Source organism: Pongo abelii, chromosome 1 (assembly GCF_028885655.2).
Source record: "Pongo abelii isolate AG06213 chromosome 1, NHGRI_mPonAbe1-v2.0_pri, whole genome shotgun sequence".
Classification (NCBI taxonomy): domain Eukaryota; kingdom Metazoa; phylum Chordata; class Mammalia; order Primates; family Hominidae; genus Pongo; species Pongo abelii.
The window spans coordinates 2,098,060-2,386,417 of record NC_071985.2 but is presented as its reverse complement, the minus strand read 5'-3'; the positions used below and the strand labels follow the sequence as shown (position 1 = coordinate 2,386,417).

Genomic DNA, 288,358 nt, shown 5'->3' with positions numbered 1-288,358 from the left:
GGAGAGAAAGAAGTAACACTATTCACACATGACACGTTCCTATATACAGAAAGACCCAAAAATTCACAAGAAAGCTACTCTAGCTGGTAAATGAATTCAGCAAAGTTGCAGGGTACAAGATAAATACACAAAAAAACAGTTGTTTCTATATACCAGCAATTAACAATCCAAAAAGGATGTTAAGAAATCAATTCCAATTACCATCACATCTAAAAGAATAAAATACCTAGGAATAGATGGAGCCAAGGAGGTGAAAGACTTGTACATTAAAAACTACAAGTCCGGGTATGCTGGCTTATGCGTGTAATCCCAGCACGTTGGGAGGCCGAGGTGGGCGGATCACCTGCGGTCGGGGGTTCAAGACCAGCCTGGCCAACACGGAGAAAGCCCATGTCTACTAAAAAAAAAAAAAAAAAAATTAACTGGGCATGGTGGCACATGTCTGTAATCCCAGCTACTCAGGAGGCTGAGGCAGGAGAATCTCTTGAACCTGGGAGGCAGAGGTTGCGGTGAGCCGAGATTGTGCCATTGCACTCCAGCCTGGACAACAAGAGCGAAACTCCGTCTCAAAAAAAAACAAAAACAAAACTACAAAATTTTGTCAACAACTGATGTGGTACCTTGGTTCTTGTCTTCTTGGTTTAAAAGAATTTAAACAAGAGACACACAACAAAAGAAGTGCAGTGTAATGTATTGCAAAAAAAAAAAAAAGAATATTTTGAAAGTTGGGTGCAGAATAGACAGTACACCCTGAGGGAGAGAAAATTCAGGGCGGGCTGCTTCTAAGGGCAAGACAGCAAAGACAGGCACTAGGGAGGCTCCTTGATGAGAGTCTTCCTTGATTATTCATAAGGAGATGGGAAGAGGTGTTGCTAGGAAGCGTGTTCTGGGTGGTCTTCTGGGTGCACAGCAGCTGCACATGCTTGTTCGTACGTCGCATGTCTCATTAGCATCTCAATCTCCACTCAGGAGTGTGTGTTTTACTATTATAATGGGCAAAGGGTCAGTTTGAGGACAGATAAAATCAAAATGCACTTGCCCTCTAGAAGGGAAAGTCCCTACTGAAGATAGCTTTGCTTGAATGAGCTCAGTTGCAGTGTGAATGCTGAGGCTTACTGTATTGATTGTGCGGTCACCAGGGCTGCTGAGCCCCAAGAACATGGCCGCTTCCTTGACTGCTTACCTCTCCGGCCTCACTTTGATGAAAGGAGACTTGAAGCAGGGGAAAGCTAAGCCATGTTTATGCACAGAAAGACAGCATTGTTAAGATGTCAGTACCATCCAATCTACAGGTTCAATGTGATCCCTATCAAAATTCCAACAGCCTTTTAGCGCAAGAATGGAAAAGTCAGTTTTCAAATTTATATGGCATTACAAGAGGACCTAAATAGGCAAAACCACCTTGAAAAAGTTGGAGGACTCACACTTCCCAATTTCAAAACTTTCTGTAGAGATACATTAGCCAAATCAGTGTGGTACTGCTGTAAGGATAGACAGACAGACCAGTGGAATAGAATTGACACTCCAGAAATAAACCCACACTTCTTTGGCCAGTTTATTTTTTGTGGGTATGTCAAGTCTGATCAACGACCTAAATACAGGCTAAATCCATAAAACTCTGAAGAAAACATAAAAATAAATCTCCATAAATGTGGATTTGGCAATGGATTCTTAGCTATGACACCAAAAGCATAAATAATAATACATAGGTAAATTACATGTCATCAAGGTTTTTTTAACGGTGCATTAAAGAACATTATCAAGAAAATGAAAAGACGACCCAAAGAATGGGAAGGAGTATTTGCAAATTACATAATAATAAGGATTATGAAGAAGTTACCCAACAAACAGGTAAACATATATAGTCATGAAGAGTATATGAAGAGCTTACGCAACAAAAAGACAAACAAATAATAGGCAAAGGACTTAAATACACATTTATTCCAAGAAGATACACAAATGGCCAATAACACATGAAAAGATGCTCAACATCATTGGTCATTAGGAAAATACAAATCCAAACCACAATGAGAATAATGAAATGATACATACTACAGCACGAGTGAATCTTGAAAAGATGTTACGCTATCTGAAATAAGCCAGATACAAATATCGTATGATTTAACTTACAGGAAATATCTATCATAGGCAAAATCAAAGAAACAAAATGTAAATTAGAGGTTACCAGAGGCTGGACGAACAAGGAAACGGGGAGTTACCACTTGTTAGAGTGTTTCTGTTTGGGATGATAAAAAATTTTAGAAAACAGATGGTGGTGATGGAGGGTTGCATGACGTTGAATGTACTTAATGCCACTGAGTTGTACATTTAAAAATGGTTAAAATGGCAAATTTTATGTTACATATATTTTAACACACGCACAGACTGACACTACCAAGTGTTGGTGAGAATATGGAACAAATTATCATAGACAACTAGTGGGAATACAAAATGATACACCCACTTTGGAAAACAGTTTGGCAGTTTCTTTTTGGGGGGCTGGAGGGTGGGGGTGGTGGAGTCTCACTCTGTCACCCAGGCTGGAGTGAGTGGTACGATCTCAGCTCACTGCAACCTCTGCCTCCTGGGTTCAAGCGATTCTCGTGCCTCAGCCTCCCAAGTAGCTGGGATTACAGTCACCTGCCACCATGCCCAGCTAATTTTTGTATTTTTAGTAGAGATGGGTTTTCGCCATGTTGGCCAGGCTGGTCTCAAACTCCTGACCTTGGGTGATTTGCCTGCCTGAGCCTCCCAGAGTGCTGGGATTACAGGCATGAGCCACCATGCCCAGCTGACAGTTTCTTTTTTTTTTTTGAGACAGAATCTTGCTCTGTCGCCCAGGCTGGAGTGCAGTGGCGCGATCTCGGCTTACTGCAAGCTCCTCCTCCCAGGTTCACGCCATTCTCCTGCCTCAGCCTCCTGAGTAGCTGGGACTACAGGTGCCTGCCACCACGCCCGGTTAATTTTTTTGTATTTTTAGTACAGACGGGATTTCACCGTGTTAGCCAGGATGGTCTCAATCTTCTGACCTCGTGATCTGCCCGCCTCCGCCTCCCAAAGTGCTGTGATTACAGGCGTGAGCCACCGCACCCTGCCAGTTTCTTTCTTTTTCTGTTTTTTTCTTTTCTTTTTTTTTTTTTTTTGAGACAGAGTCTTGCTCTGTCGCCCAGGCTGGAGTTCAGTGGTGCAATCTTGGTTCACTGCAACCTCCATCTCCCGGGTTCAAGCGATTCTCCTGCCTCAGCGTCCTGAGTAGCTGAGACTACAGGTGTGTACCACCACGCCTGGCTAATTTTTGTATTTTTAGTAGACACAAGGTTTCACCATGTTGGTCAGGCTGGTCTCGAACTCCTGACCTTGTGTCCTGCCCGCCTTGGCCTCCCAAAGTGCTGGGATTAGAGGCTGGAGCCACCACGCCCGGCTGACAGTTTCTTATAAAGCTAAATATGCATCTATTGCATGACCCAGCAATTCCACAGCTAGATTTTTACCTAAGAGAGATGACAATGTGTCCACACAAATGTTCATAGCAGCCTTATCCATAACAGCCAAAAAATGGAAACACTCCAACATCCATCACCAATACAAGAGACTACTTACTATTCAGCAACAAAAAAGAACGATCTATGGATACATAAGTGACATAGATGGATCTCAAGGTAATTTTTCTGGGTGAAAGAAGCCAGAAGCAACAGAGTACACATCACATGTTTCCATTTATCTAAAGTTTTAGGAAATGCAAACCAATCCATAGCAACAGAAACAGATCGGTGTTTCTCTGAGGGGCGAAGGATGGAGGGAGGATGAATATACATCTTTCAAAACTCATTGAGTTACATACTGTATTTTTTTTATTTTTCTTTTTTTTTTCAGAGTCACTTGGATTTGGAGAGTTGCACACTTTAAATGAATGCAGTTATGTGCATAAGTCATACCTCAATAAAGTTGTTAAAAATATTTTCAGGCCAGGTGCAGTGGCTCATGCCTGTAATCTCAGCACTTTGGGAGGCCGAGCCAGGTGGATCATCTGAGGTCAGGAGTTCCAGACTAGCCTGACAAACATAATGAAGCCCCATCTCTACTAAAAATACAAAAACAAATTAGCCAGGCATGGTGGTGCATGCCTGTAATCCCAGCTACTTGGGAGGCTGAGGCAGGAGAATCACTTGAACCCAGGAGGTGGAGGTTGCAGTGAATCGAGATTGCACCATTGCACTCCAGCCTGGGCAACAAGAGCAAAATTCTGTCTCAAAAAAAAAAAAGTATATATATACATGTATATGTGTATATATATATACACATATACATGTATATGTGTATATATATATACATGTATATGTATATATGAATCCATGTATATATGTATATATCCATGTATATATACATATATGTATATATACATATACATGTATGTATATATGCATGTATATGTATATATACATATACATGTATGTATATATGCATGTATATGTATATATACATATACATGTATGTATATATGCATGTATATGTATATATACATATACATGTATGTATATATGCATGTATATGTATATATACATATACATGTATGTATATATGCATGTATATGTATATATACATATACATGTATGTATATATGCATGTATATGTATATATACATATACATGTATGTATATATGCATGTATATGTATATATACATATACATGTATGTATATATGCATGTATATGTATATATACATATACATGTATGTATATATGCATGTATATGTATATACATGTATGTATATGTACATATATGTATACATATCCATATACATATATACATATATACATGTATATGTATATATACACATGCATATGTATATATAATGTACATGTATATATATACATATATACATGTACATTATATATATACATGTGTATATATATACATGTATATATGTATATATATACTTATATATGTGTGTATATATATATACTTGGAATATATATATTTGGAATATATATATATATTTGGAATTTTATATATGTGGAATATATATATGTTCAGTTTGTAGCCTTATGGGATCTCAAAGTAATATGATGGCCAATGGAACCCCTACTATATGACAGAATATCTTATTTCCTTTCACTGTTTTTGCTTAGTTGGGTTAGAAAAAAAATTTTGGCGACCTCCAAGTACCAGCCCTCATTTGTGTAAGACCTAACTGCTCAACTAGCTACTTACATAGTGTTGCAATCATCTTATTTTTCTTTATTTCAGTCTTAAGTCTCTCCACTGCTTTTAGATCCCTCTAGTTTCTTCTGAAATGTTGAGATGGCAATTTAAAACCATGCTTTTTTCCTACTTGATGTGGCAGTCCAAATTCCAAATCCAATCTAATTATAGATATTCTGTAAGGACAACCTGATCTCCCTCTGGCCGGAATGCATTGATCAAAAGTGAGGTTTCATGATTTTATTGCTTTTCTTAATTGCCTCGGATCAAGGTTCAGGAAGGAGATAGGCACTTAGGGAGTGGAGGCAGCTGACATCATCCATCAGAATGACGACAGCCCGTAAATGGCTGGTTCTTATTTTCCAAGTACAAGGTTGGGGGTTGGCAAAATCTCTACTAAACAAAGAAGAAAATCTTTGCCTAAGCTTCCAATCTGCATAGAAACTTCGTCCTAAAGGGACTGTAAATGTAAATAATCTTTTCCACCCACCTCTCCTCCCCACCCCACCCCCAACCATTTCTTTTTCTTTTTTTTTTTTTCTTAAGTGGGAAAACCTAAATTATTGGGATAGGAATAGTAGTTGAGTGAACTCTGGAGAGGAGACTTTTGTCATATAGGATGGTTTTCTGGTACCTAAGAGCCGGAGCGGGGAAACAGTCCTAGGGTTGGAATCTTGATGATTCCACATTAACTAGGTGTGTAGCCTCCACTTTGGACTTCAGTTTCCTCGTCTGTACAGTTTCTTTTTTTTTTTTTGAGACAGAGTCTCGCTCTGTTGCCCAGGCTGGAATACAGTGGTGCGATCTTGGCTCACTGCAACCTCCGCCTCCCGGGTTCAAACGATTCTCCTGCCTCAGCCTCCTGAATAGCTGGGATTACAGGCATGCGCCACCACGCCCAGCTGATTTTTGTATTTTTAGTAGAGACGAGGTTTCACCATCTTGGTCAGGCTGGTCTTGAACTCCTGACCTTGTGATCCAGCCACCTCGGCCTCCCAAAGTACTGGGAATACAGGCATGAGCCACTGCGCCCAGCCCCTCGTCTGTACAATTTCTAAGATAACTCCAAACTTTAAAATCTTCTTATTCTTTGAATATCCGGAAGTGTTCGACTTTCCACCATTGAGAAAAGAGAGCTTGGATGTCTGTACTTGGTGGGTGAGTGTAATCACTGGGTTGGGTAGGATGGGAGTTCTTTGAAGTTGTACATGGAGGTCAGAGGTGGAATAAATGAAATCATCTGTAGAATTTGAAGCACTCACTGTGCCCATAGCCCCCTTGCAAAGAAGAGCCTGCCACAGATAGCTCCTTCTCAATAAGGTTTGATGCTTTTCCTTACATTATCCTGCAAACCTAGCCACAGGTGATTAGACTGGGGCACGGGGGCCTTAGCCTGATGCACGCCTTGAAGCTTGAACCTGAAGAAGGATAGTGACTTGGATGAGAATGGGTTCTTTGGCGGCAGTTTTTGTCTCCGGAACAGCATAGAATCAGGAACTTTTGTGGAGAGTATCTGCCCAGGCAGGTCATATCTCAGATGATTTCGGTTTGGAGCACAGAGTCTGTATCCGGCCATGGCAGTCAGAAGGAGCAGACGCTGGGGCCGTTGTCAGGGAAACAGCATAAGGCTGAAGAGTCCTAAAGCAGCAGAACCGCTAGACAGCCAGAAAGGCTTGCTCCTGAGAGCCACCAAGAGCTAGAATCCAAACAACGTTCCAGTTCTGGAGGACCTGGCCCTGGGAGCATACTACCCCTTGTTATGTGTGCTCCTTACACAGGCAACCTGGGAAGGAGTCTAGTCCCTGCCCCTCGAGACCAGCTGCAGCACAGATGTTGTGTGTAAGCCTTGTCTGGCTCTTTAAAGTTGTGTTATTTGGGGATTATTAGGCAGTGTTAATTTGCTCTGTTGTATCAGAGATGAGGCTGGGCTCCGAGGAGTTTCAGTGACTTACGTGAGACCAAGAGCAACACAGCTGACGGAGGATCTTCCACTTCTAATTTGAGAAGTTGAAAATACCTGTAGGGCATCTCTCCTGGGATTACTACTGCATCCTTCTCCTCCTGCTTTTTTGTGACCTAGAACTTTGTGCCTTTGATCACTGTTACTCTGGGTCTTACACATGGAAAAAGACAGCAGAGGCAGTTACTGTGTATCTATCACTGTTACTCTGGGTCTTACACATGGAAAAAGACAGCAGAGGCAGTTACTGGGTATCTATCACTGTTACTCTGGGTCTTACACATGGAAAAAGACAGCAGAGGCAGTTACTGTGTATCTATCACTGTTACTCTGGGTCTTACACATGGAAAAAGACAGCAGAGGCAGTTACTGTGTATCTATCACTGTTACTCTGGGTCTTACACATGGAAAAAGACAGCAGAGGCAGTTACTGGGTATCTATCACTGTTACTCTGGGTCTTACACATGGAAAAAGACAGCAGAGGCAGTTACTGTGTATCTATCACTGTTACTCTGGCTCTTACACATGGAAAAAGACAACAGAGGCAGTTACTGTGTATCTGCAGGCCACGGGCAGTGAGGCAGTTAGCATGGAGTTGTCCTGTGTTTGTGTGAGTTTCTCTGGGGGGGTCCTAGTAAGAAGGCGGAGGGTTTCCCTGGCAGACCTGTGTCTGTTCTGTGCCTAGGGCTGCCAGATGAAATACAGGATGCTCAGGGATTGCACCAGACATTCTTGGACTAAAAATAATTTGTTCATCTTAAATTCAAACTTAATTGGGCATCCTATATTTTTTGTCTGCTAAATCTGGCAATTCTGTCAGTGCCACAATGTGATATAGATGCTGAAGAGCAGAGGAGACAGGGCCATCAGGGCCAGAGAAGCAGAGGGGATCAGTCTTCAGAAGCAGCCTTCAGCCCCCATTGTATTTCCTAAGCATCCCAGGGTCTTGAGTCTGCAAACAGAAGACACGGTATCAGCACAGCCATGACAGCAGTATGTCTGCAAAGGGCAGGATGTGATCACAATGTGTTAGCATTTGTGGAACAAAACTCTGAGTCTGCAGAATTTAAACTGTTTTTAATCTTTCACAAAAGTGGAAATGTAATCATAGCTTAGAATGTGATGAAAAAAACCCCCAAAAACTGAGTACTCTACCTGAAGTGAAAAACCTTCTGAACGTGGCTATGTGTGCTGTTTGTCCTATGGTGGCAGTCACAGTGGCCCAAATTCACAGAATTGTGTGTGTCACTCCTGGTTTGCAGATAGCACCAGCTAAAAACACAGTTATGAGATACGGCCTATAATGGCCATTTTGTTTTGGCTCTTAGATCATCTTATTTTTATTCTGGTCTTGTTCCAGAGATGAGATTGCTAGCTTCACCTAGCCGACACTCAATGATTCACTGTGAAAAATGATGGCGTTTTCGCTTGCCCTGTTCCTATGCTTAGCTTCCATTGCCTCTGCTTTTCACCAATAGCTGTTGGCCCCTCTGCCCTTTCGGGACCAGCTCCTCTGGATGAGCGCTTTCGTCTCTGTCCGACCCTCTTTCAGGACAGCAACTCCCACTTGGTGTCAAACATCGTTACTCATAAATAGAAGTGCATTTGGATTAGCTGTGGCCAAGGTCCATCTGATCTCTTTCCTTCTGCATAGAGTGATGAATTGGCTAAAGGACAAGAAGGGAAGGGTAGAGCAGCTGGCAAGGCGGTCACCGCAGAACCAAGCCTTGTCTGTGTGCGATACAGGTTTCCTTGTGCAGAATGAGTTGAGTGACCCGGGAGGCACCCTCCCCTACAGCCCCTTGGCCATTGTGGGAAGGAAAAGCAGATTCTAATACAGGACACGGCAAACATCATGTTTGTCTTCATGTCTGCAAAGCATGCTGGATTTGTCCAAGGAAAAAGCAAGTAAGAATAGAGAAAAAGGAAATGAGCACTCATTTTAGAAATAAAGCTTTTTTTTTTTTTTTTGAGACGGGGTCTCTCTCTGTTGCCGATGTCTGAGTGCAGTAGCGTGACCACGGCTCACTGCTGTCTCCATCTCCCACTGCACCCAGCAAGACAATGGCTTTTTTTTTTTTTTTTTTTTTTGAGACAGTCTCACTCTGTTGCCCAGGCTGGAGTGCAGTGGTGTGATCTTGGCTCACTGCAACCTCTGCCTCCTGGGTTCAAGCGATTCTCCTGCCTCAGCCTCCCGAGTAGCTGGGATTACAGGCATGTGCCACCATGCCCAGCTAATATTTGTATTTTTAGTAAAGACAGGGTTTCACCATGTTGGCCAGGCTGCTGTCTCAAACTCCTGACCTCAAGTGATCTGCCCGCCTGGACTTCCCAAAGTGCTGGGATTACAGGTGTGAGCCACCGTGCCCAGCCGAGATGATGTATATTGATGAGTATGTACACGTGTGTATATTTTTTCTTTTAGCTAGTGACGAGTCTGGCAGGCCATAAACACTTAAGGGATCAATAATTTAATAATAAACACAAATGGAAATGTTGCAAGCATAAAAGAACAAAAATCCGCAAATGGAGGCCTGGGAGAGGGCAGGGTCTGGGGGAGATGGGAGCCAGCTGTCAGTAAAAGCCTTCACCAACAGGCCTTTGCTCTGTGGCTGCAGTTCCCTTTCCCAGCAGCCCCGAGGTGGGTCTCCAGGGAGCCCTCCACAGCAGCCCTTCTGTGACCTCATGTGCTGATGGTTGTCTCAGCTACAGGAGTGGAAGGCGCAGCCAGCAGCCGCTGGTATTTCTGCGTTGCATATGGGCTGGGGTCCCTCCTGTCCTCTCCTACATGATCCCAGGTCTGATTTCTAATGGTGTTGTATTTCCTCCCTAAATCATTTTTCAATAGTATTTTTTGTTCTTCTGTGGGATACAGAAGAATTTTTTTTTCTTATTCCAATAAGGACAAGTAAACAAGTCAGAAGCCTCGGAAGAGCTCAAGAGAGAAACCTCAGCCTTCAATTCCTGGTCTCTTTCTGAGACCTCAGCTCTTGATTCACTTAATTTCAAGGAGGACTGATTTATGACTACACCAAGCTGACCCAAAGAACCCTGGGAAGCACGTGGCCCGCCAGAGAGAAGGGCTGGGCCCTGGGGCTGGAAAGGGCACAGAGCCTGTTTTCAACAATTACGTCTACATTTTCCAAGAGATTAAACGGATTAGAAGCCAGGCATTGGAGAAGAGATCTTTTGTCTTCCTTGGCAACATTTCTGAAATCTACAGATAGGGATGAGGAAGTGAGGCACATTTTTCATCTGTTCCAACAAATTGCCAATGGAATGGCTGACATGCCATTTTAGAGTGTGTCATCTCTCCTGTGTTCCCTGAGTTGCCTGGGGCAGGCTGCCCCTCATCACTGAGGGTCAGCTGGGCCCTGCCCTTGAATACAGCACAGGGCTGGTGTCATGGAGCCGGCCTTCCTTACACCAATGAACCGCAGGAGCCTCCCCTTGTCCCTTGCCTGGGGGGAACTAATGGCATTGCAGGCAAAGGCTCAGCAGGGACCCTGTAGATAGAGGATAGATCGGCACCCAGGCGTCTTACAGGGTGGACCCCATGCTGGCAGGGTGGAGGCCAGAGAAAAGAGGCTTGGAAGAAGCAAAGGAAACTCTCAAGGGGGTGCGGAGATGAACGTGGCTTGCACCTGGAGAACTCCCAGCCAATCTGAGCTTGACACCCCTCTCTTCTCCACCAATCAAATGGCACTACCACCTCCTCCTAATTCCCCTACCAATGAGAACTAGGTTCCCTTACCCTATCCACCAATCAGGGTGTGGACAAAGAATAATCTTATCAAACCCCACGTGGATTCACACGCATCTGGTAGCTTGATGGTTGGTAAGTCTCTGCATGGCAAGCTGGGTCTCCAAGTCTTTATTGTTACGCTTCTATTGTTTGGAGGCCGAAGGGGCGATGGGAGAACTAAAAGCCCAGGCCCCTTTCGTCCCTGAAAACCCTGAAAAAAGTTTCTGCATATGTGAAAAAGAAGGGGATTAGTGGACAGTCATCATAAGCCAACAGTGACATGTGCGTCAACATGCTAATGACATGGCTTAGGCTGCACTGATACACATTTATTAAACCAATACGTTGCCAACGGAATGGCTGACATGCCATTTTAACGTATGCCATCTCTGTATTCGGTGAGCACAGTGATGTCCTTCAAGGAAGGACTTGTTGCCTCGGCTGCGGCGCTGCCATGAGCGCGGCTCTGACTATGGTGAGATTAGTTGGTGACCTAGCACCCGTCGTACCAGTTGGGCTGTAATGACTCCTAGAGATAGTCGCTCAAGATAGCTCTGTGTGTTTGTTTCGTAAATAAGCTCCATGGCAAATTCGCATTGTTTTTCCCCAAATAAGCAATTCCGAAGGCTAGGCCTTCACTGAGAGCATGCATCTCTGCATAAACTGCCTCTAGGCTTTGGGACCTGCTTTAGCTTCCAGGAGCTGCTCTTCAAGACCACATTCCTCCCCAGAGCAGCCCTGTCAACATCCAGGGACAGATGAAAGCCGGATTATGAAGACCTGGCCATCTCCCCCGAAATCAGGAAACTCTGAAGAGCATTCTAACTCCAAAGATGCCTGTGGGTTGGCTGGGGCTGTCCTTGGGCCTGTAGTACAGCCCAGATCCTCCCACTGCCCACACCCACTCTTGCCTCCTCTCTTACACGGGTGTTGGTCTGAGGGCACTTGTATAGGCTAAACTCCATCTGAATCCGCTTCCCAGGAAAACCAGCCTGCAGGGAAACCATGCCAGTTCTCTGTGCTACTTGCATCTCCCTTGCAGAGCTGCCTTCAGAATCTGGACAAAGATTTTGGTCAATTTATAAAGTTTATTTTATTCATTTATTTTTTTTTTTGAAATGGAATCTCACTCTGTCGCCCAGGCTGGAGTACAGTGACGCGATCTTGGCTCCCTGAAGCTTGTGCCTCCCGAGTTCAGGTGATTTTCATGCCTCAGCTTCCCCAGTAGCTGGGACTACAGGCACGTGCCACCACACCCAGCTAATTTTTTTTCTTTTTGTATTTTTAGTAGAGATGGGGTTTCACCATGTTGGCTAGGCTGATCTCTAACACCTGACCTCAAGTGACCCGCCCGCTTTGGCCTCCCAAAGTTCTGGGATTACAGGCGTGAGCCACCACGCCCAGCCTAGTTTATAAACTTTCTGTTTGTCAAAGCTGGCTGAAATGTGATAGACATCTTCTGAAGGTGAGGTCATCTTCTAAGGAAGATGTTCAAAGGAAAACTGACTATTGGAAAGATAAAGGATGGGTGAAGGGGTGAAATCAGGAATCCTACGGGCAGATGGACCGGATGCCCTCTGTCAGGCCTATGAGCCCAAGCTAAGCCATCGTATCTCCTATGACCCTCATGTATACATCCAGATGGCCTGAAGCAACTGAAGATCCACAAAATAAGTGAAAATAGCCAGTTCCTGCCTTAACTGATGACATTCCACCATTGTGACTTGTTCCTGCCCCGCCCTAACTGATCAACTGACTTTGTGACATTCCTTCTCCTGGACAATGAATCTCAAGAGCTCCCCACCAAGCACCTTGTGACCCCTGCCCCTGCCTGCAAGAGAAAACCCCCTTTCACTGTAATTTTCCACTACCCACCCGAACCCTATAAAACTGCCTCACCCCAATCTCCCTTTGCTGACTCCTTTTACGGACTCAGTCCGCCTGCATCCAGGTGATTGAAAAGCTTTATTGCTCACACAAAGCCTGTTTGGTGGTCTCTTCTCAAGGACGCGCATGACACCCTCCAGGGTCCAATCCTACATCAAGATCTTAATATCCCAAGATTAACTGTCCTCCAGATATCTAGTACCCTTCAGCATATATCCAGCCCAATGTTCTAAAATATCACATTTATAATTTAACAACATAAGACAGGGTTGGCCAAGGTTTTTTTGTTTTTTGGGTTTTGTTTTCTTTTTCTTTTCTTTTTTTTGAGACAGGGCCTCACTCTGTCACCCAGGCTGGAGTGTGATGGTGCCATCATGGCTCACTACAGCCTCAACCTCCTGGGCTCCAGCAATCCTCCCGCCTCAGCCTCCTGAGTAGCTGTTATTACAGGCATGCCTCACCATGCCTGGTTAATTTTTATATTTTTTGTAGAGACAGGGTTTCACCATGTTGCCCAGGCTAGTCTCAAACTCCTGGGCTCGAGTGATCCGCCCACCTCAGCCTCCCAAAATAAATAAAAAAAAAAAAAAAAGAAGAAAAAGAAAAGGAACAATCATACAGTTATAGAATTGTAACTGCTAAAGAAGCAAGCTAGTAGCCTGTTAAAATAACACTGCCTTCCTAAAGCTAGCAGCTATGAATATATCCATTCTATTATATCCACTCTAGATTAAGTAATCTAGGTAACCTTAACATTGGCCAGAAGTAAACAGAGCACACACATGTGTATATTCACACATAATCTATGTTCACATACCCAAGAGACAAGGAGCGTTACTAGAATTAATAGGATAACTGTATTTTCTGGGAATAGTATTTAATTTAAGTAGCCCCAGAAAATACAGTTTTTTTTAAAAGACTGCTATGATGGCTTTGCCTCTTTTATTTACTTGATATTCATTTATTCATCCATTCAAACAATATTCTTTTTGTTTGTTTGTTTGTTTTTTTGAGATGGAGTCTCGCCCTGTTGCCCAGGCTGGAGTGCAGTGGCACAATCTGGGCTCACTGCAAGCTCCACATCCCGGATTCATGCCATTCTTCTGCCTCAGCCTCCCAAGTAGCTGGGACTACAGGTGCCTGCCACCACGCCCAGCTAATTTTTTGTATTTTTAGTGGAAATGGGGTTTCACCATGTTAGCCAGGATGGTCTCGATCTCCTGACCTTGTGATCCGCCCATCTCGGCCTCCCAAAGTGCTGGGATTACAGGGGTGAGCCACCGCGCCCGGCCCAAACAATATTCATTGGTTTCCAATTACATGAGAAGTGTTAAGTGTTGCAGTCATTGATTTGGGAAGAATGTGTCCCTGTCCAAGTCACTACCCCACCTCCTAAAGAGGAAGCATTTTGGTAAGACATGTAAGCTGTGCTGCAGTAGTGCTGATGCCACAAAGCGCGGGTGCCGTCATCCCAAGGAGTAAGCTCATGCCCAGCTCCATCTTGGGCCAGCTGTGTGGCCTTGCACAAGTCACTCAACCTCTCTAAGCTCCATTTCCTCATGTGTTGTCAGGCCTCTGAGCCCAAGCTAAGCCATCGTATCCCCTGTGACCTGCACGTATACATCCAGATGGCCTGAAGCAACTGAAGATCCACAAAAGCAGTGAAAATAGCCAGTTCCTGCCTTAACTGACGACATTCCACCATTGTGATTTGTTCCCACCCCACCCTAACTAATACGATATAGTCTCCCCCACCCTTGACAACGTACTTCGTACGCCCATCCCAAACCTATAAGAACTAATGATAATCCCACCATCCTTTGCTGACTCTCTTTTCGGACTCAGCCCACCTGCACCCCGGTGAAATAAACAGCCTTGCTGCTCGCACAAAGCCTGTTTGGCGGTATGAAATGCAGACGATAGTCACAACATTTACCTTATTTGGTTGGCATCACCATGTGGTCGCTTGTGGAAGCTTTTGCCCCTATCTTCATAACTGTTACGGGCATTCTCCAGAGCCACCCTGAATAAGTATGCAATCTAAGTACAAGCACCATGTTTACTTTGCATCACCCCCGTCCAACTAGACTGCAGCCCTTAAGCCCCTTGTGTATAGAACTCTGACTGCCGAGTTATCAGAGCAGCGGCTGAGGCTCTGCACATGTGTGAGCTCCAGGCGCCTCACCGCCCCCGAAGGACAGTCCCCTGAAGGAAATGAACCCTCAGCGGTCAGAAGCACCATTGCCCCTCTGAGTCCCTGACTCCGGCTCAGGGGACATTTCCCGCCAGTGGGATCGCGGCTGGGTGTTTGCAGCCTGACCTCTCGACTCATGGGAGTAGAAAACCCCTTAGAAGCAGAGCGAGCGGCCGGGCACGGTGGCCCACGCCTGTAATTCCAGCACTTTGGGAGGCCGAGGCAGGCGGATCCCGAGGTCAGGAGTTCAAGACCAGCCTGGCCAATATGGTGAAACCCCGTCTTTACTAAAAATAGAAAAATTAGCCGACCGTGGTGATGGGCACCTGTAATCCCAGCTACTCGGGAAGCTGAGCCAGAAGAATCGCTTGAACTCGGGAGGCGGAGGCTACAGTGAGCCGAGATCATGCCACCGCACTCCAGCCTGGGAGACAGAGCAGGACTCCGTCTTAAAAAAAAAAAACAAAAAAAAGTAGAGTGAGCCCGTTGAGGGCTGTGTGGTGAGGGAACAACTTTGGCCTACTACGAAAAAGTAGGACAGAGACCGCAGAATCAAACTTTTAACTTAAAACTTCAGATTTAAACAACTTTGGAGGAATACATAAGCAAAACATCTCCCTCCTTTACCACAGAAATGTTTTACACATCCCTGTGGCCTCATTTAGTGTTTTTTCTTTTTGTACATTTGAGATGCAATTCATATACCATAAAACTCAAAAACTTAGTGTACAATTCCGTGGTTTTTAGTATATTCGTGTAACCTGTGTATAAACTTTATTCCCCATAGCTATAATCATAGTATGTAAACTTTTTTTTTTTTTTGCTATTTTCTTCACTTTGCCTAATTTCACCTCATATTCCTTTTTTCTTTTTTTAAGAGAGGGTCTCACTCTGTTGCCCAGGCTGAAGAGTAGCGGCAAGATCACAGCTCACTGCCGCCTCAATCTCCTGGGCTAAGGCAATCCCCCCACCTCAGCCTCTTGAGTAGCTGGGACTATAGGCGCATGCCACTATACCTGGCTCATTTTTGTAGTTTTTGTAAAGACAGGTTTCTCCATGTTTCCCAGGCTGGTCTCAAACTCCTGGGCTCAAGCCATTCGCCCGCCTCGGCCTCCCAAAGTGCTGGGATGACAGATATGAGCCACTGAGCCTGGCTGTAACCTTGCTTTATTCATTAGACATTTGGGTTTTCTACCTTTCTCTCTATAATAAATGAATACTACTGTAAATATTATTGTACAGATAGACCTTTATTTTGAACTATTATTATTATTATGATTTTAGACACAGAGTCTTGTTCTGTTGCCCAGGTTAGAGGGCAGTGGTGTGATCATAGCTCACTGCAGCCTCAAACTCTTGGACTCAAGTGATTCTCCCACCTCAGCCTACCAAGTAGCTGGGACCATAGCTGCACGCCCCCACGTCTGGCTAATTTTTAAAAATTGTTGTAGAGACAGGGTCTCCCTATGTTGCTCAGGCTGATCTCAAACTCCTGGGCTCAAGTGATCCTTCCACCTCCACCTCCACCTCCCAAATTGCTGGGATTACAGGCGTGAGCCACTGCACCTGGCCTTAAACTTTTTACTTAGAAATACATTCAGAGGTTTTGGATTACTGAATAAGGGGTAAGATTGTTTTAAGGCTCTTGTTTTATTATTTTCCTTCAAAAAGACTGAACCCCTGTAATAAACTGGTGACACCAGTGATGTTTACACATGTCTGTACCCAATACTTGGCCAGCACTGGATTCCTTATCATCTTCATTTATGCCAGTAGGCGTAAAGTGGTACACTGATATAATTTTAAATTTAATTTCTTTAATAACTGGAGAGGAAGCAAGTGATTTTAAGTATCTAAAAGGAGCCTTCATGTGGTAGACTTGCTCCCATCATATCACACTGCTAAACAGTGATCTTCAGTGCCTAATTTCTGTTAGATTCAAATCTAAACATAACACATAGTTGGTGCTAAATATCTATTTCATTGCTTTATAGCTTCTAAAATCTGAATATTTCCCCAACAGAGAGTAATTATCTTAGGTATTATGCATCATATATATAACATATTTTATATATATATAACATATTTTATATATATAACATATTTTATATATATAACATATTTTATATATATATAACATATTTTATATATATAACATATTTTTTATATATAACATATTTTTTATATATAACATATTTTATATATATAACATATTTTATATATATAACATTTTTTATATATAACATATTTTATATATATAACATTTTTTATATATAACATATTTTATATATATAACATATTATATATATAACATATTTCATATATATAAGATATTTTGTATATATAACATGTTATATATATATAACATATTTTATATATATATATATATAATTTTTTTGCAACAAGGTCTTGCTCTGTTGCCCAGGAGCTGGCGTGCAGTGGTGCTACCATAGCTCACTGCAGCCTCCAACTCCTGGGCTGAAGCTATCCTCTTGCCTCAGCCTCTCAAGTAGCTGGGACTACAGGCATGTACCACCAGGACTGGCAATTTTCTTAATTTTTATTTTTCATAGAGACATCTCACCATGTTGCCCAGGCTGGTCTCTAACTCCTGGGTGCAAGTGATTCTCCTGCCTTGGCCTCCCAAAGTGCTGGTATTACGGGCATGAGCTGCCACGCCCAGACCAGTTTTTCCATCTTGGACTCTCAGCTCCAGATTCCCCCTTTTGGACTACTCTGTGAAAATGGATCTGGACCTTTAAATATTTTTTCCTGGGCTAGCTAGCACTGAAATCTTGCCAGTAGAGGGTGATAGAGAGACACTGGAGAAGGAAAAGAGGTTGACTTGCCTCTGGGTTCCAGGGTGCTCACTGGGTGGTTCTCCCAGTGCCCAGCTCCTACAGTGACAGCAGCCAGCAGCACACAGGAGACGGAACCTCCCCGCCCAGCCCGGCGCCCGCCAGCCCTGGTGCCGTTTTATAGCAGCATGCCTCTAGCAATCAAGACACCTGGCACTTCGGAGGGCAGACTTCCAGAAGGATTTGCCACAGGGTACCACAACAACTTCTCTGCCATTCAGAGTTACAGCTGCACAGGTCTGGATCTCTGCCTGGGGCCGGGGTGGGGGCTCTCTCACTCCTGGGGCTGGTTCACTAGAGTTTTCTTTCTTTGTTACTAGCCAACCCCTCATGGCTGTAATCCCTTGCTGTAGTAAATAATTCTTTATATTGAATTTTCTCTGTTCAAATTACTATGTGATTTCTCTCTCCAGATTGGACTCAGACTGATACAAGTATGGACCCCCTAGAAGGAACAACAAATGGAGCTGCCATCTATATACACACGTGAGACAGAATTCATGTTTTAGATCCTTTCCAACACCTGGCTATCTCAGAGGGCAGAGGACTCGAGTGTGCAGGGCGCGGCCCTTCCCCAGTGCCCTGGCGCGACTGCTGTGGGCCGCTGTCTCCCACCTCAGGACTCGGGTCCCACCTCACACGTGGCAGCCGGCCCTGGCGCAGGCACCTGTTCCCAGCTGAGGCAATTAGAACCCACTTGGGATTTTTTTCCATCCTCGAAGCCAACTTCTCTCCCTTAAACTAAAGCAGAAAGAGTGTGAGGATGTGACTTCAGAACTGCCTGCTCCATCCCTTGCCCAGGGGGAGGCTTAGAGTCTGATGGGCCTGGGCACCGTGGCTCATGCCTATAATCCTAGCACTTTGGGAGGCTGAGGTGGGCAGATTGCTTGAGCCCAGGTATTTGAGACCACCCTGGGCAACATGGTGAAGTCCTATCTCTATAAAATATATGAAAAATTAGCCAAGCATGGTAGTGCGTGCCTGTAGTCCCAGCTTCTCAGGAGGTTGAGGTAGACGGATGGCTTGAGCCCGAGAAGCAGAGGTTGCAGTGAGCATACCACTGCACTCCAGCCTGGGGACAGAGCAAGAGTGTGATGGACTCAAAGATGAGATATGGCAAAACAGAGAGACTCCTAATGTCATCTCCCACCCTTTTAATGAGACAGGATCTGCCTCTGTCACCCAGGCTGGAGTGCAGTGGCACAATCACAGCTCACTGCAGCCTCGTCCTCCTGGGTCAAGTGATCCTCCTGCCTCAGCCTCCCAAGTAGCTGGGACTACTGGCATGTGCCACCATGCCTAGCTAATTTTTAAAATTATTTTAGAGATGGGGTCTCACTCTGTCACTCAGACTGGAGTGCAGTGGTGTGATCATAGTTTACTGCAACCTCAACTTCCTGGACTCAAGTGATCCTCCCACCTCAGCCTCCTGAGTAGCTGGGACTATAGGTGTGTACCACCTCACCTGGCTTATTTTCTAATTTTTGGTGGAGGAGGAGTCTCCCTTTGTTACCCAGGCTGGTCTCCAACTCCTGGGCTCAAGTGATCCTCCTGCCTCAGCCTCCCAAGGTGCTGGAATTACAGGCATGAGCCACCACGCCCAGCCCAAGGCCGTCTTTGTGTTTCCAAATATTTTCAGACCAGTTTCGGTCTTTCCACCTATATTGTGGGGAAAAAAAAAAGTAAAATGAAAAAATAAATATAAAATTAGAATTAAATGAAAAAATTAAAAAGTAAAAAAGGATATTCAATATCACATTGATAATTTACTCAATAATGAATCTTTTTATTTTTTCTTACCTAACCTAGGTCGATTTAGGTCTCTGTCTCTGGCAACTGAAAAGAGACCCAACAAAACATCTTATAGAGCATGAGGGCCAACTCTTGATGCATCGTTAGATTCTGTGTAGCCAGAAAACAGAAACAGAAACATATCCAAGCCAGGCGGAGGAAAAACTTTGAGGCCTGTTTATCCAGGTTCAAGACAGTTTCTATTTAAAAGAAAAAAAGAAAGAAAAAAAAAGCTCATAACAGAATAAGTTCAGATTCTCCTGAGTGTCAGAGCTAAGATCTACCGCCTCTGCTGGTTTCCATGACAACCACCAGCAGCTACGATCATGCCGAACCGAGAACCAGAGGATTCGGTGACTACCTTGATTCTGTAGCCAGATTATTGCCAATTTTAAAGGGAAATGCACAGTGAGCCCCTGTCTCTGTTGTGTCTTCAGTTGTCCCTTGAAATGTGGATATCTTGACAAGAGGCCAGGGCCTATCCTATCTCATCTCCCCGAGCTAGTATCCTTCCCAGATGAATTTCTTCTGGCGCTGGTGAGATTACTTGGTGACCTAGTTCCAGCTACACAAGTTATGCTGTCGTGATTGCTGGGGGTAATTGCTCAAAATAGCTCTCTGATTTGTTTCATAAACAGGCTCTGTGGCAGGCTCATGTCGTTTTTTCCCCAAAGAAGAGATTCCAGAGACGAGGCCTTCACTGAGAGCTTGCTCCTCTACCTCTGGGTCAAAGGCTGTGGGTTTCAGGGCTGGGACGGGGGACACAGAGAATCTGTCTCTCGGGAATGCCAAGTTGAGGTCCTAGACTGGCTAGGGAGTCCTGCATTCCCCTTGCCTCGCTGTAGCCTCCCCTGGGAAGAGATCTTCCAGGAGGGCTGCACCGAGTGACGACACTGTTGCATGAGGCTCTGCAGTGCTTGGACACAGAACTGCACTGTGGCCTTCCAGATGCTCAGCTGGAAAACCCCTGAGAACCTGAGGCTTTTCTACAGCACATTAGAGCTTATGACTGGAGAGTGTCTACCGCCTGAGGGCAGGGATGAGGTTTTACCTACCCTATTCACCTGTTTAGGTGCCCACTTCATCCTAGACTCCCTTCTTTTTCCTCCTTCCCTTTCTCCCTCCCTCCCTTCCTCCGTTCCTCCCTCCCTCCCTCTTTCCCTCCCTCCCTTCCTTCCTCCCTCCCTCTCTTCCTTCCTTCTTCCCTTCCTCCCTCCCTCTCCTCCTTCTTCCCTTCCTCCCTCCCTCTCTTCCTTCTTCCCTCCCTCCCTCCCTTCCTCCCTCCCTCCCTCCCTCCCTCCCTTCTTCCCTCCCTTCCTTCCTCCCTCCCTCCCTCCTTTCCTTCTTTCCTCCCTCCCTCCCTTCCTTCCTTCTCTTTCTTGCTCGCTTGTTTGCTTGCCTGCTTGCTTCAGGGTCTCACTCTGTCACTCAGGCTGAAGTACAATGGTGCAAACACAGCTCACTGCAACCTCAGCCTCCTGGGCTCAGGTGATCCTCCTACCTCAGCCTCCCAAGTAGCTGGGACTACAGGTGTGTGCCACCAACACTTGGCTAATTTTTTCTATATTTTGTAGAGATGAGGTCTCACTGTGTTGCCCAGCTGGTTTCAGACTCCCGGGCTCAAACCATCCTTCCTCCTTGGCCTTCCAAAGTGTTAGGTTACAGGTGTGAGCCACCATGCCCAGCCTTTGATACACTTCTTGATTGAAGGAAGAGAGTCAACTTTTACTGAGTACCTATTATGTGCCTGGTGCTTGCATGCATGTCATTACTTTGGAGGCAGTATTGCAGAGTGCTCACAGGCAAGGACTCCAGTATCAGAAAGACCTGGACTTAAATCTCAGTTCTCCCACTTACAGTACTAGTTGTGGAAAGTTCACTTGTTACTTAACTTTTCTGAGCCTCAGTTTTCTCATCTGTAAAGTGGGAATAATAATAAATCACCTCATCAGGTTGTTATGAAGATTAAATGAGATCATGTATATAAAGCACACAGTAAACATTCAATTAAGTTAGCTATTATTATTCCAGTTATTAGCAGCCACAAGATATAGGACACTGTTATACAGGAAGTTTAAATCTTGAAAAGCAAAAGTTCTAGAATGCATAAGCCTGAATATAGCACCTCCTCAAATAGTGTTTGGATCAGTGAAAATGCTATTGCCCATGGTGGCTGACACCTGTAACCCCAGCACTTTGGGAGGCCAACGTGAAAGGATCACTTGAGACCAGGAACTGGAGACAAGTCTGGACAATATAGCGAGACCCTGTCCCTACCAAAAATTTAAAAATTAGCCAGGTGAAATGGTGCACACCCATAGTCCTAGCTACTTGGGAGGTTGAGGTGGAAGTATCACTTGAGCCTGGGAGGTCAAGGCTTCAGTGAGCTGTGATCGTACCACTGCACTCCAGCCTGAGTGACAGAGCAAGACCCTGTCTCTAAAAGAAAACTAGAAAGTGCCACAGTCTGAGGTGTTGTGGGAAGTCAGGGACTCTGAATGGAGGGACTGGCTGGAGCTGCAGCAGAGGAACATGAATTGTGAAGATTTCATGGACATTTATCAGTTCCCAAATAATACTTTCATAATTTCTTATGCCTGCCTTTACTTTAATCTCTTAATCCTGTTATCTTTGTAAGCTGAGGATATACATCACCGCAGGACCACTGTGATAATTGTGTTAACTGTACAAATTGATTGTAAAACATGTGTTTGAACAAATATGAAATCAGTGCACCTTGAAAAAGAACAGAATAACAGCGATTTTTAGGGAACAAGGGAAGACAATCATAAGGTCTGACTGCCTGCGGGGTCAGGCAAAAAAGAGCCATATTTTTCTTCTTGCAAGTAGGAGAGATATCGCTAAATTCTTTTCCTAGCAAGGAATATTAATATTAATACCCTGGGAAAGGAATGCATTCCTGGGGGGAGGTCTATAAACAGCCGCTCTGGGAATGTCTGTCTTATGCGGTTGAGAAAAGGACTGAGATATGCCCTGGTCTCCTGCAGTACCCTCAGGCTTATTAGGGTGCGGAAAAACTCCGCCCTGGTAAATTTGTGGTCAGACTGGTTCTCTGCTCTTGAACCCTGTTTTCTGTCGTTTAAGATGTTTATCAAGACAATATGTACACTGCTGAATATAGACCCTTATCAGTAGTTCTGCTTTTGCCCTTTGCCTTGGGATCTTTGTTGGACCCTTATCAGTAGTTCTGCTTTGCCTTTTGTCCTGTTCCCTCAGAAGCATGTGATCCTTGTTCTTCTTTTTGCCCTTTGAGGCATGTGACCTTTGTACCTACTCTCTGTTCTTACACCCCTTCCCCTTTTGAAACCCTTAATAAAAAACTTGCTGGTTTGAGGTTCAGGTGGGCATCACGGTCCTACTGATATGTGATATCACCCCCAGCGGCCCAGCTGTAAAATTCCTCTCTCTGTACCCTTTCTCTTTATTTCTCAGCCAGCCGACACTTATAGAAAACAGAAAGAACCTACCTTGAGATATTGGGGGTGGGTTCCCCCAATATCAGTGAACTGCCCTTGGTGCTCGGCATGGAGACTGTATATTCCGTGCTTACCGTGTGCTGGGCATGGTGCTCGGCTGGAGACTGTATATTCAGTGCTTACCATGTGCTGGGCATGGTGCTCGGCTGGAGACTGTATATTCCGTGCTTACCGTGTGCTGGGCATGATGCTCGGCTGGAGACTGTATATTCCATGCTTACCGTGTGCTGGGCATGGTGCTCGGCATGGAGACTGTATATTCCATGCTTACTGTGTGCTGGGCATGATGCTCAGCTGGAGACTGTATATTCCGTGCTTACCGTGTGCTGGGCATGGTGCTCGGCTGGAGACTGTATATTCCATGCTTACCGTGTGCTGGGCATGGTGCTCGGCTGGAGACTGTATATTCCACGCTTACTGTGTGCTGGTCATGCTGCTCGGCAACATGGTCCGTGACCTTATGAAGTTTAAAATCTTGTTGTGGAGACAAAGCCAACAAACATAACATTAATCAGCAAATCAAGGCAGGACGCATTGCTGAACTCTACTTCTGGTAGCAAGTGCTACATGAGTTAAGAGGGAAAAGTAATAACTCAGCACCCGTTATGCTCTAGCTCCTGGATTGAAAACACCACCTTATTTAAGTTTTCATTAATTCTATAAGGTAGACTGGGTGTAGTCATGTAAGGCATGAAGAAACTCTGACTCAGTGAGGTTCAGTGACTTCCCAAGGACACACAGTTACTAAGTGGCTGAGTCAGAACTTGAGCACAGCCTCCTGGCTCTGAAACCCTGCCAGAATACATTCTCCCAAATCAAAGCAAGTATCATCAATTTTGTTTTATTTTCTTTCTTTTTGTTGTTGTTGTTGTTTTGTTTTTTGTTTTTTTGAGACAGGGTCTCTCTCTGTTGCCCAGACTAGAGTGCAGTGGTGCAATCATAGCTCACTGCAGCCATGAACTCCTGGGCTTAAGCGATCCTCCCACTTCAGCCTCCCAAGTACATGGGACCACAGGTGTGCACCACCACACCCGGCTAATTTTTCAAAATTTTTTTGTAGAGACGGGGTCTCACTGTGTTGCCCAAGCTGGTCTCAGACTCCTGGCCTCGAGGGATTCTCCTGCCTCAGTGTCTCAAAGTGCTGGGATGATGGGCATAAGCCACCATGCCCAGCCCATCAATCTCATTTTCTACAAGAGGAAGCTGGAGGTCAGCGAGGTAAGGGACTTGTCGGAGGCATGGAAATAGTAGCGGGCTGAGCTGGGGTTTGGGTGCAGACCTGTCCATCTCATGATCTCATGATCGAGGATGCCTCTTACAGCCTGTCATGGGTACCCTTCCTTCTATCAGGAGAGGGACCTGGCAGTTCTGCATTGGGTCTCTGGAGCTCATTTCACAGATAAAGAAACTGAGGCCTCCAGAGAGGCTTTTTCTAGTCCAGCCTCTTCACTGTCAGTCACACCCATTTGCCTTGGCTTGGCTGCCCCACACCTGCCAGGCTCCCTCTGCACCCGCGCCCCCTATATTCAAGCTCACCTACAAGACCCACCTGTTCCTCAAGACCTGGGCTGTGGCAGCCTCTCCAGCTCCACTTGGGGACCTGGGGGCTACTGAGAGCATGTTTTCTTGGTTTTGTTTTTGTCTTATTTTGTTTTGCTTTGAGATAGAGTCTCGCTCTGTCGCCCAGGCTGGAGTGCAGTGGCGCGATCTCGGCTCACTGCAGCCTCCACCTCCCGGGTTCAAGCGATTCTCCTGCCTCAGCCTCCTCAGTAGCTCTCAGTAGCTGGATTACAGGCGTGCGTCACCCGCCCGGGAGCGTGTTTTTAAGTGCTCAGGTACCATAGCAATGACCATTGATCATTTTCCATTTCTTGGCTCCTGGTAGCACTCAGTCAGTGTTTGCTGAAGTGATGGGAAAATCAATGAATAAGCCACAGCACCGGCAGCCAGAACGGGATCCTGCTGAGGACTCAGATCAGGGGCGTCACCTCTTGCTCGCCCCGCAGGGGAACGAGCCTCGCCTTTGGCCTTGGCTCAGCAGCGCCACCTCGTGGTTTCCAAAAGGAACAGCATCATGCTGGGCGCAGGGGCCCTGCCCCGGGGTGGCTGAAAGGCGTGTGTGTGGTGAGGCGGGCCCTGCACCTTGCGTGTCAGCTTTATGGAGGTGCCCCAGCTCGCTGGAGGAAAAGAATGCTGACCAGTGGCCCGAAAGGATTTTCCCGCATCCACTGGGAATGGGGAGGATCCTGTCAAAAATCCGAAGGGAAATGATACAACCAGGAAGCCTGGGTGCCCTTGCAGGAACAGACGAGCCCCTTTCCCACGCTGTCATCTGGCATGAGGACACTCTGACAACCACGGTCACACACCCGGGAGCCCTGCCTGGCCTCACCTGCCCGACATCCCTCGGGAGTCAGAGCAGAGGCGCAGGGGAGGGCTCCGGCCTCCAGAGCGTGGCCCTGCAGCCGCAGGGGAAGGGGCAGAAATAAGCCACCTTCTCTCCAGAACGCTGAGCAGCTCAGGAAGACGCTCAGGAAAGCACCTCTCTGATCCAGCCCCGAAGGCAGTGCCTTCTTTCTGTCCCTGCTGGGTCAAGGTTTTCTCATCCACACCCTAATCCAATCGGTATTCACAATCCAACTATCACATGTTTATTAGGGGGTTTTTGTTGTTGGTTTTAAGGTTTTTTTTTTTTTTTTTTTTTTTTTAAGAGATGAGGTCGGCCGGGCGCAGTGGCTCACGCCTGTAATCCCAACACTTTGGGAGGCTGAAGTGGGCGGATGACAAGGTCAGGAGCTGGACACCAGCCTGGCCAGTACGGTGAAACCCCGTTTCTACTAAAAATACAAAAATTAGCCGGGCGCGGTGGCGGGCCCCTGTAGTCCCAACTACTTGGGAGGCTAAGGCAGGAGAATCGCTTGAACCCAGGAGGCGGAGGTTGCAGGAGGCTGATATCAGCAGTCTAATTTGGAAGGCTTAGGTCTCAAGAGAGCTAGTAAATGCGTTTGACAGTGCTTACCTAGATATTCCCACTAAGGTCAGTTTCCCTGCCTTAATTCTAGCGTGCATCCCTGGGGAGACAGAGGACGTTGCAGTAAACGGGTAGAATTGTGTGAGCCAAGGAGGATGGCAGTCCCCCTCATCACTGTGCCTACCTATATGATGCTCCTGCTTGGTGTTCAGAACTCATTCTTACCCAAAGGGCTAGATGATGGTGCAAATATCTTTCTTTTCCTTTCTTTCTTTCTTTCTTTCTTTTTTCTCTTTCTTTCCTTATTTCTTTCTTTCTCTTTCTCTCTCTCTCTCTCCCTCCCTCCTTCCCTCCCTCTCTCTCTCTCTCCCCCCCCCCCCCCAGGGACTCTTACTCTGTCACCCAGGCATGATCTCGGCTCACTGCATCCTCTGCCTCCCGGGTTCAGGCAACTCTCCTGCCTCAGCTTCCCAAGTAGCTGGAATTACAAGCGTGTGCCACCATGCCCAGCTAAGTTTTGCATTTTTAGTAGAGACGGGGTTTCACCACGTTGGCCAGGCTGGTCTCAAACTCCTTGTCTCAAGTGATCCCCCCGCCTCGGCCTCCCAGTGTGCTGGGATTACAGGCGTAAGCCACAGCCCCGGCCGCAAATATTTCTTTACTGATTCCTTAGGTAACCCTTCACCTGTGCTTGGACCACCAAGGGTGGGCACCAGGAAGCCCCATCTTCCTTTCCCACTCATTCAGTCTCCACTCTCCCAGCTTCCCTCCCACAGCCTTCTGCGTTCCATTTGCCTTGGACCCACAGACACCTCAGGGAAGAGCATCACAAAGGCAAACCAACCTCTTTCATATCAACATCCATTGCCACCTGTTAGTAAGTGTCAAATGGTGTTCTGCATGCTAGAAGATCCCCTTCCCATGGGGTGCCTGTGAGCCTCCTGCTATAGGACACAGAATTCGGTATGGCTCATCCAGGGAGGAGCAACTGAAGGAAAAACAGCAGCTGTGGCTCTCCGTGCCTATACTGGATTATGTCCCATAGATGCCCCTTACGTCTTCTAATGAGGGAATGGCTAGTGGGGCTCCTATTTGCGAAATGTTCTGCTGGGCTAAAAAACCGCTTAGGTGGCCGGGCGGGGTGGCTCATACCTGTAATCCCTGCACTTTGGGAGCCGAAGTGGGAGGATTACTTGAGTCTAGGAGTTTGAGACCAGCCTGGGCAACATAGTGAGACCCTCATCTCTATAAAATAAATAAGTAGAGTTTAAATTAAAAAAAGAAAAAGAAACATGCTTAGTCTACTTCTGAGAATGAACTCAGGAAGAGAGTGAAACAGATGGGCTCGGTCTCCTGAGGGAGACAAACAAGGCTTCAAGCAGGGCTTAGGCTGGGGACGCTGTGTGGAGCAGAGTCACTGGCTATTTATAGCCCAAACAGTAGGAAGAGTTATTATGAAAATGCCCAGAGGTGCTTTGATCTGGGAAGTACACAAGCCAATCAGAATATGCCGCCTTCGGGCAAGAGGAGCCGAAGAGCCCCATCTAGTGACCCCACCAGTTCCCTTCCCGAAGGAAGTGTTCAGTCAGGAGAAACCAAGACCCACCTCACAGTGAGGACCAGAGACACCTTGGTAAGAGGCCCTGGAAACGAAACACCAAGCGAGGAAGGACAGTGCACGGGCCTCAGACGCGAAAAACAAAGGTCGGAGTGCCCATCCTACAGGTTGTTTGATAATTAAATGAGATATTTCCTTTTTATATGAAATGTTTTATGTTCATAAACAAAGATGACAACTAAATAATCTTCATTAATTTAGGAATCCACCACTTATTATGTGACACAGTGTGTGCCAATATATTTATCATTTTGTTTTATAAGTTGCATCTTTTTTTTTTTTTTTTTTTTGAGACAGGGTCTCACTTTGTCACCCAGGCTGGGTGCAGTGACGCAATCTCGGCTCACTGCAATCTCTACTTCCCAGGCTCAAGTGATTCTCCTGCCTCAGCCTCCTGAGTAGCTGGGACTACAGGCGCATGCCACCATGCCCAGTTGATTTTTTGTATTTGTTTTGTTTTAGTAGATATGTGGTTTCGCCATGTTGGCCAGGCTTGTCTCGAACTCCTGAGCTCAGGTGATCTGCCTGCCTCGGCCTGGCAAAGTGCTGGGATTACAGGCCTGAGGCACCACATCTGGCCAACTTGTATCATTTTTGTTATTATAGAATATTTATTTGAAATGTTCTAGTTTGCAGTAATTTGTGGGAGTTTTGTTCTTACTAGGATTTAGGAAAGATATTGTATAAACCACTATTGGGTTCACAGAAAATATAGGAAAAAAAGAATAAGAACTATTTTAGGGTTTTTTTGGTTGGGGGTGGTTTGAGACAGGGTCTCACCGTCGCCCAGGCTGGGGTGGCGTGGCACCATCACGGCACTGAAACTCCTGGGCTCACTGCAACCTCAAACTCCTGGGCTCAATCAATCTTCCCACCTCAGCCTCCCGAGTAGCTGGGACCTCAGGTGCCTGCCACCACGTCTGGCTAATTTATTTATTTTTGTAGAGATGGGGTTTCACCATGTTGCCCAGGCTGGTCTCAAACTCCTGGGCTCAAGTAATCCCCGCACCTTGGCCTCTCAAAGTGCTGGGGTTACAGGCATGAGCCACTGCACCTGGCTCAATAAGAACTATTTTGGAAATGACATTTACATTTGTGTATGTGCCAGATGTATATGAAACAGGATGAAGAAAGGCCCAAACCCAGCATAACGCACCATTTCCTGGAATATTAATACATGCCAGGCAGCCTAAAGGTATGTCTTGTGGCAAGCCTGGGTCTGGATGAAACGAAACCTGGATTCCTCACAGCTCTGCATAGATTCTTGGAAGGCAGAGATGAGAGTCACTATTAGGCAACCAAAATATAGTTTTCTCTTATGACTTCGAGTCACCTCACATATGTAATTTGGAAACTTACATATGCAGGCGACAGTTGGCAACAGCAGGGTGTGTCTCACAGCTAGATATGGGTGTGTAATTAGCTGGAGGCAATACATGATTAAATCACTATGTTTCATTAGATGTCACATGTTAATCCTCCTTACTCATCTTGAGAATATTTCAATTTTCATAATGAAATTATTCCGATTATTGTTAAGTTGGTACAAAAATAATTGCAGTTTTCACCATTGAAAATAATTGTGAAAGCCATAATTACTTTTGCACCAATATATAGAAATAACTGTTATATTTGTAATACAAAGAAATTTTAATTTTTTGAAGTTATTTTGAAGTAATCTTAGACATTATATCATTTCATCTTTTAAAAAATTCACTACATATCTCTAAAAGAAAATAATTTTAAAAATTTAACCTAATACAATTACCACACCCCCCAAAAAATTAATATTTTATTATCATCAATATTCAGTGTTCAAATTTTTCCAGTTGGCCCATCAATTTTTTTCAGATGTCACATTTTTATAAATTAAAAAAGATCTATTTGTTTCAATAAATGTCATTAGAATAATTGAATATTTGTATGGGGAAAATGAATCTTGACACCCTACCTCACACCATAAAAAAATTTCAAGATGAATCATAGACCTAAATTTGGAAGGTAAATCAATAAAGTTTTTAGAAGAACGCGATTTGTGTTCTTCCGAACTCAGCTACTTGGGAGTTTGTTGTGGAAGAATTGAGTAAGCCCAGGAGTTGAGGCTGCAGTGAACTATGATGGTGCCATGGCACTCACTCCAGCCTGGGTGACAGTGAGACCCTGTCTCAAACGACCGACCCCCCAAAAAAAACCCAAAATAGTTTTTATTATTTTTTCCTGTATTTTATCTGAACCCAACAGTAGTTTAACAGATTTGGGTAGGCAAATATTAAGCAGAAAACAAAAGGCACAAACCTTAAAAATAAAATACGTTGAGCTTCATTAAAATTAAGAAAGTTGTTTCAATAAAAGGTACCATTAAGATATTAATAGTTAAAATCGGGCCAGGCATGGTGACTCAAGCCTGTATTCCCAGAACTTTGGGAGACTGAAGCAGGTGGATCCCTTGAGCCCAGGAGTCTGAGACCAGCTTGGGCAAAGTGGTAAGACCCCCATCTCTACTAAAAATATACAAATTAGCCAGTTGTAGTCATTCACACCTGTGGTCCCAGCTACTCAGGAGGCTGAGATGGGAGGATCACCTCAGCCTGGGAGGTTGAGGCTGCAGTGAGCTGAGATTGTGCCATGGTACTCCAGCCTGAGTGACAGCAGGACCTTGTCTCAAAAAAAAAAGAAAAAAAATAGTGAAAATGGAAGTCACAGACCAGGAGAAGACTTTTGGTGTCCATATCTCTGACAAATGACTCAATGACTCATATCAAGAATATATGAATAACTACAGCAAGTCACTAAGAAAAAGACACACAACTTAATTAAAAATTGGTAAAAATGGGGTCAGGTGTAGTGGCTCATGTCTGCAATCCCAGCACTTTGGAAGGACAAGGCAGGAAGATGGCTTGAGCCCAGGAGTTTAAGAGCAGCCTGGGCAACACAGGGAGACCCTGTCTCTACAAAAAAAAAAGAAAAAGGAAAAAAAATTAGCTAGGCATGGTGGCATGTGCCTGTATCCCAGCTACTCAAGAAGGCTGATTGGTTTGGCTGTGCCCCAACACAAATCTCATCTTGAATTCCCACATGTTGTGAGAGGAACCTGGTGGGAGGTAATTGAATCATGGGGCAGGTCTTTCCCTGCTGTTCTCGTGATAGTGAATGAGTCTCATGATTTCTGATGGCTTTAAAAAGGGGAGTTTCCCTGCACAAGCTCTCTTCTCTTGTCTGCCACCACGTGAGACATGCCTTTCACCTTCCGCCATGATTGTGAGGCCTCCCCAGCCATGTGGACTGTGAGTCCATTAAACTTCTTTCTTTTGTAAATTTCCCAGTCTTGGGCATGTCTTTCTCAGCAGCATGAAAATGGACTAATGCAGTAAATTGGTACCAGTAGAGTGGGGCACTACTGAAAAGATACCCAAAAATGTGGAAGCAACTTTGAAACTGGGTAACAGGCAGACGTTGGAACAGTTTGGAGGGCTCAGAAGAAGATAGGAAAATGTGGGAAAGTTTGGAACTCCCTAGAGACTTGTTGAACGGCTTTGACCAAAATGCTGATAGTGTTATGGACAATGAAATCCAGGCTGAGGTGGTCTCAGATAAAGATGAGGAACTTGCTGGGAACTGGAGCAAAGGTGACTCTTGTTATGTTTTAGCAAAGAGAATGGTGGCATTTTGCCCCTGCCCTAGAGATTTGTGGAACTTTGAACTTGAGAGAGATGATTTAGGGTATCTGGTGGAAGAAATTTCTGAGCAGCAAAGCATTCAAGAGGTGACTTGGGCACTGTTAAAGGCATTCAGTTTTAAAAGGGAAGCAGAGCATAAAAGTTGGGAAAACCTGCAACCTGACAATGCGATGGAAAAGAAAATCCCATTTTCTGAGGCGAAATTCAAGCCAGCTGCAGAAATTTGCATAAGTAAAGAGAAGCCAGTGTTAATCCCCAAGACAATGGGGAAAATGTCTCCAGGGCATGTCAGAGACCTCTGTGGCAGCCCCTCCCATCACAGGCCTGGAGGTTTAGAAGGAAAAGATGGTTTCGTGGGCCAGGCCTAGGGTTCCTCTGCTGTGTGCAGTCTAGGGACTTGGTGCCCCGCATCCCAGCTGCTCCAACCATGACTAAAAGGGGCCAAAGTACAGCTTGGGCTGTTGCTTCAGAGGGTGGAAACCCCAAGCCTTGGCAGTTTCCACATGGTGTTGAGCCTGTGGGTATGCAGAAGTCAAGAATTGGGGTTTGGGAACCTCTGCCTAGATTTCTGAGGATGTGTGGAAATGCCTGGATGCACAGACAGAAGTTTGCTGCGGGGGTGGGACCCTCATGGAGAACCTCTGCTAGGGCAATGCAGAAAAGAAATGTGAGGTTGGAACCCCCAAATAGAGTCCCTACTGAGGCACCACCTAATGGAGCTGTGAAAAAAGGGCCGTCGTCCTCCAGACCCCAAAATGGTAGATCCACTGACAGCTTGCACTATGTGCCTGGAAAAGCTGCAGACACTCAATGCCAGCCCATGAAAGCAGCTGGGAGGGAGCCTGTACCCTGCAAAGCCACAGGGGCAGAGCTGCCCAAGACCATGGAAGCCCACCTCTTACATCAGCATGACCTGAATGTGAGACATAGAGTCAAAGGAGATTATTTTGGAGCTTTAAAATTTGACTGCCCTGCTGGATTTTGGACTTGCATGGGGCCTATAGCTTCTTTGTTTTGGCCAATTTCTCCCATTTAGAATGGCTGTATTTACCCAATGCCTGTATTTACCCAATGCCTGTACAATTACCCATTGTAATCTTGGAAGTAACTAACTTGCTTTTCATTTTACAGGCTCATAGGCAGAAAGGACTTGTCTTAGATGAGACTTTGAACTGTGGACTTTTGAGTTGATGCTGAAATGAGTTAAAACTTTGGGGGACTGTTGGGAGCATGATTGGTTTTGAAATGTAAGGACATGAGATTTGGGAGGGGCCAGGGGATAAATGATATGATTTGGCTGTGTCCCCATCCAAATCTCACCTTGAATCCCCACATGTTGTGGGAGAGACCAGGTGGGAGGTAGCTGAATCATGAGGACAGGTCTTTCCCTGCCATTCTCGTGATAGTGAATGAGTCTCACGAGATATGATGGTTTTAAAAAGGAGAGTTTCCCTGCACAAGCTCTCTTCTCTTGTCTGCCACCATGTGAGATGTGCCTTTCACCTTCCACCATGATTGTGAGGCCTCCCCAGCTGTGTGGACTGTAAGTCCATTAAACCTCTTTTTTTTTGGTAAATTGCCCAGTCTCAGGTATGTCTTTATTGGCAGTGTGAAAACGGACTAATACAGAGGCTGAGGTAGGAAGATCACTTGAGTGCAGGAAGTTGAGGCTGCAGTGGGCTATGATTGCACCACTGCACTCCAGCCTGGGTAACAGACCGAGACCTCATCTCAAAAAAAAAAAAAAAAAAAAAAAAAAGGCAAAAACACTAAAATCACTTGGAGGCCTTTAAAAGATACGGATGCCCATTGTACAGCCACTGTTATAATTTGTCTAGGCAAAGATCATCAATGGATGCTAAAACCATTGAACCACATATTCAAACAGCCTCCAAGTATCTCCCCACAGATCACTTACCCATTACAAACGAAAAAAGAACCTTTGAAGTGGATAAATATGGAAGACATCACCCTAATCAAATGATTACACTTAACATCACCATTAAGACCAAAAAAGCTAAGGGGAAAGAGAAGACTTGAACAGGTACCTCACAAAAGAGGATATCCAGGCCAGGCACAGTGGCTCATGCCTGTAATCCCAGCGCTTTGGGAGGCTGAGGCGGGGCAGATCATGAGGTCAGGAGATCCAGACCATCCTGGTAAAAATGGTAAAACCCCATCTCTACTAAAAATACAAAAAATAAGCTGGGCATGGTGGCTGGCACCTGTAGTCCCAGCTACTCAGGAGGCTGAGGCAGGAGAATGGTGTGAATCCGGGAGGCATAGCTTGCAGTGAGCTGAGATTGTGCCACTGCACTCCAGACTGGGTGACAGAGTAAGACTCTGTCTCAAAAAAAAAAGAAAAAAAAAAGAGGATATCCAAATGACCAAAAGACATAAGACAATGTGATCTATATCATTAGTTACCAGATAAACACAAATTAAAAGTGCAATGAAATACCATTACATAACAACCTAGAACAACTCAAAAACTAAAAGGATGGGGAATACCAAGTGTTGATGATGTTAGGGAGCAACTGGAACTTTCTCTCATCAGTTACTAGTTGAAGTGTTAACTTTTGAAAACTGCTTAGTAGGATCTACCAGAGCTAAACATACACCCACCCTTTACTCTGGCAATTTCACTCCTAGGTATAAATCCAAGAGAAATGAGTACACTTGAGTAGTAGATTTGAGGAGGTTAAAGAGACATGACAACCAAATGTATAATCCTCGATTGAAACCTGGATTTAAAAAAATATTATGAGACATTTTCAAGACAATTTGAAAGGTGAATATATTCCAGCTATTAGCTCATATTATTGTAACAATGTTAAATTTCTTCAGCGTGATAATGGTGCTATGATTATGTAGGAGAATGTCTTTGATCTCAAGAAATAAGTGAATGCTAGAAAATTTTAGGGGTGAAGGTCAGTATATTTGTAACTTTTAAATGGTTCAGAAAAAATATATATATATGGAGATAGAGAAAAATGGGGGCAAAATGTTAACAATTGGTGAATTAAGAAGAGTATATGGGTATTAATTGTATTATTATCATTTTTTAATCTTTCTGTGGACTTGAAGATTTTTTTTTTTTTTTTTTTTTTTTGAGATGGGATCTTGCTCTGTCACCCAGGCTGGAGTACAGTGACATGATCATAGCTTACTGCAACCTTGAACTTCTGGGCTCAAGTGATCCTCCCCTCTCAGTCTTCTGAGTAGCTGGGACTACAGGTGTGCACCACCACTCCTGGCTGATTTTCCTATTTTTCTGTAGAGTCAGGGTCTCATTATGTTGCCCAGGCTGGTCTCAAACTCCTGGGCTCAGGTGATCCTTCTGCCTCAGCCTCCCAAGGTGTTGAGATTACAGGCGTGAGTGTGCCTGACCTGACTCGAAGATTTTTTAAAAAATAAATCTCAGAGAGAAAAAGAATGTGGTGCAAAACCGTCTTAATGGTAAACTTATTTTGCCTTTCTCTGTTTTTTTCTATAGTGAGGCAGTACTGAAAGAATGTGATGTAAAACCACCTTAGTGGTAAACTTATTTTCCATCTCTCTGGTTCTTTCTGTAGTGAGGCAGTACTGAAAGAATGTAGCAAGTGAGTTGAGCAATTTCAGACATTCAGACAACACCCAAATATCTTGTGGGAAATCTTTTCTGCCCATAAACATAAGTCAGAATCTATTTTCTGGAAGGCTAAATAACCAATTACTTATTGCTATGATTCATAAGTAAAGAAAGACACAACTTTCCCACCCCCATTATCAAAACATGATCTAGTAAGAAAGTTTGGGAACTCTATTTGTTCACCAAGATTTTGCTTTGGCAGACCTTTATGTTTGCAATGGCCATAAAAGTAGTTCAGGTTCACGTACTGATATATATAGACAGGCCCAAGCCATACCTCAATAAAGGTACCATAGATGTGAAATACAGGATAGAGAGCAAGAGCTTTTGGCACGGTAATCTTAGATGTGGAAATTTACTCTAATACGATTATTAAGAAGGAAAAGTTATATAAGAATATATATAGTGAGCCAGGCGCTGTGGCTCACACCTCTAATCCCAGCACTTTGGGAGCCTGAGGCGGGCAGATCACAAGGTCAGGAGATCGAGACCATCCTGGCCAACATGGTGAAACCCCGTCTCTACTAAAATTCAAAAAATTAGCCAGGCGTGGTGGCATGCACCTGTAATCCTAGCTACTTGGGAGGCTGAGGCAGGAGAATCACTTGAACCTGGGAGGCAGAGATTACAGGAGGTTGCAGTGACCTGAGATCACACCACTGCACTCCAGCCTGGCGACAGAGCAAGTGTCCATCTCCAAAAAAAAAAAAAAAAAGTGACAAATTGGAAAAGGTCTAAATGTACATCTGCAGGGAAGTGCTTAAATTATGTCTACCAGTACTATGTGGATTTTTTTTTCATAAATTTGAATATAATGTGAAATCAGAAAAAAATGGTCATCAAATAATGTTAAGGATATTTATTAAGTGCACCAAAACATTATGTTGTATACCTTAAACATATACAATTTAAAAATGTGAAGGACCTAGCCAGAGCAATTGTCAAGAGAAAGAAATAAAGGGTATCCAAAGTGGAAATGAGGAATCAAATGGCCTATTTGCAGACAATATGATCTTAGCAGTTGACCCTTAAACAACACAGGTTTGAACTTCACAGATCTACTTATACGTAAATTTTCTTTCATCTCCATCTCTGCTGCCCTTGAGACAGCAAGACCAACCCCTCCTGTTCCTCCTCAGCCTACTCAGCGTAAAGACAAGTATGAAGGCCTTTATGATGATCCACTTCCACTTAATGAATAGTAAATATATTTTCTCTGCCTTATTTTTTTAATAACATTTCCTTTTCTCTATTTTAAGAATAGAGTATACGATACATATAATGTAAAAAATATGTGTTAATTGATGGTTTATGTTATTGGTAATGGTTCTGGTCAACAGTAGGTTATTAGTAGTTATGTTTTAGGGGAGTCAAAATTTATACATGGGCTGGGGACAGTAGCTCATGCCTGTAATCCCAGCACTTTGGGAGGCTAAGGTGGGCAGATGGATTGAGCTCAGGAGTTCAAGACCAGCCTGGGCAACATGACAAAACTCTGTCTCTACCATACAAAAAATTAATCAGGTGTGGTGGTGTGCCTGTGGTCCCAGGTACTTGGGAGGCTGAGGTGGGAGGATCACTTGAGCTTGGGGAGGTGGAGGTTAAAGTGAGCTGGGTTTGCACCATCATTTACAATAGCTACAAAAATAAAAATACCTAGAAATAAATTTAACCAAGGAGGTGAAAGATATCTACCAGGAAAACTTCAACACAGAGATGAAACAAATTGAAGGAGACACACACACGCACACACACACACACACACAAACAAACACACAGGAAAAAAAAGGGAAAGAAATAGAAATAGAAAAAAAATCCTAAAATACATTTGGAATCACAAAAGACTCCAAATAGCCAAAGTGATCCTGAGCAAAAAGAACAAAGCTGGAACACTACTTGACTTCAAAATATACTACAAAGCTATTGTAACCAAAACAGCATGGTACTGACATAAAAGTAGAAACTTAGACCAATGGAACAGAATTGAAAACCCAGAAATAAATCCACGTTTGCAGCCAACTGATTTTTGAGAAAGGCACAAGAGGAAAGAAAAGTCTCTCCAGCAAACGGTGCTGGGAAAACTGGATATCCATAAGCAGAAGAATGAAACTAGTCATCAGGGAAAGGCAAATCAAAATCACAATGAAATTTCATCTCACTCCAGTTAGAATGGCTATTATCAAAAAACACAAAAAATAATAAACACCAGCAAGGGTACAGAGAAAATGGAACTCTTATGCACTGTTGGTGGAAATGTAAATTAGTACAGCCATTATAGAGAATAGTATGGAGGTCTCTCAAAAAACTACAAATAGAACTGCCATGTGATCCAGCAATCTTGCTACTAGGTGTATATTCAAAGGAAAGGAAATCAGTATATTGAAGTGATAGCTGTACCCCCATGTTTATTGCAGCAGTATTCACAATAGCCAAGATATGGAATCAACCTAAGTGTCCATCAACTGATGAATGAATAGATAAAGAAAATGTGGTACATATACATAACAGAATACTATTCAGTCATTAAAAAAGAATGAAATTCAGTCATTCCCAGCAACATGAATGAGTCTGGAGGACACTATGTTAAGTGAAATAAGCCAGGCACAGGATGATAAATACTACATGTTCTCATTCAGATGAGAAAGTTAAATAAGTTGATCTCATAGAAGCAGAATAGTGGTCACTAGAGCTTGAGAAGGGTAGTGGGGAGGAAGAGATTGGGAGAGGTTAATTAAAAAATACAACCAGCTTGATAGGAATAAGTTGAGGTGTTCTATAGCACTCTACGGTGACTATAGTTAATGATACTTTATTATATATTTTCAAGTAGCTGGAAAAGAGAATTTTGAATGTTCCCAACACAAAGAAATGATAAATGTTTGAGGTGACAGATATGCTAATTATCCTGATTTGATACTGCACATTGAATGTATCAAAATATCACTATGTAGCCCATACATATGTACAATTTTTATGTGTCGATTTTTAAAACTTAATAAAAGCTTTCCTAGTCCAATGCCAGCACTTCCTAAGTGAGCCTTTCCTGTTTAGCTGCAGTCCGAAGGTAGCAGGGTCACCTAGCAGAGGCTTGCAAAAGTGCAGATTGCCCTCAGGGATTTGGTAGATACTAGTCCTCTTGCCCCTGGCTGCAGTGCAGAATGTACAGGAATGGGGCAGGTCAGGGAGGATTTCATTCCAGGGCTTTAACCCTCCACTTCTCTAGCCTTTCTCCCTCCAACCAAAAAAAGATTGAAAAAGCTAAGAATAAAAGGTAGAACACCAAATTGTATTCACATTATACTTTTAAACATGTATAAACGAAGAGCACGTGTGAATAAAGATCAGAAAGACCCAAAAATAATTGTAAATCTTTGGTAGGATTGTGGGCAAAAATCTTTTGATAATTAGAAGTTTTACTATTACTATTTCCTCCACCACACTAAAAATCCATGAGATCAGGAACTATCTTGTTCATCTTTGCAATACCAGGGCCTACTTCAGGCTTGAGACGTTTATTTAAGAAAAGAGTAGAGAAATGAATGAAAGTATAAATAAAATGTTTTAAAAATAAATAACATTTTTTAAAGGGCGATTTTCTTTTCTTTTCTTTCTTTTTTTTTTTTTTTTGAGATGGAGTCTCACTCTGTCACCCAGGCTGGAGTGCAGTGGTGTGATCTTGGCTCACTGCAACCTCCACCTCCCGGGTTCAAGTGATTCTCCTGCCTCAGACTCCTAAGTAGCTGGGATTACTGTGAGTCCAATGGAAATGCAGAATGAATATTGTGTCTGACTGCCCATCCTACCAGGAAACTGGTAGCGTAATGTGGTTTAGAGTTTTCTAATAGGCAAGTGTTTCAAAATGTGGTCTTTGTAACACAGGCCCAAAGGTTGATTGAAGAGCTTGTTTTCACTATAGCTTAATAAAATGAATCCTCTACCTCTGGCCAAAATAACAGTGTCTAAAATGAATTTGCTTCCTAACATAGTAGGCACTGAGTTTCACACAAGGTTAATTTTTGTGTGTGTGTTTCAAAACTATCATGCTCGTTGAAAATTAAAGATAGCAGCATGGAAACATCAATACAATACCCTGTGGATGTGTGCTGGCCTCCCTTGGGCCTCGGCAGGAAGGTTCACATTGTTTGGTGAAGACAGTCTTTTGAGAAATTTCTGGTAAATTTTTGTTCATATTGGAAGATTAAATTAAATCTTGCTTCATAGGATTATGTCCTTACATTTTTTTAAAATTTAGAAAGAGGTAAATTGGGAAATATGATTCATGATTCTTCAGGTCATTATTTGAATATGGTATTGCTTGACCAAATTATACCACTTATATCATGATGCACATTAATTTCACAAGTGAATATTATTACTGCTTAAATATATGTATGCTTTGCTAGCTTTTTATAAAACAGACTCTTGTCATCAGGCCCTATTATCTTTTTACCCACAAGGAAACCAAGAAACCAGAAGTTGAGTAACTTGGCTGTACCAAAATGAATCATTGATAAGGGGGATTCAGGAAGATAGATTCCCTACTCTATTAAATCAATTTTTAATTTTTTCAGAGATTTTTGGGAGGGAGTGGTGACTCACACCTGAAATCCCAGCACTTTGGGAGGCCGGGGTGGGTGGATCACTTGAGGTCAGGCATTCGAGACCAGCCTGGCCAACGTGGTGAAACCCCGTCTCTACTAAAAATACAAAACTTAGCCATGCGTCGTGGTGTGCACCTGTAATCCCAGCTACTTGGGAGACCAAGACACGAGAATTGCTTGAACCTGGGAGGCAGAGGTTGCAGTGAGCCAAGACTGCACTACTGTACTCCAGCCTGGGCACCAGAGTGAGACTCCATCCCAAAAAATAAAAATAAAAAATAAAAGATATTTTTGCAAGCTTCTGGTTTCCACAAAGTTCTTGATTTCTCTCTTTCCTCCTCCCTCCCTCCTTCCCTCCTTCCCGCCTTCCCTCCTTCCATCCTTCTCTCCTTCCTTCCTTCCTGTAGTTTGCTGATAACTATTTAACAATCCACTCTCTGGGGGGAAAAAGCATGATTTGTAGAGTGTGCCAGAGCCCCTGGTGTAAATCCAGCCATGGCTGTAAACCGTGTCTGATTTCCAACGGTGCTGAAAATTTAACAGTTGGCTTTCATAAAGGTGGTATAAGTGATCTTTACTTCACCATTTGATGCCTCCTTTATTAAAAATAAAAACATTAAAAATAATAAAGCCCTAGACTTCTGAGGATTTGCACAAAGAACGTTTAATGACAAATAGATTTTTAGTTTAATAGCAGAAAAAAGGAAAAAATGATACCTAGAAGGGAAAAAAATAGAAGTAGCTACCTTAATTGACAATAAAAGAACTTAGTTTCTGTTGCATACCTAAAAGGTCATCCTGGACTAACTCCTTTTCACTGTGCCATTCCAGCATGATGCGCAGAGCTTGGTAGAAGGACCAGGTATTGGGAGGTAGGCCTGTGTTGTACTATTGTGCAACTTTTGGTATGCTGAGACAACAACATGTTCTAAAATGGGGCAGCTGGCCGAGCATGGTGGCTCACGCCTGTAATCCCAGCAGTTTGGGAGGCTGAGGTAGGCATATCATTTGAGGCCAAGAGGTCGAGACCAACCTGGGCAATATAGTGAGGCCTCGTCTCTACAAATAATTTGAAATTTAGCCGGGCATGATGGTGTGCACCTGAGGTTCTAGCTACTCAGGAGGCAGAGGTGGAGGATCACTTGAGCCCTGATGTTGAGGCTGCAGTGAGCTGTGACAGTGCCACTTCACTCCAGCTTGGGTGACAGAATGAGACTCTGTCTCAAAAAATAATGGTAATAATAAAATAAAATGTGGCAGTACATGATGGAATTTCTGAATTGGATTAGCTATTTTCCTTGCTTTTTGTTTCTTTCTCTTATCCACTAGAGATCAGCAAATAATTCAGGTAATCAAAAGTTGCAAAAAAAAAAACAAAACATGATTTTTCTTAGATGACTCCCCATGACTTCTTCCCTTCACATTTAGCCAGAGCTGCCATACTGCTTCCTAAGCATGGCAAGTTCAGCTTCCTTCTCACTTTCAGCTTCAAATGGACTTTTGGACTACCTGGGTGTTCCTTTATTTGTCTCTTTCTGATTTCCTATGTCGAAGATAAACAAGGTGGAAGGACAGATTTTAATCAGTAATACACTATTGCAATGTGAAAAAGAGTCTAGCATGAACTGAACTCAACTTCTGAACCCAATCAGAGGCAACAAGGCATTTTAAAGGGAGAATGAGGGAAGAGGGAAGGGTAAGTGAGGGCTCAGGAGAGTCAGGAAAACGAAAAATTACAAAAAGTAGAAGAAGGGGTGGTAAATTAGTCCATTCTGTGTTGCTATAAAGGAATACCTGAGACCAGGTAATTTATCAAGAAAAGAGGTTTATTTGACTCATGGTTCTGCAGGCTGTACGAGAAGCATGGTGCCACATCTGATGAGGACCTCGGGAAGTTTACCCTCATGGCAGAAGGTGAAGAGGGGGCAGGCATGTCACATGGCAAGAAGCTTACCATCATGGCAGAAGGTGAAGAGGGGGCAGGCATGTCACATGGCAAGAAGCTTACCATCATGGCAGAAGGCGAAGAGGGGTCAGGCACATCACATGGTGAGAGTGGGGGCGAGAGAGAGAAGGCAATACCTGGCTGTCTTGAACAAGTAGCTCCTGCATGAACTAATAGAGTGAGAACTCACTTATTGCTATGAGGATGTCACCAGGCCATTCATGAAGGATCCACTTCCATGACCCAACTGAGAGGTGAAGCCAGCTGGGCTTCTGGGTCGGGTGGGGACCTGGAGAACTTTTCTGTCTAGCTAAAGGATTGTAAACGCACCAATCAGTGCTCTGTGTCTAGCTAAAGTTTGTAAACACACCAATCAGCACTCTGTAAGAACTCACCAATCAGCACTCTGTGTCTAGCTAAAGGTTTGTAAACGCACCAATCAGCACTCCGTAAAAACGGACCAATCAGCACTCTGTAAAATGGACCAATTGGCACTCTGCAAAATGGACCAATCAGCAGGATGTGGGCAAAGCCAAATAAGGGAATAAAAGCTGGCCACCCAAGCCAGCAGTGGCAACCCACTGAGGTCCCCTTCCACGCTGTGGAAGCTTTGTTCTTCTGCTTTTCACAATAAATCTTGCTGCTGCTCACTCTTTGGGTCTGCACTACCTTTATGAGCTGTAACACTCACCGTGAAGGTCTGCAGCTTCACTGCTGAAGTCAGCGAGACCACGAACCCACCGGAAGGAACAAACAGTTCTGGACACGCCAACTTTAAGAGCTGTAACACTCACTGAAAAGGTCTGTGACTTCACTCTTGAAGTCAGCAAGACCACGAACCCACCAGAAGGAAGAAATTCTGGACACATCTGAGCATCTGAAGGAACAAACTCTGGACACACTATCTTTAAGAACTGTAACACTCACTGCAAGGGTCTGTGGCTTCATTATTGAAGTCAGCGAGACCAAGAACCCACTGGAAGGAACCAATTCTGGACACACAACCACCTCCCACTAGGCCCCACCTCCAACACTGGGGATCACATTTCAACATGAGATTTGGAGGGGACAGGCATTCAAACTATACTGGAGGACTTGATCAACATGAAACTTCTCTGGGTTTGCTAACTAACTGGTGCTTTTGTAAGCTAGGCACCTAGCCCCCCATGGAGGCTGGGCGACAGGGGCCCTGTCTTCAGGTGTTGGCTAGAACAAGCAGCAAATTCTTGGGGCAGCCTTGAGCTTTCTCTCAGGCAGCTATGTGAAGAGTGGGGGTAGGGTCATGCTGGGGAAGGGGCGTTGAGCTGTTAGAAACTGTGTTACTCTTTGTTCAAGTCTTTACAGGCCAAGGATGAGACTTGTGCATAACTGGGCTCAGAGGAGCCTGGCTAGAGTTTGGTCATGGACAGGATCTTTGTCACCTGGCTAGAATTTGGTCACAGAGAGGATCTTTGTCACCTGGCTAGAGTTTGGTCGAGGAGAGGATCTTTGTCACCTGGCTAGAGCTTGGTTGAGGAGAGTAAGAGGTGAAGCTGGCTGGGCTTCTGGGTTGGGTGGGGACTTGGAGAACTTTTCTGTCTAGCTAAAGGATTGTAAATGCACCAATCAGCGCTCTGTGTCTAGCTAAAGGTTTGTAAACACACCAATCAGCACTCTGTAAAAATGCACCAATCAGCACTCTGTGTCTAGCTAAAGGTTTGTAAATGCACCAATCAGCACTCTGTAAAAAAACGGACCAATCAGCACTCTGTAAAATGGACCAGTCAGCAGGATGAGGGCAGGACCAAATAAGGGAATAAAAGCTGGTCACCCGAGCCATCAGCGGCAATGCACTCGGATCCCCTTCCATGCTGTGGAAGCATTGCTCTTTTGCTCTTCTCAATAAATCTTGCTTCTGCTCACTCTTTGAGTCTGCACTACCTTTATAAGCTGTAACACTCACCACAAAGGTCTGCAGCTTCACTCCTGAAGCCAGCAGACCATGAACCCACTGGGAGGAAGAAACAACTCTGGACGCGCTGCCTTTATGAGCTGTAACACTCACTGCAAAGGTCTGCAGTTTCACTCCTGAAGCCAGCAAGACTATGAACACACTGGGAGGAATGAACAACTCTGGATGCACCACCTTTAAGAGCTGTAACACTCACTACGAATGTCTGCAGCTTCACTCCTGAAGTCAGTGAGAACACAAACCCACCAGAAGAAGAAACTCTGGACACATCTGAACATCTGAAGGAACAAGGTCTGGACACGCCATCTTTAAGAACTTTAACACTCACCGCAAGGGTCTGCAGCTTCATTCTTGAAGTCAGCGAGACCAAGAACCCACCAGAAGGAACCAATTCAGGGCACATTTTGGGGACCCAGATGGGACCATCGACTATCATCAAGCGGTGAGTACCATCGGACCTCTTTCGCTTGCTATTCTGTTCTATTTTTCCTTAGAATTTGGGGGCTAAATACTGGATACCTGTTGGCCAGTTAAAAGTGACTAGCATGGCCACCGGACTAAAGACACAGGTGTCAGGCTTTCTGGGAAAGGGCTCTCTAACAAACCCCGTCTCTTCGGAGTGGGGAGTGATGGTTTGCCTGGAACCAGCTTCTGCTTTTCCTGTACTTCTGGGCTGAGCCAAGGGTTGACAGAGAGGAAAACCATTCAGCTCCGGGATCCCGACAACAAGTTGGTTGACACTGTGGCCATGAGTGGAACTTTCAAAGTCATGTCTCCCAAGCAAGACTCACCCATCTATCCTATCTATCCTGACCCTTGCCTCCTGGGTCCTAATGCCTGTCAGAGAAACTTCCTCCTGCCTCTCTTCTCCGAGGCTATCCCACTTCTAAAAACCACTCCCCATCTCTGGTTTCTCCTGTAAGAATGATTTCTAGTATAAACTTCAGGACTCTGTTACTTTCTTTAGGCACCCAGGCTCACCAATGAGAAAGATATAATTTTTGCCCAAAGCCCCAAAGCCCCATAGTAGGGGGGACTATCTGGAATTTTAGGATCCCTCCTCAGACAAGCAGGCCTAACAAAGGCTATTCCTGAAGCTAGGATATGGGGAGCCTCAGAAATTGTATCCTTCCTATTCATATAAATGAGGACAAAAGGCATCACTCTTCCAACACTGGAGATCCATTCCCTCCCTCAGGGTATGGTTCCTCCACTTCATTTTTGGGGCATAACATCTTTATATAGGACAGTGGTAAATTCTCAATACCAACAGGAGAATGCTTAGGACTCTAACAGGTTTTCGAGGATGCGTCGGTAAGGGCCACTAAATCCAATTTTTCTCAGTCTTCTTTGTGGTCTAGGAGGACAGACAAGGGTGCAGGTTTTTGAGAATGTGTCAGTAAGTGCCACTAAATCTGACCTTCCTCGGTCCTCCTTGTGGTCTAGGAGGAAAACTAGTGTTTCTGCTGCCACTTCAGTAAGCGCAACTATTTCAATCGGCAGGGTCCAGGGACAATTGCGGGTTCTTGGGCAGGAGGTGTTTCTGCTGCAGCATCAGTGAGCACAACTATTTCGATCAACAGGGTCCAGGGACCATTGTGGGTTCTTGGGCAGTGGGGAAACAAACAAACCAAAACCATGGACGGTTTTGTCTTTCAGATGGGAAACACTCAGGCATCAACAGACTCACCCTTGAAATGCATCCTAAACCAATGGGACCAATTTGACCCACGAACCCTGCAAAAAGAGGCAGCTTATTTTTTTCTACACTATGGCCTGGCCCCAATATTCTCTCTCTGATGGGGAAAAATGGCCACCTGAGGGACGTACAGATTACAATACTGTCCTGCAGCTTGACCTTTTCTGTAAGAGGGAAGGCAAATGGAGGGAAATACCTTATGTCCAAGCTTTCTTTACATTGAAAGAGAATACACAACTGTGCAAAGCTTGCAATTTACATCCCACAGGAGGACCTTTCAGCTTACCTCCATATCCTAGCCTCCTTATAGCTCCCCTTCCTATTAATGATAAGCCTCCTCTAATCTTCCCTGCCCAGAAGGAAACAAGCAAAGAAATCCCCAAAGGACCACAAACCCCCCGGGCTATCAGTTATGTCCCCTTCAAGCTGCAGGGAGAGGGGAATTTGGCCCAACCTGGGTACGTGTCCCTTTCTCCCTCTCTGATTTAAAACAGATCAAGGCAGAACTGGGGAAGTTTTCAGATCCTGATAGGTAAATAGATGTCCTACAGGGTCTAGGGCAAACCTTCTCTCTCACTTGGAGAGATGTCATGCTATTGAAAAGAATGCAGCTTTAGCTGCAGCCTGAGAGTTTGGAGATACCTGGTATCTTAGTCAGGTAAATGATAGAATGACAACTGAAGAAAGGGCAAATTCCCTACTGGTCAGCAAGCCATCCCCAGCATGGATCCCCACTGGGACCTCGACTCAGATCACAGGGACTGGAGTCATGTTGCAGGAAGTCAGGGACCCCAGACAGAAGGACTGGCTGAAGCCATGGCAGAAGAACATAAATTGTGAAGATTTCATGGACATTTATTAGTTACCCAAATTAATACTTTTATAATTTCTTACTCCTGTCTTTACTGCAATCTCTGAACATAAATTGTGAAGATTTCATGGACACTTATCACTTCCACAATCAAACTCTTGTGATTTCCTATGCCTGTCTTTAATCTCTTAATCCCACCATCTTCATAAACTGAGGATGTATGTCGCCTCAGGACCCTGTGATGATTGTGTTAACTGCACAAATTGTTTAAACAATATGAAATCTGGGCACCTTGAAAAAAGAACAGGATAACAGCGATGTTCAGGGAACAAGGGAGATAACCTTAAAGTCTGGCTGCCTGTGGGCCAGGCAGAACAGAGCCATATTTCTCTTCTTTCAAAAGCAAATAGGAGAATTATCACTGAATTCTTTTTCTCAGCAAGGAACTTCCCTGAGAAAGAGAATGCGTCCCTAAGGGGAGGCCTCTGAAATGGCCACTTTGGGGATGTCTGTCTTTTATGGTTGTAGATAAGGGATGAAATAAGCCCCAGTCTCCCGTAGCACTCCCAGGCTTATTAGGATGAGGAAATTCCCACCTAATAAATTTTGGTCAGACCAGTTGTCTGCTCTCAAACCCTGTCTCCTGATAAAATGTTATCAATGACAATGCGTGCCTGAAACCTCATTAGCAATTTTACTTTCACCCCGGTCCTGTGATCTCACCCTGCCTCCATTTGCCTCATGATATTTTATTACCTTGTGAAGCACATGACCTCTGTGACCCACACCCTATTCATACACTCCCTCCCCTTCTGAAAATCACTAAGAAAAACTTGCTGGTTTTGCGGCTTGGGGGGCATCACGGAACCTGCCGACGTATGATGTCTCCCCTGGACACCCAGCTTTAAAATTTCTCTCTTTTGTATTCTTTCCCTTTATTTCTCAGACCGGCTGACACTTAGGGAAAATAACAAAGGACCCATGTCAAATATTGGGGGCTGAATTTCCCCCGATGGAGCCATAAACATCTGTTGACCTGTGTTCTAGAAGGACTAAGGAGAATTAGGAAAAAGCCCATGAATTATTCAATGATGTCCACCATAACTCAGGGAAAGGAAAAAAAATCCTTCTACCTTCCTCAGGTGGCTACAGGAGGCCTTAAGAAAATATACTCCCCCGTCACCCAAATCACTCAAGGTTCAATTGATTCTAAACCCAATCAGCTGCAGATATCAGGAGAAAGCTCCAAAAGCAAGCCCTGGGCCCTGAAAAAAATCTGGAGGCATTATTAAACCTAGCAACCTCAGTGTTCTATAATAGGGACCAAGAGGAACAGGCCCAAAAGGAAAAGCGAGATCAGAGAAAGGCCACAGCTTTAGTCATGGCCCTCAGACAAACAAACCTTGGTGGTTCAGGGAGGACAGAAAATGGAGCAGGTCAATCACCCAGTAGGGCTTGTTATCAGTGTGATTTACAAGGACATTTAAAAAAATATTGTCCAACGAGAAACAAGCCACCCCCTTGTCCATGTCTGCAATGCCAAGGCAATCACTGGGAGGCACACTTCCCCAGAGTGCAATGGTTCTCTGGGCCAGAAGCCCCCAACCAGATGATCCAACAACAGGACTGAGGGTGCCCAGGGCAAGTGCCAGCTTATGTCATCACCCTCACTGAGTCCCAGGTATGTTTAACCATTGAGGGCCAGGAAATTAACTTCCTCCTGGACACTGGTATGGTCTTCTCAGTGTTAATCTCCTGCCCTGGATGACTCCTCAAGGTCCGTTACCATCCAAGGAATCCTGGGACAGCCAGTAACCAGGTATTTCTCTCACCTCCTCAGTTGTAATAGGGAGACTTTGCTCTTTTCACATGCCTTTCTTGTTAGGCCTGAAAGTCCCATACCCTTATTAGGGAGGGATATATTAGCCAAAGCTGGAGCTATTATCTACATGAATATGGGGAACAGGTCACCCACTTGTTGTCCCCTACTTGAGGAGGGAATCAACCCTGAAGTCTGGGCATTGGAAGGACAATTTGGAAGGGCAAAAAATTCCCGCCCAATCCAAATCCAGCTAAAAGACCCCACCACTTTTCCTTATCAAAGGCAATATCCCTTAAGGCCTGAAGCTCATAAAGGATTACAGGATATTGTTAAACATTTAAAAGCTCAAGTTTAGTAAGGAAATGCAGCAGTCCCTGCAACACCCTAATTCTAGGAGTACAAAAACCAAAAGGTCAGTGGAGACTAGTGCAAGATCTTAGACTCATCAATGAGGCAGTAATTCCTCTACATCCAGTTGTACCCAACCCCTACACCCTGCTCTCTCAAATACCAGAGGAAGCAGAACGGTTCACTGTTCTGGACCTCAAGGATGCCTTCTTCTGTATTCCTCTGCACTCTGACTCCCAGTTTCTCTTTGCCTTTGAGGATCCCACAGACCACACATCCCAACGTGCATGGATGGTCTTGCCCCAAGGGTTTAGGGATAGCCCTCATCTATTTGGTCAGGCACTGGCCCAAGATCTAGGCCACTTCTCAAGTCCAGGCACTCTGGTCCTTCAGTATGTGGATGATTTACTTTTGGCTACCAGGTCAGAAGCCTCATGCCAGCAGGCTACTCTAGATCTCTTGAACTTTCTAGCTAATCAAGGGTACAAGTTGTCTAGGTGGAAGGCCCAGCTTTGCTTAAAGCAGGTCAAATCTTAGCCAGAGGAACCAGGGCCCTCAGCAAGGAATGAATATAGCCTTTACTGGCTTATCCTCACCCTAAGACATTACAACAATTGTGGGGGTTTCTTGGAATCACTGGCTTTTGCTGACTATGGATCCCCAGATACAGCGAGATAGCCAGGCCCCTCTATACTCTAATCAAGGAGACCCAGAGGGCAAATACTCATCTAGTTGAATGGGAACCAGGGCAGAAATCGCCTTCAAAACCTTAAAGCAGGCCCTGGTACAAGCTCCAGCTTTAAGCCTTCCCACAGGACAAAACTTCTCTTTATACGTCACAGAGAGAGCAGGGATAGCTCTTGGAGTCATTACTCAGACTCGTGGGACAACTCCACAACCAGTGGCATATCTAAGTAAGGAAATTGATGTAGTAGCAAAAGGCTGGTCTCACTGTTTAAGGGTAGTTACGGCGGTGGCTGTCTTAGTATCAGAGGATATCAAAATAATACAAGGAAAGGGTCTCACTGTCTGGACTACTCATGATGTAAGGGGCATACTAGGTGTCAAAGGAAGTTTATGGCTATCAGACAACCACCTGCTTAGATACCAGGCACAACTCTTTGCTTCAGATACATATGTGCATGGCCCTCAACCCTGCCACTTTTCTCCCAAAGGATGGGGAACCAATTGAGCATGACTGCCAACAAATTATAGTCCAGACTTATGCCACCTGAGATGATCTCTTAGAAGTCCCCTTAGCTAATCCTGACCTTAACCTATATATGAATGGAAGTTCATTTGTGGAGAATGGGATACAAAGGGCAGGTTATGCCATAGTTAGTGATGTAACCGTACTTGAAAGTAAGCCTATTCCCCCAGGGACCAGTGCCCAGTTAGCAGAACTAGGGGTGCTTACCCAAGCCTTAGAAATGGGAAAGGGAAAAAGAATAAATGTGTATACAGATAGCAAGTATGCTTAGCTAGTCCCACATGCCCATGCTGCAATATGGAAAGAAAGGGAGTTCCTAACCTCTGGGGGAACCCCCATTAAATACCACAAGGAAATCATGGAGTTGTTGCACTCAGTGCAAAAACTCAAGGAGGTGGCTGTCTTACACTGCTGAAGCCACCAAAAAGGGGAAGGAGAGGGGAGAACAGCAGCATAAGTGTCTGGCAGAGGCAGGGAAATACCAGCAGAAAGGAACAGAGAAAGAAAGAGACAAAGTCAAAGAGACAGAGAGAGGAAGAGACAGAGACAAAGAGGTAGTCAGAAAGAAAGATAGAAGTAGTAAAGAAAAAACAGTGTACCCTATTCCTTTAAAAGCCAGGGTAACTTTAAAACCTATAATTGATCATTGAAGAGCTTCTCTGTAACCCTATAACACTCTAATACCACCTTGTTGTCAGTGTAAACAAGGGCATAGCCCAAAAGCACGGAAGCCAGTGACAACCCATAGCCTTCCTATCAAAAATCCTTAACCCAGCAGGTTTCCTAACAGGGGATCTAAATCAGAAGGTCCGACCAGACATAGGAGGAACTCCCTTCAGGACAGGATGATAGATGATTCCTCCTGGGCGATTAAGGAAAAAGACACAAGGGGTATTCAGTAAGTGATAAGGAAACTCTTATAGAAACAGAGTTAGGAAAATTGCCTAATAATTGATCTGCTCAAACGTGCAAGCTGTTTGCACTCAGCCAAACCTTAAAGTACTTACAGAATCAGGAAGGAGCCATCTATACCAATTTTAAGTTAATACGTACTGAACAAGGTCTTATTAATAGCAAAGAATAATTGAAATCCCAAACTTACAAGGTTTTCAACAAAAGTAAAGTTTGCTAAAAGTTAACAGTGTAACAGATATTATCCTAACTTCTAATCTTATGGAAATCAGACCCTATCAGTGCCCCTCAAAGCTCAAGTCTGTCAGTGCAGGGCCATACAACTAATACCCCTACTTATAGGGTTAGAAATGGCCACTGCTACAGGAACCGGAATAGCCAGTTTACCTACTTCATTATCCTACTACCACAAACTCTCAAAGGATTTCTCAGATAGTTTGCAAGAAAATGAAATCTATTCTTACTCTACAATCCAAAATAGATTCTTTGGCAGCAGTGACTCTCCAAAACCACCAAGGCCTAGACCTCCACACTGCTGAGAAAGGAGGACTCCACACCTTCTTAGGGGAAGAGTGTTGTTTTTACACTAACCAGTCAGGGATAGTATGAGACACTGCCCAGCATTTACAGGAAAAGGCTTCTGAAATCAGACCACACCTTTCAAACTCTTATACCAACCTCTGGAGTTCGGCCACATGGCTTCTCCCCTTTCTAGGTCCTGTGGCAGCCATCTTTCTATTACTCGCCTTTGGGCCCTGTATTTTTAACCTCCTTGTCAAATTTGTTTCCTCTAGAATCGAGGCCATCAAACTACAGATGGTCTTACAAATGGAACCCCAAATGAGCTCAACTAATAACTTCTACCAAGGATCCCCGGACTGACCCACTGGCCCTTTCACTGGCCTAAAGAGCTCCCCTCTGGAGGACACTACAACTGTAGGGTCCCTTCTTTGCCGCTATCCAGCAGGAAGTAGCTAGAGTGGTCATCGGCCAATTCCCAACAGCAGTTGGGAAGTCCTGTTTAGAGGGGGGATTGAGAGGTGAAGCTGGCTGGGCTTCTGGGTCAGGTGGGGACTTGGAGAACTTTTCTGTCTAGCTAAAGGTTTGTAAATGCACCAATCAGCACTCTGTGTCTAGCTAATTGGGTGGGGACTTGGAGAACTTTTCTGTCTAGCTAAAGGATTGTAAATGCACCAATCAGTGCTCTGTGTCTAGATAAAGGTTTGTAAACACACCAATCAGCACTCTGTAAAAACACACCAATCAGCACTCTGTGTCTAGCGAAATATTTGCAAACGCACCAATCAGCACTCTGTAAAAACGGACCAAACAGCACTCTGTAAAATGGACCAATAGGTGCTCTGTAAAATGGACCAATCAGCAGGATGTGGGTGGGGCAAAAGAAAGAAATAAAAGCTGGCCACCCTAGCCAGCAGGGGCAACCCCCTCGGGTCCCCTGCCATTCTTTGGCTCTTTGCAATAAATCTTGCTGCTGCTCACTCTTTGGGTTTGCACTACCTTTATGAGCTGTAACACTCACCGTGAAGGTCTGCAGCTTTGCTCCTGAAGCCAGCTGAGACCACAAACCCACCAGGAGGAACGAACAACTCCAGATGCACCACCTTTAAGAGCTGTAACACTCACTGTGAAGGTCTGTGACTTCACTCCTGAAGTCAGTGAGACCACGAACACACCAGAAGGAAGAAACTGCGGACACATCTGAACATGTGAAGGAACAAACTGCACAGACCATCTTTAAGAACTTTACCACTCACTGCCAGTGACCGTGGCTTCATTCTTGAAGTCAGCAAGACCAAGAACCCACCAGAAGGAACCAATTCTGGACAAAGAGGATCTTTGTCACCTGGCTAGAGCTTGGTCAAGGAGAGAATCCTTGTCACCTGGCTAGAGCTTGGTCGAGGAGAGGATTTTTGTCACCTGGCTAGAGTTTGGTCGAGGAGAGGATCTTTGTCACCTGGCTAGAGTTTGGTCAACGAGAGGTTCTTTGTCACCTGGCTAGAGCTTGGTCCAGGAGAGGATCTTTGTCACCTGGCTAGAGCTTGGTCCAGGAGAGGATGTTTGTCACCTGGCTAGAGCTGGGTCCAGGAGAGGATCTTTGTCACCTGGCTAGAGCTTGGTCGAGGAGAGGATCTTTGTCACCTGGCTAGAGCTTGGTCGAGGAGAGGATCTTTGCCACCTGGCTAGAGTTTGGCCGAGGAGAGGGTCTTGTCACCTGGCTAGAATTTGGTCAACGAGAGGATCTTTGTCACCTGGCTAGAGCTTGGTCGAGGAGAGGATCTTTGTCATCTGGCTAGAGCTTGGTCGAGGAGAGGATCTTTGTCACCTAGGAAACAGTCACAACTGACGTTGCAGGCATTCTTCTATCTTCTCGTGCCCCTAGTCCTACCCTTCACCCTCGAGCTTCAGAAGACCCAGTTTCTGACTTTGTGAAGGTGGTGGCTAACAGCCTGCCCATAAGCCAACCTTGTCTTCTTTTGGAGGAGAAAGGGGTCTTCCCTTTTTCTTGGCACTAACTTTGGTGCAGAAATCAAGCTGTCTGCTGGCCCCTGGAGAGAATGAATTCCTTGGAAATCCTTTAGATGAAGAATTGCTTCAAGAAGGGCTAGACCTGGGACTGCTCTACACAAAAGCAAATTTTTCCAAGATTCCTGTCACAGTAAGTCAGTTTTGCCTGCTTTTGAGCTTTAGATGAAAAGAATGACACAGATGTTCTCTGTTTGGCTTTCTGCTCAGATTAGTGTTTGTGGGATTCATTCATATTGTTGTATGTTATGATGGACAAAAAAATTAAGTTCCCTGGAAGCAACAGGAACATGGCCTCAGTGTCAGAACTGCAGATGGCGGGGTGTGATTCCCACAGCTGCCCCTTGGGCCCTTCTGAAAATCAGCCCCTGCTCCTTTAAAAAACTTACTATTATAAATTATAAAATAATTATTATATAAATTATTGGTAAAAAGTTTGAACAATATAGAAAGGTAAAAAGTATGAACCCCTTTCTCTTGCATAATTTATACAAACCCACTTCCCAGTAATAATCACTGTTACTATTAACAATAGCTAACATTTATTGAGTAGTTACCATGTGTAAGGCATGTTTCTAAGCATTTTACAGTTATTAAGATTTACCAGTGGAGCCAAGATGGCTGAATAGGAACAGCTCCAGTCTAGAGCTCCCAGTGTGAGTGACACAGAAGACGGGTGATTTCTGCATTTCCAACTGAGGTACTGGGCTCATCTCACTGGGGAGTGTCAGAAAGTGGGTGCAGAACAGTGGGTGCAGTGCACCCAGCGTGAGCCGAAGCAGGGTGAGGCATCACCTCACCCGGGAAGTGCAAGGGGTCAGGGAATTCCCTTTCCTAGTCAAAGAAAGGGGTGACAGACGGCACCTGGAAAATCTGGTCACTCCCACCCTAATACTGCACTTTTCCAATGGTCTTAGCAAACGGCACACCAGTAGATTATATCCCACGCCTGGCTCAGAGGGTCCTATGCCCACGGAGCCTCACTCATTGCTAGCACAGCAGTCTGAGGTCAAACTGAAAGGCAGCAGCGAGCCTGGGGGAGGGGCGCCTGCCATTGCTGAGGCTTGAGTAGGTAAACAAAGCGGCTGGGAAGCTCGAACTGGGTGAAGCCCACCGCAGCTGAAGGAGGCCTGCCTGCCTCTGTAGACCCCACCTCTGGGGGCAGGGAATAGCCAAACAAAAGGCAGCAGAATCCTCTGCAGACTTAAATGTCCCTGTCTGACAGCTTTGAAGAGAGTAGTGGTTCTCCCAGCACACAGCTGGAGATCTGAGAATGGACACAATGCCTCCTCAAGTGGGTCCCTGACCCCTGAGTTGCCTAACTGGGAGGCACCCCCCAGTAGGGGCAGACTGACACTTCACACAGCCGGGTACTCCTCTGAGACAAAACTTCCAGAGGAACAATCAGGCAGCAACATTTGCTGCTCACCAATATCCACTGTTCTGCAGCTTGTGCTGCTGATACCCAGGCAAACAGGGTCTGGAGTGGACCTCCAGCAAACTCCAACAGACCTGCAGCTGAGGGTCCTGACTGTTAGAAGGAAAACTAACAAACAGAAAGGACATCCACACCAAAACCCCATCTGTACGTCACCATCATCAAAGACCAAAGGTAGATAAAACCACAAAGACGGGGAGAAAACAGAGCAGAAAAACTGGAAACTCTAAAAATCAGAGCACCTTTCCTCCTCCAAAGGAATGCAGCTCCTCACCAGCAATGGAACAAAGCTGGGTGGAGAATGACTTTGACGAGTTGAGAGAAGAAGGCTTCAGACAATCAAACTACTCCAAGCTAAAGGAGGAAGTTCAAACCCATGGCAAAGACTTTTTCAAGTTAAAAAAGTTTTTAACTTTTCAAGTTAAAAAAGTTTTTAACTTTTCAAGTTAAAAACCTTGAAAAAAAATTAGATGAATGGCTAACTAGAATAACCAATGCAGAGAAGTCCTTAAAGAACCTGATGGAGCTGAAAACCAAGGCACAAGAACTACGTGATGAATGCACAAGCCTCAGTAGCCAATTCAATCGACTGGAAGAAAGAGTATCAGTGATGGAAGGTCAAATGAAATGAATGAAATGAAGAAAGAAGAGAAGTTTAGAGAAAAAAGAATTAAAAGAAATGAACAAAGCCTCCAAGAAATATGGGACTATGTGAAAAGACCAAATCTACGTCTGATTGGTGTACCTGAAAGTGACAGGGAGGATGGAGCCAAGTTGGAAAACACTCTGCAAGATATTATCCAGGAGAACTTCCCCAATCTAGCAAGGCAGGCCAACATTCAAATTCAGGAACGTCACAAAGATAATCCTCGAGAAGAGCAACTCCAAGACACATAATTGTCAGATTCACCAAAGTTGAAATGAAGGAATAAATGTTAAGGGCAGCCAGAGAGAAAGGTCGGGTTACCCACAAAGGGAAGCCCATCAGACTAACAGCGGATCTCTCGGCAGAAACTGTACAAGCCAGAAGAGAGTGGGGGCCAATATTCAACATTCTTAAAGAAAAGAATTTTCAACCCAGAATTTCATATCCAGCCAAACTAAGCTTCATAAGTGAAGGAGAAATAAAATCCTTTATAGAGAAGCAAATGCTGAGAGATTTTGTCACCACTAGGCCTGCCCTACAAGAGCTCCTGAGGGAAGCACTAAACATGGAAAGGAACAACCAGTACCAGCTACTGCAAAATCATGCCAAATTGTAAAGACTATAGAGGCTAGGAAGAAACTGCATCAACTAAGAGCAAAATAACCAGCTAACATCATAATGACAGGATCAAATTCACACGTAACAATATTAACCTTAAATGTAAATGGGCTAAATGCTCCAATTAAAAGACGCAGACTGGCAGATTGGATAAAGAGTCAAGACCCATCAGTATGCTGTATTCAGGAAACCCATCTCACATGCAGAGACACACATAGGCTCAAAATAAATGGATGGAGGAAGATCTAACAAGCAAATGGAAAACAAAAAAAGGCAGGGGTTGCAATCCTAGTCTCTGATAAAACAGACTTTAAACCAACAAAGATAAAAAGAGACAAAGAAGGCCATTACATAATGGTAAAGGGATCAAATCAACAACAAGAGCTAACTATTCTAAATATATATGCACCAATACAGGAGCACCCAGATTCATAAAGCAAGTCCTTAGAGACCTACAAGGAGACATAGACTCCCACACAATAATAATGGGAGACTTTATCATCCCACTGTCAACATTAGACAGATCAACGAGACAGAAAGTTAACAAGGATATCCAGGAATTGAACTCAGCTCTGCACCAAGCGGACCTAACAGACATCTACAGAACTCTCCACCCCAAATCAACAGAATATACATCCTTCTCAGCACCACACCACACTTATTCCAAAATTGACCACATAGTTGGAAGTAAAGCACTCCTCAGCAAATGTAAAAGAACAGAAATTATAACAAACTGTCTCTTAGACCACAGTGCAATCAAACTAGAACTCAGGATTAAGAAACTCACTAAAAACCACTCAACTACATGGAAACTGAACAACCTGCTCCTGAATGACTGCTGGGTACATAATGAAATGAAGGCAGAAATAAAGATGTTCTTTGAAACCAATGAGAATAAAGACACAACATACCAGAATCTCTGGAACACATTCAAAGCAGTGTGTAGAGGGAAATTTGTAGCACTAAATGCCCACAAGAGAAAGCAGGAAAGATCCAAAATTGACACCCTAACATCACAATTAAAAGAACTAGAAAAGCAAGAGCAAACACATTCAAAAGCTAGCAGAAGGCAAGAAATAACGAAGATCAGAGCAGAACTGGAGGAAATAGACACACAAAAAACCCTTCAAAAAAATCAATGAATCCAGGAGCTCGTTTTTCCAAAAGATCAACAAAATTGATAGACCGCTAGCAAGACTAATAAAGAAGAAAAGAGAGAAGAATCAAATAGATGCAATAAAAAATGATAAAGGGGATATCACCACCGATCCCACAGAAATACAAACTACCATCAGAGAATACTATAAACACCTCTACACAAATAAACTAGAAAATCTAGAAGAAATGGATAAATTCCTCGACACATACACCCTCCCATGACTAAACCAGGAAGAAATTGCATCTCTGAATAGACCAATAACAGGCTCTGAAATTGAGGCAATAATTAATAGCTTACCAACCAAAAAAAGTCCAGGACCAGATGGATTCACAGCCGAATTCTACCAGAGGTACAAGGAGGAGCTGGTACCATTCCTTCTGAAACTATTCCAATCAATAGAAAAAGAGGGAATCCTCCCTAACTCATTTTATGAGGCCAGCATCATCCTGATACCAAAGCCTGGCAGAGACACAACAAAAAAGGAGAATTTTAGACCAATATCCCTGATGAACATCAATGCAAAAATCCTCAATAAAATACTGGCAAACCGAATCCAGCAGCACATCTAAAAGCTTATCCACCATGATCAAATGGGCTTCATCCCTGGGATGCAAGGCTGGTTCAACATACGCAAATCAATAAATGTAATCCAGCATATAAACAGAACCAACGACAAAAACCATATGATTATCTCAATAGATGGAGAAAAGGCCTTTGACAAAATTCAACAATGCTTCATGCTAAAAACTCTCAATAAATTAGGTATTGATGGGATGTACCTCAAAATAATAAGAGCTATCTATGACAAACCCACAGCCAATATCATACTGAATGGGCAAAAACTGGAAGCATTCCTTTAAAAACTGACAAAAGACAGGGATGCCCTCTCTCACCACTCCTACTCAACATAGTGTTGGAAGTTCTGACCAGGGCATTCAGGCAGGAGAAGGAAATAAAGGGTATTCAATCAGGAAAAGAGGAAGCCAAATTGTCCCTGTTTGCAGATAACATGATTGTATATCTAGAAAACCCCATCATCTCAGCCCAAAATCTCCTTAAGCTGATAGGCAACTTCAACAAAATCTCAGGATACAAAATCAATGTGCAAAAATCACAGGCATTCTTATACACCAATAACAGACAAACAGAGAGCCAAATCATGAGCGAACTCCCATTCACAATTGCTTCAAAGAGAATAAAATACCTAGGAATCCAACTTACAAGGGATATGAAGGACCTCTTCAAGGAGAACTACAAACCACTGCTCAATGAAATAAAAGAGGATACAAACAAATGGAAGAACATTCCATGCTCGTGGATAGGAAGAATCAATATCATGAAAAAGGCCATACTGTCCAAGGTAATTTATAGATTCAATGCCATCTCCATCAAGCTACCAATGACTTTCTTCACAGAATTGGAAAAAACTACTTTAAAGTTCATATGGAACCAAAAAAGAGCCCACATCGCCAAGTCAATCCTAAGCCAAAAGAACAAAGCTGGAGGCATCACGCTACCTGACTTCAAACTATATACTACAAGGCTACAGTAACCAAAACAGCATGGTACTGGTACCAAAACAGAGATATAGATCAATGGAACAGAACAGAGCCCTCAGAAATAATGCCGCATATCTAAACTATATGATCTTTGACAAACCTGAGAAAAACAAGCAATGGGGAAAGGATTCCCTATTTAATAAATGGTGCTGGGAAAACTGGCTAGCCATATGTAGAAAGCTGAAACTGGATCCCTTCCTTACACCTTATACAAAAATTAATTCAAGATGGATTGGAGACTTAAATGTTAGACCTAAAACCATAAAAACCCTAGAAGAACACCTAGGCAATACCATTCAGGACATAGGCATGGGCAAGGACTTCATGTCTAAAACACCAAAAGCAATGGCAACAAAAGCCAAAATTGACAAATGGGATCTAATTAAACTAAAGAGCTTCTGCACAGCAAAAGAAACTACCATCAGAGTGAACAGGCAACCTACAGAATGGGAGAAAATTTTTGCAATCTGCTCATCTGACAAAGGGCTAATATCCAGAATCTACAATGAACTCAAACAAATTTACAAGAAAAAAACAAACAACTCCATCAAAAAGTGGGTGAAGGATATGAACAGACACTTCTCAAAAGAAGACATTTATGCAGCCAAAAGACGCATGAAAAAATGCTCATCCTCACTGGCCATCAGAGAAATGCAAATCAAAACCACAATGAGATACCATCTCACACCAGTTAGAATGGCAGTCATTAAAAAGTCAGGAAACAACAGGTGCTGGAGAGGATGTGGAGAAATAGGAACACTTTTACACTGTTGGTGGGACTGTAAACTAGTTCAACCATTGTGGAAGACAGTGTGGCGATTCCTCAGGGACCTGGAACTAGAAATACCATTTGACCCAGCCATCCCATTACTGGGTATATACCCAAAGGATTAGAAATCATGCTGCTATAAAGACACATGCACACGTATGTTTATTGCGGCATTATTCTGCTGCGGGAAGTCAGGGACCCCAAACGGAGAGACCAGCTGAAGCCATGGCAGAAGAATGTGGATTGTAAAGATTTCATGGTCATTTATTAGTTCCCCAAATTAATACATTTATAATTTCTTATGCCTGTCTTTACTGTAATCTCTAAACATTAATTGTAAATATTTCATGGACACTTATCATTTCCCCAATCAATATCCTTGTGATTTCCTATGCCTGTCTTTACTTTAATCTCTTAATCCTGTCAGCTGAGGAGCATGTATGTCACCTCAGGACCCTGTAATAATTGCATTAACTGCACAAATTGTACAGCATGTGTGTTTGAGCAATATGAAATCTGGGCACCTTGAAAAAAGAACAGGATAACAGCAATTGTTCAGGGAATACGAGAGACAACCTTAAACTCTGACCGCTGGTGAGCCGGGCGGAACAAAGCCATATTTCTCTTCTTTCAAAAGCAAATGGGAGAAATATCGCTGAATTCTTTTTCTCAGCAAGGAACATCCCTGGGAAACAGAATACATGCCTGGAGGTATAGGCCTATAAACGCCCCCCCGCCAGGTGTGCCTGTCTTTTATGGTCGAGACTGCAGGGGTGAAATAGACCTCAGTCTCCCATAGAGCTCCCAGGCTTATGAAGAAGAGGAAATTCCCACCTAATAAATTTTGGTCAAACCGGTTGATCTCAAAACCCTGTCTCCTGATAAGATGTTATCAATGACAATGGTGCCCGAAACTTCATTAGCAATGTAATTTCACCTCGGTCCTGTGGTCCTGTGATCTTGCCCTGCCTCCGCTTGCCTTGTGATATTCTATTACCTTGTAACGTACTTGATGTCTGTGACCCACACCTATTTGCACACTCCCTCCCCTTTTGAAAATCCCTAATAAAAACTTGTTGGTTTTTGCGGCTTGTGGGGCATCACGGAACCTACCGACATGTGATGTCTCCCCCCGGATGCCTGGCTTTAAAATTTCTCTCTTTTGTACTCTGTCCCTTTATTTCTCAAGCTGGCTGACGCTTAGGGAAAATAGAAAAGAACCTACGTGAATATCGGGGCAGGTTCCCCAATACTATTCACAATAGCAAAGACTTGGAACCAAGCCAAATATCCAACAATGATAGACTGGATTAAGAAAATGTGGCACATAAATATCATGGAATACTGTGCAGCCATAAAAAATGATGAGTTCATGTCCTTTGTAGGGACATGGATGAAACTGGAAACCATCATTCTCAGCAAACTATCACAAGGACAAAAAACCAAACACAGCATGTTCTCACTCATAGGTGGGAATTGAACAATGAGAACACATGGACACAGGAAGGGGAACATCATACACCTGGGCCTGTTGTGGGGTGGGGAGAGGGGGGAGGGATAGCATTAGGAGATATACCTAATGTTAAATGACGAGTTAATGGCTGCAGTACACCAACATGGCACATGTATACATATGTAACTAACCTGCACGTTGTGCACATGTACCCTAAAACTTAAAGTATAATAAAAAAAAGATTTATCATGTATTCTTAACATTTTGTGTGCATATACATACATTTTTTGTCTTAAATATACTCTTGTAATGTTAGGAAATTTGGACAATTTTCCACGTCACTATACACAGTTTTGTTTTGTTTTTTTTTTTTTTGGAAACATAGTCTTGCTCTGTTGCCCAGGCTGCAGTGCAGTAGTGTGGTCATGATTTACTGTAACCTCTAACTCCTGGGCTCAAGCAATCTTCCCACCTCAGTCTCTCAGGTAGCTAGGACTACAGATGCACATTACCACACCCGGCTAATTAAAAAAAAAAAAAAAATTTTTTTTTTTTTTTAAGAGATGGGGTCTCGGTACATTGCCTAGACTGGCCTCAAACTTCTGGACTCAAGTGATCCTCCTGCCCTGGCTTCCCAAAGTGCTGGGATTACAGGCGTGAGCCACTGTGCCCAGCCTACTTCATTCTTTTGTTTTTGTTGTTGTTGCGTGTTTTTTACCTAGAGCCACCTGAATAGTCATACTTCATTCTTTATAGCTGTACAATTCCTATTGAATGAATAGCACACCATAATTTGTTTAATAATTCCTCTGATAAATGACATTTCAGTTGTTTCTACTTTTTGTTATTACAAAGCAATGCTGCAATGACCATTATGTTAGTCCATTTTTGCGTTGCCATAAAGGAATGCCTGAGGCTGGTTAATTTATAAAGAAAAAAGTTTATATTTTGGCTCATGGTTCTGCAGGAAGTACATAAAGCATAGTGCCAGCATCTGCTTCTGGTGAGGCCTCAGGAAGCTTCCAATTGTGGCAGAAGGTGAAGTGGAGCCAATGTATCACATGGTGAGAGAGAGATTAAGAGAGAGAAGGATGAGTGCTCTTTCAACTATCAGCTCTTGTAGGAACTCATACAGAGAGAACATACTCATTATCCTGGGGATGGCACCAAGCCATTCATGAGGGATCCACCCCCATGACCCAAACATCTCCCACCAGGCCCCACCTCCAATGCTGGGGATTACATTTCAACATGTGATTTGGGGGGGCCAAGCATCCAAACCATAGCAAGCGTTCTTCCCAAAAAAAAAAAAAAAAAATATATATATATATATATATATACACACACACACATATTGTTTTATTTTAGTTTTTTGTTTGTTTTTTTGTTTTGCTTTGTTTTAGAGAGTGTCTCACTTTGTCACCCAGGCTGGAGTGTAGCTCACTATAACCTCCAACTCTTAGGTTCAAGCAATCCTCCTGCCTCAGCCTCCTAAGTAGCTGGGACTAAAAGTGCATGCCACTGTACCTGGCTGTGTGAGATTATTTTTTAGTGACTGCTTACTCCACTAGAATGTAAACTTCTTGAGGGCAGGGGCTTTATTTGTTGCCATATCCCCAGTACTTTATTCCTAGTGCCTAGTATATAGTTAAGTGTTTAATAAATACTTGAACGCTTACTACTTTAAACCCACCAGATGGACAAGCGTGAAGTCAGAGAATACCAAGTGCTGACAAGCACGTAAAGCAAGAGGATTCTTGTATCCTGCTGAGAGCGAAAATTAGTGCATGTGCTTTAAAAAGCAATGAGATAACTCAAATATGAATATTCTAGCACCAACCATTTTCATTCCTGACATATATTCAATATACTTTCGCACAGGTGCTTTAGGAGAAATGTACAAGAATTTTATTGTAGCATTCTTTGTATTATATTGCACAAAAGCACTATACAAAATTGTACAAAAGCATTGTAAAATTTGGTATATTTCTCTCTCTCTCCCTCTCTCCACACACGTATCACAGACATTATTTTTTTATTCTGAATTATTTGGGAATAAGTTCACGACATCATGACCAAATAAGAAAGTTGCAGGATTAACATTTACAAAATATTCAAAATATGCAAAACAGTACTATAATATTTATAAATACATACATATATAAAAGCAGAAAGATAGGAATAGGAATAATAAACACTGAATTCAGGCAAGTGGCCGCCTTGGGGAGGAAAAGGAAATGTGTTCAGGAATGAAGCCTCGCTATCTGGAATATTTTTCTTAAGCTGTGTTGAGGGTACATATTTGTTATTGGCTGTACCTTTTTTGCAAGACATATACTTCAAAATTTTTAAAAGCATCCATTTATTCCTATTTGAATGAGAGTTTTTAAAAATCAGGAATGGGCTGGGTGCAGTGGCTCATGCGTGTAATCCCGACCGTTTGGGAGGCCGAGGTGGGTGGATCACCTGAGGTCAGGAGTTTGAGACCAGCCTGGCCAACAAGGTGAAACCCCATCTCTACTAAAAACACAAAAATTAGCAGGGCATGGGGGCGCTCTCCTGTAATCCCGGCTACTCGGGAGGCTGAGGCAGAAGAATGGCTTGAACCAGGAGGCGGAGGTTGCAGTAAGCCGAGATCGCGCCACTGCACTGCAGCCTGGGCGACAGAGTGAGACTCCATCTCAAATATAGAAAAGAGAAAAGAAAGGGAAAAAAAGGAAGCAAGACAGGAAGCAAGCAAGCAAGCTCAAGGGTTCTCGGCGTGGGCCATCCTCAAGGCCATCCGCAGATTTTCTCGCACTCTTTGCTCCACCCCAACGTGCAACAAGGACAACCGGCTGCCGCCTCCAGCTTCCAGCAGGGCTAGAAGATGCGCTGCCCCGGGCGGCCAGAGCCGTGCAGAACAAACCGCAGGACGGAATTACGGGCCGCCGGCCGCGCCTGCCAGGCTTGGAAGCGGACTCGCCCCCAGGGCCACCGCCCTAGGAAGCCTCCGGTCGGAAGCCTCCCAAGCAAGCCGCTGCCCTGCGGCTCCGGCGCGAGGCGGCGTGGGCGTGGGCGTGGCCCTGGCGCGGCGGCGCGCGCGGGGTGAAGGGAGCCCGGCGCGCTGGCTGCTGCGACGGCGGCGGCTGTGGCGACGGCGGCGGTTGCTGCGCCGGGTACTGGAGTCGCTGCCTGAGGCGCAGGCGCCGTGGACTCAGCCCGCCCCGGGCCTGGGCTCGCTGTGGACTCGTCATGGCGACCGAGCAGAGGCTTTTCCACCTGGTGGTGTTCGGCGCGTCTGGCTTCACCGGCCAGTTCGTGACCGAGGAGGTGGCCCGGGAGCAGGTGGACCCGGAGCGGAGCTCCCGCCTGCCCTGGGCCGTGGCGGGCCGCTCCCGGGAGAAGCTGCAGCGGGTGCTGGAGAAGGCGGCCCTGAAGCTGGGTACGGGGGCGGGGCGGGACGGAGCTGCGCGGGCGGCTGGGCCGGGGACCCCGCGTCGCCCCAAACGAGCGTTTCTCCCGCAGGGATGCGCCCCACGTGTCCCCGAGCCCCGCGTGAGGACAGGAAGAGGAGAGGGAGGGATGTTTCAAATAGTGCCATAGCTTTGTCCCACCTCCTTAACTGTATGTGTGTGTGTGTGTGTGTGTATATATATATACACACACACACACACACACACATTTTTTTTCTTTCTTTCTCCTCTTTCCCGCTTTTTGCATTTCTGCCTCAGTCTGGGGAGCTCCCCTGGCGAAATGGTCAAGAACTTGAGTTGTCCCTCTCTCTGCTTCATCCTGCCCCGCAGCAGGGGCACCTGTTGAGTCTGCAGGTTTCTTGATATTTGGTCGGAAAGGAGAGGAGGGCTTTGGTCTCTTGGAGATCGGAGTCTCCCTTTGCCTCGTGTTTTGAGGACGGGAGAGCAAGCTTACGAGTTGTACTGACAGTGTCTTTGTGGCTATTCTGTTTTTGTTTCTTGTTTTGTGTGTAAGAATACTCTAGCAGTCTTCCTCTTCAGAGAATAAAAAGTGTGTATTTCTGGTTTAGACGCTTACGTATTCTCTAAGCATTCAGGTAGCATGTATTTATTGATAATCTAAGCATTCAGGTAGCATATATTTATTGATTCTCTAAGCATTAAGGTAGCATATATTGAGTGACCTTGTCCATGCTAAGACCTGTCCCGAGTCTGGGGTGCAGGATGGGACAGAGAGGAGACAGACACACGGATCCCGCTGCCTTCATGGCTGGGGAGACATCTGACTTACGACTCCGTAGCCTTTAAATTTGGCTATTAACTCCCCACCGTAGATTTCCCTTATACAGACACCCATTAGAGTTCTGGAAATATTACATTCTGTTTAATCTGCTTTCATACAATGCCCTGCTCGGAGTGCTTTTGTTCGTGGTTATGTACAGAAGACACCACGTAGGCTGGACTGTCCTACAGCTTTTGGTGCTGACACTACCAACACATAATTCTGACCAAAGAGCTTTTTGGTCGTTATTTTTCCAAGAGAAGTAATTTCACTATGAAAATATATGCTTCCATTTCTTTTTCCGGCTCAGCAAGATCGTACCGGTACAGCCTAGTCCCTTACCATATATAATGCCCAAATCAAGTTTTATTGTGGGGGATATAACTTCACCTATTGAAACCTGCATCACTTAGTTGAGCCAGTTAATTCCAATTATTTTCTTATGAGCCTGTGTGTGTTTATATAGCGTGTGCTTTTCACTTCACAGTTCTAATTTTTTTTGTTTGTTTGTTTGCCATTCTCCTGCCTCAGCCTCCTGAGTAGCTGGGACTACAGGCGCCTGCCACCACGCCTGGCTAATTTTTTGGATTTTTAGTAGAGACGGGGTTTCACCGTGTTAGCCAGAATGGTCTCAATCTCCTGACCTCGTGATCCACCCTTCTTGGCCTTCCAAAGTGCTGGGATTACAGGCGTGGGCCACTGCACCCGGCCCTGATGGTTTTGATGTTAACAGTCAGTCCGAGACTCTCCATCACCTACAACTGGATCATAGTAATTGTTTAGTAGTTGATGAGAAACTTTTTAAATTTATTTTATTTTTTTTATTTTTTTGAGACGGAGTCTCTCTCTGTCGCCCAGGCTGGAGTGCAGTGGTGTGATCTTGGCTCACTGCAAGCTCCGCCTCCGGGGTTCACGCCATTCTCCTGCCTCAGCCTCCCGAGAAGCTGGGACTGCAGGCGCCCGCCACCATGCCCGGCTAATCTTTTGTATTTTTAGTAAAGACGGGGTTTCACCGTGTTGGCCAGGATTGTCTTGATCTCCTGACCTTGTGATCCGCCCACCTCGGCCTTCCGAAGTGCTGGGATTACAGGCGTGAGCCACCGCACCTGGCCGAAACTTTATTTTTTTAAAGACTAGGTCTCATTCTGCCACCCAGGCTGGAGTGCAGTGGCATGATCACAGCTCACTGCAGCCTTGACCTCTGTGTCTAAGTGATTCTACCACCTCAGCCTCCTGAGTAGCTGGGACTACAGGCTATGCCACCATGTCAGATAATTTTTTTTTTTTTTTTTTTTTTAGTAGAGACAAGGTCTTGCTATGTTGCCCAAGCTGGTCTGGAACTCCTGAGCTCAAGAGATCTTTGCACCTTGACTTTCCAAAGTGCTGAGCCACTGCCCCTGGCCAAGAAACTATTTTTATGACATAAATTTCTTGTTGGAAAGGAAGTCTGGATAGTTATCTGCTCAGCATTTAAACTTGATTGTGAAATTGTCATGTTGCACAGGGTTGTTATTTACACAACGCTTTTCGATTTTTTTAAAAGGTCAGTTTTTTAGTAACCCTTAGTGTTAACTCAGTTTTCCTCATAATCTTTTCCTTTTGTATTACCTGATTAAAAACAGTTTTATCTTTTGTCTAAGCGGGAGAGCTAGCTTTCAGTATATCAGTGTATTTGGTAATTTGCTGTCACTGATTACTGTAAAAAGAAGGTAAGGAAGATGTAATCCCCTACCGGGATTTACTTTACTTCATTTGTTTCTTATTTTAGGAAGACCAACACTGTCGTCTGAAGTTGGAATCATCATCTGTGATATCGCTAATCCGGCCTCGCTTGATGAAATGGCTAAACAGGCAACAGTTGTCCTCAATTGCGTAGGACCAGTAAGTAATCAACCCTTCTTTGTATCAGAACAAACAATCCATTCATTTCTAGCAAAATATTCCAGAGGAATGTAAGGACAGAGGACAGAATTGTTGGTTGAAGGCCTTAACCCCATATGGGGAGTTTTTTCTTCTTGCAAGGAGCAGCTGGAGATGACCAAAGTCTCCTGAGAGAGAGAGTGACAGGCTCTCCATGACGCTATCCTTAGGGCATGTGTGCTGGCTTGTTGATTGGTTACATCTGTGATTGTCAGAATTTTCTTTCCTTTTTACTATATGCCCCTTCGGTAAACAATGTTTGAGTGTGTATCCCTAGTATATTTTTTATTTATAAATTATATTCTTGTATTACTGGGTAAATATACTTTTTAAATGCACAAAAAGAAGACTAAAAAACGACTCATTTATTGAATAAATATTTATTGATACTTACCACATGTGAAATGCACTATTGTAGGCACGTGGGACACAATGGTGAACCAAACAGAAAATCCCTCGTGGAGATTACGTTCTTGGGGAAGACAGAAAAATAGGATTGTAATAGGAGGTAATGAAAAGTGCCCTGAAGAAAAGTGAAGCTGAGACAGGAGAAAAGGTGTTGGCATATCGGTGTTTTCAGATGGATGGTCAGGGAAGGTTTCTATGAGGAAGTGACATTTGAGCCGAGATATGAATGAAATGAGAGCAAATTGCATGAAACTCTTGAGGGGAGACTGTTCCAGGGACAGCAGGCACAAAGGTCCTGAGGTGCAAGTGTGCTTGGCAGGACTGAAGAGTGTTACAGAGGCCAGTGTGGCTGGGCAGGGTAGAGAAACCCGGGAGCTGGGTCATGTGGGGTCGTACGGGCCACGGCCAGGATGTGGATTTCTTTTCCAGCTGTGACCAAGAGGCGTTGAATGGTTGAAGGGAAGGGCTTCATCTGATTTAAATTTGAAGTTCTTTGGCTTCTGAGTGGAAAAGTAGATAACAAAGGATGAGCAATGGAATGGTCCAAGCACAAGCCCTGGGGTCGTAGTGGTAGAGGTGCTGAGAAGTAGTTAGGTCCAGAGTATATTTTCAAAGGAGAATGGCTTTTGCTGTTGTACTGAGTATGAAAAAGTCATCAAGTCACAGGCCATCAGACTTTTGGCCTGTGTAACAAGGTGAATGTTGGTGACATTTAGTGATCTGAAGAAGTCATCACAGTTGGCAAGATGTTTAAAAATTAAATATCTAAAATATTAATAATTTTTAATTGAGAGAAAAAGGGTTTTTGAATTGCTATTAAATAAAAGTGTTGTTGATTTAGATTCATCTCATTCTTAACTAGCTTAGATTCCATCCATGAGGTCCACTGCTCCACTCTGTAATGGACGCCCTCATCTATCTCCCTTGCCTTTTTCTCCTCAGTACTCTGGAAAAATCCCAGCCCTGGTTATTCTCTTTGCCTGCTCTTCACCTGAACATGAGTAACACAGTGTGGCTGGAGAAAAATGTATCCCCCTGCTAACTGGTCACATTTCAAATATGTGTTTACAAACCTCATGTGGTGCTTAGCACCTCCGGCAGCTCTGCTCTATTTCCCTCAGGAATTCTGTCTCCTGCTCTCTGAAGCAGCTCACAACCTTGTTTTCCTTGAACTTTTAGTTTCCCATCTCTCTTTCCTTGTTCTTATCTGATTTTTTTATTTTTCTTTTTTTTTTTAACTATGAAAATAGAAGCTGGTTAATAACAGAATTTCTTTCTTCATCTTCCTACCACCAGATCTATCTACCTACCTACCTGTCTGCCAATCTGCATCATACCCTGTAGTCTGCCATATCTCTTGTTACAAGGAAAAACTGGTCCTCTTCCTATTGGGCACAGTTTTCAAAGACTTTATTATCGGGGGAACCAGCCCCCAATATTTCAACATAGGTTCTTTTCTGTTTTCCCTAAGTGTCGGCTGGTCTGAGAAATAAGAGAAAGAGTACAAAGAGAGAAATTTTACAGCTGGGCCTCTGGGGGTGACATCACATGTTGGCAGGTTCCATGGTGCCCCTTGAGCCGCAAAACCAGCAAGTTTTTATTAGGGATTTCAAAAGGGGAGGGAGTGTACAAATAGGGAGTGGATCACAGAGGTCACGTGCTTCACAAGGCAACACAATATCACAAGGCAAATGGCAGAGCAAGATCACAAGGCCAGGGCAAAATTAGAATTACTGATGAGGTTCCATGTCCCGCTGGGCACGCATTGCCATTGATAAACATCTTAACAGGAAACAGGGTATGAGAGCAGACAACCAATTTGACTAGAATTTGCCAGGCTGGAATTTCCTGATTCTAGCAAGCCTGAGGGCGCTGCAGGAGACCAGGGCGTATTTCATCCCTTATCTTCAACTGCATAAGACAGACACTCCCAGAGTGGCCATTTTAGAGACCTCTCCCTGGGAATGCATTCCCTTCCCAGGGTTATTCCTTGCTGGGAAAAGAATTCAGTGATATTTCTCCTATTCACTTTCTGCAAGAAGAGAAATATGACTCTGTTCTGCCCAGCCCCACAGGCAGTCAGACCTTATGGTTATCTCCCTTATTCCCTGAAAATCGCTGTTATCCTTTTGGTTTTTTAGGATGCCCAGATTTCATATTGTTCAAAGACACATGTTTTACAAACAATTTGTACGGATAACGCAATCATCACAGGGTCCTAAGGCAACATACATCCTCAGCTTACGAAGATGACGGGATTAAGAGATTAAAGACAGGCACAGGAAATCACAAGAGTATTGATTGGGGAAGTGATAAATGTCCATGAAGTCTTCACAATTTATGTTCAGAGATTGCAGTAAAGACAGGTGTAAGAAATTATAAAAGTATTAATTTGGGGAACTAATAAATGTCCATGAAATCTTCACAGTTTATGTTCTTCTGCCGTGGCTTCAGCTGGTCCCTCCGTTCGGGGTCCCTGACTTCCTGTAACACTTTACGTTTACAGTTACACATTATCTTGTTACGAAATTTCTCCTCTTTACTGGATTATTTCGATCAGCATTTAAATATGTGATATCTCCCATCTTCTGAAAAAAGCTGTTTGATTCCACATACCCTTCCAACTACTCTACTTTTTGTGCCCCCTTTTTAGCAGCCTCCTTGAAAGAATTCTTATGACTCACTATCTCCACTTCTTCACCTCCTACTCTACCTTAAACGCCTCCTATTGGGCTTTTGTTTTCCTCCCTCCTCCAATGAAACCACTCTGCTAAAGTCCCACCCTGTGAAATCCAGTCTTCATCTGAAAGCTTGCAGCATTCGATCCAGCTGACCACTTTCTCCTTTCTTTGCTCGGCTTCTACGTTGTCATCTTCTCGTAGTTTTCCTCCTGTCCACCAGCTTCACCCTGAAAGTCCTCGTCTCCTCCACTGCGTCTTTATCCTCCCCACTCTAAATGCTTGAGGCCTCAGCATTTAAGCTTTAGAACCTCAATAACCTCATTCAGGCATTAGGTTGCAGTAAAGTGAAAATGACTAAATGAATGAAGAGTGGTGCTGAGGCCCCCTCTTTGTGATGGAAATTCTCCCACAACCCCCTCAGGATACCTGCTGTGTCCTGTCTTCAACACATGACCACTTAACATGGCCCAGGGAATGTCTTGTAGTCAGTCCATATAGTAACTGTTAATAGAACGTCATGTTTTTCTTTGTGTTTTTTGTAAACATTAACATGAATAAAAGTTCTGATATTTACTTCCACCCTCAGTGGATCATTCTATGCTTCCCTTGGGGGAAGACTACTTGGGAGACCACTGGGTTAGAAGATGCAGCTTTGAGGGCCAGGCACGGTAGGTCATGCCTGGAATCCCAAAATTTTGGGAGGTCGAGGTGGGCGGATCACTTGAGGTCAGGAGTTTGAGACCAGCCTGGCCAACATGGTGAAACCCTGTCTCTACTAAAAATATAAAAAATTAGCTGGGCATGGTGGTGGGCGCCTATAATTCCAGCTACTCGGGAGGCTGAGGCAAGAGAATCACTTGAACCCGGGAGGCGGAGGTTACAGTGAGCTGAGATTGCGCCATTGTACTCTAGCCTGGGCAACAAGAATGAAACTCCAGCTCAAAAAGAAAAAAGAAGAAGATGGAGCATGGAGAGCAGGATTGTGGTTCTGACCTCTGAGCTAATTGGCCTCACAGGGGAGAAGTGTCTCCCCGAGATGAAGGATTGGTACTCTGACTGTTCACCTGTCTCAGACAAGCACAGGGTACTAAGTGGAGAAAAATCTAGCAAGTTCATAAAATAGGAATAAGTTAGTGAGAAGTCTCAACTCCAGATTACTCAAAGAAGTGGGCCAGATGTGACAAAATGCAGTAAAAGTAAGGAATGGACAGACTGGCAAATAGGAAAATGCGTTTTCTTTCCAGGAGGAACTACGATTATTTTAATAAGCTCATTAATGCTTCACTGCAGCCTGCCAGTACTCGTAGATACACTGCCTAGCTGATGGGCTCACTAGCCGGACATGAGAAGTGAGCCTGTGGCTGTAAGGCAGAGCCTGGAGGAGCTGGGAGTTGGCAGAATGGAGGGAGGATGCTCCAGGTAGTGGAAGCAAGCACACTGGGTGTGAAGAAGCAGCATGCTTGGGGAATTACATGGAATTTAGAACTGCTGGAACATGAGAATTAAGGGGCTGTGGTATGATATGATGCTAAGGACTTTCTGTGACATGCTAAGAAGTTTGGACTTTGTACTCTATACTGTAGGGGTTTTTTTGTTTTTGTCATTTTTATTATACTTTAAATTCTAGGGTACATGTGCACAACATGCAGGCTGGGATTACAGGCATGAGCCACCACACCCAGCCTGCTTCCAGGTTTTAACCTGAGAATTATGTGGGGAGTAATGCCATTAATAATAACAAAAAAGAAGCCATCTGAGTGCCATGTGCCTGGCCCTGTGCTAAGCTCTTTGTATTCTCTTATTTCATCCTCATAACTACCCAGGGAAGTGGGTGTTGTTATTCATCACCATTCTTTGATTGAAGAGGTTGATGCTTAGAGAGGTGAAGTGACTTGCCCAAGATCACACAGCTAGTGGCTGCAGAGCCTGGATGTAAGTCTGGCCTGACTTTAAAGCCCACACTCTAGACCACTCTGCTGTTCAGCCATTTGCTCAGTTTTATCTCAGAGTCTTCCCTCTTTTGAGCACATCAGAAAGATGTTAGAAGTGGGACCCAGGCAGGCTGAACTAGAGGCTATACTTTGTTTTTTATTTTTATTTTTTTGAGATGGGGGTCTCACTTTGTTGCCCAGGCTGGAGTAGAGTGGCACGAACACAGCTCACTGCTGCCTCAACCTCCTGGGCTCAAGTGATCTTCCCACCTCAGCCCTGCAAGTAGCTGGGACTATAGGCTCGCGCTATCACATCTGGCTAATTTTTGTGTTTTTTGTAGAGACAGGGTTTTGCCCCATTGCCCAGGCTGGTCTCTAGCCCCTGAGCTCAAGTGATTGACTCGCCTTGGCCTCCCAATGTGTTGGGATTACAGACGTGAGCCACTGTGCCTGGCCGTGTGTTTATATATATATGCCATATGTATATAGTCCTTATATGTGTAATATATATATATATATATATAGAATACGTAGATGGCCTATATATATAGTCCTTAGCATCGTATTTTACACACACACACACATTTGTTTTCTTAGAGAGACAGGGTCTCAAAGTAATCCTTCTGCCTCAGCCTCCCAAAGTGCTGAGATTACAGGTTTGAGCCACCACACCTGGCCTAGAGGCTACACATTGAAGCATATGCTAGGAAGTGGAGGAGGAGAAATAGGTTTAGAGAGAGAGATGATGAATTCAGTTTTAGACGTGTTGAAATTGAGGTGCATCAAGACATAAAATACAAATAATATACTGTTTGTATATGATGTTTTAACAGTAAATGAGAAAATCAGGAGGAAGAGAAAATAAAAGGAAAATGTAGGCAAAGTGAAATTAGTTTTATGTGTGACTCATGCTTCATGTCCTGTGCTCTCACTGGTCCTGACCTTTCTAACAGAAAACACAGAGAGGGAAATCCTATCAGTTGCTTAACTCTAGACCTAGAGGTTGGAGGTCACAGCACAGATTTTATTGAAGTTGGGAGAGTAGGTGAGATTTCCTGGAAGAATGTCCGGGGCAGTGATTCTCCATCTTTGAAGTACACAAGAATCACCTGTGAGGCTTATTTACAATGCAAGTTACTGGAGTCTGCCTCAGAAAGCCTGATTCTGGGGGTCTGGAGTGGGACTGAGTGACCAGCATGCGACCCAGGTGATTCTAAAGCAAGTGGACTCATGGCCAACTTGAGAAATTTTGGGGTGAAATAACCAAGAGACAGGCCGAGAAAGCTCCAAATGAGTTTTTAAATGGATGTGTGCAAACCCTAAGGATCAACCAGGATAATCCACTGGGTGCAGAAAGAATATGGAGCGTCAACTTCTGTTTTAATCTCAACTTTAGTTCTATTTAAATATGTTTAAAATATGTGTTTTATTCATTTGCTAGGCAATTTAAGTGATTTATAAGTAAATTCATATCGTTAGTAGGTGATGGATTCCAGGTGTGAACTTGGATCTTACTGCCTTGAAATCCTTTGTTCCATGATACCATACTGCCTCAGAAGTAAAGTTCTTCATTAATTTCATGTGGTTTGTTAATGGGAGGGTAGGAACTCGAATTTCACACACTTCTCCCAGCCCTGTAATTCCAGTGTTATCCGCCATTCTTAGTAAGAGGCGTGAGGTCTTGGAGTTAGGTAAGAGGACAGCCCATCTGACCTATTTGTAAAGGTCGATTGTGTCTTTAAAGTGTCCCTTGTTCCTCGAAGGCTGGAAGAAAGAAATGATTTCCTTCCTCCATTTTTTGCTGCCAGGAATGAATAAAGCAGAGGAGTTTGTGCTTCTAATCTACTTCTTCACAAAGAGAAAGATTTGTCATGCTTCTTTGGAAATGGGTCTGAATTCTGATGTATTAGCTTTTACATATGAAAATTTTTATTTTAATTCCTTGAGTTTGAATAACAGATAATATGGAAATCTAATATCATACAGGCTCAGAATGTCTGCTCTGTTCAGTATCAAACTTACTTTGCAAACTCTCTTCTTCCTGTTTGTTTGTTTTTAATTTTGGCCAATAGTACCACTGGTTCTTGGCTCCCATGTCCAGCCCAGCTAGTCAGGAAATCCAGTCTTTTCCACCTTTTTAGTATTGTATGTCTCATCTTTAGTATATCATCTGTGCTATAAGTCTTATACTACTATCCTGTTTAAAATTCTCCAGGAAAGCCAAGTAAACTAGAAAGGATAAAGTTGAAACTTGTTAGCATGGTACATGTGTTCCTTCCTGATGGGGCCGTGGCCTGCCTTTTCAGACCCATCTCTTTCCACTTCCTACTCAAGTGAATTTCATTCCTGCTTCAAGTAACAGGAACAGCTCCTCTTTCTTAACCTCTGCATTTACTTTTTCCTGTATCTGGATTTTTCTTTTTCCTGGAAAATTTTTATTTGTTCTTTAGGGTTCAACTCAAGGGAATCACTTGTATGAAACTTTTCCTTTTGTCTTCAGGTAGAGGTAAGCAAACATTGCTCTGTAATTCCGTCATGCCTTTATTTATTCACACTGTGAGAGATGTTATTGTGCAGTTATCTTATTTTCTCAATTTATCTTTTTGTTTTTGAGACAGAGTCTCACTCTGTCGCCCAGGCTGGAGTGCAGTGGCGCGATCTTGGCTCACTGTAACCTCCACCTCCCAGGTTCAAACCATTCTCCTGCTTCAGCCTCCCGAGTAGCTGGGATTACAGGTGTGTGCCACCATGCCCGGCTAATTTTTGTATTTTTAGTCGAGATGGGGTTTCACCATGTTGGCCAGGCTGGTCTTGAACTCCTGACCTCAAGTGATCCACCTGCCTCGGCCTCCCAAAGTTCTGGGATTACAGGTGTGAGCCACCGTGCCTGGCCACTTTCTCAATTTATCTTTAGGCTATTTTATTAACAGTTGATTTCTTGATAACTAGGACTGTCTACTTCCAGGATTAGATGGCATTTTATTCATTTAAACTTGTCAAGCAAGAGTAACCTCTTTGTTCTTTTTATTTCCGTAGTATCGATTTTATGGAGAACCTGTAATAAAAGCGTGTATTGAAAATGGAGCCAGTTGTATCGACATCAGTGGAGAACCTCAGGTATAAAAAATGAAAAGGAAAAAACGTAGAATTAACACATAAATTTCTGTTTAATGAAGTGGAAATATTTAGTGCAATTTTGCAGGCATATTTAGAAGCCAATAGCTCCTTTCTAGCGTTCAGAGATGGTATTCGTATGGTATTCCATTGATAGCTCAAAGGAGAGCACTGATGGTAAGGTCTTAGCTTCAGTTTTCTTGAATTTTTTTCCTCCCTACAACATCATTTCTTTTAGGTCCGTGCTTATTATAGCTACTTCATGCTTTAAACTGAATCAATTAAAATAGCAGACTGTGCATAATTCTTAGAATCTCATTTCTGTAACGTTTTCATTTTGAATTCCCTTTTAAAAATGAGGTACCTTTTAAAAATCAGGCTGGGCACGGTGGCTCACACCTGCAATCCCAGCACTTTGGGAGGCCTAGGTGGGCAGATGATGAGGTCAGGAGATCGAGACCATCCTGGCCAACATGGTGAAACCCCATGTTTACTAAAAATACAAAAAATTAGCTGGGCGTGGTGGCGGGCACCTGTCGTCCCAGCTTCTTGGGAGGCTGAGGTGGGAGAATGGCATGAACCCAGGAGGTGGAGCTTGCAGTGAGCCGAGATCGCACCAGTGCACTCCAGCCTGGGCCACAGAGCGAGAGCGAGACTGTGTCTCAAAAAAAAAAAAAAAAAATCAGTTACCTTTATAACATTACAGAAAAATAAAAGTAAAATTCACTGGTGTGAAATCAACCTAAACATTTTAAATGTTCAGATTTATTGAATGCTTACCATATGCCCAACATTGTGCTAAGTGTTTTATGTAACTTTTTAAAAATATACCTATAGGGTAGTTATCTTCCTCCATTTTTTATAGTTGAGGAAATTAAAGCTTAGGAAGCTTAAGTAACCCGTTCAGTAATGCACCTAGTAAGTAGAAGAACTAGATCTTCAATTGAGGTTTGCCTGACCACAGGAAGTTATGTGTTAACAGGCATTAAGCTCCACTACAGCCTTTAAAATGGTAACCTCATGTGTCTCTGTAGTAACTACTGATTATCATCATCAGCGTGCCAATATGATATTAATATGCATTTGCAGTTTATCAATTGGTAAAATACTGGAAAATACTGAGAAAGTGTAAATTACCAAAATTGATTCAAAAAGGAGGAAACAAATTAAAAAAAAAAAAAGGCCAGGCGAGGTGGCTCACGCCTGTTATCCCAGCACTTTGGGAGGCTAGGTGGGAGGATGACTTGAGCTGGTGAGTTAAAAAATTAGCCAGGAGTTGGTAGCCACACCTGTGGTCCCACCTGCTCAGGAGACTGAGACAGGAAGATCACTTGAGCCTGGGAGGTCAAGGCTGCAATGAGCTATGCTCACGCCACTGCACTCCAGCCTGGGCAACGTAGTGAGACCCTGTCTCCAAAAAACAAAAACAAAAAACAATTCCCATGTTATTTAAAATAACCCAGAGCATAGAAAATGGTGAAAAGCTTTAAGTCATCTATAAACTATCATAAAAGTAGTATCGAACCCCCCCCTTTTTTTTTTGATACAGGGTCTCTGTCACCCAGGCTGGAGTGCAGTGGTACAATCTTGGCTCACTGTAACCTCTGCTACCTGGGTTCCAGCGATTCTCCTGCCTCAACCTCCTGAGTAGCTGGGGGTACAGGTGCACACCACCACACCTGACTAATTTTTGTAGTTTTAGTAGTGACAGGGTTTCACCATGTTGGCCAGGCTGGTCTTGAACTCCTGGCCTCAAGTGATCCACCTGCATCAGCCTCCCAGAATGCTGGGATTACAGGCATGAGCCACCGCGCCCAGCCATAATATCAAAACCTAATAAGGGGTTGGGCACGTTGGCTCGTGCCTGTAATCTCAGCACTCTGGGAAGCCAAAGTGGACGGATCACTTGAGGCCAGGAGTTTGAGGCCAGCCTGGCCAACATGGCGAAACCCCATCTCTACTAAAAATACAAAAATCAGCCAGGCATGGTGGTGCACGTCTGCAATCCCATCTACTCAGAAGGCTGAGGCATGAGAATCACTTGAACCCGGGAGTTGGAGGTTGCAGTGAGCCAAGATTGCGCCACTGCACTCCAGCCTGGGCAACAGGGTGAGATCCTGTCTCAAAACAACAACAACAAACCTAATAAAGAACCAGAGGGCCGGGCGCGGTGGCTCACACCTGTAATCCCAGTGCTTTGGGAGGCCGAGGCGGGCGGATCACGAGGTCAAGAGATCGAGACCATCTTGGCCAACATGGTGAAACCCCGTCTCTACTAAAAATACAAAAGTTAGCTGGGCGTGGTGGCGCACGCCTGTAGTCCCAGCTACTCGGGAGGCTGAGGCAAGAGAATCACTTGAACCTGGGAGGCGGAGGTTGCAATGAGCCAAGATCATGCCACTGCACTGCCCTCCAGCCTGGCGACAGAGCGGGACTCGTCTCAAAAAAAAAAAAAAAAAAACCCAGAATATATAAAGACCTTTTACAAGTCAATAATAGAAATAAAGACAATGTATTTATTGTCTTTATCCCAGCACTTTGGGAGGCAAATGTAATCCCATCACTTTGGGAGGCCAAGGCAGGTGGATCACCTGAGGTCAGGAGTTTGAGACCAGCCTGACCAACATGGAGAAACCCTGTCTCCACTAAAAATACAAAATTAGCTGGGCGTGATGGCAGGTGCCATAATCCCAGCTACTCGGGAGGCTGAGGCAGCAGAATCGCTTGAACCCAGGAGGTGGAGGTAGCAGTGAGCCGAGTTTGCACCATTGCACTCCAGCCCGGGCAACAGTGCGAGACTCCGTCTCAAAACAAAACAAAACAAAAAAGGCAGGGGATGAGAAGAGACAAATCTTCTTTGTGGAAGAATTCCAAATAATTTATGTAGCTTCTCCACATTTATGTGCAAGCAGCTGTGTGTGTGACTGTGTTAATGTGTTTGTGTGTATGTGTGAGTGTGACTGTGAGTGTGACTGTGTTAGTGTGACTGTTAATGTGTGTGTGTGCATGAGCAAGTGTGTGTATGTGTGTGATTGTGTTCGTGTGTGTGTGTATGTGCATGAATGAGTGTGTGGTGTGTGTTTGTGTCTGTGCATGTGCTTGAACAGGTGTGATTGTGTATGTGTGTCACCGTCAGAGGGAGCATAAATTGACAGTGGAGAAACCTGGTGAACACTGCCTCAGCCAGGTGTTCAAGTCAACATTAACCCTGGTAAATCATGTTGACAGTGCGTAGCCCCGATGTGATATGATATGATAAGAATAGCACTTTACCCCTGTGGTCTCTTTCCAAAACCCATAACCCCAGTTTAATAATGAGAAAAGCATGAGATAAATTCCAGTAGAGGGGCACTCTACAAAATGCCTGACCAGTACTCCTCAAGACCATCAAGGTTATCAGAGACAAGAAAAGTGTGAGAAACTGTCGCAGCCAAAAGAAGCCGAAGGAGACCTAACAACCGAATGTAATCCTGGATGGGATCCTGGAGCAGAAAAAGGGGTTCAGTAAAAACTAAGGGAATCAGAATGAACTGTGAACTTTAGTGAATTAAATCATATGTCAGTATTGGTTCATTAATTGTAACCACTGTTCATGTAAAAGATGTTAAAAATAGAGAAAACTAGGTTTCAGGGTACTTGGGAACTCTCTACTATTCAATTTTTCTGTAAATCTTAAACTGTTTTTAAAAAGGAATTTCTAAAACAGGCAGAAGAGCAGAGCAGACATTATTCCCCTGTGCCCTCTGCCATCATCTCCTTTCCTGCTTTCTGTCTGCACATGTGCAGAGCTTTATGTCTGTGACGATGTTCATCTGGGTAATGCTGTTTGGGGTAATTTTTTTTTTTGCTTTCTATTTTTTCTATTTTAATTTTTTATAATAGGCACTACTTTTATATTTAAAAGTCATTCTAAAAAAATTAAGTGTCATAAAGTCAGATGAGCATATCTTCCGTACCACCTGGTGCACAGTAGGCACTGTATTTGCCGAATAAGTGAAAAAATATTTTGACAGTTAATATTTTGCTGCAGAGTCACACTGGTTAGCATTTTCAAAGTTTGATTGCTTTGTTTTTAAAGATAAATTATTTAATACTGGTCTATATCTTTCTGCATAACTCTAATTAAAATTCTTATCCTGGATTTTTTAGTTTCTGGAACTAATGCAATTGAAGTATCATGAGAAAGCTGCAGACAAAGGGGTTTATATCATTGGAAGCAGCGGCTTTGACTCCATTCCGGCAGATCTGGGAGTAATATATACCAGAAATAAAATGAATGGTAATTATTGATCAATAAGCAATAATGGAATTTAACAGTACAGTGCAAAGCCTTCATGTTTGTAACTGTGGTGAACTAAAATCTAGTTGAAAAAAAGAAACATAGCCATAAATGGGTAATATTAAAACACACGTTTTGTTTTTAATATAGCTGCACTTTTAATAAAATGCTATTGAGACTATTGTTGAGACATGGATAATACTGTATTTTACAGTGATATATTATTGTCTCAGTATAGTTTGGTTTGGGCTGTAAAATTTCTGGAAAACAACTTTGGCAACCATTATAAATTCAAACTTGCTTTGTTTAGGAATCAGCACATTTTAAAGCATGATTTGTATATTATAGTTAAAAGGTTTTAAATTTTTAACCGTCAAAGCTAGAAAGTATTGAACACAGAATTGGAGACACTTATTTAAGAATGGAGAAAATAATCAGTGTTACGATAAAACATTTGAAGTTACTAATGTTTTGCATATTTAAGAGTGTCTGGTTTAGAAAATTACCTGAGCAGGGTGTGGTGGCTTGCACCCATAATCTTAGCTACTTGGGAGGTTGAGGCAGCAGGATCTCTCGAGGCCAAGAGTTCAGGACCAGCCTGGGCAACATAGCAAGACTCGTCTCTAAAAAATAAAAAAAAAATTAGCCAGGTGTGGCGGTGCGCACCTGTAGTCAGTCCCAGCTCCTCAGGAGGCTGAGGTAGGAGGATCACTTGAGCCCAGGAGTTTGAGGCTATAGTAAGCTATGATTGCACCACTGCACTCTAGCCTGGGTTACAGAGTGAGACCTTGTCTCTTAGAAAAAAGCAAAAAACAAACAAAAAAACAAAAAAACTGAAACAGGTAACTTCAGTGCCATATAAAGTGTTCTAGACTTAAAAAATTGGAAAATGTTCCAGCATATATTAAAAAGTTAGCATAACTATGAAACCAAAGTCCAACAAAGATAGCACACACACACACAAACTACAAATCTTGCTTGTGAAATTAGAAGTAAAAAGAAAATACTATATAAAAAATACTATATAAAAAGTAAAAAGAAAATAGTATATAAAATTTTAATAAATCCAGTGCCATTTTAAAAAGTTTTTTAAGAGACAGGATCTTGCTCTGCCATAGCTCACTGTAACCAATGCCTGGGCTCAGGCAGTGCTCCCTCCACAACCTCCTAAGCAGCCAGGACTGCAGGCTTATGCCACCATACCCAATTAATTTTATAAAATTTTTGTAGAGATGGGTTCTCACTATGTTGCCCAAGCTGGTCTTGAACTCCTGGCCTCAGGTGATCCTCCCACCTTGGCCTCGCAGAGTGCTGGGATTACAGATGCGAGCCACCATGCCCAGTTCATCCAGTGGCATTTTAGAAGAACAATATATTGAGACCAAGGTTTAGCATTAGGAAGTTATATAATCATATCAAAGGTGAACAGCTATATGCCCATCTCAAAGAATGATTTGAAAATTGAGAATTCACACCATTTACTGATTTTACATTTTTAGGAATAGAATAGTTTCTCACATAATAAATGTCAGGGCCGGGCACAGTGGCTCACGACTGTAATCCCAGCACTTTGGGAGGCCAAGGCAGGTGGATCACCTGAGGTCAGGAGTTCGAGACTAGCCTGGCCAACGTGGTGAAACCATGTCTCTACTAAAAATACAAAAAAATTAGCTGGGCGTGGTGGCGGGCACCTGTAATCCCAGCTACTCGGGAGGCTGAGGCAGGAGAATTGCTTGAACCCAGGAGGCGGAGGTTTCAGTGAGCTGAGATCGCGCTGTTGCACTCCAGCCTGGGCGATGGAGACTCCATCTCGAATGAATGAATGAATGAATGAATGTCAGAAGGCAGTAGCTGTATCATACTTAATGAATGGTGAAACACTAGAACCATTCCAATTAAAAAGTGAAATGTGAGTTGAACATCTTCAAAATATTCAGTGTTCCAATCCTTAGACCTAATATGCCTCCATTTATTAAAATAATGCTTTAAAGTCTGTGAAGTTCAGAAGTTTTCTTCATGATAATCCTGTTTCTTGAGGTTGTTCTCTGCTTTTATTTTGAATAAGACTTTTTTTCCTTCATAAGGGAGAAATACTAGTTTAAGGTTTGTTTAAAAATTTTTTTCAGATACTGACACCTAGAAGTCAGCATTTTAGCAAGTACCCCAGCTGATTGTTGATGCAGGTGGTCTACTTTTATTGGATTACTGCTTTAGGTGTTCTGTGTTCTTTCTGCGGATTGGGTTAGATCACAGAGCTGCACACCCAGGCCACATTCTTTTAGTAACCATCAGAATCGCTCTAGTGAGTTATACTTTAATGATCTGTTTTTTATTTTTGTCTGTGGTCAGACTAATGACATTTATCTGGCTGTAGTTCTCTTCTGCTGAACAGCTTTGTTGATGACGTGGTTATTTATTATTTTGCTTGGTGTCAACTTTGTAAGGCCCCATGTTTTAATTTTCTCTTAGAATTAAAACCAGGAACATTGTCTCTTAAGGAATGAATTATTTCATTTATCAGATTTTGAGAATTAGCCAGCCCATTATATTTTTATTTTGCCTCATTGTTCTTGAGAAGCTCAATAATTAAATACTTAACCACTATGCCTGTATATTAGTCTTCATGGTTAAATACTTGATGTCCCCTTTTTCCTGGCTTGGTTTCCAATTTTTATTTTATACTTATTTTTATTTCATTTTAGTAGTCTTGTTTTGAGTGTTTTATAAGCTGTCACAAAGGGTGTTTTGATAGTTTTTGTGTACATTCATTGTAAGCCACTGTTAATAAGCCTTTTGAAAGCTGTCATATTTTCAAGCAGAATAATTCCCATGGATCTAACTTCTTCCTTCTTTTGACAAGGTGGTGTTCTGTCGCCGAGGCTGGAGTGCAGTGGCGTGATCATGGCTCACTGCAGCCTTGAGTTCCTGGGCTCAAGCAGTCCTCTTACCCCAGCCTCCCTAGTAGGGTGGGTAGTAGTCCCTAGGACTACAGATACATGCCACTGCAGCTGGCTCATTGTTTTAAAAAAATTGGGGGCCGGGCATGGTGGCTCACGCCTGAAATCCCAGCACTTTCAGAGGCCGAGGTGGGCGTATCACAAGGTCAGGAAATCGAGACCATCCTGGCCAATATGGTGAAACCCTGTCTCTACTAAAACTACAAAAATTAGCCGGGCGTGGTGGTACGCGCCTGTAATCCCAGCTACTTGGGAGGCTGAGGCACGAGAATCGCTTGATCCCAGGAGGCAGAGGTTGCAGTGAGCCAAGATCGCGCCATTGCACTGCGCTTCAGCCTGGGAGACAGACTCTGTCTCAAAAAAAAAAAAAAAAGAAAGTGACCCTCCTGCCTTGACCTCCCAAAATGCTGGGATTATAGGTATGAGCCACCATGCCCAGCCTCATAGATCTGTTTGGTAATTGTGTCCTAAAGAGCCTTCCAGAATTCAAGTGAGCTCAATTGTTGCCTTATTGGGGAAGATTCTTACTGTCATCAGTTTTTAAATACTAGAAAAGATTTTGTCACAGTGAAATGTGAAGTGAACATCTTCAAAATATTCAGTGTTCCAATCCTTAGACCTAATAGAGATAGAGTTTATGCTAGACTACTCTTTCTGATGGTTTACCTGGCCATAGCTACTTCTTAGGTCTGTATACAAAAACATAATAAAACTGTTATCTGTACAGATTTTCTGTGTCAGCTGTAGGCTTAGAAAAGCTAGTCCCTAAGTGAATATGCATTGTTTATTATTACTTACCCCAGATAATTTAGATGTTATTTTATTTTGCTTTTTACCATTCTCCTACTCTTTTAGGTACTTTGACTGCTGTGGAAAGTTTCCTGACTATACATTCAGGACCTGAGGTTGGTTTTTCAGTTTGTCTTGTGTTGTTTCAAGTTAATATTAAAAATATTTTGGAAATGATACATGTGTCTTTTATGTATGTATAATTTTTAATGTGTGAAAGTCACCATGTTCAATTTTTTAAAAGATACATTGCCAAGATTACTTTGACTTGAAATATACTTTATTTTCTTTTTATTTTATTGTATTTTATTTTATTTATTTATTTATTTTTGAGATGGAGTTACGCTCTTGTCGCCCAGGCTGGAGTGCAATGGCGTGATCTCGGCTCACTGTGACCTCTGCCTCCCGGGTTCAAGTGATTCTCCTGCCTCAGCCTCCCAAGTAGCTGGGATTACAGGCATGTACCACCATGCCCGGCTAATTTTTTTGTATTTTTAGTAGAGACGGGGTTTCTCCATGTTGGTCAGGCTGGTCTCGAACTCCTGACCTCAGGTGATCCGCCCACCTCAGCCTCCCAAAGTGCTGGGATTACAGGTGTGAGCCACCATGCCTGGCTATTTTATTTTATTTTTTTGAGACAGAGTCTCACTCTGTTGCCCAGACTGGAGTGCAGTGGTGTGATCTTGGCTCACTCAATCTCTGCCTCCCGGATTTAAGTGGTTCTCCTGCCTCAGCCACCTGAGTACCTGGGATTACAGGCATGTGCCGCCACACCTGGCTAATTTTTGTTTTTTTTTCTTTTTCAGTAGAGTTGGTATTTTGCCATGTTGGCCAGGCTGGTCTCGAATTCCTGGCCTCAAGTGATCTGCCCGCCTTGGCCTCCCAAAGTGCTGGGATTACAGGCATGAGCCAGTGCGCCCGGCCCCTAAAATGTAATTTCTTTTAAAAACAGCTGCACAGTTCATTGTATTAGAATGAATTATCATGACCTCAACACTAAAGCGTTTATCACTGGTGCACAGTAGATGTGGTTGCCCAGGAAAATTTTCACCTTAGTGCAAGTCAGCATAGTTTTATCATGCGCCTAACTTAGGTACTGTTGTGACCAAAAAGGTACATGAGGTGAATCTAGTCTTACTGAATCTACAGTCTATTTGGCAACATAAGACATTAACGTTGGGAACGTAAGACAGTTGCATTTCTGGGAAAGGACCATGTTTTATGACAATACTTTTATTGCTGATAGTGCCTAACCCAGTTCTAGGTCTGCACTGTGGCTTCAGAAGTGTTTGTTCTAAATTATATTCATTCAACAAATACTGTATAGTGGCGCAAATGCATATAGTAACTGTGCAAGAGAAAATGACATGTAAATGAATAGAAACCCAGCTTAAACCAACAAAACAAAAAAGAATCTATTGATTCATGTAACCAAATGCCTGCAAGTAAATCATATGGCTGGATCTAGATGTTCAAATGATACTGTCTGAACTCTTTTTTTCCCCTCTTGTTTCTCCCTTTTTGTCTCTTTCTTTTCTTCTACTTTTCTTTGTGTAGGCTCTGAACAGAGCAGGGAAGGTACTGGCATCCCCAAGTATACTTTGTCATAAAGGTTCATGATTTCTTGGGAAGAGCTACCCAGTTTATATGTCAAAACAGTAGAGAAGATCAGTCATTTTGCTCATTCTTAAGCCAGTCGATGTGACCTGGGGTAATAGAGTGTGAACCCAGAAAATCTGGGACAGGTTTCAGTTAATTAAGAAAGTTAGGCTGGGCACGGTGGCTCACACCTGTAATCCTAGCACTTTGAGAGGTCGAGGCAGGTGGGTCACCTGAGGTCAGGAGTTCGAGACCAGCCTGGCTGTTAGAAATAAATTTTCGTTGCCACAAAAGAAATAGCGCTCGAACATAAATTTTCTCAGCAAGGCAACTTTACTTCTGTAGAAGGGTGCATCTCGCGGATGGAGCAATGGTGAGAGCACACCTGAGCAAGGAGGGGAAGGTGTTCTTATCCCTGACACAGGTAGCCCCTACTGCTGTGTCATTCCCCTGTTGGCTAGGGGAATGACAGTCTAAGCTAATTCCGATTGGCTGTTTTAAAGAGAGGAGGGATACGAGGAAGGACGGTTACAGAACAGGTGGCTCAGGATGACTAAGAACAGAGCAGGTGACCAAGGGTGACTAAGATCAGAGCAGGTGATAGAGGCTAGGACGGGGTTGTTTACTGAAACTAGGGGCAAGGAGACATAAAGAACGAGGATGTTAAACTTAAAGAACAAAGAACAGGGGAGCGGAACATAACTGACACATTGGTTCTTGGAGAGGATCTCAGGACTCATTGTACATGACAATTTACAGGCTGAAACCTTTGAAGAGGAATTTATTCTATCCCACAATTTACCCCCTTTCAATTTTCTTGTTATTTCCTCTTCAAACTTTTTTTAACATGTCTTGGCTTTGCTGCTTGACTTTATCCTCTAAAAGAAAAAGCTGATCTGAATAGGGTGGAGGAGAGCTAAGGGAGGTTTTAGTGCTGCATCTGTAAGTCTTTGACTAGCCCACAGATGCACGGTATGATACAACACCCACCAAGAATGAGTACACCTATTACAGCTGCAAGAGAAGTAAGAATTGAGGCTGAGTTCTTTCCATTTACCAAACCACCTTTCTAGCCACCCCGAGAAAGGGTTATCGGCTCCAGAATGTTAGCTAGTTCATTGGACAAAGTGGTAAGTCTTTGTAAGGCCCTTGTTATGCTCCCAGTGGGGGCAGTGTTGTTTGGGATTAAGGTACAACACTGAGTTTCAATCATAACACAAACACCACCTTTTTTGGCTAATATCATATCTAGGACCATTCTGTTTTCCCAAGCCATCTGGCTAGTGGGCCCCAATTGTTCTGCTGTCCCTTTGACAGTATCCCTGGTGTAATTACTAAACCACTGCTGATTATAATAGATGTAATTTATCCAGTCTTCATTTTTATTAATTGTCACCCATAAAAATATTGACTTAAATCCTGCAGCTATTTGATCTCAGGATTTAAATTCATCTGGTTCTCCTTGTGGAACTCCAGTAGTGTTTAATTCTTCTTTTATGATTTTCTTTTTTATCATGTGGGCACTTCTTTTATGATTTTCTTTTTTATCATGTTGACGGAATGCTAGGGTGAAAGGGATGGCCAACTGGACTAGAGCACAAGTGCTGCTCTAATTACTTGCAGAGTACCCAGCAATAGTCCCCCGCAATACCACCACGCACCTGCTCGAGGATCAACACGGGCAGACTGGTGGGTAAGCTCTGGAAAAGGCTTGGTTTCACTGCACCCTGTTAAGTCTCCAAGGAATGCTAACTTTTCCCTCTGCCGTGAAAGGCACGAGGTGAAGTTAGTATCAGGGGCTGACCCACAGGGCTCTTGACCTCAGGGAACAGCAGTGAAAGAGTCTTGCATGACTCATTGCCCCAGCCTGTGGGGTTCTGGAAGAGAGCTACCACACAGCTCATGCCCGGTTGTGAGAGGACCACCCAAGTGGAAAGGGGACAATTTGGTTAATCTGGCCTGTCTGTTGCACAAGCATAACAGTCGCTTTTGTTTAGCGTGCAAACGGTATTTAATCCATTCCGGCCAAGCATTTGCATCCAGATACCCTGTTTCAATTACTATAGTTTGTTTTAAATCTTTAACCTCTACAACAGCTACTTAGGTTTTATCATTGAGTGTATAACGAGAGAAGGTTTGGTTAGTGGAGAACTTAGAAGAGGGAGAAGGGGGTGTAGGATGTGAGGAGGCAATGAAGCACATTTCAAAGGATCCTGTGGGGTCCTTCCCTGAGACTTCTGCTCCTACACCGTAGAAACAGCCTAATGAAGGGGAAGAACTCTGGGGAGCAGCAGTGGCCATCTGTGCTGGATTACATCAGTTCAGCTGACCATGGGGAGGGGAATCTCCTTTAGTAAAATGAATATATGGTTTTAAGAAGCTGCAAGTACTAGTTGGGGCCATCCATCCTTGCTCTTTGGTGTTTTATAGAGAATTGGACCAATTTTGGCAGAGAAGGTCTGCTCTAGGAGGACAAGATTCCCAGTTCATACTGGACTCTTCGTCAAAGTCCTCCCAAACTAACTTATCTCAGTTAACAGATTTCCAGTCTGAGGAGAGCTAGGAAGGATAAAGATACTTTTCTGAAGTGGAGAGTTGCCTCTGGTTTGACAAAGCTTCACAGGGCATCAGAAGGCAAGCGTCAAAAGTAATGGTTTGGGGTGAACTTGACCTAGTTACACTAATAACGAGAGGACTAGCAATAGAAGGGGAAAAGAAAGAGATGCAACATAAGAGGTTCAAACCTGTTTTCGCTTTAGCTTGGTTGGAGTTGGCCCTGGAATAGCTGTCCATGATTCTGGAGGGGGTGGTGCTCTTTTGACCCAGGTGTGATGAGTCCATCCTCTTTCTGCTGTTCGAACCACGGTCTTGGTGCTTAGAATCACTAGGTAGGGTCCTTCCCAAGCCGGTTCGAGTTTTCCTTCTCTTCAGCTTTTGACAAGGACATGGTCCTCATGCTGATGTTGGTGTACTGGAAACTCTAGGGGTGGTACCTGTGCTAAAAGACCTGTAGTTCTGAGGGACGAGAAAGTGGAAGATAAACCAAACATGTAATTTCTGAGGAACTGATATTTTGTTTTGACCGTGGGAATGTCAGCAGTGGAGTGCAAACAGGGCAACCTATTTACAACTTACAAAGTCCCCTTGCACTTTGTAAGGGGATAAGCCAACATCTTTCCGAGGGGGCAGTTTGGATTCTCAGCAGGGCAATGGGATGGCAGCTAGTCCATGGCACCCGAGTCTCTAAGACTTATTTGGTTATGTGGCTTTTTTAGAGTTTGGTTCATTCTTTCCACTCTTCCTGATGAAGGCGGGTGCCAGGGAGTATGATATTCCCACGTTATATCTAGTACCTGGGCTAATTTCTTAATGACATGTACAGTGAAATGAGTCCTGTTATCTGAATCAATGCTTTCTATTAATCTAAACCTGGGTATAATATTTTCAACTAATGCCTTGACTACATTACTAGCGGTTGTACTTGAAAAGGGAATAGTTTCTACCCAACGAGTAAGGTGATCTATTATTACTAATAAATACTTTAAACGACCAATTGGAGGCATCTCTGTGTAATGAATCTGGATACTTTGGAATGGCCTTAAGCCTGGACTCCTTCCCCCAAGGGGTAATCTTTTTATAGTTTGTTTATTGGTTTTCTTACATACTGAGCAACTGTCTGTAACCCGTTTGGCCAGGGTATAAATTCCTGTGCACCCATAAACTCTGAGGACTGCATCACACATGGCTTGGGGCCCCCAATGGGTCCCTTGACGCAGCTGGAACAACATTTCTCTCATAAGCGGTTTGGATAACATTTCTCTCTGGTCTGGCAATATCCATTTTCCTTCAGAATTCTCTTTAGCACCTATTTTTATTAATTTTTTAGACCAAAGAAACCCAAATGCCATTTTATATTTGACAATTACCAGATCAGCTAAATGTCACCTATTAGTGTGCTATTAATGTTAAACTCAATTTTAATAAAACCTTTTAGACATATTTATCCAATTTTAATGTCTGACCATAAGTTAAGATTTTTATAGACTCTTTTTAACCCTTTATAATTTTTGTTAAAGAACAGGTTAGTACTTTAAGAAAAACCTGTTGTGCTTTTATTTTAATGTCCAGTTTACAGAAACTTTAGCCAATATGTTTACACACAGAATTTCCTTTACAATTAACTTTTCAAACCTTGCTTAAACCTTCAAAACAATTTTTAACCTTTTAATGTAGGTAAAAATCCACATTCTTATGCCTCCTTAAAATCCTTTTACCAAAAGTATATTTTACTTTCCTTACACACCTTGCACATAAACTGTTTCTTCAACAGTTTTACATTCAGGAGGCCTAATTACTTTTAAATTATACAACATTTCTGCATAAATTCCCTTTTATAACATTTTTCACGACTTTCACAGACAATCTTTGACATGCCTTAACTTTCTGACTTGTTGTAAATATCCCTTTCTTTAAACAACCAATTAATTTACTTTAGGACAAGAATTTACCATGTAAGATTCTTTTTACATAAATTCTCCTTTTTTTTTTTTTTTTTTTTTAAGATGGAGTCTTGCTCTATCACCCACGCTGGAGTGCAGTGGCACGATCTCGGCTCACTGCAAGCTCCGCCTCCCGGGTTCACGCCATTCTCCTGCCTCAGCCTCCCAAGTAGCTGGGACTACAGGTGCCCGCTACCATGCCCGGCTAATATTTTTTTTTTTTTTTTTTTTTTTTTTAGTAGAGACAGGATTTCACCGTGTTAGCCAGGATGGTCTCGATCTCCTGACCTCATGATCCACCCGCCTCGGCCTTCCAAGGTGCTGGGACTACAGGCCTGAGACCCCGCGCCCAGCTAATTCTCCTTTTTTTTTTAATGTCAAAGATGATAACCATTCTTTTCCAAAGCAGACTTCCTTCGTGTCTGTGGACTAGACTGCCTAAGGCCACAAGATTAGAAGTTAGGATAATACATGTTAGACTGTTAACTTTTAGCAAACTACTTTTGTTGAAAACCTTGTAAGTTTGGGATTTTAATTATGTGCGAGGTGTAGAGCCTAGGACCTAGACAGAAGTGCAGATAAGGTCTGGCTTCTTCTAGCATTTAACTCCATGTGTCCTAGGTTTTCCCTAGCTGCAAAGCAGGCCAGTTGTACAGCTAAGAAACGGTCGCCTGTTTGGCTATCTGATTAATAGCTCTAAGTTCTTGCACTAACCAGCGTGACCCATCTGGCTTCTTTACAGGCAGAATTGGAGTGTTACAGGGAGACATACAGGGTTTAAGCAGCCCATCACGGAGAAGACCTTCCATTATCAACTATGGGTTTTAAATTTACCCTCGCTTTTAAAGGAATAGGGTATTGCTTTCTCTTTTCTACTTCCCCAGGGGTTTTTAATTTTTTTAATTTAACACGAATCGGAGGAATCTGTAACTTTCCTCGATTCCCGTCTTTTGACCATACCTTGGGATGAATGTGTTCTTTGTCTGCAGTGGGGAGCAAGTTTAGGGAGGGGAGGAATTTTCCCTAATCAATATAGAGGCCTAAGCCAAATTTTAGCACTAAATCTCTCTCTGATAAGTTTGTTCCTGCCTCTGGAATTAACAGAAATTTAATATGAGCTGATTTGCTTTTATATATGACTTTTGTTCTTTTTCCCATTTGGGACATTCTCTTTTGAAGTGACCTATTTTTAATTTGAAACATTTGTTTTGTCCTCTTTCTCTCCCTTTGCCTCTCCCTCTTTGTCTCTGTCTCTGTCTTTCTCTGCCTCTCTGTCTCTTTCTCTCTCTGACTCTCTATCTCTTTCTCTCTCTGTTTGACTCCCTCTTTGCGTCTCTGTCTCTTTCTCTCTCTCTCTGCCTCTGTGTCTCTCTCTCTTTGACTCTCTGTCTCTCTCCTTGATTCCTTCTGTTCCCTCTGTCAGTCTTTCTCCTCTAGGATTTTTTTTCTCTACCTTTGAGTCTCCTGGCTTTACTCTTTCATCCTCTTTATATTGCCTAGAGAGTGGGGGTCTAGGTTCTTTACAGGTTCTGGCCCCCTGGGTACTTTGTTGTATGGTAGACAGCAGAATTTTTGCTTTCTGCTTTTTTCTTCATCTCTTCTTACATATACTTTTTGGGCTTCTCTTAGAAGCTCTTCTGTAGGTTTATCTTTCCAGTTCTCTATCTTTTGTAATTTCTTGTTAATATCTGGCCAACTGTTAGTGACAAAATGCAGTTTTAACATCCCCTGCCCAAGAGGATCCTCGAGACCTAGACCAGCATATTTTCTCATTTGTTCCTTTAATCTACAAAATTGTATAGGTGCTTTATCTTTCCCTTGCTGTACATAAAATGTTTGGGTAAGATTCTGCAATACTGATTCTTTAATCCCCTTTATTATCAATTCCCTAAGGTCCTCATATTTTCTTGAGGGGCTGCGTTGTTATTGTCCCACCTGAGGTTTTAGGCGGGAATTTTTTTTTTTTTTTAATACTTTAAGTTTTAGGGTACCTGTGCACAATGTGCAGGTTAGTTACATATGTATACATGTGCCATGCTGGTGTGCTGCACCCACCAACTCATCATCTAGCATTAGGTATAACTCCCAATGCTATCCCTCCCCCCTCCCCCCACCCCACAACAGTCCCCAGAGTGTGATGTTCCCCTTCCTGTGTCCATGTGTTCTCATTGTTCAGTTCCCACCTATGAGTGAGAATATGCGGTGTTTGGTTTTTTGTTCTTGTGATAGTTTACTGAGAATGATGATTTCCAATTTCATCCATGTCCCTACAAAGGACATGAACTCATCATTTTTTATGGCTGCATAGTATTCCATGGTGTATATGTGCCACATTTTCTTAATCCAGTCTATCATTGTTGGACATTTGGGTTGGTTCCAAGTCTTTGCTATTGTGAATAGTGCCGCAATAAACATACGTGTGCTTGTGTCTTTACAGCAGCATGATTTATAGTTGGGCAGGAAATTTTTGATCCGCTGTAGGAACGTTTTGGCCAGAAGGGTGTTCACGTTCCAAGGCTCCCATAGCAGTTCTACAGATCATGGCTCTTTCTTCCCCCGAGAAGAGGGGAAAGGAAAGTTCTGAATATCGTTTTTACGTTGCTCTGTCTCACGTTGAAGTCCTTTTAGGGAAGAGTACTTAGGCTTATAGTGAGTGGGCTCCTGGGAAAATTCCCAGGAGGCAGGGTTATAAGGAGGGGGACAATGGGGATAGGAGAAGGGTCTGGGACAGCAGCTGCTTTTTCTTGGTTTTGGTCCTTTCATTATCCTTCTAGTATTTTAACATGAGACCTAGGGGGCTCTCAAGGGGAATATCCTTGTTATCTTTGTCCTTCTTGGTCCCTGTCTTGCTTGGGGTATTTCCCATATTGGGTCCTGGTTAGGCCCAGTCTCTCATCTTAGAGATGTCTCGCCTATCCTTTAGCCCCACCTGCTGGAGGCTCCTTTCGTTCACACACACTTTCAACCCCCGCAGAACATCCCAACCACCAAGGAAATACTTGGCTCCTCCTGTGACGTTTCTTACCTTGGTCTGTGCACAGAGTTACCTGGTCGCTGCAGTATGTGATGATCCCTTTCCCCAGGTCGCCACCCAGTTTCTTTCCGCGTTGCTGAGAGTCTGGGTTTATTTGCACACCTGGTGGATCTTGATTCCTTACCCCTGAGGCCACTGCAACAAGGCAGCGGGGCATGCCTCCTCACGGGAGAGGACCGGACCCTTCCCCAAAGGAGAATGGGAATCCTGGGCTGGCCCCCAAATTTGTTAGAAATAAATTTTCAGTGCCGCAAAAGAAATAGCACTCAAACATAAATTTCTTCAGCAAGGCTGTAGCAGGACAAGCCGCAGACAAAACCCCTCAGACACCAAGTTAAAGAAGGAAGGGCTTTATTCGGCTGGGAGCTTCGGCAAGACTCACGTCTCCAGCAGCTGAGCTCCCCGAGTGAGCAATTCTTGTCCCTTTTAAGGGCTCACAACTCTAAGGGGGTCCGAGTGAGAGGGTCGTGATCCATTGAGCAAGCAGGGGGTACGTGACTGGGGGCTGCATACTCCAGTAATTAGAACAGAACAGAACAGGACAGGGATCTTCACAGTACTTTTTTTATGCAAATAACCGATTAGGTCAGGGTCAATCTTTAACCACCAGGCTCAGGGCGTGGCACCGGGCTGTCTGCTTGTGGATTTCATTTCTGCCTTTTAGTTTTTCTTCTTTCTTTGGAGGCAGAAATTGGGCATAAGACAATATGAGAGGTGGTCTCTTCCCTCAAGGCAACTTTACTTCTGTGGAAGAGTGTGTCTCGTGGATGGAGCAATGGCGACAATACACCTGAACAAGGGAGGGTAAGGGGTTCTTATCCCTGACACAGGGAGCCCCTACTGCTGTGTCGTTCCCCTGTTGGCTAGGGTTGGACTGCACAGTCTAAGCTAATTCCAATTGGCTATTTTAAAGAGAGCAGGGGTACCAGCCAGAGTGATGGGGTGAGTAGCTTGGCAGGGAGGATGGTTACAGAACAGGTGACTCAGGATGACTAAAAACGGAGCAGATGACCAAGGATGACTAAAGTCCGAGCAGGTGACCAAGGGTGACTAAGGTCAGAGCAGGTGACCAGGAGTGACTAAGGTCAGAGCAAGTGGTAGAGGCTAGGAGGGGGTTGTTTACTGAAACTAGGGGCAAGGAGACCTAAAGAACAAGGAAGTTAAACTTTTAAAATAAAGAACAAAGAACAGGGGAGCACAACGTACTGATACATTGGTTCTTGGAGAGGATCTCAGAACTCATTGTACTTAACAGTTTACAGGCTGAAACCTTTGAAGAGGAATTTATTCTATCCTACATGGCCAACATGGTAGAACCCCATCTCTACTAAAAATACAAAAAATTAGCTGGGCGTGGTGGCAGGTGCCTGTAATCCCAGCTAGTCTGGAGGCTGAGGCAGGAGAATCATTTGAACCCGGGAGGCGGAGGCTGCAGTGAGCTGAGATCACACCACTGCACACACTGCAGTGAGCTGAGATGGTGCTACTGCACTCCAGCCTGGGTGGCAGAGCGAGACTCCATCTCAAAAACAAGTTTATTTTGCCAAGGTTGAGGACACACCCGTCCCATGACACAGCCTCAGGAAGTTGTGACGACATGTGCCCGAGGTGGTGGGGACACAGCTGGTTTTATACATTTTAGGGAGACATGAGACATTAATCAATACGTGTAAGAAGTGGGAGGGAGCTTCCAGGTCACAGACGGTGAGACACAGCGGTTACATTCTTTCCAGTTTCTGATTAGCCTTTCCAAAGGAGGCAATCAGATATGCATCTATCTCAGTGAGCGGAGGGGTGAAGTTGAATAGAATGGGCAGCAGGTTTGTCCTAAGCAGTTTTCAGCTGGAGTTTTCCTTAGTGATTTTGGGGGCCCAAGATACTTTCCTTTCACAAGAGTAATCAGAATCAGTCTATGATTCAATTTTTTTTTTTTTTTTGAGATGGGGTGTCACTCTGTCACTCAGGCTGGAGTGCAGTAGCACGATTTCAGCTCACTGCAACCTCTGCCTCCCCAGTTCAGGTGATTCTCCTGCCTCAGCCTTGTGAGTAGCTGAGATTACAGGTGTGCGCCACCACTCCCAGCTACAACTTTTAATATATAAATAAAAAGCTTAAGAGAAAAAGGATAAGGAATAGCTGCAGAACAACAGTGTAGTGCCAGGCCTGGGCAACCTGTCAGGAAATTTGTTAACCCTACCTTAAGATATGTCAGAATCCGACCATTTTTTTTTTTTTTACCACTTCCCTTGCTACCACCTGTTCTACAGTCTACGCTCAACATAACAGCCACTGTGATCCTTTTCAGACATAACCTAGACCATGTCACTCCTCAGCTCAGAATTGCTGCATTCAGAAAGCAAGCCTAGTCCTTATAGTAGTGTGAATGGTTGTAAATGATCTGGCCCCAGTTACCTCTCTAGCCTTCTCTCCCACACTTTGCCCCTGTTTGTTCTCCATTGACACTGACTTCTGCTCCGCTCCTTGAACACACGTGCACACTCCTGCCTTAGAGCTTTTTTACTGGCTGTTTCCTTTGCCTGCAAACAGTTCTCCCAGATATTTGCATGACTAACTCCCTCACCTCCGTCAAGTCTTTTCTGAAATGTCACTTTCCTAACTGAAGCCTGTCCTGACCATCCTATTTAAAATTGCAAACCAACTCCCTTGCCTGGCATTACCCATTCATTTTATCTGCTGTCCTTTTTTGCTGTGGTACTTCCCACCTTCGAAATTCTATGTATTGTATTTTCTATTGCTTTATCACTCTCTCTAAATGTGAGCACCGCTAAAGGAGGAATCTTTCTCTATTTAATTCACTGAACATCTAGAACAGTGCTGGTCACATAATAGCATCTCAATAGTTGTTTGTCGAGTGAATTCAGTGGACAAGGCTAGCGTAACTTTGATTTGAAAACCCTGCAAGAACAATTCCATAATGGAAAAGTTCAGTCTAGCCTCATAGGAACATAGATGTAAAAATCCTAAACAAAATTTAGTAAATTAAAAGTAGTGATATATACACAGAATAATATATTTTGGCCAGATTGGTTTTAGAGCAGGAATGCAAGGTTTAACACTGTATAATCTGTATAATTTACCTCATTATCAGGCTAAAGTTAGAAAATCATATGATCATGTCAGTAGAGAAGAGTAGGTAGATAAAATGTAGTATCCATGATTAAAATTTACAGCAAACTAACAATGGAAGGGAAGATTATTTTTTTAAAAAAGCTATAACAACCTGGATGTGGTGGTGTGCACCAGTAGTCTCAGCTACTTGGAGGGTGAGGCAGGGATAGTTTGAGCCCAGGAGTTCAAGGCTGCAGTAAGCTATGATCACACCACTATATTCCAGCCTGAATGTCAGAGCAAGAGACCCCATCTCTTTAAAACAAACAAACAAAAATTGTAAGAAGTGTGATACCCAGTGTTTAACATTAAAAACTTTTGCTCTGACATCAGGAATAAGACACAGATGCCCACTATCATTACTTCAGCCAGATCCTAGCCAGGAGAGTAAGGCAGGAAAACAGAAATGAGCTGCAAATAGATTAGAAAGGAAGAAACAAAACTGTTTCCTATGGACGATATAACTGTGAATGTAGAAAATTAAAAAGAACCTACAGATAACATTAGCATTAATAGAAGAGTTCTGTGAACTGCTGGAAAAACTCTTTTCCAAATAAGGTCACATTCTGAGGTGCTGGGGGTTAGGTCTTCAACATATCAAGTTCTGATTCTGGGTGGGGATGCAATTCAACCCATAACAGTGTCCTTCTAGGAATGTGTCCGTTTCTCCTAGGTTATCTAATTTGTTGGCATACACTTGTTCATAGTATTCATTTATACTCCTTTTTATTTCTATAAGGTTGGTAATAATGTTCCCTCTTTTATTCCTGATTTTAGTAGTTTGGGTTTTCTTTCTCTTTTTTTGGTCTGTCTAGCTAAAATGTGTCAGTTTTGTTGACCTGTTCAAAGAACCAAGTTTTAGTTTTGTTGATTTTTCTATTCTGTTTCATTTATTTCCACAATAGTTTTTATTGTTCCTGGATATGAAATTAATATAAAAATCAGCTGTATTTCTGTATGCCAGCTACAGTTAGAAGGTGATTATTTTTGTAAAAAACACCATTTATGATAGCATTAAATAAATCAAGTACCTAAGAGTAAGTAATAGAAAGTGTACAAGATTTCTGTGAAGAAAACTGTAAACCTTTATTGAGGGACCATAAAGAAGACATCAATTGAAGGATGCAGCATATTCATGGATTAAAATATGAATCCATTTTGTAGTTAATTTTCTTTGAATTTGTTTATAATCTCATACAATTCCCATCAAAATCACAAACAGGTTTTTTTGTTTGTTTTGCTTTGATGTGCATCTTGACAAGCTGTTTCTAAAATGTATGTGGAAACTCAAAGGGCTGAGAACAGGCAAGATATTCTTGAAAGAGAATAAGGCAGAAAGACACTCTTGGGTATCAAGACCTGTTATTAAGTCAGCGTAAACCCTTGACATATGGTAAAGGGGCTTTTCCTATCATTTTTCTTTTCTTTTTACAAATCCGTTTTTATTGGTATTTATTTACTTTTCATTAGTTCAAATCCTTGAGGAGTACAGCATCAGAGAGCCGCTGTGACTAGTGGCCTAGGCAGGAAGGGTGCTTTGGAATTCAGCACACATCGTGCCACTGTTTCCGTGGGCGCACGTTACCTTTCTCCACGTTACTCTGGTTTTGTTTGGTTTGCTGCCAGGCGTCAGTATTATTATTTGTACACATAAGTGCATCTCCTGCCCAAATCAAATCTCATTTTATCTCAGCCATAAATACCTTCAGTTTTAAGAAGAGCTGTGTCCTCCCTTTGGTTCTGGAGATCCCGCTGACGGCAAAAATGGTCTTGGCCCACAGCTTTCCAGGCATACTTGTCGTTTAGAATTCCTCCTCCCAGCAGGCCTCCGGGCTTCAAGATGGCAGGAACAGCAAGGGGGCTTTTCGGTAGATGATGTTGGGACAATTGAGTATCTACTTGGAGAAAAAATGGAATTGGATTCATACTTTTGCACCCTGTACAAAAATCAAGTTTAGATGGATTATGGATGCCCTCACGGTTGGGAATGGCTTTTACAAAAAGACAAAGAGGCATTAAATGTGATGAAAAAGTGATACACTTGTGTACTTTTAAAATTGAGAATGTTTCCCAAAACACACGGTTAAGAAAGTCAGAAGGCTAGCTGCAGTGTAGGAGTTATTTACAACACGTGATAAATCCTGACATCACAATTTTGAGCATAAGAAGCCAAATGCTCAGTAATAAATCTTGCTTGATTGCATTTCTGTAAAGCTTAGAAACAGGCAAAACGAATTGTACTGTTTAGGGATGAATTCTTAGGTGATTAAACTCTAAAGAAAAGAATTTTTCTTGATTACTGTAAAGGCAGGACAGAAGGAGGGCCTTCTTAGTTGCTGGTTACCTGTAGTTCTTGACCTGGATGTTTACATGTATGTTGGCTTCATAACATACATGAATATACAATTTAATAAAATTGTATTAGGTACGTCTCTATATTTTTCTGTGAAAGGCAAATAGTTTTTTAAATTGAATGTAATTTTTTCCTTTTTGATGGCTTAGTTGTATAAGAAAATATGTTTACATTTTTAAAAAGCTGTTTTCTCCTGGTGTTTGGAATCTTCAGGTTTGTAGAGATTCACATAGGCTCTTTTGGCTAGGCTCAGATTGAGTAGATAACAAATCAAACCTTTAAGACTTTAGTTCTGTTGTAGTTTTAATAAAACAGAAGAAATAAATCTGTACCAGAATGAAAGTTAGATTTGATATCTCTGCTTTTCAGTATCATCAAAGCTGAGATAGGAAAACCTGAATCTTTGGATGGTTTTATTGTTTCTCTTATTTTGTTTATTAACAATGAAAGATACCTTCATATCTGCCTCACAGATATCCCTCTTTGAAAATCTTGTGACAGAATTAGTTTTTAATCTTTCTGAATTACTCTGTTCACCTAAACAATGTAAACAATATAGAAGGAAGGACATAGTACAGTTATGTACAATCAGTATAATAAATGAAGTTTATTCATGTAATAGAGAATTAAAAGGCCCACCTAGAGGTTGGGAAAGAAAGGTCAGTGCTAGGCCGGGCACAGTGGCTCACGCCTGCAATCCCAGCACTTTGGGAGGCCGAGGCAGGCGGCTTGCCTGAGGTCAGCAGTTCGAGACCAGCCTCGCCAACATGGTGAAACCCCATCTTTACTAAAAATACAAAAATTAGCCTGGCATGGTGGCAAGTGCCTGTACTCCTAGCTACTTGGGAGACCGAGACAGGAGAATTGCTTGAACCTAGGAGGCAGCGGTTGCAGTGAGCTGAGATCGCGCCATTGCACTCCTGCCTGGGCGATAAGAGCAAGACTGTCTCAAAAAAAAAAAAGGCCAGCGCTGTGATAGTAAATTCAGAGGTTGTGTCCTCTCCTGGGGTCTCATCTTAGCCACTCCTTTCTCGGTGGTGCTGGAGGTAAAGGTTGGGGAAGCTGTGAAGAGTACTGGTAGAGGCCGGGCGCGATGGCTCACGCCTGTAATCCCAGCATTTTGGGAGGCCGAGGCGGGTGGATCCCCTGAGGTAGGGAGTTCGAGACCAGCCTGACCAACATGGAGAAACCCTGTCTCTACTAAAAATTCAAAATTAGCCGGATGTGGTGGCGCATGCCTGTAATCCCAGCTACTTGGGAGGCTGAGGCAGGAGAATCATTTGAACCCAAGAGGCAGTGGTTGCAGTGAGCCAACATCGTGCCATTGCACTCCAGTCTGGGCAACAAGAGCGAAACTCTGTCTCAAAAAAAAAAAAAAGATTATTGGTAGAATGGAAGGCACTGACAGCCCAAAGTCTCATGAAAGGATGAAAAATCAGTGAATAAATGAGAGTCTGAGTAAGATCAAGCAAATACTAAGGACTCTGTACTGGCTGTGATACCAAAAAGAAATCAAGGGATTGAGGAAAGCAATTAAAATACAAATCATTATTAGTGAACTTTAAATTTTTTAAACAATTATTTTACCAAGACTTCTGTAGGAAGACAGATCTATAACTTGGGGCTAGAGTAAGAGGCGTTGGAGGTAGACGGGGAACCAGGTGTAACAGGATGGAGAGATGGACAGTACACAGTGTATGTATGCATAAATGTGCACATGGACATATCCGGAAATGTTGAGGAATTTGTGTAGGATTGAGAGAGGATTAGGGTGGCTATTCCTGCAGGTCATATGGGGCAGAAAAAAAAGGATTAGAGTGGCTCATCTTGAAGGAATATGGTCAATTAGTTGAGTAAAATTGATGAAGTAAAACTAAATAACTTATTACAGAATATAAAGAATGATAGGAGGGGAGAAGAAAGGGCTTCTCTTTGTGTAAATATTGGGTATGATCAAGCTAATGAATGTGACTGCTCCCTAGCTGGTCATGAACATTCACCTCAAGATTATTAAATAAGGGATTATGTCTTGTCCAAATATAAATGAAATATTGTTTGTAATAATGATAAGTTACTTGGCTTTACATTTTAGTAACTACCCCTTAAGACATGTTTCTTTAACTCTTGAAATATTTTATTAGGGGTTGAGCATTCATGATGGTACCTGGAAGTCAGCAATTTATGGTTTTGGAGATCAGAGTAATTTGAGAAAACTACGAAATGCATCCAATCTGAAACCTGTCCCGCTTGTTGGTCCAAAATTGAAGAGAAGGTATATTAACTTAAAATCCATTTTTTATATATCTAGTCTAAATATATTGTTGTTGGGTTGGCTATTAATAAAGTATGTTACTAAGAAAAGCTTGGAGACTATTTTGTAGTAAGTTCAGAATTGTTTTCACAGATAAATAAGATATAATTAATACATTACCATAAGCTTAAGTACTTCATATATAATAAAACATTTGAATCCTAGGAAATAAGTGAATTTTATGATGACTTTTCACTATCAGTATAGATATTAACTGTCAACTAAATTTTATGTGAGAACTTTTTTCTTTTTTAAAAATTTATTTTAGTTTAGTTTTATACTGCAGGACATGTGTGAGAAGTTTAGAGATAAGAATTTAGGGTTGGGCTGTTGAAAGGAGCATTCTGTTTTTTTTTTTTTTTTTTTCTTTTGAGACAGAGTCTCTTTTTGTTGCCCAGGCTGGTCTCAAACCCCTGGCCTTAAGTGATCCTCCTGCCTCGGCCTCCCAAAGTGCCGAGATTACAGGCGTGAGCCACCATGCCCTACCACTGATTTGCGTATTCAGACATTTACCAGCCAAAGTTGTAATTGCAGGAAATGCAAAATATTCATAGGTCTGTCTTGCAGGTGGCCAATTTCTTATTGTCGGGAACTCAAAGGTTATTCCATTCCTTTTATGGGATCTGATGTGTCTGTTGTAAGGAGGACTCAACGTTACTTGTATGAAAATTTAGAGGAATCACCAGTAAGTATATGTGGTTTATTTATCAATAAAGAATATTCTGTGTGTGTTACAGTTCTCCTATCTATTCAGTGTGGGATATTTTTGTTTATAAGGCAGAAAAAGGAAGAGCTAAATAATACATGTTTCAGCCTCTGGAAATATACAGAATCATTAGGGTAGAACATTTTGTATTTTACAGCCTTGTCTTTTGATTCAGATCTGGCTGCTGAATATCTTTTTAATGTAACACAATAGCAGCAAATTCAATATGGGAAATCCTGCTATCATAAGCACCCCAGAATCCCTGTTTAGCGTTTCAGTTGCTAGAAACTCTTTTGCTTGTGGAAATGTCTGGAACCCTTTCTGTCGATTCTCTCCTTGCCACACCTGGAGTGCCGTCCTGATGCTTTTGGTGAGGAAAGTAATTGCTTTCATTGCGGAGACTTCAGGAGGAAACTATATTTCAAGTTAAAAGGTGGAGGGCATTTTCTCATAGGAGTCTGCATTCTGTAATGTATGATTGCTAAGCTCAGATATATTAGGGATTATGTAGATTTTTGTGCCCAAGTAGGGGAAGCTAATTACTATTTATAAACAATTTTCTTTAAAAAGTAGACTATCATACTTCCTGTTCACCAGGTCTGACAAAACAAACAAAAAATAGGCTCCCAATGTCTGGTTTCTGAACAAGATTTCAGAACATAATGCATTTGTAAAGTGGAAACTGCTTTTGTTCCACATTTGTGATGGAAGGGAAAGGTACAAGTAGCTAACATTCTTACTTGGTCCAAAATGTAGGGAGTAATGTTCTAACTTTGTATTCTCCATCATCTAGGTTCAGTATGCTGCGTATGCAACTGTGGGAGGCATCACCTCTGTTATTAAGCTGATGTTTGCAGGACTCTTCTTTTTGTTCTTTGTGAGGTTTGGAATTGGAAGGCAACTTCTCATAAAAGTAAGTAAGATTTTATGAAATTAGATTGTTTTTATTAGAAGTATTTTCCATGAGTTTTAAAAAAATATCATTGATGTTTTTTTTTTCCCTTTAGTTCCCATGGTTCTTCTCCTTTGGCTATTTTTCAAAACAAGGCCCAACACAAAAACAGGTAATCCTTTCTTTTGTATTCAGACACTAAGATAATATTTTTCTTTGTTTTTACTTTTCCTCAGTGCAATGATGGTATCATCTAACACTTGACAGGGCACTCACTATGTTTCAGATACTCTTTTAAGTTCTTTATGTAAATTAGATTATTCAGTCTTTTCAAACACCCCTTGAATGTAGGTATTATTATTATCTCCATTTTACACATCAGAGAACTGAAGCACACAGAGGCTAAGAAACTTGCCCAAGTTTCTCCAGCTAGTACATGGCCCAGCTGGGATGAGAACCCAGCCATTTAGCTCCAGAAACTGTTCTCTTCACTTCCAGGAATCTCAAATATTCTTCCTCCTCCATTTTTCTCCTCTGTTGTCTTTTCCTTTGTGCCTCCTCTGCCCCCAGTTTCACTTCCTCTTCCACATACCCTGGATTCCGATGGGGGATCAAGTGAGTTTCTGTGTGTCCAGTATCCCCAGCAATGGGACTGCCTCATTTTCTACCATTTGGCTTACAGATCCCAACCCTGGCTCAGGCCTTGGGTCATTAGCTTTCATCTTCTTGACACCAGGCACTCCTGGGGGAAATCCCACTGCTGAACAGATGGTAGCAGCAAGTTCCCGTTTCCCCTTCTGTGGAATGTTAGCATCACTTGCCGATTCTTTTCCTTTTCATTAGTCTTGCCTCTTATCTCCTCTCAGTGGCTTTTTTCAAAATCTACCCAACTGCAGCTGTCTTCCCTATCTGCAAATTATCCCAACTCCTACCTCACTAAAATAATTGAGAGCACTGTTTTGTATCCCCTCAAATTCCTACCCTCAGACCTATCATCATTGTCCCCATCCTGACCTTCTTTCCCCCTCTCTGGATGACATATTCCCTGACAAGGCTAATCCCCCGCCTGAGCACTTAGTGTAGGCGCTGTGCAGGGATGCGCCACCACGCCCGGCTCATTGTTTTGTATTTTTAGTAGAGACACGGTTTCACTATGTTGGCCAGGCTGGTCTTGAACTCCTGACCTCGTCATCCACCCGCCTCAGCCTCCCAAAGTGCTGGGATTACAGGTGTGAGCCACCGCGTCCGGCCTCTTTTTTCTTTTTATTGTGGTAAAATACACAAAACACAAAATTTACCATCTTAACCATTTAAAAATGTTGAGTGGTATTAAGTACATTCATATTGAATAGGAGTGGTGAGAGAGGGCATCCCTGTCTTGTGCCAGTTTTGAAAGGGAATGCTTCCAGTTTTTGCCCATTCAGTATGATATTGGCTGTGGGTTTGTCATAGATAGCTCTTATTATTTTGAGATACGTCCCATCAATACCTAATTTATTGAGAGTTTTTAGCATGAAGGTTGTTGAATTTTGTCAAAGGCCTTTTCTGCATCTGTTGAGATAATCATGTGGTTTTTGTCTTTCGTTCTGTTTATATGCTGGATTCCATTTATTGATTTGCGTATATTGAAGCAGCCTTGCATCCCAGGGATGAAGCCCACTTGATCATGGTGGATAAGCTTTTTGATGTGCTGCTGGATTCGGTTTGCCAGTATTTTATTGAGGATTTTTGCATCAATGTTCATCAAGGATATTGGTCTAAAATTCTCTTTTTTGGTTGTGTCTCTGCCAGGCTTTGGTATCAGGATGATGCTGGCCTCATAAAATGAGTTAGGGAGGATTCCCTCTTTTTCTATTGATTGGAATAGTTTCAGAAGGAATGATACCAGTTCCTCCTTGTACCTCTGGTAGAATTCGGCTGTGAATCCATCTGGTCCTGGACTCTTTTTGGTTGGTAAGCTATTGATTGTTGCCACAATTTCAGCTCCTGTTATTGGTCTATTCAGAGATTCAACTTCTTCCTGGTTTAGTCTTGGGAGGGTGTATGTGTCGAGGAATTTATCCATTTCTTCTAGATTTTCTAGTTTATTTGCTTAGAGGTGTTTGTAGTATTCTCTGATGGTAGTTTGTATTTCTGTGGGATCGGTGGTGATATCCGCTTTATCATTTTTTATTGCATCTATTTGATTCTTCTCTCTTTTCTTCTTTATTAGTCTTGCTAGCAGCCTATCAATTTTGTTGATCCTTTCAAAAAACCAGCTCCTGGATTCATTAATTTTTTGAAGGGTTTTTTGTGTCTCTATTTCCTTCAGTTCTGCTCTGATTTTAGTTATTTCTTGCCTTCTGCTAGCTTTTGAATGTGTTTGCTCTTGCTTTTCTAGTTCTTTTAATTCTGATGTTAGGGTGTCAATTTTGGATCTTTCCTGCTTTCTCTTGTGGGCATTTAGTGCTATAAATTTCCCTCTACACACTGCTTTGAATGTGTCGCAGAGATTCCGGTATGTTGTGTCTTTGTTCTCGTTGGTTTCAAAGAACATCTTTATTTCTGCCTTCATTTCGTTATGTACGCAGTAGTCATTCAGGAGCAGGTTGTTCAGTTTCCATGTAGTTGAGCGGTTTTGAGTGAGTTTCTTAGTCCTGAGTTCTAGTGTGATTGCACTGTGGTCTAAGAGACAGTTTGTTATAATTTCTGTTCTTTTACATTTGCTGAGGAGAGCTTTACTTCCAAGTATGTGGTCAATTTTGGAATAGGTGTGGTGTGGTGCTGAAAAAAATGTATATTCTGTTGATTTGGGGTGGAGAGTTCTGTAGATGTCTATTAGGTCCACTTGGTGCAGAACTGAGTTCAATTCCTGGGTATCCTTGTTAACTTTCTCTCTCGTTGATCTGTCTAATGTTGACAGTGGGGTGATAAAGTCTCCCATTATTATTGTGTGGGAGTGTAAGTCTCTTTGTAGGTCACTCAGGACTTGCTTTATGAATCTGGGTGCTCCTGTATTGGGTGCATATATATTTAGGACAGTTAGCTCTTCTTGTTGAATTGATCCCTTTACCATTATGTAATGGCCTTCTTTGTCTCTTTTGATCTTTATTAGTTTAAAGTCTGTTTTACCAGAGACTAGGATTGCAACCCCTGCCTTTTTTTGTTTTCCATTTGCTTGGTAGATCTTCCTCCATCCTTTTATTTTGAGCCTATGTGTGTCTCTGCATGTGAGATGGGTTTCAACATAGTGTTGGAAGTTCTGGCCAGGGCAATTAGGCAGGAGAAGGAAATAAAGGGTATTCAATTAGGAAAAGAGGAAGTCAAATTGTCTCTGTTTGCAGATGACATGATTGTATATCTAGAAAACCCCACTGTCTCAGCCCAAAATCTCCTTAAGCTGATAAGCAACTTCAGCAAAGTCTCAGGATACAAAATCAATGTACAAAAATCACAAGCATTCTTATACACCAGTAACAGACAAACAGAGAGCCAAATCATGAGCGAACTCCCATTCACAACTGCTTCAAAGAGAATAAAATACCTAGGAATCCAACTTACAAGGGATGTGAAGGACCTCTTCAAGGAGAACTACAAACCACTGCTCAGTGAAATAAAAGAGGATACAAACAAATGAAAGAACATTCCATGCTCATGGGTAGGAAGAATCACTATCGTGAAAATGGCCATACTGCCCAAGGTAATTTATGGATTCAATGCCATCCCCATCAAGCTACCAATGACTTTCTTCACAGAATTGGAAAAAACTACTTTAAAGTTCATATGGAACCAAAAAAGAGCCCGCATCGCCAAGTCAATCCTAAGCCAAAAGAACAAAGCTGGAGGCATCATGCTACCTGACTTCAAACTATACTACAAGGCTACAGTAACCAAAACAGCATGGTACTGGTACCAAAACAGAGATGTAGATCAATGGAACAGAACAGAGCCCTCAGAAATAACGCCGCATATCTACAACTATCTGATCTTTGACAAACCTGAGAAAAACAAGCAATGGGGAAAGGATTCCCTATTTAATAAATGGTGCTGGGAAAACTGGCTAGCCATATGTAGAAAGCTGAAACTGGATCCCTTCCTTACACCTCATACAAAAATTAATTCAAGATGGATTAAAGACTTAAACGTTAGACCTAAAACCATAAAAACCCTAGAAGAAAACCTAGGCAATACCATTCAGGACATAGGCATGGGCAAGGACTTCATGTCTAAAACACCAAAAGCAATGGCAACAAAAGCCAAAATTGACAAATGGGATCTAATTAAACTAAAGAGCTTCTGCACAGCAAAAGAAACTACCATCAGAGTGAACAGGCAACCTACAAAATGGGAGAAAATTTTCGCAACCTACTCATCTGACAAAGGGCTAATATCCAGAATCTACAATGAACTCCAACAAATTTACAAGAAAAAAAACAACCCCATCAAAAAGTGGGCGAAGGACATGAACAGACACTTCTCAAAAGAAGACATTTATGCAGCCAAAAAACACATGAAAAAATGCTCACCATCACTGGCCATCAGAGAAATGCAAATCAAAACCACAATGAGATACCATCTCACACCAGTTAGAATGGCAGTCATTAAAAAGTCAGGAAACAACAGGTGCTGGAGAGGATGTGGAGAAATAGGAACACTTTTACACTGTTGGTGGGACTGTAAACTAGTTCAACCATTGTGGAAGTCAGTGTGGCAATTCCTCAGGGATCTAGAACTAGAAATACCATTTGACCCAGCCATCCCATTACTGGGTATATACCCAAAGGACTATAAATCATGCTGCTATAAAGACACATGCACACGTATGTTTATTGCAGCACTATTCACAATAGCAAAGACTTGGAACCAACCCAAATGTCCAACAATGATAGACTGGATTAAGAAAATGTGGCACATATACACCATGGAATACTATGCAGCCATAAAAAATGATGAGTTCATGTCCTTTGTAGGGACATGGATGAAATTGGAAATCATCATTCTCAGTGAACTATCGCAAGAACAAAAAACCAAACACCGCATATTGTCACTCATAGGTGGGAATTGAACAATGAGAACACATGGACACAGGAAGGGGAACATCACACTCTGGGGACTGTTGGGGGGTCGGGGGACGGGGGAGGGATAGCTTTAGGAGATATACCTAATGCTAGATGACGAGTTAATGGGTGCAGCGCACCAGCATGGCACATGTATACATATGTAACTAACCTGCACGTTGTGCACATGTACCCTAAAACTTAAAGTATAATTAAAAAAAAGTACATTCATATTTTTGTGCAGCCATTACCACCATCCATGTCCAGAACACTTTTCATCTTGCAAAACTGAAACTCTACACCCGTTAAACAATAACTCCTCATTTCTGCCTTCCCCCAGCCCCTGGCAACTGCATTCCACTTTCTGTCTCTATGAATTTGATGACTCCAAGTGCCTCATGTAAATGGAATCAATCTTTGTCTTTTTGTGACTGGCTTATTTCACTTAGCGTAAGGTCTTCAAGGTTCATCCATATTGTAGCATATGTTCGAATTTCTTTCCTTTTTAAGGGTGAATGATTGTCTGTTGCCTGTCTGGATCACATTTTGTATATCCATTCATTCATCAATGAACAAGTGGGTTGCCTCCAGCTTTTGGCTATTGCCAGTTATGCTGCTGCGAACATCGGTGTACAGATACCTCTTCAAGACTCTGTTTTAAATTCTTTTGGGCATATACTCAGAAATGGAATGCTATACTGTATGTAAATTATATATTTAACTTCTTGAGGAACCACTAAACTGTTCTGCAGAGCTGCTGCACCGTTTTACCTTCCCACCAGCAGTAGACAAGAGTTCCAGTTTCTCCTCATCCTCACTGACATCTGTTATTTTCTGTAATGGCCGTGAGGTGGTGTCTCATTGTATTTTTGATTTGCATTTACCTGATGATTATTAGTGTTGAACATCTTTTCATTTGCAATTATTGGCCATTTATATGTCTTCTTTGGAGAAAATATTTTCAAATCATATATTTGACAGAAGATTCATATCCAGAAAATATAGAGAACTCCTAGAACTCAATGACAACAAACAACCCAATTCAAAAATGAACAAAAGGACTTGAAAATATTTTCTGTTATTCTTTGGGTTGCCGTTTTACTTTGTGGATAGTGCGGTCTTCCATCTCATGGTTGGTAGTGCAGGCTTCCGTCTCTTGCTTGAACTTTTCATAGCCTTCCTATGGTTTCTTTCTAATCTGTCTTCCCGCTGCTGTCCAAGAGATCTTTCTAAGACAGAAAATCTGACCTTGTCATTGCCTTCTTTATAAAATGTTCCTGACCCACTGCTTTGGCAGTGATTCTTAACTGAGATTTCATATATCAGAATCATGGCCGGGCGCAGTGGCTCACACCTGTAATCCCAGCACTTTGGGAGGCTGAGGTGGGCCGGATCACTTGAGGTCAGGAGTTCGGGACCAGCCTGGCCAACATGGTGAAACCTCATCTCTACTAAAAATACAGAAATTAGCTGCACGTGGTGGTGCACGCCTGTAGTCCCAACTACTCAGGAGGCTGAAGCAGGAGAATTGCTTGAACTCAGGAGGTGGAGCTTGCAGTGAGCCGAGATCAGGCCACTGCACTCCAGCCTGGGCGACAGAGCGAGATTCCTTCTCCAAAAAAAAAAAAAAGAATCACCTAGGAAGCTTTTTTCACCTACACATGCCCTCATCCTGCTTCTGGACATTCTGATTCAGTAGGTCTGGAGTGGGGCCTGAAAGCATAAAGCAGTGGTTCCCAACTTTGGAAGAGAACTCCAAACAGATGACCAGAGGCTCTAGTTCAGTTGGTCTGGAATGCAGCCTGGGCACTGGGGCTTTCTAAATCTGCCCAGTGATGCTAATGTGCTGCCAGGGTTGAGAATCACTACTGTGGAGGAAGGAAGAAGGTTCCAGATTTGAGTGGTTTTGGAACCTACCCCTGGAGCACAACTGGCCGGAAGTCCATCTTCAGAGACGTGAGGCATCCTAGACCCTTCATGATGTAGTTCTGGATAGCACATAGGTTTCATTTTTCATTAAATTGGTAGTAGCCACCCAGAGACTATGCTGGGTTGGATAGTGTGTGTAGCCTGAGAGAAGATTAGAACCCATTAGTGTGGGCGCCATAGCAGGAGAGGGGACAAGTGTGGCATGTGTGTCTGACCTTGTCTGTACCCTCTTGAACTGTATGTTCTGGAAAGGCTATGCTACTGCATCCCTTCTTCCCTTTAAATAATGGGTTCTCCTTTCTGGAATCCATCTACTTTTGGGGTTTTAAAAAAACCATTAAAGTGTGTGTGTGTGTGTGTGTCTGTCTGTGTGTGTGTATACACTTTCAGAACCATTGCCCTCTGCCCCAGTAGATTAATAACACCCTCCTCTGAGCTATTCCTGTATGTTTTAGTTCGTGTCTCATTGTTATTTAATCTGTTTCTCTCTCTCTCCCCCTTCCCTCCTACTAAACTGTAAGCTCCAGCAAAGGCAGTGATCATATATTTATGTCTCAGGGCCTAACATGGTATCTGACCCTTAGCTGATACTTAATAAAAATGTGTTGATCATGATTGAATTCTTTATCACCTCATTCCTAAAGTTAGTGATTGTGAAAGATGCTAGGATAAGTCCTCTAGAATTTAATTTTTTGAGTCGAATTTTTACATCTTTAAGTGTAACAATTATATACCTGTACTCCAGGCCCATATTTCCATTACTCGCTGGCTGTTTTTGTCTTGTCGCCTCAAACAGGCATCTAAAACCAGATTTCTACATTCTGCCCCCCAATAAAAACTCTCTCTACTTCATCTTTATTTCCTCCCTATTTCTTACCACTCCCCTTCCCCGCAACATCACACCAGTCTTCAAAACTTACAGCTTCGAAGAATTAATTTTCACTCCCTGCTTAAATGATGACAGGATATTCTGGCAGATAAAATAATGTTTTCATCTATTGAAAATGTCTCACTTGAAATAGAATAGTTGGTTTTACTATGTTCCAGGAGGAAATGACGTATTTATGAAATGCGCCCTTTGCTTTCTCTTTCACAGATTGATGCTGCCTCATTCACGTTGACATTCTTTGGTCAAGGATACAGCCAAGGCATTGGTACTGATAAGAACAAACCAAATATCAAAATTTGTACTCAGGTGAAAGGACCAGGTATTTCACATATCACTTAAGAATGCTTGGGAATTTTATACTCTTAAGCTATAAAGTAGAATGCCATTACAATATATTCTTTTTAAAGCTTAATTGTTTTAGAAATACAGTTGTACAAATTAAGTAACTTTAAATTATTCTGTCAAAGGAAGATTGAAATTATTGATATAATCCAATTTTATTAGTGCATCCTTCCCTCTGGCTGTTTTTGGAGTATGATTCAGTAATTCAGAATGGCAAATTTTAATTAGTATTAATAGGAAAAGGGATTGGTTGATATTTACCTGTTTGAATTTCATATGCAAGTAGTATAATTAAAACATCAGTCAAATCTGTGCTCTAGGATTTCTTTACCCTGACATTGTTTGTAAAATGCGTATGCACACTTGCACTTTTCAAGGGAAGGGAATGGCTTCTGATAGGTTGTTAAAAGAATGTTGCCCAAAAACGTTCAAGAACTTTTGCTATACATTTTAGAGAACTATGCAGAGACAGACAGGTCCACTTGTGAACTGTGGTATAATTACTGTCAGAGACAGACAGGTCCACTTGTGAACTGTGATGTAATTACTGTCAGAGACAGACAGGTCCACTTGTGAACTGTGGTATAATTACTGTCAGCTCTGACAGGTCACAGGCTATACTTTTTTATTGAGACGGGGTCTCACTATGTTGCCTAGGCTGGGCTCTAGCAATCCTCCTGCCTCAGCCTTCTAAAGGGTTGGGATTACAGGCATGAACTGCCATGCCTGGCCCACGGGGGATTTTAATCAAGCCAGATGATAGTATGTTTCCATCTTGCCCTTTTCTCAAATTCCCACCTGACTTTTTAAGGTAAATTGACTGTATTTTCATTATTTAACAGGATTATAAATGCTAATGTTCCATTTGTTTATAAAGATTTTTTTAACTTATGTTTAGTCGTTTTTCTTTAAGAAAAAATTGAGAGGTTTTTTTTTGTTGTTTTTAAGTGAAGTGTGTGAATACAGATAGGGATCGGCTCAGTGTACAATAGAGAAACGAAAAACCTAGGATCATTGGCTTCAGTGATTGTCAAGAAGCAGTGCAGTGCAGTGGGTAGAAGTGTGGACTTTGGAACCAGCTGCCTGGGTGTGATTCTGGCTCAGTCACTACCTGTTAGTTTGGGCAAGTCACTTAACCTCTCTCTCTATGGGATAAAAGTAATATTGACCTTAAATAATTGTTATGAAAATTAAATGAGTTTAATAGATCTAAAGCACTTAGTACAGTTCCTAACACTTAATAAATACTTTCGATATGTTATTTTTGTTAAGTGACCAGAGTATCTATTGAAAAAAAATCTGCACACCTAGAGTAAGATATAAAATCTACCATTTGATTTTTGACGTGTTGAATGGATACTTCATGAATGCTTTCTTTTTCCTTGATCAACTGTTTTCTGCAGAGGCTGGTTATGTGGCTACCCCCATAGCTATGGTTCAGGCAGCCATGACTCTTCTAAATGATGCTTCCCATCTGCCTAAGGCGTAAGTTTGGTTTTCTTCCCATTAGAAGAGCTTTTTTATCTGTGTTATGTTTTAGCTTATTTTGATTTGATTTTCAGGCTTTGGGTTTGCATGTAAGCATTTATAGTTCAGTTCCTTTGCTTCAAAAATATAGGTAAATTAAAACTGTGAGAAGGACAGCTTCTTACCAGCCCAGAGTTGGTCCCAGAGGAACAACTGCGGAGGTAAATGAGAGGAGACAGAAAAGTTGGAGAGCCATAAGTTAACTTCAGCTCTTTATAAAGATAGTTCAAGTCCAGAGTCAGCCACTCAAAAAAGGTCCCTGTTGTTAAGTAGTATTACTAGGAGCCTCCAATCAGTGCTGAACTATACCCAGCTGGCAGTGGTAACCCTGACTGACACCAGCATAAATGGAACCATGGGATCCTGGCTAGATGATTATCAGACGTACTATCTTACTGGAGCATTTAGCTGTCACCCTAAAACTAGGCCAGCTTTTCAAATGAGCATAGGCTGCTGCTGAGAAGTGAATCAGGCATGACCTAAAACAGGATTAATAAAAGTAAAATTTGTATGTAGTAAAACCTAATTAAATTTTTTCAAATACTTAGGTTCCCATTGAAAATATTTAGTATTTATGAATGTTAGCTATTATATTTTTAAAAACTTCTTTTTCGTCCAATTTAAGTTCTGTTTACACTTTAATAATAATTAATTACCTAAATTTATTCCATTCGGGTCTTTCTTTAATCCCCGTAAGTCTGAGGACTGTCCTTGTAAACAGCAGCGGTTCTTCGGGGTGATGGCGCACAGTGCACCCATTGAACACATGCATGGAATGGAAACAGTATCACCAGGAACGGAGCCAGTCTAGATAGGGCTGGCCGTGGTGCAAGTTTCTCCTGACTAATAGCTACTCGCTCATTTGGCTGATTTTAGGAAGGAATCAAAGGTAGCCATGATTACCATGAAGACTTGGGTTTTCAGGGGTTCTGTAGCAATTTGATAGTAAGGCCTGTGAAATAGGAGACTGGAGAGGAGCTGAGTGCACTGTTTTCTCTTGTTGTTGTTTTATAGGGGCGGGGTCTTCACACCTGGAGCAGCTTTTTCCAAAACAAAGTTGATTGACAGACTCAACAAACACGGTATTGAGTTTAGTGTTATTAGCAGCTCTGAAGTCTAAACACTGGAAGAATTAACTGAAGTCATAACGTGCGCAAATTAACAGCTTCTCTATTTGATATCTGAAATTCTTCTGTAAGCCCATCTGAGTGTATGTGGAAACGATTGTCAAATCTAAAATATCTATATATTAAAAAGCAGGAAATTGTCCTAGCTTACCCTAAATTTCAAATCTCAGTTGATTTTGTGATTTTATTGCTTATAAGAGAGAACTCATATTTGACATATGTTTTTCATTGATGTGTTCCTGGTGAATTTTCACGAATGAGCTGGCAGGTCTAATGCGGGAGGCGGTGTCCCAGTCTGTGTTGCAGCAGCACTGCTCATCGAGGTGCACACCAGCGTTAGTGTCGGGCAGTAACTGCCGCTAGCCTTGCCGCAGCAGAAAGGAAATCTCACCTTCCAGTGAGTTTCTCCACATACTGTCTTGAGCCTTTGCTAAAGTAAACTGCACTTTTTGCTATTTTTGCCTAGTTTTTCACCGATCTATACTGATTTCGGACTGTTACCTAAGTTGAAAAATAAAAGGCTGTCAATTGAATGGTGGTTTAGTGTTTGGACCTGCCTATGTATTTGTATAGTGGTAGAAACATGCTGCTTAAGTGGCCTAACCTGTTTCTTGCCAATAAGTGGGCTTATCATTTTATCTTTAGTAATTCTATATCTGTGACTAGGTTTAAGGATACAGCTTATAAGCTGCTATCAATTTTCACTACCTAAGCAGAATTTTTCTCTAATTTACTTTTTGTATTTTATCTAGGTTTTACATGGAAGCCCTAAAATAAGGCAAAAGACTTTTTCTTTTGTAATAAGCATATAATAAACACATATATACATAGCAATCATGTTGTTCATTACCTAAACAAGACAGCCACTCCTTTATGGAATTTCTACTAAAAAGTGAGGAACATAAAATATTTAGGAATATTATTCGTGTTGGGAAACCCTTCTGTTCTGCCTGTAAGAAGAAGGGGGTGGGTATCTAAGTCGAAGAGGCCTGTAAGAAGAAGGGTGGGTATCTAAGTCGAAGAGGGAGTTCTTGGTGGTAGTATTGCCCACCCTAACTCTGCTTCCTCTGTCCTGGCCTGGTCATCACAAGATACAGATCCTCAGCTGTGCCCTAACTTGTGGGACCTTAGAAAAGGTTTTATCGGCTGTGAAATTAGAAAGCAGTACGGGTGCAATAGAGCCCACAACTAGCTGCACATCTGAATCACAAAACAGTAACAGGTTCCTCAGTGCCTCCAGCAACTTGTGTTCGGGAGGTCAGGAGGTCCAAGCCTCTGTGTTTTTGATATGCATTTGGGAACCGCTGGGTGAAGCTGCATATCCTGTCCCTGTTTCTAGCTTTGCAATGTATGCTCGAGCATTGACTCTGATTCTGAAGGTAGCAGTGTGACCCCGTCCTCTGGCTTGAGGTACATGTGTGTCTCATCCTGATTTTCCTTTTAATCCCCCAAGGTTCTGCCTGCTCCCATTTGCTGAAAGTATATGACTCACCTCAGTTGAGTAAACTGCTAATTGTCCAAAATGTTGAGGCTCAGTTCAAGACACAGAAGCCATTCCCGCTCCCAGTGGCCAGGCCCAGAGGACTGGAGTCTGCCTAGCCTCTACTGTTACTGGGTCTCACTGACAGAGTCTTCCCAGGATTCTGTGATACCTTTGCTGGCCCTGTCCTGCTGTCACCACGAGGTGCTCCGCACTTGGGCTCCAGGATTACAGCAGTTTTTTTAGTTCACTTGTGTATGTGGTCAGGGCCTGAGCTGCAAGCAAAACCCATGCCTCCCTTATGAATCCTTGGACCCTGCTCTTAAGCTGAAATCACTAGCCCAGATTACCTTGTCTTTCTAGAGGTTCCTTTTTGGAGCCCTTGACAGCCTCTCCTGCCAGTGCAGCTTTGGCGTCATCCTACTTGACCTTCCTTAACTTCATATTTTAGGGAGCAAGGATTGAGGTTGTCACCCCTTATTTTCTCCTTCCTGATTTTTTCTGCATGTCAGCCAGGACTCCCAGGGACAGTCCTGCACCGTCAGGCAGCAGGCCATCACGGTTAGGAATGCAGGCTCTGGCATCAGCCTCCGTGCTTACGGTGGCCTGGGCACGTTACTCAACCTCATCGAATATTGTGAGAATTAAATGAGCTAACATGTTTAGCACTTGGATTAGTGCCTGGCACATGGTGTAAGCACTTACTAAGTTTCAACATTATCACTACTGTTGTTATTAGAAGTCTATCTTTGGGCTGGGCACGGTGGCTCATGCCTGTAATCCTAGGACTTTGGGAGGCCGAGGCAGGTGGATCACTTGAGGTCAGGAGTTCGAGACCAGCCTGGCCAACATGGTGAAACCTTGTCTCTACTAAAAATACAAAAATTAGCTGGGCCTGGTGGCAGGTGCCTTGTAATCCCAGCTACTCAAGGAGGCTGAGGCAGGAGAATTGCTTGAACTCAGAAGGTAGAGGTTGCAGTATGCTGAGATCATGCCACTGCACTCCAGCCTGGGCGACAGAGCAAGACTCCGTCTCAAAAAGAAGAAGAAGAAGAAGAAGAAGGCGGAGGAGGGGGAGGGAGAGGGGGAGGGGGAAGAAGAAGAAGAAGAAAGAAGAAAGAAGAAGTAGTCTCTTTGGCCACAAAGATTTCTTTTTTTTTTTTTTTTAACTTTTTAAGTTCCGGGGTACATATGCAGGTTTGTTATATAGATAAAGTGACATGGGGGTTTGTCGTACAGATTATTTTGTCACCTAGGTATTAAGCCTAGTACCCATTGGTTAGTTTTCCTGACCCTCTCCTTCCACCCACTCTCCACCCTCTGAGAGGCCCCAGTGTGTGGTGTTCTCTTCTATGTGTCCATGTGTTCCCATCACTTAGCTTCCACTTATAGATGAGAACATGTGGTATTTGGTTTTCTGTTCTTGCATTAGTTTGCTGAGGATAATGACCTCCAGCACCGTCCATGTTCCTGCAAAGGATATGATCTCATTCTTTTTATGGCTACGTGGCATTCCATGGTGTGTATCTACCACATCTTCTCTATTCAGTCTACTATTGATGGACATTTAGGTTGATTCCATGTCTCTGCTATTGTGAACAGTGCTGCAACGAACATACACATGTGTGTCTTTATAACAGAACAAGTTATATTCCTTTGGGTATCTACCCAGTAATGGGGCTGCTGGGTCAGAAGGTATTTGTTTTTCGGTCTTTGAGGAAGAACCACACTGTTTTCCACAACGGTTGAACTAATTTCCACTTTCACCAACAGTGTGTAAGCATTCCTTTTTCTCTGCAACCTTGCCAGCATCTGTTTTTTGTTTGTTTTTTGAGATGGAGTTTTGCTTTTGTTGCCTGGGCTGGAGTGCAATGGCATGATCTTGGCTTACCACAACCTCTGCCTCCCGGGTTCAAGCGATTCTCCTGCCTCAGCCTCCCGAATAGCTGGGATTACAGGCATGCACCACCATGCCCGGCTAATTTTGTAGTTTTAGTAGAGTTGGAGTTTCTCCATATTGGTCAGGCTGGTCTCGAACTCCTGACCTCAGGTGTTCCACCTGCCTCAGCCTCCCAAAGTGCTGGGATTACAGGCGTGAGCCACCATGTCCAGCCTAGCATCTTTTATTTTTTGACTTTTTAATAATAGCCATTCTGACTGGTGTGAGATGGTGTCTCATTGTGGTTTGGGTTTGCATTTCTCTAATGATCAGTGGTGTTGAGCTTTTTATCATATCCTTGATTAAGACCCATCAGTCAATTTGTGGAATCAAGATTGGCTTCAAGATAGACTAACTCCTCGTAGATTTTTTCACTAACAGTTATAATGCCTGAACCGCAGACCCGACACTGAAAAGGTCCCATCATATGGGCACTCCTGCTGCTGAAAAAATGGAACATAACAGTATTTCAGATAAACCTGTGAGAAGAGGAAACTAAGTGGAGGTAGAATTCAAACTTGTTCAGAGAAAGATACAAAATGAGAGACGTGAAATAACCATCGTCTGTAGGTCTGACAGCAAGAAATAGAGATAGAAGAGCTTCATTGGAAGTTTTGAACTGTTCACCGTAAAAATATTAATGGTGAATGCTTATCCATCACGTCTGTGTGTCAGGCACCGTTCTAAGTGCTTTATGTTCTTAACCATTTGCAGTAAATACTGTTATCCTTCCCATAAAACAAGTGAGGAAAGAGAGGCTTAGAGAGGGGAAGTCAGTGGCCCCAAATCCTGCAGTTGATAAGTGATGGACTTAACCAGGATTTAACCCTAGGCAGTCTGATCCCAGAGCTCCGAGTGCTAATCGTTCACCCTCTCCTTCCTCCCACCCTCCAGCCTCAAATAGACCCCAGTGTGTGTGGTTCCCCTGTATGCGTCAGGAACGTAGGGCCATTCAAGCAGCCTTTAGGTTATAGAGATGATTTACAATCACATGGAAGGAGAGTTTTGCTTAAAACTGGTAGAAGAAATAGGTAAAGTAAGTGGGAAATGATGTAAGCTTGTTAGCTACACAAATCATCTTCACAACTCGAAGCCTGAATATCTTCAGTGTTCAGTTGGTGTATCTTCACTATTTGATATGCAATAAATATTCTCTCATCTTTTTCACTATAAGAGCAACGTCATTTTTCAGTTTCCACAAGCTGGATTCAAGTAGATCCCCCAAATCCTTAAACATCTGTGACCGTTGGTATATGAACAGTGGAAGCATTTGATCATCTTCCTAAAAAAAAAAAGTGAAAAAAATTATAATGATAGACCTTATGTCATCAGAATAAAAAATATTGTGTGTATATGAGTGGGGTGCCCATTAAGTTCCCCTTTGGGATAGAAAACTGCTTTTGAAAGCTGCTAGCAGAGGCAGTAAGTCACCTAGGAGCAGCTTTGTTTCGGATGACGCTAAGTTACTGCCAGTAGGGAAAACTGGTGAGATAATTCAAATATCTTCAATTGGAATGTTACTTACATAGTGTTTTAATACTGTCGAAGGAGTATTAAAGGAGTCTTGAGGAGCCAGTGGGTGTAGGGGCTCTCTCATTGGTAGGGTTTTGCCGATGCTTCCCCTAACCTGTGGAGGCAGTACCCCTGAGAACTAGGGATGCCCTGGGGCAGAGTCCTGGAGACAAATGGTGGAGGAGATGGTACCTTACTGGCTGAAAATGGGAACAGCAGAGAGCAGGTAGTGTGACATGGTGGAGTAGATGGTACCGCACTCACTGAAAATGGGAACAGCAGAGAGCAGGTAGTGTGACATGGTGGAGGAGATGGTACCGCACTGGCTGAAAATGAGAACGGCAGAGAGTGGCACTGGGATTCAGTTTCTATTTCCCTGAGTATTAGTGAAATGCCTGTTCAAATCCTTTGCCGATTTTTTTCGAATGTGCTTTCCAACATATTATCTTTTTTTAATCTTAAAAGTAATTGTTTACTCTGAATACTAATGCTTGCTAAATAATACTAATATATTTTCCAGGCTGTGGTTTATTTGAAACTTTGTTTATGGTGTCTTTCATTTAACCAGTTATTCTTTTTTATTGTGAGATACGTAGACCAAAAAAGTACCCTAAATGTATTGACAGGCCAAAGTGAACACACCTGCTCTAGAGAGCCCACTGCCTGGAACTCCTCCTGTCACCTTCTTCCTGTCCCAGAAGCAACTGCCAGCCTGAGTTGTGTGGTCACTGTTTTCTTGCCTTTCTCAATAGTTTTGCCGCCTAGAGTATATCCCTAAACAGTATATTTTGCCCTCTTTGAATGTTTATAGAATCATATTGGATGTCATCTTTCTTAACTTGGTTTCCATCACTATTGGAACACTATTCTTGTTGCCTGTGGCTGTTGTTCACTTGCATGGCAATGAAGTGTTACACAGCATAGAGGGGGCCAAAATTTACCCGTCTTCGGTGAACATATATTAGGGATGTTTCCCGTTTGGGGCTACTATGGAAGAGGGTTTTATGAACAGCAGTGCACATCAACTAAGATTTCTGTAGTGTTTTTCAACTGGCCCCTCGTCTGAACCACAGAACGGAAATGATTTGAATAACTATTTTCTCAGTTCTTTCAAGAATGTTGTGTAACTAGTGCCATCCTAGACACGTATGACAGAGTTAGCTTATTTCATATGTCAGATGCCTTACTGCAGTAGGTTCTCAAACTTGAAGGCAGAATCATGGAGAGGGTTTGTGGAAACACATGTTACTAGGCCTCACACCCAGAGATTCTGATTCAGTAGGTCTGGGGTGGGGCCCTGGAATTTGCATTTCTGACAAGCTCCTAGATGCTGCTGAAGCTGCTAGGCCATAGGGCACACTTCAAGAATCTCTGCCTGAGGCATTAGGGCTTAATTCTCTGCAGAACCAGTTCACCCGTGAAGGAAGGAAGAGTTGAATTGCAGGCTTCTAGGTTCTAGTATCTTCAACTTTTAATAAGTAAATGCCAAATAATTTTTAAATGGTTGTACCAATTTATACTCCTCTCAGCCATACATGACAGTTTCTGTTACTTCATATCTTCACCAAAACTTGATATTGTCAGGCTTTTTAATTTTTGCCAGTATGGAAGGTTAATAATGGTATCTCATTGTGGTATCAGTTAGTATTTCCCAAACTATTAATGCGATTAAGCACTTCTCCATATATTTATTGGCATTTTTAATTTCCTCTTTTGTGAAGTTCCTGTTCAAATCTTTTGACATTTTTTTTTCTATTGGGTTGTCTGTTTTTCTTTTTGGTTAGTAGTAGTTCTTTATTTTGGATATTAGTTCATTATATGTTAAATCTGTTGCAAAGAACTTTTCCCATTCCTTCTGGCTTTTTCATTTTGGTGTCTTTTGATGGACCAAAGTTCACTATTTTAATTTAGCTGAATTTATCAGTCTCCCTCTTTAAAGCTAGGGGTGTGTGTGTGTGTGTGTGTGTGTGTGTGTGTGTGTGTGTGTGTGTAATGCATAAGAAATCCTTTTCCACTGTGAGGTCATAAAGACAGTCTCCTAAAATATCTTCTGAAAGCATTAGAGGCAGGGCATGGTGGCTTATGCCTGTAATTCCAGCACTCTGGGAGGCTGAGGCGGGAGGATTGCTTGAAGCTAGGAGTTTGAGACCAGCCTGGGCAACATAACAAGACCCCATCTCTATTTTTAAAGTATTTAAATAAATAAATAAATAAATAAATAAAAGCATTAGGGTTGTGCCTTCCACATTTAGCTCTTTAATTCTCACCTGAAATTGATTTCTGGGGTAGTTTTAGATAGGAATCCAGTTTCATTTTTCCCCATACATATTCCTAATTCCCCAGCACTGTTTATTGAAAAGTCCATCCTTGACACATTGATGAGCAGTTCCACTTGGTTGTATATCAAGTCTGTAGTCCTGAATAAATCTGTTTCTGAGCCTTCTGTTCTTTTTCTTTGGTTATTTATCTATCTTTGGGCCAACACCTTACCTCACTGCCTCTGTTACAGAGGCATTAAAATGAAGTGTTGATATCAGGTAGGGCAAGTCTTTCTGTCTTGTTCTTGGGTCTGGTCTCATCTTGGCTAGTTTTTGCTTTTGCAGTTCCATACAAATTGTAGAATTATCTTGTTAGGTTCTATTACATTTGATTGGAATTACAATTACACTGACTCTTGGGGAAGAGTTGACAGATCTACAATAACAAATCTCCCAAACCACAGAGAGATGGCAATTTCTCTATCTATATCCTTTTAAACATCTCTCAAATAAGTTTTAAAATTTTCTCCATACAACTCTTACATATCTTATGTCAGCTATAGGCCTAAGTATTCCATATATTTGATGCAATTATCAATGGTGTCTTTTATTTTAAAAATAATTTTCTGCTTGCTGCTGTTATATTCAAATACAGTTAATTTTTAAATCTTGATTTTTGTATCCAGCAACTTTGTAATTCATTTATAAATTCTTGGGGATTTTCTGTCTATACAAGCAGGTCATCTGGGATAATACTAAAGGCAGCACAGTGTGGTGGGAGAGTATAGACTGGGGAACAGCACCGGCAGGCTCTGGACCTCAGCCCTGCCACAGATGAGTGATGTGTCTTTAGACACGTTCCATGAACTGTAAAATAAGGAGAGTAATAGTACCTGCCTCATAGGGTTGCTGTGAGAATTGAGTCAGTAAATGTAGAGCACTTGGTAAGTGTTACATAAGTGTATGCTATTATTGTAATTACTTTTCTTTCCCTTCCAATCATGCTTTGTATTTCTTGCCTTACTGCACTGGCTAGAACCTAAGGGACAGAGATCAAGAAAGCTGGCATCCCTGACCTCCTGATCTGAAAGGAAAAGCTTTCAGTCATTCATCACTAAGCATTTTGTCCACTGTGTGTTTGTCTTAAGATTGCCTTTATCAGATTAAGGAATGTCCATCTTATTCTTAGTTTGCCAAGAATTTTTATTGTCATAGGATGTTTAATTTGGTCACATCTTTTTCTGCATCTGTTGAAGTATCAAATTATTTTATCTTATAGTCTCTTAATATGATGAATTACATTTGGTTTTATAATGATAAACCAAACAGGGTAGTCTGTATATTGTATTGTAAAGTGAATGGATATCAATTGTGCAGTGACCATGGTTACGTGGAGCCAGCCGGATGTGCACTAAAATAAAAAGGTCAGAGCAGAGACAGATGGCGGCCTGAGAGGGCAGTAGATTCGCGCTCACAGAGCAGGTCAAGCAAGGCCTCCTCGCCTTGCTCTTCCGCTTCAGCATATACGTCTCCAAGCTCAGGAAATACAGTTACATCAAATGTCTAAATTGGATGGAAAGAAATTCTGTATGCTCCCAGGATTCCAGTTACTTACAGGAGGTTTATACCATCTGAGTCTGAAAAGCTGCCCTCTTGCCATGTTCATGCTTTGGTAGAACACCTTCAGAGCCTTGGCAAGCTCTCGGTCAGAGCCGGCTTGCTCTGTGCACATTTGGCTCATCTCCCTGGCGGATGGCAGTTGCGCAGTCATCCCACTGATCTTCAGAGTGTTGGAAGGCTTCTGGGCTGAAGTGGAAAAAGGTAACATTGATTTATGTATCTCTTTCTCTGGGCATTTCTATATTTATTTATTTTGGTGGCATTCTACTACATCAGCATTTATCAGGCACCAGTTTGGATCCATCCAAAGGAAAGGGGAAATCTCACAGGGCAGAAGAAATGTCCAGCATTTTTTGTTTATGAAACAAGATATGAATTAACTCACTTAAAAGTTTGTTTCTTAAAAGACAAATACACATCCCAAATGTAAGAGTCTAGGGATAAGCTAAACAGCCAAGACTGGAGCAGTCTCTCACCTTGACCAGAAGCAATTTTCGCGAGTGATGCTTTGAAAAGCACGTTCTCTTCTCTCAGGGCTGTGTTAATGTTCCTGAGCAGTTCTGTCTTCTGCTCTAGCTTGAGCAGCTTCAGATAAAGTTCTGGTATCTGGTTTGATGCTGCCTATGAGAAAACATGTCAATTTCGTCTTTTGTTGTATCATCTGCATATCCTTTGAGACTGGCAATGTTTGCTACCATGGGAAAATCAAATGGGATGGGAGTGTGTGTATGGTGAGCAGAGTTTAAGCCCCTGAGGGTACACAGGAGTAGGGACACATTTGTAGAGAAAAGGGACAGATGAGCCAAATATTTACAGCCCATGTGTCAGATAAAAGATGACCTATGATTGATTCTTATGTTTATCACCTCCAACATCTTATTCAACATGGATATCATCACTATATAGATAATAATTTTTTTAAAAAGCCCAGGCTGGGCGCAATGGCTCATGCCTGTAATCTCAGTATTTTGGGAGGCTGAGGCAGGCAGATTGCTTGAGCCCAGGAATTCGACACCAGCCTGGGCAACATGGCAAAACACCATCTCTGTAAAAAATACAAAAATTAGGTGGGTGTGATGGTGCACGCCTGTAGTTCCAGCTACTCAGGAGTCTGAGCCCAGGAGGCGGGGGTTGCAGTAAGCTGAGATGGCTCCATTCCACTGCACTCCAGCCTGGGCGACAGAGCGAGACTCTTTCTCAAAAACAAAAAACAAAACGGATTTCAATAAATCCCTTCTACTTAGATAATCAAAAATGGTTAATTTTCCATGGGAGGCGGTAATTTGGTTTTCGTTCTTCAAAGTCTCCCTTTATTGCCTTGTCTTTATTTATTTATTTATTTATTTTGAGACAGAGTCTCGCTCTGTCGCCCAGGCTGGAGTGATCTCAGCTCACTCCCTTTGCAACCTCTCCTTTGGGGTTCAAGCAATTCTCCTGCCTTAGCCTCCCGAGTAGCTGGGATTACAGGCGTATGCCACTACGCCTGGCTAATTTTTCTACTTTTAGTAGAGCTGGGGTTTCACCATGTTGGCAGGCTGGTCTCAAACTCCTGACCTCAAGTGATCTGCCAGCCTCGGCCTCCCAAAGTGCTGGGATTACAGGCGTGAGCCACCGCACCTGGCCTGCCTTATCTTTCAATATCCTTTTGGCCTAATTTGTTTAAGCATATCTGGTGCTTCTGCCATATCATAATACAGTCCTTTTGTTTCCAACTAAAACCTAAAAACTGTTTTGCTTAGATAACACGGTTTTACTGGATATTCTTTCTGATAATTAGAATTTCTGCTTCAGTTCTGTAAAGAGTTCAGTACACACTGACCACAGGCCAGAGACCGGGAGGGACATGTGGCCCCTCTATTAAATAGTTGGGAAATAGTCGTCTCAAAGTTAGAGAAACTATGAGGGAAAATAGTCATCTTAAAGTTAAACAGAGAAACTTAAGAAAACTTTGTGATAAGCTGATTTTTAAAACTTGAAGAAAGACTGGCCTGCCCCCCGCAGGGTCCACACGGCAGGTGGCGCGTGTGGCTCTGTTCCGCGGTGCAGGCTGGTACCCTATCTGAATGCCCCGCTTTGCATCTTCCTTCATCCAGTTGACGCCAAGGCACCGGACAATGTGAATCTGAAAATCATCCTCTTGCCCACCAGCTCCAAAGGGTCGATAACCACATCCTCCTCACCATGCGTTCTACAAACAGAAGAGGTGAACGTTGACCTCGGTTAGGCTGGGTCCAAGGAAGTTAAGATTGTGATGTTAAGGGGGTTAAATAGAATCCTTAAGAGAGAGCTAATTTCACTGAAGACAGGATCAGTAGAGTTCATTTGTGCATTCGAGAGACACTGAACAAGAACCCGTTACCCTGGCACATCAAAGTAAGATCAGGCCTTCTCAAGGATCTCCCTGCCTGGAGGAAAAAGGAAGATAAACAGCCTCATGCGATAGATGCACACGGATGTAGATGCTAAACTTGCATTGAAGATTTAGGTAGGTCCCCAGTGGGACAGAGTGGGAAAGCCAGCGGCTGCCGAGATGCAGCCTCTCAGGTTGTCATTTTCCTTTTCCTTTGTTGCTTTATAGTCTAGAGAGAACCCCAGGCCTACAAGCTCAGAAACTGACTCAGACAGCTTTCCAACAAGGGACTGCTGTCCTCTCAACCAGGCTCACAAAGTCTGAAACCTTTCAAATTAAATTCATTAATTTGCAACAGGAAATACAACTTGCTGCGCAGCCCAGAAGCTCGAGGTTGCCAAGTGATCAGAGTAAAGGCAGTGAGTTGTTGGGCAGCTTGGTTTCTTGGTCATGGAACCTTGAGGTTCTCTCTTCTTGAGCTGATTTCTTCTTCAGAAAGATGGAAAGGTTGCACTGAGTGCCTGTGAGGGCCTGGCACCCAGACCAGCCCCCCGCCAGCCTCTTGGCTTAGGATTGCTAAAAGACTTTTGCTTTTGTAAAAACTGCCTGTGACAGATGAGTATCCAGAGAGGACAGTTGAGGGTAACGAGGCAATGTTTAGGACAGAGCTGATAGCTCAAAACAAAGCCTGTGCCCACAGAAAGGTCAAGTGACAGCACAGAATGAGGTCAGGCTTCACAGTCCCTACCTTGAGAAAAGGGCTGAGCTGGAAAATCAGCTTCTACTTCTGGCTCTCGAAGCAGGTTGGGCCTTCAGCATGGGAAAGCGTCCCACGCAGCAGATGCCAGGCCCACAAGGCCAGGAGGGGAGTGTGGGTGAGGTGGCCCTGCAAGCCACTTGGCTTCTCTCCTGAGGGTCCATTGTTTGGAACCCACCCAGCTCTTTCGGTTTTGTCCAAGGCTCCTTCCACTATATGCCTCTGCTAGATGTCCTCCTCATTCCTCAGGTCCCCCAGGGGATAGCAAAAATCAAATTTGTTGAGGCCAAATGGTGAATGAATGAGCTCTTTTGTCTTATGAATGACCTGTTCCGGGTACCAAGTTGACCACCCCATCAGGAGAACTCAGGCCTGCTCTGGATTTTCTGTGTGTGACTGACCCAGAAGTAGGCAGGGGGGAGAAGGAGACACTCACTGTCCTGTGGGGGAGCAGGGTGCTATGCAGATATGCAGCACCGCCTCCTCCAGCCCGTCACAGTTCAGAAACTCCACTTGCTCCTCCAGTTTCATGCAGTAGGCCAGCGACTGGAGCCAGATGTGAGCTGAGCCCAAGCAGACGACCTCGACAGGATCCCAGAAAGGGTCATCTTCTTGAGCCACAAAGCCGTTATCTCCATCTAGAAAGCACTGCTAAAGTTCCTGCATTAGGAATTTCCTATTGATGAACTTGGCTTTTGACCATATCCACACCTGGAAACACAGAGGTAGGTCACCAGTATTTGATTCATCTGCTGCTCTCACAATTCATCACTCTGATTTTTCCCAGTACGTTCCCTCCATTGACTGGGTTTGTGGTACTCATGACCACATCCCACTCTCTCCAAACCTAGCTTTGCTGACATCAAGAATACCGTATTCATTCCTGGACCTGTTACTTCACCATTGCTTGAGCCTAGGAAATGACTTAGAGGAGATGATGAAGGGGTTAGAAAATAGACCCTCTCAGGAGAAATGAAGGTTTGGGGCTTATGGTGTGCACAATGGTCCTCAAAGATGCCTATGTCCTAATCCCCAGAACTTGTGAATATATTACTTTGCATGGCAAACGGAAATTAAGGTTTGTCATCAGCTGACCTTAAAATACAGACATTAGCCTGGAGTATCCAGGTGGCCCCAATGAAAGCACAAGGGTCTTCAATGTGGCCGAGAGAGGGGTCAGAGAGAGGCTACGTGGCGGCTTTGAAGATGGAGGGAGGTGGCCCCTAAAAGCTGGAAAGGGCCGGGAAACAGATTCTCTTCCTCAGGCCCAGAAAGCAGTACCGCCCTGTCGACACCGTGCTTTTAGCCCAGTAAGACCCAATTTGGACTTCTCATGTGTAGAACAATAAGGTAGTAAGTTTGTGTCATTTAATGAGCCTGGTCATTCATTAACAGCACCCATGGAAGATGATGCAGGGGTAGTTAGTCTGGAGAAGAGCTGAGAAGTGGCTCCCCCGCCATGATTGGAGTGCACACGGGCACACATCCACACGCACAGGAGACACTCCCCACAGCCTTCCCAGCCCAGCATGACAGGCATTCTGAGCTCCATTCTGCAGAGACCCAAGCAGGCGTCCGTCCTTGTTCAGGGGTTCACCAGTGCGCAGCAGATACAGGAAAACAGCCTGCCGCTGTCTTCCTCCTCACTGGGTGAGAACAGGGCCTCTGTCAACACTGGCCCTGGAGAGGGGACACACCTGAAGCCACAGGATGAGGGATTCCAGGTAGGTCGTTTTTAGACCATAAATATCAGGTAAAACTAACAACTCCTTTTCTGGGCAACTTGAAAAGCAAAAGCAAAAATCAACAGATAAGTCATTCTATGTATGATGTCTCTTCATAAAAAGGACATTCTCAGGACTCTGAAAACAGATGGCATCTTTTTCTGTTGGCCTCAAAGTGAAGAACCAGAGTGCTCTCCTAGGGGTGGCACCACCATTAAATAAGAATATGGGGGGCTGGGCGTGGTGGCTCACGCCTGTAATCCCAGCACTTTGGGAGGCCAAGGCGGGCGGATCACGAGGTCAGGAGATCGAGACCATCCTGGCTAACACAGTGAAACCCCGTCTCTACCAAAAATACAAAAAATTAGCCGGGTGTGGTGGCAGGCACCTGTAGTCCCAGCTACTTGGGAGGCTGAGGCAGGAGAACGCTTTAACCCAGGAGATGGAGCTTGCAGGGGACAAAGATCGTGCCACTGCACTCCAGCCTGGGTGACAGAGCAAGACTCCATCTCAAAAATAAATAATAAATATATATATATGGGGCAGTAGGGAACAACAGGAGTTCTAGTCATTGTGGTTTTTCTGTTTGTGTTTTTCTTTTCTTTTTAAGACATGTGATCTTGCTCTGTCACCCAGGCTGGAGTACAGTGGCCCAATCTTAGCTCACTGCAGCCTTGAACTCCTGGGCTCAGGTGGGCCTCCTGCTTCAGCCTCTGAGTAGCTGGACTGCAGGCATGTGCCACTGCACCGGCTTATTCTGGTTTTTCTTAAAGACTTTAGGGAACTAAGATCATGGGAATCTAAATAATAAATGAATTCACTGCCTCATTACCTCTGGATATCAGACCACAGGCCTGGTGTCAGTTAAAATTGCATGTCATCCTTGGCCTGAGGAGGAAACAGGTCGGCGAAGCTCCGGGATAGGCTGCGAGCCCATGCTGACTCCCGCCTGCTCCCAGGTGGGCTCTGCAGGCCTGGCTCAGAGTTCCCTGGCAGGATGTGCTGCTCACCAGAGCCAACAGCTGTTGGGTGAATACTGCTGAAAAGTAACCACAAGCTGGCAGCATTTCCAGGTCAAAAAACCATCCCCAACCCTCACACAGCCCTGGTTTGCTCGTGAGCTTGTCTATGATGCGTGACTCCCAACAGCTGCACAACACTGCGTCCTCCCTGAGAGCTGCAGCAGTAGTCACCGTCCACATGGTCAGCAGGGAGGATAGGTAAACATGTACAAGATCAGCTGCAAAGTACCATTTGTGTTTCTAGCTGGGACCCACAGCTGTCTCTGCTGGTCTTCTAGTCTTCAGAAGTGCCTGTCTCACATGCACTGCTCACATCTACACACCATGTCACAAGAGACCCCCCAGACCACAGCCTTCCAGAAGCCTTCTTCTACACACCATGTCACAAGAGACCCCCAGACCACAGCCTTCCAGAAGCCTCCATCTACACACCGTGTCACAAGAGACCCCCAGACCACAGCCTTCCAGAAGCCTCCATCTACACACCGTGTCACGAGACCCCCAGACCACAGCCTTCCAGAAGCCTCCATCTACACACCGTATCACAGGAGACCCCCAGACCACAGCCTTCCAGAAGCCTCCATCTACACACCGTGTCACAAGAGACCCCCAGACTACAGCCTTCCAGAAGCCTCCATCTATACATGTCACCAGAGACCCTCAGACTGCAGCCTTCCAGAAGCCTCCTGAGGAAAGCAGGGCTTCATCTGAAGACAGGTCACTGGCACTAAGCTTACTTGTTTTTTTGAGACAGGGTCTTGTTCTGTCGTCCAGGCTGGAGTATAGTGGCGTGATCACAGCGCACTGTAGCCTCGACCTCCTCAGGCTCAGGTGATTCTCCTACCTCAGCCTCCCCAGTAGTGGGGACTACAGGTGCTCACCACCATACTCAGCTAATTTTGTATTTTTTGTGGAGACGGGGTTTCACCATGTTGCCCAAGCTGGTCTCGAACTCCTGAGCTCAAGCCATCCACCCACTTCGGCCTCCCCAAATCCTGGGATTACAGATGCGAACTGCCGTGCTGGGCCTAATCTTACTTGTTTTAATGTAAAAATGGACAGTCTTGAGGATGACAGATTGGTAAGATTCATATCTTCATGAGAAAAAAAAATAGAAAAAAAAAAAAAACTGTACGGCCCCCTTAAAAGAGAACCTGGTGTGTTTACGCAGAAGCAGTCCTATCAGACAGCTACCTGTCCCAATGACAGGATGCTGGGCTGAAGGAAAATTACATTTCAGCATGAATCCAGGCCCTCAGCCCTCCCATACAATTCTCCCAATGATAAGTGTGAGAACACCGTCTCCTGTTCTGTTTCTGGTAATGACAGGCAGGCGCTCATGAGTGCCTTCGTGTGCACTCAGTAACCCTTCTGCTAGCAACAGTTTAAAAGGCTATTTTTCGAACTACCTTAGACTATAATACAAAATAGAATAGCACGGAAAATGGTTTTTTAGAATTACAAATTTTCTTAAAACAAGGTCTGACAAGACAGGAAACTGCCAAGCCAAATTCTAAGGGAAAGCCTGGCCCGAAAGAGGCACGTGGAATATTGGGGCACCAGAGCCACTTTGCCCCAGTGGCCTTTGCTGGAAAAAAAATGCAAAGTACAAACACACTGAGGGGTCCCCTCCAAGACCTCATGGAACATGGCGGAGAAGTCCAGGCTGACTTCCCAGGGTGAGGGTTTCATGGGAGACCCTCTCTGCATCACACAGAACTGCAGGAAAGGGGTCGGTCTCTGAGGAGCTGGGCTCCAGGAGGATCCTTGCTCGGTTTCCTCCCTGGGGCAGGATCTTGGCAGCCCCAGCACCTGGAGGGCGAAACCCCGTGGACGAGGTGGTGGGTGCACAGGTGCTGACCACATGGCACGCACACACATGCTTATAGTCTTATTTCACAATTTTTAAAAGCTTTACAAAAATCGGTCTTGGCCCAGAACATTTTGGCAATTTTCGGGCGATGAGCAGATGAGCAGAAAAGTGAAACTCAGAGAAGCTTCAGTTGCTGAGCAGGGAGGGAGCAGCCCGGGGTGGGGGCCGGAGGCGCAGCCTCGCAAGGCAACGGATGAGTGTGCCGGAGCCGGAAGCCTGAGGGCTGCTCCAGGGGCCTGATGTGCACAAGGGGTGCTGCAAGATGGGCCTGCGTTTCTGTTTCCTCCTTTGGAGGCAGAGGGAGAGGAAACAGGGTCTTAAGTTTCTAAAATGGAGCTTCCTGATAGTAAGGTCCAGCCAGTGGAGTTGGTGAAACAGCCTTTTCTGGAGTCCCTAGGAGGATGGCTTTTCTCATTGCTGCAGAAAGGCAGTCAGTGCTCTCACAGGCACATGTACACACACACACTTGCACACACACACGCACATACGTACATGGGCAGACACCACCACCAATTGTATAAACTCCCAGGCTCCCTTCTGGTACAAAAGCCTTTGAGTCGTACTCAGCATGAACAGATGCTCAGTGCAGGCTAGGTTAGGAACGCTCCCAGTAGCTGGTGCTCTGAGGGAGGGTCCAGGACAGGGAATGGCTGGTGCTGGGAGGGAGGACCCAGGACAGGGAACTGGAGAGTGGATCCCCCTGTTACCCAGAGCTCCAGCTCATACTTGGAATACGTTTAGCCCTTGACTGGGTCTCCGGAGGCTGCAGCTGGTAAAGGTAACCTGTGTCCCTGTGGATCCTCACCTCCTGAGTCCCATCCCCGTGGATCCTCACCTCCTGGGTCCCGTCCCCGTGGATCCTCACCTCCTGGGTCCCGTCCCCGTGGATCCTCACCTCCTGGGTCCGGTCCCCGTGGATCCTCACCTCCTGGGTCCCGTCCCCGTGGATCCTCACCTCCTGGGTCCCGTCCCCGTGGATCCTCACCTCCTGGGTCCCGTCCCCGTGGATCCTCACCTCCTGGGTCCCGTCCCCGTGGATCCTCACCTCCTGGGTCCCGTCCCCGTGGATCCTCACCTCCTGGGTCCCGTCCCCGTGGATCCTCACCTCCTGGGTCCCGTCCCCGTGGATCCTCACCTCCTGGGTCCCGTCCCCGTGGATCCTCACCTCCTGGGTCCCGTCCCCGTGGATCCTCACCGCCTGGGTCCCGTCCCCGTGGATCCTCACCGCCTGAGTCCCGTCCCTGTGCGGCTTCACCTCCTGAGTCCCATCACCGTGGAGTCTCACCTCCTGGGTCCTATCCCCGAGATCCTCACCTCCTGAGTCCCGTCCCCGTGGATCCTCACCTCCTGGGTCCCGTCCCCGTGGACTCTCACCTCCTGGGTCCCGTCCCCGTGGGGCCTCACTTCCTGGGTCCCGTCCCCGTGGAGTCTCACTTCCTGGGTCCCGTCCCCGTGGATCCTCACCTCCTGGGTCCCGTCCCTGTGCGGCTGCACCTCCTGGGTCCCGTCCCCGTGGATCCTCACCTCCTGAGTCCCGTCCCCGTGGATCCTCACCTCCTGGGTCCCGTCCCCGTGGAGTCTCACCTCCTGGGTCCCGTCCCCGTGGATCCTCACCTCCTGGGTCCCGTCCCCGTGGAGTCTCACCTCCTGGGTCCCGTCCCCGTGGATCCTCACCTCCTGAGTCCCGTCCCCGAGATCCTCACCTCCTGAGTCCCATCCCTGTGGATCCTCACCTCCTGAGTCCTGTCCCTGTGGGGCCTCACCTCGTGAGACCCGTGGTGGGTCACCTTCACCAAGACCTCCTTCTGTAGGTCATAGCCCCTGGAATCTGACGATGCCAAATTTTTCACCTTCAATTCCATGTTAAGTCCCTGGTAAAAGAAACACTTCTCACTGAGTAATCGTACATTTGGCCGGGCACAGTCCCTCATGCCTGTAATCCCAGCACTTTGGGAGGCTGAGGTGAGTGGATCGCTTGAGCCCAGGAGTTCAAGACCAGCCTGGGCAACATAGCAAAACCCCATCTCTACTAAAAATACAAAAATTAGCCGGGCATGGAAGTGCACGCCTGTAGTCCCAGCTACTTGGGGAGCAGAGGTGGGAGGATCACTTGAACCCAGGAAGTGGAGGTTGCAGTAAACCATGATTGCACCACTGCACTCCAGCCTGGGCGGCAGATTGAGACCCTGTCAAAAAAAGAAAGAAAGAAAATCCTACATTCACAGCTCATACCACCTTTGCAATTTCTTTTTCGTTCTCCCACCTTCCGGCTTCCTAAATGATGAATGAATAAGACTTTCTCTAAGATGTCCCACTCTTGCCCCTTGGATTTCCCACTAAGAGGAAAGACAGAGCACCAGATTTTCTCCATTCTATCCTGGAACTAACACTTGGAGTCCCTACCAAATTGATTAAATCTCTTACAAGGTTCTGGCTGATGGGAGCTCATGTCTCCAGGGAGCTGTCCCCAGCCCAGGTGGCCTCCGTGGCACAGCAGCCATCAGGGTGCCTAGACCCGGAGAGGCCCCAGGACCATCTGGCAGGGCCTGCTCATGGCCAGCAAGAGTTGGTCTGGGATCCCGGTGGCCCTGGTAGGCTGCTGGTGAAAGGAATGGTACTCGGGACTGGGCTGGGCAGTCTGGCTTCTGTCGCTAGTTCCCTGAGAGTCCTTGGGAAGGCACCCCTGCCCCACAAGGCCTTGAGGTCCTATCTGCACCTGGCATACCAGCTCCTGGCTCTAGCTAAATTACCTTCTTCAGCTCTTTATTCATTTGATTTGCTTCTGCAACCAGCGGCATCAGTTTGATGTAGTCCTGGAACGCAGCCAGGACACTGGGGTCTGCCTTGCCGTCTCCACCGTCCACAGCACCTGGCAACAATCATAGTGGAGGCGAAAGTCAGTCACTTGTTCCGCCATGAATAATTTTTTTTTTTTTTTTGAAATAGAGTTTCACTCTTGTTGCCCAGGCTGGAGTGCAGTGGCACCATCTCGGCTCACTGCAACCTCCGCCTCCCAAGTTGAAGCGATTCTCCTGCCTCAGCCTCTCGAGTAGCTGGGATTATAGGTGCGCACTACCACACCTGGCTAATTTTTCAATTTTTAGTAGAGATAGGGTTTCACCATGTTGGCCAGGCTGGTCTCGAACTCCTGACCTCAGGTGATCTGCCCACCTCAGCCTCACAAAGTGCTGGAATTACAGGCGTACAGGCATGAGCCACCATGCCAGGCCCTTTTTTTTTTTCTTTTTTTTGTTTTTTAGACAGCTGTCTCGCTCTGTCGTCCAGGCTAGCGTTCAGTGGCATGATCTCTGCTCATTGCAGCCTCCACCTCCCAGACTCAAGCAATCCTCCCATCTCAGCCTGCTGAGTAGCTGGAACTACAGGTGCAAGCCACCATGCCTGGCTAATTTTTAAAATATTTTATAGAGATGAGGTCTCACTTTGTTTCCCAGGCTGGTCTTGAACTCCCAGGTTCAAGCGATCCTCCTGCCTTGGCCTCCCAAAGTGCTAGGATTACAGGCATGAGACACCACGCCCAGCCACCGTGAATAAATGTGTATGCTTATTTGTTCATTCATTCGTTCAGCTGTTCATCAAATATCTACATTTTAAAATTACAAGCATGTAATTTAAAAAAAAAAAAAAAAGGAAAATGGCACTGCCTGGCTTCTCCTTACGTGGCTGCTTATCTCGACCCATGAATCCTGGCCGCAGGCAGGAGGTCCTCTGCCCCAAGTTCCCATTCTTGGTCTCAGGGTCCTTGACCCAAGGTGGCTCCAGACTGGAGGTGGGTGGGGCAAGGTGAGACATGGCTGGCTAGACAGAAGGCCTGGAGGTATCCTCAAGCTGCTGCTGCCACAGCAAGCGACCTGTGCTTCTCTTATACTTGGGGTGGCTTGAAGGAGGGGCTCGTGGAGATTATGGGAGGATCAATATCCCTCGCAAACCCAGGCTGGTACTGCCTCTAATCAGGAAATCTCAACTCTTAGGGACCCCTGGCCTGTGGGTGCACACAGTGCCCTTGGCCCTGAGGTCTGACTCCAAACCGCTCACACAGCTGCTGCCTTGTTGGGGACCCAAGTCTTCCCTAGGGTCCGAGCCAGGGTCTGGGGCTGGTTCAGCTTCATGGCACCACCAGGGCCACAAGGGCAGCGGCACAGTCAACCTCTGAGGGCAAGTCAATGAACAGATGGCTTTTCCGGGCCTGGTATGACAGAGTCTTGCTGGTTCGTTGTTTTGTTTCGTTTTGTTTTGAAATGGAGTCTCGCTCTGTCACCCAGGCTGGAGTGCTGTGGCACGATCTCAGCTCACTGCAACCTGCTCCTCCCAGGCTCAGGCAATTCTCCTGCCTCAGCCTCCCGAGTAGCTGGGACTACAGGTGTGTGCCATCACATTCGGCTAATTTTTTGTATTTTTAGTAGAGACGGGGTTTCACTGTGTTAGCCAGGATGGTCTCGATCTCCTGACCTCGTGATCTGCCCACCTCACCTTCCAAAGGGCTGGGATTACAGGCGTGAGCCACCGCGCCCAGCCTGGTTCGTTTTTAAAAGTTGAGAACTTCAGCAGAAGAAGAGCAAGGAGGTGAATTTCAAATCGATTTATTTTGCTGAAATTCTGAGAGAAACACTGTGGTGTAGGGAACAAGGAGGAACTCTTTTGCATACACACAGGTGGATCTGCCCACTTTCCACCAGCGGTTTCATTACTGCGAGTTCAGGCAGAGTCCGGGTATTGAGCAAAGCGTGGGGCCCCTCCAGGAAGGCCGCACATCACTGAGATCTCAGCGGGCTCCAGCCTCACCTGGATTCTGGGGGAGCCACCGGAGCGCGGTGAATCGGGGCCGGGGAGCAGGGGGGAAGGCGTGCGAAAGCCCCAGCAGAGACAGGCAGAGGCGGGCGGCCAGCGTGGGATACTGCTGGGGGTTGCGTTAAGGGGAGAAGGGGAGATTCTGTCTCAGAAGCCTCGGGCTGCGTGTTCTTCTGGGCTGCTCATTGCTAGCCCAGAGCAGGCCCCTGCCGGCCCCTCTTGAGTTGGGCCACTGCTTCTGCAGGCCCAGCAGGCCCCTGGGGGCGGCCGGAGGCCACTAACTGGCTTCTCTAGTTCAGCATTCTTCCCTCATTTGCTGTGTACCCCACTCTCTTCTCTACCCCTTTGAACCATCTTTACCCTCATTCGTCAGGGAACATTTAACGAGTTGAATGTTTAACGTGTACTCACTCTATATGGAAATCATAATTCAATTTTGTAAACATCAGACTTTGACAAAACAAACGATGATTTTCTTAAGGAAAGCAGAGAGAGTGTGAAATCACTGCTCTCAGATCGGCACACGGGAAAGGCCAGCAGTCAGGAGGGGGCTCACCGAGTTTGTCTGCGCTCACTCCCTCCCCGGCTGCCCTCTCCAGCTGGCAGAAGTCGTAATCGAACCTGCTCAGGTCCTCACTGCCCCGCTCTGAAGGAAACCCCACGTACAGGTAGGTGCTGCTGGATCCCAAAATCAGGCGGTCCTGGGGAGGAGACGGTGGGCTCAGGAGGGGTTCGAGGCTAAGGAGGGTGAGGTGAACCTCCCCAGTGAGAAGGATCTGAGGAATGTCCTTCCCTCAGGAATCCCCCAGACAGGGAGAGACCCAGACAGGAGGGAGGTGGCCTCTGGCTCCTGCGTTCACCTTCATCGCACACATTGAGGGTGTGACTCCCTTGGCCCTGTGGGTCTGTGGGGACCACCCAGAGCCAGGCCCTCCCTCTACGCTTTCCAGGCTGGTCTGGGCGAGTGCAGCCGTGGCTGCAGGGGGCACCAGGGCCTAACTCAGACTGCAGGCTAGAGACGGCCTCTTCCCAGGGGTGATGCTCAAGCTAAGCCCTTCTGGGTGGTAAGTCTTGGGGAAGCAGAGACAGCTGCTGAACAACCAAAAGAAGGGCAGTGTGGCCAGGACCAGAGGCCGAGGGAGGTCACTGAGGGGGCTTTCCAAAGGGAGAGTGGCCAATCCCCATCTGCCTGTCCTGTCTGAGAGGCTGTGGCCACCAGGGAGGGGAGAGGGCTGCTGGGAAGCTGTCAGGGGCCCCAGGGTTGGCAGACTGGAGAGGAAGAGGCAGCGATGTTTGCAAGATGCTGTTCAACCCCTCTCAGAGACAGGCTCTTAGAAAAATCTAAAATGGCACAAAATGTTAGAGCTGGAAGGGACCTTGGAGAACACCTAGTTCAGCCCTCCTTGTTTTCCAGGTGAGGTCGGAGGAGTGAAGTGACTTGCCCAAGACCACACAGCGAGTCAGGAGCAGGCCTGTCCCTCCAGCAGCGGTGCCATGTTGTCCCCGGGCTGTGGTGGCAGAGGAGCCGGTGTGAACGCCCCATCCTGCCACGTCTGTGATGTGGGCACCTCACATGACTGTCCCCTCACAGCCCTTGGGGGGGACCTAGGACATTCTGTGAGCCCACAGGAAAGTTTACCAAATGCTGCAGCTTTGTCCTGGTGGTGATGGGCACCCCGTTAACGGCAACCTTGCATTTGCTGTGTGGAGTGACCGTCGCTTTACCGTCGGCATTTGTGAAGGAAGCGTGTTTATCTGAAATTCTAAGAAGACCAGAGTCAGTCTAAGACACCCAGCAAATGGCGGTTTTCGTGAGCAGGTAGGCTTATCTTTCTCATTTGCACAGGAGGGAAGATCTACAGCTGAGGAGGATGGCAGGTGGCCTCTCGGGCCTCCTGTGCACTGTGGCCCATGATGTATGGGGACAGCAGCGGGCGCAGGAGGACCCTGCCCTTGGGGAGCACGAGGAGCTGGGAGACAGCAGGCAAGGGCATTAACAGAACGAACACCAGCTGAGGGCCTAGCGCTGTGGGGAGCCGGCCAAGGCCACACTGGAGTCCTCCCGCTCCCAGACCAGTGGGATGGGGTGGTGGGAAAATGGCAGCAAGCAAGCTTCAGGAGAGACACTCAGGAGGCGACTCTTAACGAGCCTCACCTACTCCAGGTACGTTTCGATCTGTTTCTGCGCCCTCGCGCAGACCTTATAAGATTTGGGGCTGGACGTCAGGGGTATCAGGTTGGCGTCCCTCCTCCCCGCCCCGCTCCCCTGCACCGGATGTCATCTGTGTGTCCTGAATGACTGGCTCCTGCCTTAGCATGTTCCGTGTTCCTGCACTCTTTGGCCATTGCAGAATGTTCTGGATGTGGAGACTCGTGTGCATCCAAACCCTTTTCTGCATGGGGCCCAGGGATCCTGTGGGAAAGGTTGCGGCCTCATCACTGGAGTTCAGACATTTATGCACCTGTGCGTTGGACTAAGGACATGTTCTGGAAAGGGACTTGAGGGGGATCTCCAGGAAGATGTCCCAAGAAGGAGGCTGGCAGTGCAGGACGAGGCGGGGCCAGCCGGCCCCTGGGTCAGCACCCCTGCCACCACGATGGCCCGTGGGCTTTCATATGGGGGCGGGGGGTGATCTGTCTGAAGGACGTAGGTGATGGTGCTTCCCAGCTGGAGAGCTGGAAGCAGGAGGAGGACCCTCCAGCAGCGGCCTCCCAGGCAGGGCAGCCACAGAGCTGGGGACAGCTCTTGACTGCGTGAGGCCCGGCATGGGTTTCCCAGGGCTCCTGCAGGGGCCTCCTGAGGGAGCCCTCGGGGTCACTCCCCAGTCTGGGCTTTCTGTAGTCCAGTGGGTCAGGGCTCCAAACACCAGGAGAGATCCAGGGATGCACTTATGTTTGGGCCACCCCCGGTGGGCTTGTTCGTTCAGCCCCCTTTCGTTTTCTGGCCAGCTCTACTTACATCTGTTTGTGAAGAATTATTACACAGAATCTAGAAACCAGCTTTCCCTTTTCTCCCAGGGTTGGAGCCCAGGAAGCAAACCAGCACTGCACCCTGGATTTCAGCCAGAGGACGAACGCCCTGCCCTCAGCTTTCTCAGACCAGCCCTGGAGTAAGTGGCCCGGGGAGACCTGGGCAGTGTCCCTGCTTGTCCTGCAGACTGTGTGGCTCTGTAGATCCCTAGATGGAGGAGTCACAATTCTCTAATGCTGGACGAGGACACTGATTCATGGAAGCTCACCCCAAACCTTGAATCGTGATAGCATTTGAGGCAGCCTGACCAGCGTCACATGAACCTGAAAAGAATCAAGATATGATTTATTTTAAAAATAAATCAGACACTTTCAGAATTTGACCGTAAGAAGTTAACATGTCTGATGTGTTGGAAGTGACATTTTCTCTACAGTGGGATGGTACTGAAGGGATTTTTCCAATTGGGATTTTCAATCATAATGGTACTTAGACATACTTTTCTTTCTGCCTTGTGTGTGCGGGGAAGGGGAGGGGGAGTTCCTAACTTTTTAAAAGTTCCACCTTCTTCATGAGCATTCTGGAGGAAGACACCATTAGTTCTGGGCCTTAGGAGACCCGCTGAATACTGGCCACAGGAGAGGTTCTGGTGTTTGAAGCTCTGTTTCTGTGTAGTGACAAGGAGTGCAGACATGTCACCCCCCACATCCCCACATCCCCACATCCCACGGCCATCTCGCACGGAGCCCTCGCGGCCGTCCTGGGGGTGCACGGAGCCCTCGCGGCTGTCCTGGGGGTGCACGGGGCCCTCGCGGCCGTCCTGGGGTGCACGGGGCCCTCAAGGCCGTCCTGGGGGTGCATGGGGCCCTCGCGGCCGTCCTGGGGTTGCACAGTCGGGGAGGGGAAGCCAGGGGCTCCTGCGGTCCTGGGTGCTGTGTTCCAACCTGTTCAGCACTCATTTAGGTCAGGAAGACAACTCAATGGCTGATGCCCTCCTCAGAAACCGCTAAACAAAAAGGTAACAAGAACGATGCCAGGATAATAGATGAATAAAACGTGCTGTGTACATCCAAAGGAATGTTTTTCAGCCTTCAAGAGGAAGGAAATTCTCACACAAGCTACATGGATGCACCTTGAGGACATTCTGCTGAGGGCATGAGCCAGTGAGAGAAGGATGAAAAGGTCCTTACCTGAGGTCCCCCCATCCTCAAACGCACAGAGACAGAAGGTGGGACAGTGGCTCCCAGGACTGGAGGGGGAGGGGCAGCTCAAGTTTCATGGGTACAGAGTTTCCGCCTGGGAAGATGAAAAGGTACCGCAGATGGATGGTGGTGATGGTTACACAATATGAATGTACTTAATGCCACTGAGCTGTACTCTTAAAATGGTTAAAATGAACTTTATGTATATTTTACCAAAATGAAAAATATTTAAAAAACAAGAAAGAAAAGAAACATGCCTGTGGGGCAAGAAGCATGAGAAGGGCGGGGACGGGGGGCAGGGGGAGGGCGGAGTGGGGAGAAGGCAAGGTGGGGGCAGGGGGAGGGCGGGGGCAGGGGAGGGCGGGGGCAGGGGGAGGGCGGAGTGGGGAGAAGGCAGGGCGGGGACGGGGGGAGGGCAGAGACGGGGAGGGCGGGGACGGGGGGAGGGCGGGGAGGGCGGGGAGGGCGGGGGGGGCGGGGGAGGGCGGGGGGCGGGGGGAGGGCGGGGGGCGGGGGGAGGGCGGGGAGGGGGCGGGAGGAGGGTGGGGACGGGGGAGGGTGGGGGCGGGGGGGGTGGGGGGAGGGCGGGGGGGGCGGGGGAGGGCGGGGGCGGGGGGAGGGCAGGGGCGGGGGGAGGGTGGGGAGAAGGCAGGGCAGGGGCAGGGGGGCAGGGGGAGGGCGGAGGCAGGGAAAGGGAAGGGGGAGGGCTGGGAGGGCGGGGAGAGGGCGGGGGGAGGGCGGGGGCGGGGGGAGGGCGGGGGCAGGGGGAGGGCAGGGAGAAGGCAGGGCAGGGGCAGGGGGGCAGGGGGAGGGCGGAGGCAGGGAAAGGGAAGGGGGAGGGCAGGGAGAGGGCGGGGGGAGGGTGGGGGAAGGGGGAGGGCGGGGCAGGAGCAGGGGGAGGGAAGGGGGAGGGGAAGGGCAGGCAGGGGAGAGCAGGGAAAGGGGGAGGGCAGGGTTGGGGCAGGGGGAGGCAGGAGGAGGGTGGGGTGGGGAGAGGGCAGGGCGGGGGCAGGGGGCCGGCTGAGTACCAGCTTGAATGAAGTACTTGAGGACCCCGGTGAGCTGAGGGTCCTCGTTGACGTTAGGAAGGTGAGGGAAGGTCATCATCTGCCGCTCCTGCAGGAGAAGTGGAGAGGGTGGGCGTCACCCGTCCGCACCAGCCCACTGGGGAGAGCAATACTTCTTTCCCGTCTCTGTGCACCTTGTCAACCCTCCTGGGGAGGGAGGAAAGCTGAGAGGGGCTGGGGCGTTGCTGATGGTGGGGTGGAGTCTCAGGCAGGCCAGCCGTCAGGAGTCTGAGTACATCTGGACGGGACAGTTCCAAGGCACCGTCTCCCTGCTGCCCTCCCCAGCTGTCTGCATGCCCCGCTCTGCTCCCCCACCTGGGCAGGCCCTCCCCATGTCTCCATGCAGCCTCTCGTTCTCCCGAAGTGCCGCTGGCTGGCTGAGAATCAGATGCTGATGGCAAAAAGTGGGGTATGGCACGAACCCTCGCCTGGGAACCTGAACATGTCATTCGTCCACACAAGGACTGTTGTGGCATAGGGATTTGACAGTAAACAGAACGGGGATGATTATGCAGCCATGAGGAAGACTTTTACAGCTTGAAATCCTCTCTGACAAAGAGTAAGGAGGGCAAAAACCCTTCCAATTTTTACTGTATATGCAGAACCCAAAATCCCGTATTCCTCCATGTGACCCTACTTGACCCTTGAAGCTGAGAGTCCCAGCCACCACTTACCCAGAACGTGACTCAGCACAGCCCTAACCGTCTGGCTTCCTGATGCCACAGACCCCACCCTGCTCCACCCCCCAGGCCCTGAGGCTGTAGTTAGGCAGTATGAGGTTCCGGAATCCCCAGCTCCAGTCCCCAAGTACTCCAGGTCTGATCCTCGACTTTGGGATTTTCCCAGGGCCTGGTGGCCACAGGGAGTGGGATGGGGTGGAAGCCGGGGTGGTGAGGGGAGGCCGAAATTCACATCACAGCCCGTTTAGGGTGTGATATCATCAGCGAATGCCAGGATAGACACCCGGCCTCACGCCCTGCCAGGCACTGAGGCCTCCCCGGTTCTCTTGCTTGCATGCCCTGATGTTCTCTCCCTAGCTCTGCCAGTAGCATCATTACCAGTCACATGTTACACATTCACCGAAAAAGCCTCGCCACAATCAGGCCTGGCCAGCCGGACTGCAGCCTGTGCCTGGTTCCCTGCCCTGGGCTCAGCCTCCGCAGGTGGTGGAGGTGAAGCTCACCTGGGCCTTCTCCAGCAGGTGTGCCCAGGTCACCTGATCAGGAGTCCCCAGCTGCTGCTCTGCCTGGAGACAGGCCGACGGCTCTGGAAGGAGGGAGGCATTTTAAGCAGCGGGTCTGCAGTGCTAGGGGAGGCACGGGATAGCTAGGGTGTCTCCGGCTCCATTCTCAAAGCCCAGGATCCCGGCAGCAGCAGGAATGCACCACACTTATGCGTAAAGACGAGATCTTTCGGTAAGTCCTACAAAGAGGACTTTTCATTTCCCTAATTTGTAAGACGTTAGTGCAAGAAGGTCCTTTAAGGGGGAGGCCTGAGTTCAGTGTTCTGTCTTATTTTTGTACTTGCTCAGGCTTGTGAGGGCATTTCACATGATTCCTCGCTACAGGGAATTCCCATGAGGTCGGCGGATTCGGGAAGAATCATAGGCTTACACTGTTTTCCACATAGTCCGTGTCTGTGCTTGCGAGCAGTGGGGGTTACATGGTACGTGTAGGTCCACGTCTGGCATGTCCAGTTTTTTATAGTACGGAGATTTCTGACAGGCAGAGCCAGGCCCGGGCCGGCCACACACACGTGTGCACTGATTCTGATTTCGGGAGCGCTTTGTTGAGGTTGAAGCCTCAGCGAGTCGGGTCGTGTGCCTGGGAATGGGCCAGGTGGGGCTCGGGCCTGGCCCACCCTCCGTCTGAGCCTTTGGGTAGCCTGGCATGATGGGTAGGGCAAGGGGCGCAGGAGGTCCTGCCACTACCCGAGGGCCCCCAGGAGGGAGGGAGCCCATTCGATATTGCTGCTTTGATACCGGATGTTCATGCCAATTTCATCTCAGTAGTTTTATTTTACCTTTTTATCCATCTCATTTTAAATCATTAATGAGCATAAAACGATATATATCTTTATGCTGCCAAACTGCAATCGAAGGTCTGTACCTATCACAGGGGTTCTCGATAATTGCACATGTTGGAATCACCTGGGGCGCTTTAGCTCTGACCGCTGCCCGGGATTCTGGTTTAGGAGGTTGGGCGGAGCCCTGTCACCAGGTGGCTGGGATGCACAGCCAGGGTGGAGCTCTGTGTTGGAGGAGGTGGCCAACCCTCCATGGGCTTCCAGCGTCATCTCTCCGCAGGAAGCCCTCTGCGGGCAGACATCAGGTGGCCACTGTCCAAATCTGGTAAGGAAAAACATCCTGGGAGAAACAATGATCTCAAAATAAAAATGAGGCTGGTCGCGGTGGCTCAGGCCTGTAACCCCAGCACTTTGCGAAGCCGAGGCAGGAGGATTACAGCCCAGGAGATTTGAGGCTGTCGTAAGTGGTGATCACACCTCTGCACTCGAGCCCAGGGGGACAGAGCGGACCCTGTCTCAAATACTAAATAAATAAAATGTCAATAAAAATGAGAGTAAGGGCCGGGCTCGGTGGCTCACGCCTGTAATCCCTGCACTTTGGGAGGCCGAGGCGGTGGATCACGAGGTCAGGAGATCGAGACCATCCTGGCTAACACGGTGAAACCCTGTCTCTACTAAAAATACAAAAAATTAGCCAGGCGTGGTGGCAGGCACCTGTAGAACCAGCTACTCGGGAGGCTGAGGCAGGAGAATGGCGTGAACCTGGGAGGTGGAGGTTGCAGTGAGCCGAGACTGCGCCACTGCACTCCACCCTGGGTGACAGAGCCAGACTGTCTCAAAAAAAAAAAAAAAAAAAAAAAATGAGAGTAAGATGATCATCTTAAAATGCAGGGCTATTATTTCTCACAACTGCAAGTGAGTCTACGTTTATCTCAAAATAAAGTTTTTTTTAAAAGGATGGAACCACAATATCCTGGACAAAGCCCCAGTGCTCCCCACTGTGCCCCAACCACCCCTCAGATTCGAATCCAGGTGCTCCCTCCACCCCCGGCCCCAGGCTTCAGCCAGGTCAGACCCCCCCGTTGCTCAGGGCATCGGCCCCTGACTCGGTTTACCTGATATTATGGAGTTTCTGCATCTCGGCAGCAGCTTGCTGTTCTCCACCCTTGACTCTCTCATCAGTGTCCAGGTGTTGACTAGTGCTTTGTTCCGGATCTTTTTAGCCCTTTCATGTGCAACGATGGACACACTGTTAGGCCTGGAGCCCCTTGCTGGAGCAGCAGCACCCCCAGGGCACACTCAGGTCTCCCCCCGCCCCAGATGACTTGAGATTCCGCACCAGGTCTGGTTCCATTCAACCATTAAGACCAAAGTAACTTGAATCACCTGCACAGTTCAAATAAACATGTGCAGCTCAGCCAGGCCGGACCTCAGCCCCTGACATGTCCTGGGACCTGAACACACTCAGCCAATTGGGGTGACTTGGTTAACCTAAGAACCTGTCCAATCCCTGTGGCTGCTGAAATAACTCCTGGCCTGGAAGCTGTCGGGAGGCTCTGCTCTGCACGTGTGCCAGGCTGGGAGGAGCCTCAGAGGTGTTCTAGGTCACTCCTTCCGATGTCATCAGAGAAAACAGATGCCCCCAAATATTGCATGGGATATACAGTAAAACATTCCTTGTTCTCTGAAATTTCAATGTAACCGAGCACCTTGTATTTTTATTGGCTAAATCTGGTAACTGTACCCCTTTCGTTTTACACAGGGGAGATGGAATCAGAGTTTACAAGTCCCACGGGCTGTGGGCACCATTTTCTCTTTCCTCTGTATCACATGGTCTCTTGCGTAAAAACTGGGAGCAACAGATTTGCATCTGATAAGCAGGGAGAAAACAAACGTTCTGGATACTGCTTAAGGCAAAATTCGATTTAAAGCTCTGAGCTTGGGCTGGGCATGGTGGCTCACACCTGTAATCCTAGCACTTTGGGAGGCTGAGAAGGGAGGATCACTTGAGTCTGGGAGGTTGAGGATGCCATGAGCCATGATCGTGCCACTGTACCCCAGGCGGGGCGAAAGGGTGACACCCTATCTCAGAACATAAAAATAAAATCTGAGCTTGTGTCAGATGCTGGAAGAAAATGCCTCATGGTGTGCCACAATACTGAGGCTGTGCAGTGAAGAATGAGAAGGAAGACATTTGTCACCAACATGCAAGTGTTCCCGTGCTGAGAAGAGGGCCAGAGAAAAGACCAGAAGGGGAGGCAGTTCCTGGATGGCATCATAATAACCACAGTTCCCAAGCGTCACTCACACACCAGGCAGAACTCTGCTAGGCACAGTTCACACATGACCTCCCGTGGTCCTGTCCCCAGCGCTGTGAATGAGGAATGCTTGCTCAGTGTAACAGGTGATGGGGGAGAGGTTCTATTTCTTGCCCATGGTCACAGCTGCTAGGGCCAGACTCTGTCTGACCTGTAAGCCCACAGACCTGGTTAATGACGTATCAGGGCTGGCAAGTAAGTTTCACCTCACATGCCAACTCCAGCTGCCCAGAACCAGGCCTGACAGTCCCAATCTCCTGCCCGGACTCGGTGGGGAGCTGTGCTGGTGGATTCCCAAGGCCAGCCTTTGCCTAAGGAGGGCAGGGCAGCATGTGGGGAGGGTCCTACTGTGGCCACAGACTCCCTTCTCCCCACACCTCCCTTTCTTAGAAGGTTCAGGAGGGCAGGCTTGGAACAAGCTGCAGAGGCCGAGGAGCAGGAACTTGGCTTGGTGACAGCCTCCCGTAGTGCTGACCACGTGGGCCTGTCTCCCAGCCAGATGGGTGGGAAGGAACCTGGCAGTGACAGCCCCTCCCCGCCTGGTGACTCCTGTGGCCATCCGGCCACCTCCACAGACTGCAGTGTGCAGTGTGGGCCCTGGGAAGGGCGGTAACTGACAGTGTGGAGAGCTGGTCTGTGCAGGAGCTGCAGGGCTGTCCAGCGAGTGGCTCTGACCGAGGAGCTGTCGCTTACAGAGCTCATCTTCATTTGTCATTAGCATAAAAATCCCCTGCCTGGCACCATTCTGTACCCATGCCTTGTGTGACAAAAGGAGAAAGCTGTGAACAGCCGTGCTATTCAGCAGGAAAATACAGGGACAGATCAATCACATCAGGACAAGCATCCGTGCCACCCCCTTCCCTGAGCCCCTGGCTCTGCTCCCATCCAGGACCCAGTGACACAGCCCTGCCCCGAGGCTCCGGGTCTCCATTCTTTCCCTCGTGCTTTAGTTCCTTTCATTCCTCTCTCTCAGGTCGTTTTGTTTTCCTCCTGGACCCCCTTCCCAATGCCAATCCCTGCAGTCTAAGAGCACTGACAGACTTTGCTAGATTTAGAACGTAGAACCACCATGGATGATAAATATTCACAGACGTACCTTTCCGCATATCTTAATGTTGATAGAGTTTCCTCATAGCAGATGTCAGCTGGACTTAACAGCCACAATCTGTGAAAACAGCCCTTTCAGACTTTGTTACTTATAGAGTTTATTGTTATTAAAGCAGCTCATATTCACAGAGCAGTTTGGCATCTTGTAATTTATGATATTGTTCCAACTTTACAGTTTAGAAATGGTGGCTTAGAGGCCACTTGCTGAGCTGGGGCTCGAACCCACCCCTGCCTTACTCATACCTGTGCTGCCAGCTGCGGTACTGACCGCCCTTGGGACTGAGCCCTCCGTGGACTCCCTCGGGGGCCTGAGTGATGGTTGAATGTTAGCCTCACAGAGACCTTGCTCGTTTCCTGACAGCCACTTGTATGGTTTCAAGTCTGGCTGTGACTTTATTTATACTTACGTTTTTTTGAGACAGGGTCTCACTCTGTCACCCTGGCTGGAGTGTGGTAGAGCAATCATGGCTCACAGCCTCGACTTCTTGGGCTCAGGTGGTCCTCCTGCCTCACCCTCCAGAGTAGCTGGGACTACAGGCATGCACCACCACACTCGGCTAATTTTTGTGTTTTTTCTAGAGACAGGGTCTCCCTGTGTTGCCCAGGCTGGCGTTGAACTCCTGGGCTCAAGGGATACGCCCACCTCAGTCTCCCAAATTGCTGGAATTACAGGTATGAGCCATCGTGCCCGGCCTTGACTTTGGATTGATTGATCTAGAATTCAGAAAAGTTTTCAACTCAGAAGCAAACTTAGTGATGATTGGGTGGGCAGGTCACTGAGGGTGGCTGGGGAGGGTGGCTGAGGGTGGCTGTGGCAGCTGCCATGTGGCAGCACATCCTTTGTGGGCCGGGAGGCCCATGACACAGAGCACTGGGATCCCCGGAAGTAATTATTTACGTTTGTCTAACTTCACAGCTTTTAAAGCTTGTTCGGTTATGTCATCTCATTTAATCATCATGGCAATACTTTCAGGTGTATTTTTATCACCACTAAAAATTAAGGCTGGAAGACATTTGTGCTAAAACTGGGATTGGCGACATAGAGACTGGAGAGCTTGGCTGTCGGCCTTGCAGGTCCTCTGTTCTCTTTGTTTCTTGAGTTGATGGATGCCACCCTCGGCCTCTCCCGAGCATGCTCCTTTGTTAAAGCTTGCAGGTTCCCGAGATGATGGATGCCACCCTCGGCCTCTCCCCAGCGTGCTCCTTTGTTAAAGCTTGCGGGTTTCCGAGATGATGGATACCCACCCTCAGCCTTTCCCGAGCACGCTCCTTTGTTAAAGCTTGCGGGTTCCCGAGATGATGGATGCCCACCCTCTGCCTCTCCCCAGCACGCTCCTTTGTTAAAGCTTGCGGGTTCCCGAGATGATGGTTACCCACCCTCAGCCTCTCCCGAGCACGCTCCTTTGTTAAAGCACTGCACTGCCCTCAGGCAGCCCCTGTCCAGTCTTGCAGGTCTGGGCGTCGTCCTGTGGGTCTCAGTGGCTTTGCACACATCTGCTGAGACCCGCTAGGTTGAATGTTGTAGGTTAACGTTCAGAGAGCATCTTACGGGCCTTCTTGTGTCCCAGGTTTTTGGGGGGATGTCCCGTTGAGGCCCACAGGTAACTGACAACCAGAAAAACTTTAAAATGAAGTATTGAAAATGGTCAGGATTGAGTGATAAAGGGTAAGGTTGTGTTTTACTGTGGATTTTGGAGAGAAATGCATGTAACTGGTCCCGACAGGGGACGTTTCTCTCCTAAGGAGGACAGCAGAGTGGAGGCCAGCACTGGGCTGGGGGCAGAGTTCACCCCATTTTGTCCCTCCCTGCAGCTGAAGCTGAAGAGCAGAGTCCTGATTTTAACACATTCCACCCTGTACCCACTTGGCAAACATTCGATAATGAGATTCCAGAGCCTTTGCTGCGATAACACAGTCAGCTGCTCTCCAGGGTGAACACACAGTCACACTGATTTCCAGCCTTGCCGGGGGATGACTGCTAACTTAGAATAACATTACATTGCTAGTTGTTTTTTTTTTTTTTAATGGTACTAGTTTTTTTCATGATAATAAAAGTAACATATATTCCTTGTAGAGAACTTAAACTACAGAAAAGAATAAATTTAAAAATTAGTAATATACAAACATTGTTTGAACATTGTACTAGAGTACCAGAAGTTACGAGATAATGGTAGGTCATCATTTGTTAGTCCTGAGGGGGAAACTAAACGAGGTGCAGTGGCTCATGCCTGTAATCCCAGAACTTTGAGAGGCGGAGGCAGGTGGATCACCTGAGATCAGGAGTTCAAGCCTGGCCAACACAGTGAAAACCCGTCTCTACTAAAAAGAAAAAAAAAATGGCCAGGTGCATGCGCCTGTAACCCCAGCTACTCAGGAGGCTGTGGCAGGAAAATCGCTTGAACCTGGGAGGTGGAGCTTGCAGTGAGCCGAGACTGCGCCACTGCACTCCAGCCTGGGCGACACAGCGAGACTCTGTCTAAAAAAAAAAAAAAATTGCTAGGTTAGGTCAATGCAAAGTACTATATTATATTACAGGTGTATTGGGAATAATTTTAATCACAACAGCAACAACAATAACAACTATAATAGCAGAATCAGTGTAAAATGTTATAAGAAAGGTATTTTACCAAAGCGGTTCTGCTGTTCCCACCCAGACCTGACTGGAGAGTTTGGTCAGAACAGAATCTCTGTATGGAATGTGCAAGACCTTCTTCCCCATAGCTGCATCAGCCAGAGCACTGAAAGAAAAAGAAGATTCAAGACAGAAAAAGAATGCCTCAAGAAGAAATCCACCTCCCTTGGGATAAGTTGGAAACAGCTCCCACATCCCCTCTTTGGCCCCATAAGCCTGACGATCATATCCAATAGTAGAGATGCCTTCTGTCATCGATGCTGGAGTAAGCTAGCTAACCACGGGCCTGACTCCTCCAAAATCAACCCTGGAGAAGCCATAACCTAGAGAAGGAAGCCCAGGTCTGAGGAACAAACACACCCAAACCTGCGAGGAAAACGCGAAGAGCCTGCAGGCTACCATAAGTTTGTGTGTAGAGAATGAGCTACAATTCAAGGAAGGAGGTGCCAGGCCTGGCAGTGTGCAGATCGGTTTGGGGGGTAGTTTTAGGGCCTTTTCTTGCCTGCCTCTCTCATGCTGCCTTAAGATCCCATAAAGTTAGGACCTCGTCTGACAACAGCCTCAGGATAGCAGTGAGTGAGAAGCCCCTGTCCTGCTCCAGGGGCCACAAAGAAAGAGCGGGGAAGCGTGCAGGGAAATCCCACCTGTGAGAAGTTATAACCACAAACAGGATGGGCACGGTGGCTCAGCCTGTAATCCTGTAATCCCAGCACTTTGGGAGGCTGAGGTGGGCAGATCACTTTTGGTCAGGAGTTCGAGACCAGCCTGGCCAACATGATGAAACCCCGTCTCTACTAAAAATACAAAAAAATTAGCCGGGCATGGTGGTGCGCGCCTGTAGTCCCAGCTACTCGGGAGGCTGAGGCAGGAGAATCCTTTGAACCCAGGAGGCAGAGGTTGCAGTGAGCCAATATTGTGCCATTGCATTCCAGCCTGGGCAGGGACTCCGTCACAAAAAAAAAAAAAAAATCACTACTCCATAAAGTCATGAAGGCCAAGGACTTCCAAAGAGGAGGAAAAGAAATAGGTTTACACTTGGATGCAACAACATAGTGAAACTGGAGAACAATGAAAACAAAGAGAAAAGCTTAAAAGCAGCTGGGGAAAAAAGACAGATTATCTTCATGAAAAGGCAGTTAGATAACCAGTTGACAATAGAATTCTTTCTGTGCGGAAAGAAACTACTACCCATCTAAAATTCCATACCCAGCAAAAATATTTTTTTAAGAATGAGGCGGCTGGGCGCAGAGGCTCACATTTGTAATCCCAGCACTTTGGGAGACCAAGACGGGAGCATAGCTTGAGCTTAGGAGTTCGAGACCAGCCTGGGCACCGTGGAGAAACCCTGTCTCTACAAAAAAATACAAAAATTATCTGGATGTGGTGGAATGCGCCTGTGGTCCCAGCTACTTGGGAGGCTGAGGTGGGAGGATTGCTTGAGCCTGGGGGGGTGGAGGTTGGAGTGAGCTGTGATTATACCACTGCACTCCAGCTTGGGTGACAGAGTGAGACCCTGTCTCAAAAAAATAAATGAGGTAAAAATAAAGATATTTCAACCTAACAAAAACAGATTGCCACCAGCAGATTATCACTAAAGGAAACCCTAAATAATACACTTCAGCCAGAAGGAAACTGATCTTGGATAGCAGCTCTGAGGTACAAGAATGAATACATTTAAAAAAAGATAAATGTGAATGAACACTGTGTAAAACAGTGATAATGTCTTTGGGGTGAAGGAAGAATGGAATTGAAATAAGAAAGAAAAAAATACATAACAACTACATATGTAGGATGAAGAGTCTTGTATTATCCAGGAGGATTTATTACATTTAGACTTTGACCACAGATTTAAGAGCCGAGAAACAGAGTTAAGTATGTATTAGCCGGGCACAGTGGCTCACACCTGTAATCCCAGCACTTTGGCAGGCCGAGGAGGGAGAATCACTTGAGCTCAGGAGTTCGAGATCACCCTGGGCAACATGGTGAAACCCCATCTCTACAAAAGCTACAAAAATTAGCTGGGCATGGTGGTGCACGCTGTAATCCCAGCTACTCAGAAGGCCGAGGCAGGAAGATTGGTTGAGCTTGGAAGGCAGAGGTTGTAGTGAGTGGAGTTCGCGCCATTGCACTCCAGTCTGGGTGACAGAGCAAGACTCTCTCTCTCAAAAAAAAAAAAAAAAAAAAGCGAAAAGCATATAGATGATCACTGGGGCAAGGAGGGACTACTCAACAAATGCAACTGGAAAGATTGGTAATCTATAAGGAAAAAGGATGAAAAGAATGCCTACCTTACATCAAACACAGAAATCAACTCCGGACGGATAGGAACTTACATGTAATATAGGTGGTTACCTTTCTAACTCTAATTTTCTTAAACAGGAAACAAATGCAAAGCATAAACCATAATCATAACTTCTGCTCATCAACAAACACCTTAAAGTGGAAAGACAAGCTACTAACTGGGAGAGATACTTACATTTACCTGAGAAAAGAATAATAAATATGTAAAGAATGCCTACAAGTCAACACAAAGGCAATAACTCAAGAGAATAATAGAAAAAAATAACAGGCATTGCAAGAGGAAATATATTGCTAAGAAACGTATAAAGATGCTTAAACTCATTAGTAACCAGGAATATCAAGACCATAGTAAGATTCATTTGCACTAATTTAATTGGTAAATATAAAGAAATCTGATAACATCAAGTCTTAGAAAAGATGTAGATCAATCCGATATCTAATACATTGCTGCTGGGAATGTAAATTGGCCAACTATTTTGGAAAAGTTTGTTAACATCTTTCCAAATTGGGTATTCATATACCTTCTAACCCAACAATTTTAGTTATTTGTCTATACTCAAACTTTAATACAGTCATACATCCCATAACCATGTGTTGGTCAACGACAGGCTGTATACACAGCCGTGATGAAAATACCATATTTTTACTGTATATTTTCTATGTTTAGATACACAAGTACTTACTGTTATGTTACAGGTGCCTGTGGGATTCAGCACAGTTACATGCTACACTGTGGTATAAGCTCAGCTGGGAGCAATCTTTTACCACAAATAGCCTTGGTGCTCTGTAGGCAATGCCATCTAGGTTTGTATAAGTGCACTCTATGATGTTTACACAACAAAACCGCCTATTGATGCATTTCTGAGAATAAATCCCCATTGGTTTTTTTGTTTGTTTTGTTTTGTTTTGAGCCAGGGCCTCACTGTGTCACCCAGCCTGGAGTGCAGTGGCGTAATCACAGCTCACTGCAACCTCTGCCTCCTGGACTCAAGTGATCTTCCCTCCTCAGCCTCCTTAGTAACTGGGACTACAGGCAGGCACTACCACATCTGGCTAATTTTTAAATTTTTTGTAGAGACAGGGTTTCGCCATGTTACCCATGCTGGTCTCAACTTCCTTGGCTCAAGTGATCTGCCCACCTCGGCCTCCATATTGCCATTGTTTTTGTTGTTGTTGTTTGTTTGTTTTGTTTTGTTTTGTTTTTTTGAGACTGTGTTTCACTCTTGTCACCCAGGCTGGAGTGCAATGGTGTGATCTCGGCTCACTGCAACCTCCACCTGCCGGGTTCAAGTGATTCTCCTGCCTCAGCCTCCCGAGTTGCTGGGATTATAGGCATGTACCACCACACCTGGCTAATTTTGTATTTTTAGTAAAGACAGAGTTTCTCCAGGTTGGTCAGGCTGGTCTCGAACTCACGACCTCAGGTGATCCGCCTGCCTCTGCCTCCCAAAGTGCTGGGATTACAGGCGTGAGCCACCGCGCCCGGCCGATATCCCCATTGTTAAGCGGTGCATGACTGTTAATACCCAATGATTTGCACAGGAATGTTCATAATAGCACTACTTATAATAGCAAAAGACAAACTGGGGACAATCAAAATGCCAATCGAGAATGAATAAATTGTGGCACATTCCCACTATGGAATGCTATGCAACAATGAAAAACAATGATTGCTACATGCAACAACATGGAAGAATCTCATAGACAATGTTCAGTGAAAGAATGGAAAACTCACTCTAGGTATAACATAGTGTGGATAGATATTGTTAATAGTGTTGCGTCTAAAAGCAAGTCCTCACAGTTCTACTCCTGCCTACATACCCAAGAGAAATGAGTGACTATTTTCCCCAAAATACACGTATAAAAACGTCCACAGCAACTTTATAACAGCCCAAACCTGGAAATAAGCTAAATGTCCATCAATTGGAGAATGGATAAATAAATTATGATATATTCATACACTGATATATTGCATAGCAATGAAAATAATAACTGGTACATGAAACAACTTTGATTAACATCATAGACACAATCCTTGGTGAAAGAAGCCAGAAGGTTAAGCCATGACCTCATATAAATGATTGCATTTATACGAAAATCACTACAATTAGGCAAATCTAATCTATAATGGCAAAGGTCCATTTCTTCTGGTGGGAGTGTCAACTGGGAGGGAGTATGAAGAGCTGTGTGGGTTGTGGAAATGTGTTATATTCTGATCTGGATGATAATTATGGAGGTATATACATCTATACAAACTTATTGTGCTGAGCGTGTAGGATTTATGTACTTTACTGTAGTTTATACCTTAATGAGAAAATTTTAAAAAGTTCCAGAAGACAAAATGGAATTTCCTTTTTAAAGTTCAAAAATGAGAGCTACTAAACAATAATATTCACATGTGATAAAACCAGGAAGGAGGGAGCTGAGGGGGAGAGAACATAAAATTCAAGACGATGGTTACCTCCAAGAGGAGCATAGGAGAGGAACACCAAATAGTTGTTGGGTTGGATGGCAGTTTTATTAGTGTTACTCTATTGAAAAATAAAGTAATTGGTTTAAAATAAATATAGGCAGCCCAGCCATGAGCCAGTGACGCCAGCGGATCATGAACCAAGGGTTATCATTAATCCAGTTTTTCATACCTGAGGTCGTTTTTATAATACAAATATCTGTCCACTGATTATTTACCTGATAACACTTCCCAAATTGGTTAAACTTAAGTTAACGCGTGATCCTTCCCTCAGTCTGTCTCCTTCAGATCCTGAAGATTTCTGCCTCTCACTTCCTGCCAGGTCCACCAAATTAATACTGGATTGTTTGGTAAGGTCTCTGTCTAGGAAAACCTGGAGAAAAGCATCACAGGTCATGCCACAGTGTTAGTGGCAGGCGGCATGGGCGGGCACTCCCCTTGACATGTTAAGTGGTCCTTTTTTTTTTTTTTTTTTTTTTGAGACGGAGTCTCGCTATGTCTCCCAGGCTGGAGTGCAGTGGCATGATCTTGGCTCACTGCAACCTCCGCCTCCCAGGTTCAAGTGATTCTCCTGCCTCGGCCTCCTGCGTAGCTGGGGGACTACAGGCGCCTGCCATCACACCCGGCTAATTTTTGTATCCTTAGTAGAGACAGGGTTTCACCATATTGTCCAGGCTGGTCTCGAACTCCTGACCTCAAGCGATCCACCCCCTTTGGCCTCCCAAAGTGCTGGGATTACAGGCATGAGCCACCGTGCCTGGCCTTAAGTAGTTCTTTTCATTGTATTTCAGACTGAAAAAAACATAAAATCTGCAACATAAAATGCCATTCTCTACGATGACGTTTTACAGTAAAATGTCTGTCTCCTCTTCCCAATTCTGTAAATCTCCTTTCCAATAAAACAGTAGATACCAATTAGTGCTCCATTTTTTCTATGATCAATACATTCTTAAAATATAAAACTATGAAATCTGCAAAATAAGTAGATGTTCAGGACCGTGTGGTCACGTGGAAAGAACACCTGCTTCAGGATCCTCCAGATTCCTTTGCTGGCCCCGTGACTATGCACAAATGACTTACCTTTTCAGAGTTTCAACTTTCACAGTGGGAAACCAGTGATAGAAACACATTCCTGAGATGTTATGAGGGTTAAAGATCATAGAGGTAGATAGAGATAATGGTTCTAGCACATGCCTGGCATACAATGTCAGGTGTTAATATCACTACTAACCCCAATAAACAGAGTACGATGCTAACTCTCTTCACTCCTTTTTTCCTAGTTGATTTCTTCACTTGCCTCTAAAATATCAACTTAAAAAAATAGCAGGGCAAACCATATATAAAGTTGATGAATTTTACTAACATTGTGAAATCAAGTGAATAGTACTTAAAAGTTTACAAAGTTCCTTAAAATGCAATATCTTATTGAAGCTTCCTGACATTCCTGCAAGGACAGTGTCTCGTCTCATCTTACAGAAGAGGAAACTGAGGCTCAGAGGCTATTTCCCAAAGTCTTAGAGCTGGTGAACAGAGGCATCCAGACTTGAACACAGTCCCGTGTTTTCCCCTTATTCCTGCATAGAACGGGATTCTTTTCATTGATTACTGTTCTATTACTGGTCCTATGACTTAGGGGACAGAGGTGGTAGGATCATAGCTACGTGTAATATTGACCCAGGATTTGTGAGTAGCCATTTCTAGATCAAATTGGTGGCATTGTAGCGATAACTCTCTGATGTCCATCGAGGTACTGGTATGGAGGATCAAAGTGTGCTCTAGTTGATCAAAGATTCTCGTTAGCGGAATGCTACATGCATTGCTTGGTTCCAAAGGACTTGTCTTGGTGCAGCTGGGCGTGGTGGCCCACGCCTGTAATCCCAGCACTTTGGGAGGCCGAGGTGGGCGGATCACCTGAGGTCGGGAGTTCAAGACCAGCCTGACCAACATGGAGAAACCCCGTCTCTACTAAAAATACAAAATTAGCCAGGTGTGGTGCATGCCTGTAGTCCCAGCTACTTGGGAGGCTGAGGCAGGAGAATTGCTTGAACCTGGGAGGCAGAGGTTGCAGTGAGCCGAGATCATGCCATTGCACTCCAGCCTGGGCAACAAGAGCAAAACTCCATTTCAAAAAAAAAAAAAAACTTGGTGCATCCACGCATGGAAAGGGTACTTCAGTACCTGGTGGTCCTCAGGCTCGTGGGTCTGAAGGCTGGTCTCACGGTGGTAATGCACAGATGTGCTGCTGATACAGTTCTCCAGGATGAACCATGGAGACACTCTCATACCTTCACAATTTGCTCCTTGATCAAATTGGGGTCAAAGCTTTTTCCTCCAAGCACTGGAATGTACTTGAGGGAAAACAGTTCTTAGTCGTATGGGTGCTTTGGGGCTCTGGTAGGCTCACTTAGGCTGGGTGGGGTGTGACCATTGAGGTGGGAGGGAGGCAGGAGAAGGGCACACACGTCCCCTTTTCCTGTTTCTGGCTCTATCTGCTGTGGTTGGAAGAGCCATCTTCATCCATAGGTCAAATCTGCAGGATCCTGCAATACCCACCAGCCCATTATGCCAGGGGGAACCTTCCACAGAGCAGCCTTGTGTGGAGATCCCACCAGGGGGAGACTTCCGAAGGGGGAGCCTTCCGCAGAGCGGCCTTGTGTGGAGATCCCACCAGCCCATTATACCAGGGAGAGCCTTCTGCAGAGCGGCCTGGTCTAGAGATCGGGACAGTGGCATCCGCTCAGCTCTCACCTGCTTGAACTGGATGGTGATGACCAGGTGGGACCAGCTGCTGCTGGCATTCATGTTGTTTGAAGTCGTGGTCCTTATTTTTGTTCCTTGTTCCATCAGCCTTTCAATTTGGGCATAGTTCTCACAGGGCACTAACTTCAGGCCTTCCACGTAAAAGCCCAGCTGTTGATCTTCCCTTACTCTGAGCCCACCAGGTTTTTTGGTTCTGGACAGTAAATCTCTTATCTATAGAAAATAGAACAAATAATGTAAACTTCAGGAAGGCAGGGATTGTTGTTTACTTCACTGCTGTATCTGTGCCTATATAGATGTTCAATAATAGTTATTGGAAGAATGGATAAATTTCTGTAGGTGTTTCATAATTTAGCAAAGTAAGAAATAGGGAAATTGCAAGCAAAAGGATACGAAGACTGCTGTAATCAGTGAAGTCAGAAGCATGCTTTTTTTTTTTTTTCCCAAGACAGAGTTTTGCTTTTGTTGCCCAGGCTGGAGTGCAATGCATGATCTCATCTCACTGCAACCTCCACCTCCCCGATTCAAGTGATTCTCCTGCCTCAGCCTCCCAAGTAGCTCGGGTTATAGGCATGCACCATCATGCCTGGCTACTTTTTGTATTTTTAGTAGAGACAGGGTTTTACCATGTGGGCCAGGCTGGTCTCAAACTCCTGACCTCAGGTGATCTGCCTACCTCGGCCTCCCAAAGTGCTGGGATTACAGGCATGAGCCACCGCACCTGGCCAGCTTTTCTTTTTAAGTGAAAAAAAAAAAAAAAAAAAAAAAATTAGAAATACAGTTTTATTGTTGTCAGGTATATACCTAGACCACTCCAACCAGACTGAGTTCCCTAAGGGTGGGTGCCTTTTTACCAGTGGATCCTCACAGTTCCTAACGCAGAGCACGCATGATGCTCATTGCATGCACGGTGCAACTGGAGCTGGGCTAACACCTGACACTTAGTTCACTGCACCCGGGGGCCGGGGAAGCTGTCTTTGCAGCGTGATGAGGCATGTGAGTAGGTATCCACAGTGGTCTGTCTATAAATAGGTGCTTCTGACGTTTTTGCACTTGAACACATTGTTCCCTTATTAACATAAATATTCTCCTAGCAATCTCATTAACTCTATGTCATCAGCAACTCCTTTGCAGATAATAGAAAAATAAACCACCACGGCCTCTTTCTAAATTCTGTATTACAAAGTAATGAAGTCTTACTTTACTGAGAACAGTGATAAATAATAAAAATAATTAGAAGTTAGTAACATTCAAAGTACCTAATACATGCAGAAGACACATTCTGCCTAGGTTAAGTCATGGCACAACAAACACCACTGCACTGAGATCTCTACTTCCAAGGAAAGTTATTCACTTTCAGTAGTATTTGTGGCCACGCATGGTGGCTCACGCCTGTAATCCCAGCACTTTGGGAGGCTGAGGCTGGTAGATCATTTGAGGTCAGGAGTTCAAGACCGGGCTGGCCAAGATGGTGAAACCCGGTCTCTACCAAAAATGCAAAACAAATTAGCCGGGCAAGTTGGCGGGTACCTGTAGTCCCAGCTACTCAGGAGGCTGAGGCAGGAGAATCGCTTGAACCCGGGAGGTGGAGATTGCAGTGAGCTGAGATCATGCCACTGCACTCCAGCCTGGGTGACAGAGTGAGACTCCATCTCAAACAAACAAACAAACAAACCCCCAGTATTTGCAACAGCCTAACCAAACCAGAAAATCTGGGTAATTCTTTGGATTTTATTATGGGAGGTTTGTGTGATGATGCTTACACCAGGGCCTTAGGAGAATTCCCATGTCCTCTTGCTCTCAAAAAAGCCATGCTGAGAAGGCCAAGTAGAGTCATGCTGGGGTCCCAGTAGAGCCGGAACAGTCTGTGTTACGTGGTGCAGAGCAACCCAGACTGAGAATCAGAGTTGGCTTCTTAGTCCTGGTTCTGCCTCCAACATGTGAGACCTTTGGAAAGCCTCTGACATTCCCAGTGTTCTCCTTCTAGGAGGACAGATTAAATGATCTCTAAGCTCTCCCCGAGCTCGAGGTCTGTGGCTTTAAGTCCTAGAGTCCAGGCAAGATCGCAGATTGAAGTTTGGGGGAAGCAAAATTAGGATAACAGACATAAGGTGCAAAACATCAAAATGGGGACAACTGCTGCCTTAGCTAGGAAGCCTTTCTGTAATTTCCCCTGAGTAATAGAAATGATAGGAAGTGGCATCTCAGACTGAAGATATGACTGAATAAGGCTTATCAGAAAAAAGGCATGTAAGTTTATCTGGATGGAATGAAGTACAGGGACTTGCTGCTGGCAGCAGGACCCTCCAAGTTATGCCTGGAAATCAAGAGCGACGATGGGCCGGGTGCGGTGGCTCCTGCCTGTAATCCTTATGGAGGCCCAGGCAGGAAGATTACCTGAGGCCAGGAGTTCGAGACCAGCCTGGGCAACATAGTGACACCCTGTCTCCACAAATTGTTTTTGTGTTTTTTTTTTTAATTAGCTGGGCATGGTAGTGTGCACCTGTAGCTCCAGCTACTTGGAGGCTGAGGTAGGAGGGTCACTCGAGCCCAGGAGTTTAAGATTACAGCGAGTTATGATTGTGCCACTGTATTCCAGCCTGGGCAACTGTCAGAGACCTTGTTTCAAAAAGGAAAGAAAGGGGAAAAAAAGATCACCACAACCTTGTCCCTCACCTGGGCTATGGAGAGCCTCCTAACTCCTGCTCCGCTCTATCTGGCACTCCTTCAAGTCCAGCTTCACTCTGCCGCTGCAGAAATACCTAAAACGCTGATCTGGTTATTTTACTCCCCCGTTTGGAAGCCTTGCTTGGTTCTCTGTTGCCTGGTCATTAAAGGACTTTCCTTCTTGGCAGCCATCTTTGGCTTCATCCCCGGATGCTCCCCCTACCCTCAGCGGCCACACACCCCCTCCCGCCACACAGGGCACTCGCCCGACCCGTAAATGCTAACTCTCATGTGTTAATGATTTAAAATACACATCCTGCTGCCTGAAGTGCCGCTATTTCTATTTACACCTTGCACCCTCGCTTCTCTGCCTCACCAAACTCGTGACCCTGTTTCAAGGCCCAGCCTAACTCCTCTGCGGACAACATGGAACAGTCCTGGTGGTATTAGCTCTATCCCCGCTTCCAAGCCTCGGTCTCGGTGCCACTCCTGTGCACAGGTAACATTGTGTTACTTTCTGCAGTGAGTGTTGCCTCCTACACTAAGCTGCTCCAGGGCAGGAATCATGTGTTAGGTTTTATTCATCCTCAGAGTCTAGTATTCTGTCTAAAACATTAAGGATATTTAACAGACCTTATTTAATTGACTGCTGAAAGAACTGATGGAAAAAGGAGGCCTGAAAAGGATCTTAGATTGAGGCCTCCGAGCCCCAGCTAAGCCATCATATCCCCTGTGACCTGCACGTACACATCCAGATGGCCTGAAGTAACTGAAGAATCATAAAAGAAGTGAAAATGGCCTGTTCCTGCCTTAACTGGTGACATTACCTTGTGAAATTCCTTCTCCTGGTTCATCCTGGCTCAAAAGCTCCCCCACTGAGCACCTTGTGACCCCCACTCCTGCCAGCCAGAGAACAACCCCCTTTGACTATGATTTTCCACTACCTACCCAAATCCTACAAAACAGCCCCACCCCCATCTCCCTTTGCTGGTTCTCTTTTCGGACTCAGCCCGCCTGCACCCAGGTGAAATAAACAGCCTTGTTGCTCTCACAAAGCCTGTTTGGTGGTCTCTTCACACGGACGCCAGTGAAACTTAGGATGCCTGATTCTCTGCTTTTTTTTTTTTTTTTTGAGTCGGAGTCTCGCTCTGTCGCCCAGGCTGGAGTGCGGTGGCGCCATCTCGGCTCTATGCAAGCTCCGCCTCCCGGGTTCACGCCATTCTCCTGCCTCAGCCTCCCCAGTAGCTGGGACTAGAAGCGCCCACCACCACGCCCGGCTAATTTTTTTGTATTTTTAATAGAGACGGGGTTTCACCATGTTAGCCAGGATGGTTTCGATCTCCTGACCTCGTGATCCGCCCGCCTCAGCCTCCCAAAGTGCTGGGATTACAGGCGTGAGCCACCGAGCCCGGCCCCGATTCTCTTACTTAGAGATAAGGAAGCAGAATTCCAGAGAGATTATCATCATGAGTGGTACCATGATAAGAGGTCCTTCCCCCCATTCTTCCCCATGAGAACCCGGGAGTAAAGGGAGTGAGGCCCGGGGCTTTCGTAGTAAAGGGAGTGAGATCCGGGGCTTTGGTAGGAAAGGGAGTGAGGTCCGGGGCTTCTTTGGTAGGAAAGAGAGTGAGGTCTGGGGCTTTGGATAGTTTCTGGGGTTCCACTGAAACTATTAGCATATGGCCTCTGACCATAAGAAACCTACAATTATAGGTACATTTGTCAATTTATCCATTCAGCAAACATCTAGGAAGCACCCATTCTAGACTAAATATTGCATAAGTCCTGCAGATGAAAAAGTATTCAAAAGGAAATCACATACATCTATGTAAATAAAATTTTACAGTACGATGTAATAAGTGCAAGGGGAAAGGGCAGAATGAAAAAAAATGCTGAAGATCCAGCTTTGGATAGGCAGTGTTAGACATTTAAAAATTTAGTACATCTTCAGATGTAGTGTCTTATTTTAAATTCTCCTTATGAAAATACAAACTGAGCTCTGAGATAAAATGAGTTTCCAAAGTCACACAGCTAGTAAACAGGAGAGCTGGGCTTTGAAACCATCCTCTTTTGACTCTCCAGGAGCTGGTGAACCACAGCCTGTGAGCCGAATTCAGCCCACTGCCTGCTTTTGACCCTTGAGCTCTAAGTATTTTTCACGTTTTTAAATGGCTGAAACAAATGTACTATTTTGTGACATATGAAAATGATGTTAACATTCAAATTTAGTGTCTATAAGTAAAGTTTCATTGATACACAGTTGCACCTTCTCATGTCTCGTCTACGGCTTCTCTTGAACTATGACAGCAGAGTTGAGTGCCTGCAGCAGGGACAGCGTGGCCCCCAAAGCCTGAGCTATTGACTACCCGGCCCTCGTCGGGTAAAGTTTGCCAATCCCTGTACAGTGTCATGCCCACTGAAGCTACCTGCTTCAGAGCGAGGTGCTGACCTTGAGCTGGATCTTCAAGTTTAGTGGTGTCTTTAAGGACACAGAAGGCAGAAACGGTGCTCCAGGCAGAGAAAGGATAGATGTGAGAAAGGAGAACATGCTCTGGAAAGGAGGAACAGTTCCATGTGTGAAGAGAAGAGGACGTTGATGAAGTTGGAGAGGTAGGTGGGGCTGGGCGGTCGAGGCCAGGCCAGAGTTTACAGGCAGGACAGGCGACCGTGAGTCCCAGAGGTTCACTGAGCTGCAGAGTCGCCCAGATTTGCATGTCAGAAACATCTCTATTACCTGTTCATTGTAAATTTCCAGTATACTGAACGTAACCTGTATGGAGAAGAGCATACAAAGTAAATATTCTCTTGAAACAGTTATTTTGGGGGCGGAGGAGAGCACACAAAGTAAATATTCTCTTGAAACAGTTATTTTGGGGGCAGAGAAGTGATAGGGAAACAGCATAAATGTTGAATAATGGGAAAAAGCTGATAATAAAGCAAAGCTCTGTTTCAATGTGCAATATGAGGTTCTCAAATAATGATATGGAGGAAGTTCTTACTATAATTAAAAACAAATATAGGCTGGGCACGGTAGCTCACGCCTGTAATCCCAGGACTTTGGGAGGCTGAGGTGGGTGGATCACCTGAGGTCAGAAGTTCGAGACAAGCCTGGCCAACATGGTGAAAACCTGCCTCCACTAAAAACACAAAAATTAGCCAGGCAAGGTGGCGGGTGCTTGCAGTCCCAGCTGCTCGGGAGGCTGAGGCAGGAGAGTCATTTGAACCAGGGAGGCACAGGTTGCAATGAGCTGAGATCGTGCCACTGCACTCCAGCCTGGGTGACAGAGTGAGCCTCCATCTCAAAAAAGTAACAACAACAAAAAGATACAAAACAGTAGTATATGTGTTTTGGTCTCGACTGGGGACAGAGAAAGGCTGTTCTTTCATGTTCACGCCCCAACCTGAACATATGTAGAGAGACTGGTCTCCACCCTCCCATGCTCTCAAACTCCTGCTAGCGAAGCTCACACCTCTTAAGCAGGATTGGGGGACTCTGAATGGCTCTAGTCTAGAGCAAAGGCCTCAAGTACTGGCGTTTTCCCACCTCCCCCAAGAAAAAGCTGGCTTGTCTGTGAGTCACCCTGCAGTAAGTCTTGCTTGTCAGGCCGTGCAGCCACAGAGCTTCCTGTTAGCCTCTGTGTGTCTCATGTTTTTTATTTTTATTTTCTATATGTAATATGTCCATGTAAGGGTGTCTCATGTTTAAAAATGAACAAAGGACCAAGCATTAGCAGACAGAGGAAGCCTCCAATATGACAGAGGGGTCAAAGCAAACAAGTAGAAAGAAGGAACTCAGAAAACAGACCGAGAGAGTAAAAGGCAATGGTTTTTTTTCTTTCTTTTCTTTTCTCTTTTAAGACAAGGTCCTGCTGTCACCCAGGCTGGAAATGTAGTGGTATGATCTCAGCTCACTGTAGCCTCAACCGCTGGGCTCAAGCGATTCTCCCGCCTCAGCCTTCCGAGTAGCTGGGACTACAGGATCATGCCACCACACCCAGCCAACTTTCGTATTTATAGCAGAGGAGGGATTTTGTCGTCTTGCTCAGGCTGGTCTTGAACTCCTGTTCTCAAGTGATGTGCCCCCTCGTCCTCTCAAAGTGCTGGGATTACAGGCATGAGTCACCGTGCTCAGCATAGAAATATTTTTTAAAGCCCTGGAAGTAATAGCCTCAAAGAAAGAATTATACCCATGGAGAAAAAGAGGATTTTATTTAAAAGAACAACCGGAGAATAAAAGAAAGTGCTTGTAAATTAAATTTATGAATGACAGCCGAAATAAAAATGCAGGAGAGTTATAATATCATTCAGGGAATCTTCTAGAATGCAGAATAAAAAAGACCAGTGGTGGCTCACACTTGGAATTCCAGCTACTTGAGAGGCTGACGCCAGGAAGATCCCTTGAGCCCAGGAGTTCAAGACAAGCCTGGGCAACAGAGTGAGACTCCATCTCTTTTAAAAAAGAAAAGACCAAGAAATACAAGATAGGTTGTAAAAGATAATAAAATTAGAACATTAGTACAAGAGGCCCAAAATCCAATTAGTAGGAATTTCAGAAAGGGAAAACAGGAAATACAGGAGATGAAATAATAAATAATATAAGAAAAGTTTTCCAGAACTGAAGGACAGGAATCTCCAGATTGAAGAAGGTCCACCAACTGTCCAGCATGATAAATGAAAAAAGAATCATTAAGATATCAGAACATCAAGGATAATGAGAAGACCCTGAAGGCTGCAAGAGATAAACTGACCGTCAAAAAAGGTTGCATACGAAGAACTGGGGATCAGAATGGTAGCCAACTTCCCAGCTGCAACACTATAACTTAAAATATAATGAAGATCTTCAATATTCTCAGAATTCTATTCCAGGTAAATGTTAATCACGTGTGGAGGTACAAAAAGATATTTTCAGTTGTGCAAAGGATGAACAAAAAAGTACTCTAGATGCACCTTTTCTGAGGAAATTGCAGCAGAAAGAGAGTAAATCAAGAAAGAAGAATACATTGGATCCAGGAGTCAGGGGAGCCAGAGAAGACGAAGGTTGAAGTCAAGTTCCAGAGTGAGTGTTGAGGTAGCCCTGTAGCAACAGTGCTCCAAACTGTGCCAGTACAATTAATACAATTGTAGTAGGAGAATTGAGGACTCCTGTTGAAGGAGACCCCAAAAATCATGGTACCAGTACGTTTGAGTGTATGGAAAAGATTTGTCAGTAGGCATGTGACAGTGATTTGGAGCACTTAGATTTATAGAAAAGTAAACATAATTAAAATGACAATTAAAAATTCCAAGAAAAATGTGGAAAGGATGTATGCATTATTTGGTACAGCAGTGAACAATACTTGTGCAGTTAAAATGTTAACAATTAAATCCTGAGGCAGAAACTGTTAAGAAAAAATAATACGATGTTAACAATTATTGATTTAACCAAATGTTATAATAAGCATTGTCCTAAATGTAGGGAGTGTGTGGGGGTAAAGTACTGTGGTTGGGGAGTATGGGGGGGAATGTACTGTGGTTGGGAGTATGGGGGGGAACGTACTGTGGTTGGGGAGTGTGAGGGGGAACGTACTGTGGTTGGGAGTATGGGGGGGAACGTACTGTGGTTGGGGAGTATGGGGGGGAATGTACTGTGGTTGGGGAGTATGGGGGGTAAAGTACTGTGGTTGGGGAGTATGGGGGGGAATGTACTGTGGTTGGGAGTATGGGGGGGAACATACTGTGGTTGGGGAGTATGGGGGGGAATGTACTGTGGTCAGGGAGTATGGGGGGTAAAGTACTGTGGTTGGGGAGTATGGGGGGGAATGTACTGTGGTCGGGGAGTATGGGGGGTAAAGTACTGTGGTTGGGGAGTATGGGGGGGAACATATTGTGGTTGGGGAGTATGGGGGGGAATGTACTGTGGTTGGGGAGTATGGGGGGTAAAGTACTGTGGTTGGGAGTATGGGGGGGAATGTACTGTGGTTGGGGAGTATGGGGGGGAATGTACTGTGGTTGGGGAGTATGGGGGTAAAGTACTGTGGTTGGGGAGTATGGGGGGGAATGTACTGTGGTTGGGGAGTATGGGGGGTAAAGTACTGTGGTTGGGGAGTATGGGGGGGAATGTACTGTGGTTGGGGAGTATGGGGGGTAAAGTACTGTGGTTGGGGAGTATGGGGGGGAATGTACTGTGGTTGGGGAGTAAAGTACTGTGGTTGGGGAGTATGGGGGGTAAAGTACTGTGGTTGGGGAGTATGGGGGGGAATGTACTGTGGTTGGGGAGTATGGGGGGGAACGTACTGTGGTTGGGGAGTATGGGGGGGAGTGTACTGTGGTTGGGAGTATGGGGGGGAGTGTACTGTGGTTGGGAGTATGGGGGGGAGTGTACTGTGGTTGGGAGTATGTGGAGGGAGTGTACTGTGGTTGGGGAGTATGGGGGGGAGTGTACTGTGGTTGGGAGTATGGGGGGGAGTGTACTGTGGTTGGGGAGTATGGGGGGGAGTGTACTGTGGTTAGGGAGTATGGGGGGGAGTGTACTGTGGTTGGGGAGTATGGGGGGGAACGTACTGTGGTTGGGGAGTATGGGGGGGAATGTACTGTGGTTGGGGAGTATGGGGGGGAACGTACTGTGGTTGGGGAGTATGGGGGGGACCGTACTGTGGTTGGGGAGTATGGGGGGGACCGTACTGTGGTTGGGAGTATGTGGAGGGAGTGTACTGTGGTTGGGGAGTATGGGGGGGAACGTACTGTGGTTGGGGAGTATGGGGGGGAACGTACTGTGGTTGGGGAGTATGGGGGGGAACGTACTGTGGTTGGGGAGTATGGGGGGGAACGTACTGTGGTTGGGGAGTATGGGAGGGGAATGTACTGTGGTTGGGGAGTATGGGAGGGAACGTACTGTGGTTGGGGAGTATGGGGGGGAACGTACTGTGGTTGGGGAGTATGGGGGGGAACGTATTGTGGTTGGGGAGTATGGGGGGGAACGTATTGTGGTTGGGGAGTATGGGGGGGAACGTACTGTGGTTGGGGAGTATGGGGGGGAACGTACTGTGGTTGGGGAGTATGGGGGGGAACGTACTGTGGTTGGGGAGTATGGGGGGAGTGTACTGTGGTTGGGGAGTATGGGGGTAAAGTACTGTGGTTGGGGAATATGGGGGGGACGTACTGTGGTTGGGGAGTATGGGGGGGAACGTACTGTGGTTGGGGAGTATGGGGGGGAACGTACTGTGGTTGGGGAGTATGGGGGGGAACGTACTGTGGTTGGGGAGTATGGGGGGGAACGTACTGTGGTTGGGGAGTATGGGGGGGAACGTACTGTGGTTGGGGAGTATGGGGGGGAGTGTACTGTGGTTGGGGAGTATGGGGGTAAAGTACTGTGGTTGGGGAGTATGGGGGGGACGTACTGTGGTTGGGGAGTATGGGGGGTAGTGTACTGTGGTTGGGGAGTATGGGGGGGAGTGTACTGTGGTTGGGGAGTATGGGGGGGAACGTACTGTGGTTGGGGAGTATGGGGGGGAGTGTACTGTGGTTGGGGAGTATGGGGGGGAATGTACTGTGGTTGGGGAGTATAGGGGGAACGTACTGTGGTTGGGGAGTATGGGGGGGAGTGTACTGTGGTTGGGGAGTATGGGGGGGAGTGTACTGTGGTTGGGGAGTATGGGGGTAAAGTACTGTGGTTGGGGAGTATGGGGGGGACGTACTGTGGTTGGGGAGTATTGGGGGGAACGTACTGTGGTTGGGGAGTATGGGGGGGAACGTACTGTGGTTGGGGAGTATGGGGGGGAATGTACTGTGGTTGGGGAGTATGGGGGGGAGTGTACTGTGGTTGGGGAGTATGGGGGGTAAAGTACTGTGGTTGGGGAGTATGGGGGGGAGTGTACTGTGGTTGGGGAGTATGGGGGGGAATGTACTGTGGTTGGGGAGTATGGGGGGAACGTACTGTGGTTGGGGAGTATGGGGGGGAGTGTACTGTGGTTGGGGAGTATGGGGGGGAGTGTACTGTGGTTGGGGAGTATGGGGGTAAAGTACTGTGGTTGGGGAGTATGGAGGGGACGTACTGTGGTTGGGGAGTATTGGGGGGAACGTACTGTGGTTGGGGAGTATGGGGGGGAACGTACTGTGGTTGGGGAGTATGGGGGGTAAAGTACTGTGGTTGGGGAGTATGGGGGGGAGTGTACTGTGGTTGGGGAGTATGGGGGTAAAGTACTGTGGTTGGGGAGTATGGGGGGGACGTACTGTGGTTGGGGAGTATGGGGGGGAACGTACTGTGGTTGGGGAGTATGGGGGGGAGTGTACTGTGGTTGGGGAGTATGGGGGGAAACGTACTGTGGTTGGGGAGTATGGGGGGTAAAGTACTGTGGTTGGGGAGTATGGGGGGGAGTGTACTGTGGTTGGGGAGTATGGGGGGGAATGTACTGTGGTTGGGGAGTATGGGGGGAACGTACTGTGGTTGGGGAGTATGGGGGGGAGTGTACTGTGGTTGGGGAGTATGGGGGGGAGTGTACTGTGGTTGGGGAGTATGGGGGTAAAGTACTGTGGTTGGGGAGTATGGAGGGGACGTACTGTGGTTGGGGAGTATTGGGGGGAACGTACTGTGGTTGGGGAGTATGGGGGGGAACGTACTGTGGTTGGGGAGTATGGGGGGTAAAGTACTGTGGTTGGGGAGTATGGGGGGGAGTGTACTGTGGTTGGGGAGTATGGGGGTAAAGTACTGTGGTTGGGGAGTATGGGGGGGACGTACTGTGGTTGGGGAGTATGGGGGGGAACGTACTGTGGTTGGGGAGTATGGGGGGGAGTGTACTGTGGTTGGGGAGTATGGGGGGAAACGTACTGTGGTTGGGGAGTATGGGGGGGAACGTACTGTGGTTGGGGAGTATGGGGGGGAACGTACTGTGGTTGGGGAGTATGGGGGGGAACGTACTGTGGTTGGGGAGTATGGGGGGGAACGTACTGTGGTTGGGGAGTATGGGGGGAAACGTACTGTGGTTGGGGAGTATGGGGGGAAACGTACTGTGGTTGGGGAGTATGGGGGGGAACGTACTGTGGTTGGGGAGTATGGGGGGGAATGTACTGTGGTTGGGGAGTATGGGGGGGAGTGTACTGTGGTTGGGGAGTATGGGGGTAAAGTACTGTGGTTGGGGAGTATGGGGGGGACGTACTGTGGTTGGGGAGTATGGGGGGGAACGTACTGTAGTCGGGAGTATGGGGGGGAACGTACTGTGGTTGGGGAGTATGGGGGGGAGTGTACTGTGGTTGGGGAGTATGGGGGGGAGTGTACTGTGGTTGGGGAGTATGGGGGTAAAGTACTGTGGTTGGGGAGTATGGGGGGGACGTACTGTGGTTGGGGAGTATTGGGGGGAACGTACTGTGGTTGGGGAGTATGGGGGGGAACGTACTGTGGTTGGGGAGTATGGGGGGAATGTACTGTGGTTGGGGAGTATGGGGGGGAGTGTACTGTGGTTGGGGAGTATGGGGGTAAAGTACTGTGGTTGGGGAGTATGGGGGGGACGTACTGTGGTTGGGGAGTATGGGGGGGAACGTACTGTGGTTGGGGAGTATGGGGGGGAGTGTACTGTGGTTGGGGAGTATGGGGGTAAAGTACTGTGGTTGGGGAGTATGGGGGGGAACGTACTGTGGTTGGGGAGTATGGGGGGGAACGTACTGTGGTTGGGGAGTATGGGGGGGAACGTACTGTGGTTGGGGAGTATGGGGGGGAACGTACTGTGGTTGGGGAGTATGGGGGGGAACGTACTGTGGTTGGGGAGTATGGGGGGGAACGTACTGTGGTTGGGGAGTATGGGGGGGAACGTACTGTGGTTGGGGAGTATGGGGGGGAACGTACTGTGGTTGGGGAGTATGGGGGGGAACGTACTGTGGTTGGGGAGTATGGGGGGAACGTACTGTGGTTGGGGAGTATGGGGGGGAACGTACTGTGGTTGGGGAGTATGGGGGGGAACGTATTGTGGTTGGGGAGTATGGGGGGGAGTGTACTGTGGTTGGGGAGTATGGGGGGGAGTGTACTGTGGTTGGGGAGTATGGGGGGGAACGTACTGTGGTTGGGGAGTATGGGGGGGAGTGTACTGTGGTTGGGGAGTATGGAGGGGAGTGTACTGTGGTTGGGGAGTATGGGGGGGAACGTACTGTGGTTGGGGAGTATGGGGGGGAGTGTACTGTGGTTGGGGAGTATGGGGGGGAGCGTACTGTGGTTGGGGAGTATGTGGAGGGAGTGTACTGTGGTTGGGGAGTATGGGGGGGAACGTACTGTGGTTGGGAGTATGGGGGGGAATGTACTGTGGTTGGGAGTATGGGGGGTAACGTATTGTTATTTTGTAATCATATAAACATTTTGGTATGAAAAACAAACATTACCCTAAAATAGAGATGCTGAGAACTTCCATTTGGGGAAGGGGTCCAGAATGAAAAAATACAATCCCTTAAAGAAAAGATTCGAGAATACGTACCTGATGTTCTTGATTTCTCCCCTGGTTCTCAATTGCTTGAAAGAGCTCCTCACACACAATTGGAATAATACCCTTGTTTGCACCAAGCCCAATCATGGAATAGCTTTTCCCAGAGCCAGTTTGGCTGTAGGCTAGGAGAGTTGCATTCTAGCCTTGCCAAGCAACAGCATTTGGGCTGTTTCCACTTCGTGGCTATTATAAATATGCTGCCATGGAAAATTCATGTACGAGTTTTTGTGTGGACATATTCTTTCTCTTGGCTATCTGAGGTTTTAAACTAGACTTGTATTCCTTTGAAAATATTTGAATTAAAAATTAGAGGCTGGGCACAGTGGCTCATGTCTGTAATCCGAGCACCTTAGGAGGCCAAGGAGGAGGGATTGCTTGAGGTCAGGAGTTTTTGAGACCAGTCTGGGCAACATAGCAAGACCCCATCTCTACAAAATATAAATATAAAAATCTAAATGAATAAATGTTAGAAAGGTACTGAAATGTTAACAGTAGTTAGGTGATATTATAAATATAAAATTCTCTAACTTGAACACGTTACTATTAACATCAGAAAAATAAGATAAACAATAATGCTCTATTGCGTTTTCATAACACCAGCTTAAACGGTCCTACCATTTTAAGAAAGCAGAACCATGAACTATGTTACAGGCATTTGTTGACATTCTCCTGTCATGTTTTAAAGCTAATTATGTTAATGGATGGTACACTCCATCTTGAAAATGTCACCAACATTCAGTGAATCTAAAATTTGGTCTTGTGTCTCGTGTGCTAGGGCAAGTAAGAGGCTATGCTCTGTGTGAAAAAACAATTTAAAAACGAAGTAATATTCTTCAGAAATAAAAACAAGTTGATTAAGACTAGAATAGAGCCACAACCTAGGCAGAAGAGGGTGGCAAAGGGAGCCATACATATGAGTCGGCTAAGGTTTTGTTTTATAAACCAAATAACAATATCCAATAACAATCCCTTGTTAGTGTTAGCAATTAAGATGTCTGCTTCTAGACTATTACACCAGAGTGAGTTTCCTTGGATTTCCCTCCATATAACCAGAAAAATCCAACATCTTATTTAGCTGCAACATGATTTTGTAATCATATAAACATTTTGGTATGAAAAACAAACATTATCCTAAAATAGAGATGCTGAGAACTTCCATTTGGGGAAGGGGTCCAGAATGAAAAAATACAGTCCCTTAAAGAAAGGATTCGAGAATACGTACCTGGTGTTCTTGATTTCTCCCCTGGTTCTCAATTGCTTGAAAGAGCTCCTCACACACAGTTGGAATAATACCCTTGTTTGCACCAAACCCAATCATGGAATAGCTTTCCCCAGAGCCAGTTTGGCCATAGGCTAGGAGAGTTGCATTACAGCCTTGCCAAGCACTGTCCAGAATTCCCCTGCCAAGGTCGTGGAAGACATCTCTCTGGAAAGATGGCAGGTGGCATGTTCAGCACAGGCCAGTGGCGTGCAGATTTCCTCTTTCCTACTTTCTCAGTCCTCTTAAATCTGAATAAGTATCCTGGCTTTCATAAATCCCACCTCGATTCATACCATATGACCTGCTTGAAATACAACTCAGATGCTGGCTTAGAACAGGTGGAGTAAAACTGAAAGGGATTTGTCAATTTGGAAAACACTAATCATTTACATTCATGGATCACATCGGGTACATCCTGAACTAGCTAATCCCCATTGGTCATGAAATTGTGTAGTTTATATCCTTGCTAAAACATGGGCCGGTCTTTGAAATTAAGCAATTAGACAAAAACGCCAAGGCACAGAAACCATTCAAAGCATTTTCTACTACTTTATTCATTGACTGAAACAATAACATCACAATATAGCCACACTGATTTTAGTCCTCCGCTAATGAGCTCTTATCTTTTTCTACTTTTTCCAGTGGTTCTGGAACACACACACACGCACGCGTGCATCCTCCTTTTTTAAGTTAAAATAGAAATGTTTGTGCCCACAGTTGCTGAAAGGGAGGGGATGTGGTCTGCCTACTTTTATCATCTGGGCTGTGGCCGCAATAGTTATCTTATTTGAGGCTGTTTCAAAGTGTATATTTCTTCCTACTCTCTAATAACAATGGTAAAGCACTAAGCATTAGATATTCCATTTGTTACAATGTATACATTTGTATAATTTATTTCATGTTTCTGAGGAAAATGCACATACCAACATAGTGTGATTTACATGAGGACAATGGACAATAACCAACGTTCATGTAATATTTGAGAAAGGGATAAAAATTATTCCACCAAAAGAGTTAGGGGAGCTGTAGACTTTAAAATGTGAAGTCTCACCAGTGGTTTCCCAGAACACTGTGACCATACTTTTACCAGAAAAATATATTTGTATAACAGTTGTTGACTCTACGTTAGAAGCTATGTGCTAAGCCTAACACATGCCTACCAAGTAAAAGTAACTAGTTTTGCTGTTTTGTTTTCTCAGTGCTATTGGAGATTTGGGAAAATGTTTTGTGTGTGTGCTTAATTTTTATGGATTGAAAACTTTAAACAAGTAATACGGGCTAGGCGTGGTGGCTCATGCCTGTAATCCCAGCACTTTGGGAGGCCGAGGTGGTGGATCACCCGAGGTCAGGTGTTCGAAACCAGCCTGGCCAACATGGTGAAACCCCATCTCTACTAAAAATACAAAAAATTAGCCAGGCGTGGTGGCAGGTGCTTGTAATCTCTGCTACTCGAGAGGTCGAGGCAGGAGAATCGCTTGGACCTGGGAGGCGGAGGTTGCAGTAAGCCGAGATTGCACCACTGCACTCCAGCCTGGGCAACAGAGGGAGACTCTGTCTCAAAAAACAAAACAAACCCCAGGTGTTGGCATGGCCACCCTGCCTCAGAAGCCTCTAGAGGAGAAGCCTCTCTTGCCTCTCCCTAGCTTCTGGTGGCTCCCGGCGGTCCCCAGGGCTCCTCCACTCGCTGCTGCTTCGCTCCACTTTGTGTCCACTGCCACATGGTTCCTTGTGTCTGAGTGTCTAAATTTCCTCCTCTCTATAAGGATTGGACTTAGGGCTCACCCAAATCCAGTATGGCCTCATCTGCCAAGATGCTGTTTGCACATAGGGTCCCATTCTGAAGTTCTAGATGGACGTGAATTTTGGGGGAGTCACTATTCAACCCATTACAGCACCTTTGTAGAGAATCAGTTGATGATATGTATGAGGGTCTGTTTCTGGACACTCTATTCTGTTCCATTGATCCATATGTCTATCTTTAAACCAATACCAGGCCAGGCACACTGGCTCATACCTGTAACCCAGCACTTTGGGAGGCTGAGGCAGACAGATCACCTGAGGTCGGGAGTTCGAGACCAGCCTGGCCAACATGAGGAAACCCTGTCTCTACTAAAAATACAAAAATTAGCCAGGCATGGTGGCACATGCCTGTAATCCCAGCTACTCAGGAGGCTGAGGCAGGAGAATCGCTTGAACCCTGGAGGCTGAAGTTGCAGTGAGCTGAGATCACGCCATTGCACTCCAGCCTGGGCTGCAAGTGGGAAACTCCCTCTCAAAAATAAATAAATAATAAATAAAAAACCAATACCACACTATCTTGATTACTGTAGCTTTGTGGTGGGTTTTACGTTCTCCAACTTCATTCTCTTTCAAAACAATTTTGGCCATTCTGAGTCCTTTTTACAATTCCATGTAAATTATTGAAATAGTGTATCAATTTCTACCAAAAATGCCTGCTGGGATTTTGATTGGGATTGTTTTGAATTTGTTTATCAATTTGACTTCTGAATAATATTGTCTTCTTATTTATTTAAATCTTCCTTTCAGTAATGTTTTATACTGTTCAATGCACGGTTTTTGCACATATTTTGCTAAATTTATCGTTAAAGTATTTCATGTTTTTGATACTATTGTTCATATTTTAAAATTTCATTTTCCAATTGTTCATTGCTATTATAGTTTAGAGAAATACTGTTGCTTTCTGTATATTGACTTTTCTAAACACACTTATTAACTGCAGTAGCTTTTTTGTTTTCTAGAGCACTTAGGATTTTTATTTTTTATTTTATTTTTTGGAGATAAGGTCTCACTGTGTGGCCCAAGCTGGAGTGCAGGTGCCATTCACAGGTGCGATTATAGCCCACTGGAGTCTTGGACTCCTGGCCTCAAGTGATCCTTCTGCCTCAGCAGGATTCATGTCATCTGCAAATAGTTTTACTTCTTTTTCTTTTTCTTTTTTTTTTTTTTTTTTTGAGATGGAGTCTCCCTCTGTCGCCCAGGCTGGAGTGTAGTGACACAATCTCAGCTCACTGCAACCTCTGCCTCCTGGGCTCAAGTGATTCTCTTGCCTCAGCCTACCAAGTAGCTGGGATTACAGGCACCCACCACCAAGCCCCGCTTATTTTTTTTTAATTTTTTTATTTTTTGTAATTTTAGTAGAGACAGGTTTCATCATGTCGGCCAGGCTGGTCTTGAACTCCTGACCTCAGGTGATCCACCTGCCTCTGCCTCCCAAAGTGCTGGGATTACAGGCGTGAGCCATTGTGCCCAGCCTTCTTTTTCTTTTATTTTTTGAGACAAGGTCTCACTCTGTCGTCCAGGCTGGAGTGCAGTGGTGTGATCTCAGATCGCTGCAGCCTCTGCTTCCCCAGGTCAAGTGGTTCTCCTACCTCAGACTCCTAAGTAGCTGGGATTACAGGCGTGCACCACATGCCCGGCTAATTTTTGCGTTTTTTGGTAGAGACAGGGTTTCACCATGTTGGCTAGGCTGGTCTCGAACTCCTGACCTCAAGTGATCCTCCTGCCTTGGCCTCCCAAATTGTTGGGATAACAGGCATGAGCCACCTGCCCAGCCTTCTTTTCAATCGGCATATTTATTTCCTACCAATGGTCTTTGCCCTGGCTGGAACTTGTAGTGAATGTTGTATAGCAGTGATGGGAATAGACACCCTTGGCTTGCCTGCCATCCTATGGAGAACACCTGCTTCACCATCAAACATGATGGAAGCTGCTTTCTGGGCAAGTTCTATTTCTAGGAAACTTCCTCTCATTTCAAGTTTGTTGAGAATTTTATGATTGAGGGTTAAATTTTGTCATTCTTTTTGCAGCCGATCATATTTTTTCTCCTATATTCTATTCTAGATCATGAACTTTAAATGTTAAAACAATTTTACATTCCTAGGATAGGGCTCACTTGATAGTGATTGGGCTTGATTGATAGTGATAGTAATACATTAAGGCCCACCTAATAGATGATTCGATTGTGTTTGCTGAAACTTTGATAATTTTGTGTCTGTGTTCATGAAAGATAATGGTCTATGGTGTTTTTGTAATATCTTTAGCTGCTCTTGTTGGAACACTGGCTTTGTAAAATGAAATGGGAAGCGTTTACTATGATCTGCATTTTTTTTTTTCTTTCTTTGGTAGAATTCACCAGCAAAGATACCTGGGATTGGAGTTTCTTTGTGAGGTTTTTAGTTACAAATTCAATTTATTTAATAGATACAGGACTATTTGAGTCATCTGTTTCTTTGCATGAACTTCAGTAGCTTGTGTCCATTTGTTGTTGAATGTATTGGCATTAAGTTGTCCAAAATATTTTTTATCATTCTTTTTGAAAAAGGGAGATGGGATCTTGCTGTGTTGCCCAGGCTGGTCTCAAGCTCCTGGCCTCAGGCAGTCTCCCGCCTCAGCCTCCCAAAGTGCTGGGATTGCAGTTGTGACCCAGCCGGCCTCCTCATCATTCTTTTAATGTCCCTGGGATGATTTATGCTCTTGGTATTTGGCTTATCAATTTTATGGATGTTGTCAAAGAACCAGCTTTGGGTTTCAGTGTTTTTTCTCTATTGTTTTACTGTTTTTCATTTTGTTAATTATCACTTTTATCTTTTTTCTTCTGCTGCTTGCTTTATGTTTAATTTGATCACTTTTTAAATTCTTAATTGGAAGACTACAATGCCAATTTGAGATGATTATTCTCTAATGTAAGCTTGACTGCTAGAAAACCTCCTCTCAGCTCCATTTAGATGCGTCCCACATATGAAAATATGTGTGTGTATATGTGTGTATGTGTGTATGAGTGTGTGTATGTGTTTGTGTGTATGTGTTTGTGTGTGTATGTTTGTGTGTGTATTTGTGTATATATGCGTATGTATTTGTGTATATGTGTGTGTATGTGTGTGTGAGTGTATATATGTGTATGTGTGTATATGTGTATATATGTATTTGTGTGTATATGTATGTGTGTATTTGTATATATGTGTGTCTGTATGTATTTGTGTGTATACATGTATGTGTATGTGTGTATATGTGTGTGTATGTGTGCATGTATGTGTGTATATGTATTGTGTGTATGTGTATGTGTGTATATGTATATGTGTGTATTTGTGTGTGTATGTGTCTATGTATATGTGTTTATATGTGTGTATATGTGTGTAATATGTGCATATATCTCTGTGTGTGTGTATATTTGTCTGACTGCAATACTCCATGCTTGTTCCACACATTTTGACAAGTGTCTTGAGTTTCCTTTTTTTCTGTCTTTTAAACATTTTTTTGAACTTTTTTAAAATTTTATTTTTTTTTTTGTAATACTGTTTCTCTGGCCTCTTCCTTGTAAGTAGTGTTTTGATTTTCATTCAGTTAAAAAAAATGTTTTCTAACTTCCCTAGTGGTTTTTTTCTTTAACCAATGGATTATTTAGAAGTCTGTTATTTTCCAAATGCTTGTGAATTTCCCAAATATTTTTCTTTCTAATTTAACTCCAGTGTGGTCAGAAAACATACTTCATATGATTTCAATCTTTTTTTTTTGAGACAGGATCTCACTCTTATTGCCCAGGCTGGAGTGCAGTGGTGCAATCACGGCTCACTACAGCCTTGACTTCCTGGGCTCGAGTGATCCTCCCACCTCAGCTTCCAAAGTAGCTGGGGCTACAGGTGCGCACCACCCTGCCCAGCTAATGTTTGTATTTTTAGTAGAGATGGTTTTTCGTCATGTTATCCAGGCTGGTCTCAAACTCCTGGGCTCAGGCGATCTACCTGTCTTGGCCTCCGGAGGTGCTAGGATTATAGGCACACACCACCATGCCCAGCCAATTTCAGTCCTCTTACACTTAAATTTATTCAGACTAGTTTTATGATCCGAAATACTGTCTATCATGATGAATGTTCTGTGTGTACTTAAAAAGAATGTGTGTGCTGTGGTCGGGTAGGAAGTGGTTGACATGTTTTACAATATAATTGTCAATTAGGTTGATATTATTCTGCTCTTCTATAATATTACAGAGTTTTGTTTGTCAATTACTGAGATAGGAGTGTTGAAATCACTAAATACAGTTGTAGATTTGTCTATTTTTCTATTTCTATTTTTGCTTTGTTTACTTGAAACCTCAGTTATTAGGTACATACCCATTCAGGCTGGCTATGTCTCCTTAATGAATTCTTTCCTCATTATTAAATATTTCTTGTTCTGAAGCCTATGCAATGTGATGTAAATGTAGCCTCTGGTTTTTTCTTTTCCTTAGCGTTTGCATGCTCTTTTTTTATATGTAAACCAGGTTTTTTAAAATCCTGTGATACAGAAGCACTTAAACCACCCCCAACCCACACACACATTTTGTAGACAGATATAGTTGGATCCTGCTTTTTCTATCTTATCTGATGATCTTTGCTTTTTAATTGGTCATGTTTAGACTTTATATTTTATATAATAATTGATATAAGTTATTGGCATTAAATCTACTATCTTGCTGTTTGTATTCTACTTATCCCATCTCCTCTGTGTCTAAATCCCAAACATGGCAGGATAAGAGGGGTGAAGAATGTTTTATAATTCCGTTTCCCCACACTTGACTCATTAGTTAGTTATACTTGTTTTATTTATTTATTTCGTATTGATTGCTCTAGGGCACCAGTTCACACAATGCATTCCAGGGTCCGTGAGATCTTTTCAGGGTGTTTGTAAAGTGACACTTCCTTTTGTGATCATACTGATGTTTGCTTTTTCCATTCTCAACCTCTCATGAGCGTAGAGTGGAGTAATGTGTGCAGTGGGGTTTGCCAGAGGCTATATAACGTGATTTTATAGATGGCATACAGGGCAGAGAATCAAGCTCTTTTATGAAGTCAGACATTACAGAGATTTCAAAAAATGGGAAGCAGTGCCATCCTCTTCAGTGTTGGCTTGAGTACTATTTTTTGGCCTGGCATGGTGCTTCCCACTGAAGATCCCAGCACTTTGGGAGGCAGAGGCAGAAGGATCATTTGAGCCTAGGAGTTCGAGACCAGGTTGGGCAACAGAGCAAGAACTCAACTCTAAAGAGAAATAAAAATAGATCGGGTGTGATGGCTCACGCCTGTAATCCCAGCTCTTTTGGGGGCTGAGGCGGGTGGATGACTTTAGGTCAGGAGTTCGAGACCAGCCTGGCCAACATGGTGAAATCCCATCTCTACTAAAATACAAAAATTAGCCAGGTGTGGTGGCACATTCCTGTAATTCCAGCTACTTGGGAGGCTGAGGCAGGAGAATCGCTTGAACCTGGGAGGCAGAAGTTGCAGTGAGCTGAGATTGCGCCACTGCACTCCAGCCTGGGTGACAGAGTGAGACTCCATCTCAAAATAAATAATTAAAAAAAATTACTTTTCATAAAAATATTTTTATATTATGTATGTTTACTAGTAATGGGTTTTTAATGTTTTTATTAACTAATGTTAATAAAACATCACCCTATATTTCTAATAAAATAAACCCTGTGCTCTAGGGTTACAATAGATTTCTTTAAAATATTTTATTTTCAAATATTATATTACTTCCTATATAATGCAAAACCTTAAAACAATATACTTCTGGTAGCTGTCTTATTTTTTTGGTGTTGTCATATTTTATTTCTGTGTTTGTTTTGAATCTCAACAGAATTTATTATTCTTGCTTTGACAATCAATGATCTTTCTGAAAGATTCAAAATTAGAAAAAAAATTTTCTTGGGCACAGTATTCTGGGTTGAGAATTTCTTTTCTTTTTCTTTTTTTTTTTTTGAGATGGAGTCTCATTTTGTCACCCAGGCTAGAGCGCAGTGGTGCGATCTCAGCTCACTGCAACCTCCATCTCCTGGGTTCAAGTGACTCTCCTGCCTCAGCCTCTCTAGTAGCTGGGATGACAGGCATGTGCCACCATGCCCAGCTAGTTTTGTTTTGTATTTTTAGGAGAGATGGGGTTTCACCATGTTGGCCAGGCTGGTCTTGAACTCCTGACTTCAAACGATCTACCTGCCTTGGCCTCTCAAAGTGCTGGGATTACAGGCATGAACCACTGCTCCTGCCCAAGGTTGAGAGTTGCTTTTGGCTCTTAAGTCTCTCCATTGTGTTCTAGCTCTCATAGTTCTGACAATATATCTGCTGTCATTCTTGTTGTTCCTCCATCTTTTCTCACTTGTTTTTAAGATTTTATCACTGGATTAGAGCAATTTAATTAAAATGAGACTTACTGTGATTTTCCTTATTCTACTTAGGACTTATTGCTCTTCTTAGACCTGTGGGTTTATAGTTTCCATCAAATTTGGGAAATTTTCGGCCATCATTTCAAGTATTTTTTGCACACACCCCCCTCCCATTCTTTGTGTGACTCCAATTACATGTAGAGTAAGATTGTCCCACATGTCACTGAGGTGTTCATTTCCTCCCCATAACTTTTTCTGACTGTTTCTCCTTGTCTGCCAAAACTCAGCCTAAACATCATACCCTTTATTAAACCATTCACCAAATATCCTGTCTAGATCAAATGACCACCTCACCTTTGTACCCCACTGTATCCCATACATCTTATCACAGAACCTGTAACATCTGAGTGCACTTTTTTGCCTCTCTCCCCAAACCAAATTGTGAGCAACTTTAAGGCAGAACAGTGCATGGCACATGATAAATGCTCATTAAAACAGAAGTTCTCAGATGCGAAGTGCCTCATACAATTTGCTTATTTTGCTTACCTCAAAGAAGTAAAATATAATTGACTTGACTGTCATACCTTTTTCAAAGTATGTCAGTACATTGGCAAATGAACTGATTTGAGTATCTAAAAATTACTTGGGCAATAGCTGTATTTTTGGACCTCATGTTCAGCATAGAAAAGGAGTAAATTTAAAGTCAAATTCTCATATGGAAGCATATATTTATGCTGCATAAAATTACTGTACTTTCACACTGCGAACACATCATCAAAAACAAAACAACAGAAACCTGGCATTGAAGCTGTGTTTTAAAGCAACTTACCTGGCCTGCAAATTTACGACTAGGATCAGCTGAAATAAGGACACCATCCTTATCCCTTTGAAATCCATCATGAGACCAATATGCCAGGTCAAAAGTAAATGTCTTCACAGGCTCTGGATTCTTAGGGTCCTGTGTAGTGGTGGTGATTCTGGAATGCATGGAAATCACACATTTGCTCCCAGGATTCTTCTCTCTCTACAGTCAAATTACAAATTCAGAGTCAATCATTCCAGTTTCTCTTTGTTATCCAAGTCCCTTGTTTTTCAAGTCTTCATACCTAGTAAGAAGTTAAGCCAAAACTTACCCTTCCCTCAGTTTGTTCTCTAATTGTGTTACTTTTAGCAGCTATTATGACAAGCAGTTGTTCCTGTACTCCCTCGGAATTTTTGAAAGGCTTGTCTCTAGTCATATTAACTTTCTGAGAAGAGCTGGCTCTCTAACACCCAACTATACTAATAAAATAACTATAGTAGTGGAGAGACTGACTTCCTGCATAACTGGTGAACTCCCCAGTAAAACTAGTGAAAAATTCTCCATTAAAAAATGAAAATGAAAAAAAAAAACACCTTTCAAAGCCTCTAGAAATGGTCCTAAGGACAAACAGCACATGAAGAAACATCTACTCATGGCTGGGCACGGTGGCTCACACCTGTAATCCCAGCACTTTGGGAGGCTGAGGCAGGCAGATGACTTGAGGTCAGGAGTTCGAGACCAGCCTGGCCAACATGGTGAAACCCCGTTTCTACTAAAAAATACACAAATTATCCGGGTTTGGTGGCATGTATCTCTAATCCCAGCTACTCAGGAGGCTACGGCATAAGAGTCGCTTGAACTTGGGAGGTGGAGGCTGTAGTGAGCTAAGATTGCACCACAGTACTCCAGCCTGGGCGACAGAGTGAGACTGTCTCAAGAAAAGAAAAAAGCATCTATTCAAGAAAATGTACGAAAATTTGGTAAGAAAAGGGTTTGTGGTATTTGAAGCAAGATCATTCCTTTCCTTTCCCTGCCAGCTCAGGAAGGTGGAGATCCCACTCTGGACACCTAGAGCCAGTAACACAGGGTTCTGTCTCTGCTCCAGATCCCAGCTGGAGGACTTTCTCCCAGAAAGATCGAGATATTAGCATTTCTCATTCTGCCTCTCTCTACCTGTTAGTGAGGCCACGTGTCAGGTTAATTGGGGGTCTCCCTTTCACACCCAGCTCCCACTCGAGGAATAGAGGCTCTATTTTGGTTGCAGCATGCTGAGCTTACTGGAGTACTGACCACTTTTGCCCTGGGTCCTGAGATGGTTCAACACCAAGAGAGACAAGCTGAGAGGACCTTAGGCTAGAACCCCACCTCCACTGAGTACTCAGCTCCTAGAGCAGGTGTGTCATCTGAAGAGCAGTTGACTATTGTTCACACATCCAATTCCAGAGCTCTGGGTTAGAGATTTTGCCTGGGGGGATAATAATTAGGCCATACAACCCATGGTGCCTAACATCTCTTCCTAAAGGAACTGACTTCATTTGTAACAGATTGGGGAAGTTCAAGCCTAAGGATGCCCTCGAGAATGGTGGAGGTTGTGATGAAAGACAACTGAGAAAAGAGTCAAATACAAGTAAAAGTGTATGCCCTCTAATTTTCAGGGATGAACTGGAGAATAAGATAGTTGGAAGGTCAAAAATATCAAACACTGGTTTTAGAAACGATTCCCTTCAAAGGAAGCAGAATTTGATCGGATTCATTTGTAAGGCAATTTATACCCCAGGACATTATTGAAAACAATAATCAGCCAGTAAATCGTGAAGTTTAACAGCTGGGCATGGGTAAGCAAAGACAGGAAGGAAGCCCTACCAAATCCATTGTTCTCCCAGCATGACTGGGGCAGACCCAAAACTATGCTTCCCTAAGGAACAACAGTGGGGGCTGGGGGACATAATAGACTTCGCTAAAATAATTCAGCCAGTCACTAAACAAACTGGCAAATGAAAGTAACAAGCCACAGAGGAGATGCAGAGCTAGTAGCCAGAGCTGCTACAATATATCTACAATGTCCAGTTTCTAAGAAAAAATTAGGAGGCATGCAAAGTAACAGGAAAGTATGATCCATACACTCGGGAAGTAACAGGCAACAAAAACAGAGTAAGCAGATGCAGGATTTATCAGAAAAAGACTCTTAAAGTAGTCATTATAAACATATTCATGGAATGAAAGAAAACTATGATTAAAGAAAGGATTATAAAGGAATACTTTGAACAAATGAATACCAACAAATTAGATAACTTAGATGAAATAAATTCCTACAAAGGCAGAAATAACAGAAATTGACTCAAGAAAAAAATCTAAATAGACCTAGAACAAGGGAAGACATAGAAGTAGAAATGCTGGCCGGGCACGATGGCTCACGCCTGTAACCCCAGCACTGTGGGAGGCTGAGGCGGGTGGATCATGAGGTCAGGAGATCGAGACCATCCTGGCTAACATGGTGAAACCCCATCTCTACTAAAAATAGAAAAAATTAGCCAGGCATAGTGGCAGGTGCCTGTAGTCCCAGTTACTCGGGAGGCTGAGGCAGGACAATGGCATGAACCCAGGAGGCAGAGATTGCAGTGAGCTGAGATTGCACCACTGCACTCCAGCCTGGGCGATAGAGTGAAACTCTGTCTCAGAAAAACAAAAAACAAAAAACTACATGCCGGGCATGGTGGCTCCCGCGTGTAATCCCAGCACTTTGGGAGGCTGAGGAAGGCATATCATGATGTCAGGAGTTCGAGACCAGCCTGACCAACATGGTGAAACCGTGTCTCCACTAAAAATACAAAAATTAGCCGGGCGTGATGGTGGGCGCCTATAATCCCGGCTACTCAAGAAGCTGAGGCACGAGAATCGCTTGAACCCAGGAGGTGGAGGTTGCAGTGAGCTGACATTGCGCCACTGCACTCCAGCCCAGCTGACAGAGTGAGACTGTGTCTCAAAAAGAAAAAACAAAATTACAAACCATTATCTCTTATGACTATGCATGCGAAAATCCTCAACAAAATACTATGAAACTAAATCCAGCAACGTATAAAAAGAATTGCATCCCATGACCAAATGGAATTTATCCTAGGGCTTCAAAGTTGGTTCAACAATGGAAATTATTGTATTAATCGTATTTTAAAATTTTCTCTGTATATATGAAAAAATATATACATATGTATAGAAGCTTTGAGACATTTACTTCCCCACATTACCAATCATGATTATGTCATAATTATGAGTAGCTAAGTCTTATATCTCCTCAGGAAAACATAGCACTATTCACTATGGCATCCTGTGGAGATCTATACTTTATGACGGTTTGACCTTCTGCAGCTCACCAGGGCTATCAGATTCCTAGAGATAGCAAACAATTTGGCTTTCATGTGCAAAGAACCAATCAAAGCCCATATCCCCACTACCTCCTCTATCTAACTCCTATACACCAATCAAAGCCCGTATCCCCAACTACCTCCTCTATCTAACTCCTATACACCAATCAAAGCCCGTATCCCCAACTACCTCCTCTATCTAACTCCTATACACCAAGCCAGTACTTTCCCTGCTCTAAATCACCCCCAAGGCCAGGTACTAAACAACTAAAGAGCACTCTTAAAGGTCAGAGCCCACCAAAATTATTCATACTATCCAATTCTAAACTCGTCAAACTTGCCTCCTCTGCCTTGCCCATTCCTTCCTGCAGGAAATACGGCAAAGGCTCTAAGTCCTGCTCTCTCCTTTCTTTTGCCTGTTCTTTGTACTTGCCCATGTGGCTCTGCATGGTGTGGCATGCCCCCCTTTAACTGTAAGGCAGTTAGTTAGAGTTAATTTTGTGGGTACCCACAAAAATAAAAAATAAAAATATAAGGCCGGGTGCAGTGGCTCACGCCTGTAATCCCAGCACTTTGGGAGGCCAAGGTGGGTGGACCACCTGAGGTCAGCGGTTCGAGACCAGCCTGGCCAACATGGTGAAACCCTGTCTCTATTAAAAATACAAACAAAAAAATTAGCCGGGTGTGGTGCAGGGCGCCTGTAATCCCAGCTACTTGGGAGGCTGAGGCAGGAGAATTGCTTGAACCTGGGAGGTGGAGGTTGCAGTGAGCTGAGATTGTGCCACAGCACTCTAGCCTGGGGAACAAGAGTGAAAAACCGTCTCAAAAATAAATAAATAATAATAAAATAGGAATACATTTAATGAAAGTAGTACAAACCATACTCTGAAACCTATAAGACTTTTTTTTTTTTTTTTTTTTTTTTTTTGTGAGACAGTCTCGCCCTGTTGCCCAGGCTGGGAGTGCAGTGGTGTGATCTCAGCTCACTGCAAGCTCCGCCTCCTGGGTTCACACCATTCTCCTGCCTCAGCCTCCTGAGCAGTTGGGACTACAGGCACCCGCCACCACGCCTGGCTAATTTTTTGTATTTTTAGTAGAGATGGAGTTTCACTGTGTTAGCCAGGATGGTCTTGATCTCCTGACCTCGTGATCTGCCCGCCTCAGCCTCCCAAATTGCTGGGATTACAGGCATGAGCCACCGCACCCAGCCCGCTATATGACTTTGTTGAAAGAAACTAAGAAACCAAAGACTGAAAAAACATCCTATGTTCGTGGATCAGAAGACTTAAGGTCATTTGGAAGGCAGTATTCACCAAACTAACATATAGATCCAGTGCAATCCTTGGGAGAACCCATCTGACTTCTTTGTAGAAAATGCTGAGCTAATTTTTTTTTTTTTTTTTTCCCTTACTCTGTCACCCAGGCTGGAGTGCAGTCGCACAGTCTCAGCTCACTGCAACCTCTGCCTCCCGGGTTCAGGCAATTCTCCTGCCCCAGACTCCTGAATAGCTGGGATTACAGGCGCCACCCCACCGCCCCACCCGTGCCTGGCTAATTTTTGTATTTTTCTTAGAGACAGGGTTTCACCATGTTGATCAGGTTGGTCTCGAACTCGTGACCTCAGGTGATCCACCCGTCTCGGCCTCCCAAAATGTTGGGATTACAGGCGTAAGCCACCATGCCTGGCCATGATAAGCTGCTTCTAAAATTCATATGGATTGCAAAGGACCCATAGTATCTAAAACAATCTTGAAAATGAAGAAAAAAGTAGAATTCACACTTCCTGATTTCACAACTTAATACAAACCAACAGTAATGAAGGCAGTGTGGTACTGACAAGGACAGACATACAAATTAATAAAATTGAGTCCAAAAATAAACCCTGACATCTATGGTCAGCTGATTTTCAACAAGTCTGCTAGAACCATCCAATGGGGAAAAGAAGAGCCTTTTTAAGAAATGATACTGGGAGAACTGGATAGCTATGTGAGAAAGAATGAAATTGGCTGGATGCAGTGGCTCATGCCTGTAATCTCAACTCTTTGGGAGCCTGAGGCTCCTTGAGGCTAGGAGTTTGAGACCAGCCTGGCAACATAGTGAGACCCTATCTCTATTAAAAAAAAAAAAGTTGGGCATAGTGGCACATACCTATAGCCCTGGCTATTTTGGAGGCTGAAGTACGGGGAGTGCCTGAGCCTGGGAGTTTGAGGTTACAGTGAGCTTTGATCATACCACTGCCCTCCAGCCTGGGTGACAGAGTAAGACTCTGTCTCTTAAAAAAAAAAAAAATTGAACTCTTACTATATACAAAATTATCTCTAATTAAAAGCCTAAATGTAAGAGCTAAAACTATAAAAGCCTTAGAAGAACAGGAGTAAATCTTCATGGCCTTGGATTGGACAACGGATTCTTAGATATGACATCTAAAGCAAAGCAATAAAATTGCCAACATTTAAAATGTTTCTGCTTCAAAGAACACCGAGAATGTGAAAAATACAATCCACAGAATGGGTGGAAAATTTGCAAATCATGTATCTGATAAGGATTCATATTCATAATCTATAAAGATCAGCTCAATAATAAAGACGATCCAGTTTAAAAAATGAGCAAAGGATCTGAATTGATACTTCTCCAGGAAGATACACAAATAAATACCCCTAAAAAGATGCTTGATATCATTAGTCACTAGAGAAATGTAAATCACAGCCACGACATGCCACTTCACATCAGCTAGGATGACTATAATTGGAAAGTCAGATAACAATTGTTGGCAAGGATGTGAACAATTTGGAGCCCTTATGTACCGCTGTTGGGAATATATGTTGGCACAGCTGCTTTGGAAGACAATCTGGGAATATCTCAAATGATGAAACATAGTTACCGTATGGTTCAGCAATTCAATGCTTAGGTATATAACCAAGAGAAATGAAAACATGCCCACACAAAAACTTGTACACAAATGTGTGTAGCAGTCATTAATAATAGGCAAAATGCAGAACCAACTGCAGTGTCCTTCCACTGATGAACAAAACTTGTGTATCCACAAAATAGAATTCTGAATATTCACCAGCCATAGAGAATGGCGTTTTAATATATGTTGCAACATGGGTGGACCTTGAAAACACGCTGTGTGAAAGAAGCCAGTCACAAAAGACTATATATGATTCCACTCATAGGAAACTCACCCAGGAAGGGAAATCTGCAGGGCACATTAGTGGTTGCTTAGGGATGGGAAATAGGGTAACTAAAAGGTGCAGAAATTCTTAGGTGATGAAATGTTCTGAAATTGACGTGGTGATTGTTGCACATATTTAAAACCATTGAATTGTATACTTTGAATTGTATTATCTCAAAGTTGTTTAAAAGAGATTATGGTGAAAAACATAGCAGCTAAAATAGTTGTCAGGCACTGTGCTCTGCGGTAGACATATTTCCTCTTACAATAGCAATCTTGTGAAGTGTCAAGAGCCCATTTTACAGATAAACTGAGGTCCAGAGAATATACTGTCTGAGAATATATTGCTTTATTTTTATTTTTGAGTGAGTCTCACTCTGTCGCCCAGACTGGAGTGCAGTGGCGTCATCTTGGTTCACTGCAGCCTCCGCCTCCCGGATTAAAGCAATTCTCGTGTCTCAGCCTCCCAAGTAGCTGGGCCTACAAGCGTGTGTGACCATACCTGGCTAATTTTTGTATTTTTAGTAGAGACGGGGTTTCACCATGTTGGCCAGGCTGGTCTTGAACTCAGCCTCCCAAAGTGCTGGGATTACAGGTGTGAGCCAGTGTACCCAGAAATATATTGCTTCTTATAATGAAAGTGCCATAAAGTAGGTTCTCTGATCTCACAATGAACATAAGCACTAGATATGGAGTTAGAAAATTAGGCAGTGTCCAGGTCACCTAGGCCCTGTAAACTGCAAAATTTTATTTTTAATAAACTGAAAGGTTTTGAGCAGAGAGCTCCATGGTACTAGTATTTTTCTCTTGCTGCTAGGTAAAGAATGGATCAGGGGTGGCAAGTTCACATAGGAGGGTACTGCAGGTGTCTAGGCAGGATAATCTGTAACTGTCTACAGTAGTCCCCCCTTGTCTGCAGTTTCACTTTCTGTGGTTTGTACCAGCAGTCAACCAGAATATGAAAATATGAAATGGAAAGTTCCAGAAATAAACTTGTTTTAAATCGTGCCACCAGTCTGAGAAGTGTGTGAAAATCTCATGCCATCCCACTGTCCTGCCTGGACGTGAATCATCCTTGTCTAGCATATCCATGTAGATACAGCCGCTACTAACCATCTTGGTTACCAGATGAGCGTGGTGGCACTGCAGTGCCTGTGCCCTTATGTTACTTAATCACGGCCCCGAAGTACAAGAGTCTGTGACTCATTTGTACACTATCATAGGTATGTATGTACAGGAAAAAATGTCGTGTATATATAGGGTTAGGTTCTACCTGTGGTTTCAGGAATTCACTGGGGGCCTTAGAACATAGCCCCTGTGGGTACAGAGCAAGCACTCACTGTACCTTCAAGCTATCTCCCGAATCCATCCTTTTTACTCCTTGCTTAGACTATTCTAGTCTGGCAACTTTGGTGGTGAACTTGAATAAAATGCAATCTTTTTGTAAAGGGAACCTAAAGGTTCTGTAAATACATGACTGTTTTAGTGCCTAATCCTACAAATCCTTATTTGCAGTTACTCATCCTGGCAATATTAGAGGCCAGTGAAAACGACCGCAGGAATAACCATTTGCATTGTTGTTGAAGGTCTGGTTGGGCCAAAGTAGTTAATATACTGGTCACAAATTCATTCTTTGGCATTTTTTGATCAGTTGCCTTAGAAGCCATGCTACTTTAGAAGCCTTAAATAGTAGCTACACTTAAAGTTATCTAGTTATACATGTAACTGCAGTTACATAATTACATAGCTGTGCCCAGCTGTTGAAATACTTTCCACAATATAGATGAATACAGAGGCACAGGACAGACAGAACTGATACCAACTGAAGATGTACAAAGTAATATTGATAATGGTAAAAGCAGCAAGTTGTAGAAGTTGAGGGTGGGGGGAGAAGACCTCATATCAGGTCAATCCATTGTAGCCCATTCAGGACCAGGTGTTTGCATGTTGTTCTGTCAAGCAAGTCTTGATCGATATTTTACAAAGCCTTCAAGATCTATCCAGGCAGAATTAACTATACCTGATCTGAGTATATTGTTTACCTTACTACTATGATAGTATCTTTCCGAGTATATTGTTTACCTTACTACTATACTAAGTATCTGAGTATATTGTTTACCTTACTACTGATAGTATCTTTCCGAGTATATTATGTTACTACTATGATACTAAGTATCTTTCTGAGTATATTGTTTACCTTACTACTATGATACTAAGTATCTTTCTGAGTATATTGTTTACCTTACTACTATGATACTAAGCACCTTAGTTTAACCAATGCTTTGATCATCAGATACATGGTTGCTACAAGGTCCAAGAATATCATTCATGCGCTATCCTAAAATGTTGTAGCAACACATTTTAATGAGCAGTGTTTTTATTCAAGCTATATAAAGACATTTATACATAAGTTCATACATTCATTTAAAATATATATAAAGTTCATTTAGAACAGGCAATTTGTTTGCTTATGATCTACATTCACAGAGGGGGAAAAAAGTACATTTATTAAAAACAGGTACCACACGTCTATATTCACCAAATTGCGTTGGTTTAAAAAAGTATTAACTTGACATACATTGCATCCATGTTTATTGTGCTACTTGCGCAAAGGAATAAAATTGTTTACTGAATTATGTTTAGCTCTTTAAATTATTCATTTAACAAGTTCATTTAAATAAGTTCAATATTCCATAAATGACAAGCAGCTTAAATACAAGTTTGATAACTATCATTAAAAAAGTAATAAAATCAAAGTCAGTGAAATTTTCAACAAGGCAGCGTAACATCCATCACTAACCTGACTAAAAGGCCGCACTCGCACTGCTACTTTCACACTGTCAACACCTGGCGTAGGCATTTTCACCAATTTCTCATTATCCGTATTATTTGGTAGAAAAATAAATGCAGAAAGCACACTGCGTATGCTTTACATTAAAACATTAAAAGCTTAGCCCAAAAAAGCAGTTCGTTTCTAGATGATCAATTATTAAGTCCATTCATTACACACTATCAATTACCTGTTATAAATTATTTGACAACACTTATTTATTGATGAGTGTTAGAGCCTACATCAAGTACCATTGCTTAATTGCACACAGTTGTACTGTGGAGAACAGGGCGTGTGTTGTTTTTCTCCTTTCTACATCTACTCACTCTCTCCCAACCTCAATAATCTGTGCCTGAGGTCCTGTGAGAATTTGCCAGTTTTAAAACCTGAATATTAAAGGATTTCTGTGGTTCAGTAGCAAGCTCCTTCACAGCAATATTATAAAAATTTGTTCAGACATCTCATCCTATCAATATTAGGCACATACAAGATGTACTCAATATCCATAAACAGATTTATTTTACATTTCCCTTTGTCAAACCCTTTGATAAGGTTGCAAGTGAGCAGTGAACCGGTCAATCTAACCTGGATTAGTCTTTGACTAATTAAGACTTTAAAGAGCCTTTAAGCTTGCTGAATAAAAGAGAGATGCCAACATTATAGTTAACCAATACTTGGATTATTCATTTGAGGTAGATTACACAAAATTTGTGAAACTACAAAGATGGCAAAATTACATGCCCATAATTCAATTTTAACATAGTAACAGCCAAAAACAAAAAAATACATTTTATGATTAGAAATCTGAATCACAGAATCAAAGTGCATAAATTATAAAATAGTAACTGTAAAAAGAAATATCAATACTTCAATCATCCCCATTTTAAGACTGGTCTAGTATTTTAATAATAGAGAAAATGAGACCAATGAGCATATAAAACTATTTAAACAGATATCCCCTCCCTTTCAAAAATCCAAGACACAAACGACTGTGAAGTATACATTTTATTTAACATTCCATTAATAAGCCATATTTACATATATATAAATGTATGAAGTCTTAATATAAAATAGAAAAATTGCCTGGACTGAAACAATCACTCCATATGGAGTTACTTTACTTATTGAAGACCTTCTGTTTACATAAAAATTTACAATAATTTATATAAATTATTTTCTTCCAAACTAGATATTTAATAATCCACACTATTCTGATGACTTTACAAATAGGTATACATTAAAAACGTCCCAAGAAATTACAGCATTTTTCTGCGTAAAATTTGCTTTGGATAGGAAGACAGTTTCTTTCTGTTCCTTCCAAGACCTGTTCCCGTCACTTCTGTAGTTTTTCTTGGTTTGCTCTTGACTCCGTCAACTGGGCTAGCCAAGGGGGAAATCAGCCGAATTTCTACGGGAGGAGGTGACCAAGCACTTTCTTTTTCTGTGTTTCTGAAAAAAAAGATATGATCAAGTAAGAATAAACACATTATGCTATAAAATAAAATTGGCTTCCCAACATGTTGAGAAAAACCTTTGGGACTGCTTAGTGCTTTCATTTTATAAAAGATGTAATGGTTTCAAGAGAACTGAAGTGAAGCTTTAAGTCATATAAGCTAATCAGAAGCAGAGTTAAGGTTTCTTTTCATTTTCGATCAGAATATTTACAAACAATTATTCAATTACTGAATTTTCCTCTAAATGTTTCAAATGTATGAAAAAATCCTGCTGGATTACAAGGATGGGCCGAGCACCAGTTGTCAGCCCAGGTGATAAGAGCCCCGCAGGCCCATGTGGCATGTCAGAAATGTCAATGATCAAACACAGCAATGAGCAAAGACGCACAGAATTTCACAGACATGAGTTTCTCACATAGATATGCCAGTTTATATGTAAACAAACAGTGATATTAGCCATAGTGTCATTAAATCCGTTTTTAAATAAAACGCATCGACTTGTGCTTTTATTAAATTCAACCATGCCTACTAAGCACAGCATTAACAAGATACTGTGTAACAAATATATCTGAAACGGAGTAATTTCCCCATGGATGCAGTTTTATTGCTTTTTGTAAAATAATTGCAGGATTTTAAAGTGTATAATTGTTTTTTACTAATAGTTACCTAACTTTCCTGACAAAGAGGTAAACCTTTACATCCCACTTCCCTTCCCTACTTTTTCTGCAAAAACCAGAAAGATCCATTGGGAACTAAACTGCCCCCACCCTACCATCCTTCTTTTATTATTTTATTTTTATTTATTTTTTTGAGACAGAGTCTCGCTCGGTCTGTCACCCAGGCTGGAGTGCAGTGGCGTGATCTCGGCTCACTGAAACCTCCACCTCCTGGGTTCAAGTGATTCTCCTGCCTCAGCCTCCGGAGTAGCTGGAATTACAGGCATCCACCACCACGCCCAGCTAATTTTTTTTTTTTTTTCAGTAGAGACGGAGTTTCACCATCTTGGCCAGGCTGGTCTTGAACTCCTGACTCGTGATCCACCTGCCTCAGCCTCCCAAAGTGCTGGGATTACAGGCGTGAGCCACCACGCCCAACCTCCCATGCTCCTTTTAAAAGGACTGGGCTTTCATGCTATTAATATATAAAGAAATCCACCTTCAGCAGTGAAATCTAACAATGCCAGGGAGCCAGTGCTTGTAAATGCCCCTGAGAATCTTTTCTGGTGAGCTTAATTTCCTTTTTGTAAAATTAAGGGTCTTCTCAAATCTAATTTTGAGAAACAAATGGATAAAAATTACAGAACAAGGCTGGGCGCAGTGGCTCACACCTGTAATCCAAGCACTATGGGAGGCAAAGGCAGGCGGATCACTTGAGACCAGCCTAGCCAACATGATAAAATGCTGTCTCTACTAAAAATACAAAAATTAGCCAGGTGTGGTGGTGGGCGCCTGTAGTCCCAGCTACTCGAGAGGCTGAGGCATGAGAATCACCTGAACCTGGGAGGCAGAGGTTGCAGTGAGCCGAAATCACACCACTGCACTCCAGCCTTGGCGACAGACCGAGACTCTGTCTCAAAAAAATAAATAAATAAAAATAAAATAAAATAATAAAAGGAGGATAGTAGGGTGGGGACAGAGTGAGACTGAATCAATCAATCAATCAATCAATCAATCAAGAACAGAAAGTCATACTTGCTTGCTTGTTTTGTTTTTGACGTCCTGATTCGTTTCACTTTTGGCTTTCCCACAGTTTCTACTGATTGTGCATCATCTTTCTATGGGTTAAACATTTTAAAAAGTTAAGTATTAAACACGAATCTAATTTTAAAACTTCTATCCTGAGACAAGGAATACTATAGCCAAACACTGCTGATGAATTCGAACTCGCCAAATGCAAAATTGACTCCCTTTCTCATACTTTTTAGTAGAAACCTTAGTTATGTAGGCCTGTTCTTTATTCTTCATTCCTACAATTCAACTAATCTCCAAGTTATGATCAGTTTTATTTTTGAATGTTTCCACTGTCCACTGCCCTTCTGTACCCACTCCCTTTGTCCATATCCAGGCTCTCATTTCCTAAGAAGTAGACAACCAGAGACTATTGTTTCCTACCCATATTTCATCTTTCATAGAAACTACCTGTAATACACACATGGCTATTGACAATGAACACTCCTTATCTGCCTGCCATTGCCATGCTCTGAGCCTTTGCATCTGCCATTTACTCTGTCGGGAGGAATGCCTGTCTCCTCTAACCTCAGTCTATAAAGTAAAGTATTTGAAATAATTGTTTTCAACTCTTCAATGAAACTGTGTATGTCAGTTGAACCGTAGGTGCCTGACAGACAAGGAATTTGCCTGAATTATTCTCGTGTAATTTGCCCTTGCAGAGTAGCAGACTCATGGCAGATAATTCAATAAATGCTTATGAATTAACATTTATAAACATAAGGGACTCGCACTCAATCCCTCAACTATTTCTTTAAAAAACACCCAGGTAATTCTGATGGACACTAGAATTTAAAAACCCTTCCACAAACAGGTAATTTAAACTGAATTGCCAGTAAAATATCATCAGTAACATACCACAGCTGTGTCTTAAAGGTAGGGAGGGTCTCCAAAGGGGTAGATAAGACCATTTTTGGCTTTTAGTATACATGACTGTTATCTTTAAGACATTTATTTAAATAATAAAATTTAAAATCATTAAAATTTAAATAAAATTAAAACAATTTTATTAAAACATTTGTTAAAAAAAATAAAAAGTATGTTTTAACAAACATACAAATAAAATCATGCATTTCTTACCAGTTCATCTTCAAGCTTGTTCTTATTGGATGTGTTTTTTTGTCTGCTCCTTAAAGCAGGAGGTGAGATGACAAACTGAGAAGATAAATCCGAAACTAATTCTTTCAGCTGTGCAGGAACCTCTATTTTTTTAGCTAAAAAAAGTTGAAAAAACTGTATCTGTATCTTTATATATGTGTGCATATATATAAACACAATAAAAACCTGGAACAAATTATGTATTTTAGAAAGATGCAAACGTCCCCAAACCTGGAAACCATTAGTATTGTAACCTAATTATCCATGTTGGCAGAGAAAAGACAGGAAAAATCCCAACATCATTTGGGTAAGCCAAATGTGTAGGACTATTGAATGCTTCAAACTAAAAAGTGCTACAATATAAAGACAGGCCATAAAAGCAGGTACAGAACTGTTTAGTCTATTTCTTTTAATGCTTACTGCTCCTCAAGCATTCTGGGGAGGGAAAGCATTAATCCTATATGTAACCTTGAGCTAGTCTGTGCCATAACTACTGCTATTCCAGAGACGTTATTTACAAAGTAGGTTTTTTATTTTCAAAAAAGAGAAACTCTTTCTAGCCACCTCATTTTGAACTACTTCTTCCAGCTAAAGGAACAGAAAAGTTCATCTCCACAAAAGGAGAAATTGCTAGGTGCAGTGGCTCACAACTGTAATTCCAGCACTTTGGGAGGCTGAGGCAGGAGGACGGCTTAAGGCCAGGAGTTCAAGACCAGCCTGATCAACAAAGTGAGAGCCCTGTCTCTACAAAAAATTTTAAAAAGATTAGCTGATGTGGTGGTGCACGCCTGTGGTGTCAGCTACTTGGGAGGCTGAGGCAGGAGGATCACCTGAGCCTGGGAAGCTGAGGCTACAGTGAGCCATGATTATGCCACTGCACTCCAGCCTGTGTAACAGAGTGAAAAGCTAACAGGAAGATGTTCCATAGAAAAATAAAAATGGTTTAAACAACAACTGGTTTAAAATAAGGAATAAAAACATTTATCACACATACTTTTTTTTTTTTTTAAAACTACAGGGCCCCCATATTAAAAGCAATTATCAATATAATTACAGAGGAGCACAGTTCAGTTTAACCAGTCTGCCGGAGTAAATCCCAGCTTCTGGACTTACTGTGAGACCAGAATCAAGTAACTTAAAGCTGTCTGTGCATCAGTTTCTATAAAATAGGGTTAATAATAGCATCTATCTCAAAGTTGTTGAGGATGAAAGAAGTAGAACAATGCGTGGCATGGTGGTAGGTGGTAAGTGCTCTACAGATGTTTGCATTTGTTATTTCAACAATATCATTTACAAACCCTTGAAATACAATCATAGTTCAATGTTATTTCAGCTACTGGGACAGTCAAGAGTTCTATCAGATATCAAATTCTGCTTTTAAAGCATGATTCTTAAAAAAATTTTTTTGTGTGGGTACACAGTAGGTATATATAAGCATATGATTCTTAAAAAAAGAAAAAATAGAGTTGATATCAGAAATATATAATCTCTGCTCCCAGCTTGTAAATGGCAAAAATGATAATGGCTAGGTCTACTGGTGGTCCCTCTCTTGGCTTCAAGAAACAGATGAACAAAAATATTTCTATGAAAATTATACATTCTATAAGTCTCTTCTAGGCTACCTGAAAAAACAATTTATGTCACTTTTCATAATCTTCACCTAAGCTTTCCTACTCCATTTCAAAGGAATATATAAGGAAATACAAAAATATACTATCACATGCAAAAACAGCCTCCACCATTTTTTCCATATGCTTCTATTATAGCACAGATGAAACTTTCTTGAGTGTATGTCAATTCCTTACACATCTCTGTTTTGAGGATTAAAGAGTTCAAAAGACCTAGGTTCAAACTCAACCGTGTGCTAGCAAATGACTCCGAAAATTCAAAGAGAGCTCTGATTTGCAGCATTTGCTGATTTCTAAGGTATAAATGTGCCTCCTGTGGCCAGTGCAAACCATGGCTGGGTTACAAGTTCTTGGATATTTAACAATTGGCTCTTACCAGCCAGTAGTAGCAGTAATAGCTCCAGGACAACACATCTTATTCCCTGGGTGATGTGAGTGCACAGTCTCAATGAACTTCAGTTTCCTCAATGAGGATAGAAGGAAGTAAAAGTACCTACACTTCACTGGGTTGAAGTGGGAATCAAATGATACATGAACATCATGTATCTAGTATGGCCTTAGGTATATAGCACGTCCTTCTTAATATTTGCTGTATGAAATGTGAAGTTTCATATTCATTTAGTAAAACACAAAATTCTAAGATAATTTCTTTGCTATGTTTCAATAAAATAAAAGACCACCTCTAGCCTTCCAATCATATAGTATACCTACACCCAGTCTTCTCTGCACCTGCAACCCTATGTAAAAATGAAGTTTAGAATATAAATAGGCACAAGGGACAGAAAGGGCAGAGGAAGACAGGAAACTATGTCCTAGAGTGCTCATTGCTTTGTTAAAGTCATGAATACTCATAAGAACCCCTGTAAGGTATGCACTACCACATTCATTCCAGGAGGAGGAAACAAGGCTCATAAAGGTTCAATGATTTTCTGCCCAGCTAGTAAATGGCAGAAATGAGAGCTCTCAATCCCAAGTTTCTTATCCCTTCCAGTCCCATCATCTCATTCTAGAAGTTGCCTATTTTTAATATTAAAAAATCTGAAAGCAATTCAAATATCCAACAGAAGAGGGTTTAAACAATCTGTGGCATATTTGTGAGATGAAATGCCAATATGAAAAAAAAGAAATATTACGTTTAAGATTTTGAAATATATATATACATATATATACACATATACATATATATTTTTTTTGGGGGGGGGTGGGGAGGTGACAGGATCTCAATCTGTCACCTGGGCTGGAACACAGTGGTATGATGGCTCACCGCAACCTCAACCTCCCGGGCTCAAGCCATCCTCACACCTCAGCCTCCCAAGTAGCTGGGACTATAGGTGCAGCCACCATATGCCCAAATCATTAAAAATTTTTCTTTTGTAGAGATGGGGTCCCACTAAGTTGCCCAGGCTGGTTGGATTTTGAAGAATATTTAAGATTAACTAAAGGCTGGGCACAGTGGATCATGCCTATAACCCCAGCACGCTGGGAGGCCAAGGCGGGTGGATTATCTGAGGTCAGGAGTTTGAGACTAGCCTGGCCAACATGGCGAAACCCTGTCTCTACTAAAAATACAAAAAAATGACCCAGGCATGGTGGCAGGCGCCTGTAATCCCAGCTACTGGGGAGGCTGAGGCAGGAGAATTGTTTGAACCCAGGAGGCAGAGGTTGCAGTGAGCCAAGATGGCACCATTGCACTCCAGCCTGGGTAACAACAGCCAAACTCCAACTCAAAAAAAAAAAAAGGGGGAGCTGAAAATGCTCATGAAATAAGTAGGGGGACAAAAGCAGAATATATGCACGTACATAAACTGCAGGTTTTTAAAAACCAACCATACATATGTATCTGCAACGATATACAGGAAAATGTGAATGGTGATTCTTTCGCTGGCTGGATTATATACTTCTATTTTCGAGTTTTCAGTAAGTAGGCATGTATTGTTTTTGTTTTGAGACGTGGTCTTGCTCTGTTGCCCAGGCTGGAGTGCAGGGGCACACGATCATGGCTCACTGCAGCCTCAAACTCTCAGGCTCAAGTGATCCTTCTGCCTTAGCCTCCCAAGTAGCTGGGACCACAAGCCCGTGCCACCACGTCTGGCTAATTTTTGTACTTTTTGTAGAGATGGGGTTTTTTGGCCGTGTTGTTGCATGTATTTTTAGTTTAACAGAAAAAAGTTAAAATTAGTAGGTACAGAAATGAAAAATATGTAAAGATGACAAAAATCAGAATTACTGAGATGTTTGCTAAGCTCTAACAAAATAACTCTCACTTTTGGTGGTTACTATATTTCTCCAGGTCCTGAGGAGTGTATAAGTTATGTTAATGACTTCCTGCCACTCCCTGCCAATAAAATGTTTTTCATTCTAACTTTTTAATAACACCTTAATAAAATGAACTTAAAAAAAAGTTGGCTAAAGTATCACACATTCTGTCATTTCATTCTCCTTCATGCAAAACATAGGTATAACCACACTTTTCTAACACTATGAAGAAATTAAATTATACTACCAAAATCAAAGACCTAATTAAAAATTTTCTGAGTGACGAGGGGAGAGGAGGATCCCCTATAGGTACAAATCATTTTTAGGACAAATGATCAATTGTTATGGGAAGAGTCATTTTCCTGGGCTCAAACTATATCAGTACAACAAGTCATCTACTTTATTTATTATTATTATTTTTTTTTTGAGACACAGTCTCACTCTGTCACCCGAGCTGGAATACAGTGGCACCATCTTGGCTCACTGCAAGCTCTGCCTCCCAGGTTCACACCATTCTCCTGCCTCAGCCTCCCGAGTAGCTGGGACTACAGGCGCCCGCCACCACGCCCAGCTAATTTTTTTGTATTTTTTTTAGTAGTGTTAGCCAGAATGGTCTCGATCTCCTCATCTCGTGATCCACCTGCCTTGGCCTCCCAAAGTGCTGGGATTACAGGCGTGAGCCACTGTGCCAGGCCAAGTCATCTACTTTATTTATAAGGTCCTGAACTGCTTTGCTGAAATTCAAATATTAAACTGTAACTTACATAATCAACTACATGGCCGGGTGTGGTGGCTCACGCCTGTAATCCCAACAGTTTGGGAGGCTGGGGCGGGTGGATCACTTGAGGTCAGGAGTTCAAGATCAGCCTGGCCAACATGGCAAAACGCTGTCTCTACAAATACAAAAAATTAGCCGGGCCTGTAATCCCAGCTACTAGGGAGGCTGAGGTAGGAGAATCGCTTGAACCCAGGGGGCAGAGGTTGCAGTGAGCCAAGATCACGCCACTGCGCTCCAGCCTGGGCGACAGAGTGAGACTCTACCTCAAAACAAACAAACAAAAAACACAAAAAACCCCTACATTTTGTTTACCTAACCATTAACACTTTTACAGAGTTACTCTGATGGGATCTATTCAGCCACACCAGTGTCTTAACTTTTTAGACATGTTTAAAGCACCCCCTATTAAAATTTTATTACTGCAGATATATTGTATATCTGTTTGTATACTTAATGCATATATGTGCTCCCTTTGGGGAGACAGATCACCCCTGATGAGAAGGTCTGACCTACACCAACCAAATACAGTCCTTAGCTCACCAGTGACAATGAAGGATGGCCTCACTGAAGATGAGGGCATGTAGATGTGCCAGTTTGTGGGCAATAGTGAATATGGATTGAAATAATTTCTGTATCTTAGTAAAAAGCTACTGGTGTTTCCCTTCAAAACAATTTTGGGTTGTGGATATCACTGGGGTGTGAGCCAAATGCAGCAGTACACGGGAGATTAAAAATACTGCCTCTATTTTGGAAGAAACTTAATTAAAAGTCACTTACAATTTATAAAAGTCACAGAAATTACACTATTCTAAAAAATAAATCTATGTTACGCGAGTTACAGGATTTAAGTCACGTTAACCATACTGAATAACTGAACTCAAACTTTGAAACATGAAATCTTTAAACTTTACTACTAAAAGATCAATTTTGGTTTGAGGGGGGGAAGGGGAAAAATTCCCTATAAAACCATTTTTAGGACAAATAACCAAATTTTAAGCTGAAGGGTGACTGAGATGAAAAACCGTTTTGCAGAGAAAGAAAAGTACCTTTTGCTTTCCTTGGAACTTCTGACACTGGAGAAAATAAAGGCTCATTGTTTGGTTCAGAAAGGTCCGGCAACAAGACGGCCTTGCTAGACCGAGTCCTGGTGCTGCGGGATGATGTAGTGAAGGAAGCTCTGGCGAGCAATCTTTCTTCCTGGTCATTTGTTTCTTTCTGTGTCATTTCATCTGTGCGTTCTTCTGACACTGAGTGCAATGAATGTTTTTGGCTTTGACTTTCAGACTTTTTTGTAAGTTTTTTCTTAGAGTTCATCACCATCAAAAGTTCCTCGTTTGGCACTAAAATGGATTTTCCTAAAGCTGGTTTTCCAACATCAATATTTTCACTTTTAGCTGGGGCATTTCTTGTAGATCTCCTTTTAATGCTGGGAGCTTCTTTCTTCTTGGGGCTTCTCTCTTCCTTAGCAGCCTTAGATCCTACATCTTCAGATGGATTGATTTTTCTTGGTCTACCACGTTTTCTAGGTGTGGCAGACATATCAAATTCTGCTTGAAGAGTCAACTGAGATGACTCAAGGTTGGAGTCTTCTCTCACATCTGATGGACTAACTTCTCTCCCTCTGACCCTTCTAATACGTTTAACAGGCAGCTGCTCGTCACTGGATTTATCATCTTGCTTATTTCCTGTATTTTCAGAAGCATCTAAATTAGCACTTCTCAATTTTCTGATCGTTCTGCTAGGACTTGTTACTGTACTAACTTTTAGATCATTTATAATTTCAACACTTTCCTGATTTTCTACAGATCTTTTAATTCTTCTAGGAGTCCTTTTTGTAACAGATGAAACCTTAACTTCTTTTTTAATAGTTTCTTCAACTGCTGGTTCCAACAGCTGAGATGATTTTAATCTTTTTGATTCCCTACCTGTAGTGATCTGTAATTCTTGTTCCACAGAACTGGTGTTTTCTAGTATGTCCTGATTAACTTCTTTCTTTCTCCTTCCTCTCCTAGGCGTAATAGAATTTTGAGGTATTTGCTGGTTCTGAGATATTCCTCTGACATCAGAATAGGTGTTTTCAGAAGCTTCAGAAATTTCTTTTGCCTTCCTAGTTTTCTTCCTAACTGACTGCCCTGGCATCTTAGGAGTAGCAACATCTGCTGATGCTTCCTGTTGTGCTGATTTGACATTAACGTTTTGGATACGTTGTCCTCTCGTACGAGTTTTGGAGGAAACCATGTCATCAACCTGGCTGACATTCATAGTCATTGTGCTTGTTTTCTGAGCAGTCTTAAGTGCAGATTTGACTAATTCAGTGGGACACATTATGTTTTGGCTCACTAAAGGTATCGTTTCATGAACGGACTGTTCCATTGTATCTGAAGTAATTTCTTTACTTCTTGTGTCTTTAATTACATCTAGTAAATTTTCTGCAATTGCTACTTTAATAGGTTCAGGCACATATGGTAAAGTCTCTACTTTTTGGGACTTTTGGTCACTAGTTATGGCAGATGGCAAATTTGCAACTTGTCCATGATTATCATTTTCCCCACTGCATACAAGTTTTTCTTCAGTTGCTGTGTTAGCTGCTTTAGGTAACACATCAGATGATGCAAAATCACTTGGCTCAACTTCTCCTTCTTCACCTTCCAATATCAAGGTAAAGTTGCTTTGAGCCACAAAAAGTTCCCCATCTACTTCAGCAATGTCACATTCAGCAGTGTCTTTATTATCGGCTAAGTCACAAAACTGTTGGTCAATAGTATCAAAATTGTACTGAAGCTTAAGTGTTCCAGAGGGATATAACTCATTAAATGAAAGATTCCTAGCCTCTTCTCCTGAATCTTGAGCTTCAAGCTTTTCCTGTTCAATCACCTAAATGAATTAAAGATAACAGACTGGTTAAAGAATTTTAATATACGTTTTAACTTGAAGCACACAGGTTTTTGATGACCCTTGGCTGTGTGCCTTTTAAAACATAAATTATATTTAATATGGCATATACTTATGGGTTTACTTTTCAAAATTATCCCTTTAAGCAATCAGACTTTCTCATTCAGTCAAAATAACTAGACAGATTTTGAGATTATGACTGAAATTTAACTAGAAATTCTACATTTCCCTAGCTAAAAAGACAGTCAACAAAAGCTTGAAAATTATGATGCTAACAGTTCTGAAAACATTTAAGGACTTATTCTATTCTCACCCAAGAAAAAAAATTAACCGGAGAAAACAAACAACCCCCAAACTGTGTTTTAATGGTATTCCCCAAATTACCTAACTATCCACACTTTTCTAAATAGCACGATCCCCATAAGGTTGAAGAACAATTCACCTACATAAGCTCCCTTGGGCTAGACTCAATCCTCTTCCCTTTGCTGGGGCTGCATAAACCATGAAATTCCTAAGGCTTTCAAGTTCAGTACCTCTCCTGCAAGGGTTTGGTGGAAGAAGGAATGGTCCTTGCATTTACCTTTTGGTAAGGGAAGGGGAGAAAAAGGAGGAGGTAGAAAGTAACAGAGAGATCTCCTGACCAAGAAGGTAGAACATTACCACCCACCTAGACAATGACATTTTCCCACTCCCCAAACATTCAGTGAGATGACAGACTGGAAATAACCTAGAAATTAGGATTCCCACTTACAGCATACCCACAACTTTTATTAGCTTCCCAACTAAAAGAACTGCAACTTCACTCATCTATTTGGCAGTGGGAATACTCATTAAGATGAGTATGGATAACTATGACATTTTTATGAGTTAAGAAACTTCCCAAATTCTAAACAATCAAATTTCTATAAATAATTAGAAGAGTTGGTTTTTTATCTTAAAATTTATTACATAAAAGTTGCCTGCTGGTAATAAAAGATTTGGTATAATAGAATTTTTTTAAAAGACCTGTAAGTCTTATTAAGTAGCAAAAGTTATTTTCAGAGTGTACAGATGTTCAACACCAGCCAGTTGACTATCATTCTCCCACAAGGATGCATGGGGCAGGGGTGTTAATCCTGTTTAACTATATCCATATACTTTCAAATATATGATCTTATGACTAAAAAAACCTTTCATTTGAACCAGATCAGCAAAAATTAAATTGATAATACTATGGCTTCTTTAACACTTCCTTTTGGCTTTCATTAAAACCAGTTTATTTATTTATTTATTTTTTCCCTGAGACAGGATTTTGTTATGTTGCCCAGGCTGGTCTCAAACTCTTGGGCTCAAGGATCCTCCCTCCTCAAACTCCCAAGTAGCTGGGACTATAGGTACCTGCCACAGCACCCACCTTGAAGGTCAATTTATTAAAGGATGTGTTTTTATATTCCACAAAATATTTATACACTTATTTTTTGAACCCATATTTTTATAAATAAGTTTTTATATAGCAGTCAAATAAATGAACGTGTTAGGTTTGAACTACTTTGTCTTGAAACAACTAAACCAAAACTGAAAGACTGACAAAGAAGTAAAAAATTAATTTTTTTTACATGAATTTCTTGAGTATCAGGAGGGCTGTCAGAAATTGGAAGCTTTTCTTCTGGTAAGGCAACACTTTCTTTTAGTACACCAACTTCTACTTCATGATCTTCTTTTAAGTTCTGCGCTACTTCCTGGTTAAGCCTGTGCTCAGAGACAACAGGACCTTCAGAGATAGTGAGCGAGGAATTTCCACTATCACCAAGGACATCAGCCATAGCTGAAAGAAAAATGAGGGAATTTTTTACATTTAAACTGAAAAATAAATCTACACACAATTAAGGAAGCAAACAGAAAGGAAAAGGCTACACTGCACTTGAATAGTATATTAATAAACTATCACAATGCCATAAAGTCTGCAACTTCTTAAACAATACATACCTTTCCACAGAGATAAAACAGAAAAAGATAAATTTCACATTTAAAAATGATAACTGATAAATGATATCAGGAAACTTTTAATATGACGACCAACTGCTTCAAGGAAGTTCAGGTGCTTGTTCCTTATTAATCTGAAACTGTATTCACCAGGTGACTACCAGACAACCAGCTATCCTTGTAGAGTAATTACAGAATCACATGAGGAACATGCAATCTGGGCTTTGACAGGACTAGGAAAAAGAATGAATCTCTTTTGGCAGAAAGCATTCAAACAGGTACAAATGTACTCTACTACTTTAAAATCCTTTAGTGTTTAACAACAACAAAACATCAATAAAAAAGCACAAAAATAAAAGATGAACTAGGAAAAAATATTTCTACACTTTCAATGGAAAATGGGGCTGTTATCCCTAACATGTGGATACTAATAAAACAAAATGAAAAATGTTTTCCTGTTTGGCAAAAAGAGGACGACGAAAAAACACTTTACGGACTTCTCATCAAATACATAAAAGTAGTATACAAACTTTATTGGATACAACAATAAAATATTAAAAATCTGGCTGGGCGCAGTGGCTCACACCTGTAACCCTAGCACTTTGGGAGGCCAAGGCGGGTGGATCACCAGGTCAGGAGATCGAGACCACCCTGGCTAACACAGTGAAACCCTGTCTCCACTAAAAATACAAAAAATTAGCCAGGCACGGTGGCAGGCACCTGTAGTCCCAGCTACTCGGGAGGCTGAGGCAGGAGAATGGCGTGAACCTGGGAGGCGGAGCTTGCAGTGAGCCGAGATTGCGCCACTGCACTCTAGCCTGGGTGACAGAGCAGGACTCTGTTTCAGGGAAAAAAAAAAAAAAAAAAAAAAAAAAATCTGTACATACTTCTGGACCCAACAAGTCCATGGTTAGGAATCTACCCAAAAGAAATACTGACATAGAATGTAATGTGCAAAGACACAAGAATATTCACTGCAGAAACAGCAAAACAAACCCCAAAATGGTGATTGGCCCAAATGTTCAGCAATAAGCAATTAGTTAAGCATGTAACATTTACACTACACAACACTGTTAGAGCTGTTAAAAAGAACAGGATTATATTACTGACAGAAAAATGTCTTAAATATATTACATGAGAAAAGAAAGTTGCTTTTTTGATAATGATCATTTCTAACAGCTAACATTTACTAAACTTCAGGTACCAAGCACTATACAAAACACTTTACATGCCAGTGGCTTAATCCTGACAACTCTAGGAAATGGGTCTTATTAATACTCATTTAAAACTATTAATATTTTACCAACAAAAAAAAAACAGAGGCATAGCCCTTAAGCACAGGACTGAGTTAGGAACCCAAACATTTGGGTTCAGCCCCCTGCACTCTTTAGGCACCATCTTGTCTCCTCTTTCAACATATTGGGGGAAATGGGCACAGAAAACAAAAATTCAGGAAAGACACTTTAAATTGTTAATTATGGACCCCTAAAATGGGTGATCGGCTTTTTACTTTATATGTTAGACAATTCTCTCTGGATTACTCTGTAATCATGTATTACCTTAATCACGGGACAAAAACTAGTCTGCTGAAGCTTGCCCTACACCCCATTCATAATGTACCAGGAACAAAGGCATAACAGTTGAGAGCTTGGGCTCTAGAGTCAGATAACAACTATGTCATAGTATAGTGCTGTGAGGATTAAATGAGTTAACAGACACAAATGATCAGACCAATTCTGGACACAGACATTCAAGGTGTCTGCTTCCCCTGAATCCAACTGTAAGCTCCTTAAGAAAATCCTATCTTCCTCATCTCTGTATAGCCAGGGCCTAACTGAGAATAGGCCTTCACAAAAACGCTCACTGGATTAAAAAAAAAATTCCATATATTTGTTAATTTCCCTGGAGTATAGTCAGTCATTTGTGATTATTTTCTAATTATCACACACGCAAAATAACAACTCTTCTGAGTCGCGGAAGGTCAGGCAGCAGGGATGCATTTGGCTGGGTCACAGAACGCCTTACAAGCGACCCACTGTCTGACGGCTCATGCGTCTCCTCAGAATACTTTATGCCAGGAAAGCTGGCCAGAGACAGGAATAACTGAGGAGAAAAAATCTCAGTAACACAATAGATTATTTTGTTCTAAGAACAGAAAACTCTTCACTCAAAACACAAACATGGAATAATCCTAAAGTCAAAATAATACATACATGTATTGTCATTTGCTCTAATTGCAGAGGTGTAGGTTTCAACAGATGTTAATCCTTCGTCCGACACTGGTACCTTGGACTTCTGGGTGAAGACTTTCCTTTAGAAAAAGAAATATATACCTTAGTGTGTAAGAAGATCCCATCTGCTTTAAACTGCTTTAGTCCTACCACCTAACCTGTCATTTTGGTGACGTAAACTGAGGTTCAGAGAATTCAATACAACTCAAGCTCATTCTGAACGATAATATAAAATTTAAAAGTGAATTCAGAAACAATGCTGTACTTGTTTTATCCATTTTCTAATGTTTTACTCTTTTGGCAACAATGGCATGGCCTTAAAGTAGAAATGAAATGATTTTAAAATGCCTGTCAGTATACATTATATTTAAGCCAATTTTTAATAATCTGTGGCCACATTCTTCAAGTAAGTCTGTCAAGTATTCTGGAATATTTTCTATGAACTCAGTAGAGGCAAGGTTCAATATTTTAATGCTACCTGGAAAAAGTATGATAAATGACTCAGAATAAGAGACCAATGAAACCTGTATTAATTCATATGATGAAAATAAATCCTGGAATATGACGACAGTGTTCCTTTAATATTCTAATCTGATCTTTCTCAAAACCCAGTTAAAGCATGCTAATTTTAAAAATTAGGACAAATAGTATTTGAAAGTAAATTCAAGAAAAAGGTATTTAAAACATTTATAGATTTTACAATAAAAGTAACAGTGATACATCACCACAAAATATCAAATAAGCTTACATTTTAAAAGGAACTAGTTAGCCAAGATAGTGAATATGCACCTGGGTTCTCACTGGTAACTCTCAGGTGATTCCCTCTCATGCGACTACTCTTTGCTTTGCAATTATCCATCAAAGCCATTGCGATAAGTAACATTAGTTTTCATTTAAATTGAAAAAACATTACGAAAAAATAATTTGGATAATCCTTTCATATTGGCATCTACTTTTTCCATGCAGGCCTGGCAAAGATTCCAGCTAATCTAGATTTCTCTTCTCAGGTGTAAAGCATGTGATTTAGTTCAAGGTACAAGGGGTGACTATCATGATACTGAATTGTACAGGTGGTCTGGTAAGTCCCTTTCATTATGTATAAAGTAACAAACCATTTATAATGTTGTAAGTTATATTTTGTGTCGGTTAATTTTACTGAATCACCCTTACTACTACTTGATAATTGAAGCTGTCCCTTTTTTGTATCCTCTACAACGGTGTTATTCAAAAGTGCGGACACGCAATCTGTGTCAGTCTTGCAATGAGACAGGGAGCTCTTGCCAGAAGGTGAATCAATTGCTTCACTAATCATACTGATTAGTACAGCTGACTTTCCATAAAGGAGGCAGTGCACTGATTTATATTCCAAGGCAAGCTGTTTATCTTGTTGCAGAACATAAACTGATACTCTCACCAATCTGCTTGACCACACTTTGAATACGTCATCTAGTAAAGTGTCAATGAAAATTATTTGGGAGTATGCTTCAAATGGTCGTTAAAAAACACAAACTTAGAGTCATGTACTGAACAAATGGAAGGAAATAAAACTGTCTGTCATCTCTCCTGTGCTCTACTATGTCTACCTATGAGAGTCTTGTGCCTGATCATCCAGAAACCACTGGAAAGCAGAGGGCATGGAGGTATGCACAGCTGTGAGCGAAATCTTGGTCTTCAACAAAAACAGAATCACCAGAGTTCTGCCTCAATTTATCGTGTCTCTGTATATTTCCGAAACTTCACAGTAACTACTAAATGACATATAACTGCACAACTAAACTTCTTTTAGAACAGCCAACGTTACCAAAATGGAGATGTTAAAGATCTGAGTGAAATCTAACATGCACAGAATATTTTACTTCTGGTTCACAATTTCATTAAACTTCTTTTAAAAAGTATTTGAATTTCTCTCCATCAACTTACCCTTCATAGACTGATGGTGCACAAAGAGAAGCTTCAGTTCCTTGAATGGGGCTTAAGTGATTTAATTCTGAAAATGCCTCTGCTGCAACTAAGAGATCCTTTGTTTCTGCATCTTCTAAATTGCCTATAAGTCATACAAATAAGAATATTATTTATGCTAAATATTTAGTGATTACTGATAGTCTTGCATTATTGCTTTTTAAAAAGTTGTTGGGTCTGCTTTTTTGTTCTTTTAGGTTTGCTGCTGTGTTATCAGACTGCTAACACTTTCTTCTTTTTTTTGGAGACGGAGTCTTGCTCTGTCGCCCAGGCTGGAGTGCAGTGGCGCTATCTCGGCTCACTGTAAGCTCTGCCTCCCAGGTTTACGCCATTCTTCCGCCTCAGCCTCCTGAGTAGCTGGGACTACAGGTCCCCGCCACCATGCCCTGCTAATTTTTTGTATTTTTAGTAGAGATGGGGTTTCACTGTTTTAGCCAGGATGGTCTCAATCTCCTGACCTCGTGATCCACCCACCTGGGCCTCCCGAAGTGCTGGGATTACAGGCATGAGCCACCGCACCCAGCCAACACTTTCTTCTAATTCTCTGAATCTAGCTCAAGAGCCCCCCTTAACCTCTCCCTTTTCACTTTTTGCTGAACAGGCACTAATGCAACTGTTTTACATATATTAACTCACTTAATCCTCAACATCCAAAAAAAGTAGATAAGAAAACTGAAGCCTAAGGTTATACTGCCTATTCCAGCTCATGAAACGTACTCAGTAAGTAGCTGAGCTAGGATTCAAATCTAGCTTGCTTCACTACAGAGTTTGTGTTGTATGAAACCACACCCACCACAAACACAATACAGACTTCTGGCTGGGTGTGGAGGCTCACACCTGTAATCCCAGCACTTTGGGAGGCTGAGGCAGGCAGATCATGAGGTCAGGAGTTTGAGACCAGCCTGGCCAACATGGTGAAACTCTGCCTCTACTAATAATACAAAAATTGGCTGGGCGTGGTGGCACATGCCTGTAACTCCAGCTACTCGGGAGGCTGAGGCAGGAGAATCACTGGAACCTGGGAGGCAGAGGTTGTGGTGAGCCAAGATCACGCCATTGCACTCCAGCCTGGGCAACAAGAGCCAAAACTCTGTCTCAAAAAAAAATAAATAAATACAGATTTCTATTTGAGACTGCCTAATATTGTAAGAATAATCAGTGAAGATAATGTTATGAACATTCTTTTAATAGCTACCATTTAAACATGTTAGTAGAACAAGGCACATCGAAAGAGCAATGTAGGCCAGGAGCAGTGGCGCATGCCTGTAATTCAGCTACTGGGGAGGCTGAAGCAAGAGAATAGGTTGCAGTGAGCTGAAATAGCCCCACTGTACTCCAGCCTGGGCAACAGAGCAAGACTCTGTCTCAAATAAGTAAGGCAGTGTAAATTTCTAGACATATGCTATTTATGGGCATGGTCCTAAAGTTCTTAGAGCAATTAATGCCCACGCTTACTAAGTAAAGATATCATAGTCCAGACTTCAGTGGACTCTCATCTTAAACTACTTAAGACGCAGATTTTTATGTAAGTATGTAGTTTTACAGCTTTAGAGTTAGGAGTTACCTTTAAATAACCTTGTTAAAACTGTGTGTAGGGTAAGAAACATACAAATAGGCTGAGTTTTCTGACCCGCCAATTCTAGGTGAAGTCTCTCCCCTGGCCCTCTTGTTAACCAAACTGGATTCTACGTGTTTGTCAATATAGTCCACCATGCTCTCTGTGACATGGAGCAGGTGCCATTTCTACTTGACTCACTGTTTGATCTTCAACACCTAGAATAAACACAGTAGGAGCTAACAGGAATACATACATTAGGAACTCCAAACATTTTTTGATCTGTAAAATAATATGAAGATAATAAATTCATGAGCCACTGAACTAGTTTTTTTTTTTTTCTTTTTGAGACAGGGTCTCATTCTGTTGCCTGGGCTGGAGTGCAATGGCGCAATCACGGCTCACTGCATCCTCAACCTCCACCTCCTGTGTCCAAGCGATCCTCCTCTCTCAGTGTCCTGAGTAGCTAGGACTACAAGTGCATGCTACCATGCCCAGCTAATTTTTTTTATTTTTTGTAGAGATGGGGTCTCCCTATGTTGTCTAGGCTGGTCTTGAACTCCTGGGCTCCCAAAGTGCTGGTATTACAGGCGTGAGCCACTGTACCCAGCCTGAACATTTATTTTCATTGTCCAGTGATTATCCTGGAGGTGAGGACAGACAGTAGAATGAAATTCCTGATTTCTGAGAATTCTAGAAACTTAAGACTGATGGATAAGTTAAAAATTTCAATAATTTGGCAGGGCGTGGTGGCTCACGCCTGTAATCCCAGCACTCTGGGAGGCCGAGGCAGGCAGATCACGAGGTCAGGAGTTCAAGACCAGCCTGGCCAATATGGTGAAACCCCGTCTCTACTAAAAATACAAAAATTAGCCAGGCATGGTGGGGGGTGACTGTAGTCTCAGCTACTCCGGAGGCTGAGGCAGAAGAACTGCTTGAACCTGGTGGGGGAGGGGGGGCGGAGGTTGCAGTGAGCCGAGATCATGCCACTGCACTCCAGCCTGGGCAACAGGTGACACTCTGTCTCAAAAAAACAAATAAAAATAAAAATTGCAATAATTTGTTCTGTGAAGTTATTTCTCATCGCTACTGGAAGGACTTTCAAGTCAGACTATGGCATCTTACATTTCCTTCCTTAAATGTTACTATTCTTTTCTAAATTTCATGGCCAAATAAAAAATGTAACACGTAAGTTCTCCTCTGAAATCTCGTACCTACTCATGAAACAATGTAAGCCACACTTTCTAAGCTGAAAGAGTAAGATGTGTGCATTATGTCTAGGAACTAGTATACTGTGAGCATATAATATTTAACTCTCATGCTTTCTTTTTGAGATAGGGTCTTGCTCTGTCACGCAGGCTAAAGTACAGTGGTGCAATCATGACTCACTGAGGTTTCAAACTTCTGAACACTCCCACCATGCCTGGCTAATTTTTCAATTTTTATGTTGTAAAACAGGGCCTTGCTATGTTGACCAGGCTGGTCTTGAACTCCTGGGCTCAAACAATCCTCCAGCCTCAGCCTCCCAAAGTGCTGAGATTAACTAGCATGAGCCACAGTGCCTGGCTATGACGCTTTTCTTATGGTGGAAAAAATTCTATTATAAACTTTATTGAGGGACATTAATAACAATTTTGAGTATTCAGAAATGAGTTCTTACCCATTTGTTTCTGCAGGTCTGAAGGAGTTAGTTCTGATGCAAATACATCTTTATCTCCATCCTTTTCAGTTTGTTCAGTTACATTAGTAGTTAGTGCAGTGGAAGAGCTTTTGGGCTTAGAGGCCGTGAAAACAGTCTCTTCAAGGTCTTCCGGTGACGGTGCATCCTGATACTCTAAGGTAGTCTCATCGGATGTGATTGAAACACTGCTGTTTCCTTTGCTCACATCCAGTTTCTCTAAACTTTGTGACCCCACATCCATTTCTTGATGCTCCTTTTCAGGGCTGTTCAGGAAAAAAGATGTGGTCCTATCTTTGCTCTTCAGCCATTCAGTTTCCGCTGGAACTGCACATTTTTTAGGTGTAGTAAATACTTCTAATTTGCTATCACCTGCAGCCTGTAAAGTAAGATTTTGAAAAGAAAAAAATTAGTAAATATCACAGTTAAGTCTAGTCCTAAGCTACCCATCCCAATCATACCCACACTTTCTTTGCTGTTTTTATCCGAACTCTCTCCTTAATAAAAATTCATTTATTCTAAATCCATTCTCTTCTAGTACATAAAAGTTAATGGTGGCTAATGTTTCCCTAATTGGTAATATACCAGTATTTTCAGAAGAGTAAAACACACAACAGGCTAGATGACCCATAATCACTGAAAGGTTCCTATTCACCTACAGTGGACCTAAAGACACACCCTCAAAAACATACAACTAGTTAGAAACAACACAATATAAGGTAAAAACAAACATAAAAGAAGGACTAAAAATTAGGAGGTTTGAATCCTACAACCATATATCTAGTTGACTATAGCCAACTTACTTGGTGCTTCTGAGTCCTATTTATCTGTAAGATGATGGGTTTGGCTTAGCCAATGGCCCTAGTGTTTCTTTCAGAACTAACCTTTTCTTATTTCATTACTAGCTACAAGGTTATATACAAAAATCTATAGTGGTATTTAAAAACTTGATTTATCTAACTTTTTACTTGTCGGAGCTAATATATTCTTATTTAAAAATGTCTTTTCTTCCAATCATTATCAAACTTACCCCAGGAATCCATTTTGGGTCGACATCTTCTTCCACAAATGAAATTCTAGTTTCTTTGAGTCGTTGAGGAGACCTTCCAGGTGATGGAGAGGGAGATGCTAAAGGTGTTGATCGAAGAGTAGACCTCAGGATGGACTGAGGAGTGAACTCAGAAAATCCAGAAGTAGTAACTGACATGGCCAAACTTTTAGCTTTCTATAGTAAAGAGCAAATGGAATTACACCATTAAAAGTGCTTAGAGGCTGGGCGCAGTGGCTCACGCCTGTCACCCCTGCACTTTGGGAGGCCGAGGCGGGGCAGATCGAGACCATCCTGGCTAACACGGTGAAACCCCGTCTCTACTAAAAATACAAAAAATTAGCCAGGCATGGTGGCGGGCGCCTGTAGTCCCAGCTACTTGGGAGGCTGAGGCAGGAGAATGGCGTGAACCCGAGAGGTGGAGCTTGCAGTGAGCCAAGATCGCGCCACTGCACTCCAGCATGGCGACAGAGCGAGACTCTGTCTCAAAAAAAAAAAAAAAAGTGCTTATATAAAAACAGACGGGGTCAACTAAGTCACAACAGTGGTTATATTCTCATTTCATCTCCAATAAACATATCAATAGAAATATTTATTCCAGATTTCTGCAAAGAAAATACAAAATTCTTCCAGAGCTTTTTATACGTTAAGTCTATGAAACATAAAACTGCATCCATCTTTCTAAAAGCATTATTTCCAACTTAAATTCAACTAAAAAATAAAGTGCCAATTAGTAAGATAAATTACTTAACATTATAGAATTATACAAATCTAATTACAGAAAACTACAGTAAGACTGACTGTAGTATGTTTCAGAAAAAAAATTTCATCACACAAATCCAATAATAACCAAATTATGTATCAGAATCCTCTGAAGATTTAGTATAATGAATACAAATAATCTGAGATTAGCATGTAAATTTATTTAGTAGAGATAATTCCTTCACTTGGCCTCTAAAGGCCTAGTAAACAAATTATTGAATCCCATTAGATTATAATAAATTCTGTTAGACATGTTACAAGATCATAACAATTCTTTTTTCTAGACTATTCTGGCAGCAGGTATAAAATTACTCCAATTTCATTTCATTTGAACCTAGCTGTAGAGAATACAAAGTGTGATTTATTTTTGACAAATGAAAAAAATACTATACTGAATATTAAATTATTGAAACCTAATCTTTTCAACTTATTTTAATAAGTATTTTAGGGAGAGCACTTATTGAGGTATCTTTTATTCAACTTGAAAATTAAGGATTCCCTAGCTTCACTATAAATGCTGGATATCCAAACAGAGAACCCAGGGACAATGGGGAGGGGTGAGGGAGAAATAAATCTTCTGGGTTTCAATCCAGAACATTAGTCAAGGGGCTAGGGAGATAGTATGTTTAAAAAAAAAAAAAAAAAAAAAAAACTTTAAAAATGGAAAGGTTTAAAAAGACCACCACGAGCAGATATCACAAGTTGAGTTATTAGTGATTTCTCAGCTAATAACTTATGAGATGGGAAAAGGCAGTTTAAAGAGGGATAAACCAAAGTAGGAAGGAATAAAAGTTTCATCAAAGAATTTAAATAAATACAAATAAACCGAAGAACTAAATAGCATTTGATAGAAGAAATAACAGCATAATTATATCAGAAATGGAGCTTATGTAAAAATGAAATAAAAACAAACTCAAGAACCTGAAAGTATTACAAAGGACAAAGGCAAATTCACAACCACACAGAACCCTATATTACATTTAAGAAAATAATGTAATTGTTAACTTTAAGCAGGAAGGGATGAATTTAATCAGCTCGGTTTTTAGAAGATGTGAAAATATAAAAGGATGCTTAAAGCATTTCCCAGCACTCCCCAAACATATCAGTTATAAATTGCTTATTTTTCTCCCTGCTACTTGAAAAAGAAGAGCCATCTAGTATGATTGTGAATGCTAGATGCGTAAATACTAACCTTAACTACAAGAGGAGTTTCAAGCAAATGTAATTCTGAAGCCCTGGAGATGGCCTGAGGCGATCCTTTTAATTGTGAACTTGAGGGCAGTGAACGGGATACTAGGTACAAAGGAGATTTCATGGAGCTTTGCTGAATAAACTCCGAACACTGAGAAGGCCGGGGGACAGGCTGAACAACCAAATCTAGCAGTCTGTAATCAGAATGCGCATTTATTGAGTTATACTGAAAAACCAAAAGCATTTAGTATCCCATTTAATCACTGGTAACCATGACAGCCACATGCAAATACAATTCAGTCAAGTGTATTCATGTAATCCAAAGTGCAGCACGCATTCAAAAAGTCAGAAAATTATCCACAGCAAAACAGAATTAAGAATTGCACGTAGCAACTGATTTTTTAAAAAGAGTTTGCGTCGTCCTCCTTCCCTTTACCTATATTTACTGAGCTCTTACTATGTGCCTGGCATTTATTTTCAAACGAAGATGAACTGCCAATGATTTAAAATACTAAAGAAAACAGGACAAGGCTTCCCTGGCAATCCATTTACTAAAATTCATTAACATGCAAAATATCCATTCACCTACATGTAATATATATAATGAATATTGGTTCATTTTGCCTTTATGGTTCTGATTACAATAGACTGACAACCCACGCCCACCACCACAACCAAGTTAATTTTTTCAAGTCAATGAGTTTGGTGACAAAGTACAACTTTAAGATTCTGCTACAAGGTTTTCCGTAATGTCCTAGTCCCAATGATAAAACTGATCCCACTGATTACTTGTACTGAGCATGTATAATCCAAGTAAGTTTTAAAGCTTAATTTACAGATAAATTTAAACTCAAAAGTCAAGTTTTCAGGTGGTAATTTTTGGTGGACCATTTGCACAGGTCACTCTTTTCTCGATTTCCTAATAAACAGTCTATCTTATGGTTGTATTTCCTAGTGGTGAAAACAATCCCTTTTTATTTCCCCCAAATGCCAACGTGGCTCACCTGAGAATAACCAGAAAAGTAGAGCATGCTTTGGAGCCCAGAAATAAAAACCTGTAGTTGCAGTACCTTCCTTGTCATTCTATCTATCAAATGAGAGTTTTGCTATTAGGAGCGGTAGACCAACACAGGTGATAATGGGGAAATATTTAAATGTCTTCCCACTTGTTATTCTGTATCAAACACAGCTTTTAGATTTCCACCAAACCAAGAATATCCAATCAGGCTGCTAGACATTTCTTCTAGATTCTCTTCTTTCTCTAACTCGTTTGCATTTAAATTCTGTACTTGGATTCAATCCAAACTTGGAAAACAGTTTGCTCACTTTTATACTGAGCTATCCCAAAGGAACACTGTTAAATGTTTTGCATTGTGTTAATATTTATGTTTAAGGTACCTATTTATGAATGAATGCTTCTCAAAAGCAAGGACTGTGCAACAAAAGCAACCTACCAAGTCAAAGCAAAACTCCTGTATCATCAAGACTTAATAGTTTAAAATTAAAGATTCTAAGAGAAATCTTTTTAAGGTATTTTCTAAATGAAATGTTAAATATCGCACTAGGTCTCAGGTCTTCAACCCTGAGACCAAATATTCTTTCAGAACTAACCTTTTCTGATTTCATTACTATCTGCAAGGTTATTTTCAAAAATCTATAGTGGTATTTAAAAAATTGATTTATGTAACATTTTACTTGTTAGAGCTAATATTTTTTTTTACCATAATCCATATAAAGGATGCGTCCTGTATCACATAAAAATAAAACATCAATTACATAAATTAGCACTTCAGCCTTACTACATGATGTATCCATGGATGTTATCTATTCTGCTCTATTTCATTGCAAGATATACTGTCTACCCAGTAATGCAAACTCAATATGAAAAACACAGAAGGTAAATATTCAAAACTCAACTGGCTCTCTTGTATCTGAGTTAACACTGGCTTTAAAAAAATTCTCATAATACTTCTTTAAGGACCTGAGGCCATTAATCAAAGGTCTTTTAACTTCTATTATTGCTCCCCGCAACCTCAGAGCTATTAAATTACAAAAAGACCAACAAAAGGGGACTTACAGAAAAAAAAAAAATCCAAACCATTGGTAGAAAAAAAATGTCGGTAATAATGACTTTCATTTAAAATATCTTCTTTCCATTTAAAATACCGTCTTACCGTCTTACCAGAGTAAATAAAGGGAAACAACCTAACTAAATTTAGTCCAAAAAAACAAAAATCCTCTCAAGCTTTAAAATATGTCCATTATTACACTCTATACTTCTGGCCTCAGTTGTTTGTATGACCTTATCTCAAGTATCTTTTTCTTAGTATCAAAAATTCAGATAGTCTTGTAATGATTATCTATAATCATTATAAATACTTTAAACAATGTAATTTTGTCTTTGATAAAACAATCAAAAATTTCTGATGATCCTGGGCATATTAAGGACAAAGAATCAATACATGAAGAGACATACTCTGTTCTCTGTGGTACATAATTATGAACACTTTTCAACTAACCAATGCTTGTAAGTAAATACTTGCAATCACAATTTCATCTTGGATACAAAACTTCAACTTAACACCACAGATAAGATGTAAACATGCTGCATCTGAAGCAACACAAGACATTTTAGTAGGCACTGTTCAACAGAAGAAAGCTTCAATGAGCTACCCAAGATTAATTTGTAATTAAGTATAAAAACAAACTTCATTTAGAGGTCTAACAAGGAGATAACAAGGAAAGTAAGTTAATAGTTTGCTCATGAGACAAACTTCACTCCTGTCCACTCAGCAGTCTGAAATTATTAAACAAAAATTTTAAGTATACTACTACCTGACGTAAAATTTCCTAAAGTTACTGCTGCCCAAAGTATAATAAAAAGCAAACATTAAAATATTCATTTAAAAATTTAAAAGTCTATAAAATGTTAAAGATAATTAAAAATTACAACTGTAACTATCATCTAACATTGTGTCTCTAAGAATGATTTAATAAACTCTTACCTAGAAATTTTTTGTGATGCTTTTGAAATTGGTGTTCCAAAAAATGCCTCAGGTAGCTCTGGAGCTGGGAGCGAATACACTATAGGAGATGGTTCTTCTATTTTAGAACTACAAAAATAAAAATTTAACTTCTGATGTATCACAAGGAGGACTGATAACAAGTGGATGAGATGGGAGAACAAAGGGTTTTCATTCTTTTTACTTTGTACAGTTATGCATTGCTTACAAATAACAATGAACATTTCACTTTTAAAGGTTTTTAAAAATTCTTCTCAGAAACATAGCCAACATAAAGAGTTTTTCTTTTTTACATATACTAATAAACTTAGGCAATGAGAGTGGATTGTTGATAAATGCTGTTGATGTCCAGTAAAGATTAACAAGCAGCATGACTATGAAACGTGTAAAACATACCTATTGTAAGATGTGGTGCTATTTATAGGTTCTTTGCTTGCCCAAACTTCTCCAATTTTAGATAACACATTGTTGATGAAAACAGATCTTGTCAACACAGTTCCTGTTACAACTTGCTTTGGAACTGCTGATAATGGTTTGGGTCTAGAAACTGTAAAATGAAGAATGTTGGAATTAAATGCATCTCTAACAAACAGGAATTTAATAAAAGCATATGAAAGAATGATTACACCCCCCCACACACACACATACACATTACGTGGTAATAGTAGCTAAAACTTTTAATATATATATATAATTAATTTTTTTTTCTTTTAGACCAGTCTTGCTGTGTCACTCAAGCTGGAGAGCAGTGGCGTGATCTCGGCTCACTGCACCCTCTGCCTCCTGGGTTCAAGCCATTCTCCTGCCTCAGCCTCCCAAGTAGCTGGGATTACAGGCATGGCCACCACGTCCAGCTAATTTTTTTTTTTTTTTTTTGAGACGGAGTCTTGCTCTGTAACCCAGGCTGGAGTGCAGTGGTGCAATCTTGGCTCACTGCAACCTCTGCCTGCCAGACTCAAGCGATTTTCCTGCCTCAGCCTCCCGAGTAGCTGGGACTACAGGAATGTGCCACCACGCCCTGCTAATTTTTGTATTTTTAAGTAAAGGGTTTCACCATGTTGGCCAGGCTGGTCTTGAACTCCTGACCTCAGGTGATCCACCCGCCTTGGCCTCCCCAAAGTGCTGGGATTACAGGCATGAGCCACTGCGCCTGGCAATTTTTGTATTTTTAGTAGAGACAGGGTTTCACCATGTTGGCCAGACTGGTCTCAAACTCTGGGCCTCAAGTGATCCTCCCTCCTTGGCCTCTCAAAGTGCTGGGATTACAGGTGTGAGCCACCGGCCTGGCCTACATTTTGTTTCATTATAGCTATGCAGGATTTAAGAAGTTGGGCTTTGGTAAGTGGTTAAAAAAAAAAAAAAAAAAAAAACTATTCTTTGTGTTTTCTAGAAGTTGGACATGTGCCTTCAACTGAAATAGGAGTTCTTTCATTATGCATACACTAGTAAATAAACAGTCAAATCTTCTAACAAAGCCTTACATTTCTTGGGTTATAGAGCAGCCAATAAAAAAGTACCATGTGATGAATGAGTACAGGTCTACCTCATTTTATTGTGCTTTGCTTTATTGTATGTGTGTGTGTTTTGCTTTTTTTTTTTTTTTGAGATGGAGTCTCGCTCTGTTGCCCAGGCTGGAGTGCAGTGGCGTGATCTTGGCTCACTGCAAGTTCTGCCTCCCGGGTTCATGCCATTCTCCTGCCTCAGCCTCCTGAGTAGCTGGGACTACGGGCGCCTGCCACCACGCCTGGCTAACTTTTTGTATTTTTTAGTAGAGACGGGGTTTCACCATGTTAGCCAGGATGGTTTCGATCTCCTGACCTTGTGATCCGCCCACCTTGGCCTCCCAAAGTACTGGGATTACAGGCGTGAGCCAACGCGCCTGGCCGTGTGTTTTGTTTTTTTAAACAAATTCAAGGTCTGTGGCAACCCTGTGTCCAGCAAGTCTACTGGCACCATTTTTTCAACAGCGTGTACTTACTCCACTGACTAGCTGTTCCCCCGTGTCTCTCCCTTTCCCCAAGGACCTCCCTTATTCCTTGAGACTGACAACATCCAAAGCCAACTAATAACCCTACAAAGACCTCAAGTGTTCATGTGAAAGGAAGAGTCACATGTCTATGACTTTAAATCAAAAGCTAGACCTCTTATGCCAGTTAGCCAAGTTGTAAATGCAAAAAAGAACCTGAAGGAAATTAAAAGTGCTACTTCAGTGAACACATGAATGGAGAAGTCAATGCCTGGCTTCAAAGGACAGGGTGACTCTGCTGTTAGTGGTTAATGTAGTTGATGACTTTAAATTAAAGGCAATCACCATTCCAAAAATCCTAAGGCCCTTAAGAATGACGGGAAATCTACTATGCCTGTCCTCTATCAATGGAAAAAGCCTAGATGAAAACACATCTGTTGTCAGTATGGTTTACCGAATATTTTAAGCCTATTGTTGAGAACTGCTCAGAAAAAAAAAGTCTTTTCAAATATTACTGCTCACTGATAATGCCCCTGGTCACCCAGGAGCTCTGATGATGTACAGGGAGACGAATGCTGTTAGCAGGCATGAAAACACAACATCCATTCTGTAACCCTGGATCACAGTAATCTCAATTTTCAGGATATAATTTAGAAACACATTTCATAAAGCTATAGCTGTAACAGATAGTGATTCCTCTGAGAGAGCCGAACAAAGTCCTTTGAAAACCTTCTGGAAAGGATTCACCATTCTAGATGCCATTCAGCCATTCATAATTCCTGGGAGGAGTCAAACTACGCACATTAAAAGGAGTTTGTAAGAAGGTGATTCCATCTTTCATGAATAACTTTGAGGGCTTCAAGACTTCAGTGGAGAAAACAACTGCAGATATTGGGGAAAGAGCAAGAGAACTAGAATGAGAAGCACAGCCTAGGCCAGGCATGATGGCTCATGCCTGTAATCCCAGTACTTTTGGAGGCCAAGATGGGAGGATCACTTGAGGCCATGAGTTTGAGAATAGCCTGGGCGACATAGTGAGGCCCTCTCTACAAAAAATATCCAGGCATGGTGGCACACAGTTGCAGTCTCAGCCACTTGGAAAGCTGAGGCAGGAGGATCACTCGAGCTCAGGAGGTCAAGGCTACAATGAGCTATGATCATACCACTGTACTAGAGCATCTGTGACAGACCAAGACCTTGTCTCTTAAAAAAACAAAATGCTGTAATCTCATGATATAACATAAATAAATGAGGAATTGCTTCTTACAGATAGGCAAACAAGTGGTTTCTTGAGACAGAATCTACAGTGTTGAAATGATAAAGTGTAAACAGATGGAAGGTTTCCAGGGATTATAGGAATTTTACATTTAAAAGAGAAAAGTATAATATGTAAGCAATATTTTAATTACTAGCTCCTCTAAAGAGAAATCTAGTAAAAATACTGTACCCTAAACTTTCTAGCTAAAAGAGGGTATAAAACCTCAACAACAACAACAACAAAAGCCCTAGGCTATTCAATTTCTCAGGGACAGGGTGTCCTTCCCAGGACAGGAAAATGGCTGTGTATCAAATACCTCCTCCTCAGAACCAAAAATTCTTCAAAATGGCCGGATTCTGTCACATATAAATTCCCAATTCGGGTTTTTAACAAAGCCTTTTTATAAAAAGCTACAAGAGCTGGAGTCAGACCCTTTTAAATAAGATAAACAATACAACTGAGCCTTCAAAAAACTAAAAACAAACAAAAAGCGACTGCTGCTCCCACTGTAGCCTTGCTTAACTTGCCAAGTCTTTTGACTTATCTGTCCCATAAAAGGCAGGGAACAGCTAGCTGGGGGAGCACTTACCCCAATGCTAGGACCACTAAAAAGGGTGGTGTCTCATTTTTCTAACCAACTTGACATGGTGGCCACCAAACGGCCCCCATGTCTTAGGACAGTGGTTACAACTTGCCTATTAATGAGAAAAGCTTAAAAACAAACCATGAGTCAGACATTAATGGTCTAGGTCCTCAGTTATCCAGAGTGCTAAAAACAGAGACACCATTCGCTTACTGATGGGAGGATGTTACAATAAAAAGTTAAATTAAGAGGCAGCCACATCAAGGTGTGCCAGATCCTTAACCCTGCCATGTTTCTTTCTACCTCCCAGGAACTGCTCCTACACAAATACTCAACCACTACTGATAAAATGTATTCTAGTCAAAAGGACCTAAAATACAAACCCTTTCAGAACTCTGAAGTTTAACAAAGCCTTTGTTCGTAAATCAGAGTAACATCACAGAAAGGGGCCAAGAAAAACAAGGTATACAATGCTGTCCTCACTTGGAGTTAAAGAGGCTAACAGCCTACCTCTGTGAACCCTGACTAGATGAGCCTCATCTTCAGGACAGGCTAAGGTCATCATGTCTCCACAGACTCTAAGTATGCTTTCTCTGTAATCCATGCCCCTACAGTGCATTTTTTTTTTTTGAGGCCTCCTGACTGCAGACAATAAGGTTAATAATATTAAAAACATTACAGCTATTAGAGGCAGCAGTACAGTTACCTAAAAGGGTAGCAGTGGCCTACTGCCAGGGTCACAAAAAAATAAAAAATAAAAATTTGAGGTTATTAAAAATAATAATAACCTAAAGACACAGCTACTAAAAAGACAACACAAACATGTGAACTTTACAAATGACCCTGATCCCAGACATCCTACTCCACAAGTCCCAGCCTCAGTGTTCACCCCAGGAATTAAAGCCAAACAGGAAGGGTATTTTCCACACTTAAATTCAGAAAGATGAACTATTAATGACAAAAAAAAAAAAAAAAAAGAACCTAGATTCCCAAAAACCTAGGGTGGTCTCTAACTAAATATGGTCATAGATCATCACATGGTAAAAAACAAAACAAAACAAATCTTATGCAATTAGTTAATAAAGATACCTGATCTAAAAGATAAAACAGATCAAGGATCTAACAGGTGTCTCCAACTGGTACAAAATAATACTCAGATCGGGCTCCCTTGTGACTCCACCAACCCAAGCTGTCCAGCTGGGGTGGCATGGCAGGAAAAGACTGACAAGAAGACTTTACAGTGATGCCCCAGCACCCAAAAACTTCAGGTACCTACTAGTGTAGACACCTTTACTGGCTAAAAGGGATATACCCTTGTCACACACAAAAAGACAAATGAGGTGGTCAGAGCTTTACTCAAAGACATCATCTTGAGGTTCTGGCTTACTCCGACCAATCCAGAGTGACAACAGAACTGCCTTCATTTACAAAGTTACTCAGGGGGTGTCCACTGCCTTGGAAACTAAATAGAGGAGGTTACACATAACTTAAGAAACCTCAGTCATCTAAAAAGGTCAAGCATAGTAATAAAACATAAGGGTCACGCTAGCCAAACTATGCCAGGAAACTCAAAAACTGACTAAAGCTCTTTCCCATCGCACTATCACGGGTGCTGAAAGGGAATGGGACTTGGCCCCTTCCAACTAGTATACAGAAGAGCTTGCTTGGCATGACTGAACCTTCGACGTGTGCTGCTGTTGAGACCGAGAGGGCAGTAAAACATGCTGTAGATTTTTAAAAATACAAACTCTTAAAATATGTGAAACCACAATCTTCTAGTTCCCACTGAGGTGAAGCTTCACCCATATTAACCTAGAGTCCGGGTTCACCTTAAGACTCAAAAATCCAAATCACCTCCAGACCAACTAAACTGTTTGGACCATGTATTATTAACCACTCACTCTTCTCCTAAGTTTCAGGGCCTCAGACCCTAAAAACCATCATTCGTGAGTGAATCCTGCACCAGAGCCCTCAGATCAGGCTTTACTAGGTTCAACTTATTCCTACAAGCCAGTCTCTGATCTGAAGCTTCTCTTCTGGGGAAGGGATATTACATGTTAAGTAAATGTTATAAATCACCATATAAAAAAATAAACTCTTTCTCCCCCTGCTGTTTAGTCCCTTTTATTACTGTGGCTGATGGTCTCTGGAAAGACAATTCACTAGTCAATTTCTCCTGCATCACAGCAAAGGGAAAGAATCTGTCCCAATACTAAATATACTAGAGACAATACACTAAGTCGATTTCTCTTGCATTACAGCAAAGGGAAAGAAACTGTCCTATACTGAATATACAATAGACACCCACAAGCCTAGCCTGTCCAAGCCATGCAATTTGTGGTGACCCCAAACTTCACTTTCGCCCCACAAAACTGGAACAAGCTCCCCTTTCCTGCAGTTATACCCTCCACAAAAACGTTCCTTGTGTCACCTTGACTAACACATCTATAGTAAATACTACTTACTGTATAAGTCCTACTAAACTAGTCAACGATAGGTGAAATATACAGGCACTATGATATTCTTTCAACACAGACTTACTACGCTGACAAAAGATCTGCCCCAGAAGGGAGGTACCCGGTTGCTACTTCTGACACTACCACCCGCCACCTCAATACAACTCACTCCTGTCCTGACACAATCACCATTAATATTTTAATATTAAAAATATTTAGTATTTTTAAATCGTTTTTAATATTAGAGACAACCCACTAAATAAAACTCATGACAAAGAGTGCCAAACTCCAGTTTCTAGTATATACAAGTAGACATGCCAACAACTTATGATAAAATTTCAGCTGACTAAAGAGACTGAGACCATCTTTGAGGTGGGCCTCTGTCTCCCTTATATAAAGATGACACCTAAAGCCAAATAACGTAACTATTAAATGTCTCTATCTTCAGACAAATACGTGTCCCTCTGAGGCATGTATTCCTCTACATGCCAAGCAAACAAAAAGTGACTGCTGCTCCCACTCTAGCCTTGCTTAACTTGCTAAACCTTTTGACTTATCTGTCCCATAAAAGGCAGGGAACAGCTAGCTGGGGGAGCACTTACCCAAATGCTAGGACCACTAAAAAGGGTGGTGGCTCATTTTTCTAACCAACTTGACATGGTGTCCACGAAACGGCCACCCAAAAAAATATATACCCCACTGCCAGGCTGCCCTGGATTCCTTCCTTTCACCCTGTTTAACATTAACTTATCCCTATGTCTTGAACCTCTCAATAAAATTTGTATCTTCCAAATTAAAAAAAAATTCAACTACAGCTGGTCTTACTACAACAATACCAGCCATTACAACCTATCCTGAGAGATCCTGAAATATATTTAAATGTAGCATCTAAAAATTTTCACTCCTTTAACATCTCCAGACACGCATCCCTGAACAACATTAAAAAGTTACAAAAAAAACCTGACCTCCGGCTCTCAGCCCTCAAGAATGAGGAGTGACATATCTCTAGGGGAAAAATTTGTAAACAGACAGATAGAGTCTCCCAGGATTATAGAAATTTAATCAACAATCAGCCTGTTTTACAGCCTCCTGCTAGTTAGCCAGTTTCTTCCTAAACCCTATGTAAAATATTAGTCACCTACTTTGTTAAAACCATCTCCTGACAGGCCAACAACTTATATTATAGATAAACCAGAATGAACTTTCTTTACCACCACACTGAAGTCTCCATCCCAGGAGGCGCTACAACTTCCTTACCATGACATGCGACCTATATACTGACATAATAACTAAGTCTACACAACAGGGACCACTCCTTTACATACAATGACACAACCTCTCCCCTCTCCATAAAACCCTCCTGTCACTTTCCCTCAGCTGGACACTGCTTTAGAGAATCCTCCCGGTGTTGTCCTCCTTACTTAGAAACCAAATAATAAAAAGTCCGATTGACCAAAACCTGCCTTCTTGTACAGTAGTTTCTCACCAGGCATTTAGAAAATTACATAAACTTAAGATGACAGGGCAGAGGCAGGGTTTGAGAGGACTGACTCATTTTGAAAGAAGTTCTATGGCTAAAATGCTATCAAACGGTATCACATGCGACAGAGAAACTCTAGTGGAAGGAAGAGGAAATTGACATGGCAAACTTCACCGCATCATCATAACAAACTGTCACAGCCACCTCAACCTTCAGTAATCACCGTGCTGATCAGTCAGCAGCCATCAACATTGAGACAAGACCCTTTATTAGCAAAAGGATTACGACTCATAGAAGGCTCAGATGATCCTTAGCATTTTTTAGCAATATTGCATTTCAAAATTAAGGTATGTACACTGGTTTTAAGAATAATGCTATTGCACACTTAGAAGTATAGTGTAAACATTACGCAGTGGGAAACCAAAACTTCAGAAGACTAGCTTTCTCGTGATAGTCACTTCATTGCAGTGATCTGGAACCAAACCAGCAATATCTCCAAGGCATGCCGTGTTAGCGAAAGTAGCTAAATTTAAGGTGGTTTCAGAAAAGTAATCATTCAGTATCTTTTTTGATCCAATAGATTATGATATTCTTCAATGAAATTCTTACCTAATCGAAAAACTGATGATGTTGACAGATGATAAGGCTTAGCTCGTTCAACGGCTAATTTTCGATGGACTCTAGGAAGGATTTTTCCATACTGGTCTAATATAGAATTTCGAGCCAGTGATCTCTCCCGCAAACGAGGATCACGATCATTCTATTAAACATCAAAATTGGTAAAAAAAATTTAACCTTCAAAATGTTAGGTGCTATAATTCTATATTTACCATTTAAAATAAAACTATGCATATCCAAAAATATCTTCCTCCTACCTACATATCCATTTTTCCAAACCAAGAACTTCATCCACATATCTAATTGTTTTATCAATCCTTACCCATCAATAAATTCCAAATCTTACTACCAAACCTTGATTCTTCACAACTAATAAAAACAATGGTTATTAAGCATCTGTACGTGTCAGGCAACATTCTACTTCACACACATCTCTGTGCATCCTCAAAACAACCTCACAAGGAGATTTTATCATTTTACAGTTGATAAAAGCAAGACTCAGAGTGTGTCCCAAGCACACAGAGTAAATGAAGAATTAGTCTGACCCTTGAAGTCCAATGATCTTTGTACTATATAACCCTTACTGCTGGCCTCTACGTCTTCCTCTACCACACAATGATCTTTGTACTATGTAACTCCTACTGCTGGCCTCTACATCTTCCTCGTTTTCCCTGAGTGAAATGGCAATATTGTAGGCAGACATCAGAACATAAATAGCATACATAAAAGAATTACGTGGTAATACCCTGTTCCCAATTCTGTTACAAAGATGAATTGAGGATTCTCCAAGTTCAAGGTAATGCTAGGCACAGTGGTTACCAAACTGTAAGCTCTTATATAACAAACCAAAAAAGCCTCCAGTTTTCCTTATTCTCTTATCCCCCATAATAAGACAACTTTAATCGTACCATAACATTAATCTTCAGAGTTTGGTTCAGCTTCAAGGCAGGCACATAATTGGCACGCTGCAAATGGTGCACTAAAAGGAATTCATGATTCTGAACACTGGCACTGGACTGCAAAAATTTCACTAAACATTCCTAAAAAGAACAAAATAGATTGTAAACTACCAATTTATCTTGAATTTCTGACAAGTTTACATTGGTAAGTAATTACCTGCTCAGTGTCTGTAAAGGGTAACTTCAGTAAATCTTCCATTAAGCCCATTTCCTGACAGACCTCATACATGTGCTTCAGTAACTCCTCTATATTCAACCTATTGCAATGTTGCCGCAAAAAACTCCAGGCTTCAACCATGCACCTGAAAGCAGTATTTATCAAAGTTTAGTTTTAGAAAAAGCTATTTAAATGTACAAAACAAGAAATCTACATGTAGAATTTCAAAGATACTTTGTAAAGTATCTTTACAAATAATTAAAAAGTACTTAAAAAATTTGTTGAATACTAAGTACTGCATAATAATCTTGCTAAGAACGTCAGCAAAATGACGTTTAAAGAATTTTATGCTGCTTTTTAGATATAAAATAATAAAAAAGCAAAGTAGACAAAAATTCAAAGACGACAAAAAACTAATGTGGCCTGGATAGAGCTGAATGATTGGTGTGGTGTGACAGAGGAACGTCAGGCTTTTAAAGAAGTGACACTCAGTGGGAAGCGTAGGAAAGACTGAGACCTATAGGTGGAAACAAGCACACTGTGTTCATGAGGAAGGGAAGAGTATAGCTTAGTAGTACATGTTTTTTGGTTGATTTGCGGCGAGATCAGATTGGAGAACTTAGGTTAAATTTGGCATCTCAGATACCATGCAGAGGTGCTGAGATGTCCTTTTGTGGGCAATAAGATCATTAATGAAGGAGTGTTTCTTACACAGAAGTCTTCCAGAATCAGGTAGGAGCTTTTTTTTACTATTATTTATTTATTTCTATTTTTTTTAATGCCAGTGTTCAACTCATACCCCACCGACAGGATTATCTTGAAGGTTCACTTGAGCATATTTATAAAATTATAATTAAATATAGGTCTTGACCCAGTGATCCCAATGCAAAGAATACAGTCTACAGAGACACCAGCAAAAATTGCAAAAGATTAAGTATAAGAATATACAGTGAGGGACAGGCATAATGGCTCATGCCTGTAATCCCAACACTTTGGGAGGCCAGGGTGGGCAGATCACTTGAGCCTAGGAGTTCAAGACCAACCTGGGCAACGTGGTGAGACCCTAACTACAAAAAAATACAAAAATTAGCTGGGCATGGTGGTGTGTGCCTGTAGTCCCAGCTATTCAGCAGGCTAAGGTGGGAGGATTGCTTGATCCTAGGAGGTCAAGGCTGCAGTGCGCTATGATCATGCTACTGCACTCCAGCCCGGCAGACAGAGCAAGATTCTGTCTCAAAAAAAAAAAAAAAAAAAAAAAATATACAGTGAAACAATGAATTACGATGTAGCCCTATATGAGGAAAATATGTATTAACTTGGAAAATCATTAGTTTTTTTAAAAGCAAGTTAAAAACAGTATGAAAATGACAATTAAAAAAATTAACCAATAAAACTTGTTTATATATTTATTTAAGTAGAAAAGAAAAAGTTCTGAAGATATACACTAAGAATGGCAATGATCAATCTGGCAGTTAAAATTTTTGGAGGCTGACAACTTCCAAGGCAAAATAAAAAATGGCAAGATTGCACTGCCCTAGACTTTCTGTGAATACAAAGTTACATGGGGAAGCAAATGGTACCCACTGTTGGCATATCAGGGCCATCTGTTAATTTTGTTGTTCTGGGACTAGAGTATTTCCACATATTCCACAGGGCTTATACAGGCCAACAACTCAAGAAGTACAATGTGTAGAGGTATTCCCTAAAAATTTACATCTGAAATTGCCTCGTATTTCTCTTACTAGATGGTGGAATCATTGTAACTGGAGTGTAGAAGAGTGTTCATCTGTGTGTTCATGTGCACAGAAATATAGTCATTTTTCCCTAAACCAAAATCTAGAAACGTTAAAAGCAGAACATTTTTGTATAAAGAAAAATAGAGGATAAGATGAACATTTCATTATTAAATCTCACAACAACGTTGATTTCCCTAATGTATACAAAGCAGCTATAAATCAGTAAGAAAAATCCCAACAACACGGGAAGAAAAGCCAAAGATTTTAATGGGCAGGTCACAAAAGAAATAGCTCTTTAAAAAAAGATACATTCCATTATTATAGTGAGACCAAACATATTAAAACTACCATTTTTACCTATGAGATGAAGAGACAAAAAATATCTGGTACGCTGTGTTGATAAAAGACATAGCATACGGTAATTGAGAGGAGGATTAAGTTGTCATAACCTTGATGGAGGGTAATTTGCCCTACTTGTCAAAATTAAACTACCAAAATTACGAGGGCAAACATCCTTTCACTCTAGGATTTTATTCTATAAATTGGCACATGTGCATTATGTGGTTACTCATCACAGCACTGTTTAAAATGGCTAAAGGTTGAAACAACCTAAATGTTCATTACAGAGAACTATTAATAATTAGGGCAAGGTGTGGCAGCTCAAGCCTATAATCCCAGCACTCTGGGAGACCGAGACAGGTGGATCGATCACCTGAGGTCAGGAGTTTGAGACCAGCCTGGCCAACATGGCAAAACCCTGTCACTACTAAGAATACAAAAATTAGCAAGGCATGGTGGTGCATGACTGTAACCCCAGCTACTTGCGAGACTGAGGCAGGAAAATCGGCTTGAACCCAGGAGGCAGAGGTTGCAGTGAGCCGAAACCGCTCCACTACACTCCAGCCTGGGTGACAAAGTGAGACTCTGTTCCCCCAACCCCGCCAAAAAAAGGGGAGAACTAATTTAAAATAAAATGGTACAGCCATCCAAATAATGAACTACTATGCAATAGTTAAAAAGCAAATCCTTTACGTAATTATAAAATTAGCACCAAACTAAAGTGAAAAAAGTATATTGCAGAAGGGTGTACAGTCAGAAGGGTATACAGTATGCTGTTTTTATTTGTTAAAAGGGTGTAGTGGGAGGGAACATATAGGCATTTGTTAACATTTGTTCAGAAGATCTTAGGAAGAATACACTAGAAGTTACTCACACTACTGGGTACTAAGAGGAAACAAGCAGTTGGGAATTCACTATGTCATCATTCTTACCTCTTAAACACTGAAGCATGTAAATAGCTTATTATCAAAAACAATGTTATTTGTTTTATATATATATATAAAATATATAAAATATATAATAGGCATTATATATTTTAAAAGTTTTCCACTTTAGGCCGGGCATGGTGGCTCATCCCTGTAATCCCAGCACTTTGGGAGGCCGAGGTGGGCAGATCACAAGGTCAGGAATTTGAGGCCAGCCTGACCAACATGGTAAAACCCCGTCTCTACTAAAAATACAAAAATTAGCTGGTCATGGTGGCACGCGCCTGTAATCCCAGCTATTCAGGAGCCTGAGGCAGAAGAATCACTTGAACCTGGGAGGTGGAGGTTATAGTGAGCCGAGATCACGCCACTGCACTCCATCCAACCTGGCAGAGTGAGACTCCAGCTCAAAAAAAAAAATTCCACTTTAAACTGTGATACCTACTCCCAGTTGATCAGACATACTAGCAGGAGTAAGATAAACTTACTTTATGATTTACCAAATATTAATTTGATAATAGTATAGACAGTATTTTTAACAACAAATGACAAATGATGTTCTCTCCCAGTTTCCCCCATAGCAGGAAAACACTTTCAACTTCAAGAAATCCATTGCCAACATTTAACAAATGTTTTAAAACAAAGTCTCCAAATTCTCACTATTCTCTTGCTTCCTACAGAAGACAATAATGATGCTAGGAAGAACAGTAAGAAAATTAATTTATGAAAGGCTAGGCTAGCATGTTGGCAGTAAAAGATATAGAAGTCATTTTAATAAGGAATGCATGGGGGTTCTTGGCAATACAGCAAAGACAGACTGAAAACCCATCCTGCGGCAAACTCTCTAAACATGCTAGGCTAAATATAAATATGCATTATGAAATGCACGGTGGAGACCACAATACAAAAGATGTTCAAGAGAGGTAAACAACCAACCACTGATTTCTAGTGACTGGAGTAAAGTAAAAAGACTGGGGAAAGATATATCCAGGATATAAATAAAAAAGGTTATTTGTGTGCCTACATTAACAAGTATTCATAATAAAGAAGGTTACCATATAATAAAAGTCATTTTAAAAAAGAACAAATTAAAACTCTTATGTACCTAATATTCAAAATACAAAAAGCTGGCAATATTGTGAGGAACTGAGACATCCACCATTAGCATCAGCAACTTTGCATACTTACTAACTTACAAGACAGACTAGGAAAAAAAATTATTCAGGACACAGAAAGATTAAAACCATGCAACGAATAAACTTGATCATGGGGACAAATATATTTGACATTTCACCTATTAAATGGAGAATACATTGAATACTTATCAGTGGGTAAATCAAGTCTTACCAAAAAAATTTTTTTTAAATAGAAGCAGGGTCAGCTGGGCAAGGAGGTTCATGCCTGTAATCCCAGCACTTTGGGAGGCCGAGGAGGGCGGATCACCTGCGGTCAGGAGTTCAAGCCCAGCCTGACCAACATGGTGAAACCCTGTCTCTACTAAAAATACAAAAATTAGGTGGGCATGATGGCGGGCACCTGTAATCCCAGCTACTCGGAAGGCTGAGGCAGGAGAATCGCTTGAACCTGGGAGGCAGAGGTTGCAGTGAGCCGAGATCGCGCCACTGCACCCCAGCCTGAGCAACAGAGCAAGGCTCTGTTTCAAAAACAAACAAACAAACAAACAAACAAAAACAACAAAAAAGAAGGGTCTCCCTATGTTGCCCGGCCTGGTCCTGGGCTCAAGTAATCCTCCTACTTCGGCCTCCCAAAGTGCTGGGATTACAGGCATGAGCCACCATGCCTGGCCTTTATTATTATTACTTTTTTTTTTTTTTTTTGAGACTGAGTCTCGCTCTGTCACCCAGGCTGGAGTGCAGTGGTGCGATCTCGGCTCACTGCAAGCTCCGCCTCCCGGGTTCACACCATTCTCCTGCCTCAGCCTCCCGAGTAGCTGGGACTACAGGTGTGCACCACCTTGCCCGGCTAATTTTTTGTATTTTTAGTAGAGATGGGGTTTCACCATGTTAGCCAGGATGGTCTTGATCTCCTGACCTCATGATCCACTCGCCTCAGCCTCCCAAAGTGCTGGGATTACAGGCGTGAGCCACCGTGCCTGGCCTATTATTACTTTTAAACAGAGCAAGACCTTAGCAAAGGTCAGGTACCGCATGGGTCACATTATGTGATTACAAAACAATTTAGAAGCCAACAACACAATTTTTAAAACCCATTATTTGTAAATTAAAACTTCTAAATCATAGATAGGGAAAATAAATAACCATAATGAAAATTTAAAAATATTTAGAACAGAATCATAATGAAAATTGTGGGATGCTGCTAAGGTGCTATGTAGGACATTCGATTTATATTTTTGTATTACAAAGAAAAAAGGCTGAAAATGAAATAATCATCCAACCTGAGTTAAAAGTACAGCAAAATAAACCCACATAACAAAAAAAGAAAAATTATGCCTATACAAAAGGATTTTTCGGCTTTCTTGTGCATGTATGATCCTAAGACTGAATAATCAATGTTAGTAGCTGAATTATCTATGGCCTTTATTCATAAGTCTGTTGCTGTATGGTACATCATGGTCAATTTGCACGTCAAACAGCCACGCCACAGTTGTGATGGTATGTCCGTACATATAGCTCATAAAATTGAAAAGCTACCAGCATCAAGTTTTAGAGAAATGCAAAGATGCTCTTAATGAGGAAACTCAGGCTCAGAGAGGATAACTGAACTGCTTTTGATCCTATTTCACAAAGTGGCATAGTTTAGATTTAAATCCAAATCTATTTGAGTCCAAAGACTTTGCTCTTAACATCTTTGCTACAATAAGTGGCTGTTTCAATAACGTTATTTGTAAGGGTGCAAATTAATAAACAATATCACTAACATAAATTAATAGTTCAAAACAGGGCAAAACCTCCTGAGGTCAGGAGTGAGGCTGTACAGCCAGAAGGGTGAGTCTGGGGAGAGTGTTAGTGTTTGATGGTTTAAATATTAAAACTTTTTCAGCCATTTCAACTATCTTTATGCAATCAAATCATTTGGGTGTTAGACCATTATGCAGCTTAACTTCTCGGACTTTTAGTTCAAATTTCCCAAATGTAACCTCTATGCATGGTTCAAGGATATACTGATTAAACACTGCTGGACTAGAGAAGTAGGTATTCGAACAAATTAGGTGATTATGTACGACCGCAGGAGATACTCAGAAACTTTGTTTTCTTGAATAAGTCCCTGTAAATCAGCCTGTTTTCTTGTTATTTGCTTCCTTCTGATAAAAGTGAAGTGTAAAGTATGCTGTTACATAATCTCCTGGGCAATAAACATGGCTGCCTTTTGCAAAATTATCAGTTCAAAAATTTAAGCAGCTTTCTCCTAAGATGTTTCAATAAAAACTATCACCTGCACTTTCAACAGTGTTCTCTCACTTTTTAGCAACCCTGAAGTCACTCTCTATTTACAGGACTAGTAATTATTTTTAAACATTTCTTAACTCTGAATACAAGCTATCTCACAAATAGCATTTTGAGTGGTTGTTTTTATTTCTGTATTTAATGTACAGGAGCCTTAATGTGCCAGTTCTCTGGGGACTGGATAATTGAGACTTTTTCCAACTTAAGAGAAATAAGGTTTAGAAATTAAACTATTTATTAGTGCCATATATTACTATATGGCAAAGGTAAAGGAAATTAGAACCTGGCAAATCAGAGAAACATGCTCTGGATGAATTAAAGAAGGACACCTGGAATCAAAAATAAGGAAAAAAATCAGCAACCTTCCAAACGTGTTTCTTCCAAAGTTCCAACACCTGCCTTTCTGATGTAAGCATTAGTGATTAAGTAGCAACACTTTAACATCAGTAAAGAGTGAGAGGTACATGCAAATGAAAAAAAATTTATATGCTGGTTTCCAACCCAGTACTAGAACTCTTAACCCATTTATTCAACAGTTATCACATTTAGCTTCTTTAAATTATTTCGTTCTTACAGTAAATCTTATTGAAACTACAATTTTGATCTCATAAAAAATTTCAGTATTGATTCTAGATTAAGCTATCTAAACATTTTTGCTAAGCCAGATTATTTCAACAAGTACTTGCTAATTCATTACTGTTAAGGTTCTACGTCTAATCAATCTATTATTAAACTTCTTTTCTTCTGCCTAAAATTTGTAGATCTTACCTTCTTATCCTTAGAAGTACATGCTATTTAACCAAAGAGAACCAAGAAAATGTAACTTTCAGAGTGCTGACACAGACGTGAAAATTGGTTCATGCATAACACAGTGAGGTAAAGTAACTAACTTCTAAAAATATAAAAATGATCAATAGGGTTGAATAAAACCAATAAAAGTGGTATGAAGTAAGTCTAGTAAGGAATGTCAGCTCCAAGCAATTTCTCCAGCTTAGTTCGTAAGAAAACCCAATAACCATACCACTGTACTTCCAATCATGCCATTTAGCTTTCTCCCAGTTAACTATGTAGGTGAGACTGTAATAATCATTATGTAAGTGGCAAATACACTCAGAGAACATTAAAATCTGCAAAAGGAAGAAACAAAGATATCACTTGCTCAAATCTGGTTGAAGTATTAAGACATGAAACCAGACACTTCCTTAAATTAAGATTTTCTTTCTATGAGGATGCAATAGGGCAAATGCAATGACAAAATTCAAATACAAAGAATTCCAATACTCAAAACAACAAATATTAACAAAAATATCAGAGTACCATTACTGAATACAAATTCTCAATTTGTCAACTCTATCACTTCATTCTTCCTCTCTATTCCTGACTCCTTTTCAGCATACTAAACCCTCAGCTGTCCAGGCAGGACAACTGTCAGTGTTGTCAACTGGCAACAAATATTACTATAAATCTCAATTTGGCACCCCTCCCTTTTATTCAAGGTACTTATCTTATTCTAGATAAAAGGTGTTGTATGTTTTTCTTAACACTGGAAGACCAATAAACATTAAGAATATTAATACAACAGAAGTAAAATATTATACAGTTGTCCCTCAGTATCCTTGGGGGGACTAGTTCCAGGATCCCCATGGATACCAAAATCCACACATACTCAAGTTTCAAAGTTGGTCCTGCAGAGCCCATGTATATGAAAAGCTGACCTTCCATATATATGCAGGTTTTACATCCCATGAATACTGTATTTTCAATCTGAATTTGATGCAGAACCCACTAATACAAAGGACTGACTTTACTGACTTAACGGCCAACTGTATATTGCCATTGTCTATTTCATCAATTCCGTTTTATTAACAGATATGATAAAGACTTTATAGTTTCAAAAGATGTACTTACCTATTAAAAAGCAAAACAGTGAGGTGAAGGATAACATCGCTACCACTGGACACTGTTGGCTTCATTGTCTGAATATATCTGAGGGCCTGTCTGTGCTCGCCCTGGCTCATGAATGCCTGAATAATCTTCGAATGTTGCCATGACAAAGGTTTCGCAGTAGCTGGATGAAACAAAAGATCCAAACCACTCTGGAAATAACATGAAAAGTGTTAAATATAAATATAATCCTATACATTTAGACAAAGTAGGTAAACCTAACACTAAAAACCACAAAAATCCAGATAAGACCCGTTTAAATATAAGCTGAAAAAATCTACTTTAATCTGTGGTATACAGAGTTGGCTCTCAGTTATCTACAGGATCCATATCTGCAGACTGAACTAAGTGCAGATAGAAAACATTTGAAAAAATAAGGCTGGGCGCGGTGGCTCATGCCTGTGATCTCTGCACTTTGGGAGGCCAAGACAAGCGGACTGCTTGAGCTCAGGAGTTCAAAACCAGCCTGGGCGACATGGCAAAACTCAGTCTCTAAAACAAACAAAAGTAAGTTTAAAAAAAAAAAAGTGCAGTGGCTCATGCCTATAATCCCAGCACTTTGGGAGGCTGAGGTGTGCAGATCAGTTGAGGTCAGGAGTTCAAGACCGGCATGGTCAACATGGTGAAATCTCGTCTCTACTAAAAATGTAAAAATTAAGTAGGGTGGTGCGTACCTGAAGTCCCAGCTACTTGGGAGGTTGAGGCAGGAGAATTGCTTGAACCCGGGAGGCACAGGCTGCAGTGAGACAAGATCGCGCCACTGCACTCCAGCCTGGGTGACAGAGCGAGACTCCATCTCAAAATAAATAAATAAAAATAAAAAATAACAGTATAATGATAAAACATAATACAAATAAAAACAATACAGAATAAACTATTCACACAGCATTTACATTGTATTAGATATTATAAGTAATCTACAGATGATTTAAAGATCAAGATCTAGAGATGACTTAAAATACCCAATGAAATGTAAATACCATGTAAATAACTGTTATAGTATAATGTCTAGGGAATAATGACAAGAAAAATGTCTGTACATGTTCAGTACAGATCCAATTTTTTCCCCTGAATATTTCTGAACTATAGTTGATTGAAGCCACAGATGTAGAACCCATGGACGCAGAGGGCCAATGGTATACAAGAGGATGTGCATAGGGTATATGCAAATACTATGCCATTTTATATGAGACATGAGCCTCTGCGAATTTTGGTATGTTTCTGGATCCTGGAACCAATTCCGCACTGATACTGAGTGATAACTGTATTTTAAAGAATAAAAGCCTTATAAAAAACCTGATACCCCTAAGACCCTATCACACTATTTTATAAGATCTTCCCATCACCGATTTCATGTATCAAGGCCAAATCTTGCCTTCCATGGTTCCCCCAACACCCCAAACATTAATATAATGATCACTGTATCTCAACTATCATAATTACTTACTTATTAGTTTCCTTCTTTAAACAGTAAGAAACCTGGGGTTCTGAATTGTTATCTTTATATTCTTACCTTCTAAAATAGTGCTTGGTAAAGGTACTGATTAAACTGAGTCCTTCCTCAACTATTTTTAGAAGTAGACTGTATCATATCTTTTAATACCAAATTTAAATTATGTATATTTTCTAAAATTCTAGTAATTCATGGAAGTTCACGCTGCAAGTGAATAGACTTACCTCATAGTCATTATGATCTATCAACCAAAACCCCTGAATAAGTTTAACTTGGCCCCAAGAAATGGCAAATACAGTTGGGAAAGATTCAATGGGAGTGTCTGTTTTGTTGGGAAAGGAATACATAATATCAAGTAGCAAATAAATGGTCTTTAAAAAAGCGGATTAAGGACAATAAAATACAACAACAAAAACCTCCTACAAATATATTTACAATAGGTAGCAACAAAATGTAGCATTAAAAGAGACTTGAAAGGCCTGTTTTCAGTGTTTAGAAAGCCATCATGGAGAGTCAGCAATGAGAAGATTGTTTTAGTAAATGTGGTACAACCAGTCCCACACCAGCTTCATTCATTCTCAGTATTTTATCATCAGCACCGCAAAGGAGATAAAGCGTATTTTTATGAAGTCAGTAGCTCAGTAAATACAAGAAACAAAGATATATGCAAATTTCTAATGATGTAGCAAAAGATGGCAGCTTAATCAAACATCATCTAGCTTATAAATTATAAATGGAATTATACATTTTTAGACTAAGTAACTAACATTAGCACAAAAATATTATCACAAAGACTATAGGACTCAAATAATGCCTCAGGTAATATCACGCTAACTTATAATGTATTCATTTCCAGCGCAGAGGTTAATGTCATTGATAGTAACCACTCGGTAGTAGTATTTTAGAGCAACTGTTGTTAACTTTTTGAGTGTCTCGGACACATTTAAGTATCTGATAAAAGCCAAGTACCCTATACCTAGAAAAACAAATATAAAACAAAATTTTGCATATAGTTTTAGGCTGATCATAGGCCATCTGAGCCCAAACAACAGATCCTGGGTTAACACCTCTTCTTAAGAAAACAAAACCAAAATTCAATCTTGCAATTAGATATGTCAGGTTTCCACTACTCTTGAAATTTTATAATTTTAATAATACATAAACACTGGATAAAACTTAAAAGGATACAATAGAATGTTTGGCTGCTTCAGTAACGCCATCTAATAGGTACATATCAAATACTGCCTATAAAACAAAGGGATAAAACCTTCAGTGGATCTTATACAGTCTTTCATTCATTCATGCTTCTTGTTTTCCCAAGTTTGTGCCAGACACACAGCTAAGCATGTCTCCTCCCTCCCCAGCTTTGTAGACTCTAAATGATAGCACATTACTGCAAACCTACATGCAGACTAGCAGGAGGATATTTTCCTGTGCCTCCTTCATCTCGTTTCCACAACTTCTCAATTCGCTCTCCTAACTGAGAAACCAGTCCATCAATCATCAAGCAATCGGGATTCCACTTCCCTCTGCAATCAGGGAAAAATTAAGACTTATTTAATATCACTGTTAATTAATATCAAAGCAACCAGCATCAAAATATTAAAAGTAATAATCCCAACTATCAAAGAGAGAAGAGGCTGGGCATGGTGGCTTATGCCTGTAATCCCAGTGATTTGGGAGGCCAAGGCAGGAGGATCAACTCAAGGTCAGGAGTTTGAAACCAGCCTGGGCAATACAGCAAGACCCCAGTTCTAAAGAAAATACAAAAACTAGCTGGGCATGGTGGTGTGCACCTGTAGTCCTAGCTACTCAGGAGGATAAGGAAGGAGGATCATTGGAGCCCAGGAGTTTAAAGTGAGCTATACACATGCCACTGCACTGCAGCCTGGGCAACAGACACCCTGTCTCTAAAAACACAGAGAGAGGAGACAATTGGGAATTGGACCCTAGTTAGCATGATGAGAACTACAGACATCAAGAAGAGTTAGTCGGATAAGCCCTTAAGTTGCCTTAAGTTCAGTCATCAACAAGCCATTCAGTCAAGGTGACGTCCCCATGTGGTCCATCCAGCCAGTGATTATTCTATTTTTCACCATATTAAGCAAACTACCATAAAGTATAAAGCCCAGCATAGTGAAAATAATGAAGTTCAAAGACAGTTAAAGTTTCTGTTTCATCACTTGGGTTAGTCTTTTATCCTCAGTGATTCCTTCACTCAGTATCTATTACTGAGCGCCTGTGATGCAACGTTCAGATATGGTCCCTATTTCCTTTTCTTTTCTCTTCTTTTTTCCCCTTATTTCCTTTTCTAATTGTGAATAGCGGCAGCACTTACTACTCTTTGTGGTTGTCCAATGAGTCAGGCACTGCACTAGATGTCCTGCACATATTATTTTATTTAGCTTTATACTGACTTTATAACTTATATAACAAATAGGATTAGAAAGCATAACAAAGCTGCCAAGGATATACACTTAGGAAATAACAGATCTAGAATTTTAAAACATGCCTAGTCAATCTCCCAAGCTAATGTTCACTCTCCTAAATTGGTCATTCTAAAGCACTGGTTCCCACAATTGCCACGCATCAGAATTACAGCTGGCACAGATTTTAAAGTACTGATTCCCAGATGATTCAGGTGTAAGAAACCTGGAATCAACGTTTGTAAATCATTGCTCTAAATGTTACATGCTTTGTAATTTTGTCATTGCAACTCGAGGAAGACGACTATTTCCAGAAGTATGGTCAAGACTCTCAACACCACTCTTTCTTTGTCTATTACCTTTACTTCTTTATTTCAAAGGAACTAAGTAGGCTATTCGTGTATTCTTTTTTAAAAAAGAGAGAAATAAAACAGTAATGGTAATAGCAAATTCTGATACTTTACTGAGAATTCTACCCATTTAATCACTTTATAACATGATGAACACTGTTCTGAGAAACTTACTTCTTACAGACGTAATTTCTAAAACTGTTTTACTATACCTTGATAAACGCTCAAACTTCTGTCGACGACTGGTGTAGTAGTTCTGAATTACAGGGTAGTTGTAGCATAACCTTGACAACTGCACAGAATCATCTAGATTTTTAAGAGTTGGAAAAAAAGCTGGTAATAATTCCAAAATATCTCAACAATACATATTAATATTTTACTGTAATTTAATATTTACAGCAACCCCTGGTTAATCCACAGGGTGGTTATATTTAAGTAATAAAAGATTACTACACATCTTTTTATTTACAGATGCACAAGTGAGAAAATGACCTGTCATGAAAGTCTTAACTACATGGATGGTGGCTTAAAATCTTGGAAACTGTTCTAAATAACTTTACTCCTTAGGCACAAATAATAATTTGAAAGCAAGAAATGTTCACTACAAATCAAAATCTAAGAGAATTATGAAAAAATAAGATCAACAATTATGTACAGTGGCAGAGGCACTTCTAAATAAAATCTAATGGCTTCCGGGAAATGCAAGAAGCTGAAGGCTTTAGAAGTTATATTCTAAACAAATATAGCACAAGTCAAATACCAAAAATTCTCTAATTGTTGGTAGTGGCATAAATTACTAGATAAAAGGGGGTATTTAATTGAAGAAATATTAGTCAGTAACCATATTAAAAGGACCATTACCAGGAAACAGGAAAACTAGAGTTACAGAAACTATAGTTCTATGGATCTAAATAATAGCTAATAATATTGCTGAACTCATTTTCAGGAGCTATGTTTTCTCAAATTTGCTTTCCTTCTAAATGTTATTCAATCCAATAAACATGTATGAGCACTGTGTGTCAGGCATAGGATGAAAATACAAAGTAAGGAAAAATGTAAGAAAAGAAGGTAAGCATAAATTAAATTAAGGAGAAAAATAAGTGAGGTGGAAGAAAAGAAATCCAAGGCATTAGAATACAATAACAAAATTATAAAGATTCAGAATGTTTTAATTAATACTTATAGATTAAATAAATATTTTACCTATGCCTTCTGGTAAAAGCCCAGAATGAGAGAACCAAAGAACCACTTGTGCATACTGACAGATGAGGTGGGAAACCACAAACTTATTGCTTAAGTCTATCAGTCCTGTAAAGAAGAGTTAACATCAGTTGTTTGCTTACAAAAAAAATCAAGATGCTCCACAGTTTTCAAAATTAATCTCTTGGTAACTTACATAATATGTAAATATATATTTTACATATACGTATTTGTTCAAGATATATGTATCTCTCTTGAACTAATTCACCTTTGTATCTAGTTTACTTTGGTCCAAAATGATGTCAAGCAAATCTCCAAAATGCTAAAATAAGTCACTCCCTAAAATAGACACTTTAGGTAAATACACTTCCACCTCAGCTACACTTTCATTTAGCTAATTCCAGAACTCAAATTTACTCATTAATACAAACTAGCATAGCATCACTAATAAAGATTGTTCAAAACAGGCATTTAAATGAAATTGGCTTGTTTTCGTTTTGAAATTGCAAAACAGAAAAAAATTATAATGAGTTCTTTGAATAAAAAAAGACTTAATTTGAAACTTTACTGCAAATACATTAATCTTAATGATCATTAACTTCAGAATTTCTCAAGCTTATCTAAGCATGGGCTCATGGCATGTCTAACAACATTCTGTAGTTTTCATTAAAACAAAGAAATAAACAAAAACTCTAGCACTGGAGAAATAACATCCTCTTTACATAATGATCCATCTAAGACACGGGAAATGTATTCGTTTCTCTAAGTCAAGAGGTAAAATTTAATAAAACACTCATTTGATAAAACAAAGAACATACCTCTCTCAGTGATCTCTCGGGCTTCTGATGCAAAACAGCTCAAGACTATATTAAGATTGCTAAGAAGCAAATAGTATTGCTGGATAGACTGTATAGTTTGTGGATCCATGAAATGACACGAACCATCAAATAATGGCACACCTTTCAAGAATAAAATAAAAGATGTTTCCATACAGTAAATCTAAATAAATTAGAATCACAATGCAAAATTTCTCAAACTCCTATCACTCAAAAGAATTATTCTATTCATTATGAGATTTATAAAAAGCTAGAAATGGCAAAACCTCCAAGGAACTTAAAAAGTGCTTTCAATATAAAACTAGCAAAAGCCAAGAATGAGAATATGAACTCAAATCATCTATATCTAGAGCTTGTCCTCATAACCAGCACACATCAAAAGACAGGGATTTACTTTAATGACACATTTAGTTACATCAATATTTAATGTGTCATTGGTCTAGAAAACAACTATCTTCATTCTAAAATCCTTTAAATCGAATTCTAATTTGTTTTACGTTTTTTGTTTTTGGAGACAGCGTCTTGCTCTGTTGCCCAGGCTGGAGTGCAGTGGTGCAATCTCAATCTCCGCTCACTGCAACCTCTACCTCCCAGGTTCAAGCGATTCTCCTGCCTCAGGCTCCTGAGTAGCTGGGATTACAGGCATGCACCACAACACCCAGCTAATTTTTGTATTTTTAGTAGAGATGAGGTTTCACCATGTTGGCCAGGCTGGTCTCGAACTCCTGACCTCAGGTGATCCGCCCGCCTCAGCCTCCCAAAGTCCTGGGATTACAGGCATGAGCCACTGTGCCCGACCTAATTTGCTTTACTTCTAATACTTTTTTTGAGATAGGGTCTCACCCTGTCACCTAGGCTGGAGTGCAATGGTACGATCACAGCTCACTGTACTCTCAAACTCCTGGGCTCAAGTGTTCCTCCTAGTTCAGTTTCCCAAGGAGCTGGGACTATAGACATGTGCCACCCTGCCTAGCTAATTTACAAAAACATTTTTTTTTTTGGTTTTGCAGAGACGGGGGTCTTGCTATATTGCTCAGGCTGGTCTTGAACTCCTGGCCTCAAGCAATCCTCTCATCTCAGCCTCCTAAAGTGCTGGGATTACAAACCTGAGCCACCACGCCTAATCTCTAATACTTTTAAAACACTTACTACACTTTGTATTTTAATCATTCTTAAAGGTTTTTATTTTTATTTTTTAAAAAGCCCAACCTACCAGTAATAAAGCTCAAAGCAGCAACAGCTGCACTACCGAGTTAAACCCCCAAACACTGCATTACCCTCAAAGAATAACAACAGTCATACAATTTATGAATTGAGTTTAATTTTTTACAAAACATAATGAGCTCTAACAAACATTTTCCTCTTAAAAAAATGAACACATTTTTACTCTGATCCTAAACACCTGATAGTGTTCTTCCAGACTTCAATCACACTGATTGCTGAAACACTTAAATTATTTCATGACGATAGTTTTATAAGTATAGTCTAAAAACACTAGAAAGCGTCATGTCTTCCTAACATACTTGATTGGTTTAAAAATCCTCTACTAAGAATAACTTGCATTGAGAAAAGCTATCTATAGTCAAATCATTTCAAAAGTCCATTTGTTTACTCATCATGACACAAGAGAAATGACTAAAACATTTACCTCTAAATAAACTTAAATTTTACTTTCACTTACAGTGCAACTGTATCTCTAACTACTAGTACTTTTAGCCTTATTTTTGCACTAACTGGACATGACAGGTTTTTAATATTCATGACACACCTCAAGACTCAATCGAAATGAACAACAGACTAATAAAACTGTCAAGAAGGAAAATGATTTGCCACAATAATAATGACATCTATCCATGGAGGACAGCAGTGATGCATTTTTACTCTGCCATTCAACTTCATCATTTCTATCAATATGTTAAATAGAAAGTGAGTAAGTACAGAAACTTCTGAGGGTTACCTAGCACATTCCCCTTACTCCATCATCAGTATATTTAGTAAATTAAACTCCTAAGACCAAAAGACAAGTTATAATCCTAAAATCTGCTATTGTAGGCATATCAGCATGTTGCCAGTTTAATGACCTGCTGCAAAATCTTGGTCAAAAATTACTTTTGGCTGGATGTAGTGGCTCACACCTTGTAATACCAACACTTTGGAAAGCCCAGGCAGGAGGATCGCTTCAGGTCAGGAGTTCAAGACCAGCCTGGGCAATATAGTGAGACCAGGTCTCTACAAAAAATACGACAATTAGCTGGGTGAGCCAGCATGTGCCTGTGGTCCAAGCTACTCAGGAGGCTGAGGCAGGAGGATGCCTTGGGCTCAAAAAGTCAAGGCTGCAGTGAGCCATGAACTCACCAGTGTATTCCTGCCTGGGCAAAAAGTGAGACCATGTCTCAAAAAAAAAAATTACTTTTATCACTTTAATGTAAAAAGAAATAATTTTCTTTTGGGACATCTTCCAATTTTAAGAGTTTACAACTTCAGGCCGGGCGCGGTGGCTCACGCCTGTAATCCCAGCACTCTGGGAGCAGAGGCGGGCAGATCACAACGTCAGGAGATGGAGACCATCCTGACTAACACAGTGAAACCCCATCTCTACTAAAAAATACAAAAAAATTAGCCGGGCGTGGTGGCGGCTGCCTGTAGTCCCAGCTACTCAGGAGGCTGAGGCAGGAGAATGGCGTGTGAACCCAGGAGGCGGAGCTTGCAGTGAGCCGAGATCGCGCCACTGCACTACAGCCTGGCAACAGAGCAAGACTCTGTCTCAAAAAAAAGAAAAGAACTTACAACTTCAAAATGATTAAAAATTATGTACTTAAGACATAAACCAAGGTTAGTATTTTAATATTAAATTCTGTCCTACATCTAGACTTCTAATACTTACATAGTCTGTCAAATTCCTCTTTCGTGAGAACCACTTTATTCCACGTCCATTCAAGAACAAAGCGCAAATTAGTGGCAGAATTTGGTTGTTCTTATTCGTAAATACAAAAGGGAAAAAATAAAGATTATTAATTACAAACAGAGTTCTAAATTGTTGGTGGAGAAGCATGGCAGACAGCACCCTAACCGCCGAGTGAACATCAACACTTCACGGAGGCAACATGGGAAAATGGACCTTTTCAGTGCACCATACCACAGAGCACGTCATTTCAGGTAGTGCTGCCGCCAAAAGTGCAAAAACTGTCATTCAATCATGAGGAGAGACGGCAAGCACAAACTAAAATGCAGTCTATAAAATAAGGCCTAATTCCTTTAAAAAAAAAAAGGTCAATTTTTTGGAAGACAAAGTGACAAAATGTACAAGATTAAGGGAAATTATAAAAACAATTATATACAAAGTATTCTAGATCTCTTTTCCAAAAAACTAAATACAAAGCATGATTCTGAGTTCTCTCTCCCCTCTAAATTGAAATAAAGGACATTACTGGGATTTCAATAAGGTCTCTAGGTTAGATAAAAGTCTTAATTTTCTTGATTTTTTATGATCACAAAGCAGTTTTGTAAGTGAATGTCCTTATTCTTAGAAGCAGCAATACTGAAATATTTATGGGCTAAAAAAGCATGATGGCTTATCATCAAATGGTTCAGAAAAAAACCTATTCTCAAATGGTTCTGAACAGAAGATAATATGTGTTTGGGGTGTGTGTGTGTATGTATGTGAAGAGTAACAGTGATACACACAACAATGTGGATGAATTCCTAGAGAATTTTGCTGAGTAAAAAAGGTAATCCAAAAAGGTTACATACTGCATAATTCCATTTATGAACATGTTTAAAATGACAAAATTCTTGCCAGGGGTTAAGGATGGGGCAGAAGGAAGGTAGGTATGGCTGTAACGCCAACATGAGGGATCCTGGTTGTGCTGACTGTACTAAAGGTTTGTCAGATCACAGTACTGTGGGCAAATGTGCTAAAGAGGGTAGGATCTCTCTATTGCATCTGCACAACTGCATGTGGATCTTCAATTATATCAAAATTCAAATAACTAAGAAAAAATACAACAAATAGCAAATTGATAACTTTAAAAATACCAAACATTTTACTTGTTAAAAATCAGAATCTTACCTTCTGTTATCCATCTTCTGATATAACCAGTCAAAAGTCCCAGGGAACTAGTCTGAATTGCTGCTGACAATATAGCTTCTAACTGTTCTTCCTAAACCATGCATTATAGAAAGGAAACAAATGGAAAGAAAGAGGGTGTGAGATCATAGGCAAGTTCTGGTTCAGAATTTAAAAATTTTAAGGCTAAAAAAATCAGTATGACCCATAAGAAGGGCTATAATCAAAAGACAATAACAAGCATGGTAAGGATGTGTTAAAACTGGAACTCTCATACACTGCTGGTGGGAATGTAAAATGGAACAGCCACTTTGCAAAACAGTTTGGCGGTTTCTCAGTATGCTAAACATAGACTTACCACACGACCCTCCAATTCCACACCTAGGTATATACCAAAAAGAAACAAAAATACATGCCCAAACAAAAATTTCACATGAAGGTTCACAGCACCATTATTAATAGCCATAAAGTGGAAACAACCCAAATGCCCATTAATTGTAGATAAACAAATTATGGTATGCTCATACAACAGACTATTATACAGCCGTAAAAGGGGATGAAGTACTGATACTTGCTATAATACAGATGACCCTTGAAAACATGCTAAATGAAAGAAGACAGTCACAAAAGACTACATATTATTTGACCCATTTATATGAAATGCCTAGAATAGGTCAATCTATAAAGACAGAAAGCAGGCAGGAAGGTAAGGGAAAAGGAGTGACTGTTTATGGGCATAGAACTTTCTTTAGAAGTAATAAATATCCTAAAATGGAATGTGATGACAGTTGCAGAATTCCGTGAATTACAATCACTGAATTGTACACTTGAAATATTTGAACTGCACAGTATATGAAATATCTCCTATAGCTGATATTTTGAAAATCACTGAGTCTGGTTCAATATCAGAGGAACCTATTAATTTCATTCATTACAGGAGCAAATTAAAAGATGTCCAAAAAGGAATCACATGAATGTTAAGTTAAACAGGTACAGAGGGAATTACATAATGGTCCACAAAACCTAAGAAGGCGTTGACTCTAAATGGAGACTCACTGAAGCCATTTACATTTAATACCAGGGACAAAACAAAAACATCTGCTACTAACATTATTATCCTATAGTTTATAGAAGTTCTACCACATTGCAATGAGAAAAGTCAGTAACCGGCCAGGCACAGTGGCTCACACCTGTAATCCCAGCATTTTGGGAGGCCGAGGAGGGCAGATCACTTGAGGTCAGGAGTTTGAGACCAGCCTGGTCAACATGGTGAAACTTTGTCTCTACTAAAAATAAAAAATTAGCCGGGTGTGGTGGCACACACCTCTAGTTCCAGCTACTCAGGAGGCTGAGGCAGAATCGCTTGAACCCAGGAGGTTGGAGGTTGCAGTGACCCAAGATCACGTCACTGCACTCCAGTCTGGGCAACAGAGCGAGATGCTGTCTCAAAAAAAAATAAAGGTAGTAACAAACAAATTAACGAAAAAAGTCTATTATTTGCTGATGGTCGCATACCTTGAAAGTTATGTAGATATCAAATAAATATACAAAAATGAATTGCATTTTTCCATACAGCCATGTGTTGCTTAATGATGGAGATACATTCCGATAAATGTTTCGTTAGGTGTTTCGTTGTTGTGCAATCATGGTAAGAGCGTACTTACACAAACTTAGATGGTGCAGTCAACTACATATCAAGGCTATGTATATTGCTCCTAAGCTACAAACCTGTATAGCATGTTACTGTGCTGAATACTGTAAGCAACTGTAACACAATATGAAGTATATGTGTATTTAAACATAGAAAAGGTACAGTAAAAATACATTATTACAGGCTGGGCAAGGTGGCTCATGCCTGTAATTTCAGCACTTTGGGATGCCAAAGTGGGAGGATAACTTGAGGCCAGGTGTTCAAGACCAGCCTAGGCAACATAGCAAGACCCTGTCTCTACCAAAAAAAAAAAAAAAAAAAAAAAGGCTAAGCATAGTGGTGCCTGTCTGTAGTCCTAGCTACTTGGGGAGGCTGGGGTGGGAAGATCGCTTAAGCCCAAGAGGTTGAGGCTTCAGTGAGCCATGACCATGCCACTGCATTCCAGCCTGAGTCAGCCATGAGGTGTTTCCTGTCCTATATCCTTCTATACAGCTAAATCAACCTGCTGCCAAGTTATGGCCTATTGGGTATTAGGAGTAGGAATTTTAAACCAAACCTAAAGCCACAACTGCTGCTCACCCAGAGTCAGCATTACACTACTTCACCTATTTTTGCAGAAATTATCTAATACATTTGTATTGTAATAGAAAGCTAATCACGTGATCCAACCAAAAGAAACAATAGAGTTAAAAATCATCTCACTTGGCTTAAACTGGAAGGCTGAACATCAACAAATCTTGGGGAAAGAAGGCCAGCTACAAGACATCGATTATAACCATCAGGAATGACTTCATTGAGTGATGGCCCTGATTTCTTTAAAAAAGTCAAAGTCTGTAACAGATAAATTAGTAAGGCATCAATCAATGCTCAGTTTGAATAATCAAATTTAAGATTAATAAATTACACTTAAAATTTAAGTAAAATTTAAAGATAGCAAATGGAAATTATGAAAAGACTATATTTCCTACAAGAAACAGAGTTTATAGGTTCTTAAGCTTAACCAATGCTTGCTAGTTGTGAATAATACTATTAGCAAAAGGTAGCTTATATATTTTTATGAACTGTATAACCCTGTCTTCTCTAAAGCTGACAGATTTGGAGACATCTTGACAAAACTGACACACACACACACACAGGAAAACTCCTGTAGTCTACTCCTCTTTATCTAATGTGAAAGAGATTTGATATGAAGTATAAATACAGCATTCATCCACATCTGGACGATTATCAATGAAAAGGTCTGCCACATCATGCTTCCCTAGAAAAGTATTTTTCAGGCCAGGAACGGTGGCTCACGCTTATAATCCCAACACTTCGGGAGGCCGAGGCAGGCGGATCACCTGAGGTCAGGAGTTCGAGACCAGCCTGGCCAACATGGTGAAACCCCATCTCTACTAAAAATACAAAATATTAGCCGGGCGTGGTGGCAAGCACCTGTAATCCCAGCTACTCAGGTGGCGGAGGCAGAAGAATCGCTTGAACCTGGGTAGCAGAGGTTGCAATGAGCCGAGATGGCGTCACTGCACTCCAGCCTGCGCAACAAGAGTGAAACTCCGTCTCAAAAACAGAAAAGTATTTTTCAAAATTCTTTTTTTTTTTTTCCTGTGCCAGGCACTATACCACTGTGCTAGGTACCTTCTTTGCATTACTTCATTTCCTCATAAGCTTTCTGAGGAGACAGAAAGCTTGAGGTTCAAGTAGCTAGCATCTACATAAATTAGTTGCTAAAAACATTCAATACGTCTTCTGGCAGGCTGTCATTAGTAACTGATATTACTAGCTGATAATCTCATAAACCTAGCAGAAGCTACCATTTAAGCTGAAACAACTGTCAATATCACTAACACTAAGTAAAACTTAAATCCATAAATCAACTATATTCCAAGATCTGACTTCAGTTCAATTAAGAAATCACTAGTTGTTACCTACCTCCTTCTGAAAGCCAGTACAAGTTAAATGAACAACTCCTGAGTTTAACAAACAAGTGGCATCTAAAAAAAAGATTTAAGAAATAATCCACTTACATATACTTAAAATGGCATTAATAGAACAAAATTTATCCAAATAACAGACTGCAAGGCAAAGTGTCAAATTATTACATGTAATAAATCTTTAAATAAACTTTTCTAGGTATTTTCATCCTAAGAATAGATAAGAAACCCAGCACACAGCAAAACAAGAAAAAAGCAAAAAACGAAACCCAAAAAACTCCAAGCACAGCTGAGAAACACAGCAAAACTAAAAGCTACTATAAAATGCACCAGATGTGAAATAGTTAATATCTTTCCTAGCAAGTTCAAACTAAGTCATAATTCCTTTATAAAACATATAAATACTAAATTTCTCACGTGTATATATTAATTTCCTAAGTTATCCATATGTTAACAGTGAGATACAAACAGATAACACTAAATGAATAAACTACACAATGTATACCTTTACATACTTTTGTGCGTTACTTTTCTTAAGAGGTAATGTTAAGGAAATACATACCAAAATTATAAGTGCTTGGGTTAAAAAACTGCTCGGGAGGTGGATATGAAGGAGGGACTCCTCTATTTAAACTTCTCTCATGTACTATTATATCCAAGATGCCATGTGGAGAAGTCCTACTTACAACAGACTCCAATGACCACAGTGCAAAATAAGAGCAATTATGTAGATACTCTCCTGACCTAAAAGAAAATTTAAAACATTACTAAGTCATTGATCAGCTACACATACAAATACAAAGAGAAAGGAGAGAAAAAAAAAAAAAGAATCATACCTTAACGAATCTGGCATTTGTGCATGATACCAACGATTTATATCAAAAAGCCCCAAATATACAGAAGGCTTTCCCTGTCCATATATATTCACCTGCCAGGTAAAGACTGAAACACTAGTGTCAGGCGATAGAGCTGAAAGAAAAAGATAATTTTTAAAAACAGAATAAAGAATCTCAAAGTAAAATCACCTCAACAGAATTATAGCAAGATTTTCTCATAAATTAAGAGGTTTAATTCATATTTCACTTGATTCATCAAAACACATTTCTATCATTTGTATGTAAGACCAGATTCATTCACTTGCATCTTGACTGTTTCTCAATTTTAAGGCCTTATTAAAAAGGAGTCACTCATTAGAAGTTACATTCTTGCTTGTTTTCGGTTAATACTTGAGCAACATTGAGGTATTAGAGGCAGAAAATAGACAACGATTTGAATGAACAGTCTCTCTCCCAAGGACGGTACGGAGCTAGTACTAGAGAAGTTAATTCACTACCTAAAACGGATGCCTTTGGGCATTAAGGCTTTATTATGATGAACCTTAGCTGAGAAGGACTTATCCAGTTATAAGGTAAAGAGGGAAAAAGAAAAGTGCTTGGATGGTGCCTGTGGAATGGAAAGACAGGAATAGAGTAAGAGACATCAACAGGAGAAGAAGAAAGTAAAAATCTGAAACACTACTATAAGGAAATAGAAAGAATGGGGAATAAGAGAGAGCATGGCCAGGTGCAGTGGCTCACACTTGTAACCCCAGCACTTTGCAAGGCCAAGGTGAGCAGATCAATTGAGCCCAGAAATTCGAGACCAGCCCAGGCAACATAGCAAAACCTCATCTCAACAAAAAAATACAAAAATTAGCCGGGCATTGTGGCATGTATCTGTAGTCCCAGCTACTCAGGAGGCTGAGGTGGGAGGATCGCTTGAACCTGGGAAGCGGAGGCTGCAGTGAGCCGAGATCATGTGAGTGCACTCCAGCCTGGGCGACAGTGAGACCCCGTCTCTAAAAAAAACAAAAACAGGCCAGGTGCGGTGGCTCACGCCTGTAATCCCAGCACTTTGGGAGGCTGAGGCGGGTGGATCATGAGGTAAGGAGATGGCTAACACGGTGAAACCCCGTCTCTACTAAATATACAAAAAATTAGCTAGGCATGGTGGCGGGTGCTTGTAGCCCCAGCTACTCAGGAGGCCGAAGCAGGAGAATGGCATGAATCCCGGAGGCGGAGCTTGCAGTGAGCTGAGATCGCGCAACTGCACTCTACCCTGGGCAACAGAGTGAGACTCCATCTCAAAAAAAAACCAAAACAAAACAAAACAAAAAAAACACCCTGTCACTACAAAAAATACAAAAATTAGCCAGGTGTGGTGGTGTGTGCCTGTAGTCCCAGCTACTTGGGAGACCGAGATAGGAGAATTGCTTGAGCCCAGAAGGTCAAGGCTGCAACCAGCCAAGATCGTGCCACCACACTCTGGCCTGGACTGGCCTGGGCATCAGAGTGAGACCCTGTCTCTAAATAAACAAATAAATAAAAATTTTAAAAAGACGTGAGCTCATGACAAGTTCTGTTTTTCACATGTTTAACTGGATCTGAAAACTGGATCAGAAATACAGATACAGGCCCTAGCAAAAAGGGCATTTCTGGGATGGGTAAGTTCACTCTGTGATTTAATCCTCACAACTACCCTTTGCAAAAGGTCTAACTGTATGATCCCACTTACAGATGGAGAAACAGGGCTCTGAAATGTTCAGTAATTTGTCAAAGGTCATTACTAGTGATAGGGCTGGATTATGATAATGCTGGCTTAAAAAACTGATGCAAAAAAAACTGCCAGGAAAAAGCGATGACACTAAAGGAAACAGAAAACATTCAAGACAACCAAGGCATGTATGCCATACATGGCTCAAAAAATACACAGGTAAACTTCATTCAAAGACTACTCACACTAGTTCAGACTAGGGATCACCTGTTTTGAGAACTAGATTAAAATAAAAGGGTCCTTCATTACCCTAATCTATTTTATTTTTTAGTTATACATAGCAACCTGGAGAGCAAGAAATATCTAGTATCTCAAATAGAACTGAATAAATTCCGTTAATTACTATTCTAATTTTCTGAACTGCCAGGAGTATGAAATCTAGAAAACAACACCTGTCATAAATTTTAAATCCAGCCTTCACATGACATATTTCAAGTACTTTAACTAACCTTCATTCACGCCTTCCTCCCTGTCACCATGAGATCGAAATTTCTCTATACTCTGGCATCCCAACAATTTGGTATTACTCGTCTGTCCCCTCAAAGGGAACATGCCACCTGTCAGGTCCAGGGTGTATCTTTCTTCACAGTATTCTAACCCCTGTAACATAAAATACATGCAAATATTAATCTGATTCTAGGCAAAAGGTCACTCTAAAATTAAATGTTCTCCAAATTTAAAGATTGTTCACACAATACAAAGAAAACTATTTAGACTGAAGAGAACCAATCATGGAAAAAGGCTCTAAAATTTTACATACTTTAAAACAAATAAAAAGTGAGATTTAGTCTCTCAAAAATAATTACCAACAAGTCTTCTAAAGTTATTTAACACAGAAGCCCTCAGGCACTACTGGTTGGTATGTAAACTGGAATAACCATCAAAATTATATATGCATACATCCCAGACCAGCAACACCATACCTGTGTTCTCACAAACATTCTTGCTCTAGAATAGTTCTTAGACTTTTAGCTTATTGATACCTTTAAGAATCTGACAAAAGGCTATGAGACTTCCCCCATAAAAATGCAACACATAATTCAGGGACTTTATTGATTCCCTGAAACCCATTTCTATACCCCTCAAACATTAGGTTAAGAAAAGTCGGTTCTAGAGACAGGTATGTGAGGGTGTACAAAATATAGCTATTAGCAGCACCCCTCCTACTTCCTCAGGAATTCAGCCAGAAAAATAGGTAGCCATCTAAAAGTCTAGATGCATATACCCTCCTATAAAAATCACCGCATGGCTTAATGCTTGATATGTTAGAGCAACAAAGTGGAATTATTTTTCCTGGGTACCAATTAAGCCACAAGCTTGAATCTAGTCCAATCCCCTCATTGTAGAAGAAAATGATATCTGAGAAGTTAAGAATGCTACCTTGGTAAATAGGTAAAACACATCTCTAATTTAATACTACTTCTACTATATTATGAATACAATATTAACTTCAACACAAGAATCGCTTTTCACAGCCAGGCGTGGTGGCTCATGCCTGTAAGCCCAGCACTTTGGGAGGCTGAGGCAGGTGGATCACGAGGTCAGGAGTTCAAGACCAGCCTGGCCAAGATGGTGAGACCCTGTCTCTGCTAAATATACAAAAAAATTAGCCAGGCATGGTGGCGGGCACCTGTAATCCCAGCTACTCCAGAGGATGAGGCAGAGAATTGCTTGAATCCGGGTGGCGGAGGTTGCAGTGAGCCAAGATTGCACCACTGCACTCCAGCCTGGGCGACAGAGCGAGACTCCGTCTCAAAAAAAAAAAAAAAAAGAATCACTTTTCAGTATCTTAAAACAAAGACAACATATTTAAAATAGAAAACAACAAAATGGTAATATAAACCCATAGTCCAATGACCATTTACCTCATATAAGATTTGTCCTGATGCCAAACACTTTCTATTACCAAAGGCCAGCTGCAGCAGATGCAAACTCAAAACATCCCCTTCACTGAAACAGAAATTAACCAAGACGCACTAAATATATTAATACATTAAACATCTCCTACTGTCCAAGTAAGTTTAGTTTGCTTGCAATGTTGAGTGCATGAGACAAAACTAAGATCACTGTGAAAAATTTAGTTTTCTTCGGTAATTTTTATAAAAACGTAGTCCTTTGAAATAATAACTGATATTTATTATTGATTCTAATCAACAAAATTGATGCTGTTTGCATACTGTAGGAGATATCTTATGTAGCAAAGACTGATTACTCAATATTCCTTCTCAAATATTCCTTCCTCAATGGGTATACTCTACTTAAACACATAGTTGTCTACAGTTCTATAACATTTCCCAGCTTCCTTTGCAGCTAAGTGCAGTACCGTGTGGTAAAGTTGTGGCCTGGATGTAAACAGAATTGTCCCATAGTAACCTCAGAGAACCTTCCTTAATGAACAAAATATCGTTTGTGCCTTCATCCTGGTCTCTTCCTCCATCTTGCTATTTTTACTTAAAATGTAGAGGTTCAAAGGACAGTGGGGAGTATGGGAAGGAGAAAGGGCAGTTGGGGGAAGGGTAGGGAAAAAAATTTTTTTAAATGTGGATGTTGCCCTCGACCATGAGAGGCCTATCAAGACACAAAGGAAGATACTAACTCAACCCTGTAGTCAACTCAAGCACGAAGCATGCAGTGTTAAGAGTATAGATTCCAGAGCCACATCATCTGAATTTGAATCTTACTACTAGTTGATCCCTTTTAATAATTCCTATTACTAGTTCTTATTTCTTTTACTTGGCTTCTAGCACACCACACCTTCCTAATATTCCTCATACCACACTATTCACTCCTTAGTCCTTTGCTGAGTACCCAGCTCTCTTGTTCTCAATCTCCAAGTATATTTGAAGAATAAGAGAGCCGGGTACTGAGACTGAGAACAAGACAGCAGGGTACTTAGAAGGTTCCAAGGCTCTCAATCTGTGAAAAACATTCAAGTAAGTCGGCACAATTTCTTCTGATAACTCAGAATTATTCAAGCATGTAGAAACAACCATTTAACTTTTAAAATAATTTCAACTACTACTCACTAATTCACTGAAAGCATCGTGTTGCCTTCGCTAAAAAAGACTACATAACTACATAGACTACCTGTTCTATTTTTGACTACTTTTTAAAGATCGTATGTATCAGGCCAGGCGTGGTGGCTCACGTCTGTAATCCCAGCACTTTGGGAGGCTGAGGCGGGCAGATCATGAGGTCAGGAGTTCAAGACCAGCCTGACCAACGTGGTGAAACCCTGTCTCTAATAAAAATACAAAAATTAGCCAGGTGTGGTGGCAGGCACCTGTAGTCCCAGCTACTCGGGAGGCTGAGCAAGAGAACGACATGAATCCGGGAGGCAGAGGTTGCAGTGAGCCGAAATCACGCCACTGCACTCCAGCCTGGACAACAGAGCGAGACTCCATCTCCAAAAAAACAAAACAAAACAAAACAAAAAAAGTTTGTATGAGACCTACCTATCTTGTGTAGACTGAACAGCCCACAAGTAACAGCAATTCCGAGGATCATTCTCAGGTTCTTGAAAAGTGACAGCATATACAGGAACTTGTCCACTTTCCAACTGTATGTAATATCTGAAACAAATTAGTTTATTTCATATTTTTAAGTTATTTTATAGAAAGGAAAAAGGTACATCATGTAAGAACTTGGGTTAGGCAACCACTGTTCATACACTCCCCCAAAATAAGTGATCTGTGGGCCATGGCCAAGTCATCTTATCTGCAAAAATACACAGGGCACAAGACATCAAGACTATGGTCATGGCACCCATCCCCCAGAGACAGAACTGGGAAGAGTTAGAATTACTCAAGTGGATGCATTTATGTGTGTGTAAACTGGTCCTAAGAGTCATATTCAATGCCCAAGAGGTAGAACTGGGGAGTGTTAGAATTACTCAAGCGGATGCATTCATGTCTGTGTAAACTGGTCCTATGAGTCATATTCGATATACACTCCCACATACTGCTCAACCATAAAAGGTGCCCTACAAAGAGACAAGATACTGCCACGAGACTTTTCAGCTGTTTGGGTTTAGCGTCAGTTTCCCCAGTACTACAACAGAAGATGAGTTAGAAACTGAAGAGTTCCCATAAACTGCTAAAAAAGCAAAAATTGACCAAGAGATGATAGTGTTAGAGAAAGCACTGCTGTAGAAGCCAGGTACTGCAGGTATTTCTTTAGGAGCAAATTCAAAGATGAGCCGACAAACTGGCAGCTGGGCGCAGTAGCTCACACCTGTAATCCCAGCACTTTGGGAGACCGAGGCAGGTGGATCACAAGGTCAGGAGTTCGAGACCAGCCTGACCAACATGGTGAAAATCCGTCTCTAAAAAAAAAAAAAAAAAGATACAAAAACTAGCTGGGCGCAGCGGTGCACACCTGTAGTCCCAGCTACTTGGGAGGCTGAGGCAGGAGAATCACTTGAACCTGGGAAGTGGAGGTTGCAGTGAGCCAAGATCGTGCCACTGTACTCCAGCCTGGGTGACAGAGTGAGACCCCGCCCCCAAAAAAAATAGAAAAAAAAGAGCTGATAAAAGGATAACAGCAAAGAGAGTTGAGATACACTTCCCGTAAGATAAATTACTCAATAAAATATACCAATATGCCTCAGGAAAAATGGAGAAATAAATAAATTGACAACTTAAGGGCCAAATAGGCATCTACTTAACTCAACACAAATTAACTTAGCTACGAAGTATCAATATAATTATATTTTTGGGACTTTTTGACAGCATAAAAAATTTAAAACACAAGTATTTTGTAACTTTGATTTTTAAAAATCCTTTTTTTCCCTCTCAACTGAGAATTCTTTATTAAGCTGTTACTTTACATAGATGATGATTAAGAAGGTACTTCTGAAAGAACTCATACTATACAAACACAGTCGTGTGTCACTTAACAAAAGGGGATCTGTTCTGAGAAATGCTCATCAGGGATTCAGTCATTGTGCAAACATCATACAGTCTAGCAACACAAACCTAGATGGTATAGCCTACTATATACCTAGGCTAGCTGGTATTGCCTGTTGCTCTTAGTCTACTAACCTGTACAACATGTTACTGTATGGAATACTGCAGGCAACTATAACGCAATGGTAAGTATTTATGTATCTAAACATTAAAAAGGTACAATCAAAATACAGTAAAATTTTGAGACCCCTTTCTTATATAAGGCCTGTTGTTGACCAAAACGTTGTAAAGTTACAAAGACAAGCTTTACTAGCATGTTAAACACATGACTGTAATGCCTTTTAAATAAACACTGAAAAAAAATAAAGCTAAATTCATGTGCTAAGTCACTCCTTTATGGTATTCACATTGATTTAATGCCATGAAAAATTAGTCATACTCAATCATTCATTCAATCATTAATCTACCCACCCTTTTCTCACTATGCTTTCAAATATTAGTAACTGAGTACAAGCTATATGCAAAAAGAAACTACCTATAATCAAATAAGGGAAAAAAGTTATACTTACTCTCTTTTCATGCTTTTCATGTTCCAAAGTGCTAGATAGCCATCAGAAAAACCTACAGCAAGCTGATTTGTCCTGTTTATGTAACTAAGAGTTGAAACAGCTGTTCCTGTTGGACTTACTAACTGGAAACACAGATGGCGCCCTTCTCTCATCACACTTTCTCTAATGTGTGGTACTTCAGCTGGGATGCCAGTTAGAACTTCAAGATCTAAAACCACAAATTAGACAAATGAAGTTAAAAAACTAGAAACAGCATTAAAAGCAAATATGTCATCCATTATTCAAGCTGCAAATGAAGTCAACTGAGTTAAATGAAGTTAATTGAAATTAAAAGATTAGTGATAACAAAAAAGTATGTTAAACTAGAAAACTGCCGTCCTTATCTATTTAAATACCATAATTTAAAAAATACATTCAATTATATAATATTAAAAAATTCTCTCAGTACATCTTAAATATTATCTAAGATAGAATTTTTTTAGGGTTAACAACCATAAATAAAACTGATTTATTTCTCTATTGAAATTTAGAACTACTACCTAAATACCTTCCTTGGAGCAATGGCTGATTCCCGGTCAGGGGGAAGAAAATACATAAAATGAGCCTGGCACATCTTATGCCAGTAATCCAGGAAGCTATCACAGATGAAAGGGAATGTATTATACAACATGAAGGGGCTCTCATTACCAATGACAGGACATTTTAGGCATCAAAAACAATAAAATTAATGAAACACATTAAATATGCCAAACCTGAAAAATTCACAGTGATACCAAAAAAAAAAAAAAAAAAAAAAGAGGGGTGGGGCAAGGGGGAAGCCTACCCTCCGCACCTACAAAAGATCTTATATTGAACAATTGGAAGTAACTAGGTATCACTTGCTTACTCTGAAAATTAGTACTTAATACTAAACATTTATCCTGCCTGTTCTGTAGACATTGTGTTTCAGAGTGACCAGAAAGCCCTAATTAATGAGAAAATTATTCTTTATATTGACAGAACATAAAACTCATCATTTTGCAGCCCTTAATGAAATAAGGGACTTATCCAAGAATCTTAGGCCGGGCTTGGTGGCTCACACCTGTAATCTCAGCACTTTGGAAGGCCGAGGTGGGCGGATCACGAGGTCAGGAGATTGAGACCATCCTGGCTAACACGGTGAAACCCAGTCTCTACTAAAAAAATATATATATATACAAAAAAATTAGCCAGGCGTGGCGGCGTGCAACTGTAGTCCCAGCTACTTGGGAGGCTGAGGCAGAAGAATCACTTGAACCCAGGAGGCAGAGGTTGCAGTGAGCCAAGATTGTTCCACTGCACTCCAGCCTCTCAAAAAAAAAAAAAAAATTCCTAAGTTTTAAATTGCATGCTGCTCTGAGTGGTATGATGAAATCTGCTACCATCAAAGGGACATAAATCATACCTTTGTCTGGTGTATCCACACTGTATAAGCCACCCTTAGTAGCCATCTTGGTTATCAGATCAACTGTCACAGTATTGTGGTGCTTGTGTTCAAGTAACCCTTATTTGACTTAACAATGGCCTCAAAGCACAAGAGTGGTCATGCTGGCAATTCAGATATGCCAAAGAGAAGCTGTAAAGTGCTTCCTTTAAATGAAAAGGTCAAAGTTCTTGACTTAATAAGGAAAAATCATAATGTGTGCAGGGTTCAGTACTAGTTGTGGTTTCGGCATCCACTGGGGTTCTTGGAACGTATCCCTCACAGATAAGGGGGAACTACCCTGCAGAGGGCTATCCTGTACACTGTAGGACGCTAAGCCACATCATTACTCTCTAACTACTAGTAGCAAGTAGCACCAGCAGTAACAATCAAAAATGTCTTCTAAGATTGCCAAACATCTCCTGGAGGACAAAATTCACCCCCTGTTGAGAACCACTAGTTTAAAGTTGATGAGAGACTTTAAAAAGGATGGATCATGCTGTCACCATGTGAATCCACTGATCGCTAATTGAAACTACTAGACACTATGTGTCTCCTGATGTGATACAATATGCAGTACTCAGCACTTCCAAAGTACCTTGCCAAAATATTAAACCTTAATCTATAACCAGAGCTAATTTACTTTTGCAGAAAATCGAAAATGATACCACATGAAACCACAGTTAATTCCAAAATGTGGAACATTCTATCAGATAACTTCAGCAAGTCAATGGCACTAAAAATAAAACCAGAGAGGACAGAAAGAGGATTGCTGTACATTCAAGGAGACTTGAGACTTAACTGTCAAATGCAATTAATGTGCAGACTGTGTTTGAATTCCAATCCAAACAATCCAAATGTAAAAAGATGCTTTGGATAATCACATCAATTTGATTATAGTATAGATAACAGACTATACCAAAGAAGTGTTATTGGCATTATGATTATGTAATAAAATATCCCTATTTGCTTTAAACTAACACAGAATAAAAGAGGGAAAGGAGGAAAGGGGAATGAACTAAACAGACACACATATAGTAAATGTTGAAAATTAACTTGAATTTGGGTGATGGGTTTATGGGAACTTGTATTCTTCTAACTATCTGAAGATGTCTGAAATCTTCAATAAAAAAATAAAAAAGCTCAGACTCATATATTAATATAACCACTGTGCAAGAGCAGATTCTCTCATTGTTATAAAGGGGGAAAAATCACATCCCACTGTCCTAGAACAGGGCCCCCACCCCCAAATCACTTCTGCTTCTGATGTCTTTTTCAGAGGAAGAGATTAGATTTTGCCACAGTAAACAGTTCACACAATGGGATACTACAAATTTACTCAAAAGAAATGGGTAAGTCCTATGTGTTCTGACGTGGAAAGATGTATAAGAAACCGGTTAAGTTTGGGGAAGCTGCAGAACAATATTTATGCTGTATGTTTGGAACTTCATTTCCTACCTTGGTGTATTTCAGTGAAACCTAAACAGTTGTCATCATAAATTACTTTTGTAATCAATAAAATTTATTTTGCATTAAACCCTAAAGCTTAATTTTTTGTGCTATAAAGTCCAACTGCTTCCTAATTCTCAAAATTGAGAAATGGTTCTGATCACAATCCAGAGACTTTCGTTATAAAATTATCCTTGTGCACCTACTGATTACTGACTTCTGAAATGAAGGATGTTTTAACGCTACCATATTGAATTGACTTGACTTGAATATTCATTATGAATATAAGCATTTTAATTAGCCTTACACCTACAACCACAAAATATACTCTGAAACAAAAGCCCATCAAGCCTACTTCTTTGATTAATCTTCCATAAAAAACAGTCAAACTATTTGATAATCTATAAATTCATTTTTAGTTGTTGCTTTTGCTAATCAATTCTTTTCATTTAAACTTTACACAAAAATTTTATTAATCAATCAGGTTTGTATACATACCAAATTTTAAGGTATAGCTTCTATGAAGATTTTTTTTTTTTTTGAGATGGAGTTTCACTCTTGTTGCTCAGGCTGGAATGCAATGGCGCAGTCTCAGCTCACTGCAGCCTCCACCTCCCAGGTTCAAGTGATTCTCCTGCCTCAGCCTCCTGAGTAGCTGGGATTAGAGGCATACGCCACCACACCCAGCTAATTTTATATTTTTTAGTAGAGACGGGGTTTCTCCATGTTGGTCAGGCTGGTCTCAAACTCCTGACCTCAAGTGATCCACCCGCCTTGGCCTCCCAAAGTGCTGGGATTCCAGGCATGAGCCACCGCGCCCGGCTCTTCTAGGAAGATATTTTAAAGTGTGTGTATGACCATTATTTCTGCCAAATCAAATTTTTTCAGGTCTGATTTTGCATATTTAAGTTTTGTTCAGATGATTTTGGCTCTTCCATTTCTTGTTAAGTATAGTTTTTACCACTTGCAGTTTTTTTATTTTTGTTTTCTTTGAGATGGATTCTCGCTCTGTCGCCCAGGCTGGAGTGCAGTGGCGCCATCTCGGTTCACTGCAACCTCCCTGTCCAGGTTCCACCACTTGCAGTTTTAATTGGTTTTTTAATACACTGACAATTTTTATTAGTTATGTTCATTATAAACTAGATAAAATGTTGATAGTTTGTATCTATTTCTGAGCTGCTCCATAAATGAAAACAGCTACACTGATATTCTAGGCTTGCTTTAAAAATCAAGAATGTGCGGGGTGTGGTGACTCATACCTGTAATCCCAGCACTTGGGAGGCCAAGGCGGGCGGATCACAAGGTCAAGAGATCGAGACCATCCTGGCCAATATCGTGAAACCCCATCTCTACTAAAAAAAAAAAAAAAAAAAATACAAAAATTAGCCAGGCATGGTGGAGTGTGCCTGTAATCTCAGCTACTCAGGAGGCTGAGGCAGGAGAATCGCTTGAACACGGGAGGCGGAGGTTGCAGTGAGCCGGGATTACGCCACTGCACTCCAGCCTGGCAACAGAGCGAGACGCCATCTCCAAAAAAAAAAAAAAAAAAAAAAAAACCGGCCGGGCGCGGTGGCTCAAGCCTGTAATCCCAGCACTTTGGGTGGCCGAGGCGGGTGGATCACAAGGTCAGGAGTTCAAGACCAGCCTGGCCAACATGGTGAAACCCCATCTCTACTAAAATTACAAAAATTAGCCAGGCATGGTGGTACATGCCTGTAATCCCAGCTACTTGGGAGGCTGAGGCAGGAGAATCGCTTGAACCCAGGAGGCAGAGGCTGCAGTGAGCCGAGACCGCGCCACTGCACTCCAGCCTGGCAACAGAGTGAGAATCCGTCTCAAAAAAAAAAAAAAAAACCAAGAACGTCCTCACAAAGCCCAAGACAAAATTTTTTAGGGTCAAACAGTCCTTTTCTAAAAATTAAGAGTAAAAAACACATTTTAAGGTTAGCTCTTCCTTTCTTCATAAACCAGAGTCCCATAATTTTCAAAAACTGAAAGCACTTGAAAAAAAGTAATTTTATAAATACAAGCATTTAAAGGAGAAAAAGTGTTTCATTTTCTTTGAATTTGAATAGAATTACTTCTATTTTAGGATGCTATTTTGTGAGAAAGACTTTTAATTACTGTTATTTCCTATTATTTTATTTCTATCTTGGTGTTACCACAGAAACATAAACAATATGCCAAAAACACTATGTTAGATCCTACATTGCTGGGTAATTTCATATTGGCTGATAAGGCTCAAGATTTCTTATATTTAGCCCTTATTCCAGCATTTACTTAAGAATAGATCTTATTCAGGTATGTACATGGAAACAAATAAAATCAATTATCACTACCTTTCTCAAGGCCTACTTGAGAACATATGAACACTTGATCAACAAAACAGTATCTTATGCAAGAAGTATCCACTGTGCTCAGGTCCAGACAATAAAAAAGATTTTAAAATACCTTTTTTTTTATAGATAGGAAGATATTTTTTATTTTACTCCAGCTGCTATAAAAAAATTTGGCTACTTTAAAAAATATTGCATCAGAATATCCAGGTGCTCCATTTTTGGTTTCAAGTAAAGAACTGATTACCTGATGCTTCAACTTCATTTTGATTGCATGACAAGTCATCCAAACATAGGTCAATAAGAAGGATCTGTCCAACATCAGTGACCACAGCTGCCACTCCAAAAAGCCATCGCAGACTTGGATGTAAATGCTGAGTGCTTGCACTGGCTCCTCCATGATTAATTATAGGTTCAATAGCTGTTACCTAGAAAACATAATACATGATTTGCTTTTCTTCTGCAAAGTAAGAAAATATAATTAACAACACAATAAATTTAAGTTAAAGCAGGTTATCAGTTATAATAGATTTAAGACTATAAAATAGAGTAAATTTGCATTTGATACTTGTGATCTGAATAATGAAATCTTCAGATATACTAGGAATTACACCATTACTCAATACATAGAAAAGTCACGCAGTTGGACTCACAACTGATGTTGACTGAGAGCTTCTATATGCCAGGTACTGTGTTACCCGGCTCATTCAATGTTCACGACAATGCTTCCATAGTAGACTATGTGTGATTACTTCTCTTTAAAGATGAAATAACCTGAGGCTTAGAAAGTTACTCTAGTTATTCAAGCCATAAAATCATTACGCATAAAATGCAAACCTAAATTGTTCTCACTTTAAAGCTCTTAAACAGCTACTCTAGGATTCTATGGCCTGTTCTCCTAAGAGTAAAAACTAATCATTCCAGAAAAATTTACTGTTTACTCTTTAAAAAACAACAACAAAAAAAGATATTTTAAGTCCTCTTTATACCTTAAAGACTGGTCTAACCTTTCTATTGGACTTCATATAAAACTCTGGCAGTCACTGGATCAGACACTTAACAAGAATTGCTATTATTTAAAGAAAACTATACTTTAGCTATTGTATGGAGTCATATTTTTCCCCCTCATCTCATGAGTCAAATTTTAAATGTCTGTAACTAGTCATCCATATTTTATACTTGTCTTTCCTTCAGTTTCCTATTAATTCATAAAAATTAATTAGGTATGATATATGATAAAATGTTTGGTGATTTCTATGCTAATACAGGTTAAACATCCAAATCCAAAAGTCCAAAATCTAAAACATTTCTAGTCCCAGGCATTTCGGATAGGGGATTCTCAACCTGTACTGATGAATGTTCTGGCAAGAAAAGAAAATATCTGATATCAATGATTTATGTGTTAATAAGATTAAGTTTTTTTCAGCCTGTAACTTACTACAGACAAAAGCCTGGCTCTTTCTCTATATCAGTATACAAAACATTACTCAGTGTTTCTAATTCTGAAAGCTGTAACTTCATCACTTTTTCTTTTCTAATTACTGTAATAATGTCTATAAATACTAAAGCATATTCAATTCCTCAGTGAGCAGTAGCGAATCTAAGTTTGCATTCCTCATACAAATACTATATGAAGTGATTAATACTATTACCTTAATTTTAGAAGACAATTAAAAATAACCATATTTAGAAGTGTATACTGCACCCTACCCAAAAAATAGCTAGTAGGTTGAACTTCTGAAAGTGTCTATCGCTACTCCCCCTATCTTTTCCTTATTCTATATTCTCTCTTCCATACATCAACCATCCATTCAACTGAGCAACCAGTTCAGGAACCTTGTTTCTTCTCAATTCCTCATCCAAACGATCCATGAGTGTCCATGTTTCCTTCTGTATGTGTTCTGAATCTGCCCCATCTTCTCTATTTCTACTGTCATTTCCTTGGTTCAGCTCCTCATCATTATTGACCCGAATGGCAACAGTCTCCTTGTTTCTATTCTCACAATATCCTCTCTGACCCAATCCAAGCAAGCCTTTTACATGAGTTCTACTTAAAATTACTTCACCACTGGCCAGGTGTGGTGGCTCATGCCTGTAATCCCAGCACTTTGGGAGGCTACGGCAGGTGGATCACGAGGTCAAGAGATCGAGAGCAGCCTGGCCAACATGGTGAGATCCCATCTCTACTAAAAATACAAAAATTAGCTGGGCGTGGTGGTGCATGCCTGTAGTCCCAACTACTCAGGAGGCTAAGGCAGGAGAATCACTTGAACCCGGGACATGGAGGTTGCAGTGAGCCGAGATCGTGCCACTGCACTCCAGCCCGCTGACAGAGCGAGACTCCGTCTCAAAAAAAAAAAAAAAAAAAAAAAATTACTTCACCGTTGATTTCAAAGGAGCCCCTAATTACAAACAAGGCCATTCACAATCTAAATCCTCACCATTTCTGGCCCCCTATTCTTCCTTCCCCTCATCCCTCCCTCAGCCATTCTAAATCAAGTCTAGTTTCCCAAATGCTCCATGTACTATTATTTTTCCATGCCAGTCTCTTTATCTAAAATGTCCAACTCTTTTGACTAGAAATTATCCATTCTACATGTTCCAAGTGCTTAAATTTATTAAAAGTATTCACTATATTTATGCTAGTCTTATTCATTTGTCTTCTCCCACTAGACTATAAGCTCTCTAAAAGCACAGGCCAAGTTCAATTTATTCATCCTGGGAATCTAACATATATTTTCCATAATGCTCCAATCCAAGACTATTGTCTCCAATTTAAAAGGTAAAAACATTTTAAAAACTACATAGTAATGAATACATTTTTATAAACTTTGAGTGTCCTCACAGAACACAACTGGAGATAAGAACAAGATTTAGATGATACTTTTCACAAAAAAAGAGTATCAGAACATTACATGTCATTGCTATTTTTACTCTGGAACGTTTTAACCAATAAGAAAGTTACATTTTAAATGTTAAGTTCCTTGAATAACATATCATCTTTAACCTCATTTTTATTCTAAACACTTTACCTAAGAGTAACACATTTACATAAAAGTATACAAATTGTAAATGTTGCGGGTCAGTGAAATTTCACAAAGTAACACACCTATATAACCAGCAGGGGTTCAGTTTTGAAAGACAATGTCCAGGTATCTTAAACAGTACCTACCCTTCCAGGAAGAACAACTGCTTTAACGACTTTTGATATTCCAAGGTCATAAAGACAGAGAACACTCCCTTCTGTTTCTTCCAATCCTATTAATAATCCAGTTCTCTTCTGCCAAGAAAATTCTTTCACAGCTAAAACTACAGGAGGCTGTTCACTGACTCCACTGAATCTGTAAGCAGACAATCGCTCTCCTGTTATAGAGTTTACTACCTCAAGTTGTGGACCACAAGCCAAGCAAGCAAGTCCATTTTTCCCTAGAAGAAAAAAAAATTGCTTATTTTAATATTGTATATACACAAAAAAATGCAATAACAGTTAGCTCATTTACATACAACTGTATGTTCATTACATAAAACTTTACATATTATCTCCACATTGAAATCTAAGCATTTATACAACATAGTGATCCTCAAACTTTTAATCAAGCAACTATCATTACAATAATAATAGTCATTCAGTGGTGTGAACCTGGGAGGCAGAGCTTGCAGTAAGCCGAGATCGTGCCACTGCACTCTAGCCTGGGAGACAGAGCAAGACTTCATCTCAAGTAATAATAACAGTAACACTCATTCAGTAAAAGCCACCATGGTATGTGCTTGAATATGTTATCTCATTTATTCCTTATCACACCTCAATGTAGAGATAAGGCAGCTAAACCTGAATACTGTTTAACTTTCCCAAAGTCAAAAAGTAGCACAGGCAGAAGTAGATCCCAAGCCTGTTTAACTCCAAAACTCATGCTTTAACTACTAAGGCTTAAACGATTTAAACTAGAAGTTACGCAGTTATAAAATAGAACATATTATTCTATCCCTAAAGAGTTCACAGTCCAACTGAGAAATTAAGACATAACTAGCATAATGACAGGAAGTATCAGAACCTCTTCTCTGCCTATTAGTCATGTTTGGATTTCACTCTGCCTGCAATGTAAAGTCACAGAGGTGACCATCTGATTTAAATCAAGTCAGTAACTATCTGATTTATGCATGTTTTTAAATGTTACTCCAGCTGCTAAGCAAAGAATGGACAAGGAGAAGCACAGAGCAGCAGCACTGGGTGGAAGATGACACCTGCTTGGTGACCGAATAGAGAAAAGTGGGTTGACTGGAGATTCAACTTAGAGGGAGAACTAATTGGATTTGCTTGCTGATGAATGAGACACAGGGAGGTGAGTAAAACAAGAATCAAGTACAGACTCCGAATTTCTGCTTGAGCAACCAGATGAACGGTAACTTCTAAATTTGAGATGTCCATCAAGCATCCAAGTACATTAGTTGGATATGTAAGTTTATCGCTAAGGGAGGCCACAGTTTAAGAAAGTAGCATGGCACAATGGGGTCTGAGAACGCCAAGGTTCCAAGATCCTTTCCGCCACTTACCTGTGTAACTGGGATCAAATAAACTATTTCATTCTCAGTTACACAGAACAGTGGCTACTTAGAGAAGTTTTACACCTACTCCAATGAAGTCATTATACAATGCCTGGCATATAGAAAGTACTGTTGCTCCTTTTAACATTCAAGAGTATGGCACTGTAAAGAGAGAAATGACTGATACATATGTTTTGCTCTCTGCCTGCTGGGAAGACGGCTACGAAACTTATTTTCAGAAAAGTCTTCTGCAATATCTTTCATTAGAACAAGATCTATAAGAGAAAGCCTTCCTTTAGTATGGTTCTCTGGTGTATTACACAATCTAAGTTACACATTGAGATCTTATTCAGGTATATGAAATCAGAAAATGAGATTTTCTGAAAATTTTATAACATCTAGGGCCCTGGACTTTTCTACTCATGATACTGTTCAGGTTCTAATCCAAACTCATCACCAATAAAACTTCCTAATTATAAAGAAAAACTAGTTGCATGTTACTTCTACTTCCCAAACATAGATAATACTAAGATACAAAACACGTGAGATTTTTAATAAGGAAAAATTAACTATAACCCCCCAATCAGAGGTTCACTGATAACGTGTTTAAGAGCTTATAGATGTTATATATGTAACTGTAGATGTTATATATTTAAGATCACTCAGGTTCTGCTCTTTCTTCTTCCACATAAAGAAACTACAATATATACTTATTATTATTTATCTTACAAATCAATTGTATTAGTAAATGTTCAGTAACATTATGTTTACCCGCAGCAAACTTTCCACGAAGCACAGATTCTAATGTTATTTCGTCTTCTCCAAGGGCTTGAAGAGTCACTTCTGGAAATGGCAGAAGACCACTAGTCACTTGAGCTCTTAAGTCTCGCATACTTCCACTGTAAATATTTTTAAAAGAAAACATTATTATGACACATTTGTAGACAATACACTTGATTATCTTCAGCCAGGAAAAACAGTAAAAGCCACCAACAAAATAAAGAAAAACTAAAATCTGGTTACAAAATACACATTGGCCAGATGCGAAGGCTCACGCCTTTAAGTCCCAGCTACTTGGGAGGCTGAGGCAGGAGGATGAACTGATCCCAGAAGTTCGAGGCTGCGCCTCCAGTGAGCTATGATTGTGCCACTTCACTCCAGCATGGGCGACAGAGCAAACTCCAGTCTCAAAAATAAATGACAAGCATCTGGGACCAAGGTATTCTATTGTCTCCTAAGAAAATATTTCCCAAACAGCTTTAGGAAAGTAAACATTCATTAAGCCAGACGTACTAAGGATATACATTATTCCCTAGATTCTTTAAACACTAGTTCAGTGCAATTCATCTCACTGTCTAACCTCCTTGCAAAGAACACTTCACCACCACCATCCTGCCCACAGAAAAAAGAAAAAGTGATTGGTGTCTTTTAGAAAAATCACTTCTTCAGTAAAGGGTTTTAAGTCCATGAAAAATGTATAAATTCACAGAAACCCCAGAAATCAAGTTTGGTACATATCTTTTGCAGGATAGAAAAAATATATGCATAAAGTTGTCTGTCATTTAGAAGGTCAGATTTCCAGAATGACTACTCCCATTATAAACAACCAAAAATACTAATTAAAATACAGAAAGATTTTAGCCATCTGAGTTGGTTAGCTATCAAATCCAGTCCTGGGAACCCTGATCTTATTCTGGGCACTCTAAGATCCAAGGGCAAAAGATAAAGCCTAGGGCAAAGAGAACTAATAAGCGCCTCCCTCAACCCCATTAAACTCTGCCAGGCTACATCAGCCTAAAGGTGAGCAAGAACAATACACATTGTACAGGATGGGTACAATAAAGCTGTCCACATCAACCATGGCTCTGAGTCTCTTACTCAGAAAGACAACATTTTCTTTCATACAAATGTGTGGCCAGAATTCAAGCTAGGTTATATGGAAATCCTCAAGAGGCCGGGCGTGGTGGCTCATGCCTGTAATCCCAGCACTTTGGGAGGCTGAGGCAGGCGGATCACGAGGTTAGGAGATCGACACCATCCTGGCTAACATGGTGAAACCCTGTCTCTACTAAAAATACAAAAAATTAGCCAGGCATGGTGGCACACACCTGTAGTCCCAGCTACTTGGGAGGCTGCAGCAGGAGAATCACTTGAACCCAGGAGGTGGAGGTTGCAGTGAGCCTCACTGCACTCTAGCCTCGGCGACAGAGCAAGCAAGACTCCCTCTCAAAAAAAAAAGAAAAAAAAATCCTCAAGAGAAGAAATTTTATTATCAAGTATTTTCAGGTTGGTTGCTCCAAGCAATCCACAGAAACAACCACATATCCTCTGGAATCTCAAAGAATTCTCAAAGTTAAAGCAACAAAGAAAATAAGCTCACAGAGCCGGGCACGGTGGCTCATGCCTGTAACACCACTTTGGGAGGCCGAGGCAGGTGGATCATGAGGTCAAGAGATCCAGACCATCCTGGACAACACGGTGAAAACCCGTCTCTACTAAAAATACAAAAGTAAATTAGCCGGGCGTGGAGGCATACGCTTGTAATTCCAGCTACTCAGGAGGCTGAGGCAGGAGAGTCGCTTGAACCCAGGAGGCAGCTGCAGTGAGCCGAGACTGTGCAACTGCACTCCAGCCTGACGAGACTGTCCCAAAAAAAAAAAAAAAAAAAAAAAAAAAAAAAAACACACACAAGGATATCAATAGCCAGCGGAATCAGATTATTGAGGACTTCAGATATTGAAATTACCAGAGATTAGAAAGTAAATGTCTAATATATTTGTGTAAATCAGTGATTTAGCTTGATAAGAAACTGCAAATGTTATAAAGAAAAAATCAAGTAGATTTGAAAAAATAAAATTTCTAAAAATGAAAAATTAAATAAAAACTAAAACTCAACGGGTATAAAAATTCAATGGAGCAACGAGAATGAATCACAGCTACATGCAACAATATGAATGAATGTCAGAATATATTATTAAACCAGACGGGCGCGGTGGCTCACACCTGTAATCCCAGCACTTTGGGAGGCTGAGGCGGCGAATCATGAGGTCAGGAGATCGAGACCATCCTGGCTAACAAGGTGAAACCCTGTCTCTACTAAAAATACAAAAAATTAGCCAGGCGTGGTGGCGGGCGCCTGTAGTTCCAGCTACTCGGGAGGCTGAGGCAGGAGAATAGCGTGAACCTGGGAGGCGGAGCTTGCAGTGAGCCGAGATGGTGCCACCGCACTCCAGCCTGGGCGACAGAGTGAGACTCCATCTCAAAAAAAAAAAAAAAAAAAATTATTAAACAATAAAAGCATCCAGGCACAGTGGCTCACGCCTATAATCCCAGCATTGTGGGAGGCCAAGGCAGGTGGATCACCTGAGGTCTGGAGTTCAAGACTAGCCTGGCCAACATGGTGAATCCCCATCTCTACTAATAATACCAAAAAAAAAATCAGCTGGGCGTGGTGGTGCATGCCTGTAATCTCAGCTACTTGGGAGGCTGAGGCAGGAGAATCGCTTGAACCTGGGAGGCGGAGGTTGCAGTGAACCAAGACCACGGCATTGCACTCCAGCCTGGGCAACAAGAGTGAAACTCTGACACAATAAATAAATAATAATAAAAATAAAAGCAGCAGAAAATACACGGAAAATGACATTTACATGAGGTTAAAAAGACACGCAGAACTAAGCAAAATATTGCTTAAGGATGCAAACATGACCAAACTATGAAAAAAAACAAGGAAAAAATAAACACAGAATCCACAGTGGATTTGAGAGGGAAAGCGGAAGAATATACGAGGGACTCTGAAGTAGTGGTAATGTTCTTTCTCTAGAACTTGGTGCTGAGTACACAGGTATTCACTGCACCGTGATCTTCTCTAGCTTATATTCTTTTGCACCCACTCACCAAATAAATTATTTTGTACCTACTTAATACTCAACAAAAACAAACTCAAAGGATAAGTGAAAAAGTAAACTAGAAGCCCCCAAAACTTATTCAGAATGCAGCACAAAGGAATGAGTAGTTTTAAATTATAGATAACATAAGGAAGATCTAAGACATGCCTAATCAGAATCCTCCCAAAAATATAATACTAATAGGAAGAAGCAATGCATTTCCCAGATTTATAGACACACCGATTCCCTGAGTCAGGAAGTCCAATGAATCCTAGGCACTACCAAAAAAAGAGAAATGACTCAACAACAGTAGTGGAAATCAGAATTCTGGAATATCTTCCGAAGTCTAACCAAAAGTAACTGCCAACATAATTATATATTACTGAAAGGATCCTTAACAAATACGAAATATGTTTTTAGACAAAAAAGTTTGCTTAAAGGAAATGTTAAAGGAAATGTTAAAGGATTCAAGAAGGCTTCAGGTAGAATAGAGATCAGATAGGAGGTCTGAGAGGCAGCAAGAATGATGATGTCGAAGTACTGGTACATATACAGAAAAAAATCTAAACACTGACTACACAACAATAATAATGGCTGTGTGGGGTTTAAATAAACCATACAGAGTCTTCTTACTGCCTGAGAGAATAACGACACATTGGTATATTTTAGACTTTGTTACATATCCATGTTGAAAACATATACAGGGCTGGGCACAGTGGCTCACGCCTGCAATCCCAGCACTTTGGGAGGCCTAGGCGGGTGGATCACCTGAGGTCAGGAATTCAAGACCAGCCCAACCAGTATGGTGAAACCCCATCTCTACTAAAAATACAAAAATCAGTCGGGCATGGCAGTATGTGCCTGTAGTCCCAGCTACTCAGGAGGCTGAGACAGGAGAATTGCTTGAACCCAGGAGGCGGAGGTTGCAGTAAGCAGAGATTGCACCACTGCACTCCAGCGCGGGTGACAGAGCAAGACTCTGTCTCAAATAAAAGGGAAAAGACACGTGCAAGAAGGTACACTGTATATCAACAATATTCTGTTGCAGTTTTTTGGGTTTTTTTTTTAGACAGGGTCTCACTCTGTCACCCAGGCTGGAGTGCAGTGGCATTATCAGAGCTCAATGCAGCCTCAATTTCCTGGGCTCTAGCAATCCTCTCGTCTCATGCCACCATGCCTGGCTAATTTTTTTCTTTTTTTAGTAGAAATGAGGTCTCACTATGTTGCCCATGATGGTCTCGAACTCCTGGGTTCAAGCAATCCTCCTGCCTCAGCCTCCCAAAGTGCTGGGATTACAGGTGTGAGACACCTATCAATAGTATCAACAGGCCGGGCGCGGTGGCTCACATCTGTAATCCCAGCACTTTGGGAGGCTGAGGCGGGCGGATCACGAGGTCAGGAGATCGAGACCATCCTGGATAACATGGTGAAACCCTGTCTCTACTAAAAATACAAAAAAAATAGCCGGGCGTGGTGGCAGGTGCCTGTAGTCCCAGCTACTCGGGAGGCTGAGGCAGGAGAATGGCGTGAACCCAGGAGGCAGAGTTTGCAGTGAGCCGAGATGGCGCCACTGCACTCCAGCCTGGGCGACAGAGCGAGACTCCGTCTCAAAAAAAAAAAAAAAAGTATCAATAGTATTCTTAATAGCCTATCAATAGTATTCTTAATAGCCAAATACTAAATACAACCAAAGGAGAATGAAGAAGAACTTTTTATTTAATCAAATAGTAAAAAAAAAGATAGGCTGGGCACGGTGGCCCATGCCTGTAATCCCAGCACTTTGGGAGGCCGAGGTAGGCGGATCACCTGAGAGGTCAGGAGTTTGAGAACAGCCTGACTAACATGGTGAAACCCCATCTCTACTAAAAATACAAAAATTAGCTGGGCATGGTGACATGCGTCTGTAATCCCAGCTACTCGGGAGGCTGAGGCATGAGAACTACTTGAACCTAGGACTCAAGGGTTGCAGTGGGCCAAAACTGTGCCACTGCACTCCAGCCTAGGTGACAGCAAGACTCTGTCCCAAAAAATAAATAAGTAAATAAAATTATAATAACTGAAACAATGCGATATAGGCTAGAATGGACAAACAGGTCAACAAAACAGATAAAATAATCTAGACACAGAATCACTAAGTTTAGCAGATGATAAAAAGCTATTTGGATATTTCAATTCAGAGCGGACATGTGGACTATTCAATAAACATTTCTGGTATAATGTGCTACTCATCTGCAGCAAAGACATTACACACTGGTAGAGTGAAGTGGTAGAAGTCACACATTACATTCCTCCCCTAATATCTAGCAAATGAAGTGCGTGGGTGTGTGTGTGTGCGCGCGCGTAGCACACAGAAGCAGGTACAGAAGAAAGGTGAGTTCACAAAACCCAGAGAATTCTAACATCCTTCGGTGTGTGGGGGGTGAAGTAAAATGAAGGGGGAAATAGATAACCCCGGGAAAACTCCAGGTCTGGAAGTCCCTAATTACATACTATGCCACAGGACCTGAGCAGAGGGCCATGTTTCAGGGAACTGTGCTGCTGTTTTGGGAGAAAGGTGAAGGCCCAAAGGCATAGAATATAAATCTGACAAAAGAGAGATCCGAGGTACAAGTCATTACCGTTTCTCAGCACTCCCCCTCCTATCTACTGAGTGCAGAAAGGACTACATTCAGTTCCAACACCCAGCCCAAGCCATTCTCATACAAGAGAATCAATACTATCAAACTGAAACCTGTGGTAAAATAACAGGATAACAGCCACTTCTAACAGATGCGTTTAACTTTCAAAAATTTATAAAGAAATATTTCCGTTAAAAGAACTATTATAAATTTAACAATTCCTTTCCTTTGTTTTCTTATGAAATTAACTATTTCTAAAAATGAGCATTTCACACAATAGTCTCTATGAATTCTTCCATCTGTTTATCTTCAGAGATGTCTGAAATATTCACAAAACATCAGTGCCGTTTATTTTTGTGTGATGCAAATTTGTGATTTGCTCATTTCAGTATGGCTTGGATTTCTTATAAAATCAATAATTACTTGAAGAATTTAAAAACTATATATATATATAATAAAAATAGAACTTTAAAAATACAGTAGATATTTATGTAGCCTTAGGATGGGAACAAGGCAAAAATCAACCTAATGTTCTTGCTTGTCATTCTTATTCTCTCCACATCTTAGTCCCCTCCCCTAAAAAAATTTATGTGGAAAAAAATTTCAAAGATTCACTCAAAAAATTAAAATACATGAGTTATCATTTTCTGTTCAGGCTATAAATGCTATCTCCTAGACAAAAACTTGATAGACTACCTCAAAAACTGAATCACATATGTCACCATTAAGTCACAAAACCTAAAAAGTTACGTTGGAGATTTCCAAATCATCAAAAGTAGAAGTTTGCTTTTTATTATCCAAAACAGATCCAAAAGTCTAACCTAATATAAAGTGTGTGTGCATCAATGGGAAGCTATGACCATTAGCCTCCAATACAAAACCCTCATGAGGGTCCTATACTCAAGTCTTAGTTGCTCTTATATACACAAATTGATCCTATTCATCTCCTAAATAGCTTAGTACCAGAAAAATTTTTAGAGGAACAGATGGAAAAGGCCAGAATCACACTGTTACTATGTTGTTTTCCCCTCTGACAGCCTTTTATATAGCTTGATAAAACTAGTTTAATGATGAACTGAAGTTAACACATTTTTCCTACTAAACTTAAAACCAAAGTAAATCAACCAGAACCAAAACCTTCAGAATTCCATGCAGTAGCTTTTTACAAAGTGTATTCAAAAGAGTGCTAATGGAGAATGAGCAAAAAAGTTCCATGATCCCTATACTTCAATCAAAATCATCTCAATAGAATTTTGGAAAGATTTTCACAAAATCCAAAGTCCGGAGGATAACACACAATAAGCATTTTTTGGAAAATGAAATATAGTAAATGTTCTATTTCTTAGGCTGGGTGAGTTTTGTTACATTGTTTGAATGCAGAACAAAGATGATATAGAAGTACTAGCTCTAAGAGAATAAAGCCACAGTTTGTTTGTTTGTTTGTTTTGAGATGGAGTCTGGAACTCTCGCCTGGGCTGGAGTGCAGTGGCGCCATCTCGGCTCACTGCAAGCTCCGCCTCCCGGGTTCACGCCATTCTCCTGCCTCAGCCTCTCCAGTAACTGGGACTAGAGGCGCCCGCCACCACACCCGGCTAATTTTTTGTATTTTCAGTAGAGACGGGGTTTCACCGGATTAGCCAACATGGTCTCGATCTCCTGACCTTGTGATCCGCCGCCTCAGCCTCCCAAAGTGCTGGGATTACAGGCGTGAGCTACCGCGCCCGGCAAGCCACAGTATTTAAACTGTGGCCAGACATGATGGCTCATGCCTGTAAGCCCAGCACTCTGGGAAGCTCAGGCAGAAGGATCACTTAAGACCAAGAGTTGGAGGTTGCAGTAAGCTATGCTCAGGCCATGGCACTCCAGCCTGGGCAAGATCCTGTTTCTAAAAATATAAAAAATAAACCTAATGTGGTTTGTATAACTGTCCCCTCCCAATCTCACACTGAAATGTGATCCCCAGTGTTGGAGAAGGGACCTGGTAGGAGGTGTTTGGGTCATGGGAGAGGACCCCTCATGAATGGGTTGGTGTCCTCTCCATAGTAATGAATTCACATGAGATCTGGCTGTTTAAAGCCAGGCGTGGTGGCTCCCAGCACTTTGGGAGGCTGAGGCAGGCAGACTGACTGAGCCCAGGAGTTCGACACCAGCTTGGGCCACATGGTGAAATCTCATCTCTACAAAAAATAATTAGCCAGGTATGGTGGCGCCTGCCTGTAGTCCCAGCTGCTGGTACTGCCTGAGCCTGGGAGGCCAAGGTTGCCACGAGCCATAACTGCACCAATGAATTCTAGCCTAGGCGACAGAGTGAGACCCTGTCCTAAAAAAAAAAAAGAGGCCTGGTACCTCCTCACTCCCCACTCTCATGATGTGAGTATCCTGCTCTCCCTTTGCCTTCCGACATGATGGGAAGCTTCCTGAGACCCTCACCAGAAGGCAGGCAGCTGTTGGTGTCATGCCTGCACAACCTGCAGAACCATGAGGCAAAATAAACCTCTTTTCTTCATAAATTATCCAGTTTCGCATATTCCTTTATAGCAACATAGGCTAACATATTTCTAATTCAAACTTTGAATCCAGGTTCCAGCACTTAATAATACATGTAACGTTGTGCTTTACTATATTCTGTCTTCCCCACTTTCATATCCAAGCTTCTAGAAAAGAGGAGTACTTATTTCTCCAGACTTCATCATGGTGCCTAGCACAAAGGAGTTCAAAAAAATGTTTAATAAATCAAAGTTTTTCAAATTTAACAGCCTTTGAATCTACAGGGCAAAATTGGTTTTAAGACTTTTGCAATTTAAGCACACTACAGAGAACATCAAAACACTATTATTAGAAATAGGGGCCGGGCACAGTGGCTCACACCTGTCATCCCAGCACTTCGGAAAGCTGAGGTGGGTGGATCACCTGAGGTCAGCAGTTCGAGACCAGCCTCACTAACAGGGTGAAATCCCGTCTCTACTAAATACAGAAAACTAACCAGGTGTGGTGGCGCATGCCTGTAATCCCAGCTACTTGTGAGGCTGAGGCAGGAGAATCACTTGACCCCAGGAGGCAGAGGTTGCAGTCAGCTGAGACTGCACCATTGCACTCCAGCCTGGGCAACAAGAGCAAAACCCCATCTCAAAACAAACAAGTCTCAAAACAAACAAACAAACAAAAGTGTATGGCCGGGCCGCGGTGGCGCACGCCTGTAATCCCAGCACTTTGGGAGGCTAAGGCGGGCGGATCATGAGGTCAGGAGATCTAGACCATCCTGGCTAACAAGGTGAAACCCCATCTCTACTAAAAATACAGAAACAAAATTAGCAGGGCGTGGTGGCGAGAACCTGTAGTCCCAGGTACTCAGGAGGCTGAGGAGGGAGAATGGCGTGAACCCGGGAGGCGGAGCTTGCAGTGAGCCGAGATCGTGCCACTGCACTCCAGCCTGGGCGACGGAGCAAGACGCCATCTCAAAAAAAATAAAAAAGAAATAGGCCAGGCACTGTCGCTCACGCCTGTCATCCCAGCACTTTGGGAGGCCAAGGCGGGAGAATCGGCTGAGGTCAGGAGTTCGTTAGAGACCAGTCTGGCCAACATGGTGAAATCCCGTCTCTACTAAAAATATGAAACTTAGCAGCCAGCCATAGTTGCATACGCTTGTAATCCCAACTACTTGGGAGGCTGAGACATGGGAATCGCTTGAACCCGGGAGGTGGAGGTTGCTGTGAGCTGAGATGGTGCCACTGCACTCCAGCCTCAGCAACAGAGCCAGATTGTCTCAAAAAGAAAAATTATATTATTAGAAACAATATCTCATATAAAGGTATATGAAAACACAAACACACATGAAACATCTATGTTCAGTACTATACAAAATTAAAGAGAGTCCTAGCCTTTTATGACATGCCAGCACTGGCAACCTATGAAAAGTAATTTACAAAGTTTCAACTCCTTTCCAAAGTCTAGATAGGCAGAGCAGGAACGTTCTACCGGCTTTGAATGAAAATACTGTTCATGGCCAGGCGCGGTAGCTCAAGCCTGTAATCCCAGTACTTTGGGAGGCTGAGGCGGGCGGATCACAAGGTCAAGAGACCGAGACCATTCTGGCCAACATGGTGAAACCCCGTCTCTACTAAAAACACAAAAATTAGCTGGGCGTGGTAGCACGCACTATAGTCCCCGCTACTTGGGAGGCTGAGGCAGGAGAATCGCTTGAACCTGGGAGGCAGAGGTTGCAATAAGCCAAGATCGCGCCACTGCACTCCAGCCTGGAGACAGAGCAAGACTCTGCCACAAAAAAAAATTAATTAATTAATTAATTTAATTAAATACTGTTCGGCCGGGCGAGGTGGCTCACGCCTGTAGTCCCGAAGCAGGCAGATCACGAGGTCAGGAGATCGAGACCATCCTGGCTAACACGGTGAAACCCCGTCTCTACTAAAAATACAAAAAAAATTAGCCAGGCATGGTGGCGGGCGCCTGTAATCCCAGCTACTGGGGAGGCTGAGGCAGGAGAATGGCGTGAACCCGGGAGGCAGACCTGGCAGTGAGCCGAGATCGCGCCAGTGCACTCTCTAGCCTGGGCGACAGAGCAAGACTCCGTCTCAAAAAAAAAAAAAAATCATTACTTCTGCTTGCCTGTCTTCTCCACTACACTATGAATTCCTAAAAGGCAAAAATCACCAAATCTTATTCCTGGGCATTCGACAAGATCACAGTGCCTTTGGACTAACAGGTCCTAAATGTAATAAATTAGGATAACAGAATACTATATAGCAGGATATTATTAGGATATTAGCAGAGACAAGAAACAGGCATGTTAAACAATAAAATCAATTTTTTAAAACTCAAGATTGAGCCCAATTATTTTTAAGTATACACTGGTTCAGTATTAAGCAAAACAAAATTCTTAAAATTACTAGGCCAGATATTAAAAACAGAATACTAGAAATCAGTTTTCTGTGTGAAATACACAAATTCCTGCAATAACGGAATTCCACCACAGAAAATGGAACTCTAATCTAGTTCAACAATTATATTGCAACATGTACCAAGCAAACATTTCTATAAACCATTTTGTATGCAATGTTACTTTTTTTCTTTTTGACTAATAAAAAGACGAATTGTCATTTGAATGTAAACTACCAGTGGACCCAGAAACTTCAAGCCTTTCAGAAATTTCTTTCCAACTTAATTCAAACATTTTAAAATTACGAACTACTTTTAAAACACCGTGTTAGTAGTAAAGGAATGCAAGGGCAAGAAGATAACCTACTTCCTGACTTTAAGGAGTTTACAATCTAGAAAAGGAGATACATAGTCAATTATCAGAGTATCAGACACAAAGAATAAATGCTACAATAGGTACATATGCCGTGAGATCCCAGTAAAAAAGTGGGATAAGGGGAAATAAAAGAGTACAGTGGGCTGGGTGCGGTGGCTCACGCCTGTAATCCCAACACTTTGGTTGGCCGAGGTGGGCAGATCGTCTGAGCTCAGGAGTTCAAGATCACCCTGGGCAACATGGTGAAACTCCGTCTCTACTAAAATACAAAAAATTAGCCGGGTGTGGCGACGCGTTCCTGTAGTCCCAGCTACTCGGGAGGCTGAGGCACGAGAATCGCTTGAGCCCTGGAGGCGAAGGTTGCAGTGAGCCAAGATCGCGCCGTTGCACTCTAGCTTGGGCTACAAAGTGAGACTCCGTCTCAAAAAAATAAAAATAAAAATAAAAATACAGTGAAAACACTGGATTTAGAAGGAGGACCTGAAATTTGAGAATTTAAAAAAGGAAAGATGGCACTCCAGGATGAAGGACACGAGCAAAGAAACATCAGAGTGGAAACATCTCTTCCACAGAATGGGCCCAGGATTGGTGACGATTCCGGAAGAGCAAAAGCATAAAATTTGTTAACATATGAGGATAGATAGTAGCATATACTTATTGTAGAGGCCTTTGAGCTAACCGAGGGAAGTTACACTTCATTCTGGGAAGAAAGAAAAGTCCCTGAAAATATTAAAGGTAGGCGTGAAAGACACAATGTTTTGCTTCCTCTTAAGATATATCTGTACCAGCCAGGCGCGGTGGCTCACGCCTGTAATCCCACCACTCTGGGAGGCCAAGGCGGGCGGATCACGAGGTCAGAAGTTCAAGACCAGCCTGGCCAATATGGTGAAACCCCGTCTCTACTAAAAATACAAAAATTAGCCGGGTGTGGTGGCATGCACCTGTAATCCCAGCTACTCAGGAGGCTGAGGCAGGAGAATCGCTTGAACCTGGGAGACAGAGGTTGCAGTGAGCCAAGATTGTGCCATTGCACTACAGCCTGGGCAACAGAGCAAGACCCTGCCTCAAAAAAAAAAAAAAAAAGATGTATCTGTACCTATGAAAAAGGAGAGGCGTAAAAAGACAAAGTCTCGAAACTGATGTATAATGATCTTTTTTATTTTATTTTATTTTTTTAGCAACAGGGTCTCGCTCTGTCACACAGGCTGGAGTGCAGCGGCGTGATCCTGGCTCACTGCAACCCTCGAACTCTCAGTTTGAGGCTGAAGCTCAAACGTTCCCCCTGCCTCAGCCTCCCAAGTAGCCGCGCGACTAGAGGCGCCACCAATGCCCGGTTGACATGATGTTTTAAAAATTTTTTAGAGGTAATTATTGTTGTTTGCAAACTCGTGACAGTTTGGTAGTACGTTACTGAAGGATCAGGATCCAAAAATCACAGTACAGAGACAACGTAGACTTCCCATAGCGCTTGGCACACTTAAAACATCCCTTCAAGTATTAACCTTAACTGGGCTTGTCATCCCTGGCCAAATCCTCTGAAATAAGTAAACCACTCTAATTTCTTCTCTCCTAAGAGACTCTATCAGTGAAAGCTCACAAAAAAAGTTTTTTTAAAAAAAGGGGTTCTCGCCATGTTGCTCATGCTGGTCTCAAACTCCTGGGCTCAAGCGATCCTCCCGCCTCAGCCTCTCAAAGTGCTGGGATTACAGACATGAGCCACTGCGCTCAGCCAAAGACAGTTCTTAAAATCTATAGGTTCTTTAGGATAATCTGAGAATAAACTATCGTTTAGGATTTCCCCAAAGGATTTACGTTTTGTTCTATGAAGAACCCAGTTCTTCCAAAAATTTCTACAACTGACGATTTGGAAATAAAAATAACGCTCATCTCATAAAACTTTGCACACAGATAGTGTGAACCTCGTAAGCTTTGAGCACAAAATTTCCCCATCTCTCAAAACAAAACACCCAAACCAAAACAGTCAACCAGTGGCAAAAGAAACCGTCCTCAGCTTCCCAGGTGGGAAAAAGGAAGGCAAAGCACCCCAAGATGTGCTTTTATTTTAAATCTCCTTGATCTGACCAATGGGTGAGCTGGAGCCTCACATCCGAGCCCCGAGTCCAACTTCTTCCCCGCCCGGACTACTCACTGTGGCCAGGCCCAAGCGCATGTGGAACACACGCCAACACCGGACAGGCTCAGCACGCCGGCCACTTCCCTCGGGGAAAGGCCCGCCAACGAGTCCATCGCGTGGGAGAACAGTGGGAGAGTCGCGGCCCCGGCCGTCCGTAAAGGACCCGACTGCCGGCGCAGGACGCGAACCCACCAGCGCTGCTCCGCCGCCATGTGCCACCACTCCTCCGGTCCGAGGTTATGTAACGAAGCCCGGCGCCCGCGAGCCTGCCGTACCCGCCACCGCCAGCGCTCGCCCCCTCGAGCCCCATCCGTTGGCCCCGCGCACGCCCGGCCTAGGCCCGGCGCTCGCGGAGCAGAAGCCCCGCCGCCGCCGCCGCCGCCGCCGCAGGCCCAAGCCGCGCGACTCGCCCTCCGCCGCGCGGGCCCAACCCCCTCCCTCCCTTCCCCCTACCTGAGCAGGGCGGGTGAGCGCGCCGCCGCGGGCCGAGTCCACCGGGTAGCCAGGCCAGGCGCGAGCTCCTCCCGTGCGGGTCCGTCACAGCATCTCCCGGGAGACGTAGTCGACACGGGCCGGGATCACACCCCTCCGCCCGGCTGAAGCCGCTCCTCTGCGCTTCGGCCGCCGCCTGAGACCTCCCCGGCCACCTCAGAGCCACACGCCCCCGAGAGTGCCTTCGCGGGCTGTAGGCCTGCAGACCGCTCAGCGGCTAAAACGGAGTCGCTGCTCCCGCCGCGGTGCTGGCTCCTTCCCCTTGCAACGCTGCCTGCTCGCCACGGACAGCGCCGGCCCGGCTCTGCGTATTACCCTGTGCCGACAAAACCGAGTTCCACACGCCCCGGAAGGGAGGGAGCGGAGGAAAAGGGCGAAGAGGGAGGGGAGAATCGGGGGAGATCGCGGCTGCAGGGACCAGAGTTCTCGCGATGGTTCCGCGCTCGAGCGCCGGTTCCGCGGGAATTTTCAAACTCTCGGTGAAAGAAGGAGGTGGGAGGGAAAGGGAGGAAAGAGAAGCAGGGCCTGGAAGGGCGGATCATTTACAAAAAATCGGGTCTCTCCGCCTCCGAGGAGCTGGTGGGAAGAAAGACTACGAGTCCCACAGTGCCTTGCGCGTGAAGCCGCCCTGGCGGCCCCGGCGGCGCGCCCGGTGCGCACTTGGGAGTGGTAGTTTTCGCTGGGGGTCGCGCCGGGCTCTGCCAGCCGCCTGCTGCGATTGCAGGCGGTCTCTCTTGTCAAGTAATCGTGTGGCCCTGCCAGCTGGGGGCCGAGGGATAATCTTTCTCCCATAATTGGCAGCTTGCATTCTGTATTTTCTGTTCTGTGCTCCCACTTTTCTTTTTTTCTTTTTCTTTTTTTTGGAGACGGAGTCTTGCTCTGTTGCCCAGGCTGGAGCGCAGTGGCACGATCTTGGCTCACTACAACCTGTGCTCCCGCTTTTCATGCCAAAGGTGGGCTCCCAGACTTCTGGGGAAACGCTTTTTCCACCGTGCTGTTTTTTCTAGCATCCTCCTGTGCTTTCATGGCCAAAAATGCTCGCGCAGCCTAGCCTAATATTTTTAGTCAAAATTTTACCCCAAATCACTGTTATCTTTTTGGTCACCGCGGGTTTTCATTGTGGAATTTCTTATTTCTTGTTAGTATCTTCCTTTGAAGCAAATCCCAGCGCCAAACATGTTTCAAACAGATAGGGAACGTGTCCTTAATACTAAGTAGTAAGTAAAAGGATTATAACATGAGGTAGAGTAGGGATTTTAAGAAGATGCTCTTTTATCAGGAAAGTTTCTACTTTTCTGTTACCTTTCATATGTGCTTTTTAAATTTTTTTATTTTTGAGACAGTGTCTCGCTCTGTCGCCCAGGCTGGAGTGCAGTGGTGTGATCAAGGCTCATAGCAGCCTCGAACTCGTGGGCTCAAATGATCCTCCTACCTCAGCCTTCCAAGTAGCTGGGACTATGGGCATGGACCACCATGCCCCACTACATCCCATTAATTTTTGTTTCATTTAATTTATTTATTTATTTATTTATTTGAGATGGAGTCTCGCTCTGTCACCAGGCTGCAGTGCAGTGAAACAATCTCGGCTCACTGCAACCTCCACCTCCCAGGTTCAAGAGATTCTCCAGTCTCAGCCTCCAGAGTAGCTAGGACTACAGGTGTGCGCCACCACGCCCAGCTGATCTGTGTATTTTTAGTAGAGACAGGGTTTCACCATGTTGGCCAGGATGGTCTTGATCTCTTGACCTCATGATCCACCTGCCTCAGCCTCCCAAAGTGCTGGGATTATAGGCGTGAGCCACCATGCCTGGCCTTATTTTTTATTTTTTGTAGAGACTGTCTTACTGTGTTACCCAAGCTGGTCTCTACTCCTGGGCTCAAGGGATCCTCCTGCTTCACCCTCTCAACATGCTGGGATTACAGACATGAGCCACCATGCCCAGCCTATTTTTATTTTTGTGGAGACTGTGTCTTGCTGTGTTGCTCAGACTGGAGTGCATGGCTATTCGCAGGCACTGTGGCCTCATCAGTGCCACTGCTGCCTCCAACTTCTAGGCTCAAGCTATCCTCCCACCTCAGCTTCCCGAGCAGCTGGGACTACAGGCATGGATATCATGCCTGGCCCATATGCTTTCGGAGATAATGCTGCCTTTTGGAAATGTAATTTTCTTTTTTCTGTAATTTTTGTTTCTTTAGTAACGGCAGCCTCCATACATATCATGTTTGTTTGCACAAGGTATTGGACCAAGTTGTGATAGAAACAGTTAAAAAGAGTACTGCTTTTGCAGTAGGAGGTTTGGGGTTCATTGTCTTAATTGTTTTAAAGAGACCTCTTCAAACAGAAACCATCCTCTGTTGGATGTGCTGATTTATGTCACATGCTCCACATTCTACACTTTCTTTGGCACTATTTTATGCCCAGTTCATGAGTACTGTACCTCTCGGTAGTCAGAAGACATGAATTACCAGCTCAGGTGTGCTGCTAGTGAGCTGTGTGACATTAGGAAAATCAAGTGACCTCTCTGGGCTTCAGTTATCAGATGTGTAGAGCAAGGGATTGACTGATTCATTAGACAGATATTTATTAACTTTGCTCTAAGAGCCCTTCCAGTTGTGAAATTCAAAAATCTATTTTAATTGCACATATTATCCAGATTGCCTGTCTACATAGTCTTGCAGATTTTAATCCTTTCCATCATTATCAACAGAATGATTTCTGTATGATTGTCTACATTTTTATTATTTACTTATTTTGAGACAGGGTCTTGCTCTGTCACCCAGGCTGGAGTGCAGTGGCACAATCTTGGGTCACTGTAGCCTTGACCTCCTGGGCTCAAGCAGTCCTCCTACCTTAGCCTCCCAAATAGCTGGGACTACAGGTGCATACCACCACTCCTAGCTAATTTTTGCATTGTTTGTAGAGACAGGGTTTCATCATGTTACCCAGGCTGGTCTCGAACTCCTGGGCTCAAGTGATCTACTGGACTCAGTCTTCCAAAGTGCTGGAATTACAGACGTCAGCCACTGGCCTGGCCTGTGTAATTGTCCATAATCTAGACCAACTCTACCTGTCCTATTTTATTTCCCTATATAGTTCCTGAGAGCTTTGTTTTGTTTTGTTTTGTTTTTTAACTCTCCAAACCTGTTTTCTCTTTCAGTGTCTCCCAGCCTCTTCTCTCCCTGAGTAAATCTTAACATCCCTCAGGGGCCAGCTCAAGCCTCTTTTCTCTTCCCAATCTTTTCTTCAACTTCGGCCCACATAAATCACTAAAAACTTGAGCGAAATATGCTGTCTGAATTGTTTCATGTCTGTTTCCCTTTTTGCCTCTGACTCTCTCCATCCACCCACCATCTCCATCTCCCAGCTGCACTGGGAGCACAGACTGTATCTTTTTAAAATGCTTCCCCCATAACTGCTAGTTTTTTATTTTAGTTGCTTTGCAAACTGAATTTCCAATTTAAAGCTCTCATTCAATCCTTTTTCTTCTTTCAGTCATTTAACTAAGCAAATACCAGATTATTTTAATTGGTTTCAAGAGATGTTAATAAGTGTTAAATGAAGAAAAGTCTAGATTTGGTAATCAAATGAGTTTCGGGGAAAAGCTGATTAAATAAAAATAAAAATGTATTTTCTGTAAGACTTCACTGGCTTTAATATGCTTGGCATTCCCCAGAGTTGCTTGACCATGGCATCCATTTGCACTTGTGTAACATCTTGGCTTATTAGTGCTTCACAGAATAGACTTTGGTAAACACAGCTTCAAAGCTTTCTCTCACTGGAAGAAGCGTGGTGTGATGAAAAGAATGAAATCATTTGGAGCCAGACAAACTTGGGTTTTAATGAGTTTCACTACTTTCTAGCAACATGACTTTTATTAAATTACTTCACTCTCTGAGCCTATTTTCTCAGCTAAGAAGAAAAGAATGTCACTTTCTTTGCAGAATTGTAAAGATGAAAGGGAAGTACGTGCCTTCCTTAAAACCTCATTCTGTTTTCACCTATACGGTCCTAAGTTATGTTGGTAAAAGGCCTAGAAATGGATAATAACTAGTACGAATCCTCATGCTTCCATCTCGAATGTTTGATTCAAGAGGCAGTATTTTTTAAAATTTTATTTACTGATTGTTTTTTGAGACGGAGTCTCACTCTATCACCTAGGCTGGAGTGCAATGGCATGATCTGAGCTCACTGCAGCCTCCGTCTCCCGGGTTCAAGTGATTCTCCTGCTTTAGCCTCCCACTAGGATTACAGGCCCATGCCACCACTCCTGGCTAATTTTTGTATTTTTAGTAGAGATGGAGTTTCACCATGTTGGCCAGGCTGGTCTTGAACTCCTGACTTCAGGTGATCCACCTGCCTCAGCCTCCTAAAGTGCTGGGATTACAGGTGTGAGCCACTGCGCCCAGTCTGGTGAATGTATTTTAATCCTATTGAGCTTACACATCTTATTTTAATTATGGTGTTTGCATGGTGTTTTAAGTTTTCAGTGCATTTTAAATTGCTAGTCAAAACAATATCTCTACTTGATTTAAATTGTACTGTGACAGGGCAGGGCTTGTTTTGATTTTGCCTTTTCTGATCTTTACTTCTTCTTGGGTCCTCTACATGGTTCTTTAATAAACTTTGGGTAGATTTGTTGGATTTGATTAGGCATAAGTGTAGGTGATGTAGTATCAATTTTTCACTATGTACTCTTTCTGAAAAAAATTGTTTTTAATTTGTATGTATTTTCATTTTTTTGTAGCGATGGGGTCTCATTATGTTGCCCAGGCTGGTTTTGAACTCCTAGACTCAAGTGATCCTCCTGCTGTGGCCTCCCAAAGCAGTGGGATTACAGGCATGAGGGATGGTGCACAGACCAAAATTAAAATAAGATGTTAACTAGGATGCCGTATGTGGAGAGCCAGCAATGGAATGTATCAAATAAAATTCAATGTACCTTAAACCACTCTTCTGAAAATAAGTTAAAGATCTTTAGGATTTAGAAATGAATTATTTATTAGCAAACCACATGATTAGTACAGAAAACAATAAAGAACTTTAATGAAACTACAATTACATGGTTAAAACTCTAAATCATGATTCTTTTTTGTTTTTGAGACAGGGTCTTGCTCTGTCTCCCAGGCTGGAATGCAGCGATGCAATCCTGGCTCACTGCAACCTTTGCCTCCCAGGTTCAAGTGATTCTCCTGCCTCAGCCTCCCAAGTAGCTGGAATTACAGGCACTTGCCACCACGTCCAGCTAATTTTTGTATTTTTAGTAGGGACGGGGTTTCGCCATGTTGGCCAGGCTGGTTTTGAACTCCTGACTTCAAGTGATCCACCCACCTCAGCCTCCCAAAGTGCTGGGATTACAGGCGTGAGCCACCGCACCCAGCCTAAATCATGATTCTATGGTAGTATTTTTTTAGTACAGTTTTACTTTGTTTCAGTTTCTTATCATTCATTTATTTGTTCAGTTGTTCATCCATCAAATATTTATTGAATATTTGGGGTAGGCATCATTCAAAGCACAGCTTAAGAAGACCAGTGGCTGTGTCCCTCAGCAAAGCAATCAGAACAACATCATTCAATGAAAACATTATTATGGCCAGGCGCAGTGGCTCACGCCTGTAATCCCAGCACTTTGGGAGGCCGAGGCGGGCAGATCACGAGGTCAGGAGACCGAGACGGTCCTGGCTAACACGGTGAAACCCCGTCTCTACTAAAAATACAAAACATTAGCCGGGCGTGGGGGCGGGCGCCTGTAGTCCCAGATACTCGGGAGGCTGAGGCAGGAGAATGGTGTGAACCCGGGAAGCGGAGCTTGCAGTGAGCCAAGATCACTCCACTGCACTCCAGCCTGGGCGACAGAGCAAGACTCCATCTCAAAAAAAGAAAGAAAAGAAAACATTATTATTTTTTCTTTTTTTAAATTTTATTTATTTTTAAAAAACATTTTTTGTTTGAAATATTTTTATAAAGGCAACTTTAAAATTAAGGAGAGCTACAGTTCTCTCACAAGTATCTTACTGATAATTACAATAAACACTCAGCATTCTAGTCAGTCATAGAAATGTTTAATCCCACATTCTGGTTTTGGTTAATTAATTCAATAGAAGTGGTTGGGTCACAGACTCATTCCCCACCAGTTGGATAAAAGGCACTTTTTCAAATGACAGCTCTATAATCATCTTTTAGAATTTTGTTACTCATATGATTCTGAATTTCCTTATTTTATTTTTTTTCACAGCCAGAGCTAATGTTTAATTTTTTTCTGGCCAGGCGCAGTGGCTGACGCCTATAATCCCAGCACTTTGGGAGGCCGAGGCGGGTGGATCACGAGGTCAGGAGATCAAGACCATGGTGAAACCCCATCTCTACTAAAAATACAAAACATTAGCCAGGCGCGGTGGCGGGTGCCTGTAGTCCCAGCTACTCGGGAGGCTGAGGCAGGAGAATGGCGTGAACCCGGGAGGCGGAGCTTGCAGTGAGCCGAAATCGCACCACTGCACTCCAGCCTGGGCAGCAGAGCAAGACTCTGTCTTAAAAAAAAAAAAAAATTCACATCCAATTGATTTCTTAAAAAAAAAAAGTTACAGAGACAAGTTCTCACCATGTTGCCCAGGTTGGTCTAGAACTCCTGGGCTCAAGTGATCCTCCCGCCTCGGCCTCCCAAAGTGCTGGGATTACAGGTGTGAGCCACCATGCCCAGCCCCTGAATTCTCTTATTTTAAAAGGGCCTAATTTTAAAGTTAGGTAACTACCCTTCATTACCTTCATTATAGATCGTGAAAGTTTAATGCACTTGGCAAATTTTATTTCATTTTAATATTTTTATTTTTATTTACTTTGGAGACAGAGTCTCTCTCTGTGGCCCTGACTGGAGTGCAGTGGTGCAATCTTGGCTCACTGCAACCTATAAAAATAAATATTTTTATTTTTTTAAATTTCCCACAACACCGACATAAACACTTGGCAAATTTAATTGTATTTATTTATTATTTCTGGAAACAGAGTCTCACTCTGGCATCCAGGCTGTTCTCGAAGTCCTCAGCTCAAGCTTGCCTCCTGCCTCTGCCTCCCAAAGTACTGGGATTACAAGTGTGAGCCACCACATCCAGCCTATTATGCAATCTTTTAATTCTATCTCAAATATAAATTGCCTCTTCAGTGGAGCAGCTTTTGGAAAACAGACACTTGATAAATCTTTAGTAAATAAGGCTGGGGAGATGGCATTTCAGTGGAATAGAGAGTAGAGGGTGGGAAAATTTAACCTCCAAAAAAGAAGGGTGGAGATAAACACACCAGAACCATAGTCTAAGAATTATTCTCTTTGAGTTACAGTCTTCAAAGATAGGAAAAGAAGATGAAGAGTTTGGCTGGGCGTGGTGGCTCACGCCTGTAATCCCAGCACTTTGGGAGGCCGAGGTAGGCAGATCACTTGAGGTCAGCAGTTCAAGAACAGCTTGGCTAACATGATGAAATTCCATCTCTACAAAAAAATACAAAACTTAACCGGGAGTGGTGGTGGGCGCCTGTAATCCCAGCTACTTGGAAGGCTGAGGCAGAAGAATCGCTTGAATCCAGGAGGTGGAGGTTGCAGTGAGCCGAGATTATACCACTGCACTCCAGCCTGGGTGACAGAGCGAGACTCTGCTAAAAAAAAAAAAAAAAATCAAGAGTTTTTCAATTTGAAGATCATGAAGTTTTCAAAGAGTGAAATATGGTCCCGCACTTTGTAAGACTCAGATGGAGTCATGCTGCAGAAACACTAAAGGATAAAATGATGTATGAAAAACAATTTTGGCAAACTTGAGTATGATTCCAGCTGATGTATCATAGAAACCATTTAAATAGAATCAATCTCAATAAGACATTCAATAACAGTTGTTGGTGAAGTCCTTAAGTGCTTTTGTAAACATTATTTAATTAGAATCATTTCTTTCCTTTGGTATTTTTGGGGGCACACTTCAAACCTGCAAACTGTCAACCTCCTGGAATGGAGAAGATCTGAAACAGTATCTCCAACTTCGTGTCAGCCTTCAACTCCCCCGAGACCATCAGGCGCCCACAGGCCAAAACATCCAGAGTGGGCCATGTGCTATTCTAGACCAGACTCCTAACACAAATGCAACAGGTACAACCACATTAACACATTCATTTTTAAAATTTGAGATGGAGTCTCATTCTGTCGCCCAGGCTAGAGTGCAGTGGCGCAGTCTCGGCTCACTGCAACGTTCGCCTCCCGGGTTCAAGCGATTCTCCTGCCTCAGCCTCCCAAATAGCTGGGATTACAGGTGCCCATCACCACACCTGGCTAATTTTTGTATTTTTAGTAGAGATGGGGTTTCACCATGTTGACCAGGCTGGTCTCGAACTCCTGACCTCAGGTGATCCGCCCGCCTCGGCCTCCTAAAGTGCTGGGATTACAGGCATGAGCCACTGTGCCTGGACTTTTTGTAGAGGCGAGGACTCACGATGTTGCCCAGGCTGGTCTCATACTCCTGGCCTTAAGTGACCCTCCCACCTCAGCCTCCCAAAGCACAAGGATTACAGGTGTGAGCCACTGGACTGGCCGGGAAACAGTGTATTGAAATATGAAAAGTCCTGAATTTGGGCAAAAAAGATGTAAATTTGAATTTTGATCTCTGATGCTATCCTATGCAACCTGTGCATACATAGATAAAGACCTTAAGCTAGCCAAGCCTCAGTTTCCTTATCTATTGTGAGGATTATGTGTGAAAATACATAGTAAACTGAACTGCTACCAAATATGTGCAATAGCAAATATTGTTCTTATTTCTATAGCTTCAATGAATTATCTGATATGCAACAAACTGTGATAGTATGGAAGATATTTCTCCATTGGTTTGGATGAATTATTCTACATAAATGTCAGGCTATATTCCATCACTGTATTATGATTTTTCTTTTGAGTTGCTGGTCATTGGTTTGGAATGTTAGTCGACCTAATGTATAATTTCTTATATAAATGATAGATTATCAGAGTCAGGCCCTTAAAAATTAGCTACTCCATCTTGTTTCAATGGGAAGATTTTTGCTCAACATCATTTTTAGTTTTTGGTAAACCTAGACAGAACCACCAGTGGTCCCTCAGTCCCTGTCTCTCTTTTTCTTCTTTAGAAGGAATTACCCTTATGACAACTGCAAACAAAATAAAATCTATTATCATGCCCACTTTAAAACATCCACATGGATAATTAGATAGGAAACAAAACATGGTTTACATAGGAAAGAGAAACAAAACACTTCCAGCTTAATGAACTAGAAATACAGTCTTACACTATAATCGCTACTATTATCTGATGTGTTAGCACCAAGTTAATCGAAGGGGCACTCCAGACAAAGGAAGTTAATGAATCATGGTGCAATCTGCACATGCTTGAGAAGCCTGGTGCCTTGAAATAGGAAATGCAACAAGGGTCCATGACAGCATCTATCACCCTATGTTCTAAGTACTTTTTATAAATTATTTTCCTGACTACACTGTGAGCTTTGTTAGGACAAAAAAAAAAGTCTTTGTTGGCCGGGTGTGGTGGCTCACGCCTATAATCCCAGCACTTTGGGAGGCCGAGGCGGGTGGAACATAAGGTCAGGAGTTCAAGACCAGCCTGGCCCAAATGGTGAAACCCCATCTCTACTAAATATACAAAAATTAGGCAGGTGTGGTGGCGAGTGCCTGTAGTCCCAGCTACTGGGGAGGCTGAGGCAGGATAATCGCTTGAACCCGGGAGGTGGAGGTTGCAGTGAGCCGATATCATGCCACTGCACTCCAGCCTGGGTGACAGAGTAAGACTCCATCTCAAAAAAAAAAAAAAGTCTTGGTCATCTTTTTTTCCTTGGTGTTTAGCAAAGTACCTAGCATATAGTCGGCATTCACAATATATTTTTTTAGATTCAGGGTCTCACTCTGCTGCCCAGGCTGGAGTGCAGTGGTGCTATCATAGCTCACTGCAACCTCAAACACCTGGGATCAAGGGATCCTCCTGCCTCAGCCTCCCAAGTAGCTGGGACTACAGGCATGCACCACCAT

General features: G+C 42.7%; 3 protein-coding genes and 1 long non-coding RNA gene across 6 annotated transcripts; 2 read left to right on the top strand and 2 right to left on the bottom strand.

The window, feature by feature from the left end:
- The first annotated feature begins 17,851 nt into the window (after positions 1-17,851).
- Positions 17,852-20,048, top strand: LOC129058143 (uncharacterized). Its single transcript, XR_008523033.1, has 3 exons — positions 17,852-18,083; positions 18,260-18,332; positions 19,656-20,048. It is a non-coding gene; the product is annotated as an uncharacterized LOC129058143 (long non-coding RNA).
- A 43,655-nt stretch (positions 20,049-63,703) lies between these two features.
- SCCPDH (saccharopine dehydrogenase (putative)) lies at positions 63,704-112,733 on the top strand. Its single transcript, NM_001133324.1, is given in 12 exon segments — positions 63,704-63,940; positions 66,521-66,633; positions 74,729-74,809; positions 78,956-79,085; positions 82,898-82,947; positions 99,587-99,717; positions 100,324-100,441; positions 101,256-101,375; positions 101,470-101,526; positions 109,416-109,527; positions 110,954-111,035; positions 112,092-112,733. Coding segments are annotated over 12 exon segments (1,290 nt in total). The 5' UTR covers positions 63,704-63,750; the 3' UTR covers positions 112,198-112,733.
- Positions 112,734-116,264: 3,531 nt separating this feature from the next.
- LOC112129364 (kinesin-like protein KIF28P) lies at positions 116,265-187,593 on the bottom strand. Its single transcript, XM_054542740.1, is given in 24 exon segments — positions 116,265-116,905; positions 121,009-121,199; positions 121,490-121,634; positions 122,986-123,146; positions 123,149-123,201; positions 124,557-124,831; positions 130,503-130,610; positions 131,490-131,608; positions 134,102-134,246; positions 135,185-135,308; positions 136,785-136,839; positions 138,744-138,897; positions 139,966-140,048; positions 141,923-142,032; positions 144,222-144,304; positions 146,860-146,900; positions 146,903-146,970; positions 151,854-152,008; positions 154,384-154,608; positions 159,797-159,832; positions 168,727-168,930; positions 177,750-177,944; positions 187,057-187,183; positions 187,574-187,593. Coding segments are annotated over 24 exon segments (3,030 nt in total). The 3' UTR covers positions 116,265-116,752.
- A 480-nt stretch (positions 187,594-188,073) lies between these two features.
- AHCTF1 (AT-hook containing transcription factor 1) lies at positions 188,074-278,640 on the bottom strand. Of its 3 annotated transcripts, none has more exons than XM_024252746.3 (36): positions 278,283-278,640; positions 264,696-264,823; positions 262,555-262,808; positions 259,630-259,810; positions 254,157-254,364; positions 252,136-252,252; positions 250,546-250,630; positions 249,130-249,280; positions 246,925-247,057; positions 246,651-246,832; positions 246,087-246,148; positions 244,860-244,988; positions 242,510-242,600; positions 241,325-241,414; positions 238,423-238,563; positions 237,608-237,712; positions 236,617-236,710; positions 235,034-235,157; positions 234,817-234,873; positions 233,853-233,999; positions 232,140-232,327; positions 223,806-223,950; positions 223,598-223,729; positions 222,681-222,831; positions 214,725-214,875; positions 214,311-214,418; positions 211,307-211,499; positions 209,335-209,529; positions 208,287-208,683; positions 205,033-205,156; positions 203,095-203,192; positions 200,515-200,723; positions 197,074-198,901; positions 191,348-191,481; positions 190,236-190,314; positions 188,074-188,535 (listed from the first exon to the last, which is right to left on the bottom strand). In XM_024252746.3, exons 2-36 carry the CDS (start codon positions 264,814-264,816, stop codon positions 188,495-188,497), a joined length of 6,645 nt encoding a protein of 2,214 aa, XP_024108514.2. In that variant the 5' UTR covers positions 264,817-264,823; positions 278,283-278,640; the 3' UTR covers positions 188,074-188,494. The 3 variants fall into 3 exon arrangements, with proteins under 3 accessions (XP_024108514.2, XP_024108512.2, XP_054405874.1); XM_024252744.3 differs by having other exon boundaries at positions 190,232-190,314; positions 278,283-278,638; XM_054549899.2 differs by lacking the exon at positions 278,283-278,640 and adding an exon at positions 277,845-278,106 and having other exon boundaries at positions 190,232-190,314.
- Between the last annotated feature and the right edge of the window lie 9,718 nt (positions 278,641-288,358).

Excerpts from the sequence above, each read along its gene's own strand:
- AHCTF1 (XM_054549899.2), bottom strand. The coding sequence starts at position 278,041 with ATGGCGGCGGAGCAGCGCTGGTGGGTTCGCGTCCTGCGCCGGCAGTCG. Across the intron at positions 223,730-223,805 it reads CCTTTACAGACACTGAGCAG|GAATGTTTAGTGAAATTTTT; the intron begins GTAATTACTTAC and ends TGTTCTTTTTAG. Across the intron at positions 188,536-190,231 it reads AAAACAAAACAAGCAAGCAA|AAACACAGAAAAAGAAAGTG; the intron begins GTATGACTTTCT and ends CTTTTTTTTCAG.